The sequence below is a fragment of the Budorcas taxicolor genome, chromosome 1 (genome assembly GCF_023091745.1).
Source record: "Budorcas taxicolor isolate Tak-1 chromosome 1, Takin1.1, whole genome shotgun sequence".
NCBI classification, from domain to species: domain Eukaryota; kingdom Metazoa; phylum Chordata; class Mammalia; order Artiodactyla; family Bovidae; genus Budorcas; species Budorcas taxicolor.
The window spans coordinates 122,016,939-122,273,497 of NC_068910.1; the positions used below are offsets into that span (position 1 = coordinate 122,016,939).

At 40.2% G+C, this 256,559-nt stretch overlaps 2 protein-coding genes, 1 non-coding gene and 1 pseudogene across 3 annotated transcripts; 1 reads left to right on the forward strand and 3 right to left on the reverse strand.

Moving 5' to 3' along the window:
* Positions 1-5,749: 5,749 nt before the first annotated feature.
* CCDC80 (coiled-coil domain containing 80) lies at positions 5,750-41,210 on the reverse strand. Its single transcript, XM_052636296.1, has 8 exons — positions 40,479-41,210; positions 38,179-40,067; positions 30,105-30,261; positions 19,695-19,831; positions 17,791-17,939; positions 10,127-10,230; positions 7,491-7,571; positions 5,750-6,780 (listed from the first exon to the last, which is right to left on the reverse strand). The coding sequence occupies exons 2-8, from the start codon at positions 40,054-40,056 to the stop codon at positions 6,434-6,436; spliced, it is 2,853 nt and encodes a 950-aa protein (XP_052492256.1). The 5' UTR covers positions 40,057-40,067; positions 40,479-41,210; the 3' UTR covers positions 5,750-6,433.
* Positions 41,211-96,882: 55,672 nt separating this feature from the next.
* Positions 96,883-211,308, reverse strand: LOC128052468 (cell surface glycoprotein CD200 receptor 1-like). Its single transcript, XM_052645043.1, has 7 exons — positions 211,164-211,308; positions 204,920-205,234; positions 204,553-204,804; positions 195,723-195,846; positions 120,210-120,283; positions 117,722-117,799; positions 96,883-97,100 (listed from the first exon to the last, which is right to left on the reverse strand). Exons 1-7 carry the CDS (start codon positions 211,306-211,308, stop codon positions 96,883-96,885), a joined length of 1,206 nt encoding a protein of 401 aa, XP_052501003.1.
* Positions 211,309-219,243: 7,935 nt separating this feature from the next.
* On the reverse strand, positions 219,244-219,909 carry LOC128052477 (cell surface glycoprotein CD200 receptor 1-like; annotated as a pseudogene).
* Positions 219,910-236,931: 17,022 nt separating this feature from the next.
* TRNAW-CCA (transfer RNA tryptophan (anticodon CCA)) lies at positions 236,932-237,004 on the forward strand. Its single transcript has one exon. It is a non-coding gene; the product is annotated as a tRNA-Trp (tRNA).
* The last annotated feature ends 19,555 nt before the right edge of the window (positions 237,005-256,559 follow it).

Genomic DNA, 256,559 nt, shown 5'->3' on the forward strand with positions numbered 1-256,559 from the left:
TACCCTTATCTCCAAACCTCCTTTTTCCAATTAGGAAGTTAGGGGAAGGGAAAGGCAGGACATAGCATGTCACTTATCTTTGACCTCTCAGCCACAGCTGATTCTTGCCTGGGCCATAGACCACAAGTTATTTCTTGCATTTCCTAGTGCTCAGTTTCCCTCAGGTGGGGATGGTAAGTAGACACTGCTGCTGCTGCTGCTGCCAAGTCACTTCAGTCGTGTCCGACTCTGTGTGGCCCCATAGACAGCAGCCCGCCAGGCTCCCCCATCCCTGGGATTCTCCAGGCAAGAACACTGGAGTGAGTTGCCATTTCCTTCTCCAATGCATGTAAGTGAAAAGTGAAAGTGAAGTTGCTCAGTCATGTCCGACTCTTTGTGACCCCGTGGACTGTAGCCTACCAGCTCCTCCATCCATGGGATTTTCTAGGCAAGGTACTGGAGTAGGGTGCTATCGCCTTCTCCGGTAAGTAGGCACACATCACTCCAATTTCATGCTTTGAGATCAAAGCTATTCCCTAGTTCCAATCCTGAAGAAGTTTTTTTCTAATATAAACTCATACTTAGTGTTCATTTTGGTTTATTTCAGGGAGGGGGTAGTGTTTATGAATGAATTAATATTAGTGCCACCATCTTTCCATGGACATCCAGACAACTTCTTAAATCTGGGAGAGGTAAGAAGTTCCCAGGAGTATAAGTGCCTGCACTGTGAGTATCCAAAAGCCACTGAGCATGGTGACAATGAAGTCAATATGAGGTACTTGTTCAAATCATGTGGAACCTGACAGGAAGAGCAGTGGAATAATTCTAGCCGCCAAAAGACTGAAGAACTAACTGAAGAACTGTCATCACTTTTCTCTCCCCGGTCCTTTCCTCACACCTCTCCCCCCACCATTGATTCTATATTTCTCTATACTGTCTTATAATAGACTGTGTACATGGATGTTCTCTACTAATCTATACTGAGAGATGTCCTTCAGTTCTGTATTCCTGGTTTCCAGCAGAAAACATAGAGAATACCATAAATATAATAAATGTTAGATTCATCATGTAACTTGAGCATAACCTGAAAATAGTATCTTGGATTAAGAACTGGAATGACTAGATGGTTCTTTTTATACATCAAGGCTTTCAGCTATTTTTGATCAAGTCTTGTCAAATTTGGGTGTATTCCTGCCTCTGCCTACTCAGGTAGTGCTAGTGGTAAAGAATCCACCTGCTAGTACAGGAGATGAAAGAGACACAAGTTTGATCCCTGAATCTGAAAGAGCCCCTGGAGTAGGAAATGGCAACCTACTCCAATATTCTTGCCTGAAAAATTCTATGGACAGAGAGCTTTGAGGGCTACAGTCCGTGGGGTCACAAAGAGTCTGACACAACTGAGTGACTGAGCACACTGCCTACCTTGTTCTAATATGGCTCTCTGAAGAGTGCTCACAGCAAGAAGCAAGCCAAAGCTAGAAAAGCTAGAAAAGAAAGCAAACAGAGTAACGGTGAAATCTGCAGGACGAATTTACTTCTTCTCCAACATTTTTAGGAGGAAAAGTGAGGCTTGCTTACAGAGATTAGCAGTCTTTCAGAAATGGCTTGGCAAGATGTTCCCTACTGCCTGTCTTCAATGAACTTCCCCTGTGTTGTATATGTCCTTGGAAAGGGTGGGACTTTTAGCCTGTCAGTTACACCTAATCAGTTGTAGCCATCTGTTCATGAAAGCCAGAATGGTTCATGAAAGAAGGGGGAAGGAGAAAAGGGCCAGGAGAGAGGAAAGGAATGCTGATGGTGAAGGAGAAAAGCCAAAGAAAATTTTGCCCAAGGTCAGTTTTGGATGTTTAAAATCACCCCACCCCTTCACAAGCAGCCTCCTTGGCATATGTATTAACCCATGGATTGAGGATGGAGGGCCATACTTTTGCTTTCTAGAAGGAAGCATTAATAGTTAAGAACTCTAGAGTCTACCCAAGGGCTGCGTAGTTTTCCAAGCTTCAGGTGATTTATGTGGTCCCCAAATTAGGAAATTAAGCATATGCCTGTTGAAGGGACTCCTTAAATGTTCAGGAAGCTCACAGTCCTTGCCAGCCTGAATTCCTTGGAAGCTCAAGACTGAAGGCAATGATGAGGATGCCAGTGTGTTAGAGGTGACGACCCCTTTGGATCTCTGCTGCAGCAGTGCACTGTGCTGGGAAGAATGCAGTGAAGTTGCTTAATACCTTCCCCATTCCCATAACAACTTAGAACAGGATTCTGAATTATGAAGTCTGAGTTATCTGAGAATTTAACATTGATTGGATGATAGGAAATCTCTGAACTTTGCATTCTATTACCTAAAAGCCTATCTTACTTGGAAATGAGAAACTAAGTCCTAGGGAAAGTTAACAGGTCAAGGCAAAGACCAGGAGTTGTCCCAAGTCCAGTGGCCTTTTTGAAGCACCTATCAAATTCTGTTACAACTGGCCCTTTGCCTCTCATCACTTTTAGCTTTTTTGATTGTAATGTAAATGCTTAACATTAAATTTTTGATTGTCAAGGCATCCATTTTCAAAGAATCCATCTCGAATAAGCATGTTGCCAGCTACACAGCTACCTAACAATCCAGCAAACCCATGAAGTTCCCCTATTGGAGACCCCTGGGTCACCTACATAACTAACCCCCACTCTTATGTTTTAAATTCACTAATAAAGAGTAACCCGCAAACCTCACCTCAACCCCAATACAGGTAGAACCCCAGATCTTTGCTCTCCCTCCAGCCTTGTTGTGTATATATCCTCCAGGACCTGTGAGTAATAAACCTTTTTTTTTCTTACAAAGTTTCCTGATGTTTGATGAAATAAAACTCACATTTTATGGCAAGATGAGAAAAATTTAAACATAAAATCTTTCTTTGCCTATTTGGGCCTCCTCCCCTCACCCCACCCCCTGTAGGGTGTACTGTGTGTGCGTCTGGATTAATCAGGCCTCCCTAGAAGATAACCTTCCTTCTTAACCCCATCAGGGGCTACTATGACCCATGACCTGCTGCTCGCTCTGTACGTGTTGATCTGTAAACTGTCAAATGACACATAATCATCTGTCTCAAGAACTCACGTAACCATATTTTGATCTCTGATGGGTGGAAAGACCATCTCTCAGCTTATAATCCTCAGGTTGGCTCAAAGAGAAACTTCTATTTCTTTCTTAGATCAACTATTGATTAGCTTTTCATCAACACAGTTGTTGCTGAGGTGCGTTTTGTGATCATGATGCAGACCACAAAGGCCAGTCCACAACACTGGATCCTGTTGGAAAATGTCTGTGGGGGCGACCTCAAATACGCAGGCCCAGGTGAGTGCCCCGGGCATTGCTAGCTGATAGCATCACCATCGACAGACTGAGATCAGAAGAAACACCACCCTGACTTTGACTCTTGAATTCTTAGTAGCTAGTAACATGTACAAAACTAAGAGGAAAATCTTGCACTGCGAGCTTTGCACCAACCCGAGAGGACTGAAGAAAGGAGTTAGCATTTTACCTGAGTTGGAAGTTAGGAGTATGCACTGACCACACCCTCTGTTTGAACACCCCAAACCACAGAGCAGCCACAGAGCAGAAAGGATTCCTCATTAGCAAAGGGGAATTAGTGGTGGCACAGATATGGACAGAGGTTCTTTTCAAGAGGCTTCTTTTTTTCTGGAATCTCCATATACTTCTAAGTACTGAGATTATCCATCAGGGACGGCCAAGGCCATCATTCACCCTGGCCCTGAGCTATTTTTATGCTCAAGGTTTCAGGAGTTGAGAAGGTGTGGGCTTCATTATCAGCTATAATCTAGAGTATGAGACCAGAGGGCTCCACCGACTCTGCTGTGTCTGGGCCACCACCCTCTGTGGCAGGGGAAGAATCTCTCTGCTGAATTAACGTTCACCTTAGAGCCCTGGGTTTCCCTGTGGCTCAGACGGTAAAGAATCTGCCTGCAGTGTGGGAGACCTGGGTTCACTCCCTGGATTGGGAAGATCCCCTGCAGAAGGGCATGGCTCCAGTATTCTTGCTTGAAGAATTCCATGCACAGGGGAGCCTGGCAGTCTGCAGTCCACGGGATTGCAAAGAGTCAGACACGACTAAGCAACTAACCCTTTCATTTCACTTTTAGAGCCCTGGGACTTCTCTGATGAAAAACAGTTCTTGGAATTTCGTGGAAGGGAATTATGGCAACTTGGGTGAGGCAGTGTTCTTTTCAGTCTTTCAAATTTCCCTAACTCAGTTGGGTGCTTTTCTTTCAAAATGCCATAATTCCATAATCTTTCTCAAAAATTAGAATTTATTTGTATTTTACCTTTTTTGTTTTTGTTGCTGCTGTTTGGGGAAGGAAATGTTTTTATAAAAAAAAAAAAAAAAATACCCAGACTTCCAACTACCAGATCTAGAAAACAGAGATTCAGGTTACCTTATTTTTCAGTCCTCCCATTTGCTAAGATTTACTCTGTATTTTCCCCGATTCTAGGATTTGAGGACATTTACTAATAGCATCTTCCTCTGAATGTGTCCCTTTGCTGAGCTGTGGCTTCTTTATTCTACAGTCCCCTAAATGATTACCCACGACTTCTCCACCCACTCATCAGAGCGAAGAACCATTCCAATGGATTGCTAAAGACCATCTCAGTGCCAGTGAAACCAGAAGAATGCTTGAAAAAGTAACCTCATGTTATGAAAAAGTATTCTCTTTCTTCGGGTGCAGGAGCTAGAACCTTAATAAAATTATTCTATAAGAAAATGTTTATTATTCCTATCTAATTAGTTTCCTTGGGAGATGAAACTCCTTCATTATTGTATTTCCTTAAATTGAGACAATTTGGGCCCCTTACTTAGATATTGCCCCTATGTAATTTCAGAGGCAATAATAAATAAACCCATTTTTATTGGCAATTTTAAGCTGTGCTTCACCTTGCCAACAATTTAAGCGCAATGCACATCAGCCTGGTTCTTGCACCTGCCCTCCTCAAGCAGCTGGTACAGACTGCTTCTAGCAAAGAGGAGGAAAGATCTCCACCATGGGAGGAGGGGTGAACTGGAAGCATAATTTATACAATAAGAAAAGTATGCTCTGAAGTCACTTGTACTTTCTGAACTTCAGTTACCCGTAAAACAGGTAAGAATGAATGGTCTTTATGGAGAATAAAGGGCAGAATAAGTAATCCCTCAAGTTCATTTGAGGTAGAAATTCCACTTTTACTGTAATTATAAGAAAGTTCAGATGAAGTAAAAGACAGATTTGTGCAAATAGGCACAAATAAGTTAAATGCTGGTTGTATTCACATGTGACTTGAAAGCAATTATTAATATCTGGGCTCACTAAGTCAATAACCAATAATCAAGATTATTTGGAAGATCAATTTTAACAACAGTGACAAAAAGAAAAATAAGCATCCCCATTACTGACAGAGGCTGACACTATCAGGATGCTAAAATCCAGGGACTCTGACTGCCTGCCTTCAGGCAAGCTCGTACATATTACTTGGTCATTGTTTGCTGGTAAAAAGTAAAATAGTATAGAAGGAAGGAGGGGAAAGAGGGAGGGAAGAAGGGAGAATATTTAGTTTATATGCCATATGTGAAAATCAATGCTCTATTTCAAAGACAAGGATTATATTTTGCACTCCAGTTATAATTTTATCCACTGTAATTTAGGAACACTTTCCTTTGAAGAAAAAAAGAATGCCTGAAAATAATCTCCTTTGTAGTTTTATTTTACAAGGTGCCATTAGCTAATGGGCCCATTAGCAAGCATGCTCAGGAAGTCAAGTGTGAAGAGTCAAGGTTTCCCATGCTGGGAATTCCATGGTACCTGATGGAACTCTGAAAGTGTCACCTTTAGCTGCACAGCCAGTTCTGGAGGTGACTGAGCGTTTCCTTTCCCCTGACACTAAAGATAAGAGAAACAGGGCAGGAAGTAGCTATGCTAACAAAGTGGAGTTGGGTACTTGCCCTGGCTTTGGAAGTCAATATCACTAGACTCCTCTGGTATCAAGCTTCAGGAAAGAAACTCACAGTATAAAGCAGAGCCATCTTAATCATTTTTAGACTGATATTTCAAAAAGGGTTAAGATGCTATCTGCTCTGTCTGTTCCATCTGCTCAGATGTTTATTTGAAAACATCTGTGCTGTGATCTTTAACAATCCTAGTTTTCACTTACCAATTAATACTTTTAAAAAAGTAAAACAGAGGTATAAATACTTATTCTCCAGTTAGAGAAGCAGTTCTTTTGAACATCTTTATGATTTAAGGTTTCTTGACAACTCATGAGTAGGCAAAATGTTGCTATTTATTTAATCTTGGAAGAACACTGAAAGAAAAAGGCAGGGAGTGCAGGCAGTGTGGAAGAACTCTCCTTTATGTAGCTGGCCACATGTGACTTTAACAGTTGCAGGGGAAACTGGCTGGGGCTAAGGTTACATATTTCTGTTCAGTAAGGATATCCATGGTGGTAACTCTCATGATGACGGTAGTCATCTTGGTAACCATCCTGGTATCCTTGATGGTAACTATGGTAACCATAGCCTGCATACTCATCTTCTGGACAGCGCATCCCCAGTGACTGCTGAATGGCCATTTCCTGTCTCCGGAGTTGCATCGAATCAATTAAATCATACACAATCACCATGGACCACATTGGGGAAGGATACCAGGATTTCACATTTCCATCTTTTCCAACTAGAAGCATGGAGAAGTACTCTGGGCTCACTTGGAAATAGTTGCGTATGTCTTTCACCAAATGGGCTGGTACGTCTTCTCGCTCCACAACAGAGCTCCCTAGAATAGGATTAGAAAAGTTGTTAGTGGATTAAAGAGGCAACACTCAGGAAAGCATCAAATGAGAAGAAATCACTGCGAGAACAGAGAAAGGACCCAAGGGTCTGTTCTCTACAGCTTAAAAATCCAATTTAGGAACTTTGCTGGTCTTTCTACTAGCAATGAAATGTTCCTGCTATTCTACAACATGGATCACATTTTGAGGCAAATGTCTCTTTATAGGAGTGTTATAAAATATAAAACCAATTTCTTTATTTAATCCTTGCAAGATCAACTGCCACATCAAGATCAACTCTGGCATCCCTTGTTCACTGATATGGCAGGAAATATTTAATTTCTCATGCTTTATAAAACTACCACAAGAATTAAATGAGATAACATAGGTGAAAATGCTTTGTAAACCAATAAAGCCCCATGCAGACAAAAAAGAATTACATATCTCTACTAAGAAATGAATATCTTTGCTGTCACTTGTGAATGGTTTTTTAATAAAAACAACATGAGTGCTTATGCTCCCCTTCACATTCTGTGTATACATAAATTCTCACACCCATACACACACACACACACACACACACACACACACACATATGCATGGGGCACACACCAGGACCTTCAACTGAGGGTACATCCATTGCTTACATATGAATTAATATAACTTCATTGAACTTATCAGTAGTTTATACTCTTTTAAAGTAACAAAACTTTACCATTAATTGGGAACAGTTCTAAAACGCCCCCTACTTCCTCTCCAACACCTAAAAGCTTCAGAACTGTTATGTGGCGCAGACCTGAGAGAAAAAAGAAAGCCATAGAATCTGTAGTAAGTCTTTTGCTTCCAGAGACTGGATATCTGACAATTAAAATCTCTTAAGTTTAAAAGGAATATAAAACATAACCTGATTAAGTAAAACAAGTCATTAAAATTTTTTCCATAAAAAATGCATTTAAACATTTATAAAATCTTGAAAAGAGATTAGTTGCAGATTTTAGGATTAATAACAGGGTCAAATGTGATTTTGTTTTGTTTTTGCAGATTGAAAAGGAATTTGCTCTTAAACTGTGATACTCACTCTATTAAATGACAAAACAAAAATGAAGCCATTGGAACTTTAAAGTATCTGAGATGATCTAAGCTGATCAGTGTTCTGGAAAAAAGTCACGGCTGATGTTATAACAGCTTACATGGATAATTTAATTTTCTCTCAAAGAAAAGACTACAGAGCGAGCCAATATGATTGCTGAAGAAATTGCTCTGGCTTCCTCAAACGAAAGTTTGTCTGCTCATTGGGCGGGTTTTTATCCCTTTTTTAGAAGACTCAAAGGGGTGGCACTGAGGGAGGCACAGCTTGTTTCCCGCCCACCCTCAGCTAAAGTTTCAGGAAAGGAAAGAAGGTCACGGCTTGGTAGCTTGCTGGAATTCTTTTGAAGACGAAGCCCTTATGAAAAGGTTCAGGAGAAAGAACATAGGAACGCAAGGGGGCTGTGGAGTCATCCTATTTAGATTTCATGGTTTTAGACAAAATCCGAGCCTAGTCACAGTAGTAACTTGGAACTATTAATAATAAATATGAACGTTGACAGTGTTGATTGTCCAGGAGAGAAAACTAAAGAAGAGCTGAAATCCAGGCAAAATGCTATTCAAGTAAAATTTTATGGGCTTTACTCTTCTCCCAGAGAAGTGAAGCATTTCTGTTCTGCATGTTAAGTCATGTTTTCAAAAGGGAACATCATGAATTTAATTATCCCTTTAAAACATGACTTGTTCACATTCCCCTATCTACTACAAAAGAGTTTGACTTAGACTCTTTGTGTAATGATTCAAAATGAAACATCACCTAATAGCTGCTGCAAAGATGTCTTTAGAAAATTAGCAAGCCATGATCTTATTTATATATTCATATCATGGAGGGTCATTAACTGCTCTAAGAACTTCTGTCTTACCCACCACTGTTGGTGGCTGTTAATAATTTAAATTACTCCTAAAAATACTGGCATAATCAAATCTTCCTTACGTATGTTGATATAAATTTTTAAAGCATTAATCTTGATAATAAGAGTATAAATAAACATTTACAAATTTTCTAATTATCCTTACTGTTATAAGCTTGTTTTCTGCCTTTTTTTAAGTTATTATTTTACATCTTAAAACTAAAAAGTTTTTATTATTTATAGGTACCTGGTCATAGCAAGGACCCAGTCTCTGTTAATGTTTTACAAAACTTATACAACCACCCCTCCCTTTTATAAATCAAACACAGTTTTATAACTAAAAAATGATTCTTCTTCCTAATAGAAATATCAAAATAATGTGGGTTCATCTATGTTCCAATTATGAAGTTTTAAATATGTGGCCACTAGCTACTTTCCACCTCTCTAAGTGAGTGAAGTCGCTCGGTCGTGTCCAACTCTTCGCGACCCCATAGACTGTAGCCTATCAGGCTTCTCCGTCCATGGGATTTTCCAGGCAAGAGTGCTGGAGTGGATTGCCATTTCCTTCTCCAATCCACCCCTCTACTGACTCTCAAAAATTCTTCCTCTGCAGAGGCGTATCTTAAATAAAATTTTTGTAGTGATTCCAACTTTTGAAATTACCATTATCTCTCTGGTTCAACACTGAACTTATTAATAATGTTCTATGTATTATGCATTTCTTTTCTATATGTACATATTCAGAATAGTATTAGCCCTTTCTGACCACTAAGATAATACTGTTTGGTAAAGAAAGCATATATTAGTTTTCAAAACATTGAGCAATTCACTGCAAATAATGATAGTATAATAAACAGCATTTCTCTTTGACCTACTTGTCTTAAAGCATAAGGCACTGTTTAACAAATCTTGCTGTCTTCCTAGTATTTAGTTAGAGATCAAAATCCTTTCAAAGGGACTGGTAATATAGTACAGTGGGGTTCAGTTCATTAATTAATTCTCAAAGGCATTCCTGTCTTACAAAAAATACTTAAATCTATGGAAAAGTACTCAGTGTTGGCACCTAATTATTACCTAAGTAATTGATGATATCTGAGTTATATGATCTTGAGACAATTTTTTTAAAAGCAAATAAGAAGACACATAATACAGATCACTGTAAGTAAAGCAGCAGGTATTTTCAAACATTTCAGTAAAAAACCTGAGAGGGGAGAATATTGAAAAAAGAAAAACAGACCCCAGTTGACTAAGATTCCAGTCTGAAAGCAACTTTATCCTCAATATAACTGAGTAAGTGTCTGGGAATCTACAGTCTGGGCTGGGGAATATTTGGATGACCTAAGCTTCTGTGTTCCATTTTAGACCAGGAAGAGGGTGGTATGGGAAAGCAGTGATGACGAGGCTTCCCACTCACCAAAATTGCATGCCTGACCACTGAGGGCAGAGAGCTGCTGTGAATAGGCCCAGTCTTCATCATTAGGGGCCGAGATCACCAGCAACCGCCTTCTCCAACGGAACCTGGAAAAGAAGTAGAAGACCACAATTGCTGCTTCAAACAATAGAGGCCAGTGTGAAAAAGCAGAGTAACGTCAACTGTCACTTTTTTCCTATGCCTCAAATAAAAACCCAGTCACCTTAGAAATATTTCATAGCTCCTCAAAGCCTAACATTAGACTGTATGACCACCTTTCTTGCACTTTTTCCTCTATAACTTCATGGTGTGCCTATTGTAGCATTTGCCTGATGCGTCAGGCATGAGTCTGGTCACCAGGCCTGATGAGGTCACTTAGGGAGAGAAGACATTCTCAGATACAATGAAAAATAGCTGAAATTGTTTGTCAAATTATAGCAACAGAAATAAAGGAATTAGAAAATAACTGAAGAAAACTGAAGTTCTGGTCGGATTCCCTCCAGTTTGGCAGGGGGGGTGGTGGTGGTGGTGAATACGGACAGGAAATAGTACAGAAAAAAAAAGAACTGAATTTTAAGTAGATAGCAGTGACAGTAAGAAGGAAAAGAGAAAAGTGTCTTAAAGGGTCAAGCAAGGTTCCTGGAAAAATAAAGCTCTATGTACCTTCTTCAGTAGCCAGTGGTTCTTCCAGAAGCAAATGCTAGTTCTAAGATGTACCCTATCATCATAGTAAGAACCATCACTTACAGAGTACCCCTAAGAAGTAGAATGGAGCTAAACCTACAGTCATAGGATTTTAGAATATATAGTAAACTTCTTCCTGTTCTTTTAGTTCCAACACAATTGGGCAGTGGAAAGAGATTTTGCCTTGTAGCCAAGAAACTTGACCTATATTTTCTCACTGCTACATTTTTTGGGTTCCTTGAGCATGCCACTCTGTTCATCTACGTTATAGATTTTCCTTAGCTTTAGAATCAAAAAGAGCATTACCTCAAAGAGGTGTTATAAGAATTAAACTCCAGGGACTTCCCTGGTGGTCCTATGGCTAAGACTCCACACCCTCAATGCAGGGGGCCTGGGTTTGATCCCTGGTCAGGGAACTAGATCCCACATGCCACAACTAAGAGTTCACATGCTGTAACTATACATTCAGAGTACTGCAACTAAGACTCAGGCAGTCAAATGAGTAAATATTAAAAAAAAAAAAAAGAATTAAAAATCCATCAATGTAAGTTATCCATGTGTTGGCATAGATATTGACAGTGCCTCAGTCTGCAAGCTTTAGATTTAGAACACTGACAGATGGATAATGTCCATTGTTCATTAACAGATTTTGGACATTATCTATCATGATGCCATATGAAAATCAATTTAATCCTTATGTTTGTATATCATTTTACAGCTCAATTTCACCTACACAACACACATTCCTCACTGGAGGGCTTCTCTGGTGGCTCAGTGGTAAAGAATTGGCCTGCCAATACAGGAGGCATGGGTTCTATCCCTGATCCGGGAAGATCCCACGTCCTCCAAGAAGCTAAGCCCGTGCACCACAACTGTTGAGCCTGTGCTCTAGAGCCTGGGAACTGAAACTGCTGAGCACACTCGCCCTAGAGCCCGTGCTCCCCAACAGCAGGAGCCACCGCCGTGAGAAGGCCATGCACCTCAGCTGGAGAGTAGTCTGTGCAGCAACGAAGACCCAGCGCAGCCAAAAATAAATAAGTAAATAAATAATAATTAAAAAAACAAAAAACATACATTCCTCACTGGAGTTCATCGAGGGCATGGCTTGCTTTCCCCATTTTGCACATAAAAAACAGGGTTTAGAGAAGTGAAGTGACTTGCCTAACCAGTAAATCTAAGAGGTGGTACCAAAACTCAGATTTCTCTAACTCCTGGTCCAGTGCTTTCCCTGGTCTACCCCTCTCAGAGGTGTTAATGCTTGGTGGGCACTGTCAGGGTCCCTAAGGGGATATGAAGGAGAGGGGGTGTGCATCCAGAGAGAGGCTGAGTGCAGTTGTCTCAAAGTCCACCTTCACTGGAGAAGGGGCTCTTGCTTTCTGCCTTCAATGTTGCTGACTGCAGGGTGTCAGTGCATTCAAAGAACCAGAAGCCAGTTGATTATATTCATGGCTTCTCTCCCTGTGCCCCTTCTAGCCTCTCAGTGAACAGGAGAGTTTTCAATCCCAAAGAAAATGGCCTCTTGGGGGAATAGTGGTTTGGGTGAATGAGAGAAAATGATAGTCTGATGAAATACAGCATGTGAATGGATGCCTTAGCAAGACTCGCCAAGAGCTGCTTGCTGTGACATTACGTTAGCTTCCTCCGCTTGTTTTTCTTCAAAGGGAAAGAAAAACTTAAATCTCCACTGAGGATAGAAGATGAATGTATCTGGCACAAAGGAGGGAGGGGAGAGTCTGAGACTGTCCGAGGTTTCCTGGGAAAGGGAACAGGACTGGTGTTGGGTCACAGAAGATGGTCTCCTGTGCTTCCCCTGCTTCCTTAGGAGGCCTGCCAGACCAGCATCCCCCACCCCCACCCCTTCCCAGCCAGCACCACACCAGGCCAGCTTTTCTGGCCCCCATACAGAGCTGCAGGGTATCCTGGAGGGAGTTATTTTGGGTGAGGTCTATTTTGGCTTGTTTACCTGTGTGCACCACTGAATGCTGTCGGATTAGAGAGGGCTGGGATCTGAGACTTGTGGCAGACACAACGGAGAGAGGGTCGTTGCCCCTAAGTGGTGATTCTTTATCCCACAGACCTTCTTATTAAGATCCAAGGCCCCAGCTCCCAGGCCTAAAGGAACAAAGGTTAATGGAACTACTTCTGTGGAAGTAAGCAGAGATGTGAATGTGGCCCAGATCCTTACTTTGCACAGATTGGTTTTCTGTCACTTTAGTGTGTCAGTAAATAAAAACTTCAAGCTGTGTATGTATTTGCTTTTCTTAGCTGGCATTCCCAAATTAGTGTGCGTGTGCCCACTCTTTGGGGCTTCTGTCTTAGAAAAAGATAATTATAGCCTGAACCAGATGAGTGTCACTAAAGACTAGACTGGCTTCAGAATCTGGTCAGCTGAAACCAGGCTGTGTAGACCCACCAACTCAGCAAATTTGAAGGAAAATTCCCATTTGGATACTAGTTTATTTATAGAGCTGTTATATAGAAAAGAAAGAAAAAAATTCAGTTCTCTTTGCTTGGGTTTCAGTTCTGAAGGTGTTTATTAAGTCTCCTCTTTAGATTTAAGGGACTAGATCTGATAGACAGAGTGCCTGATGAACTATGGACGGAGGTTCATGACATTGTACAGGAGACAGGGATCAAGACCATCCCCAAGAAAAAGAAATGCAAAAAAGCAAAATGGCTGTCTGAGGAGGCCTTACCAATAGCTGTGAAAAGAAGAGAAGTGAAAAGCAAAGGAGAAAAGGAAAGATATAAGCATCTGAATGCAGAGTTCCAAAGAATAGCAAGAAGAGATAAGAAAGCCTTCCTCAGTGATTAATGCAAAGAAATAGAGGAAAACAACAGAATGGGGAAGACTAGAGATCTCTTCAAGAAAATTAGAGATACCAAGGGAACATTTCATGCAAAGATGGGCTCGATAAAGGACAGAAATGGTATGGACCTAACAAAAGCAGAAGATATTAAAAAGAGGTGGCAAGAATACACAGGAGAACTGTATAAAAGAGATCTTCATGACCCAGATAATCACGATGGTGTGATCACTCACCTAGAGCCAGACATCCTGGAATGTGAAGTCAAGTGGGCCTTAGAAAGCATCACTACGAACAAAGCTAGTGGAGGTGATGGCATTCCAGTTGAGCTATTTCAAATCTTAAAAGATGATGCTGTGAAAGTGCTGCACTCAATATGCCAGCAAATTTGGAAAACTCAGCAGTGGCCACAGGAATGGAAAAGGTCAGTTTTCATTTCAATCCCAAAGAAAGGAAATGTCAAGAATGCTCAAACTACCACACAATTCCACTCATCTCACATGCTAGTAAAGTAATGCTCAAAATTCTCCAATCCAGGCTCCAGCAATACGTGAACCGCGAACTTCGAGATGTTCAAGCTAGATTTAGAAAAGGCAGAGGAACCAGAGATCAAATTGCCAACATCCACTGGATCATGGAAAAAACAAGAGAGTTCCAGAAAAACATCTATTTCTGCCTGATTGACTATGCCAAAGCCTTTGACTGTGTGGATCACAATAAACAGTGGAAAATTCTGAAAGAGATGGGAATACCAGACCACCTGACCTGCCTCTTGAGAAACCTGTATGCAGGTCAGGAAGCAACAGTTAGAACTGGACATGGAACAACAGACTGGTTCCAAATAGGAAAAGGAGTATGTCAAGGCTGTATATTATCACCCTGCTAATTTAACTTATATGCAGAGCACATCATGAGAAACGCTGGACTGGAAGAAGCACAAGCTGGAATCAAGATTGCCAGGAGAAATATCAATAACTGCAGATATGCAGATGACATCACTCTTATGGCAGAAAGTGAAGAGGAACTAAAAAGCCTCTTGATGAAAGTGAAAGAGGAGAGTGAAAAGAAAGAAAGAAAGTGAAGTCACTCAGTCGTGTCTGACTCTTTGTGACCCCATGGACTGTAGCTTGCCAGGCTCCTCCATCCATGGGATTCTCCATGCAAGAGTACTGGAGTGGGTTGCCATTTCTGGTTGGCTTAAAGCTCAACATTCAGAAAACTAAGGTCATGACATCTGGTCCCATCACTTCATGGCAAATAAATGGGGAAACAGTGGAAACAGTGTCAGACTTTATTTTTCTGGGCTCCAAAATCACTGCAGATGGTGATGGCAGCCATGAAATTAAAAGATGCTTACTCCTTGGAAGGAAAGTTATGACCAACCTAGAGAGCATATTCAAAAGCAGAGATATTATTTTGCCAACAAAGGCCTGTCTAGTCAAGGCTATGGTTTTTCCTGTGGTCATGTATGGATGTGAGAGTTGGACTGTGAAGAAAGCTGAGCGCCGAAGAATTGATGCTTTTGAACTGTGGTGTTGGAGAAGACTCTTGAGAGTCCCTTGGACTGCAAGGAGATCCAACCAGTCCACCCTAAAGGAGATCAGTCCTGGGTGTTCATTGGAAGGACTGATGTTGAAGCTGAAACTCCAATACTTTGGCCACCTGATGGGAAGAGTTGACTCATTGGAAAACACCCTGATACTGGGAGGGATTAGCGGCAGGAGTAGAAGGGGACGACAGAGGATGAGATGGCTGGATGGTGTCACCGACTCGATGGACATGAGTTTGAATGAACTCTGGGAGTTGGTGATGGACAGGGAGGCCTGGCGTGATTCATGGGGTCGCAAAGAGTCAGACACGACTGAGCGACTGAACTGAACTGAATACTACTAATCACCAGTGTTTATTAATTACTTGCTTTGTGCTAAGTTCTAAGGTATCATTACCTTTAGTATTTCCTTTCATAATGATCTTAAGAATAGATAAACTTATTATCTCCATTTTGCAAATGAAAAAACTAAAGCCCAAAGAGATTTAGCAATAAATCCAAGGTCACATGGCTGATAGGTGGAAAACCAGGAATCAACCCATGCCTTTAACTAACATATTATTCCACTTTAATTTTTAAGATCAATGATTATTATCAGCACAATGAGTCCATGAGTTGTGACCATAAGTCATAGATAGCCATAGGACATCTAAATTATAATCATAGGCTATTCTGAATATCCATAAGAGATGTATATTCTTGAAACAGCAGTGAATATAAGAACTTGTAGCCTTCCACATTGGAAGGAAAATACATTTGCTTATGTGTTGTAGGGCCCTATCTAGTTCAAAAGACTTTAGATGCAAAATATGTATAATTTCTTAAGAATAAAAAAATGCAAATGCAAATCAGTGACCAACTTGAACGAGCATTGCAAGCTTTGTGAGTGAACAAAAGTGAGATAATGCCAGCTTTTCCTTTGAAGTTTTGAAACCCGTGACATTGCGATTATAAAAAGAACCTCTGCCTGGAAATGGCATGAATAATTCTTCATAATGTTTGAAACTGCAGGTCTCAGGGCTGGCCTAAATCCTGAGTTGTAAATAATATCAATGAGCTAGACAATAACTGTCTGCTTTACGGATCAGGCTATCTGAGTTTAATGGGTTGGTTCAATAGGTATACACCTTTCAGTCTTGGAAGATTTAGAATTAAGAAGAGGAAGTTTGGAAAGAATCAAAATTATAGGAATAATATATTTTTCTAAGAAGGATCCTGATTTTCTTTATGAATTTATGTTCTTGGGAAACTTAAGAGTATCTGGCTTGAAATGATAGCCTTGAAACTCCAAACTAGGAAGTGTGATTGAGTATGTGGTTTAGTTGTATGGTTTTAGGTTGAAATCTTACTAAGCATATACAGTTACTGGAACATGTGAGAAAACTTTACCATATTTAGAAGATTAACTTATTAAATTTACGGATCAAATAAATACTCAGAAAGACTGTGTTTATTTCAAGCAGTTGAAAGAAATATGGTAAATGTAAAATGACTATTTTGACACCCAAACTCTGTCTCCAAGATTTGATTCGGCACTGGTGCAAAGAGGCCGAGCTTTCAGTATTATTGACTCTAACTCAGTGATGGAAGTTATTTGATCTCCATTAGCCTGAGTGGTCTCCATTAGTGTGAGACTAGTTACAGTATTTAGATCATGGGATTGTTGTGAAACAACAGGAGGGAAGATGAAGTGCTTGGCACAAAAGGTGATATGGCAACACTGGAGTGGAGGGAGGGCTACTTGCTCTTGTTATTCTCATGAGTGAGAGATTTTAAGACAGGTTAATTGGAAGCATAGGGACAACATATCTAGAAAATTATAAACTGAAAACTTGGATGAATGGTGAGTCCTATGCTCTTTACACATCATGATGTTATTTCCTAAGAGACCCAAGCTTCCCAAATCTAGAGGAATTCAGATTATCTGCTTCCTAACCATAGAATTTTTGCTGCTGCAGGTGAAATTTCTGCATCCCTGCACCCCTTAAAGTCCCAAATATCTGTAGAATTTTCATCCATCATGGGGGAAGGGATGAAGAAGGGAAAAAGTAGAGTGATTTTTTTTTTTAAACACTTTTTTGTGTATGTACCAGAGTTTCCCTACAAGGGTTTTCAACAAACCACACTCCCCAAGGAATCACGGATCTGGGTCAAGAGAATTTCTCCTTTTAAGGTCTTAGTGGAACTTCTGTTGTTCTCTGCGGAGTTGGAAGGAAGCAGAAAATCAAGCAGTGTTCCAAATCCCATTTGGAACTAGAAAGGGCCCAATAAATATAAGTACAATATACAAAGCTCCCCAAATTGACTGAATGAATTAACCCTCACAGAAGGTCAGAAGTATGTATCAGTGTCCCAAAAAAAGCAGAAGAGAAAGAAAAGACTTATCCAAAGCCACCAAATCAACACTCAAGCTTGGAACTGATCCCAGCCAGCCTTGCAACCAGAGCCACTTCCAATAGGACAAGAAGCCTACTGGGCATAGTGCTGTGAAGCAGACAGACACTTCCCTTCTCACAGGGAAGGTCACCCTGCACAGATGCGCCTGCTTCGAGCTTCTCTGGGGTTTTCATTAGCACAGTCAGAACGTTCTCCTGCCTTCCTCCTCAATGTCTCCAAAGGAGGTGTACCTGGATAGGAAGTTTTCCAGTGACTGCTTCTTGTCTTCCTTGCAAATGATGCCGTCCTTCTTCTGCTTTTCCATGTCTTTGATTCGGGACTGGAAAGTATCGATCAAATCAAACACAGACTTCATTGCTATAGGCACCTCATAATATTGCTGTTGAAGGAAAAGTAAGAAGTATATAATGCATTAAAGGTGTTTCTTCCCTCTGTCCAGAGGGTGGAGAGCCTGGGAGAATTCATGAGAGCTCTGGGGAAAACAGAACCTGGAGGGCTCATTCGTTTATAAACTCTCTCCTGCAATAGTACCTCTGCTGATGTTTTGAGGTTCTGAATCCATGAAACAACTGCCTTTACCTTCCATGAGGATTTCTTCTTTACTTAACACTTTTTACTGGAAAGGGTCCATGCCCTCTTTATCACACATATCACACATACTTCCTTATCTCTGGGACTAACCTGGTTCCTGTTCATTACACAACTGGAAAGTCAGAAACTCTGTACCTAACACAAAAAATCAAATGCAAGAACATGTAAGAGTATCTGACCTCAGCAATAAGGGTAATTTTCCACCAGAAGGATGCCTGCTCTGTGGTCATCAGGAATCTACATGGGACGCCCCTAGTGGTCCAGGGCTAATTAAGACTCCATGCTGCCAATGCAGGGACTATGGGTTTGATCCTTGTTGGGGGAAGATTACACATGCCTTGTGGCACAGCCAAAAAAGTAAATAAATAAATGAATAAACAATCTATATAAACTCTTTGTGATTCCCAGGAACTATTTTATTGAGTGAGCATTACTTAAAATTAGGTAATGTTTGCTAATGTATTCTCAGGAAAAAATTTTGGAAATCTAAGTTAAGGATAATGAAATTCAGTTTCCTGCCTCAAAGCTGTCTGGACTTAGAACAGCAACCTGAAATGGATTTGGGAGCTGGCTGAGCGTAATCAGCGTAAGCTAGAGAGAGAAGTCTGGACATGGCTTGGAGCTGTGCCCTGAATGGGAATTCAGTAAATCATGAAATGTGTAAGCTGGCAGACACCTTAGGGATCATCTAGTCCAAACTTTCACATTAGAGGTGGCAAAACACAAAAGCAGAATGAATTATTGAAGGGATCTCTCTCCAGATCCAGAAAAATACTTCAGGCTGAACCAGGTATTCTACAGCCCAGGCAGCCTTTTTCCTAAGGATTTTCATGTAAGCATGGGCTCTGGAGCCAATCTGTGTGCATATGAAGTCCAACATTAACTGGGTAAAGTTAGGCAAGTTACTTAACAACTCTAGATTCCTGGCCTCTCTGAAACAAAGATAATACTTGTTATTTCTCTTAGAGGTTTGAGATAAGAATTGTAAACATTTGAGGTGAGTGCTTGGCATAATGAAAGAACTCAATAAAGTTAGTTATTATTGTTATTTTTGTTATTATGACTACATGGCATAATTTTTCATGGTTCAGAACTTTTGTCCCTATCATAGGAAGAAATTAGGTGTAAAGCCCTACCGCCTTGCCCATGCTGAATCAGGAGATAAATTTCCAGGTTCTTCCAAATTATGCCTATATTAAATCTGAGTTTTCTTAAAACAGAAGCTAAACGCTCTTCACTTTTTCTCACCAGGGTCTGACACATCATAGCTATTCAAAAAGTGTCTGGTGAATTCATGACTGTAATGTTATAGAAGAATTTAGTCTGAGTCAAGTAACTGAGCTACAGGGGGCTCATTCAATTTAATATTTTCCATAGACCACAAATTCTAGAGGACAGTGGTAACTATTTGGACCATTTCCAAACTTTCCCATTTATGAAATAATTTGTGCTCAGTCGCATGTGTAATAGACTCACTGATCCCCCCAAAATGAGTTTCTCTCTTAAGGAATGGCACTGCACCATCCCAAACAGGAACCCATACCTTGACTCTGAGGTCCACGTCCGTGAGCACCATGAAGAAATCATTGTAGGTCATGCCATACTCCTTCCTCAGCCCGCTGATGAGATGCTGGTCTACCAAGTCCTCATCATCCACGACTCGCATAGGTTTCTCATTGTCTTAAGGCAAATGAAATGTGAATAAATATGGATGTGACAAAAACAGAAATCAGTGGGAAACCAAAGGGTGGAGGATCTGAGCCTCCATCCCGAGTTAATTAGAACTGCTTTCATTAGTTGCACACATTCAAAGAGTACTTTGTTTGAACTAATGTTTCCAAAGTCAACAAATATAGAAACAAACGAATAAATCAGCTCATTTTGAAAGTCACTCTTCCAAAGATGATCGAACCCCATCTCTGCCCACCCTGGTTATAGTGAATCAGAAGGAGCAACATTAGAATGAAGCTACTGAGTCATTCCTGGAAGAAGATTGCCAGCTCAACCTGGGATGAGTCATTATTGTGACTTACCAGGGAAACAGACCCAGATTCTTTGGTTAAGCTTTATTTCACTTAAAATTTTATTTTAGTTTTAGTTATTTATTTAAGTCTAAAATTGGTGTCTGTTCCTTCCTTTTATTAGAGCATTTTTTGGGACACAGTAAACTATGTCATTGCTAGGTGTGTGTATATTAGTCACTCGGTCGTGTCCGACTCTATGTAACCCCATGGACTGTAGCCAGCCAGGCTCCTCTGACCATGGAATTCTCCAGTCACTGCCATAGAGAAAAATAAAAAGCCTATGTTTAAATCTGGTCATTTGACTCCAAAAAATCAAGCTTTTCATAAAATAAATTTTGTAAGTCAATACAAGGTTAAGTAAAATGTTACCGAATTTCTAGAAGTTCTTAATGTTATATATATTTTCAAATATCAAGCCCTGAAAACTATTATAATTCACAGTGGTTCCTGCAGGTGCCACTGGGTTAATGGGAAGTATGAACATGACAAACTATTAATACCATGCCTGGAAAACACTTTGAAATGATAGAAGGGCTTATTTACTTCTTTCCTCCCATACAGGTTACAATGCTTCCCTCAACCCTATTAAAATTTTCATTGGTAGAATAATTCCCTGCATTAAAAAAATTACAAATATTAAACTTAGCAAATATGTAATAATAAACCTATTACAGAAGGAAACTTATTGGTTATTATCAACACTATTACCCAATGAATAGCACTACAGTAGAAGAAAAACACAATTTTGTAGCTACAAAGGTAATCTAGCCAAGTATCACAGACTATTCTGCTTTTATTGATATAAAGGGGGAAATTATAACTTAGGTATTACTTTGGTTTACTCGATTAAGATTGTTGAAAGTATATAAATAAGACTCTTGATTCTCCCAAGTAGATCATAATGAGAGGGGAAAGAATACTATCATTAATAAAATATGTTAATTTAAAAGAATTGTTAGGTTCTTCATGCTGTTGGTTTCTTTTTTAATTGAAAAAAAATTTTTTTTTTTAATTTTACTTTACAATACTGTATTGGTTTTGCCATACATCAACATGCTGTTGGTTTTTGTTTAGTTTATCTATTGAGTAAAAATAGCAACTTGAAGAATAAAATACAAAGTATGATGTTGCTGCTGCTGCTGCTGCTGCTGCTGCTAAGTCACTTCAGTTGTGTCCGATTCTGTGTGACCCCATAGACGGCAGCCCACCAGGCTCCCCTGTCCCTGGGATTCTCCAGGCAAGAATACTGGAGTGGATTGCCATTTCCTCCTCCAACGCATGAAAGTGAAAAGCGAAATTGAAGTCACTCAGTCGTGTCCGACTCTTCGCGACCCCATGGACTAGAGCCTACCAGGCTCCTCCATCCATGGGATTTTCCAGGCAAGAGTACTGGAGTGGATTGCCATTGCCTTCTCCAAAGTATGATGTTATTCTTGGTTAAAAGGTAATAAAGCAAAAGAAAACACATCCATATGGGAATATACATAGGAAAAAGTCCAGAAGGACATACAGCTAATAATAATAGTTGTCTCTGGGGAGTGAGAAGAGGTGAGGTAGAAACTTTGACTGTTTACTTTATGTGAGCCTATATTATTTAAATTTTAACAAGGAGCATATTTTATTTTGTGATTAATAATATTAATTTGAATTATGATGATGAAGGAAATCATTAAAAAACTGATTTGTAAGCATCCTTAACAGCTAATGTTCTGATTTTAACACTTTACAAATCAGATTTTATCTTGAACCTAGGAACTGCTATTTTTAATTCTCAACATACATTCATTTTTGGTTTTTTATTTGGAACTTCTTATTAAATTTATCCAGATTCTGCTGAAGCTCTCTAGTCTTCGTCAAGGGTGGCAGGGCTTAAAAACAAACATTCCTTAGAATACATCCTATAAATTGTCCACATGGTCCCAATCCAGCTAAAATGATTCATAGATCCAAGCCCATTTTGTGGGATTTGGTCATTTCACACAACCTGCCCCTGGACCTAAGATTTTTGAGGAGGGCCAGCAGGAAGGGTGAGCTCTGCTGTGTGCTGATGAGGACTGGCCCTATAAATGAAGGACTTGCCTAGTTTCCCACCCTTTAAGAACTCCAGCTCCAAAAAGTCAGTGGTTAAATTCAGATAGTAGTAAATTTCTTCATGCATTTGTTTTTCCATGTCTGACTATAGACAGCAATGACACTGCAGAAAAATTCAGCTTCAAAGGCAACTTATTAAACACCAACTATATGCCAGGCATTGTATCTAAAGCCTCCATCTGTGACTGCTGCCTCTCTGTGACACCCATGGTTTCTCCTCCTCCTCCTTCTCATCCCTATATTCAGGCCATTCTTCCAATGTCCTGAGACAACTTCAGCTCTCTGTTTGCTTCAGGAGCTCCAAATCTGCTCTGGCAGTTTTTCAAAGTAGGATTCACTGTATACCTTCATCATGAACACCTGGAGTGCATGTTAAAATTACAACCCTTGGACCCAGATCTATCTGGCTCATGGCCCCAGGAGCACCAATCAGTTGTCTCAGGGTCAGGAACCGGGGAATTAGGAAATATCCTGCAGACCCAAGCCTAACCAGCTGTTCACCCAGCTCATCTGTGTTTCCCATGGAAACCCCAATAATAACCATGGTCTAGGCTCTCTCTTCACTCTGGCTTCTGCTTCCTGACCAAAACTTGGTGTTCCTCCCATGACCTTGTGAGGTGTGGTGCAATTTCCTCTTTGAGTAATGAATGAGTAATATATTCCACTTTCCTTTGGCATTCTGACTTTGCTGCACCGCCAGACCTTAATAAACCCTGTCCTGAAGTAATGCACAATGTAAATAAAACATACTCATAAGGCACTTAAAATAAAATTATCCTATTCAAGAAGTCAATATAGACCAAAAATCTCTTGGTTGCATTTTGGATTAATCTGGAGGTAAAGACTCCAGCAGAGGCTGAATTGTTTGTAGTTGATAATGGATAAATTTAACTAACTTTGTTGTCAATCCGCTTGTTCCTTCCTGTTTTACTCTGTGAGTGAGTTGTTTCCCTGCCTAGCACCCAGTTGTGGGATGAGTGAGTGACTGAATTGAATGGGTATGTGAGACTAGCCTGGACATTTCTGATCTCAAAGCTGAAGCTCGCATTTGGTTCCTAGAAAGAACAATTTGTCTTATCCGCGAAGAATGTGTCCTGTCAGGTGCTTTTCTGTCCTACAGACTGACTACTAAGAAGTATAAGAAGTTATTTAAAATTTATTTGAAAAATATGTTTAGAAATCTTTAGTGACTTCACTTAATTTACCAAATTAAGTTTGAATTCTCTCTCCTGGTATTTGAAATTCTCTAAAATTGGGTGCCAATCTACATTTCTAGACTTCTCTTCCATTCTCTCTGCCACTGAACTTTCTGCTCTAGGCCAAATTTAACTGCAAATCAGAATCACTTGAGAAACACTTTTAAAACAAACTCCTGAACTCCACCCCCCAAACTGGGTCAATATCTTCTAAGGAATACCTATAAATTGAGATTAAAAAGACCAACAACTCAATACAGAAATAAACAAAGGACACTAAAAACAAAATATAAAGTTGCCTGAAACATATGAAAAAAATCTTCAATCACATTTATAAAAAGAGAAATGCAACCCAATACTATACCACACTAAGATACCATTTTTCACATACAGCATTGGCTAAAAACATTCACAAGTCTGATCATACATCCTATTGAAGATGTTTGGAGATACAGACATTCTTACACATTTCTGGTGGCTTTGCAATATCATACAACTTGCATGGAGAGAAATTTGGTGATATCTACCAAAGCTAGATATACTTTCCATTTGACCCAACAATCTTACTTCTCAGAATCTATTGTAAAGAAATGCCCACATACACAGAGTGATATGTGTACAAGGTTAATTCTGAAATTTTTTATAATAACAATATACTGAAAGCAATCCAAATGTTCCTCAACAAAGGGAGTGGTTAAATAAACTACGGTAGAAACTCAGAATGGCTTAATAAAGAATGAGAAAGATCTCTGTGTACTCATAAGAAAAGATCTCTAGGAAATACACTTAGGTGGGAAAAAAAATGCAAAACAGATATATAATATACTATTATATGCCCCAGAGATCAAATTACCAATATCAGCTGGATCATAGAAAAAGCAAGAGAATGCCAGAAAAACATCTACTCTGCTTCACTGACTATGCTAAAGTCTTTGATTGTGTGGATCATAACAAATTGTGGGAAATTCTTCAAGAGATGGGAATCCCAGACCACCTTACCTGTCTCCTGAGAAATCTGTATGCAGGTCAAGAATCAACAGTTAGAACTGGACAGGGAATAACAGACTGGTTGCAAATTGGGAGCGGAGTACGTTAAGGCTGTATATTGTCACCCGTTTATTTAACTTATATACAAAGTACATCAGGCAAAATGCCAGGCTGGATGAATCACAAGCTGGAATCAAGATTGCCCAGAGAAATATCAAAAACCTCAGATACGTAGATGACACTACCCTTATGGCAGAAAGCAAAGAGGAACTAAAGAGCCTCTTGGTGAAAGTGAAAGAGGAGAGTGAAAAAGTTGGCTTAAAACTCAACATTTGAAAAAATTAAAATCATGGCATCTGGTCCCATCACTTCATGGCAAATAGATGGGGAAATAACGGAAACAGTGACAGACCTTATTTTCCTGGGCTCCAAAATCACTGCAGATGGTGACTGTAGCCATGAAATTAAAAGACACTTGCTCTTTGGAAGAAAAGCTATGACAAACCTAGACAGCATATTAAAAAGCAGAGACATTATTTTGCCAACAAAGGTCCGTCTAGTCAAAGCTATGGTTTTTCCAGTAGTCATGTATGGATGGACCATAAAGAAGGCTGAGTGCCGAGGAATTGATGCTTTTGAACTGTGGTGTTGGAGAAGACTCTTGAGAGTCCCTTGGACTCCAAGGAGATCAGTCAATCCTAAAGGAAATCAGTACTGAATATTCATTGAAAACACTGATGCTAAAGTTGAAGCTCTAATACTTTGGTCACCTGATGTGAAGAACTGACTCATAAGAAAAGACCCTGATGCTGGGCAAGATTGAAGGCAGGAGGAGAAGGACACGACAGAGGATGCCATGGTTGGATGGCCTCACCAACTCAATGGACATGAGTCTGAGCAAGTTCTGGGAACTGGTGATGGACAGGGAAGCCTGGCATGCTGCAGACCCTTTGGGGCAAAGGGTCAATTTTTCAGATGCTTCTGTGGGGTCACAAAGAGTTGGACACGACTGAGTGACTGAACTGAACTGATTGTTTGTATAAAAAGAAAGGAAAAAGAATAAGAAACTACTGTGCAGCACAGGGAACTGTATTCAATGTTCTGTAATAATCTGTAATGGGAAAGAATCTGAAAAAGAGTTTATAATTATATATACACAAATCACTTTGCTACACACCTGGAACTAATACAACACTGTAAATCAGCTATATATTTTTTTAAAAATATTTTTCCTACTCAAGGTAATAAAACATTTTTCTGTTTAAAAAAGAGAGAGAAGGGGAATATAGGTGTCTATATTGATTAGTGTTTGCATAAAGAAGCCATTAAACGGATCAAGATGGAATCATAAATATTACTGTGGGAGCAGAGAATAATAAGGGTCAAGAATGGGTGTAAGACTTGTCTGTTAATGCCTTTTTATATAGTGTTGACTTTGGAATCCAAAAAATGTATCATTTGTTTAAAAACCTGAATAAAAACAAAAAGTACTTTTGATAGAGTCATTATCAAAAAAATCTACTCAGTTTCAAGGCTCCTCCTTTAAATCCACTCCCTTTTCAAAACTCTGTGATACATACAATACTGTGATAACTACAACTAGAAGAGCTTGTCCCTTCACCACATTCTTCAAGCACTTGTTTTATACACTTGACTTATCAGGTACTTTTAACCCCTTGTTTGTCAGGGTTGATCTTGACAGCGATCAGCTTGATGTTAGAGGCAGTGCAATGGGTGATCACACAAGTCAGGGGACAGGGTGATAATCAAAACCTGAATAAACAGAGAGGGACACCAAGGGGACAGGTGATAATCAAAACCTGAATAAACAGAGAGGGACACCAAGGCCCAGCCTTGTCTCCTAGCACAGAGTGGCAGGGTCTGGAGAAGGCAGCTGCCAGGCATTGTCACCACTGAAGAAGGGAGGAATTGGGACAAAGGGTCAATTTTTCAGATGCTTCTGTGGGGAAGCAGCATTTCTGCCTTGTTATGGCTCCAGATGGTTGTGAGGTTGTCCATAAAGGACAATTCTCAACAGGATCAAAGACAGAGTATTCTAGGCTGAAATGGATTCTATCAGTTTCAGGTATAAAAGTTACTCCAGAGACTCACCTAGGAATTCCCTACTCATGAATAAGGAATCAGTACTGCCTCTCCTTGTGGCCACATTCCACTTCCACCAACTCTTCCTCCTTCCTTTTTTCCTTCCTTCAGAAGAAGCTATCAAAAAATTGCCTTCCCCTCCAAAAATGTCCTATGTTTTAGCTCTTAAAGTTTAGTGATCAATACCAGTGTCAAAATATTTTTCACCTATATATTTTGCTAAGCATATAAATATACAAATATTCATGCCCGCTATGTTTTCATCTCTCTTCTCTTTTCATTCTGTAATAAAATGCCTTTAGCCAGCAACTCCTTCCCATCTGACAAACTTCCTCTATAATCTATCCTCTTAGCATAGACACCAATATTCCTATCTCAAATTGATACTTTAAATATCTCTGACAATTAAGAATGTCTTTATGTGTTAGATCACTCTATCTTTTATCTTTAATTTTTTTTCTGTATTTTTAATGTGTGTGTGTGTGTGTGTGTGTGTATGTTAGGTCATTCTTAACCCTCACGTATAATATACTCTGGACTGCCAAAACTGGATAGGCTTATTCTGCACTGGAATTCGCTCAAGAATGAATAACTTTCATTAGGCTAATGACTGAAATCTTCAATCTTCCTGGTGTTTGTAGGTCCATCACCTATAATTCAAAATACATTTAGTAAGATGGACCAGCTGGTGAGTACAGCCCACACTGTAGCTGGATGTGGGCCTCTGTTTTTAAGGCCCTGTGAAAGTCTGGAAGAGTAGAGAGTGCTTGATTTATTTTTAAGGAAAGTAAGGCCATCTGACAGATTTCCAACTGAAAATCGGTCAAGGCTGGAGATTGGTTTACTGAGACCATGGCGCATGCCAGCGTCTATTTTCTCATGGCTGACTCCCAGTCTTGGCTGAATGCACTACAGCCTTTCCCATAAGGGTAACCTAGGACATGACACAAGGAGAGACAGGCCTTCCAGGAATTAGATGAGGAACAAAATCAAAGGCTCCTCAAATCATGTCCAAGCTGCCATTCAATGAGTGGCAAACACTCAAATCACAATACCTGACTTCCAATAAGGCAGAAAAGGAAATCTTCATTCTCTACAGTTCATATTCAATCCAGATGTCTACAAGACAGCAGGATTCATGCTAACACGTTGCCAAGGCAGCACCAGATGTTTGTAACAGTTAGGACCATGCACAGGTCGAGGTGGAAGACATAATGATTTTTCCAAACTTCTCTGAAATAAGGAACGAGAATTCTTTGTGTGAGTTGGTGGGTGACACATTTGACACCAGGAACACCTGGTGGAGGATGGCTTTCATCACCAGCCAGCAAGTCTCTCTACTGGATTGTATGCCTACTTCCTCTCAAGACATCTGGATTATAATCAAGCTCACTGGCTCCTGGTATTTGACAAGACTGGAAGCCAAAGGTTGACTCCCAGTTGAGCACCAAATATATGGCTTTGCAGTAATAGTCTCTCGGGCTTCAGTTTTGTCACTGACAGGATTAATGCAGCCTGACCCTGAGGAGCAGCTGTGAGGATTCCTTGTTAATGAGCAGAAAGCAATTACAAGTATTTTTCAATTATAGTGCTCTAGGCCCTCTGACAGCTCATTGACCACAGTAACAGCATTAAATCCTCATCATCACCTATGAAATGCATATAACCATGTTCTAAGCTGAGACTTAGGAAGCAACTTGCTCAAGGTTACATGCAAATACATTGTGGCTGTGGATTTGAACCTCTTTGACTCTAGAACCTCTTTTGTGTCTTTTGCATGTATGACTATTGGTTGTTGTTGGTAAGGACACTCTCTCTTTTTGTTCTCCTTGAAAAACATATGCATTGTAAGAAATAAATGTCCACAAATCAATCACTGCTCCACTAATGACTTATGTTAAGACATTGGAAAAGTGAAGCTGCTCAGTCGTGTCCAGCTCTTTGTGACCCTATGGACTATAGCCTGCCAGGCTCCTCCATCCATGGGATTCTCCAGGTAAGAATCCTGGAGTGGGTTGCCATTTCCTTCTCCAGGGGATCTTCCTGATCCAGGGACAGAACCCAGGTCTCCTGCACTGCAGGCAGACTCTTTACCATCTGAGTCACCAGGGGGTCCTAAGACATTGGAAAAGATGCTATTTATTTTCCTTTTGAACTAGCTCAGGGAAAAATGAGCTAATAAAAATAGAGAGTGCACAGCTGAAACTTCATACCCAAATAAATTAGGGAGACCTGCTGGCCAACGCTGTACCTATAGTAAACAATACTGTATTGCACACTTCAAAATTAGTTGAGGATAGATCTCAAGCTAAGTGTCTTTACAAAAGTAAAAAAATATATATGATTTAGAAAGCTAGACCATGTTAAAAATCAACTGACATTTTCATGACTTAATTACAACGCTATGTGTTCATAGCACCAAGAGTATGTGACACAGAAATCCATGAAGTAACATGTTATATATACTGAAGTTAAATGTTAATTAATGGAGGGACTTCCCTGGTGATCTAATGGTTAAGATTCTGTACTTCCACAGGAGAGGGCAAGGGTTCAATCCCTGGTAGGTGAAGTAAGATTCCCACATGCCGCAGTAAGGCCCCCCACTCCCTCACAAATTGCTAACTAATGGGAAAAAGTATGCTTTATGTGCTTTCGGACAAAATATATTTTATGAAAAATACCCAGGATATGCAAATGGCACAAGAAGGATTTTCATTATAGTTGAAACAACAGTAAACAAAAGTAGAGAAATTGTGTAAGAAAGAAAGATTTTTGTTTTTAAATAAAGCTCTAGAGATGTAATAGTTATAAAAGAAACTGGGTGGGTCAGATCTGGGGCTTCTGACCATGAGGCATAACTACTCACAGTAAATTTGCCATGTTCCCACGAGAACCGCGGCGAGTTAGACCTTAGCTGCCCAACACTGAGTTGTACGCCTCATATGCATCATTAATATGAAAAATTGAGAAAACTCTACATTCAGCCAAATTCTTCTGCTTTCCAAAAGGACGTGGGCGCCATTCAGTCCATATTTCCACTGACTTTTCATTTAGTTTCACAGCTTCTCTCAGCCCCCGCTCACTCTCCCCAAGCCTGGCCAGAGTCAAGGACTCCGAAGGGTGTGCGGGACCCCATTTATGAGGGAGTTACCTACAGCATAGAGGCTGAAGGAGGATCAGATGGTGCTGCTCACAGGCAAGAAGACTCAGGAGACAGAAGAAAGTGTTAGAATATCTCTCTGGCTATTCTTTATCAGAATACCTCCCCCACTCTGCCCCACTGAATTACTTCTCTCCTTTTCCTCCATCTTACTGACTTTCAAACTGTAGACTGTTTGCATATTTTTCATTTTAGTGTTCAAAACTTAAGCCAGAACCATCCAGGACAGTTATATAAGTAGTTAGGCAGACTAACCTTTGTTCCCACAAGCAAATAGCCCTCTGGAAACCCCAATTTTCCTTTTGATTCCCCACCGACCTCTCCCATAAGGTATGCCCCACCTTAACTAAGAGAAAAGCAGTAATATAATCATTAAAATTGTTTCAGAGAACCTAGCTGGAAGTGGTCGATTTTCATGGTGCTGTTGCTGACAGGACCGAAGATGGTGATCACGGAGACTTTCCTGGTGGCCATCTTGCAGAAACTTTCCAGATACTCATCTCGCTGCTGCACATACATGCTGTTTTCAGCCTTGGGAGCAGTGATCAGCTGGAGGAGGGCAAAAGCAAGCAAAAAAATTAACTCACAGTGATAGTTTCACACTGAGGGAAATGTCAAAGGGATGATCTAGAATAGAGGACTGATGGTGACTGACAGGATGTGTGTGTTAGTCGCTCAATCATGCTCGACTCTTTGTGACCCTACGGACTGTAGCCCACCAAGCTCCTGTGTCCATGGAATTCTCCAGGCAAGAATCCTGGAGTAGGTTGCCATTCCTAAACTAGACTGATACCTAAACTGGATCGTTTTGTTGGATAGTTAGCATAATTAAAGCCAAAAGAGACCATTTGGAAAGGCCTTTTTAAAAAAATGATTCCAGACAGTTTAGAGTTTCTACTCACTTCCACTATCATCTGCCTTCATTATCAGTCTCCACGTGTCTTGGTTTTCTCATTTATGAACTCTGCACAGGAATACTTCTTTCACAAGGCTGTTTGTTGTAAGCATTACATGACACTTAGCATGCAATAATTGTCCAAAAAATGCTATCTCTCTCCCTTTATTTTGATCTTCACTACCTTAATTGGCTGCTCAGACACTCGTGAATTCAGTGGCTACCACTATTATTTCACATCTTACAGGGCAGAGTTTCATAGCTTGGTCTTGGGCACTATGAAACATTCCACGGCTTAGAATTTTCATTAGGTAAAATTCAGAGAATTTTTAGAATGGCTCTTTGGCCCAGTTCTGTCTCCGAACATAATTATTGTCATATTGGGCCTGCACAGAGCTCCTGGTGGATGTCTGTGATGCTGAAACCCTCCAACAGGATGAATTTTTCTCTTTCTGTTCAGCATTCTTTCCAATTCAAACCTGGCATTTTTCACCTAGCCCCTGTGTCTCTCACTCAATTTGACCCTCTGACTTCAGAAGACAGAGCAATAAAAAGAGATGCTTTGGTCACCAGCTATGTGGGAAAACACAGACTTCACTATTTTGGATAAAATGAGGATACTCTTATTTTTCAAGGTTCCTCTTGAACTCTCTCCCTAAGAATGCCTCAATGTTGTAATCTAGCCAGATATAAAAGCCTTTCTACTACGGTGATTATTTTTGTTGCCTTTTCCTGAGTCTTCTCTAATTTTATTAGCTTCTTCCTGAGCAGAAACCAGGATTGTGTAGCACATATGACGAATGTGTGGGCATGTGCTATTTGCCCTGAGGTGGAAGGACATGAAATTTTATTCTGATGATGACTAGATTTTTTTGATCTCTCTAACCCTAAACAGCTTAATCGGCTGATGTCTGCAAAAAACACTGTTTAGTCACCCTATGCAGGCTTCTCATTAGCTCAGAGGCCAGCCTCTAGACCAGAGATTGAATTGGACCACCAGAGAGTTCCCCCATCTATACACTTCCTTTCATTTGACGAATTTATCAAGCACTTTTCTACTTAAAAAAAGTTAGTCCCATCTAATCTTACAAAATATTCCTGAAGTTTGTGGCTATTAGCTTGGCATTTTGCAGAAGGGAACTCACCATGTTGTTAAACTCTTTATCAAATACTTTATCAAGATAGTAATAAATCTAGTCCCAGCTCGTTTTGCTGTTTATTTTGCTCTGTCTGAAATGTATTTATTGTGGCCTGCAGGCGTTCCCTGCGAAGAATTATCTGTGCTTGACAAAAATACTATCCTTCATGGAAATCAAAATGAGTTCAATAGCTTTTGAGTAGAACATTAACAAAAATTTTTCCACGATGAAGCTTTTGTTTATGTTTTCTCAGATTGTTATTTATTTTAACAAGACATGATTTCATCTATTTTTGATTTTGTGTTTATGAACCTCTTCAGATGGACAGGGTGGGTAGGAAATGCTTGGTTTAGAAATATAATTCCCCAAGAGGAAAAATAATAAAATTTCCCTTAATTTATTCATTGATTCACACTTCGCCTTAAAAAAGATTTAAGGAGGCTGTAGAAAGATACAGTGATGGTATTTTTGCTTTGTTAGTTTTTTAATTAGCTACATGGCATTTGAAAATATTTCTTTATGTTTTGATGGTAGTCCACATCCAGGTGTTTTGTTTTCAGTTGGTATATTTCAGTCTTTTCTTTTTGGCTTTTCTTTGCTCACAGATACACTATTTTGAAATACATAAAATGACTGTTTAAGTGAGAACACAAAATAGTAAAAAAAAAAAAAAAGAAAGAAAGAAAGTAACATGTCTTGGTAATGATTTTTGACTCCCTGACCTAAAGGAAGGATGAAAGAAAGTAAAAGTGTTAGTCGCTCAGTTCTGCCAGACTCTTTGAGACCCCATGGCTGTAGTCCACCAGGCTCCTCTTTTCACGGAATTCTGCAGGCAAGAATACTGGAGTGGGCGGCCATGCCCTTCTCCAGGGGATCTTACCAACCCAGGCGTTGAACCCAGTCTCCGGCACTGCAGGCAGATTCTTCACTGTCTGAGCCACCAGGGAAGCCCCAAAGGAAGGATAGGCTCATATTTAGAATACATGCTAGATGATTGATAACTCCCTGGCTCTGAAACTTCAGATCCATGCATAGACTCCATTCCATTCATGGACCCTTGCAGTCCATGGACAGATCATGCTATGACAGGATTTTAAGAGTTCTCAAAGCCCCTTCTGGTCTCTTTCTTCCCCTTGTGCATAACCGAGAATTTCAGAGAATATGCAATCATACCAAACCGTATCCTGCCAGGCAGCTTCTCCCATGTATCTCTGAACACAGTAGCCTCAGACTGTGGATATCCAGTGGGAACTGCACTTAAATAAGTAGAGGGCTCTGATGTTTACTTTCACCTCAGGCCCTTTGCCCAGGGAAGCCTTAACCCACCTGGGAGGTGACATTCATTTCGCATGACTCACTTCCTAGATTCTAGCCCTCCACAACCTGGCCTCAGGCTCTCTCTTGCTAAACTTTCCTCCTATTCCTCCCTTAAGTGACCTCTTCACCCTGTAGCTGGACTGTGGCCTAAATTATGAAATGAGAGGAGTCTGAGTGGCACAGAGAAAGGGTGATGGTAGTCAAAATCCGAAGATCTGCATTTTTGTCCTAGTTCAACCCCTGGCTACTCTGTAGCCTCAACAAAGCCTTTTAACCTTCTAAACCTTGGTTTTCTCATCTTTGGAACAACTTCCCTACGAACTCATAAAATAGTGAGAATCAAGCATACATATTAGTATATATATTACATAAATATATACAGGCTATGTACACCAAAGCATCATAGATGTATGCTGCCTTTGAAGAATTCACTCACATTCCTTCCTTTACCTTCACCCATGTCACCCTTCTCACCCAGAATCTCCTCCCCTCCCTTCCACCTTATCAGAATCTGAGTCATTCTTCAAATGCAGCATCCTCCTTAAAGTCTCATCTATTCCACAATGATCACTTTCTCCTTTTAATTACTGTTCTTATTATGTGCATGGCTCACCTGGAATTTATGTATTTCCTTGATTTACCATTTTGTTTTATGTTTATGTCACATCTCTGTAACTAGAGTGGCAATTCATCAAGGCACTGAAGCCCCAGCCCCACTACTGCCTAGTAGGTAGTAGGAGCACAAGCTCCTCAGGTTACATCAATCTCTCCTGCTGGAGGTGTGGTTCCCTGCTAGGTGCAGCCCACAGACCATTGGTAAAGACACTCTCCTTTACATTAAATCTGCTTTTTGAGTTTGCAGCACAGAAAGTGCTGCAAAATGAAGGCAGCTGATCATCTGAACATATTTCAGTGACTCTTTCCCTGTGTACTGACATCTATGTCCCATTCATTTTCTAGCGTGGCAGTACTTCAAACAGAGTTTAAAATGGTAACCATTTCCAGTCTCCTCTTTTTAAAAAGAGCATTTTAGAAGACTGAAGAGACTTAGCACAGAACTTCCCAGTAAACATTATTGTCTGGCACTTGGCCTCTTTCTAGTCTGGTGGTGATAAATCAGGGCATGTATCGTGAAGCTAGAATTGTGTTGTTCTTTCTTATGTTTCTGTTCCAACTTTCCAACTGGCATGTTGGCACAAGGAGCCTCAGGCTATAAGGAAGCTAGTTTGCATAAGTAAAGGGTGCAAATGGGAATGGGAAGACGCTGGGGGGAGGTTATTTTAAGTCAGCTTACTCCAAGTACTGTGTTAAGCTCAAAACATTAGACTCTTACAGGATTCTGAGAAAAGGCATTTCAGCTGGTAGTCTGCCTCAGAAAATAGGAGGTTTATATTCTTTTCTAAAATTAAATCAAGTAAGTAGATTATTGTCCCAATATCCAAATTTCTGTAGTAAAGTTAAAAGTACTAACATACTTGAATTACGGGAGATCCAGTCTCCAAAGAATACTTAACCTTGAACTTGAATCTATGTATTTCAGTGTGATGAGGCTTCTTGTTCATTGACAAACAGGTCAATGGGCACAGAGAACAGCATGATGACTTTTCAGCTATACCCTACGTATTCCTATGTTTCCCTGATAAAAGACTCATCCATATTCTCAATTTTGTCACCCCCAGACCAGCATCAATCAGTCTGAGGGATTAGATTAACTGGGATTCAATCTATTGTTCTCCACTTGACTAGGTGGAAAGCCAGTGAATTGAGGTACAAAGAACTAGCTGAGTATTAAAGGCAGAAATTCTACATTGGTGCTCAGCACAAAATGTTGACAATTGGTATATCTTACTGTTTTTCTGAGTAATTCAAGATTGAAAAGGAATTTTAAAACACTTGTATTACAAACAGGTTCATTTCTCAGTTTCTGGTTCCCTTCATGGCACAAGCCCACAGTAAGCTCACATCCCTGGGAAGGCAGAACGGGGAAGTGATTGACCCTGAGTTTAAACTCAAACATATCTCAGTTTTAATTCTGGCTTTGTCATGTATTGATTGCCTATACACCTTGGGAAACTTCTCAATCTGTCTAAACTTCTGTAAATGGAGTTAATTAGTCCTTCCTCATGGGATTGTTGTGAAAATTAATCCACAGTCTCAGCCAAGCACCTTGCAGGATGTGCCCCTTTTGACTGACAGGCTGAGAGACAGAAGGTTTGGAGGTGTGACCTCTGACCTAGCTCTACCTGTAGCTCCTCTGAAGACCACTAGGATGCTATTCATCCAACTATAAGCTGTACCATCACTGCCAGTGTTTCTCTAAGTAGTTAAGCATTAAAGAAGGATATAAATAAATGCAAAGGACTACGTTATTGTCACTGAGCACCAGGTTACTGAAAATCTGGAAAGAGAAGCTAAAAGGCCTGCATAATTTCTTGAAGTGCAAATCTCACTTCAGTTTGAGCAAACTGGGTTAGGCTGAGGCCAGTTGGGGGGGCTATGTTGTCATCTGTACTTTAATAGTTTGGAAGCTGCTGTGCCTTAATGAATATTAATTAAATCACTGAAACTTCCTGAATAACATCAGCCATGTTTGACAGGAAAAATGAATGGAAAAGAGATAAGCAGTACCAGCAAAATATTTTTCCCAGACACTGGTCTCCTCTCTGTCTGGTTAAAGACTTCTCTCCATCTTTCAACTTTCCATTGCATTTATTTTATAATGTCTTTTCTAATCCATTTTTATTTTTTGACATTATTAGCTCTTCAGAGAACACAGTTCTGATATGACCGTCAGCCAGGCACACATGGGACTGAAATGCAAGGCTAAAATGCCTCCTGTTGGTATTTTCTTTCTAATAACAATCCTAGATCTTGGTCCAACCCCAAAGAGCAACACTGCCATGAGCAAGCCCAGCTGGTTTCTGTTTTGCCTCACATGACATCAGCAGAAGCTGTTGTCTGAATTTTCATTCGCTAGAAATTTATGATCAGGGATACTGTTAAAAGCAGAAAAGACCCAGCCGGGCTTTCAAATCCCTGACTAAGGGAGTGGAAAGAAATGAAAGGCTAATGACTAATATCAGGGATATAGTATGAAAACCCCTTTCTTCTGACTCATGAGCTACAGGCAGTGGAAGTATTTGCCAGATGGGTGCACAATTACAATCCTGACATTTTACCCATGATTATTCCCCCCCTGGTTAAAACCTGACCATGCCAGACAAAGTTCCAGGTACTCAGAAAGAGAGCAACAGAAAATGCTACTGATGATTTCCCATACCCCAAAGAGAGCAGTTTGCCTCCAAAAGTTCTGTACTAGGTAGAATTCTACTCTAAAATCAGTGATTCTTCTGGTTTGGGCTGGAACATTCCCACTTAAACCTGCGTACTCTGGCAATAACCAAATAGTTGTTAAACTACTCTAATAGCCTATCTTCTGTTAACCAAAGTTTATAGAGTTACTTTAAGGCGCTGGTTAGAAACGAGTACCAACATACAAAATATATATAACAAGACATACACACACACATGAATCTGTAGAATCAATCAAAATTTAAGTTTTGTTCTATTACAAAGATATACTAGATGGAACAGCTAAGAGAATTTGGGGACATGCCCCATCCAGGATAACTCTCACAAGGGATTCTGCTCTGAATAACATTTCAAAGCGAGCACATTGAACTTTTTGAAACCCCTAAAAGATAAATGGGCACCAGAGTCACTTTGCTCAGATCATTAATCCAAATTTAGTTAGAAAAATGAAAAGACTCTCTAAGAGATGCCTTGAGAAATGAGCATCTATCTCTTTTGGCTGTGGGAATGCAGGGCATGGAGTCACCTTGTGTCTGCAGCAGGATAGATGCTGTCCTCACATGAGACAGCTCCCTCTCAGGCAGCTAGCTGAATTAATTCCTGACTCAGGTTACCCAGCATTAACTTACAGATCTATTTCTCTGAATTAACCACATCATGCCCTTTTCCTCCTAGTCATCCCGGATTAAAATGCAGCATTAAGAAGCTAGGGGCAAAATCTTGGAAGGGCACTAAAATAAGGGCAAAGAGACACTGAGAAAAGATGAATCATTCCCATCAATGATGAAAATTTTCCATACCTTTAAGATGATGCTTATTCTTGCCCAAAGCCCTCTTGGGTCTGACTAGACTCTGGTGTCATTCTTTGGATGGTGGCAAGGAACGGCCAAAAGAGTTACTGAGACGGACCTGGGACTTGCTCAGTACCCAGGGCACTCAGAACCACAGGCAGAGTAGAAATAGGACTGCATGTCTCCTTTTTCACACACACACACACGTTCTAGAGGCCCAGGAGAAACTGACATGACATCTTGACTCCAAATTCAGATGTGCCTCTAAGGCATCAGAAAATGGAGCAATTAACCCAGCTTCCACACTTTGTTCATTTTGCTTCTTACTAGTAGCTGGGCAGTTGTGGGGGAGGCAGGCTTTAGGAGAGAAAATTTCAGCTAGCTGGTTTAAAAAATATATTTGTGGGGCCAGACAAACAAGGACCCTTCCCCACTACCAGTCATACCCACTCCCCAACCAGGCTGCTACACTTTCCCCCTTTAAGTCTCCCAATTGTTGGTATAGACCTAACTGTTGATATAGACCTGCTATTTTCCCATACACATGCTTCTAGTTTTTAAGCTCATGCAGAAAGAAATCCTGTTCCTAAATTGTGACTGCCATCAATGCATTCCATTTTATTAATTCTTTTATTCTTCTTTGAACTTGGCAGAAGGGAGTTGTATTTAGAACCCTCTTGTGGAAGAGAGCCTTAAGGAGGGGATGGGTCTGGTGGGTTTGGAAGAAGTTGAGCACAGAAGAAGCTGAGTGCTTCCCTGGGCTCGTGGCTAAGATCCCCCAGTCACTGACTGCTTAGGGCCATGGGTCTGTGTGGATAGAGGTTCATAGAATGCCTAAGTCAAAAGGAGCTACTGGCCTGGCTGTCCTTCTTTGACAAACCTCCTGATCTTCCTGACAGATTACCTGTTTAGCCATAGCCTGCTATCCAATAACGTGATTTTAGAAAAATAACACTCCAAGTCCTAACACTGCCACAGCCTACAGAACAATACCAAGGAGAAGATTACTTACAAGCAGCCTTCGTTTGCCTTCAAAGGGTCCCAGTAGGTCGGTCACCGACTTCCTGGGATTCTGAGTGAAGGGTTTTGCGGGTTTCAGGTGGCCATCCTGCTCTGTCCTCCCCACCTTTTTCTTCTTGTTCTTCTCTTTCTCCTGCCTGCTCTTTTTCTCAGCCTTGTCCTTCTTCACTTGCTTTTCACTCTTGAGTAACTTGTCTGCTTTCTCACTCTTCACCTTTTTTTTCTTCTCCTGCTCGGGTTTCTCAAGCTTTTCGTGCTTTTTAGACTCCTTCGCCTTTTTGGGGGGCATATTTCCCCCCTGCAACTCCTCCTCCAGCTGAGAGGTGGTCGGCCGGCTGAGGTCATACTCATTGCTAAGAATTTTGTCCTGGGCTTTCTTTTTGGGAGGTTTCCCCTTTGCTGGCTTGTGAGGACCTGGCACCACGTTGGGGTCCCGGGGGCCATGCTCCCGCCTGTCTGTGCGGTTGTCCCGGAAACGGCCCGCGCCGGCCCTGGTGCTGGGCTCGGAGATGGCGATGGAAGGGGCAGCTGTGAAGACCTCGAAGCTGGTGGCCTTGCTGGGTCTCCTAGTGGTCGGCGGCCTCTCTCTGGGCTGCTCCTTCCTGGGCAGAGGGTAGAGATTCTCGGAGGCCACCGGCCCCTTGGCAGTGGTCACCTCGGCTGTTGCTGGGGGCCTGTGGGGGGCCGAGGAAAGGTGCACTCGGGGGGTCCAGGGCCTCTGGGTGGTCGGAAAGGCCGTGGTGGTTGTGGGTCTTGCAGCTACCGTCACCACCCGAGAGGTGGCCCGCGTCACTGTTGTGACCGGAGCTGGAGGCAGTGTGGTGGCCCGTGGGGTTGGAGGAGCGGGGGGAGGGGCCCCTGCAGTGGTGGCCGGTTTTCTCACCACCTTCACCCGACTCTCTCTGGTGGGTGGCACTTGCGCTCTCCTCTGCTCCTCTTTCCTCTTCTCACTGCTCAGGCCTGGCCTTCCTGCCTCTCCACCATTGTTCCCCTCCTCCACCACCTGGCCCTCGACTCCAGAGGCCTTACATTTTTGCACAAAACCCTTCTGCCTGATCTTCTCTATCCTGCGGATGGGTCCCTGGTCGATGATTTCATACATGGCCTCCAACCTGACCGGGTAAGGGTAGCGTTCCTCCACCTGCAGTGTCTTCTTCAACAGCACCATGCCGAATTTGCCCTTCTCCAGCTTCAAGAAGCTCAGCAGCTTTGGGATGAGGCTGGGGTCCAAGGGCTGCTCCAGGATGCGGCCCTCACTAGTGATCCTTCGCACCTTGCCTCCTTCCTCGCCTGCCTGGTGGAATAGCACGATCTGCTGGATGTGCCTCTCAGCCAGCTCACAATACACGTCGTCCTTCAGCAGGCTCATCATGAGCCGGTAGTAGCCGTCCGAGGCATGTGGGGCCGAGATGACCCATACCCTGTTTTTCCCTGCAAAGCTGGCAAGGATGTTAGGAGAGCTGGACCCAGAGGGGAAGCGCAACATTCTTGACCGAGCTGAGGACCCCTCATCTCGGACCATCTCACGGGGAGAGCTCCGAGCTGCTGGGCTCTGCTGAGTTCTCACTGGGGCCCCACGGATGCCCAGCGAGGCTGGCGGCACGGTGGCATGAGCTACTCTCAATACCGGTATGCTCCTCCTTCTTTGGAGAGGCTGAAGGTTTGGTTCTTCCAGAGTGGTTCTCTCAATTCCCTGAGACCTCCCTGTGTGCCTCAGTAACCGAGCTGGCCTTCTGTTGACGGCGGAAACCAGAGACACTTTCTGCCCTCCACGGCTCCCTCTATTCATGGTCTGCCCTTGGGGTTCTGATCCACACACCAGCCACAGTGCCAGCAGCATAGTAAAACTGGGTCCCATTCTCCATGTCATTGTGCAGTCCTCTTTGGGGAGACAGCAGGGTCAAAACAGAAAGGGGAGGGCAGAGAAAAAAAAAGAAAGAAAATCATTTAATTGCAAACAGAGCTGGGCATTATCTTTATCTATCTTGGCCAAGGAGAGGGGGAAGGGGTGGTTGGAGAAGAAGGAGGGAGGTCAGAGAATGGAAAATCGGATGAGATCCTGTTGCTTTTAAGTCCCTGTAATTTGTCAGTGCTTAGCAGAGACAGTTACATTAAGCAGGAAACTCAACTCAGTTCCCCATTCAGCATGCTTGCACTGTTTCAACTGTCTGATGCTCCAGAGAAAATGCACACTGAGCATATTAATTATGACAACATTCCTATTTCATTTCTTCAAATAAATGACAAAGAAACAAACAAACACAGTAAAGACAGGCAGGATTACACACTTACATAGTGGCTCATGGAGATGGAATGCAGAGGTTTTAAAAAGCAATCTGAAGTGTGCTTCCAGGACAGTTCCTAGACGAAATACTTTTCCTCCCAATTCTCCTTCTCCTTTGCAAGGCTGGCCGATACAAAGGGGTGTGCTGCAGCCCCAGCTCCCAGAGCCGCACACAGACCACCGCCTGTCCGGTCCTGAGGGCTAAACTTTCTTCTTTTTCTTTCTGGCTGTGCTTTTTTACCTTCTTGACAAGTAGAATGAGGTGAAAGGAGCTGTCCTTTTAAGTCTTTGCATCTCCATTTGTCTGCAGCTTCTGCTCGGGCGGTGTGTCTGCGAATGCCAATCCCCCCCGGCCGGCCGACAGCACTGGACGCCCCTTAAAGTGGAGTCTCAGCTATTTCTAAATCTGGCTCTTTCTCTTTTTCGAGTTCCAGGATCCTTCTTATCACCCTTTCCCCCACAGTCTGGCTTAGTCTCTTTGTTTCCGAGCGTAAAAGCACTGGGATTAATATGTTTTCCAGGCCGAGGGAAAACACAGGAATGTGATGTTGAAAAGGAGTTTTTTCTTTTCCTTATGCTTCTCTCCTCCCTTTATTTCTTCCCACCTTTTCCCTCCTCTCTTCCTTCTCCTTTTTCTTCTTCCTCTTGCCTGGATTCAGTCCCAGAAATGCCAGGATAACCTCAGTTTTGATCCAAACCAAACTCAAACAACAGCAGCCACTGGAAATCAAGGAAACTTCACTAAGAATTTAACAGATCAGCAAAACACCGCCTCCTTCCCATTTCAGCATGGTGAGCGGTGAGCCTGGACTGGGAGGGAGAGAAGGGGCTGTTCTTTGGGTGGGGGTGTTGAAACACTGCACATCATCATAAATCACTTTGGAACAGGATGGCTGAGGACTTAACCCCTTCCCTACTGAGTCATCAGGACACTGTCCTTTCCTGTCTGTACACACACTGTGCTTGGGAAAGGGAAAATTCTCAGATTTCTACATCTGACTGCTTGATTTTCCTAGAGACAGATAGTCATTTGGGTCAGGGTGCTTGGCTGTACATACACAGACAGTATATATATATATATTTATAGTTCTATGAATGTATTTTTATCTCTTTCTCCCTGCATCATGTGTTTCATTTGAGGTTGGAAATGCCGATGGAAAACATGGCTGGGTTGTTTTTATTTTATGCTAATTGGGGATCATATTACTGTATTCTTATTCCTAGTTTCTCCTTGGCATGGAAGGAAGCTGGTAAAAGGTTAGAAATGCAAGCAATGGCTGCTGTTCCCCTGAGATTGTGGTCAGCCATTACACAGGGAAAGGCCACTACGACCTCCAATTCTGAGATCTGGCTGTGGTAGGCTAAGAGCTTCCTCAGAGGGCACAAGTGTATGTACGTGTGTGTGTGTGTGTGTGTCTGTGTGTTGCAATATCTTGCACTCCAGAGGCTTCCAGTATCCAGAGGGCTTTAAACAGTCCTTAGAAATAGCTATATCAGAGATACTGAAGCAGCTCGGTGGATCCACCTCACAGATTTGCCACGAGGAATCAGCTTTTAGCAGGGAGGGAAGGTGTCTTGGGTTACACAGATATTTCTTCCAGCCTCTCCAAGTGCATGCAGTCAGTATTAACTGCCCCAGGCAGTGGCAAGTCAGTGTTTTCAGGAGGCCCCTTGTAAGCTAGATCATGTTAATGTCTACCCTCTCTGGAATAAACCTGGTCCCTGGTTGTTCCTTTTCATCAGCACCATCTCCGACTGGTCATTTACCTTTCCTTCACATGAGCTCCCGGCACTGAATTGAAGATCTGTGGAGGGTTGAGTATCAGGTTGTCAGTCCACAGCATGAAGACCTAGGGTGCCAAGGAGGAAGAGCCTTTGTGGAGCCTTTCTGTTCTGGCCTTCTGTAAGGCCAGAACAAACATGGGCTTCAGGCAGAGACCTTCTGTCCCCTGAAGACAGAGATTTCCCCTTTCATGGGATTCACCTGTTAAGTTGATCAAACGCCTAGTGGTGAACTGCACAGTCCTAGATGTGACTTCCTTTCTCACATCATATTGTGTTCTACACAATCCCTTGCTGAGCCTCCTTCCTTCCTTCCTTTCTCTTCCTTTTGTCTTCTCCCTGCTAATAATAACTACCATTTATTGAGCATTTTCACATGAGGCTCTGGGCTTGGCACTTTCATATATGCTTTTATTTAACCCTCACAGCATCCCCAAGAGACAGGTGGGATCATCCCCTATTTGCAGATGGGCAACCTGAGACTGAATGAATTTAAGTAATTGCTCACTGTCACACAAATGCTAAGACGTGGCCCTGAAATTTGAACCCAGATGTAGAACTATCTACAAAGCACTGGGTTATCCTGCTTCTTTCTCCTTTCATTTTCTTCCCACACCTTCCCTTTCTTCTTTTCCTTCAATTGGTGTTTGTTTCCTATATTCACAGAAAAGTCTCATTAATTTGTTCAACTAGACCGCTTATAGTTTTAGAGTCTACTTTCTAAAATAATTGTGTAGCAGTACTTTTTGCCTTTCTCAATAGGTCCTTAACATTCAGTTCAGTTCAATTCAGTCGCTCAGTCGTGTCCGACTCTTTGTGACCCCATGAACCGCAGCACGCCAGGCCTCCCTGTCCATCACCAACTCCCAGAGTCTACCCAAACCCATGTCCATCGAGTCAGTGATGCCATCCAACCATCTCATCCTCTATTGTCCCTTTCTCCTCCTGCCCTCAATCCCTCCCAGCATCAGGGTCTTTTTAAATGAGTCAGCTGTTCACATCAGGTGGCCAAAGTATTCGAGTTTCAGCTTCAACATCAGTCCTTCCAAAGAACACCCAGGACTGATCTCCTTTAGGAAGGACTGGTTGGATCTCCTTGCAGTCCAAGGGACTCTCAAGAGTCTTCTCCAACACCACAGTTCAAAGGCATCAGTTCTTTGGTGCTCACCTTTCTTCACAGACCAACTCTCACATCCATACATGACCACTGGAAAAACTATAGCCTTGACTAGACGGACCTTTGTTGGCAAAGTAATGTCTCTGCTTTTTAATATGCTGTCTAGGTTGGTCATAACTTTCCTTCCAAGGAGTAAGCATCTTTTAATTTCATGGCTGCCATCACCATCTGCAGTGATTTTGGAGCCCAGAAAAATAAAGTCTGACACTGTTTCCACTGTTTCCCCATCTATTTCCCATGAAGTGATGGGACCAGATGCCATGATCTTAGTTTTCTGAATGTCGAGCTTTAAGCCAACTTTTTCACTCTCCTCTTTCACTTTCATCAAGAGGCTTTTTAGCTCCTCTTCACTTTCTGCCTTAAGGGTGGTGTCATCCGCATATCTGAGGTTATTGATATTTCTCCCTGCAGTCTTGATTCCAGCTTGCGCTTCCTCTGGAAGGCCAGACCCCAGGGCCATCATGGGCTGCCCCTCCTCTCCCTCCCACCAGCAGGGGAAGTCCCTAACGGAAGGAGCCTCCCAGATCCCGGGGACCAATGACAGCACACATCACCAGCTAAAGCCGCCCCACCCCAGCCAGGTAGAAGAACCTGTCAGCCCGAGACGCCGCGACCTGGCGACCTATCCGAACCCCCGTCCATCTAGCCTGACCATCCCTCGCAACGAACGTATAAACACCACCCCTAACACGGTCCGAGCGTGGACTTCTTCGACCTGCCTCGCTCGGGTCCAGGAACCCTGCCTGGGAGCACTTCGCCATTAAAAAGCCTGTTAGACATTTTTTGGTGTCCTGGTCTTTTACCTAACATCCTCCAGTCCAGCGTTTCTCATGATGTATTCTGCATATAAGTTAAATAATCAGGGTGACAGTATACAGCTTTGACGTACTCCTTTTCCTATTTGGAACCAGTCTGTTGTTCCATGTCCAGTTCTAACTGTTGCTTCCTGACTTGCATACAGGTTTCTCAAGAGGCAGTTCAGGTGGTCTTGTATTCCTATATCTTTCAGAATTCAGGTCCTTAACATATTTTATCCTTTTTCTTTAATATCTCATGGCTTCTAGAAGCCTCCCAACGGTGTGCACAACATTCGTCACCTTTGCCACGTGTAGAGCTGAAATAAAACCACTTAGGTTTATTTGACCTGTCCTTAACCTTAAGGGGAAGCCAGCCCAACCCTGAGCTGTGTCTTCTGGACTCAGGCTTTCTTCTTTCTTCTCCTCCCTTCCCTTCTATGAGCTTCTGCCACTAGATGGCGCGCTAAACACATATGCGGGAGAGGGACGCTCCAGGGACTCCCCAACGCCCCATACCCCACAGCCACCCCACAGACACACAGGCAATATGCAGCTTCTCCTGCCTGTTCAGGATTTTTCAGCCTCAAAACCTAAGGCCTTTTCTAGGACCTCAGAAAAGCCTGCCAGGCAAGTTCTGGGAGCACATGTCTGATAAGAGCTGTTAGGAAGCAAGTTAGTTTGTACCCCTTCTGGAAAAGCCCTTAATGATACAGGATTTGTAATAAATCAATTTCTAGTCCATGATTTAAGAGAGTCTCCTACCTAGATCTGTCCATTTTTTCCTGTAACCTAAGAAAGAAACACTAATGGCAGATAGAAAAGGGAAAGAAAGGAGAGAGGTGGGGGGATTGATGTTGAGTCAGAGAAAGGTAAGAAGAACAAAATTAAAAACTAGATTTTAGAAATGCTAATTTAGGAATTCACTGACAAGACCCTGCCCGACACTGGTAGCACAGTGATTTGGAAGCAGGGAAGGAAAGAATAAGCAAAACACATTTGCTTTAGAGACTCTAGGATGGGGGTGATTATTTGATGAAAATGCGAGTAAGTGGAAGGAGGCTTCCAGAAGAGGATGGACTAACTGATCGGAACCAAGGCTCCAGTGACCTCAGACCAAGATTTAGCAAGATATCCTTTCCCAGGCACCGGAGAGAAACTTTGAATTCTAGCCTAGTTGGTTCCCTACACAGAGTAACACCTGATGGACCTTACTGACTAGATTCATTGCATTATTCCATTGCCTGAAAAAACCATTTGCTTAAGAGGAAACCAGAAAAAACATAAAGAAGAAAAAAACTTGTAAACTCTTCAGTGTGGTCTTGAAGGGAAACCACCTCTCCCACTCTGTGATAACCTATACCCTCAGCAGGATGAATAATAGAGCCATTTTTTCACATTTTTTTGACAGAGACACAAAACAATATTCACACTAAGGATAATGCTGTGTGCTTTTCCTTTCCGTTTGTAACTCTAACTAATGTTCAGTCTCCAGCCACATTTATGTCATTATGAATGAAAATGAACCCTTCTCCTTCCCAGGATTCACATTTTTTAGTATTTGTAGCACATTCATTGTAGCATCCTTTAGTTTGTGTAGGACAAACTAAAGAAAAAAAAAAAGGCAAAGTCGATGGGAAAGCCCACAGTGACCATGAACTTAGCCCAGAGAAATCCTGAGAAAGGGTAATCCCCACAAAGAAACACTCTGAAATCGTCTCTGAAATGTCAACAAACTCACAGGTTTAATCTGAAGTTGAGGTATACATATACTTCCTTAAAAAATAAAAGTTATTTGATGGTGGCCAAAACTATTGGGAAGAATAGTTTAAATTTTTTTAAAAATTCACTTAGTTTTGATTACATTCAGAGATTTTTTTTTGGAGGGGGTCTTGAAGACTTTTATTTTCCAGATGGGAAGTTGTTTAATTAAGAAAATGTTGAAGTCTTAATTAGAGAAAATTGAAGGGTTCCCCCCCGCCCCCCAGTAGAGATTAAGGGACTTTGTGAATGACTTAATGGCTCTTTTAAAATCTTTAATGCTTAAATTTTAAATCTTTAACCACTCAACTTGATGCTTGAAGGTTTAGTTGTGAATTGGGAGGGGGTGAACTATACTGAGTTCAGGGTTAACTATTGGCTATTTAATGCATACAAAAGTTTATTTCAATCAGGTTTCAAGAGGACAATTCTGAGTATGTTGCTCTCCATGCCTTTGGTATAGCCCAGTGAAGAACAGTGATCCAGTATCTTTCTCCCTTCTTTTCAACCTTTCTCTCAAATGTTTGTCAAGAGTTCAGGCTTCATACGAGGAATGAGATAGTACCAGGCAGTCTCTTCTCCTAAGGAGCCCACAGCCCATTGGAGAAGATAAACAAGTATTAGTCAATTATACTGTCTGCAGCAGTACTGCCAGCTTTCTCTTCATGTAAAAATTCTGCGCATGACTATGGCTCCATTCCTAGAAGACTTTGCCTCTTTGATTCACAGGGCAGGCTTTATCATGAAAGAGGCTTCCCATAGCAGCCACTATGTGGCACCCAGAAAACTTGCTTGGTTTATTCCATCAGTTCTAAAGTACGCTAGAGCCTACAAGAGTCCAAGATACTCTGTCTGGAAGGAGGTGCTGGATTGCCTGACAGGCCTTTAGTTCTCATTGCCTCCATCTCTGGCGTCTGCCCTGCTAGGATTGCCCTGTCTCTCACTCATTTCTCCATACTAACCTGGCACTTCAGGCTTCAGTCTCATCACTTGGAACATCACCTTACTCACACAAGAAGGGGTTGACCATGAGGATGGCAAGTCATTCATTCAACAAATATTTATTCAATGCCAGGCATTGTTCTAGTCACTGGGGATACAGCAACAAACACTCCCTGATTTCATGGAGCATCTGTGCCAATACTAGGAATCAGACAAGAATATATGAATAAATATACAGACATAGACATATGCTTGAAAGAGAATTTTAAGAGGGAAGGGAGTGAAAGGTGATGAAGAGACGGAGGCCATTTTATTGGGTTGGCCAAAATGTTCATTTGGTTAATGAATACATTGTCCAATAAAATTCTTGGCGAAAATGAAAGTTGTATTCAGTTCATTCTGCAATGAGCAGGCCCTGTAACTATCTCTTCCACAGAGTTTCCCCAGAAACTCCAATAGGAATCTCTTTCCTTTCTCTAAGAAGATATTCAGTAGAGCACATCACTTTCCTGAAGTTTCCATCCTTAAAATATGGATTCTTGTCCTTCCAAGCAGATCTTTAAACTTCTGAGAACATAGAATAGCTTTACACTTATTTTGCATCATTCCTAACACCCTGCATATAGTTAAGGGGAAAAGTATTATAAATCTATACCAATCAAATGCAGTTATAAGAAGCAATGACAAGATACCAGAACACAACCCAAGTACAACATAACACTTTAAAGAAGAAAATAAAAGAAAAAAAAAAAAAAAACACTGTTAATGAACCAGAGCATTTCTTTATCTTGATTAAATAATAATATTAGAAACAAAAGATGTAGCACTATAAACCATTAAAATTAAACCTTATACTTGTATTGAGTTATGAAATTGTGACATTGAGGCATAACATTTTATGTAACAATATAAATCTTTTATTCATTCATTTATTTGAAAACCACTTATAGAGCACCTTTTATGTATTGGGCTTTATTTCAGTGTTGGGAATACAGCAACAGACAGAGAAGTCTCTCCTCTCATAGAACTTACATTCTGTTAGTGAGAGATAAGCACTCTAAAGAAAAGCAATGAAGGGAAAAGCAATAGTGAATGAAGAAAGATACCATTTAAGATGGGGTGATCAGACGTGGTCAGGGGCTAGTTTCATCAAAGTGGTTTTATGCTATATGTTAAAGAATCAGGCATGCCTTCAACATTGATCATCAATTCTTCAACCTTTGATGCTAGAGTTGAGTTTTAGTCATATTCTCTAGGAGCTAAGTCTGTTGAATGAGGTGGATGATCAAATTTATAATTCTGGTTGGGGTCAAAATAATAAAAGACCATGAAGCAACAAGTTTCCTGCACAATTCACTAACTGGCTTTGGAGGAAATATGAAAAAGGAATTTAAAAAATGCTCTGAATGTCTAGCATAGAATAAGGACTTACTATGTGTTTCAATGAATGAATAATTGGTGCATCATTATCTACAGTCTCCCAAGATGACTACATTGAAGTCAACGATATTAATTTGAACTCTAGTTTTTTTTTAAAGTCACATTCATTTGTAATCACATTTCAAAAATCTCTGTTTAAAAATGGTATTGTTCTAACTTGAATGCTTTTAACCAAAATCTGTTGCAAAAATTCCAGAATGAAGTTCAAATATAAAGTGGTCTTCAAAGCAAGTTAAAAAGCTCAAAGTAGAATTCCTTCTGAATATGTTAACAGGTAACATTCCAAAGTTTTAAATAATATTTTTACTTAAAAGTTAAGTATGGGAAATAAAAACATGTGGTCCCCTTTACAAATAATTTGTGATGGTAGATTTTGGCAGAAGCCTTGGCAATAACTATTGGGAAAATACAGTCAGCATGAATAAAGGTTAGTGAGTAACTGCATCAAAATGAGAGGAGCAGCTTAGATTGAAAAAAAATCCTGATTAGAGAACTGTTTCCATGTTTGGAGATTTCACTCATTCATTGGATAAGATTTGTTTTGCCTTTGAGAAAAGAGCACAAAATTTGCAGCCAGACAAACCTGAGACTGGAGTCTTCATTTCACTGTTCACCAGCTGAGTGACATGGGCAAGGTGTCACCCTCTCTGAACTGTAGTTTCTTCATCTACAAAAATGTGAATAGTTGTTTTTAATATAAGTAATAGGCTTCAATTTTTTCTAAAGATTATTTTATTAGAGAGCTTCATGGTTCAAATACTAGCAAATTTACTGCTAACTGCTGTAAATGACAGGAACTTTGTCAGCTCACACCAATAAAACATCCTGAAGTATGGGAAGATTATTGGTTGATTTGCTTCAAAAGTTCTAAGTCTTTTTTATTTATTGTGGTAAAATACACAATATTTTACCAACTGTATTTCAATGATTTTAAGTGTAGAGTTTGACAACATTAACTCCATTCATGTTGTTATGCAGCCATCACTTTGTCCACTTGCTAAACTTTTTCATCTTCCCAAATTGAAATTCTGTACTTATTAAACAATAACTGCTTGTTCCTCCTTTTTCTCAGTCCCAGGTGACCGCAATTCTACTTTCTGTCTCTATGAACCTGTCTCTATTGAGCATGGCTATTTTTAATGTATGAAATATGGCTAATACCAGCTCAATGGTGGGAGAAATGGTGTTCACACCAGAGCAGTCATAAACTCAGACTTCCAGCCGAAGGCAAAAGGCAAGTGAAACAACATGGGAAGGAGCTAAAGGGTCAGACAGAGGTGCTAAGCATCAAACATAAAGAAGAATGATTCCACATTGGATGGAGATTCACTTATTACATATTTTGTGCCAATCTGTCATGAAATCAGAAGCCAGAGCAGTGTTTACATTTTGTGTCTTCTGTTGGCTCTCATTTCTAAGGCTGTAATAGTCTTCCAATTGGTTTTCTGGCCACCAGACTCATCCTTTCCAATCCATCCTCCAAATGATTGCCACTCTCATTGTCTTCAAACATTGATGCTTCATTCCTGCTGCAGATTCCTCAATAGTGAGCAGAGAACTTCAGCTCAAGGTTCCCCTGGCCTAGAAGTGAGATGGGAAAGTTGACATTGATGCTAGCAGTAACGATGGAAACCTGGTGATGCTGTGAAGTTGGATTAAGTTGAAAGGAGGAATGAGACAGTATGCCTGCAATGTTATACCCAAGTGGGGCTTGGCATCCTGAGCTTGCCTCCTGCAAAGAAGATTTTGAGCTTTAATCAACAGATGAATATGGTGTAGAAGATGCCTTAAGGAACAAGAGAAATGTGTGGACTCAAAGCCATGGTCTTCAGGAAAAAACTACTTGATAGTTTGAGTATTAGCAGCACAGAATTCACTGGAACTGTCAAACCCCGTAGAGATACATCTCACCGGGTACACTGAAAAAAGAACACCACCATATTTGAAGGGAAAGCAGAGCCCAGAGCCTCTGTTTCCAATTAAAGAGCAGCTCAGTTGTATGATTTGGAAATTGAAGAGCACTGATTTCATTAATTATGGGTCTTAACAACTTGGCTATTAGAAAATTTGCCTGAGTGTAAACTTGGAATAAGATGAAAAGAATTTATTTTCACCATGGTGGACCTAAATTAACCCAGTTATATTTGAAACTTAGAAAAAGGAAAAAGGCAGTAAAAGAAGATTGTGGTTTTAATTTTATTTTTTAAATAAAATAATTTATGTTATTTTTAAAAGAAAGATTGTGACTTTATTTTTAATTTAAGATCTATCAAGGTAGAAGAACACTGTAATGTTCTTACATTAGTAGCGTATATAATGTATATACACTATTCATGGTAAGCTAGTATGTCTAAATTTTCAAGATTTCTGTATGTGATTATAAATAGAAATATAGCATCAAGCAATATTTTAAATCCAGAATGATCTTTAAGAAGTTTTTAAAATGGTACTTATTTTAAAAATTCTTTATTTTTTTAAACTATGAAAGTTTGATAACACACTTACAGGAGACTTGAAAAATAAACAAGGTTACATATAGCTCCACACTATATATTACAATTATTTTTTAAGTAGATAAATTAAAAATTTTAGTAGGAATTTTGATATCAAACTCTCAAAAATTAACAGAATGAATATATAGAGAAATAGAAGGATATGGTAGACCTGAAAAGCTGAACTGAAAAGACCTGAACTGTGAACCAATTCAACATAATTAAGATTTATACAATTTTCACACAACAGTAGGATAAAAATTCTATTCTAGTTCCCACAGACTATAAACTAGGAGACACTGGAACACATCCAAGGACATAAAACAATGTGCACAGATTTCATGGTCTAAAGGTATTGAAATCGCACAGTCTCTTCTCTTATCCCTGTGAAATTATGTTAGAAATCAATATCATATTTGAAAACAGCACACACATTTTCAACTGCAATGTGACATTTGCCAAAAGAAATCTTTGATGCTGAAGCTGAAACTCTAGTACCTTGGCCACCTGATAGGAAGAACTGACTCATTTGAAAAGACCCTGATGCTGGGAAAGGTTGAAGGTGAGAGGAGAAGGGGATGACAGAGGATGAAATGGTTGGATGGCATCACCGACTCAATGGACGTGAGTCCGAGCAAGCTCCTGGAGTTGGTGAAGGACAGGGAAGCCTAGTATGCTGCAATCCATGGGGTCACAAAGAGTTGGACATGACTGAGCAACTGAACTGAGCTGAAAGTCTGTCCCACCTCTGCCTCTGACCTCTGCTCCATTGACCCTGTCTTGGCCTCTTGACCGACCTCTAGTATTTTGGGGTCCAGTGCATCAGTCTGAGTGCCTACTAGAGTTAATTTCTCCTCCCACAATCCTCACAGGTATGTTGACCTAAATAAAGAGGTAAACTGAGTCAAACTCAAAAAATGAGTTTACTGGGAAATAGCAAAGTAATTGCAATTGGGATATGCAAGTTGCAACAAGCTACAGGTGAGTCAAGTGAGGCTGTATTATAGGCAGCGGATGTTGAGGGGAGAGTTCAGTTAGAGTCAGTTAAAATAAAAAACAAGTGAAAGGACTTCCCTGGCATTGCAGTGGGTAAGAATCCACGTGCCACTGCAGAGGCACTGGTTTGATGTCTGGTGCAGGAAGATTCCACATGCCACAGAGCAAATACGCCCATGCGCTATGACTACTGAAGCCCACAAGCTCTAGGGCTTATGAGCCACAATCACTGAACCCCTGTGCTGCAATTACTGAAGCTCTCAAGTCTAGAACCTGTGCTCCACAAGAGAAGCCTCGGCAATGAGAAGCCCATGTACTGCAATCAAGAGTAGCTCACCACAACAAGAGAAAGCCCTAGCATAGCAACGAAGACCCAGCACAACCATAAATAAATAAATAAATAAATAAAAATTGAAAAACAAATGAAGATCAGCCTTGAAAACTTTCTGAGCAGACAAAATCAGTCTAGCTACACAAAGCTCAATTCAACCCACTTTGTGAGATCCGACAATACCTGACTCATCTCTCATTTGTGCTTTTGACAAAACTTCTTAAGGTTCTTATGAGACAACCTCTGACCAACCCCCATCATATCAGAAAATTCTGACACCATCAGTTTTCTGTAAATCAGGAGTTTATTGTAATTAGACTCTTAGTCCTTATGTTTTGTCTTCCTTGAGGGCATCTGTGAGATTTTCTTTATATTTTCCAGTTCTAGTTTAGATTAAATTCTTCTACAGGTATTACCTAGGGTTCTTAAAGTAAATATATCTCTACCCCAGAGTTCCATCTTAACAGTAAATATTAAGATAGACTGTTTTGGCCAGTCAAAATTTCTAGTTTAGTGGAAGCCAATTTGGTTCCTCCCTAGTCACAGAGAAATGCCCTGGAGAGAGTTAGGAAGGTCAGAAATCCTGGCACAGAGGTGGATGTTTAGGTCTTCTCCTAATTGAGCTAGGAAGGCTTTGGAGGAAGATTCAGATAAGACAGAGCTTCAAATGTAGACAAGAGCCCAAAGATCAATCCAAACAGCATTTCTTGACCTTTCTGGTATCTCCCTTTCTCTTTACAGAACTCATGATCTCACATGATGACCACAAATACATTGGCATTTGGGCCAAGGCAGCACAGTGCAACTTTGGAAGAAAGACCCTAAGGTAGCATTCTCCTTGATGGCAATTTTTCACTTATTTGCTCATCACTGCAAGAAAGGACTTAACCTCTGGCTGCCTCCCTTTACAGTATTACATAATCCATTCTTCACTGAGGGCCCAACCCTAGTTGCTGGTTGCTTAATTGGATGAAGAGAATTTTAAATATTGGACTTTAAATTTTTAAAAGGCTTATCTGTGTGGCTTAGTGTCATTTCCCTCTATGTTGGTAAATTCATTCCAAATGTGTTTATTTAACATGATGACTTTTACATGAAGTAATAGGATAAAGTCTTCAGCCACCTATCTTGCTCCTACTTAGTTCTCCTTGTTTTAGGAATAGGAAACCCAGTCCCCTGTTTCCCCTGGCTCTAAATAAACACAGAGCAATCCCTGAAAGCTCCTCTGTGGGACATACCAAGACAGTGTCTCACACTCTGTGGAGTTCATCATGGAAACAAGACGCAGATTAGAAATATGTAGACCCTTCTCTGTGTCTGTCTTCCAGACACCCTGTGAGGGCTGGCAAAAGTGTTCTTATTCTCCAAATATTCACTGGCAATGAATTTGTGTAATAAAATTATGTTTGGGGTTTGTAGTTGGTTCTGTTAAATGAACATCTGTTATTCTCTTTCAGTTGAAAGTTTCTGAACACTGGGCGGGGCAACTTGGCTTCCTCCACCACCTCTGCAGAGTGACAAATGGAGCCTGTCGGCTGTCAGCTGCTTGTTGATTGGCTGACCAGTCATCATTGTCTCCCACAGCTGTTTCGCCTCTGAGAGGTTGGAGTGTGGGGAGGGAGGAAGTCAGGGTCAGCTTGTTCTGTGCCTGTAGCCCATGGGAGTTCCAGGAGTAGGAATATTTCATTAAACTGCTCTGATCAGCCATTATTGGATGATGTGTGGGTGAAGCAGGCAGAGGATTTGTACTTTTTGGAATGGTGGGTCATAGCAGTTTTGTTTTCAGAGCAATTGTTTTTACCTCTTGGTGTCTCTCTTCCCTTTGTCTATGGTACAGATTTTAGATAATGTGACCTGTGCAAGGCAAATGAGAGATGTAATTACCGAGTGCTTTATTTTCACCAAACACATGTGTGTTTTGGATCTACCTTATGAGTTCCATAGTATTCAGAAAAGGAAGCTTATTTTCTTTATGCTTCAGTACCAGCAAATATTGGGTTGGCCCAAAAGTTCATTTGGGTTTTTCCATTACATCTTATGGAAACCTGAACGAATTTATTGGCCATTGGCCAACCCAGTTCAAAAAGACTTCAAGTTCCCCAGACCACTCCAACTGTGTTAGCTTCAGGACTCTGGCTTTCAAGAGGACCAACATCAGTACAGTTCAGTTCAGTTCAGTCGCTCAGTTGTGTCCGACTCTTTGCGACCCCATGAATCACAGCACGCCTGGCCTCCCTGTCCATCACCAACTCCCGGAGTTCACTCAGACTCACATCCATCAAGTCAGTGATGCCATCCAGCCATCTCATCCTCTGTCATTCCCTTCTCCTCCTGCCCTCAATCCCTCCCAGCATCAGAGTCTTTTCCAATGAGTCAACTCTTCGCATGAGGTGTCCAAAGTACTGGAGTTTCAGCTTTAGCATCATTCCTTCCAAAGAAATCCCAGGGTTGATCTCCTTCAGAATGGACTGGTTGGATCTCCTTGCAGTCCAGGGGACTCTCAAGAGTCTTCTCCAACACCACAGTTCAAAAGCATCAATTCTTCGGCACTCAGCCTTCTTCACAGTCCAACTCTCAATCCATACATGACCACAGGAAAAACCATAGCCTTGACTAGACGGACCTTTTTTGGCAAAATAATGTCTCTGCTTTTCAATATGCTATCTAGGTTGGTCATAACTTTTCTTCCAAGGAGTAAGCATCTTTTAATTTCATGGCTGCAGTCACCATCTGCAGTGATTTGGGAGCCCAAAAAAATAAGACCTCAAAAGCTGTTTCCCCAAAGCCTTAAGTAAAATCATAGCAGCAGTGGTTAACATCCATTTGATACACTGTTGGTGTTTCTCTTCCCTATGTCTATAGTACAGATTTTAGGTAATGTGGCCTGTGCTAAGTCAAATGAGAGATGTTATTAGAAAGAGTGTTTTATTTGTATACATTTGATATACTGTTGTAGGATGATTACTCTTCCAACTCAGCTCCAGTCATTTTACTGTCTTACTCAAACTCCGTTAATGGCTTGCAGCTGTCAACAATACAAGTCACATTCTTTCACCCTGCATTTAGAGTCTGCTAGGATCTGATCTCAGAGAAGGCAATGGCACCCCACTCCAGTACTTTTGCCTGGAAAATCCCATGGATGGAGGAGCCTGGTAGGCTGCAGTCCATGGAGTTGCTAGAGTCGGGAACGACTGAGCGACTTCACTTTCACTTTTCACTTTCATGCATTGGAGAAGGAAATGGCAACCCACTCCAGTGTTCTTGCCTGGAGAACCCCAGGGACGGGGGAGCCTGGTGGGCTGCCGTCTCTGGGGTCGCACAGAGTCGGACACGACTGAAGCGACTTAGCAGCAGCAGGATCTGATCTGGGAGAAGGCAATGACACCCTACTCCAGTACTCTTGCCTGGGAAATCCCATGGATGGAGGAGCCTGGTGGGCTACAGTCCATGGGGTCGCTAAGAGTTGGACACGACTGAGCGACTTCACTTTCACTTTTCACATTCATGCTTTGGAGAAGGAAATGGCAACCCACTCCAGTGTTCTTGCCTGGAGAATCCCAGGGACGGGGGAGCCTGGTGGGCTATCATCTATGGGGTTGCATAGATTCAGACATGACTAAAGTGACTTAGCAGCAGCAGGATCTGATCTCAAACTTCTTGTCCAATTTCTTCTTGCCAACTACCGCCATTAGCACCTTCGTGTTTTATATATAATTTTTAAAAATTATTTTTTATTGGAGTATAGTTAATTTACAATATTGTGTTAATTTTTCCTGTACAGCAAAGTGAATCAGCTATATGTTTACATTTATCTCCTTTCTTTTGGGATTTCTTTCCCATTTAGGTCACCACAGAGCATTGAGTAGAGTTCCCTGTGCTATAGGTTCTTGCTAGTTATCTATTTTATACACAGTAGTGTATATATGTCAATCCAAATCTCCCAATTCATCCCATCCCCTCTTCTCCCCTTAGTATCCTTATCCATATGTTTGTTCTCCATGTCTGTCTCTATTTCTGTTTGGCAGATAAGATCACCTATACCATTTTTCTAGATTCTGCATATATGCATGAATATGCAATATTTGTTTTTCCCTTTCTGACTTACTTCATTCTGTATGTCAGTCTCTAGGTCCATCCATATCTCTGCAAATGGCACAATTTTAATCTTTTTTTTTTTTTTGACTGAGTAATGTTCTACTGCACATATGTTTCACATCTTCTTTATTCATTCCTCTGTTGATGGACATTTAGTTTGCTTCCTTGTCCTGGTTACTGTAAATAGTGCTGCAATGAATACTGGGTGCATGTATCTTTTTGAATTATGGTTTTCTCTAGGTATATGCCCAGGAGTGGGATTGTTGCATCATACGGTAGGTCCATTTTTATTTTTTAAGGCACCTCCATACTGTTCCCTTGGAGAAGGCAATGGCACCCCACTCCAGTACTCTTGCCTGGAAAATCCGATGGATGGAGGAGCCTGGTGGGCTACAGTCCATGGGGTCGCTAAGAGCTGGGCACGACTGAGCGACTTCACTTTCGCTTTTCACTTTCATGCATTGAAGAAGGAAATGGCAACCCACTCCAGTGTTCTTGCCTGGAGAATCCCAGGGACGGGGGAGCCTGGCAGGCTGCCGTCTATGGGGTCTCACAGAGTTGGACATGACTGAAGGGACTTAGCTTAGTTTAGCTTATACTGTTCCCTGTAGCACCTTCTTCAATCTGTCAAAATGCACTACATACTGTTTCTTCGTTGCCCCTTGATGATCTCCTTCTATACTTTGCTTATTCTTTTGGCTGATCTCCTCAAGTCCATGTGGCCCCTGTCAAATCCAAATGCACCTGCTGCACAGAGTCTTCCCAGCTGAGTCCACCTCTGCCTCTTCCAAATATCCAGTGACTCACCCTTCCCTCTTTCAAAGCACCTTGAGTAATTTATGTCTGGACAACTGGCTCACAGTGCCCAGTTGTCATACCTCCCTCCATAGGAGCAGGAAGAGCCTGCATCCAGCTATTTTTTCTACTTTCCCTGCTGCTGCTGCTGCTGCTAAGTCACGTCAGTCGTGTCCGACTCTGTGTGACCCCATAGACGGCAGCCCACCAGGCTCCCCCGTCCCTGGGATTCTCCAGGCAAGAACACTGGAGTGGGTTGCCATTTCCTTCTCCAATGCATGAATGTGAAAAGTGAAAGTGAAGTCGCTCAGTTGTGTCCTATTATACAGACTGAAGTAAGTCAGAAAGAAAAACACCAATACAGTATATTAACACATATGTATGGAATTTAGAAAGATGGTAATGATGACCCTATATGCAAGACAGCAAAAGAGACACAGATGTAAAAAACAGTCTTTTGGAGTCTGTGGGAGAAGGTGAGGATGGGATGATTTGAGAGAATAGCATTGAAACATGTATATTATCATATGCGAAATAGATCGTCAGTCCAGATTCAATGCATGAGACAGGGTGCTCAGGGCTGGGCACTGGGATGATCCAGAGGGATGTGATGGAGAGGGAGGTGGGAGGGGGGTTCAGGATGGGGAACACATGTACACCCATGGCTGATTCATGTCAATATATGGCAAAACCCACTACAATATTGTAAAGTAATTAGCCTCCAATTAAAATAAATTAATTAATTAAAAAATATTTAGTATGTGTCTTCAGTCACAGAAACTAAATGTGTTCTGTTTTGCTTTTGTGCAGACCTTAATTACTAAACTGCTGGTAAGCAGTTAGTTTTCACAAAGTATATTTGATCAAAAGACTATAAAGGCAAAACTTTATTCTCTAATACCAGTCCCATGAGCCTGGTTGGTTTCCACAGCATGTTCTTATCATCGTGATATGGATTTAAGGAAAACTTTTAGAACCATGGCAGATTAGCAACATTTAATTGTTCCTGGATGAAGCCTACTCCCAAAGGCAATCCAAAACTGATGTTACAGAGAATCTTTTGTAGAAATTTCTATTTTCATGATTACTCTTGCAGTGCAAAATATTTATATGAACTGAAATTCTTCAAAGTGACTATTGAAAGGATATCATCTCATGTCTTCTTACTTATGTCTTCATGGTCTCACCTTAAATTTATGGACCTTTTATATTCAGGGATCCTTGAAAGAAACATCTGCAAAGGGAATTTGGGACATTGAAATGCCAACTGTAAAAAAATAAAAATGTACCTTCTAAATAGAGTTTTCTAAATGATTGCATCAATTAAATAGAAACAAAAGTTCCTTTTCCAATGGTAGGAAAGTAGTCTTTTCTTTGATGGGCCTCTATATCCGCACACATAACAGCAGAGCTCCAGGTCAGTTCTGCAGAGTTCCCAGGTCCAGAGAGATAAAAATCCTTCAAGAACAATAAGGGAAGGGAAGGTCCTTGCAAGCGCCTCTGGAGCCCTGAACATCACTTGCTGTCTCTGCCTGCATGTGATGAGCACCATTTCCCTTCCTTACTGTAGTCTTTAGGCCTTCTCAGGATTTATAACTGTCATACACTTAGATGTTAACTGTCATTTCTTGGCCATCAAGTTTAACATCATTCCACTTTGGTTGCCTGGTTCTGGTCTTTGTAGAGCTCTGACCTACTTTGTCCTTACTCCCTATTTGTAAACTTCTGTAGTCCCCCATTTCCACTGGAATTTCCCACTGTAATAGCTACTTAATGCCTCCTCCCACTCAAAGCAGATATAACCCAACATGACTGACCCAGAGGAAGTTCATCCTTCAGGTTTTGACAAGATATACCCAGTGAGTGTGGGTCTTCCCTGATGACTCAGTGGTAAAGAATGGGGATGTGGGTTCAGTCCCTGGGTAGGGAAGATTCTCTGGAGAAGGAAATGGCAACCCACTCCAGTATTCTTGTCTGGGAAATCCCATGGATCAAAGAGCCTGGTGGGCTACAGTTCATGGCATTGAAAAAGAGTTGGACAAGACGTAGTGACTAAACAACAACCCAGTGAGTGTGTATTATAGTAAATGCAGATAATGATTTTTGAAGTTAGTAGTCATCTAACTAGGACTTCCCTAGTGGCTTAGATGGTAAAGAATCTGCCTGCAGTGCAGGAGACCCGGGCCACCCTATACTGCTTATACATACATTTTATTTTCTTTTCCCTAGGACTCTACTTGGATGTGGTATTGGACTTGGGGGAAAGTAGCAGGTAAATGTGGACAGAGGGTTTGACATTCATTGTAGCTGCAACCTGTAGGGATGATGCTCTAGAGAACCAGGTGGATGAGAAGCAATTCTTCTAGAAGTTGAAACAGTTCTAGATTACATGCTGAATTGTCTACCACTTTACCAAAGACACAGTAAAATACATAAATGTTATTTTTCTTCCTTAATTCTAAACAAATATATGTGTATATATGCCTGTGTGCATGTATAATTCTGAATATGTTAACAATTCTGATGTTCTCATAAAAATTAAATGACATTTCAATTTTATTATTATTTTTTTACTTTAGTGATTAACCACAGGAAATCCTAAGGTCTGAGTCCCTGGGTCTGTGTTCAATTTTAACTCTAGGTTCACCAGTTCTTTATTTCTAAAGGCAAATTCTCCAGTAACTTTGAGTCCTGGAAAGAAAAGTCTGTACACTTGAGACTAACCCATTGTAAATCAACTATCCTCCAATAAAATTAAATACATACATACATACATATATATATATATATATATATATATATATATATATATTTGCAAAGTTGAAATAAAAGTGCTCACACAGTTGGAGCCATAATTTCCTGTTTGGAAACAAATAGTATGACCATGCATGCGTGCTCACTTGTGTCCCACCCCAAGGACTGTAGGCCTCAAGGCTCCTCTCTCTATGAGATTCTCCAGGCAAGAATACTGGAGCGGGTTGCTGTTTCCTTCTTCAGGGGATCTTCCCAGCTGAGGGATCAAACTCGTGTCTCTTGTATCTCCTGCATTGGCAGGTGGGTTCTTTACCAGGTGGGGTCAGAATGGGGTTTTTAAATATCATTTTTCCCCCACTGACTTCTTTTCAAATAAAATTCAAATTAATCAATATGGCATTGAGGTATATTGAGGATTTCTGCTTCCTGGGGGGCTACAGGGCCAGACAAGACAGCTCAGCCTGGACCAGGGGAAGAAGCAGAGTCGGGGTATTGGCCACAAATTTTCTGATAGTCAGAGATGGTGACAAGCTGGTCTGGGATGCTCATACAGACATATCTAGAACAATAATTTGACAAATCTGAAGACAGCCTGTGCTAATTCATATCCAATTTATAACTTTAAGTGTACTCATGATTTTTCCTCATGATTTTCTAGGTAAAGAAATGATCACAGTTTAATTGTCTTATTTTCTAGTCTTTCTTCAATGTTCTTTCTTAATTTTTAAAAAAATATCTTAACCTTTAGCCACCTTGTAATTGTCTTCATTTTGAGATAATTTTGTCATTTTCTTCCATTTCTTTCCTGAATTCAATCAATACTCATTTCATTTCTTTCTGACTGGTGTTTGTTTCTTTTTTTGTCCACTTTTGCTTTTAATTTTTAATTTTTGATTCCTCCCAAATACTGGTAAGCAAGGCTTGCAGGAGACATCAGGGGGTGGGGATGGGGGATTTTGTCGGGTAGCTGTGGAAGCCAGGGCCACACAGAGAATATTTGTAAAGGCATTCAGTCAGGTACGAACCTGGCTTACTTGAGGAAAAGCACCGAAGCTACTATGGGTCTTCCCAGGTGGTGTGGTGGTAAAGAACCCACCTGCCAATGCAAGAGACACAAGTTTGATCCCTGGATCAGGAAGACTTTGGAGTAGGAAATGGCAAACGGCTCCAGTATTCTCGCCTAGAAAATCCCATGGACAGAGGAGCCTGGCAGGCTACAGTCCATGGGGTCACAAAGAGCTGGACATGACTGTATAACTGAGCATGCACACATTGAAGCCAGCATGGGTGAAGCAAGGGAATAAAAAGATTCTGCTTTTTAAATATTAAATGTTTTGGCTTCATAGCAACACTGTAAGCAAGATAGGATGATTAGCTTCATGTTACAGATGAGGAAGTGAGACAAAGAACCGTTGAGTTATTCACCCAAAGACACACAGAAAACAGAGCCAGGGTTTGAATCTGTGTAATCTGCGGAAAGAGGAGGAGGGGGAGGAACAGGAGGCAAGGGGGTGCCCCACCATGGAAGGTCTTGCAGAGGACTTCTGGGACTCTGGTTTTTACTGTGAGCAAGGCGGGACACCATGGGAAGATCTCAGTCAATGGAGTAACATATTTTGATTTACACTGCAAAAGGATCTGCCTAGCTGATGGGTATAAAACAGACTGCAAACAATAGTGCCTGTGAAGAAGCTGTTAAATATGGGTGAGGTTACCAGATCACCTGATAATCATGAAATCTAATTTTTTTAATGTAAAATCTATTTTTTTTTAAAGTTGAAAACTAATTTAGACCTTTCTGTACATTGTGACTGCTGATCTAAGGACATGACTGCTGACCTCTCTGCCCTGTACACACATCTCTGCTCTTGTAGGAGGTGCTCTGTGGCCTGTACCTGCTCTTCTCTACTTGAAAAGGGATGTGCCACAAGTGAATCAGCTTAGTCATCGCTGAAGTGAGGGGGCGACGTAGCAGAGAAGAGGCGTAGCAAAACTGTCCCCTGGGGGATTTCACTTCCCTTACAGTGTTTATTCTGCTCCCCCACCTCACCCTGCATGGACTGCCTGAGAGAGGCCCCCGGTGCTTTCTCTTCCTCCTGGTCTACCCCTTGCCCTTCCACATGCAGTCTCAGAGAGGGAGCGGCTGAGGCAACCCAGACTGGTGTTTGAGATCATCTCAGTTCTTTTTTTCCCACCCTTGGAGCCTCAAAATCCTGAGTTACAAACTCCCCCTTCTGCCAGTGCTGCCTTCACACTGATAACTATGTTTTGCCAGCCTAAATGAAGTAGCTGTACAAAGCTTGTGGGGAGAGAAGCATGCAAGGATTTGTATTTCTACTTTTTAAATTGGAGTTTAGTTGCTTTACAATGTTGTGTTAGTTTCTGCTGTATAGCATGGTGAATCAACTTACATATACATATATCCCCTCTTTGTCACCACAGAGCATGAAGTTCCCTGTACTATATAGTAGGTTCTCACTAGTTATCTATTTTATACATAGTAGTGTACACATGTGAATCGAATCTCCCAATTCAGCCCTCCCCACCTTTCCCCTTTGGTATCCGTATGTCTGTTCTCCATGTCTGTGTCTTTATTTCTGCTTTGCAGATAGGTTCATCTGTACCGTTTCCCTAGATTCCACATATATATATATTAATATGTGATATTTGTTTTTCTCTTTCTGACTTCATTCTGTATGACAGTTTCTAGGTCCATCCATGTCTCTGCAAATGGCACAATTTTGTGTTGGTTTTTTTTTTTTTTTTGGTCTGAGTAATATTCTATTGTATATGTGTTCCACATCTTCTTTATCCATTCCTCTGTTGATGGATATTTAGGTTGCTTCCATATCCTGGTTATTGTAAACAGTGCTGCAATGGACATTGGGGTGCATGTATCTTTTGTAATTATGGTTTTCTCTGTGTATATGCCCTGGAGTCGAATTGCTGGGTCATATGGTAGGTCTATTTTTAGTTTTTTTAAGGAACCTCCATTTTATTCTCCACAGTAGGAGCCTTTTTATCTCCTCCAAACAGAATTATATACACTAATGCAGATGAGCCCATTAGCCACTAGGGTATAACCGGTGTTGGTCTGAGAAGATCTCAGTGGGATTCCTGAGGGCTCTAAGAGCTGAGGTTCTATTTAGAAGGAAAATCCTTGTCTGTTCTCCATGCATTTCTTTTTGATATGGTCACAAAAGCCACACATAGATTCACCTTAGGAAGTCTGCCACGAGCTTGGAGACTTTATCTTCTCAGCAGCTGATGTGAGAGCTCCTAAGGTAGAAATGATGGGCTTTGATAGGCTTGTGAGGAGGCTGAAAGTCATGGTCTCAATTCTAAGTGGGCTTCCTAGGTGGCAATAGTGGTAAAGAACCCACCTGCCAATGCAGGAGACGTAAGAGAGACGAGCTAGGTCCCTGGGTCGGGAAAATCTCCTGGAGGGCATGGCAATTCACTCCATATTTTTGCCTGGGGAATCCCATGGACAGAGGAGTCTGGCGGGCTATGGTCCATAATATGACATGACTGAAGCAACTTAGCACTCAGCATGCACAGGTTTTAAGTAGAGAAGGAGTTTTAAAAAGACTGGGACCAAGTCCTATAGGACAAACTTGAAGAGACAGAAGACTGGCTGGGGAAGGGGAGAGAGATTTAGAGAAGTTTGTGTTGCTTAAGGTGGAGGAATTGAGTAAATGCTGTGCACTGGAGGGTGAGCCCCTTTCCCATGAATCCCCAGATCTTCGTGAAAACTAAAAACAAAATTCTGGCTGTTCTTAGTGTGATAGAATTCTTGTGAGAACTGGTGAAGTGCCTTGAGCATCAAGTCTGGCCTGGGGCAGAAACAGTCAACCTGCACAACCCAGGGGAAGAGTCAAATTCTAGGCTAAGGTATTTGACACAAGCAGTGATATGAGCCGGGGGAACCCTTGCAGGACAGCTGTGCAGACAGATCTGGATGCTTCCTGCACCTCATTCCATCCTTCTCCCTGGCTCCCTAGAGGTCTCTCTCCTAATCCTAATATTTCTATTTCAAGCCAGTAAACTCAGTTCCCAAATATTGGAGACTTTTTTCTGAGAGGTGCTCAAGTGTGAACATAGTCGAGAAGTTCAGTCTGGACTGAGAGCCTGGCTTGGCTAATTTTAGCAGCGAGTCCTTGTTGGAGTCTATCCATGCCTCAGTTTCTCCAACTATAAAATGTTATAATCAGGTTACCAATCTCATAGGGATATTGTGAGGATTAAGCAAGCTGACACTTGTAAAGTGCTTAAAATTAGGCCTTGTTCGTGGTAAGCTTTCACTAGAGTAGATCTGTTTATTATTACTTAATACTGGGAAGAATAAGGGAGTTTAGCCACAATACCAAACTTTTATTTTTTTGATCACTGAAATTTCTTTTAGGTTTCAAACTAGTCATAATTCTGTTATTTAAAAATTTTTGATTTTGAGGTATGATTGACGTATGATAAACTGCACGTATATAAAGTAGGCAATCGGATAAATTGTGAATATGTATATGTATAATGTATGAGGTTATATACACCGATGAAACCATCATCAAAATCAAGAACGTGGACATACACATCTTGCCGAAAAGCTTCCTTGTGGACGTTAATGGCCTCCTTCCAGTCCTCCATGCTCTCCTCTACTCCCTGTTACCAATGAACAACTGCTTTTGTTGCTCTCACCGTAGATTTTTTGTTTTGCACTTTCTAGAATTTTATATAAATAGAATCATGTGTGCTCTTTGGGTGTTTTCTTTCACTCAGAAGGATTATTTTAATATCCGTCCATGTTGCAGTATGTGTCAGTAGTTCATTCCTCTATTGCTAAGTGGTATTCTGTTATATAGATACACCATAATTTACCTATTCATCTGTGGCTAGAAAAGTGGGTTGTTTCTAGGTTTCTACTACAAAATAGTTGCTATGACTACGTGCCTGAACCTTTTGGTGTGAACCTTATGGTTTTTGTTTCTTTTATGTAAATACCTAAAGAGAAGAAACAGCTAGATCATAAATATATTTTTACTTTTTGAGAAGCTACTAAACTGCTTTCCCAATTAGTTTTGTCAGCTCTATTTTCCCATCAGCAGTTTCTCATCCATGTTACACATAGTCAGTCTTTTCGTTTTAGTCCTCCTAATAGATGTACAGTGTTAGCTCATTGTGACTGTATTTGCATTTCCTTAATGACTAACAATGCTGAGTGCCTTATCGTTTACATACTCATCTACCTTTTTTAATGATGGGAAACGTCTGTTCAAGTACTTTGCCCATTTTTTAAAATTGGATAATTGGCTTTCATATTATTGATTTTTAAGAATTATTTATATATTTTGGATACAGTGCTTTTTTTCAGATATATGCTTTGCAAATATCTCAAGTCTGCAGCTTGACTTTGCATTCTCTTAACAGTGCTTTTTATTTTCTCTTATCTTTAATGAAAAATATTTTTTTTTCTTCCTTTTGTCATGCCCCATGGAATGTGGGATCTAGTTCCCTGACTAAGGACTAAACTCGTGCCCACTCCTACAGTGGAAGCTTAGATTCTTAACCACTGTACCACCAGCAAAGTTTCTTAACAGTGCTTTTTAAAGAGTAGAAATTTAAAACTTCTCATTAACCCCAATAAATATCTTTTCTTTATAGATAGTGGTTTTGGTGTTGGACAGAAGGAAATTTTGCCTAACCAAAGTTTTATTTTATGTTTTGTACAGTTTTATAGTTTTGATTTTACAGTTAGGTCTATGATCCATATTGAGTTAAGTTTTCATATGTTATGAGACAGATCAAACTTCTTTTGTTTTGTATAAAGATATCCAATTATTACAGCATGGTTTGTTTTTATTTTGTAGCTTGTTAATATAGTTAATTATGCTGATTGATTTTTGAATATAAAGTCAACACTACACTCATGGGATAAACACAACTTTCTCATATTATATTATCCCTTTTATATATTTTTGGATCATATAGCTAAATTTTTGTTTAGATTTTTTTGTGTTTATATTCACGAGGGATGTTATTCTATAGTTTTCTTTTTTATAGTCTTTGTCTGGTTTTGGTATCAGAGTAATGCTGGTCTCATAGAATGAGTTGAAACAGTTTTCTCCTCTTCTGTTTTTTTTTCTTTTTTTGCAAGAGTTTGAGAAAGATTGGTTTTAATTTCTTTTTTAACATTTAGTAGAATTCACCACTGAACTTATTTGGTCCAGAGTTTTTCTTTGTTAAGAGTTTTAAAATTATTGACTCAACCTCCTGCTATAGATCTTTTCAAATTTTCTGTTTCTTCTTGAGTTAGTTTTGATAGTTTTTGACCCATTAGTTATTTAGGAATATATTGTTTAATTTTCACATATTTATGAATTCCCCAAATTTCCTGATATTGGGTTCTAATTTTATTCCATTGTGGTCAGAGAGTATATTTCATATGATGCAGTCATTTAAAATACAGCCTCTCAGGCAGGTTTAAGTAAAGGCTGCTGAGGTCACACCCTTGCCTTTGTCAAACTTTTTTCTTGGCCTATTTGGAGTTTCTTTAGATGCTAAGTTGGATTCTGCAGGCACCATGCAGCCAATGAGGCCTTGGCTCAACTTTCCTAACTGGGCTTCTTCCTGACTCAGTTCAGCAATCATTTGATTGGGATAAAGATAGCTTAGTTCAATTCAGTTGCTCAGTCATGTCCAACTCTTTGTGACCCCATGGACTGCAGCACACCAGGCCTCCCTGTCCATCACCAAGTCCCGGAGTTTCTCAAACTCATGTCCATTGAGTCGGTGATGCCATCCAACTGTCATCCTCTGTCATCCCCTTCTCCTCCCACCTTCAATCATTCTCAGCATCAGGGTCTTTTCAAATGAGTCAGTTCTTCACATCAGGTGTCCAAAGTATTGGAGTTTTAGCTTCAACATCAGTCCTTCCAATGAACACCCAGGACTGATCTCCTTTAGGGTAGACTGGTTGGATCTCCTTGCAGTCCAAGGGACTCTCAAGAGTCTTCTCCAACACCACAGTTCAAAAGCATCAATTCTTATCCGCTCAGCTTTCTTCACAGTCCAACTCTCACATCCATATATGACTACTGGAAAAACCATAGCCTTGACTAGACAGGCCTTTGTTGGCAAAGTAATGTCTCTGCTTTTTAATATGCTGTCTAGGTTGGTCATAACTTTCCTTCCAAGGAGTAAGTGTCTTTTAATTTCATGACTTCCATCACCATCTGCAGTGATTTTGGAGCCCAGAAAAATTAAGTCTGACACTGTTCCCACTGTTTCCACATTTATTTGCCATGAAGTGATGGGACCAGATGCCATGATCTTCGTTTTCTGAATGTTGAGCTTTAAGCCAACTGTTTCACTCTCTTCTTTCACTTTCATCAAGAGGCTCTTTAGTTCTTCTTCATTTTCTGCCATAAGGGTGGTGTCATCTGCATAACTGAGGTTATTGGTATTTCTCCCTGCAGTCTTGATTCCAGCTTGTGCTTCATCCAGTCCAGCATTTCTCATGATGTACTCTGCATGTAAGTTAAATAAGCAGGGTGACAATATACAGCCTTGATGAACTCCTTCTCCTATTTGGAACCAGTCTGTTGTTCCATGTCCAGTTCTAACTGTTGCCTCCTGACCTGCATACAGATTTCTCAAAAGGCAGATCAGGTGGTCTGGTATTCCCATCTCTTTAAGAATTGTTCACAGTTAGTGGTGATCCACACAGTCAAAATCTTTTGCATAGTCAATGAAACAGAAATAGATGCTTTTCTGGAACTCTCTTGGTTTTTCAATGATCCAGCAGATGTTGGCAATTTGATCTTTGGTTCTTCTGCCTTTTCTAAATCCAGCTTGAACATCTGGAAGTTCACGGTTCACATATTGCTGAAGCCTGGCTTGAATAATTTTGAGCATTAGTTTGCTAGTGTGTGAGATGAGTGCAATTGTGCAGTAGTTTGAGCATTCTTTGGCATTGACTTTCTTTGGGATTGGAATGAAAACTGACCTTTTCCATTCCTGTGGCCACTGCTGAGTTTTCCAAATTTGCTTGAATATTGAGTGCAGCATTTTGCAGCATCATCTTTTAGGATTTGACATAGTTCAACTGGAATTCCATCACCTCTGCTAGCTGTGTTTGTAGTGATGCTTCCTAAGGCTAACCTGACTTCACATTCCAGGATGTCTGGCTCTAGGTGAGTGATCATAACACCATGATTATCTGGGTCATGGAGATCTTTTTGTATAGTTCTTCTGTGTATTCCTACCACCTCTTCTTAATATCTTCTGCTTCTGTTAGGTCCATACCATTTCTGTCCTTTATTGAGCCCATCTTTGCATGAAATATTCCCTTGGCATCTCTAATTTTCTTGAAGAGATCTCTAGTCTTTCACATTCTATTGTTTTTCTCTGTTTCTTTTCAATGACCACTGAGGAAGGCTTTTTATATCTCCCTTCTATTCTTTGGAACTCTGCATTCAAATAGGTATATCTTTCCTTTTCTCCTTTGCTTTTTGCTTCTCTTCTTTTCACAGCTATTTGTAAAGCCTCCTCAGACAGCCATTTTGCCTTTTTGCATTTCTTTTTCTTGGGGATGGTCTTGATCCCTGTCTCCTGTACAATGTCATGAACCTTTGTCCATAGTTCATCGGGCACTCTGTCAGATCTAAACCCTTGAATCTATTTCTCACTTCCACTGTATAATCATAAGGGATTTGATTTAGGTCATACCTTTATGGTCTAGTGGTTTTTGCAACTTCTTCAATTTAAGTCTGAATTTGGTAATAAGGAGTTCATGATCTGAGCCACAGTCAGACCCTGATCTTGTTTTTGCTGACTTTATAGAGCTTCTCCATCTTTGGCTGCAAAGAATATAATCAATCTGATTTCAGTGTTGACCATCTGGTGATGTCCATGTGTAGAGTCTTCTCTTGTGTTGTTCAAAGAGGGTGTTTGCTATGACCAGTGCATTTTCTTGGCAAAACTCTATTAGTCTTTGCCCTGCTTCATTCCGCATTCCAAGGGCAAATTTGCCTGTTACCCCAGGTGTTTCTTGACTTCCTACTTTTGCATTCCAGTCCCCTATAATGAAAAGGACATCTTTTTTGGGTGTTAGTCCTAGAAGGTCTTGTAGGTCTTCATAGAACCATTTAACTTCAGCTTCTTCAGCATTACTGGTTGGGACGTAGACTTGGATTACTGTGATACTGAATGGTTTGCTTTGGAAATTAACAGAGATCATTCTGTCATTTTTGAGATTACATCCAAGTACTGCATTTTGGACTCTTTTGTTGACTATCGTGGCTACTCCATTTCTTTTAAGGGATTCTTGCCCACAGTAGTAGATATAATGGTCATCTGAGTTAAATTCACCCATTCCAGTCCATTTTAGTTCACTGATTCCTAAAATGTCAATGTTCATTCTTGCCATCTCCTATTTGACCACTTCCAATTTGCCTTGATTCATGGACCTCACATTCCAGGTTCCTATGCAATATTGCTCTTTACAGCATCAGACTTTGCTTCCATCACCAGTCACATCCACAACTGGGTGTTGTTTTTGCTTTGGCCTTGTCTCTTCATTCTTTCTAGAGTTATTTCTCCACTGATCTCCAGTAGCATATTGGGCACCTACCAAAGGTTCATCGTTTCAGTGTCCTATATTTTTGGCTTTTCATACTGTTTATGAAGTTCTCAAGGCAAAAATACTGAAGTGGTCTGCTGTAAAGTTAGGAATGTCCTTATATCTCTGGTTGGTAGAGCTGAAGAGTATTCCAATCCTAGGAACACTGATAAGTGGAAATGAATGTAAGGTTAAATTTATTAGGTTACTTTATAAGAGCTGTTTTACAAAATTCAAATCAACATTAGAATAGATGTGGTTGGATTTCTAATGGTGGGTTTTTTTGTTACAAGTTTCATTTCCTTATCTAGAATCCAGCTACATGCACCCCTCCCCTCACTTACTGTGTTGAAATTAGAACAATAAAACTTTCCTTTCCCTCAAAAGTCTCAGTGAACTCCGACAACTCCCCAATAACAGGGCTGTGGTGTTTCCTGGCTTCTGACAACCTGTTAGGATGTTTCAGAGTGTTTTATCCTTCTCTGAAGCTCTTAGATTTGGAGTTCATAGGATAGTGTACTCAAATACTCTGAGGCAAGTATGTATCAGAGTCCATGATGGGTTTATTTACCTGAGGAAAAGTCTAAGCCAGTACAGTTGAGATCAAATTGAGCTCCGCAGATGGAAGGGAAGTGAACTAGGTAAATAGAACACATTGGTACCTAGAATAGCCCGTAGGTTCTTCCTTTGGCATCCTGCTGTGTGATTATGCTCAAATCAAAGAAACCCTTAGAGGCTTTGTTTTCACCACTTAGAAACAGGAAAATTAAGCCCAGCTAGAAAGGGTCTTGTGATATTTGCCCCAAGTAAAAAGACTGGCATTTTTCTTTTGTTGTGTTCCTTTAGCCGCTGCCACCAAGAGAGGGTTTTGCTTTAGTTGCAAATATGACTCAATGTGACTCATTCTGACTCAATGAACCAAGAACATAAATTAAATGTTTGATTAAAAGTTTAACTTCATATTAAATATCAAGTTAGGGAATAAATGTCTAGTTACAAGCTATGCATAAGAAAGAGTTGTTAAAAGAATAGGATTTCAAAGAAACACAAATCTTTATATTCACATATACACTGTTGTATATTTTAAAGTCAACCTTTGTAGTTAGCATTTAATTCAATCATTTAACTCTAGTTCAAATTCTGAAACATAAAAATAAAAGTCACCCCACTTCTTTTCTAGATTCAGAAAATCGTATCCCAGACTGGGAAACAGACATAAATATGAATAAATAAATATACACATACACATTGCGACTATGTCCTGCATCAGTTCAGTCTCTCAGTCGTGTCCGACTCTTTGCAACCCCATGAATCGCAGCATGCCAGGCTTCCCTGTCCATCACCAACTCCCGGAGTTCACTCAAATTCACGACCATCAAGTCGCTGATGCCATCATGCCATCTCGCCATCTCATCCTCTATCGTCCCCTTCTCCTCCTGCCCCCAATCCCTCCCAGCATCAGAGTCTTTTCCAGTGAGTCAACTCTTCGCATGAAGTGGCCAAAGTACTGGAGTTTCAGCTTTCGCATCATTCCTTCCAAAGAACATTCAGGGCTGATCTCCTTTAGAATGGACTTGTTGGCTCTCCTTGCAGTCCAAGGGACTCTCAAGAGTCTTCTCCAAAACCACAGTTCAAGAGAATCAATTTTTCGGTGCTCAGCTTTCTTCACAGTCCAACTTTCACATCCATACATGACCACTGGATACTTGTTCTGCATAGGACAAGATAATTACAGAAGGTAAGAAATTTTAGATGCCATTTCAACCCCTTAATGCTTCTGAGCAAAATAAAAAGCTGCTCTTAACAAAAATGAAGAAGAGAAAATAAAAACTTTCTTGCCTGTGACCAAGAAGGTGAAGGTTTTATAATTGTAAGCCCACTACTATCTTCTGTCCTTGAGGAGGACTTAGTGCAAGTATCACAATGGCTAAAAGCGTTAGGTGAAAAAAAAAACACCCTGAAGTTAAGGACTGAAAACCACGAGGAGGCAGACAGCATCTGGAGGCAATCGTTTTACAACGAGTAGATCCATACACTACCCACCCTTCTACTTCCAAAGTCATCATATGGCTCGTGGTGTTTGTAACAGCATACGAGCAGGAGAGAAAGGAGAAAGCCAATGTTCCTGTCTCTGCTCCATCACCAATTTTGAATGGAGGAAAGTAAGCTCTAGCCATCTTGAGAGCGCTGAGGCGTTATCTCTCACCATCTCACTCACTACACAGTCTTAGTGGTAGTGTTAGTTGGTCAGTCATGTCTGACTCTGTGAGATCCCGTGGACTGTAGCCCGCCAGGCTCCTCTGTCCATGGGATTCTCCAGGCAAGAATACTGAAGTGGGTTGCCATTCTCTTCTCCAGAGGATCTTCCTGACCCAGTGGTTGAACCCCGGTCTCCTGCATTGCAGGCAGATTCTTTACTGTTTGAGCTACAAGGAAGAGCTTAAGAAATCTCTTAATCTGATTGAGTCTCAGCTTTTTTATTCACAAAACAAGATGATTGCCCAGGTGGTCCTAATGTTTGTCCAAGCTGTCAGACATGGAGATCCCAGAACTGGAAGCAATTACCATGAACATATGATGTAAAATATTAAGTAATAAGTATAAAATAGAGACTATTGAAGTAGTCAGTAGGAAAAACAGTCACAACGTGAAACACGACATGAAACGAATGACCAAGATTTATTTTGTAACCTGGATGAGCTCAGCTAGCTAGCATCTGTTTCCATTACAGCTTATTATCTTCACTTTGCAATACTAATCATCCTCTTGATTTGGTCAGCTTAGTTATTAGTGATCTCAGGGAGAGAAAACTTTCCTGAGGAGATTATTGTTCTATTTTTATGGATCCATGGCTGTTTTTATACTTAACTTTGGCCAGACACCAAAGAACATCTGGTATTTTATAAAATGTCACCTTTGAATAGAAATTTGGCAATCACGTGCTGAGTTCTGGAAAATGACATACTGTCTAACTAGAGTCCATGTGTGGGTTCCTGTAACAGATCTGAAAGGAAAGTGATTGGATTTGACCCACCCAGAAACCCCTACTGAGGGCTCTCCTCTATGCTGACTTTTCTTACGAGTGGACGTTTGCTGCATTCCCTAGCACCATTTCAAACATAATCAACCCATGGATTCCAACCGGTACGTGGAGCAGCCTGACAGGTGAGAGAGAAAGGATAAAGGGAGGGAGGACTGGATTCCAGAGCCACAGAGTATCAGTGCAGGTTGAGACATGGTGGCTTAGTTCTTGTCACTCAAATATGAAGCACGGCCGCCTAGATTAAAGGAAAGACATTACTGATGCTACTTTACCTGCTTTTACACTCTCTTTTTTTCTGGTGAAAGTGAAAGCTGCGCCTCAGATTGGAACTTGAATCATGGTCTTTTAATTATTAATAAAATCACTCACCGTGTGGCCAGACTTACTGAGGCTTGGGTTCTTTGCATCTCAGTGCAGAAAGAATTCAGTGAGAGACAAAGTAATAGGTTCAGTTCAGCTCAGTTCAGTCGCTCAGTCGTGTCCGACTCTTTGCGACTCCATGAATCGCAGCACGCCAGGCCTCCCTGTCCATCACCAACTCCTGGAGTTCACTCAGACTCACGTCCATCGAGTCAGTGATGCCATCCAGCCATCTCATCCTCTGTTGTCTCCTATTCCTCCTGCCCCTAATCCTTCCCAGCATCAGAGTCTTTTCCAATGAGTCAACTCTTCACACGAGGTGGCCAAAGTACTGGAGTTTCAGCTTTAGCATCATTCCTTCCTAAGAACACCCAGGGCTGATCTCCTTCAGAATGGACTGGTTGGATCTCCTTGCAGTCCAAGGGACTCTCAAGAGTCTTCTCCAAAACCACAGTTCAAAAGCATCAATTCTTCGGCACTCAGCCTTCTTCACAGTCCAACTCTCACATCCATACATGACTACTGGAAAAACCATAGCCTTGACTAGACGGACCTTAAGAAGTGGATTTATTTAGAGAAATACACATTCCATAGACAGGATGAGATTCCTCTCAAAAGGCTAGAACGGCCCTAGGGAGTAGGGATCATCTTGGAAAGTGAGAGCAGACAAGGGAGAAACACATTCCACAGAAGGCATCTCAGAAGGCAAGAGGCCCTGAAATATGGGGTGATTGGTTTTTATGGGCCAAGTAACTTCATAGGTTAATGAGCGGAAGGATTATTCCAACTATTTCAATGAAATGGGAAGATAAATTTCCAAGAACTGGGTCACTGCCTACTTTTTGACCTTTGATGATCAGCATCAGAACTGTCACAGTGCTGGTGGGTGTGTCATTTAGATGCTAGTTTATTACAATGAGCATATAATGAGGCTCAAGGTCTATTGGAAGTTGAATCTTCTACCATCTTGGACCTAGTTGGTTCCAGCCAGTTTATGTTGTATCCTCAAAAACTCTTATTCTTTTAGAGGTTGTGCCCTGTCCCCTTCCCTCCTATTTCAAAAGCATTTGGAGTATCTTTAGCCTCTGCAGCTAGACTGCCTGAATTTAACTCTTTACCCTGCTCTTGCTCACTATGAAAGCTTGAGCAAGTTACTGATTCTCTCTGTGTCTTGATTATCTCATTTTAAAAAATGGAAATAAATCCTGCAAGACACATGACATGGCCAAACAAACAAAAAACTGATGTGTGTAAAGCACATATTATATTTGCTTGGCACAGTGTTCAGCAAACAGTAGTTCTCATTAGGTATAGCCATTCTTTCCCGAATGACTGGAAGGGGAAACAGGAGAGACCATGTTTCTTTCCTCAGATACAAAGAGCTTCGGCTCAGCAAACTCTTCATCACTGCTCCAGTTTAATCTATGATTCTATCACCCTGCTTCAACCTCTGGGGCTTGGATGGCTCAGAAGGAACAGTTAGCCCCAGGGTTCTGATGAACACCAAGGCTCTGTTGAAAATTTCTGGGCATATCCAACCTGGTGGAATTACTGGCATTGGGTTAGCTGTGAGTCCCAGAGAAGCACCTGTTCCTTACCAATTTGTCTTCCTGTTCAGTGACTGCTATAGACAGAATGTTTCAGTTCAGTCCAGTCGCTCAGTCGTGTCTGACTCTTTGCGACCCTATGAATCGCAGCACCCCAGGCCTCCCTGTCCATCACCATCTCCCGGAGTTCACTCAGACTCACGTCCATCAAGTCAGTGATGCCATCCAGCCATCTCATCCTGGGTTGTCCCCTTCTCCTTCGGCTCCCAATCCCTCCCAGCATCAGAGTTTTTTCCAATGAGTCAACTCTTCGCATGAGGTGGCCAAAGTACTGGAGCTTCAGCTTCAGCATCATTCCTTCCAAAGAAATCCCAGGGCTGATCTCCTTCAGAATGGACTGGTTGGATCTCCTTGCAGTCCAAGGGACTCTCAAGAGTCTTCTCCAACACCACGGTTCAAACGCATCAATTCTTCGGCACTCAGCCTTCTTCACAGTCCAACTCTCACATCCATACATGACCAAGGAAAAACTATAGCCTTGACTAGATGGACCTTAGTTGGCAAAGTAATGTCTCTGCTTTTGAATATGCTATCTAGGTTGGTCATAACTTTTCTTCCAAGGAGTAAGTGTCTTTTAATTTCATGGCTGCAGCCACCATCTGCAGTGATTTTGGAGCCCAAAATATAAAGTCTGACAGAATGTTTATGTCCCCTTAAAATTCCTATGTTGAGATCCTAAAACCCAAATGATGGTGTTAAGAGGAGGGGGACTTTGATAGGTGATTAAGTCATGAGGGTGGAACGCTCATGAATGGGATTCAGTGCAGTTCAGTCACTCAGTCGTGTCCAACTCTTTGTGACCTCATGAACTGCAGCACGCCAGGCCTCCCTGTCCATCACCATCTCCCGGAGTTCACTCAGATTCACGTCCATCGAGTCAGTGATGCCATCCAGCCATCTCATCCTCTGTCATCCCCTTCTTCTCCTGCCCCCAATCCCTCCCAGCAACAGAGTCTTTTCCAATGAGTCAACTCTTCGCATGAGGTGGCCAAAGTACTGGAGTTTCAGCTTTAGCATCACTCCTTCCAAAGAAATCCCAGGGCTGATCTCCTTCAGAATGGACTGGTTGGATCTCCTTGCAGTCCAAGGGACTCTCAAGAGTCTTCTCCAACACCACAGGTCAAAAGCATCAATTCTTTGGCACTCAGCCTTCTTCACAGTCCAACTCTCACATCCATACATGACCACAGGAAAAACCATAGTCTTGACTAGATGGACCTTAGTTGGCAAAGTAATGTCTCTGGTTTTGAATATGCTATCTAGGTTGGTCATAACTTTTCTTCCAAGGAGTAAGCATTTTTTAATTTCATGGCTGCAGTGATTTTGGAGCCCCAAAAAATAAAGTCTGACACTGTTTCCACTGTTTCCCCATCTATTTCCCATGAAGTGATGGGACCAGATGCCATGATCTTCATTTTCTGAATGTTGAGCTTTAAGCCAACTTTTTCACTCTCCTCTTTCACTTTCATCAAGAGGCTTTTTAGTTCCTCTTCACTTTCTCCCATAAGGGTGGTGTCATCTGCATATCTGAGGTTATTGATATTTCCCCCGGCAATCCTGATTCCAGCTTGTGTTTCTTCCAGTCCAGCGTTTCTCATGATGTATTCTGCATATAAGTTAAGTAAGCAGGGTGACAATATACAGCCTTGATGTACTCCTTTTCCTATTTGGAAACAGTCTGTTGTTCCATGTCCAGTTCTAACTATTGCTTCCTGACCTGTATACAGATTTCTCAAGAGGCAGGTCAGGTGGTCTGGTATTCCCATCTCTTTCAGAGTTTTCCACAGTTTATTGCGATCCACACAGTCAAAGGCTTTGGCATAGTCAATAAAGCAGAAATAGATGTTTTTCTGGAACTCTCTTGCTTTTGCCATGATCCAGCAGATGTTGGCAATTTGATTTCTGGTTCCTCTGCCTTTTCTAAAACCAGCTTGAACATCAGGAATTTCATGGTTCATGTATTGCTGAAGCCTGGCTTGGAGAATTTTGAGCATTACTTTACTAGCGTGTGAGATGAGTGGAATTGTGCGGTAGTTTGAGCATTCTTTGGCATTGCCTTTCTTGGGGATTGGAATGAAAACTGACCTTTTCCATTCCTGTGGCCACTGCTGAGTTTTCCAAATTTGCTGGCATATTGAGTACAGCACTTTCACAGCATCATCTTTCAAGATTTGAAATAGGTCCACTGGAATTCCATCACCTCTGCTAGCTTTGTTCATAGTGATGCTTTCTAAGGCCCACTTGACTTCACATTCCAGCATGTCTGGCTCTAGATGAGTGATCACACCATCGTGATTATCTGGGTCGTGAAGATCTTTTTTATACAGTTCTTCTGTGTATTCTTGCCACCTCTTCTTAATATCTTCTGCTTCTGTTAGGTCCATACCATTTCTGTCCTTTATCAAGCCCATCTTTGCATGAAATGTTCCCTGGTATCTCTAATTTTCTTGAAGAGATCTCTAGTCTTTCCCATTCTGTTCTTTTCCTCTATTTCTTTGCATTGACCACTGCAGAAGGCTTTCTTATCTCTTGCTATTCTTTGGAACTCTGCATTCAGATGCTTATATCTTTCCTTTTCTTCTTGGCTTTTCGCTTCTCTTCTTTTCACAGCTATTTGTAAGGCTTCCCCAGACAGTCATTTTGCTTTTTTGCATTTCTTTTCCATGGGGATGGTCTTGATCCCTGTCTCCTGTACAGTGTCATGAACCTCATTCCATAGTTCATCAGGCACTCTATCTATCAAATCTAGACCCTTAAATCTATTTCTCACTTCCACTGTATAATCATAAGGGATTTGATATAGGTCATACCTGAATGGTCTAGTGGTTTTCCCTGCTTTCTTCAATTTCAGTCTGAATTTGGTAATAAGGAGTTCATGGTCTGAGCCACAGTCAGCTCCTGGTCTTGTTTTTGTTGACTGTATAGAGCTTCTCCATCTTTGGCTACAAAGAGTATAATCAATCTGATGTTGGTGTTGACCATCTGGTGATGTACATGTGTAGAGTCTTCTCTTGTGTTGTTTGAAGAGGGTGTTTGCTATGACCAGTGCATTTTCTTGACAAAACTCTATTAGTCTTTGTCCTACTTCATTCCGCTTTTCCAAGGCCAAATTTGCCTGTTACTCCAGGAGTTTCTTGACTTCCTACTTTTGCATTCCAGTCCCCTATAATGAAAAGGACATCTTTTTTGGGTGTTAGTTCTAGAAGGTCTTGTAGATCTTCATAGAACTGTTCAACTTCAGCTTCTTCAGCATTACTGGTTGGGGCATAGACTTGGATTACTGTGATATTGAATGGTTTGCCTTGGAAATGAACAGAGATCATTCTGTTGTTTTTGAGATTGCATCCAAGTACTGCATTTCGAACTCTTTTGTTGACCATGATGGCTACTCCATTTCTTCTGAGGGATTCCTGCTGGCAATAGTAGATATAATGGTCATCTGAGTTAAATTCACCCATTCCAGTCCATTTTAGTTCACTGATTCCTAGAATGTCGACGTTCACTCTTGCCATCTCCTGTTTGACCACTTCCAATTTGCCTTGATTCACTGACCTAAGATTCCAGGTTCCTATGCAATATTGCTTTTTACAGCATTGGACCTTGCTTCTCTCACCAGTCACACCCACAGCTGGGTATTGTTTTTGCTTTGGCTCCATCCCTTCATTCTTTCTGGAGTTATTTCTCCACTGATCTCCAGTAGCATATTGGGCACCTACTGACCTGGAGAGTACCTTTTCAGTATCGTACCATTTTGCCTTTTCATACTGTTCATGGGGTTCTCAAAACAAGAATACTGAAGTGGTTTGCCATTCCCTTCTCCAGTGGACCACATTCTGTCAGACCTCTCCACCATGACCCGCCCATCTTGGGTTGCCCCGCGGGCATGGCTTAGTTTCATTGAGTTAGACAAGGCTGTGGTCCTAGTGTGATTAGAATGACTAGTTTCAGTGTGTCTGCCCTCTGACGCCCTCTTGCAACACCTACCATCTTACTTGGATTTCTCTTACCTTGGGCATGGGGTATCTCTTCACGGCTGCTCCAGCAAAGCACAGCCACTGCTCCTTACCTTGGATGAGGGGTATCTCCTCCCACCGCCCTTCCTAACCTTCAACGTGGGATGGCTCCTCTAGGCCCTCCTGCAGCAGCCACCACTCCTTGGGTGTGGGGTTGCTCCTCCCGGCCGCCGCCCCTGGCCTAAGGCACCGCCCCTGGCCTCAGCCCTGGGATCCTCCTCTTGCCGCCGCCCCTGGCCTCGGTCGCAGGGTACCTCCTCCCGGCTGCCGCCCCTGGCCTCGATCGCGGGGTATCTCCTCTCAGCCACCGCCTGCGCTTAGTGCGCTGGCCTGCCGCCGCCGCCTGCACTTAGTGCCCTATTAAAGAGACCCAAGAAAGCTCCCTAGATCTTGCATGTGAAGACACAGTGAGAAGATGATGTAACATGTACTATGTGCATGCATACTAAGTCCCTTTAGTCGTGTCTGATTCTTTGTGATCCAAAGGACCATAGCCTGCCATTTTCCTCTGTCCGTGGGATGTTCCGGGCAAGAATACTAGAGTGGGTTGCCATGTCTTCCTCCAGGGAACCTTTCCAAGTCAGAGGCTGAATCTGCATCTCTTACATCTCCTGAATTGGCCAGGTGGATTCTTTACCACTAGCGCCACCTGGGAGGCCATGTACTACGCGCTATGCTGTGCTGTGCTTCGTCGCTCAGTTGTGTCTGACTCTTTGCAGCCCCATGGACCATAACCTGCCAGGCACCTCTGTTCATGGGGATTCTCCAGGCAAGAATACTGGAGGGCTTGTGATGCGTTCCTCCAGGGGATCTTCCCGACTCAGGAACTGAATCCACATCTCTTACGTCTCCTCCATTGGCAGGCAGCTCCTTTACCACTAGTGCCGCCTGGGAAGCCCATGTGCTATGTACCAGAGACCAAATCTGCCAGCACCTTGACTTTGTACTTTGTACTGCCAAGCCTACAGAGCTGCGGGAAATAAATGTTTGTTGTTTAATACAAAAAAAAAAAAAAAAGAAGAAGAAAGAAAGAAAATAAAAATAGTACCCACTTTATAGAGCTATTATGAAAACTGAAGGACTTAATACATGTTTTTTAAAAAGCACTTAGATCAGTGTCTGGCACAGAGTAAACTCTATGTAAATATCAGCTATTATTATACTAACTTTCAAAACAGAAAAGTCCTTGGTAAGATATAAAATGTCTTGAATAGTTTATTTGAAAGATTATCAGACTTACAGTTTATTTCCTTGGAGAATTCTTAATCCTTTTAGCATCTTAACTTCATCTGCTTCTTTCTGCCACCTGCTTCTTTATGGATGAAAAAAAGCAGATGCTTCTTAGTCTCAAAACAAATGGTTTTTTTCACTAAGGTGCCTCTCTTTTCCAATGCTTGGATCTGCTCAGGAGAGAAAGCAATTTATAGGTCTGAAATGAAATTTTTCCTTCTGTTATGAAGTTCAAACAATGAAACTTTCCCATTGAGGATGGGCTTTGTCCTGCTAATCAGACAGAGTTGTGTCTGCCTGGGGATTGACAGCAACTGTGTTGATGCTGAGCCACAAACCAAACAAAACTCCAAGGGCTTTGGAGTTTAGACAATAGCTGAATTACAAGGGCACCGTCCCAGAAGAGACCATGCTTATTTTTGCAGACCTGGGCAATAAAATGGCTGTGTCTTTGAAACCAGTTGCCCAGATCTTTGCTTTACTGGGATGAGCCTTTCCCTTGACAGTAGAGAATTCCCAGCATGGGGAGAAAACAGGTTCCCTATCATAGTCCCTGGTATAGCTTGGATGACTATAATCATGATGTTAAATCGGTGGGGACGGATTCCACCATGCTAAGAAAAACAAATTGGACCAGGATGGGTGATGTTCTTTTGACCTGCAATTCAGGCAAACAAGGAGATCATTGCAAACTCAGATGGGTGGAGAGTTTCCCAGAAATGCTGAGTAATGGCCAGAGGATATGCTATGATCTGAGATAAATACCTTGCCAAATGTAAGGTCCCACCAGAGCAGTTAATTTCAAGTAAAGCATCCATGTAACAGTCCTAGAACCAGCCCTAGGGTTCAAATGGCAATGGAGACCCACTGGCCCTCAAAGTATTCTCAACACTCATCAAAATCCCCTTCTCTTAGGAGGTTCATAACCTCCAGAGAGAAGAAAAAGAGTGATAAAACCAATTTTTATTAAGATGTTCAGGCCTGAATGTGAAGCTGCATCCATGCTCCAGAGTTATCCACTCTTTTAAAGAGAACTGAAAAATAAAAGAGTAATTAGTCACCTCCCACAGAAATCCCAAAGCAGAATTTCAGGTCATGTGTAATTCATCATATTATCATCACCTATGTCACCACCTTCTCTTCACTCACAAAGCTAACCCTGCAGCACTTCCCTGAACAAACAGTCCAATTCTGCAAACTTGTAAGTGTGGCAATGTGCAAGGACCTGTGATGCAAAAGTAGCAGAATGCAGCACAGAAATTAAGAGCATTGGGGCATTGGTTAGAGCTTAGGTAAAATCTTGGCTTCACCCTTTCCTGGCCCTGTGAGCAGTTTCTCAACCTCTACTTGAGTTTCAACTTACAAAACAGAGCTGACAAATTTACTCCTTATTTGGCTGCAGTAGGTATTTCATAGGATGAAGTTTTTTGCACAGTGCCTGGTCTGGAGTGAGGGCTCTGTAGATGTTACCTACATGTGTAACAAGTGGAACTCAAGTGCATAAAAGTGTAAGTTTCTTAAAATCAGCTGATGACTGCCTCATGAAGGCCTAGCTCCTGGCACAGTGTAGATAATAAATATTTGTTGAATGATAAAGTTATGAGTTTTTTCCTGCTTCATCTACATTTGACCCCTGCCTTTTCCATCACAAAAGGAACAAGCATTCTATAGGCAGAGGAACAAGCATTATATAGGTGATGTTGGATGTGGTAATAGGGCTGATTGAGACTAATGTTTAAAGCAAGGTCCCAGTTGAAAAATAGAAGCCAGGAGTAGCCAAGGTCTGAGAAGTTTGCAGCTAGGAACCAGGATTTGCTTGAGACTGAGGTGGGGGCCAAGTCCAGGATATGTGGATTCTGTGTGCTTCTTTCTCTGAGGACTGGATATGCTAATAATTCTTGCAAATTGAGCTCACCATAGCTAACATAAAGGCTTCTCTCAAATTTTGGCAGCAACTGTCTTATGACTCATCCCAGGTATGATACAAAATATCATGCTCAATAAGCAGACATTTATGCTTATGTATTTATTGCCTTCCAACCTCTTTTCCCCTAATTTCCTTCACCTTCTCCCTCCAGGGTCTCTGCATGTACTGGTATGATGGGAAAACAGAGGGGTGCCTGGGATGTTCTATTTCCTTACATGTTTGGATTTGGAGGTGCCATCTGCATCATGAATACCAATAAAATCCAGTGTTTTCTCCTTGTTTCTGTGAAAATGTATTGCAAATGAAACAGATTAAGTTTGTATTTCAGGTAAATAAAACAAATAGTCTACACCCAGACAAGCGGAGGCAGGTAGTGCATGGATGGTCAACTTATTACCTGTTAGTCTTGGTCTAAAGTTTCCTTCACTCCAGTCAACCTTTTTGATGCACTCTGTCCTGAACTCTTCTTACTAGGGATTTTTCCATCAAGAGGGATGCTAGCCTTGGTTTTCAAAGCCTTCAGCTTGAAGAAGGAGGAGGAGAAAATATCCCGTGAAAGTATGTTTTTCAGTCTTGCAGATGGTGGTTGAAGATTAAAAGGCCAACCTGAAATAGGTGTATTTTTCTTAAGAACTAAAATTGCTTGTTGGTGTTGGCAAGTGGCCTAGTACAAAAGGATGAAAGAATTTGTTCCAGGCAGCTTTCAAACCCACAGAAAGTAAGCCTTTGCTTTGCACACACATGCCTCTGAGGCTTTGTGGGCTCCTGCCCACAGTAGGCAAGCAGTTTACTCTTTGGAGGCAGCAATTCAACATGCTTCAAAGGGTTTCTTTGCTGCTGATTCCTTACTCACTGTTGAGTTCTCTGACTTATGGAGGTCTCGCTCAGATATAGGCATTAAAAGCCAACAATGCATAGATGCCAGAGGAAAAAAACCCTTGGCTTTTTCCACACCCCATTGTTCAACTTTTTTTTTTACTGCATGAGTGGTTCTTTCCTGCTTCTGTTTTGTGGCTCTCTAATCCTGTAACTATTCTTTCTTCAACTTGTTAAGTAAGCATTATTTATACCTTCTCTTTCATGCCACTTCCTGACAACCACTAAATGTTCATGTTTGCTATCACTATTAGAAAGAATATTTATGTCTGTGTTAAAACTACATAACCTGAGAGCATTACTTCAAACAAAACCAGCCTCTCAAAGATTTTGGATGGCTAGCTCATACAAAGCAAGGTTTCCCAGTGAAATGAACAACTGACCTTCTCTTTGATATTCTTTCTTAAATGTCATGGTTCTTCTCTTGAAATAGAGCAGTGGTTGTCAACCCCTGGGTGGCAATTTTTCCCCCCAGAGAACCTTTAATGATGTCTTGAGACTTTTGGAGAAGGTAATGGCACCCCACTCCAGTACTCTTGCCTGGAAAATCCCATGGATGGAGGAGCCTGGTGGGCTGCAGTCCATGGGGTCTCTAGGAGTCTGACATGACTGAAGCGACTTAGCAGAGACTTTTAGTTGTCAGCTGGGAGAGGGCCATCCTATTGGCATTGAGTGAGTAGAGGCCAGAGATACTTTTACAATACCCAGAATTATTTGACCTAAAATGTAAATGATAACATTGAAAATCCTGGGGTAGAGGAAGCAGGGGTGTTTACCCAGGGGAAGAAAAAATTTAAAAGAGTCCTTGATGCTATATGCAAATGTTTTTCTCTTCTTCACAGTAGCCTTGCTTATTTTACAGATGTGATGGTCTCTCAAAACTCTTAAATGACACTTAATATATATATATATAAATTTGTTTTATTTTAAACTTTTTATTTGTGTTGGAGTATAGCCGATTACCAACGTTGTGGTAGTTTCAGGTGCACAGCAGAGTGACTGAGCTATACATATACATGTATCCATTCTCCCCCAAACTCCCCTCCCATCCAGGCTGCCACATAACATTGAGCAGAGTTCCCTATGCTCTACAGTAGGTCCCTGTTGGTTATCCATTTTAAATATAGCAGTGTGTATGTGTCCATCTTCAACTCCCCAACTATACCTTCCCAATATATATTTTTAAATATATCTTTCCCCAAAATTATGTATTTCATCAGTATTTGATTCATCTGTTTTTTGTTGTTGCTGTTTGGATTTTTTTTTAAACTCTGTTGCAGGGCATACAAGATATTAGTTCCCTGACCAGGGATCGCACTCTTGCCCCCTGCAGTGGAAGCATGGAGTCCTAACCACTGGACCATTAGCAAAGTGCTTGGTTTATCTGTTTTAGATGTTTCGCAAGCCCCTGGTTTTTTCAAATGTTGAGTGATTCTAGGCTGTCTGTATCTATAAACAAGGGTCTATGTCAGCTCTAGCTGCACATAAGATCTGTGGACTCCAATCTCTAGGGATGGAGCCTGTAGTTTTCTTAGATTTCTTAGGGGATTTAGAGATACAATAATGGTTTAATTGGCCCAGTATCAGGAGTTGGAATGTTTTCCCTTGGTACAAATCAAGCTTTCTGCCCCTACTATATTTCCTTAGGTGAGTATAGATTTTGACTTCAGGATCCTCGAGAAGAGTTGCCAAGGAAGAAAAGGTTGAGACTGGGATAAAAGCTGCTGTCACAGAGAGCTTAGTCTTCAAGACAAGAAACAAATAAACAAACAAGCAATACCATGAGCAGGTGCAGCTGACACACTCACATTGGCTCATGGGATGGGCGCTAAGGCTCAGGATGGTAAGGGAAGCATAAGGACAATAGAAATGTTGGACCAAAAGCCTGATATAGAGAAGATTTAACACTGTCAATTCACTTTCTCATCTCAAGGACAAACCTCTATTCACTGAACCCAGTTTTTTATGGAACCACAGTTGAGCCCTGCCTATCTAGCCTGAATTTCCCTAGTTGGATGGAAAGTATTAGGTTTCTCTCTGAAGAAGTCTGTTTACAGCCTACATCTACTTTTGGAAATCTGCACACATTGCTAGTGGTCCTTGAGGCACTCACCACTGTCTTCCACAGTATTTCCCACAGCAAACTGGGAAGTCAGCAAGGCCTCAAATGTGGAGAGGAAAATGTGGGGAGATTAAATAATTGCCCAAGATGTGAGCTAAAATAGTCAAAGCTTTTAAAATGGGTTTACAGACAAACCTCAAATCTCAATGACATAACATGATCAAAATTTTATTCCTTTCTCAAGTCACAGACCAACTGTTTATTTGGTGAAGATCATTGTGCAGAGATTCAGAGCCCCAGTCTCCTGCTATGTGGTGGTTTGGTCAACTTTTCTGCTCTCTGAATCCCCTTGTAGAGTCTGCATCTAAGCAGAAGACAATATAAGAGCTTAAAGCAGGGTTTTCTAACCTCAGCATTATTAACATCATGGGCTGGATCATTCTTTGCTTGCTGTCTTGTGCATTGTAAGATGTTTAGTAGTAATATCCCTGGCCTCTACCCACTAGATGCCAGTAGCATGGTCCCAGTTGTGACAGCCAAAATGTCTCCACACTTACCCAAATTCCTCGGGTGGAGTGGGGAGGCAAAATCACCCACCAGTTGACAACTCTGGCTTAAAGGATTATTCCAGAGTTTCTAGAGAATACAAAAGTGGTCATATTTCTTTCACTCAAATTCTGTTGGCTAGAACTTAACATGTGACTATACCTAACTGACAGAGAGGGCTGGAAAATGTGCCCAGGAAGAAGATGAGATCTTAGAAGACCAGGTGAGCAATGTGGAATCTTCCTGAAGAATATAGATCTTAGAAAGCACACCAAAAACTTTAGAGAAATTTGAAGAGATTCACTAAGCATTCTAGACATTATTGGAGACAAGCATACCTTTATCACACTTTTTTTTTCCCCATGGCAAAATTCAACACCCTATATAGGTCTCCAAGAATGAAAAGATAATTCAATAAAATGCTAGATGACATCTTTTCTAGATTGATATTTTCATTAGGTAACACCAGAAAGCAATCAACATTTTGCAATGACCCTTGAAAAAGTTAAGCACACGCAAGGCAAGAATGAGGCTGGGGTGATGGGAATGTTCCATGACACTGTCCGGTCCTAATTATATTCCAGAAAGATGAGTAACTGCAATATATATGCCAGGAGTGCAAGGAAGACAGAAATGTACTTTTGGAAGATGGAGAAGGAGAGAATCTTTAGATAAATGTCACAAATGGGAGAGGTGGTGGGAGAAGGCTGTTATTCATTTACTACTGCCTGTTTCAAACAATATCTTGGCTCAGTGTAAAGACATGTTGCAAAATTGATTAACAAATGATGTTATTTAGAATCCCACCAGAAGCAATAGGATTTTTGTATTATGAAGCAGGTAATACTCCACAGAGAAAACAATGCATACTTTTTGTGAGGATCATCTAAATTGTGGTTGGTCTCTTTTGGTGCATGAAAAACCTTTAAATATCCCTTAATTTTCCCTTCTTTACAATAGCTTAATGAAGTCAAAATGCTTCTTGAGATTTTTTATTACATGGTTTGAGGGAAATTATTTCTCAGCTGCCCATGGACATTTTTCTCCTTGCTATGTAATCATATTGAAAAGAACTAGAATCTCTAAAGTTTCTACCAACTGGCAACAAACCAAACTCAAAAGCCAAGGCCAGCTCCCCAACCACACTTAGCTCCCCTAGACCCAACGCCTGCTCTAAGTAAAAGATGACCATATGACATCTCTGTGCTATAAAAATCAATCAAATCCAGCCTAAGTCACTGGGCTGAAGAAAAGTAATGTATCCAATACATTCATATAAAGGTCTGTATCTTGTTAAAGTTTTTGATAGCCTGCGTCTTTTGATAGCCTGAAGTTAATGATTATATTTTATTCATTTATAAGTTTCTATTTTTTTGGGAAAAAACTATTTGAAGAGCATGAGTGTGTGTGCATGCTCAGACGCTACAGTCATTTCTGACTCTTTGCGATCCTATGGACTGTAGACCGCCAGGCTCCTCTGTCCATGGGATTCTCCAAGCAAGAATACTAGAATGGGTTGCCATGCCCTCCTCCAAGGGATCTTCCCAACCCAGGGGTCAAATGCATGTCTCTTAAGTGTCCTGCATTGGCAGGCAAGTTCTTTACAATTAGTGCCACTAGAGAAGCCCATTTGAAGAGTACAAGAGAGAGAGAAAGGATGGATAAAAAGAAGGAAAAGGGAAAGTTTGATATTTTGAGCAGTGGCTAAGTCACAGTGAGAGAAAGACTCATTTCCAGTCTTACACAACAGTCCTCTTTATTTACCATTTCTCAGGAGTAAAAATAAGGTCAGACAGAGCTATAAAATAACACCAGATTATAACCAGAGGTAAGACTAAGGACTAAGTGTCTTTAGTAAGAAACAAATTAGTAACCGCAACTAGTATATACATGCATATATACATTAATTCACCAAGCATTTATCATGAAATGCTATAAGCAAAACACTCTGTTAGATTGGCAAGTGAGGGGTGGAAAAGGTGAGAAAAACATAATACTCTCCCTCAACAAACTTGAAATAGAGTGAAGATGTTAGACATGTATAAACTGAACAAAACACAAGAGAGAGGAGGAGGGGGAGGGGAGGGGAAAGGAGGAGAGGGAAGAGAAAATGGGTGTAGAAAGAGATAACTGAAGGATTGAAATTTCCTGTTTGACTGAAGAAATGTGGTACAGCTGAGATCTGAAGAAGCAGTGTTTTAAAGGAAAATTAAGAATGTCTCCCCTCTCTGGGCAAGATCATACTTTGGATTATGATGAAATGGAAATTTAGGGTACTAAGAGAGGAAAACCATAAGATTTTTACAAGACTTTTATTACCCATCAAATGCAGTGCCAAGCCATCCCTGGCAATTACTCACAAGGCTTTCTGCCCTCTCCCTGAAAGCAAGCTTCTTCATTTCTCCAAAGGCTCTGGGCCCCTGGCCTGACCTTGCTTCCTCAGTGACCTGAGGCAGATGGGCAGAAGAGGATGGTAGCAAGATGCCATCCAATCACTACTCTTCTGTCTAATTTGGAATACCATGAGCAGCTTTCTCATTCCTCTTCAGAGATACTAAAACGAAGACAGCAGAGTTTGTAAATCAAGAAGACCTTTTAATAGGGAACTCACCAATATTGCGTGTTCTGTTCTTAGTGCAGTATATAGTCAACTCTCAGACACCTACAGTGCAATGGTTCAAAGAACAGATTTTGGAGTTAGATAGCTTGTATATAAATTCTGGTTCTACCACCTATTACTGTGTGATCGTGGACAAATATATCAACTTATCATCAGATTCATCATCTATAAAGATGCGATAATTGTAGTACCTACCTTGTGGGGTTATTAATAGGATTAAAAGAAATTAGGAGTTTGGGATTAAACTTTACACACTACTATATGTAAAATAGATACCCAAAAGGACCTACTGTATAACACAGAGAACTATACTCAATATCTTGTAATAACCTATAATGGAAGAGAATGTGAAAAAAGAATATATATGTATATAAGTATCTGAATCACTTTGCTGTGCACCTAAAAATCATCTTTATTTCAACACATTTTTAAAATTAAAATTAAGAAAAGAAGTAAATAGATGCAAACAATTTACGATAGCATGCCGCAATAAGAATTCAGTACATGCTGCTCATTAATAACGTTGCTTTAGAAAAATAGCTAATAATAGTATCATGTTAATCCCCTATGTTTTGGGATTTCCTTAGTGGTCCTGTAGTTGAGAATCTGCCTGACATTGTAGGGGACACAGGTTTGAACCCTGGTCCAGGGAGAACCCACATGCAACTAAGCCCATGCACCACAACTACTGAGGCCCTCGTGCGGTGGAGTCTGTTCTCCCCAACAAGAGAAGCCCATGCTCCTCAGCAAAGACCTAGCCCAGCCAAAATAAATAAATAAATAAAATTATTTTAAAATTCCCTATGTTTCCTACAAGAAGAAAAAATTACGGGTGTCAGGGCATCTTCAGGTCCCATGGAGGAAACTTCCTGAGCAGCTACCATAACAGTAAGCAAACAATGAGTCAATAATGACCCATAAATCTTAAAATACAATGCTGTTTTCTCCAGAAGGCTGGTGTTGTGACTCCAGATTCTTTCTTGCTGACGAGAGTATCTTATACATCACCCCGTCAGAGGAAGATAGTGGCCCTAAGTTACTTAAGGATGCTACTATTTCTCTGGCTAGTTCCAAGATGTTATTCTGGATCTTCATTATCCAAAAAGAGTGACAACTTATCCCAGATTTGTCTCATAGAAAGCTGATGAGTTTTCTTCCCTTTACTTTCTTCCCTTCCCTTCACATATTTTATTCAGAGTATTGATAAAATATCAGACAGGATTTGGCCACAAAGATGCGGATTTCTCTGAAAGTATTATTCAGTCCCTCATGCTCTGAAGAGATGCTATTACTTCCCTTCTATTAAAGCTCTCTCTCTCTTTCTGTCTTCTTCTCTATAATTGGAACCCATTAGTTCGTTTCACATTATCGTATTAGTCATCCAAGTTTGTTTGTTTGTTTGTTTGTTTGTTTGTTTTGGTCACTAGACACCAACTACCTTTGGTTTGGAGAACCAAATCAATTGTTCTCCCATGTTTAATGGATTTGTGTGTATGTGTTGGTAAATGTACTTTTGAAATGTGTTTAATTTTTTCATGCTCATGTATTATTTGCGTACATGATTGATAATTGTGTTATACTGATATATTGTGTTATATGTTGATATTGTGTTTCTTTTTTTTTTTTCACTCAGTACCATTTATTTTAGCTCTGTACAGGGTGTTATATCTGTGTCCAGTCTGTTGTTTCTAATGGCTGCATGATAATCTGTGGTATTCATCCACCGTATTTTGATTATCTCCTTTCCTCCAATGGACACCTTGATGGCTTCCAATTCCCTCCCACCACCAAAACAGCTGCAATAAATCTTTATGGGCCTGTGTGAGACTCTCTGAGTATTATATCCAAAATCCAAGTGGTTGGGTTCTAAAATTAAAAAAAAAAAGTAACAAATCCAAGAGCTGTCCCTTTGCTTTCCAGCATGGCTACACCAGATGGAGCAGTCTTAGTTATCACACTCCATAGCACACATTGCAGTCATAAGTCCCATCCCTGTATGTCATCAAATGACATTCATGAAATCACATTACCACCTTGTATTAAATATTCTATTAATTAGTACCCGTTATTTATGGACTGGGATACACGGTAAGGCAGGGCCATAAATCTGCTTATTGATTCTCTTCCCTGATGTTTTCTTATGATTCTAATAACTGGATAATTTGTTATGGTTTTTCCAATGTCCTACCAATTAACCACCAAAATTGTAGAACTTTATCTATACTTTTTTTTTGTCATTCTCATTCATATTTCAGGTTAAACTGTTTTGAAACAGGTTGGGAATTCTTCTGTCAAACACAGTTTTCCTATTCTCATGGGCTGCACTTCATCCCTTGCCAAGGCTCAGATGTTCTGGCATGAAAAGACATGGCCTAAAACACTTTAAAGCCATTTCTGTGGCCAATGGTTCACTTCCCCAGTGTCTTTTTCTCTTCCAAATGCTTCAATTTGCAACCTGGACTTCAAAGCAACACATTCCAGATTTTTTGGCTCGTGTATTATTCATTCCCAGAGAGATCAGCAAAACAGCCAAATAGTTGGTGGGTTTGAGATGAAAGTCAGTTGCTGCTACTTTTTCAAAAGATTCAATCACCCTTTCCTGAGTCACTTTCTCTCCATATTAACTACTTGATATTGGCTTCAATTCCATTCTATTGCTTGGGGCAATTTTTTCCTCCTGACTTCTGCCTTGGATTACTTTCTTCATCCTGCACAAATGGGTATGAAGTTTCCCAATTACAACTGTACACATAACTCAGGATTTAAAATCACACTTTGATTCATAACTTTATATGAACCTTATTATTCCAAATCCCCATTTGTGATGGTGGCAGAAAATTAATTTTGTCACTTTCAAATACTTACTCTTATCTGGTCAAATTCAAAATTATTATCTCACAAACAGTCCAGTTCACACAAATGCTTCTTTCTCTTCTTCTCCAAGCCAGTTTGGAGTCAACTGTCTGGGAGAGAACAAAGGGGAGTGTCTCACTTTCTCAAATCTATTCTGAACTCTCTTCAGGTTCTCAGTCTCGCATAATCTGGTCCTGGAACCAGCACCTGACACTGACTAGCAGGTGAAAACCGGCTGATCTGTGATCAGTTCAGTTCAGTTCAGTCACTCAGTCGTGTCCAACTCTTTGCAACCCATGGACTGCAGCATGCCAGGCCTCCCTGTCCATCAGCAACTCCCAGAATTTACTCAAACTCATATCCATTGAGTTGGTGATGCCATTCAACCATCTCATCCTGTGTCATCCCCTTCTCCTTCCACCTTCAATCTTTTCCAGCATCTGGGTCTTTTCAAATGAGTCAGTTCACATAAGGTGGCCAAAGTACTGGAGTTTCAACTTCAGCATCAGTCCTTCCAATGAATATTCAGGACTGATTTCCTTTAGGATGGACTGGTTGGATCTCCTTGCAGTCCAAGGGACTCTCAAGAGTCTTCTCCAACACCACAGTTCAAAAGCATCAATTCTTCAGTGCTTAGCTTTCTTTATAGTCCAACTCTCACATCCATATATGATTACTGGAAAAACCATACCTTTGACTAGACAGACCTCTGTTGGCAAAAAAATGTCTCTGCTTTTGAATATGCTATCTAGGTTGGTCATAACTTTTCTTCCAAGGAATAAGTAACCTGGAATGTTAGGGCCATGAATCAAGGCAAATTGGAAGTGGTCAAACAGGAGATGGCAAGAATGAACATCGACATTTTAAGAATCAGTGAACTAAAATGGACTGGAATGGGTGAATTTAATTCAGATGACCATTATATCTACTACTGTGGGCAGGAATCCCTTAGAAGAAATGGAGTAGTCATCATAGTCAACAAAAGAGTCTGAAATGCAGTACTTAGATGCAGTCTCAAAAATGACAGAATGATCTGTTTGTTACCAAAGCAAACCATTCAATATCGCAGTAATCCAAGTCTATGCCCAGACCAGTAATGCTGAAGAAGCTGAAGTTGAATGGTTCTATGAAGACCTACAAGACCTTCTAGAACTAACACCCAAAAAGATGTCCTTTTCATTATAGGGGACTGGAATGCAAAAGTAGGAAGTCAAGAAACACCTGGAGTAACAGGCAAATTTGGCCTTGGAGTACAGAATGAAGCAGTGCAAAGGCTAATAGCGTTTCGCCAAGAGAATCTACTGGTCATAGCAAACACCCTCTTCCAACAACACAAGAGAAGACTCTACACATGGACATCACCAGATGGTCAATACCGAAATCAGATTGATCTGTGATAGCCATCTTCTTTCCAAGAAAATCTGTGTCTTTAGCTGATTCCAGGTAACTGTTTCTGCCTCTTTCCCGAGGTAGAAGTCAGTGAGCATCCTCAGGTGTTTCTCTGTCTCAGTGGTTGGCCAGGTGTCCTTGGAGAGCTGATAAACAAATAAACACTATCAACTAATACCAAAGGCTTTTAGAGTCATAAGTAAATTACAAAGTCTCACAAACTGCCAACTTGGAGGGAAATTGGGGGTGGCAAATTGGACAATCTTTCCTCCCTTTGAGCCTAGCTGCCCCATATCCACATGGCTTGCAGTTTTAGTATTCTCTATCTATTGCTCTTTGCAGAGATATCTATCCAGTAACCAACCCTCCCCCACCCAAAGGACACACACACACACACACACACACACACACACACACACACACTAACCACCTCCACCACCACCACCTCCTCCTCCTCTCTGTTTTTCATCTTAAAGCCTTCTCCTGAAGTTTGGCAGGGTCTCCCCTAAGGCAGGGGATGGAGGAGGAGCAGGCTCTGGTTTCAAACAAAAGCAATAAAACCTGATCTCTGTTAGAACAAATGTCCTGATTTTAAATAATCTAATCCAAATATTTTTAATTACTTCTTTTTACTGAATTTGTTGTTTTCCTAGTTGATAATAGATTTAAAATATCTTTGTCTATATTGTCATGCACTTGTATACACTGAAGGAAGCATTTATGGAGTTTTAAAAGTTCATTTATTATAAAGTCAAAAATTTCCCTTTATTAGGAAAATTTATGAAAGATTTTTAAATGGGCAGAGACTACTAGGTGTTTCTACTTGTTTTCTCCTACTATTGTAAAAAAATTACCAAAACCTAGTGGATGAAAACACAAATTTATCATCTGGTACTTCTGGAGGTCACATTTCAGAAATGGATCTTATTGGGTCAAAATTAAGGTGTTAGCACGCCCTGGGGGATCCAGAGGATAATCTGCCTTTTCCAGCTTTTAGAGACCACCATCATTTCTTGACTTGTAGCCTCTTCCTATTCAAAGCCAGCAGCATAGTATCTTCAAACCTCTGACTGTGACCATCTCCTCTGCATCCCTTTTCCGCTTTAAAGGTGGGTTCTATTGCACCCACCTGGGTAACCTAGGACACTTTTCTTACATAAAGTCATCTGATTAGCAAACTTAATTTCCTCTGCAATCTTAATTCCCCCTTTCTACATAACATATTCAAAGGTAATTAAAGGACATGAGCATCTAGGGCAGGGGGCATTATTTTGCTTCCCACAGTATTCTTTCAATGGAATGCTCATTGTTATCTGTGTATTGTACACTCTGGAGTTACCTGATTTTATATGAATATTCTTGCTTTTGACAAGGCTATTTCACAGCTCTGTAAACTGGAGAAACTGAGTGCAATGCAAATAATCTTGTCTCTATAGAAATACAAATTAATTGTATCTAACAGACATGTAATTTATTTCTTCTCTGTAGAAAATTTAATTCCAAACTATATTTTACTGCTGGATATTAAGTAGTTCTTTTTTTTTTTTAAGTGGTTCTATGTCACTTAGTAAATTAAGTTTTGCATTGCTGATTACCTAAATATGTGTCTGTTCTTCAGAGTTTTAACATCTTGCTAATTTCTTATTATATTAAATCTTTGGAAGGTGTTCATTTTTTAAAATCTGTATAAGAGTGATGATTTTATCTTCTAAAAATTAAAGTTTAACATCCTTAAAATCACCCAATAGCTGAAAACTACCTATCCAGAAACTATACCAGAAGCTGATATTCTTTAGAATAATATTTTCCAATGTGTGCTCATTCTAACACTAATTCTGCAAGTGTTTATAAATGTTCTGTGAAAAAAATTGTTTAATTAAAATAATTTGCCTGAAGTCTTTTATTCACAGAAATTTTCACAGGGCTAGTATTCAATGTGAAACATTTTAGATAATTCTATTTCAGATTACTGCATTTTTGTCACATTGTAAACTAAAACCAGTCAATTTTAAGGGAAATCAACCCTGAATAGTCACTGAAAGGATTGATGCTTAAGCTGAAGCTCCAGTATTTTGGTCACCTGATATGAACACCCAACTCATTGGAAAAGTCCCTGATGCTGGGAAAGATTGAGGGCAGGAGAAGAGGGTGTCAGAGGATGAGATGGCTGGACGGCATCACCAATACAATGGACATGAAACTGGGCAAACTTCGAGAGATGGTGAGGGACAGGGGAGTCTGGCGTCTTACAGTCCGTGGGGTTGCACAGAGTCAGACACGACTGGGCTACTGAACAATAACAAACTAAAACCAATAGCCAAGCCTCTCATACAGTTATAATGTTCACATCAAAACAAAAATTTACTTTCTCAGTTTCTTGGCCTCAATTTACCCAGCTTCAAAGTGCTCTTGTGTGTGTTTAACTAAAATCTGTTCCAAATCAAGAGGATTAAAAAGTGTATCTCAGAAGTGAGTCTATCTCTGATTTTCATTTAATCTGATTTTTTTTAGATATTCAAGAGATTGAGATTGGAATTAGAGAGCCAAATTATTGATTTCTAATACATCATCAGTGACTCAAGCACTGTTGCTCTTTAACCAAGCTTCCACCTTCCTGCGAACAGAGGGCCTGGGAGCTGATAGGCATTGGTAACTCCTTGATGACCATGAATCAGAGAGGGGAGATATGCAGTCTTTCAGATCAATAAACACTAACATTATTAAATGTTTACCACTTGCCAGGCCTTGTGCTTAACACTGTGCATAACTTCTTTTAATATCTGAGCTTGCAATATCATTATCTTACTAAAGAAGAAACCAAAGTATGGAGTCAGTGAGTCATTTACTCAAAGTCACATGACACATGAGTGGTTGAGCTGGGATTGAAGCCCACACATATCAAGCATCACAATACTTAATCCTTTAGCTGATTGCTGCCAGATGTATTTCAGATTTCACAATTTTTAAGATTTTGGAGAAGTAAACAGTTCATTTACTGTCTATGAAAACACTCCCTTGCTAGGGGTTGAGAAGCAACTTCCAATCTCAAACTTATGAATATATCTATATCACAAAATATTCACACTGAGATAAATGAAGGCTATAAATTGCCTTATATCAATTCATGTCACCTTTTGTCACTAAAAGAATTGTGAAACAGCTTCCATTTTCAGAGATTTCTTAAATTTTGGAATTGTTCATAAAGGATTCTGGAGCTAACTTCTTTTCGAGTGCCCAGCTCTGTTCACTAAAGTTAGTATCCCTCTCTCTCCTGGAAGTGCAGACAGAATACTGGTGATCCTTACTCTTTTGTTTTTGGTTTTGTAAGCCACCAGTTTTCTAATACCAGGTTCCTTTTTTAGTCAGCGTTAAAATGTAATTAGCTTGTAAGATAAGCTCCAGGCCTCTGGTTTCATTCCCCCTTTTCACCACTGCCCCACACTCAGTGCTCAAGCAACTGGACATGTCAAGAAGGACTTTTATTGAGCCACTCTATTAAGGCTGTTGTCTCTTTTGCCCAGTATCTTCTTTCTTGGGAGTCTGCTTGCCTCTGCATACCTGGTGCAGTGGATGACCAGGAGCAGCTCCTTTCTGAGGTCCACCCTGCCCTGAGAGGGTGTCTGGTGGGGAGTTTAAATAGATCAGACTCCCACAACCCTAAGGTGATACACACCAGCCCTCCCTTTTACTTAACAAGCTCTTGTGCTGCCTTTCCTTGGCATCAGTGTGGTACACTTGAGAAATCAGAGGCATTGATCTAAGCCCAGATGAAAACGGACAAAACAGAACTTTAATAAAAGTAGCAGACAGAGGCCTCTGCACCCTTGTCCTGAGCCACAGGCCACCCCATTGGAATTTGGGATACATTTTTACAGAAGCAAATGTATGTGTTCTGGTCTTGTACTTGATGTGTATTTCTCATATGACCGTCAGAGGGAGGTGGCCATAGCCAGACTGTTTAGTGAGGTCCCTGGACAAAAGCTGTTTCATTATCATTGAGACATAATTTATAAGGATAGTTCTCTAGGTGTGGGCTTTCTTAAGTCACATTCCAGACCTGCTCTCTTCTATTACACCTTGAATTTGAGTGTTTTTATACTTTCTTAGGCCCCCATTTATAGGAATCTTTTGGGGTTAATTCTGAAGATAGCTCGTTGCATCCATTGATGTGTTGTATTTCACTAGTTTAGCTCTCAGAGGGTAATTGTGCACTGGAGTTGGTATTCAAAACTGGAATGGCACAGGTACCAGCCAATCAAGACAGACAACTACAAACAACAGAACGGGTAGTGTTATCCACGCTGGTGGATCCTCAGCCCGACTTGTGTGTGTCTGCGTAAGAAGCTAGCCTATGATTCTATCCTAGTTTCTACTCCTTATTTGGCCTATTTGTGAACTATGTCTTAGGTAATATAGAAGAAAGGCAGTCAGAAAATTTCTATGGCAATAAAACCATTCTAATATATGCTGAAGTGGGAAGAAATAAAGAACAAGTCAATGATGGTGCTAATTATTCTTTCTACCCACTTATGTGTAGTAAGAAAGGAGCTCTTTTCTAGTAGAAGCTGATATGTCTCTCTGAAAGGCAGGATGTGGCCTCTAATAATCTACATTTACTTCTGAGAGGATGGGGCCAAAGAGACTGCATCAAGCCTTCAGCTCACAAAGAATTGTTTTGACCATTCAGGTCATTCAGTCCAGAAAGCTCCAAAAATACATCTCCTAAACCTGCTGCCTATAACTGTTACTGCCTGAGCTGGTCCCCAACGTGTGTCTTCCTTTCTAGTGTCACTCATGCCAATAGAATTAGACCAAGTTTGATCCCAGAAGTAAAGGACAGTTTCTCTCTTTGATCAGGGAAAATGGTGAGGTGTGAGCCCTCACCCTAGAGCACTTGCTGTTCCCTCTCAAAAGCTATGTGGTGGGTACTTTATCAGGACAACGGACAGCCTCAGCTGGAAGGGGGCTGAGCTCTCGCAGGGCTGTGCCGTTCATGCCCCAAATCGCATGTAGGGGCACAGCGTCTCTGCACACCATCACTGCCGCCATCTTGAATGTCAGTGTCGGACGCAGCAGTTTTGTGAGGAGCTCTGGCCTGAAGCGCTGGCGGCAAGGCTTCTGCACGTGGCACCCTATAGGCAAGTGAAACGATAGGAAGCACTGAGTAAAGAAAAAAGGTTAGAACTTATTTTATTATCTATTTTTATTCCCCAGGATTGTTAAGGGGCTTTATTAGTTACAAATCTCTCCTCTGTCTTGTTCTGCTCCTCCTTCTTGAGGGGTACTGAGGGGCAAAGGTCCATATCCCATAACTAGTTCCTCCCGATTTGGTGCTATGGTTGGCGTAACTGTGGGGAGAGGAGCAGAACTTCTCCCAGCCTTTAGATAAGTTTGGTTATCACCAGGCCAGAGCTCAACTGTTCATGTCCCTGAGCACCACCATTTGGAATTTCATAATTAGGCATGGCTCACATATTAGCAGGGAAGATACTGGTCATTAAGGGGCCCAGGAAAGACAAAAACCAAGTGAGGCTATGCAGGGTTTGTTTTTCCCTATTCCAAATTTGTTTAGTCAAATTAGACTGAAGAGTTTAACGTGGAGCCTGGTGTCACTGTCACTGGTCACCGTTGCCACAGTTGCTGTTACCTTTTTTATGGTGACAGTATGATGTATGCTTTCTATACAAGGTCACTAGCACCCTTAGGAGTGCAATGATTCCTGTAATTAATAGTCCTTTACTGTTTCGGGTTGAGTGTGACAAATCCAACAATCAGTGAAGTTCTATCTGTCCTAAATATCCCTGGTCATACTTTTTTGTTTTTTGGAAGCAAAGCTTCAAGTCAGAGGGAGGTTCAAACAAGTCATCAAAACATTGCCTCAGGTTGTGTCTCTGAAGGTTTGGGTTTGGGGGCCCTCTTTCACTCGAGTATGATGTGCCCTCAGAGTGATCCCCTGCAACCTCAAGGCAGAGGGGGAGATTAGGATCACGAGGTGGTATCCATTCCACTTGGGAGTAAGCTGATCTTGTGGGCTGCCTATTTTCCAGGTTTTTAGCTTCATCCAGTCTCCTGGCCAGAAAGGATGGTGGGCCAAGTTAGTGGGTGCAGGCAGCACCTGGTTACCATATTCCATGTTTTCCTCTACCTGGAGGGCATATTGAATTATTCCATTTCAAGAGGGTTAAAGCGTCCTTTCTATCAGGCTTGGAGAATGAGTCCACCACATAAGTTCAGATACACTTTATTCCTTGGGACTAACCACATATGGAGCAGGGCAATTGAGAGTAACTTAATCTAATTTTCTTGAGTCTCCTGGCATAGTTTGGTTAAAGTTCATTTTAAGGTCTGATTGGATCTCTCTACTTTCCCCAATGATTGAGGTCTCCAGGCTGAGTGCAAGGTCCATTTTATGCCCAGGGTACTTGTTATCCCTTTTGTCACTTGAGACATGAATATTGAAGCATTATCAGTTTGTAGGGATCTTGGGAGCCCAAACCTGGATATTATCTCTTTCAGTAATAATTGAGCCACTTTGGCTGCCATTTCAGTTCTAGTGGGGAACACTTCTACTCACCCTGAAAATGTATCCACTAGAACCAGGAGATACCTGAAGTTGCCCAGTCAATCTGCCAGTCTTTCCCAGGATATGTCCCTCTAGTCAGATGGATCTTATGTGGAGGCCTCTGGTGTGTCTGATGTTAGGGCTGTTCATTGTACAGATGGAGCATGTCTCAACTCTCCAATTGATTACACGTCATGTCAGGAGTTACCAGGATCTCAACTGAACAAAGACCCAGTTCGATCCCCGGGTAGGGAAGATCCTCTGGAGAAGGAAATGGCAACCCACTCCAGTATTCTTGCCTGGAAAATCCCATGGGAGGAGCCCGGTAGGCTACAGTCCATGGGGTCGCAAAGAGTCGGACACGACTGAGCAACTTGACTTGACTTCACTTGCTTCCTTTAGTGCGTTCCCTGATAAGCTTCCCTGATGGCTTGACAAGCTGCAGTTTTGGGAAAGAAATATTGCTCACATTCATTAACTAGCCATTCAGGGTCTTCTAGATCTCTTTCGAAGCCTGTTTCTGGGCTTTGTCTAATCATTCCTTTATGTAGACTGGGAAGTAATTGGTTGGATCTGGCCTCTTAGGTAGGACCTGAGCTCTAAGACTGAGGTGTGGGCTATCAGCTCAGCCTTTGTGCAAAAGTCCCTAGGAGGTAGGCTTTGTGCCTCCATGACTTGGGTTTGGGAAGTCACTGCATATCCCACTAATCCTTTTCCCTCTTTCATAAAACTGCTCCCATCTGTGAACCATTATGCATCAGTGTTTGGAAAAGTCTCACTTCTCAGGTTGGGGCAACTGGAATAGATCATGCATGTGGTTTCTTTACAATCATGCTCCATCCAGGACCTCCATTTCTATGGGTAGCAGGGTGATAGGATCTAACATGTAACAAATTTTTATGGTAGCCACTGTCTTGGAGAAGAAAATGGCAACCCAATCCAGTATTCTTGCTTGGAGAATCCCATGGATGGAGAAGCCTGGTGGGCTACAGTCCACGGGGTCGCAAAGAGTTGGACACAACTGAGCGACTTCACTCACTCACTCACTCACTGTGTTGTCTAAAAACAGGTTGAGTATGGCAAAGCCAGTGCAATATTGTGGAGTAATTAGCCTCCAATTAAAATAGATAAATTTATATTTTAAAAAATAAAATTAAAATTAAAAAAATAAAATAAAAACACAGGTTGAACTTCAATTGACCTTCCAGGGGACAGGCATCTGTTCCCTTAGAACTGAGCCTTGTATTGAGTGCATATAGTGACTGGCTGACCAAATGTTAACTTTCAGCCTCCGTTAGCAGGGTTGTAATTGTTGTTACTGCCCATAGGCAATGAGGCCATCGCTTAGCAGTCGGAGCTAACTGTTTAGAGAAATAAACAACCAGTGCAGTAAGGAGTCCATTGCTGACTTTTTCTTTCAGTTCATGACAAGGTTATACAGCGATTGAGAAGAGCGTTAAGAAATTTTTTCAGCAATTTGTCACAATAATTTTAATTTTCCTGAAGCTATTCAAAAAAAGAGAGGGGTTTATACTTTGAGTATTCATCCATTAGCAGTGAGAATTTTAAAAAACTTTTTTTTTTTTACTTCAGGTAGTTTGAGGAACACTATCCTCACTTGCGGTTTTCCAGTTGCCCAAGCAATGCTCTTAATCTGTAATTATGTGATGATTAATTCTGACCTTCCAATTAGCAATGCCTAGAGTGAAACATCAAGTACAATGTCCAATAAAAATAATCCATCACTGAATATCAGTATAATTTTTGTTTCTGTTAATTTTGAAATTTTCTCATTTTAATTTTTACAATCATATAGGTTTAGAAAGAAAATATTACCTTCAATTTATATGTGATTTTACTGAGTTCAGAGATAATGTGCCCTCTCAGAGATGGCAAGCTGAAGAGGGCCAGGAGAGGGTAGAAAGATTGTTTACTGAGTTAGTGATGTTGAAGAAATTGCTTAATCTCTCTGAGGTTTACTTTCCTTATCTGAAGCAAACAGATAGTAATACTTACCTTGCAACTTGAAGGCTCCACACAAAAAAAAAAAAAGAGAGAGAGAGAGAGAGAGAGAAAGTGGTAATCACTTTAAAAATTGTATTATTTGTCCTTGTCAAAGATCTCTTCATTAGAACTACAGGTAAAATGATGGTATCTCACAAAAGTAGGAGTTTTTTCAGGGCCTGGCACTAATCAAATTTTCAATAAATATTAGTGGGATAAATGACTAAATGAACAAACATCAATTTTTTCTTCTGTACTGAATCCTTTCTGATGCTCAGAGAACTTAACCAAGAAGAACATAATCCCACCAATTCTGTTCTCTATTATTATGTCACTTACTATTTCTGGGACTGTGTCCAAAGATACTTGGATTTTGGATACTCAGCTTTGCAATCTTCAAACTCATTTTAATTAAAGAACTCATTTTTCCAAACTAAGTTTTACCCAGAGCTCCATTTTTAAAGCAAACAATAAATATCCTGGTGACAGAAACAATGTGGTTTGATTCCTGACTTACTTAGCCTCCCTTGGGCCTCACGATAGCCTCTGAGACACCTTCTTAGATCCCTAGGGCACAGGCTGAAAACCACTGCCTTTCTAATAGTGGGTGGTATGAACACTTGGCAGTAGAAGCAGGATTAACCAAAGTGATCAGACTGGCAAGAATTCTGTAAGTTAGAAAAAAATAAAAGGCAAGTTTATAGATGTTTAGCAGCATAATTATCTCTCCTGAAAATCTCTAAAAAGTGATGGCCCAAAATCAATTATTACATTTACCTTTGAAAGTCCAACCTATAGTGAGTCACCCATAACCTTCCTTTGTTTCACCCAATTATGCTTGCTATTTGCTTTAAGAGAAGTGCAAAATTTCCTGTTGAGTACTGTGGTTTTAGTTGTTTGGTTGATTTCGTGACCATCCAGGGGTCAGCTTTACTGGAATTCAAAAACAGGAAAACACAAGAAACCAATGAAGAAGTTACAAAGCTCTTGATAATCTTTGGACCTTACAAGGGTCAGGTAGTTGGAAATACTGATCTAATGAATCAGAAGAAGTGTACTTTTGGAGAAGTAAAATGAGATCTCTTCAGCAAAAAATATTTGAAAGAACATGTTGTAACCTCAGGTTAGGTTCCGGACAAGACATCAAAGGCCCCAGGAAATTTCCCTTGGCTACAGCGGTTGGTACTGCATGGGGAGGTTGGGCAAATGAAGACTCTGAAAAGGCAGAGTCCCAAGGGCTCATCCACAATTCAGAGTGGGTTCATATTCCTCTTAGGTCAACTGTCAAGATGAGGAGTTTAGTTTTAGCCTTGTTGAATTCATACAGAATGTGGGGGTATGTAATTCATTCAAGAAAGTGCCAAAAGGTTGAAAGAATCTTTTCACAGCCATTTGTTCTAAACTTCCTGTCCAAATTCTCTTGTCTGCATGGTAACAGATGCCCCTTATGTGCTGCCGGTTAGTAGTGTTTGAATTAGCAACTACTGCACCATGGTACTGTCATTCCATTCGTCCTCCATCATACATTTCTCTCTCTCTCTTTAATTGAAGAACCTTTAATATACACATTGGAAGGTTTTAATCTCACTGTAGACATTTTTTGGGTCCTGGAGAGAATGCAGTAGGTGTGTAGGAAGACACAAAATATTCTAAGAAACCTAAGAAACCATCTCTTTAACGTCTGAGATAGTAGTTACGATTGATTTCATTTTTCCTCTGCCCCAAATGATCTTTTTTCTTCAAATTGTGTGGATTTGTACACCTTAGAGCAAAGCTGTACAAAATGACTTGTGGATCATAGAGGATCCTGCTGTGATTTATGTCTGAGAGTGTTTTGCCTACGTTCTCCTCTAGGAGTTTTATAGTTTCTGGTCTTACATTTAGATCTTTAATCCATTTTGAGTTTATTTTTGTGTGAGGTGTTAGAAAGTGATCTAGTTTCATTCTTTTACAAGTGGTTGACCAGTTTTCCCAGCACCACTTGTTAAAGAGATTGTCTTTACTCCATTGTATATTCTTGCCTCCTTTGTCAAAGATAAGGTGTCCATATGTGTGTGGATTTATCTCTGGGCTTTCTATTTTGTTCCATTGATCTATATTTCTGTCTTTGTGCCAGTACCATACTGTCTTGATGACTGTGGCTTTGTAGTAGAGCCTGAAGTCAGGCAAGTTGATTCCTCCAGTTCCATTCTTCTTTCTCAAGATTGCTTTGGCTATTCGAGGTTTTTTGTATTTCCATACAAATCTTGAAATTATTTGTTCTAGTTCTGTGAAAAATATGGCTGGTAGCTTGATAGGGATTGCATTGAAAAGCAAAAATAAACAAATGGGATCTAATTAAAATTAAAAGCTTCTGCACAACAAAGGAAAATATAAGCAAGGTTAAAAGACAGCCTTCTGAATGGGAGAAAATAATAGCAAATGAAGCAACTGACAAACAACTAATCTCAAAAATATACAAGCAACTTATGCAGCTCAATTCCAGGAAAATAAACGACCCAATCAAAAAATGGGCCAAAGAACTAAATAGACATTTCTCCAAAGAAGACATACGGATGGCTAACAAACACATGAAAAGATGCTCAACATCACTCATTATTAGAGAAATGCAAATCAAAACCACAATGAGGTACCACTTCACACCAGTCAGAATGGCTGCGATCCAAAAATCTGCAAGCAATAAATGCTGGAGAGGGTGTGGAGAAAAGGGAACCCTCCTACACTGTTGGTGGGAATGCAAACTAGTACAGCCACTATGGAGAACAGTGTGGAGATTCCTTTAAAAATTGCAAATAGAACTACCTTATGACCCAGCAATCCCACTGCTGGGCATACACACCGAGGAAACCAGAATTGAAAGAGACACATGTACCCCAATGTTCATCGCAGCACTGTTTATAATAGCCAGGACATGGAAACAACCTAGATGTCCATCAGCAGATGAATGGATAAGAAAGCTGTGGTACATATACACAATGGAGTATTACTCAGCCGTTAAAAAGAATACATTTGAATCAGTTCTGATGAGATGGATGAAACTGGAGCCGATCATACAGAGTGAAGTAAGCCAGAAAGAAAAACACCAATACAGTATACTAACACATATATATGGAATTTAGAAAGATGGCAACGACGACCCTGTATGCAAGACAGCAAAAAAGACACAGATGTGTATAACGGACTTTTGGACTCAGAGGGAGAGGGTGAGGGTGGGATGATTTGGTAGAATGGCATTGTAACATGTATACTATCATGTAAGAATTGAATCACCAGTCTATGTCTGATGCAGGATACAGCATGCTTGGGGCTGGTGCATGGGGATGACCCAGAGAGATGTTATGGGGAGGGAGGTGGGAGGGGGGTTCATATTGGGAACGCATGTACACCCGTGGTGGATTCATGTCATTGTATGGCAAAACCAATACAGTATTGTAAAGTAAAATAAAGTAAAAATAAAAATTAAAAAAAAAAAGAAAAGAAAACCAAAAAAAAAAAAAAAAAAACCAAAATGACTTGTGACATAGAGACAGATAATACAGGAGTTCATGATTGCCACATGACTTTCATCTAGAATAATCTCAGTGCAATTTGCAAGATCAGTATCACCTTCTAGCCATGGGTTATAAGTTAAATAATAACACATTTGCAATAGCCATTTAGAGAAAGATAACTTCAACATTTCAGATACAAACTCTAAAATCATATGTCTGAACATCAACTCTGATGTTAGTAAAGAAATTTGGCAAATACATCCTTGATTTGAAGCCATATAATATTTCATTAAGACTCTGAGGGGCTGGGGACTATTTTTTTTTCCACCTCATACGTAAGCAAAATTTAGTCCCAGAAATGTTAATGGCTGTTGTAACTTCTGTTACTAGATCCCAAATTTCCATATTACTGACTCTTGAACTAGCCATTAAGTCAAGCCTTTATTCTACTGGGATTCTTTGCAGAAGTAAGATTTTCCACAGTCTTTCATAGCACTCAATTTTCTATGCCCACATACAGAATCAAAAAGCAGGTAAAATTAGACATACTCTAGGTCTAAGAAAATTGAGCCTGTTTTCAGTATGTGGGAATTTCCAAACCAAGTCTATACTGTTCATGCATTTTCTGCTACCCTTAATATTAAGTTTTGAGGAGAAGATATTTTAAATTATAATATTAGTTGTCTCTTTGGATTATTCTTATTTCAACTAGAAGAACTTTAAACTTCATGTGGACTCAATAGAGACTCCAGATGTTGCTAGCTGTGTCATTGGGAGTGTTACAATTTTTAAATCATTTGCTTTTGATTACCTCCCTGGAAGAGGTAACATGGGGTGAGAGTGAGAGATGTGTGGGTCACAGGATCATGATAAAACGTTCATTTCCGTATGGACAGCCAGAAAATGGACACTGGGAAAAAGTGATAAATTGCTTGATGGAATATCTTTTTTTTTTTTTTTGATGGAATGTCTTTTGTGGAAGCATTGTGTCTGTTGGGCATTTAGTAACATGAGAGGAAGCCCACTCAGGTGGAACGGAGAAGAAATCCTTAAAGATCATGTCTGATTTATTTTCATTCTCCTAGGCCAAGGGACAGAGCCCAAAAGGGAAGAAACAAACTGAGGTTTCCTCCACTAGAGTGAAGCAACTCATGTTGCAAATTATGCTACAAATTATTTATTACCATGGTATAAAAAGATTTGTGTACTTTTGATGAAAGCCTAGGATGGGCTTGAGATCACAGGGGGGTGAAATCTTTGGTATTCCTATTGACCTTTATGCTCCCCTCCTTTGAATCATAGTCTCTAAATCCAAGAAGATACATTTTACCAAAACTGACTCATCTTGAATGATAATGGGTATGAACCCCAAATTATGACTTTCTAATGGCTTTTCACAGCCATTACTAAAAATATAATAGTTGTATTATATTGCCAAACTAACCAGGGTTTATACTGTTAGATTTCAGTTTGTAATACGAACATTATGATCAGAAGTTTTTTCATGAAAGACAATATTCTTCCTATAACTTAACTTCAAAAAGTATTCAGATATCACAGTTGTCTATGTGTAGTTACTTTAGTGGCTTAGGGTCCCAGATTAATTACAGCAAGATCAAAAGTTTGATCTCAGAAGGTCTTTCTCAATTCCATGTCATTGTCAGGGTAAGAGTGCTTGGCCCTAAACTATGTTGTTTTTGCATCGTTATAGATGAACAGTCCTATAATCAATGCCCATAATTCTGGCTAGAGGTTTTACTTATGGATTCATTCAACAAATATTTGTTGAGCAATATGCTCCATACTATGCCCAGTACAGGGGATTAGAAGACAAATAAGAAGAAAGGAAACAAATATTTGAGAGGATAGGCTGTCCCAGACATTGTACCAACCAATTTACATGTAAGAGGTCTTAACAATGTACACATTGCCATCCCATTGATATTTTTTCTTTAAAAATAAAAGTCATTATTTTGAAAGTTAAAAGAATAATATATGATCATTATAAAGAGTATGGAAAATATAAAAAGATACAAAAAAGATTAATGTCATCCATAATTACAATCGCTAGAGGAAATTAACTTGGGGAATCTTTTGTATGTGTGAATTAAGACTGTTCTGTGTTTGAAAAACTGTAGTGTGTTTTGAGGAGACTTTTTTTTGGCAGAGTTGCTGAAGGGCATTAGAAACTAAGGCCTTAATGCTAACTTTGCTGTTTGTATTCACCCTCAGCTAGACAACTGCTCATCTTCCTTTAAATCTAAGGACATACTTCTTTTGGGAGTTCTTCCCTTACATTCCTCCCACATATTCAGCCACAAGTCAGGTTCCCCATTCTCTGCTCTGGGGCACCTCAACTTCTTCTATGTAGCGCTATCATGATTGTAACAAACAATCAGCTCCTATTCATTTAATGTACACTTCTCTTTTATTTATTATTATATCTTCACTCCCTAACAAAGTGTCAGGTATATAAAATATTCTTTGGATTAACTGAATGAATGAAAGGTTATGGTATAAAGATATTTTGGTTTTATAGGCATAAAACTTATGTCTTTGGTATAAAGACATAAAGGTTTTATAGGCATTCTGTCAGGACCAGAGGCTGTGAAAATAGGCTAGGAGCCACTGCTCTAAACTCGCATGCATACATTCATGGGGCAGAGTGTATGTCAAGATGAGCAGCAATATGACACAATATGAAACCTTGGGAAAGAGAATAAAGAATATGCCAATGAACCTAATTTACATAATGGAGTAATTTTTGAAATCAGTTTTTTAATTGTTTCCTTTTCCTGTTGATATATACTACAACTTCCAAGACATAGATATTCTCATCTGTACACAAATACACACACATAAAGATATAAAATTAACATTTAAAAATTATATTTAAGAATGCTTAAAGATTTTCAAATGCAAGAGTATCTGAAAATAATATTGTGACAGTCATAATCTCATACAGTCCATCAAATACTTTACCAACAGCAACATAGAGAACCTAGAGATATGGGATAGAATAAATTTCTTATGTGAGAAACACTTAGGATATTTGTTTTTAAGTATTCTTTAAAAGAACACTTTTGAGCAAATACTTTCTTGTGAAATCTTTTGCTTTTTGGCTGCTTTCTAAACCAGATGAGAAGTATCAACTGGGAGGCCTAAAGCCTGCTGCTGTTCTGCCCTCCCTACTGTCGTTTGCCTTAGCCTTCTTCACACTTTGTGAGTTTAAGAAGTGTCAGAACCAGCAGAGCCGTTGCAGTTGCCTGGTCCAGCTCCATTGTTTTGCAGTTGAGGAAAACATAGGGATGATGCTAAGCACTCATACTAATTGCTAGCAACTAGAACTCAGGCCTCTGGAGTCCCTGTCCCTTCAGTGTCCTTTGCCTGAATCACACAGGCTTCCAGGACAAGCTGTCTTTGTACGTGTTTCAGGAAAGGAGGGTGAAGCAATGTCCAGAATTTGAGACTGACTAGTCTCTTATGTGACTGTGGCCACCGTAAGGCCAAGGACCTATGAATTTTACAAAATCCATGAATTTTAAAAAGCCAAAGAGAGTACAAAGTCCTAGCACAGAAATGAGCAGACCTGCAGTACTGCTAAGTATCTGCGAAAGAGCTTCGTACAGCTTGATGGACCTCAGATCTGTAGTCACTATTCTGAAATGAAAAAACAAAGTTACAGGACAGGGACTTGGAATGACGTTAACTCATTATTTAAGTTGAATTTATAGAATTGGAGCTTCACCAAATTAACTTTTGGAGAGTATATTTTTCACCTTTATAGAGTCATTTAAGAATATCTGCAATAATAAAAGTAATATTAGACGAAAAGAGAAGACCTCCTCACATGTGTACCACTCCCATTAAATTCATAAAAGAAGACAAGATACAGAAGCCGCACTTTGAAAAGAAGCAGTTGGATCATTTTACCATTTCAATTACATCCTGTGGGATTTGAGATACAGTTGGAACTCTTGTAAAACATGCAAATGACTATAGGTTCACCACATATGACCTAATGAAAATGAATATATGTGAAAATAAGGTAGCCTATGATGAACAGCGATGCACTGAACTAGGTTCTCCGGTGCTGAGGAAACGTGGAGAGCAGACTTGCATCTTTCTGTGAAGTAAAAATAGAGTTGAGGCTGGGCCATGTGCCTGGCCAGCTCAGCCCTGGAACTCAGCGCATCTGGGCTCTTGCTTTACAGAGAAAAGCAAGGAATAATATAATCCTCAGTCTCTGGCCACAGAGATCTTCAAACTCATTCTCAGTCTGTCAGGGTGCTAATCTGTTTTGAACATTCAGTCCTTCTTTCCAGAGTAACCTGGCCTTCCTCCAAATTGCCAGCACAGCCTGACTTCTGTGTCCCTTCAGCTGGAATTCTCTTGCACATACATCTGGCTGCCTGCTTTGTTTGTTTCCCCATTAATTTAGAAGTTGCTTAACAAAAGTCTGACCCTTGGATATGATATTGGCCTATAATTTTCCTTTCTGTGTTGTATCTTTTTCTGGTTTTGATATTGGGGTGATGGTGGCCTCATAGAATGAGTTCAGACATATTCTTCCTCTTCAACTTTTTGGAATAGTTTCAGAAAAATGGGTGTTAACTCTTCTCTAAATGTTTGATAGAATCCGCCTGTGAAGCCACTAGTCCTGGATTTTTGTTTGTTGGGGGTTTTAAAATCACAGATTCAATTTCAGTACTTGTGATCAATCTGTTCGTATTTTCTATTTCTTCCTGTCTCAAATTTTGGGAGATTGTACCTTTCTAAGAATTTGTCCATTTCTTCCAGGTTGTCCACTTTATTGGCATATAGTTGCCTGTAGTAGTCTCTCATGATCCTTTATATTTCTGTGTCAGTTGTAACTTCTCTTTTTTCATTTCTGATTTTATTGATTTGAGCCCTCTTCCTTTTTTCCACAGCTGCCCACCACCCCTTCACCCACCGCCCCCAACCTGCCACCCCAGGAGATCCTCCAAGATTCCTATAAAGTCACTGCTTTTGCCCTTGTCTGTGGTGTGCCTAAGACCTTGTGTACATCCTCAAGAGTGGATCTCTGTGTCCCCTAGTCCCATGGAGCTCCTGTGATCAAGCCCCACTGGCCTTCAAGGCCAAATGCTCTGGGGGCTCCTCTTCCCAATACCATACCCTCAGACTGGGGAGCCTGCATGGGGCTCAGAGCTCTCACTCCTGTGGGAGAAATTCTGCAATATGATTATTCTCCATTTTGTTGATTGTCCATCTGGGTGATATGGAGTTTATGTTGCAGGTGTACCCCTGGTTTCTTCTTCATGTCTTTGGATGTAGAATATCTTTTTATTTTTTTGTAGATTCCAGTCTTTCTTATGGATGGTTGTTCAGCAGTTAGTTGTGATTTTGGTATGCTTTGTTGTGTATATTGATAGATTGGTGGTCTGCTTCACTTTACTCTGTGGTCTTCACTTCAGTCAGTTCAGTCACTCAGTCATGTCTGACTCTTTGTGGCCCCATGGACTGCAGCATGCCAGGCTTCCCTGTCCATCACCAACTCCTGGAGCTTACACAAACTCATGTCCATCAAGTCAGTGATGCCATCCAACCATCTCATCCTCTGTCATCCCCTTCTCCTCCCACCTTCAATCTTTCCCAGCATCTGGGTCTTTTCAAATGAGTCAGTTCTTCACATAAGGTGGCCAAAGTATTGGAGTTTCAGCTTCATCATCAGTCCTTCCATTGAATATTCAGGACTGATTTCCTTTAGGATGGACTGGTTGGATCTCCTTGCAGTCCAAGGGACTCTCAAGAGTCTTCTCCAACACCACAGTTCAAAATCTCCAATTCTTCGGTGCTCAGCTTTCTTTATAGTTCAACTCTCATGTCCATACATGACTACTGGAAAAACCATAGCTTTGACTAGATGGACCTAGATATGTATCTATATAAGGAAAGCTGGATTCTACAGTTCAGTTCAGTTCAGTTCAGGTGCTCAGTCATGTCTGACTCTTTGCAACCCCATTAGCTGCAGCATGCCAGGCCTCCCAGTCCATCACCAACTCCTGGAGTCCACCCAAACCCATGTCCATGAATAGGGGGTTATTGTACTTTCTCTAAGGTCACCTAAAACTATGGCTCCAATACAGACCTTGAGGAAGTGAGGGTTGTGGGAACAAAGAGTAAGAGAAGAAGATGATGTAAAAGAAACTCATTTACATGATCTATATTTAGTCTCTCATATGATTGCAACCCATATAGAATGAGGCCTGGTTAGTCTTACTTTGAAACCAGGTGCAACCAAAACATTTAAATTACATCACTGTGACTCAGAGAGCTTTCAAGAATCTACTCGATCCTTTGTTGTGATTTTCTTAAAGCTTTCTAAAAATCCTCTTTAGGCATCTTCTCTTCTCCTCAAGTTTCATATCACTAAGGCACCTTTCTTCAAAATTTAATGAATAAAATCCTCCATCTAGTTATATGTTGACAGATTAAAGAACAGGTTAAAGATACAGAGAGGATCCTTCATGTACATTATCTTACGGTATAACTTGATGAATACTTATTGTTCTAAGTGCTGTGGGTACAAAAATAAATACGACACAACCCTTTCCTATTGACGATGAAACTGGCAGAGCAGGCAACATGATTAAGGGAGGCTGTATAGCTGGTAGTAAAGACATCTGAGCTAGACCTAGGACTATCTAACTTTTGCATCATTGTTCTCTAGTTGTCTATCCAAGAGCTTGTTTTTCACAGATTGAAAAAAATTGAGCCATTTAGAGAACAAAAACAAAATATTTCTAGTTATACCCAATTAAATCCTTAAACTAGCTTAAAAATAAGTTACAGCCAACTGGAACTGGACATAGCTTTCTATATAGCATCTTTACTCAGCTAAGCCTGTATCCAATAGAACTTTCTGAAAAGATGAAAATGTTCAGTGCTGTTCAATATGGTAATCACTAGCCACAAGCAGCTACTGAGCCTTTGAAATATGGTTAGTACAACTGAGGAACTGAATAATTAATCTTTTCATATTTTAATGAATTTAAATTTAAATAGCTACCTGAGGCTTTATCATGTGGCAGCATTGGGGAATAACATGAGAATTTTCCATTTTTTAGTGGAGGAGAATATTCTTAACAGATAGAAAAGATATTTCACCTGCTTTAGTATTTTGTGGCTTGGAGGTAAAAGTTTAGTAGAAAGAGAAACAGACACATAAAATGCTGACAGGCAGAGCCCAGAAGGATGCAGCCTTTTACAAAACAAAATACATGAATGAAAATGGCCATCCTATTTGCTGATCACTGGTAGCAAACAGAGACAGTTATACTTGTGCCTGAGGGGCAAATAAGCTTGTGCTTATAGAAATCTGAAACAGTTTGCTTATTTTTATCTATTCAAGCCTAGACATACAACTGAATACTAATAAACTCTGTGGCCTAAAATTACCTGGTTGAATGTGGGAGGGAGAGAATTTACTCTTTTTCTCCTCTTAATAAGAGACAAGCAAACAGGAAACCTTAACTCTTTGGCCAGTACACACCAAGTAAATATTTCAGCCCTTAAAGATTCAGGTGTCTGCTCAACAGGTGGCAAAATGTTCTTTCTTACTTCTCATAATCCTCTGACTTGTATGTGGTAATATCTATGGGTTTTTCTAATAAAACACAGCTGCTTTTTCATATTTATCTTGCATTTCCACACTATTAAAATATCTAAACTGCTCAGTGTGATAAAATTCCATCATTAGCTATGCTCCTGCACTGAGTCTTCCCAGGAAATTTGGTGACCAGGGTCCTGATAGTTTAATATAAAATAGAAGTTTATAATGGAATCACTGGGTTTTAATTCCAGTAGCGCACTCTGATACCATCAAGCAGAGGGCATTCAGAGGCCAAGACTCATGAAGCTCTCAGGATGTCATAATTTTCTCCCCTAATTGTAAGGAATTACTCTAGAGGTACAAGACACAACATACAGTAATACAGAGGTGTTGTGCTTAGTCACTCAGTTGTGTCCGACTCTTGTCAACCCCATGGACTGTAGCCCGCCAGGCTCCTCTGTCCATGGAGATTGTCCAGGCAAGAATATTGGAGTAGGTTGCCATGCTCACCTCCATGGGATCTTCTCAACCCCGAGATTGAACCCAGGTCTCCCGCACTGCAGGCATATTCTTTACCATCTGAACCACCAGAAAAACCCAATACAAAGGTAGCAGGATGTGAATGTTGAAAAGGGAAGTTATTCCATGTTTTAATATGGAAACAACACTACCTGTTTCCTGTTTTTCCTTGCTTCTCTGCATTGGGAGGAGTGATTCAACCCATTCTAGGATGGAGGGAACTTTGTCCTCCATCTGTTCTCATCACTTTCCACCCTTAAGAAGGAAAGCAAACATTTCTCCTTCCCCCTAGGAAGAGTCTAATGACTAAGCCTTCCTACCCTGGAGAGAGAAACTAGTGTTTAGTTGCTAGTAAATTGGGCTCTGAACTTTATGGCTATTAAAGATTATTGTATGAAAGAAAAGTAAATAGTATAGGTCCTTTGGGCTTGATAGAGAGTCTAGGGCTGGAGCTCTGGAAAGTACTAAAATTAGGAGGTAGAGGCAAGAGGAAAAGGAGTCATTGGATGGGGAGAATTGTCTGGGAAAAGGATGAGCTGGAAGGGGTAGAGAAAAGGGGCGCTGACCTGGAAATAGAGGATGAATAATTGGAAAATAGTACTAACTATGAGAAGAATCATAGTCCTCTCCATCTTCCACCCAGTGTTTGCATAAATGAGAATCATCCCAAAAGCTGTATCTAGGACGTCAGGGGGAATTTTTCTCCATTTGTACCAAAAACTCACTAAATTGACTTCCCAGTAGAAACAACAACCATTCTTGCCACTAAATTTTTCTTTGTTATTTGAAGTGACAGTATATGGACTATCTTGCCGCTCTATCTATCCCAGGACACCTTAAGCCCAAGGGGCTTAAGTCATGAGTCTGTGAGTCATGGGGAGGCATTTTAACTTTACTTGGGAGGGATGAATTGTACAAAGTTACTTCCCAAGCTGAGACATTAACTTTTAAGTGGAAAGCTCTACAATATAAGTAGACTGGATCACTGAATGCCTCTCTAGTATCCCTCTCCTATCTTCTCCAAAAAGATTCCAAATAGTTATTAGGTATCAATTACTCCATCTCTTTTCAATCCATGTTACTTAGGGAAAACTGACCTTATCTCCAGTCAGGGATGAGTTCTTACTAATTAACATGGAAAGGACATTTAGTTCATGATTGGAAGAGATGCTGTTACTCTCTCCTGCTGAACATGTATAAAGAAACACATCACTCTGATTCTTAATGACGCCATTCTATAAACACAAGACAAACCAATCTTAGGTTGATGCAGATTGCTTTGACCCAGAGAGAGATGGAAAATATTTTCATGTTTGAAGACATGTTGAACCACTAAATCAGCCATTCCAGAAACACATTTTATCTATGGATTTATTCATTTCCTAATTATTTAAATAAATTTACTTGGAGTCATCTAGCATTTGGAGCTGAAAACTGGCATTTAAACCTTATTAGAAGAATTCAGGAAATTGATAAAGAAGCTTCTTTATTAAAATAAAACCCAGAACTTTCAATGATTAGCCAGAAATAAAAACAATTAAGTGTAAAAAAAAGGTGGGTAACTAATTGATACTTTCCCAAGGATCTCACCTTCTGCATGGAGTTCTCTGAGGTAAGACAGTGTAGCTACCACCACTTTGACCTGCTGCTAAGCAGCTTCAGTCATGTCCGACTCTGTGCAACCCCATAGATGGCAGCCCACCAAGGTCCCCCATCCCTGGGATTCTCCACCAGGCAACAACACTGGAGTGGGTTGCCATTTCCTTCTCCACTTTGACCTAGAGATATGTAAATTCCCTCTTAAGGTGAGATGTCAACACTGTCAGTCTCAAACTTTAAAGAAGACTTTGTTATATGCCTTGGGAGAAAAATAGGGAAATGAACCAAGAATATACCAATAAATAAAGTTTGACTTTTAAAGTGCATAATGATGCCATAGCTAGCTGGTGCCTGGGTCTGCAGACCTTATTCTGTTTCTTGTCCTAATATCTGAGCTGATCCAGCTTCATATGTGATCCAGCTCAGGTTTCTAACTTCTTCCCTATTAGCCTCATCGTGGATGGCACCACTGTAAACTCTGCCCACTGGAGTTCCTTCTTCGGCTTTTGATAAACTTCAGCATTAAGAGTTCTATTCAGAACTTACATCCATCTCTGGATGTGTTTCTCAAGTCTGACCCCAAGAACCCTCCACAAGAGAATCAACAAGGATGACTCTATAAAGAAGAGATTCCTGACCCTTCTGGAAAGGGATTATGATATGGTAAGTCTTGTGTGGCATCCAGGAATCTGCATTTAACCAATTTCCCAAGTGGTCATGATCAAAATGAAAATGGAAAACACTGTTCTAGAAATATCTTTAACTTTCCCCAAAATTAGCAGTGGCTATCAATTATGCCATCATGAAACAAACATCATATAAATACAGTTCCTCAAAAATGCATGCATGCATACATGCTCAGTTGCTCAATCATGTCTGACTCTTTGTGACTCCATGAGCTGTAATCTGCCAGGCTGCTCGGTCCATAGGATTCTCCAGGCAAGAATACTGGCTGCTGCTGCTGCTAAGTGGCTTCAGTCGTGTCCGACTCTGTGCGACCCCAGAGATGGCAGCCCACCAGGCTTCCCCATCCCTGGGATTCTCCAGGCAAGAATACTGGAGTGGGTTGCAATTTCCTCCTCCACAGAAATGCATATTTAGTGGTTATTTTGAACTTTCAAATCTATCTTTTAACTACAATTCTACAAACCATTTTCCATTTATTTTTTTCCTTAGGCCAATCCAAACATACACTTTTACCCAGAAGAATAGGTACAATACTACAGACTATTTATTTTATTCTTGCCCTTAAAGAATTCTAGTTGAGGTTCAAATATACATTTCTGTATAAGAAGAGAATGTCATAGGAAGAAACAAATAAAAACATATCTTTGAGACCAAATGTGGACTGTCAGTGAAAACAATTTTATTTTTTCAATAAACTCTAAAAATTGTTAAACACATTCAGCATGCTAACACATTAGCACTTAAAGATGACCAAAAATAAAAAAGAGAAGTATTTCGAGAAGTAACCCATCCACATGTCAAGGTCACTCCTACCCAAAACAGAATGAGAAAGTCCCTCCTGTTCCAGAATACCTTCTCCACCCATTTAGTCACCCATTGAGCCACCCACTGCTTTCCGTTTCCACATCACATTAATTTATTAACTTTAGGGCTGCTGTCACTTCAAACCATTATGTAGAAGGAGTAGCGTATTGTGAACTCTTTCACTAGAATGTATGTAACAATTACTTAGAATTACTGATGTAATAATACCCAGGTCAGAAAAGTTTCAGATATGTTTCAGTGGATAGGAAGTTGTCTTTAAGTTGGATTCTATTTATTTGAGGTCATATCAAATGAATCACAGGTAGGGCAATAGGGAAGTGAAACAGGGAAAGGAGAAAAGCAATATAGGGTTTGATAATAAGCAATTTATACTGTGTCAGCTGGAGCTTATCCCGCGGGGGACCTCAGAGTTTTCTCAACCAAGGCATAAGGAGCTGGGGTATTTATTCATTGACTCCACCATTGTTTGAGGGATGCTCCAGGGCATTATCTTCTCCAAACACTTCCAGTGTTCCACTTGTATGGATCTCAGTGACTTGAGACTCAGGGGCTTGAAGGAGAAATCAATCAGTACATAACAAACTGATGCATACTGAGGGTACATGGGCTGGGTTCCAGCAGTGTCTGCTGTAGTCTACCCTTTGCACGACTTGGATTCCCTTGGGTCCTGTGTTAAATTGACTCAGTCCCATCACTGATTCCTCAAGAAGGTGATTCATTAGAGCTTACAGATTTGAAAAAGACAACACTAGGTTGATAGGGCAAGATACAGACTCCACTGGTACAGTTGGTCCCAAAGTTGTTGTTAATAATCATCATCTCCATTCTCTACTACTTGTTAAGCAATTTGGCTTGTCTTGGTTGCTTGATGTGGTAGCCTAGAACTTCATCACTAAGGGGTCTGAGTCTAACCACACTTTTGTTAGACGTCGACACTGCTTAAATTGCCTATTTAAGATTATCACCATATATGAAATCAATAAAAAGTGATCCATTGGATTTCTTGAGTTCTAGAATATTTTCCTCTCTGCTAGAATTAGTATGAGCTATATCTCCTATCTCTGGATGGTAATCAGGACCAGTTACCCCTGCCATTATAGAACTCATTTTTTGCAGGTTGGTCAGCATGCTGCTAAGCTGCTGCTGCTAAGTCGCTTCAGTCGTGTCCGACTCTGTGCGACCCCAGAGACGGCAGCCCACCAGGCTCCCCCGTCCCTGGGATTCTCCAGGCAAGAACACTGGTGTGGGTTGCCATTTCCTTCTCCAGTGCGTGAAAGTGAAAAGTGAAAGTGAAGTTGCTCAGTCATGTCTGACTCTTCACGACCCCATTAACTGCAGCCTACCAGGCTCTTTCGGCCATGGGATTTTCCAGGCAAGAGTACTGGAGTGGGGTGCTATCGCCTTTTCCTGGTCAGCATGAGAAGTCCAAAATGATGATGTGGAAGTCATAACATTAGAATAGGGAATCTCAGAGAGAGGACTGAGGAGTCCTGGAAGTTCGTAAGATTATATTTCAGGGGTCTCATGAGGTTGACTATTTCCAACTACATATCCCTAAGAAACCATATTTTTTTCATAAGCTTCAACTGAAACATCATTTCACAATAGTTTGAGTGCTGAAGCAGATGTGAGAATCCACCTGTCTTCTATTAAATCAGAGATTTTCAAAGATATAAAAGAATGCCATTTTACCATTCCTTTTTTTTCCTTAGGGAATATTTGTTCTTAATTGAAATGTGTCATTCACTTAAACATGTAATGGGTTTGCAACTGTTATTTTTTAATACATTAATAAATACTATTAAAATTCTTTAGTGGGCAAAGAATCTGAACATACATTTTTCTTGAAAAGACATACAGATGGCCAGGAGACACATGAAAAGATGTTCAACATCACTAAGCATCAAGGAAATGCAAATCAAAACTAAGATGAGATATTGCCTCCTACCTATTAGAATGGTTTTTGTAAAAAGACAACAAATGACAAGTGCTGGTGAGGATATGGAGAAAAGGAAACTCTTAGGTACTGTTGGTAGGAATGTAAATTGGCCTTGGAAAGGAGATCATCTTGCTAGTCAACAGCAGCACCATCATCCCCTAGCAAAGTGCTCTAGCAACTGTGGACAAGGAATGTTGCCTGCCATTACAGTAAACAAAAAATATTGTCTACCATCCCAGTTCTTCAAATCATTAGACACTGCAGCTGCCATTGACAGTACACCCTGAGGAGAATTTAGGATGGAGAAAAACAGAAAGCATGCTATGCTTTAGATACTGGCCCTAGATAATTAAGATCCATAGTTAAGGGATAATTTCAGTGAGCCCAGATTCTTGAGTCTTTCTGTATGTAAAAAAGAAAATCATTAATTTGAGATGTTTGTTCTTGTGATAAGCAGTAATCTTTTTATGTGCAACTACATTTTTTTGTTCCAGCCAGCCCCAAACTCCTATATATCTTGGCTTCTCCCTTACCTCTTAAGAGCTGTTTCTCTGAGCCCTTTGAGCGGCTGTCTTCCAGGTTACAATCTTCAGTAAGATTCCTGAATAAAACTTAACTCAAGAAGGGGCTTAAGATAGCAGAATAGGAGTACATGGCACTCATCCCCCAACAAACACATCATGTTGAATAATTCTCATGGAAAACTAACTGGAAACTGGCACAAGAATTCCTGTACAACCAAAGCTGTAAGAATGACCTCCATGTACCCGGGTAGAATGGGGGAAAAAGGGCATTTGGTCAGGAGCTGTGCCTCTGTGAGGGATCAGTAAGGAAGAGAAATTAACATAAGGCATTAACAGGAGAAAAATGAAAGTTTAATAGCATATATACTTATGTATGTGGAAGAGACCCAGGAAAACTGAGTAACTCTCCAAAATGGTTGAAGCCAACACTGTAAATGCCATCTTCAGCTAAAGAAAAAAAGATATTGGGGGTAGGGAGGTAATTATGGAAGATTACCAGTACTTTGGCCACCTCATGCAAAGAGTTGACTCATTGGAAAAGACTCTGATGCTGGGAGGGATTGGGGGCAGGAGGAGAAGGGGACGACAGAGGATGAGATAGCTGGATGACATCACGGACTCGATGGACGTGAGTCTGAGTGAACTCCGGGAGATGGTGATGGACAGGGAGGCCTGGCGTGATTCATGGGGTCACAAAGAGTCGGACATGACTGAGTGACTGAACTGAACTGAACTGAACCAGGAAAAGCATAGTAAACAAGGTAGAATTTAAACTCATACCTTCTCCATTGGTAACACTTTCTACAAATGTAGATTTCCTCCTCTTCCTAGTTCTTAGGAAAGGGCAATTTCTCAGTTTCCAGAGCTTCACTTATATCTCTTTTTTCTTAGATAACCAGCTTAGAATACTCAGTGTTGTGACAAAAAAGGCATATTTGGGGTGTAGCAAAATCTGTTCCCCTTCATTAGATATATATGTTGTAAACACTACATCCCATGGCTTGTCTTTTTGCTTTCTTTTTAAGAGCAAATGTTTTAAATTTTGATGAAGTCTAATTTTATAATTTTTTCATTGTTTATGCTCTTTGAAGTCAGTCTGAGAAATCTTTGCATGCTCCAAGGTAGCAGAACTTTTCTCCTGTGTTTCTTCTTGATGTTGTATAACTTTAGATTTTATATTTAGGCCTTTGATTCATTTCAGGTTTATTTTTGTGTATGTCATGAGGTAAAGATTGATGTTTATTATTTTTTCTTTTACTGATATTCAGCACCAATTTTTTGAAAAGATTTTTTTCCTCAGTAAATCCCCTTGGCACCTTTGTAATAAAGCAATCAACCATGTATGTGTGTCTATTTCCAGATTATTCTGCTCCATATCTATATTAGTCAATGCCAAATTGTCTTGATTACTGCAGCTTTATAGTAAGTCTTGAAATCAAGTAGGGTCAGTCCCCCAACTTTGTGCTCTCTTTTAATAAATTGCTTAGGTTATTTTAGTTCTTTTGCACTTCCATATATAATTTTGAATTAGGTCTCCAGTTTCTACAAAAAAGTTTTGTAGAATTTTTATTGGTCTTCCATTGGCAAATTTGGGGGTATATGAAAGCTTACTGATTTCAATCTTCTAAATCATAATCATGGTATACATCTCTATTTGTTAGTTGCTCAGTCATGTCCAGCTCTGTGACCCCATGGACTGTAGCCTGCCAGGCTCCTCTGTCCATGAAATTCTGCAGGCAAGAATACTGGAGTGGGTAGCCATTCCCTTCTCCAGGGTATTGTCCCAACCCAGGGATCGAACTCCAATCTCCTGCACTGACGGTAGATTCTTTACCATTTGATCCACTGAGGAAGCCTACATCTCTATTTAGGTCCAAATTTCTCTTAGTGATGTACCATGTGTACTTGAAAATAATATGTATATTGTAGTTGCGTGTAGCAACAATATGTGTTGACAAGAAATTAGTCAGTTGATCTAAGAAAAAATTGGACGTTTTAATTCCAGTCAAATTGAGAAATATAACCCAGGTTAGCATTCCAGAAAGCTCTGAGAATTGTTCCATATATTAGAAGTCAAGGCACAGTTATATAAGGATTTAATATTTACAACAATGCCATGTGTTAGGTGGAATTATTTTACAAATGAGAAACTGAAGCTGAGAAAAGTAATGTCCTTCGATGAATAAAGACAAAGCCAAGATTCTAACCATAACAGCCGTTAGATCCTAGACTGGGAGCGGCTTTGTGGGATGGGTTTTGCCTGCCTCACAGACTCGTTTTCCACAAATGCTCTGTGGAGCATATCCCTCAGAAATCTAAATTCTGTTCCCAGACTGTCCATAAACTGGGTGATCAAGGAAGTGTCGTTCAGTCCAATTTCAACTCCCTGGCACCCAGGCAAGGACTGGAACAGGGTTCTCATGGGGACTCAGGATCACCTGTTGTGGGCCCTCAAGGGCAGGCTCCTGTGCCTGTCCTGGGTGCTCCTGAGCCTCACCCTTTAGGATGAGCAAGGGGAGGCTCTGCAGCATCCCTTTGACCTCACACTGCAGCTGGCTGGGCACAAACTGGCTGTGGAACAGCAAGGGTGGCTCAATTCATAGGGCCCAAGAGAAAGCGCTTAACTTCCATGTGAAAACTCAAGGCCCCAGGTGGCCTCCCTTGAGACTAATGTTCTTTTAGAGTGGACCATTTTTCTGGCTTACAGTATTCTTGGTTACAATTTATATTGACTCAGCTGCAAGCACTCTAGCTGACACAGCTGTGTTGTCAGCTGAAGACTGTTATAAATGTAATGATATATAAGCTTTGGTCTGGATCTATGTGGAAAATAAGTGAGCAAAAGCCCCCTCTTCAAAATTACATAGGAGCCACAAATCTACTGGTAGGAGACTATTACTAAACCTAGATGTCGTCTGCTGTTCGGTGCTTTACTAGCCAGGCTTCACATCGTGCCACTCAAGTCATTCCTTCTCACAAATACCCATTCTAGTAACTCATGCCCCTCCACCCTGCTTAAGACACATCTGTGAGGTCCACCGTGTGCAACAAGAGCACCTCTATTTTGTAACAAGGTAATTGAAGTCTAGACAGAAAGAGTAACTTGCCCCAGGAGAAGCCAGACCAGAACTCAGAGTAGGAAGTCCTTGCTGGGTGAACTTTGCAATATAGTATCGCATGGGAGGTGAGACTCTATGGCCAGTTCCTGTTGGCTTGCTTTCTTATTCATACTTTAAGGTGAGAACAGCAGGGATGTTCAACCTTTGAGAAATAAATACTCTTCTTTTTCTGAACTTTCTGGAGATCATGTGTTTGATTCCTGTGGCTTCTATAAATAATTATCACAAACTTACTGGCTGAAAGCAATGGACGTTCTTTCTCTGACAGTCGTGGAGGGGATAGTATGAAATCCAAGTGTTAGCAGCACTGATTTCTTCTGGAGGCTCTGAGAGGGAATCAGGTCCAGGTCTCTCTACTAGGTTCTGGTGGCCACCAGCAGTTGTCAGTGTTCTTGACTTGTAGATACCCCTCCAGTCTCTGCCCCTGCCTTCACATCACCTTCTCCACTGTGCATGTCTGTCCTCTGTGTTTTTCATAGAACACTTGTTACTGAATTTGGAGCCCACCCAGATAATTCAGGATAATATCTATATTTAAATATATATTTATATATCTAATATTTAAAACTGTTAAAATAATAACATCTGCAAAGACTTCTTTTCCAAATAAAATCATATTCACAGGGTATAGGGATAAAGACATATACATATCTTTTTTGGTGGCGTGTGGGCAGGTTTCACCCCACTACAGATCCCTTGTGTCCTATGCCTTTGAATGTGAATTATCTTGATCTTGCTATAGGCTGGAGCTGAGTAGAATACCAGAGTTTAAATTAATTTAAGTAAGAAAATGCTTATGGATTTTCTACTGAGTGAAAAGAAGTTAGGAGTTGATAACTTGTTTTTAAGTTACCAACTTAAAAAACTTGTTTTTTTAAGTAACCTCTTACTGCACACCTAACTGGAATCTACTAACAGGTATACAAGTAACTGTCCAGGTCACTAGTGGGGTACAAGTGCAGTAGCAGACATTATGCCATCATCCTCTTGGAAATGTAGTTAGCATATATGAGTAGTTTTGCTGCTGCTGCTGCTAAGTCGCTTCAGTTGTGTCCGACTCTGTGCGACCCCAGAGATGGCACCCCACCAGGCTCCCCCATCCCTGGGATTCTCCAGGCAAGAACACTGAGGGGGGTTGCTATTTCCTTCTCCAGTGCATGAAAGTGAAAAGTGAAAGTGAAGTCGCTCAGTCGTGTCCGACTCTTAGCGACCCCGTGGACTGCAGCCCACCAGGCTCCTCCGTCCGTGGGATTTTCCAGGCAAGAGTGCTGGAGTGACAACAACAAAAAGTCGCCTAAAATCCCGCTCACAGTTAAAGGAAATGCCGTCGTTTCCTTTGACTTTGGTGTGGACTCACAGTAATGTCACAGAGAGATCACATTACAGGAAATGAGCAGAGTTAAGACTTGTCAAACTTGACCCTTTGAAAGGATTTTGTGTGGTAGGTATCAGAACTTTGGCCAATTTCAACTCTCTGATTGCTGTGGCCACTCTTATAGGAATGTGGAGCTCAGAAAAACCATTCACTCTATTAAGTAATCAACATTGTAAATAATTCCCAAAAGGCATTATGTTTGAAGAATTTCGAAGAATCCAAAGAGGGGGCTCAATAAATGAGCTCTATAGAAAAATTGTTATTTTCAGTATTTCTTCTCATAAAGCTAACAAACCCCTAAAAACAAGGACCAGTTCCCATATGGCTATCCATTCTCTCCTTATCAAGAAGTCTCCCCATTTCAGTAGCATTTTCTATCAATAGGGATTTCAGGATTAATGCACTAAGCCAAGACCCTAAACCACCAGAATTTGTAAGGTCACCAAACAAATTGTTTTAAAAATAAAGAAGTGCTAAATGCTTTTAATTCCATTCCATATTTCATTCTGTTACCTCAGGTACGACATTTGGTGTATTTTTCTTCCTGTTATTTTGAACCTTCATTTCAGGAAGACTGTGCAATTTTATTGATATAAGCAGATGCTGTTCAATGTTTTCTTAATGTAGCAACTTCTGAAAAAGAGTGTTTGTGTGAACAGAAGAGAAGAAATAATAATTTATACCTTTATGGATGCATGCTCCTCAATTTTGCAGGAAACATTAGAAAAGGTTTAACTTATAATTCTGGAAGAGTAAATCTTAAAAGCAAGACTTAAGGAAAGCAGTGTGTTCTGCCACAGTTCTGCTGGCATGGGCCATAACTGAGATGAGAGCCTGGGACTTCTTGGTTTAAGCTTTGCAACAAGAGAAAGAGAGGCAGGGGTGGGAGTGGGGGGCTGGGAAGAGATGGGAAGAGGGAGAGAATATGAGTGAATGAACATGAATGAGAGAATCATTTGAGTTAAGTAAACGTCTGGCCTGATTCAAGCCCCAGCTTGCCAAAGCAGTCAGCCAAGGCTAGGTGTTTCAGAGAGAGGTATCAGGATGAATGAACCCACAAGCAAGATCTTGATTCAGATTCCAATTTAAAATTACATTTTCAGACATAAGAGGAGTGTGGCCTCCTGGTTGATTCTCCCTGCTGTTGTCATGACCAGTTATTCTGGTTCTCATACGTGCTTAATTGGTTGGTCGCATTCGGTTTAAGGACACAAATTCACTAGATGTTTATATCCTTAGAATAGTTGTGGGAAATCCAGGGCAGCGTTACGCCAGATGGGAAATTGCCTTATAGTTATCATTCTTTCTACAGCAATGCATTGCTTCCCCCTAGAGTAAATCTATCTATGCTCTTCACAGTCTCCCTTACAATTCTTTTTTTGCCCTTCTCTCATATATGCAAAAGGCTTCCAAATTGTGAAGATTTCTTTACTTAGGATGGTTTATCCCCAGGAAAAGTCATGAGAATATGGGGGACTTAGCCAGACTCTGACTACTTTTCCCATCTAGGGTATGTTCCAGACACCATCATTATACTTAAAGCCACAGGAGGAGCATTCTTATGCATGTGGCACTGCAGCTTTAGTTACTTAGTAACTCTTGACAATATATCTTTTCAAATGCTTAGTTTTCTTGCAACACTTTTCAGATGCTTTCATGCCCTCAGATTTGATTATTCGGCCCACAGAGTATCTGTTCCTTAGACCTGTCTGGGACCTTTGCTTTCAATCTCTTGTGTCTAAGGGAAAATCAGTAAGTCTTGGGCCGCAAGGAATGATTTCCTTTATCAAAAATTATCCTGCAGAAAATTGGAACAGGCTATCAACATCCCTCTCCTTATTGTATCTTGAGGTCCAAACTAGTCCACAGAGAATAAAACTTTTTAAAAGATCAAGCTGTAAGTGCAAGCAAGAAGTACTTGAAAGAGACGTAGAGAGGAGCGGAAGGTGGTGGTTTCATTTGAGCAAATTATCATGTACCATTTTGGTTAAGGCACATGTGCTTCCTTTTCCTCTAGTGTGTTCATATTGGTGAGTTTTTCTCAGAGGGCAAGTGTTAGTCTAGGCAAATGACTTCTTGGATGACCTTTTCAAGTAGCAGGAAGACCTGACTGCTCAATTTACATGTGAAGATGATAGCAATGAGAAGGTAGTCCAGAACTGAGACTAGTTAAAAATAAAATTGTGAAGATGAGTTTTGAGGTCAAACCCAACTTCTCTGTTTTTGTCGCTCTCTTCCCAAACTTTCTTGGATCCGCTTCATCATAGCACGCTTTTGTTACAAATAGGAAGCTGCCCTATGGTATTTTGTCCACATGCTAAAGTAATTAGAATTAAGTATTGGAAGAGCTATTGCATCTCATGTCCATTGCACCCTCTTCTCTGACTTCTGTGTACTTTGGAATAACACCCTCTGCTCTTGCAAGTCTCTCTCACACAGTGTGCAGGGCAGGGCCCAAGAGTCTTTTCTCTCATAGGTGAGAGAAAATGGAGGGTCTACATAGAAGCTCTCTTTTTTATCCGGGCTGCTGAGAGAGCTTTATGAACCTCAGGGGTAAAATTTTAAAATCTAAGGCAGTGGTGAAACCTTAATGCTTATCAAAAAGCAAAGCAAAGCAAAACAAAAATCTACCTTATTTATTAATAACTTTCCTGAACTGAGATGGAGTGATTCTTTATGAAAAGCCATAGATTGTGAAAATTAGTTTGATGGGTGGAATTCAGCATTTTTTAAGTGAAAGAATAGAATAAAGGAAAACATCAAAGTATACAATAGATGATACAGGTAGATTTTCAAAGGGGCTTTTTAAAATGTGTGTGTCTGTGTGTCTTTGTAAGGCAAACATTTTCTCCCTGATCACAATCAGAAACAGTTTTGTTTTTTTTTTAAAGTGGCATTTCCTACTCCAGGGGACTGTCCCAACCCAGGGATTGAACCCACATCTCTTGCATCTCCTGCACTGCAGGCAGATTCTTTACTGCTAAACCACCAGGGAAGCATTAGAAAGAAAACAGAACCATTGAGATAGGAACCTGGCTTGAGAGTGGACTGACAACTAGAGGCTTGAAAGAAGCCGATTGGGAAGGTAGGGTTGTGATGGAGAAAGGTGGATGCTTGGGCAGATACCAGAAATAGGGTGATCCTTTGCAGTTCACACAAGCACCACTCCATACCACACCCACATACACGGTTTTTCTATGCCTAACATCACTCTTCTAAATGCCTGAAAACTCCCCAATTGCTGCCCTTGACATAGCTGCCGTAGACTCTACTGTATGTCTGAAGGAGTCTTCTTGGAAAATAGCAGTCCCGATGAATGTCCTCATGAAGAAGATCAAGAACACCCCGACACTTTTGATTCTTTCCTGGGCTGGTGTAATCAGTTAATGAAAGGGTGATCAATCCAGCTATTCTTTAACATAGCATCCTATTTTAGTGTCCCCACTTTGAAATATTTAAATGAATAACTTCATAGATAGACAAATCCCCCTTTTTAAGTTAGATAATAAACAATTATAATCCAAACATGAGAAAACCAAAAGTTTAGTGTTCTTAATCACCTATATCACTTGTTCTACAAACACTGTCAATGGTCTCTCCTAAAGAAGAGTCCAGTCAAAACACATCCACTGCACAATTCTCTCTAAATTGTGCAAGATGTGTGCTTGTGTGGCTCCTTCACCCCATGTTTGATCTCAGACGGTACCTTAGAAAGGCTGTAGTCCAGGCAGCTGAGCTAAAGCCACAAGCATCTCTTCTAAGTCTCCTCATCTGGGTATGCTTGACATTTTTCCAGCTTTCTTGCCAACATGGAAACCTCACAGAGTGTGAGAATAAGGTTAAGAGTTCTGGGGAGAGGGGAACTGAAAAGCACGCAGCTGTGGAGACAGCACTGGTATGGTATCAGTGGGTAGGCGGCTGCAGCGGCTCGCTGGGTCTTGTCAGCTGCATGGGCTGCTCAAACCCTCCCCAGCACCCTTCCTCTTCCTATGGGGTAAGAGACCACTTCTTCCCTTTCTTTGAAATTCTCTCCTGCCATTGCATCTCTGATCCCCTACCTAGGATGCTTTCCTGTAATTTACCTGCACTAAGGTGGCTGTTCAGGGCACCTCAGCTGGGAAACCTCCGCCAGTGACCTTTGCTTCTTTTATTACCATCTGGAAGTTTAATTTCCACAACTGTTTGCCTTAATTTTGATCTACCTTGTGACATACTGTTAGCACTTCAGTCCCAGGGGCACAAAGAGGGCTGGCTGCTGGAGTGCCTCTATCGTTCTGTTTCTTAATCTAGGTGGTGATTTCAAGGGTGTGTTCACTTTGTGATAGTTCACTGAGCTGAACACTTGGCAATTTCTGCATTTCCTGTACGTATATTTCAGTAAAAGGGTTTTAATATTCCTATCTTGTCCACTAGACTATATCCTGAGGACAGTAGTATCCATTTATTCCCTAACTTCCAGCAAATGCTTGACACTGAAAGAGTTATCAAGAGGCCTTGATTTAAATGTTAGTGACCCTTGTTATGGAGGCAACAAGGTCCAGTAGGATAACACTAGTCTAGAAATATGGAGACTCGAATTCCAGTCTTGGGCCTATCATCATTTACCTAAACTAATTTCGGCAAGTATTTGGCCTCTCTGGATGTTAGCTTGTACAACAATAAAACAGACCCCACTGTACCTGCCTTCCTGACTTTACAAGGATTCCTTCTAGGGATTAGATGAGGTCATGGTATAAAATTAAATAAAAGTGGAAAATGTCAGACAAACATGGGGTTGGTTTTCTCAGGAGCCTCCTGTCTACATCCGTGTCTCCTGATCTAGACTAGATTGCAGGCACCCAGGGATGGGACTTTGTACCTGTCTTTGTGCATAGCCATTTTATACTATGGAGGATTATTTTAAAGGAATGTCCACTCTTCCCCCAGCCTGGCTCCCCAAGTCACCTCAGAGAGCCGTATAAGTGGGCTCAGGGAGGGGGGTATTCTGAGCATTCGGGACATCTTTCAGTGAACTGCCACAATTTGAGCATCACAAGAACTGCTTCCATGGAAATGTGCTCTGCCACATAGCAGACCCCTTTCTGTGTCTGGATGGTAGAGAGAACTGGGAACACGCATCCAAATGGCCTCTCCCAGAGTGCTATGGGTGCAGGCTTTCAGATCCACAGTCGATAGACATCAGTGTGAGACCCACTTTTAGCCATGCTGCAGTTCAGTCTCACAATCTAAGGCCAAGCCTGATCATCCCCACCTTCTATGCTATCCATCCACTCCCCTTCAGGCACACCCTCCTCAGGTTTATTCTTCACCCTCTTCACTTCCGTACCCACTTCACCCTCCTCCTCCTTCCTGACTTCACAACTTGAAGGCTGCTACTCAGCCTTTTTGCCTCCCCACCTCTGCCTCTCCAAACCTTTCCACTCTTTGCTAAGGATCCTGATACAGCCGTTTCACATAATTTATGAAATTGTTGTTCATTCGCTCAGTTGTGTCCAACTCTTTGCATCCCCATGGACTGCAGCATGCCAGGCTTCCCAGTTCTTCACTATCTCCCAGAGTTTGCTCAAACTCATCTCCATTGAGTCAATGATACCATCCAACCATCTCATCTTCTGTCATCCCCTTCTGCTCATGCCTTCAATTTTTCACAGCATTGAGATCTTTTTCCAGTGAGTCAGCCCTTTGCATCAAGTGGCCAAAGTATTGGAGCTTCAGCATCAGTCCTTCCAATGAACATTCAGGGTTGATTTCCTTTAGGGTGGACTGGTTTGATCTCCTTTCTGTCCAAAGGACTCTCAAAAGTCTTCTCCAACATCACAGTTTGAAATCATCAATTCTTCAGCACTCAGCCTTCTTTATGGTTCAACTCTCACGTCCATACGTAATTACTAGAAAAACCATAGCTTTGACTATACAAACCTTTGTTGGCAAAGTGATGTCTCTGCTCTTTAATACGCTGTGTAGGTTTCTCATAGCTTTCCTTCCAAGGAGCAAGCATCTTTTAATTTCCAGGAGGGCTGTAGACACTGTCTCCAGTGATTTTGGAACCCAAGAAAATAGTCTGTCACTGTTTTTGCTTTTTCCCATCTATTTGCCATGAAGTGATGGGACTAGATGCCATGATCTTAGTTTTTTGAATGTTGACTTTTATAGAGCCCCAGTCTAAGCAGAAACCACCGTTTGAGCTGCACAGTCCTGTATGTATATCCCTACATAACTTTGTCCAGTCAGTTTCATTGCCAGTTTGTCTTCTGATCAGAGCTGTATCTTCTACTAGTGTCAGATAGACAGTGGGGGCAACCTACAAATAAGTGTTGTGAGAATAAAACCATCAGGGTGTTGAAAGAATTCTTATGCTAACCTGACTCTGAAAACAGAACGAATGAGGTAATTACATTTTAGAGTCACTGTGCATTTGCCTGTTGAATCGTTCTCTGAAGTCTTTCTGATTACAACATCAACTATGCATTCATTTTCCATCTGTGTAGGAAACCATGATACATGGTAATGTGAGCGATGCCTGTTTTTAACTCATTTAGAGATGCTGGAATATACGTTTTGGCATGCTCCAGCAATAACTGACCGAGAGGTGCTCATTTGTAGACAAGCCTGCCATGGAGCCATGAGCAGGTCCTAACAGTCCCAGCTGTTAGGATCAGCCATTGCCAGAGATATGTGAAACACAAATAAATAATTTTCTCAAAAGGTTTGCAATAATGCCCTATTCCAATGTAACCCTGAAAATTTTTGATTAAAATAATTGTATTGTCATCCCTGAATGTATAGTCCTTACTTTAAGGTCTTCATCAAGCGAAACCACTGAAAGTCCTTTGATTCTTAGAAATAACGGCTGTTTCTACAGAGGGAACTGGTGGTTTCCAGGACCATGTCCAGGGGTAAGTTGTAAACCACAGGGTGGAAGCTCTACACTATGAGCTGGGTAAGGTGCCAATTTCACTGAACATGAACATGAGCACATAAGAGCAAGTGCAGGTCACTACCTCTCTGAGTTGCCTCTATTTTCATCTCTGGGAAAGGAGGAGCTAAACGTACTTCTTAAGGTGGAATCAAACACTGGGCAGCATACACATATGTTTTAGGACTCTGCTGCTCCCAGGGGGTTAAGGGGGGCAGGGTAGGGGGTACCCCAAGGAAGAGAATGAGGATGAGCTTGCCTGCTCTGATTCTCCCAGGAGTGAGTGGGATGCAGCTTTGCATCTACGTTCATAAAGGGAATTATAGGGGAGAAATATTAGCCTCAGAAGAAGAGGGCAGAGTTACACCCCTCCTCAGTTCATGGCTCCCAGTCATCACCATTCTGGGCAAGGCCGTCTCTCCATTTGTTAGGCTTTGTCTTATTTATTTAATACATTTCCTTTTCATATCTGACTTCTATTTGCCCCCACCTCAGATACTAATATGTACTTGGGTGTCTATTAATACATTTGAAATTTCATGATGCTCTATCATCTTTGTACACATTTTAAGTATGTAGGAAAGTATATAAATATATATGATACATGACAGTGAACTATGGAGTTCATTCTTTTTCTTCTTTTTTTTACTCAGTTCTATGCTTTTAAGACTTGCCCACGTGCTTGATGAACAGTATTCCCTATTCATCTAGTCATTTCCCAATGATGGATACAGAGATAGACCATACAGCTTAATGGTTAGGAGTCACATGCGGGAGCCAGACTACCTGGCATCATTCTGACTTACCAACGGTGTGAACTTCGGCCATTTACTCCACCACCCCATACCTGTGTTCTCATTTCTAAAACAGAAATAGTAAGACTGTCTATTTCATGTAGAGTACTGAGAACATGCAAAGGCCAGAGCCCAGTAAACATCCAGCAAGCATTAGCCATCACCATCACCAGTTCCCACACCCAGTGGTGCATAGAACACCCTGATATGCATCCCAAAATGAACCTGTTCCTGAGTTTCTCGGGGGAGTGTACACCTCCCAAGAGAGAGGGATGGCTGGGTCACAGGGTGTAGGCACTCTTAATTTCACCAAGTACTGCCAAATTGCTCTCCAGAATGACTGGGCCAGTCTACATTCCCACCATCAGTCCCTGAGGGTTCCGGGAAAAGTTTTCTCAGCCAGTGAGAGCACAGATTTTAACAAGTCTCCTCTCTAGTTGCACTGACATCATCTGTCTGGGAGACTTCTGTCCAAGCTGGGTGGAGAAACAGCTCTAAGACATGTGGCTAATTTAGAAGTCTCTGCTGTTCTGCTCTCCAGAGCCCTAAACTCTGTGGTAATTATCAAACAGTAGGCTCAAGCCTTGGAGGTGGGTGGATATCAGAATCATTGTGGAAGGGTGCAGTTCAAAGTGCTTCACCAGGAGATTCTGACTCACACACCCTAGGAGAACATGCAGCACTCACTCCCTAACCCCAAGTAAGAGTCCCTGCCTGTGGGAGCCACTGTGCTGATGGACAGATGTCAGCACAGGACAAAAGGTGGGGAACCCCTGGGGGAAAGGCAGGCCTGCGATGACCCGGGGCCCTGGAGTTTTGGGAGGCTGAAGGTTGCCGATGCAACCTAATGGAGTGGGAAGGTCCCTTGTCCGGAAAATTCTCCTACTGTCAGACATATCTCTATAGCCTGGATAATACCAGAAATGTCACTACTCGCTCCATTCATTCTTTAAATTAAGTCCATATTTTCTCTTGATGACTATTCTCTATCAACACGTTACCTGGGCTCTGTTGCCTACAGCCCAATACCTGCTTGTACCCAAAGTGTAAGCATCTAAGGCGGGAGTCATTGAGGAACTTAGAGGTTTGGTAACAAAGTATGATCAATGTTTGATAGATTTGGTAGATATGTGTGCAAGCTCTTCTCTCAGGGACTGTGAGTACAGCTCCAGAGGAGATTCTGAGGCCCATGGAAGGGTGTCATTTAAATTCATCCTTGTGCACACATCATCATAAAGATAATAAACCCTATATTTAATAACTGCCAGTTTGAAAGCTGATATTGGGGGTAGGGTTTGGGCACAGGAGGGAAAGGCAGAGACTAGATTGCAAAGGTTGGGATGAGGAAAACCACAAGCACCAAAAGAGGCTGGGGCTTGAGAACTGTGTCCAGATGCCAGAGAAGGAGGTTGTGTGCCAGTTTCCCCTCATCCATGATTTCTCCCTTACAGCATATGCCATCCCCATCCCACTCCTACATCGGGAAAATGGGTTTGAAGCCAGACCCCATGGCATGTAGGAGAGGGAAGGCATCTTATATTTTGTCTCCCCAGTTTGGTGCCAAATTGTTATTGATGAGTGTCTTTGTCTCTTCCCTCTGGAACCAGGCCCTGTGGATCCAGCTTCCATGGCTCTAAATGAGGCTCCTCAGTCCCCTTGCAAAGGTTCACCCTGCCCCAGAAGAGACAGGCCCAAAGGGGAAATTTAAGCCAATATTTCACAGTCAACTGAATCCTGGCCCAAACGACTGTGGCCTTTAGTCTATCCTTGACTTTGACCGCCCCCCACCCTACAATTCTGAAAATTGGGTCTCTCAGCCTTGATTCAGAAATATTTATGAAGCCCCTCCTGTGAATGAGGCACTCTGGTCTTTACTGGAGATGCAGTTATGATAAGTTACTTGACCTTGTCTCATGGAGATTACAGGTTAGGGTCCAGTAAGAAGAAAGTTGTAGTAAACTGTGATGAACACTGGGATGGGGAAATGGAAGCATGTAGGAGGATAGCTAATCCAAACTTGGGGAGGAGGAATGGGGCAGGAAAGACTTCCAAGAGGAAGTGATAGCTAAGTCCTGATGCAAAGTGCAAGTAGAAGTGAACCCAGCAAAGAAGATGACTGTGAATATGGGTGGGTCACAGATTTTGGAGAAAGGAACAGCAAGTTCAAGGGCCTAGAGATTAAAGAAAGCAGGACAAGTTCAAGGGTTTAAACATAATTCTATATGGCTAAAGCCACAGAGGATCACGGCAGAAGGGCAAGAGATGTGACTCAAATAGTAGGGAGGAGGTTGGAGGCTTAAGAGGGAGAGGATATATATGTAATTATGGCTGATTGTATATAATTATGACTGATTTGCATTGATGTACGGTAGAGACCACCACAAGACTGTAAAGAAATTATCCCCCCACCCCTCAAAAAAGGTGACAAGGCAACTTTCTCAAATTCACTAAAAATGAACATGTGGAAGAAGGAAGACAGATTGTGTCTTGCCTCCTCCAGCAGAGGAGGAGACAGTAGGCAGAATCCAGTTCAGTGCAGACAGCAGAGCGCTGGCTTTGGAAATTTGCTGGTTTAGTGAGTAAAACAGGTTTACCTGCTGGCTGCATCTCTTAGGCAAATCACTTCTCCTCTCTAGGCCTCATTTTCCACATCTATAAAATGGAACTAATGAAACCTGTCTTGCAGGGTAGCTATAAAAATTACCTGACATACAGTATTACCTGACATTACTGTAACCTGACATACAGTAATTACTCAATAAATAATAGCTGCTAAAAAAAAGTAAAGAGGAGCCAGATTATCATGGGCCTTACAAGCAGAAAAATCATACACATTTATTGTCCAAGTTGAAGACCCAACACTTATAAACTGGGACCGTTCTGACAAATCCACATCATCACTTTATTTATAAATTAAGACATTTAGCTCTAATTGAACCCAGGTCTGTGTTTTCCTATACTGAGCCCCACCTGCTTGAAATCTGTCCTGTACAGAGGGTCTAACTTATCCTTGCTGAACTTCTCCTAGGAGAAAACCTGCTTTTCTGCATATTATATTTCTGCATATATGTATATGGATTCACATACTGACCTCATTTCTGCGTAACCCATATATATGCCCAATCCCACAGTTATAATCTCCTGATCCTCCTTCTACTAGACCAATTGACCTCCTTCCCAGAGGCCAAGATTGTTCTCCTATATGTCCCCTTTAAATGTGGGTAGAAATACTTTTACATTCTGCGCCTCTTCTTAATCTTATCCCAGGCAGTTTAACCAGGGGCTTCCAGAAGATATGATATCTACAATCTCGAAAAAGATACTTACTCTTGTCATATGTTTCCTAATAAAATAAACCTACTTTTCACACTAAGATTGCTCTACTTTTTACTAACACCTGAATATACACTGGGGCTGCCACAATGGCTCAGCGGGTAAAGAATCCCCCTGCAATTCAGGAGACACAGGAGATGTGGGTTCAGTCCCTGGGTCAGGAAGATCTCCTGGAGTAGGAAATGGCAACCCATCTAATACTCTTGCCTGAAAAATCCCATGGACAGAGGAGCCTGGCAGGCAACAGTCTAAAGCGTCACAAAGAGTCGGACACGACAGTGATTTTGAGCCTACAAATATACACTGAGTCAGTATCAGAAGGCTAGAGTTCACATCCAGGCCACCCACTTACTAGCTCAATGAAGTTAGGCAATCTGCTTGACTTCTATGAGATACATTCTCCCATTTGCAAAATAAAACAGTGCCAGTTTCATGAAGTTGTTAGGAAAGAACATGGGTGATAGAACCTAGCTCAGTGTCTTGATTTGTGATTTGTGGAAGAGGCTCAGTAGAGCTTTCTTTCTTTTTCAAAAGAACTTGAACTTGGCAGCAGCCATGAACAAGTACCACAGAATGAAACAGCCTTAAAAGATCAATTGCATTTCCTAGGTTCAGAGGTACAATAGCAATTATTTATATTCTTCAAACTCAACCATGCTTATTCTAACCCTGTTCTCCACAGTTGCAGGTGGGAACCTTACCTTTGTATTCCCCTGTGATTACCAACTGTGGATGCTTCCATTAAGTGGGGCTGTGGTAAGTACATAGAGCATCTGTTCTTTTATTTTTTTTCTTCCAGTTTCATTGAGATATAATTATTATACAGCACTGTATGAATTTAAGGTGTGCAGCGTAATGATCTGACTTACATGCCTCATGAAATGATTACCACAGTTAGTCTGCGTGCCTGCATGCTCAGTCACCAGTAATGTCCAACTCTTTGTGACCCCATGGGGTGTAGCTTGCCAGGTTCCTCTGGGAAGTGGGTTGCCATTCCTATTCCAGGGAATCTTCCCAACTCAGGAAACAAAGCTGTGCTTCTTGTGTCTGTCTCCTGCATTGGCAGGTGGATTCTTCACCCCTGCGCCATCTGGAAAGCAGTGAATGTCAGTCATCTCATATAAATCAAATAAAACACATAGAAAAAAAAGTATTTTTCTTGTGATAGGAATTTAGGATTTACTCCCTTTCATATATAACACACAACAGTTTTAATTATATTTATCACATTATACATCACATGCGTCCCTAGTACTTATTTATCTTATAATCGAAAGTGTACCTTTGACTGCCTTCGTTCAGTTCCCCCGCAATAACCTCCACCTTCGATAACCACTAATCTGATATCTTTTTCTGTAAGGTTGCTTGTTTTTTAATGGAGTATCATTGACCTAGACACTAAATCAAGTCTTAACTATGTCTAGTTGCATCTATCACCATAAAAGGATACCACATGATTATTGACTATATTCCTCACGCTGTACGCTTCATACTCATGACTCATTTACTTTTGCAACTGAAGTTTATATCTCTTAATCTCCCTCACCTATTTCTCTCTTCCTCTCACCTCTCCCCTCTGGCAGCCTCCTGTTTGTTCTCTGTATCTATGACTATCTCTGTTTTGTTATGTTTATTCTTTTTTTTTTTAGATTCCACATATAAGTGACAAAATACAGCATTTGTCTTTTTCTGTTTGATTTATTTCACCAAACATAATATCTTCTAGGTGCACCCATGTTGTTGCAAATGGGAAGATTTTGTTCTTTATTATTGGATAAGTAGTATTCCATTGTATGTATGTATATATGTGTGTGTGTATGTATATATAAATATATATATGTGTGTGTATGTATATATACACCCCACATAAATATGTCTGCAGTATATATATACCATATGTGTATATATACCACACAAATCTGTATGTGTATATATACATGTATAAACACACCCATATACCACACACATCTTATCCATTCATCTACTGATGGGCACTTAGGTTGCTTCTGTGTTTTGGCTATTGTCAATAATGCTGCAGTGAACATAAGGGTGCACATACCTTTTTGAATTACTATTTTTGTTTTCTTCAGATAAATATTCAGGTTAAAATTGCAGACTCTTATGGTAGCTCTATTTTAAAATATTTTAGAAATCTCCATACTGTTTTCCCTGTTGGATATATCAATTTACATTCCCACCAACAGTGCACAAGTGTTCCCTTCTCTCCACATCCTTGACAACATGCTATTTCTTGTCTTTTTGATGATAGACATTCTGATAGGTGCGAGGCAGTATCTCATTGTGGTTTTGCCTTGCGTTTCCCTGATGATCTATGATGTGATATTGAGTATCTTTTCACGTTCTTATTAGCCATCTGTGTGTCATCTTTAGAGAAACGTCTTCTCATGTCCTCTGCGCATTTTTCAATTGGGTTGTTTGTTTTTGTGATGTTACATTGTATGAATTCTTTGTATATTTTGGATATTAACCCCTTCCCAGCTATGTTGTCTGCAAATATCTTCACATATTCAGTAGTCAGACTTTTCTTTTTGTTGATAGCTTACTTTCTTGTGCAAAATTTTTTTGTATATTAATTTATTTATTTTAATTGGAGGTTAATTACTTTACTATATTGTATTGGTTTTGCCATACATTGACATGAATCCACCACAGGTATACACATGTTCCCCATCCTGAACCCCCCTTCCTCCTCCCTTCCCGTACCATCCTTCTGGGTCATCCCAGTGCACCAGCCCCAAGCATCCAGTATCATGCATTGAACCTGGACTGGTGATTTGTTTCATATATGATATTATACATGTTTCAATGCCATTCTCCCAGATCATCCCACCCTCTCTCTCTCCCACAGAGTCCAAAAGACTGTTCTATACATCTGTGTCTCTTGCTGTCTCGCATACAGGGTTATCACTACCATCTTTCTAAATTCCATATATATGCGTTGGTACACTGTATTGGTGTGTTTTTTTTTCCAGCTTACTTCACTCTGTATAATCAGCTCCAGTTTCATCCACCTCATTAGAACTGATTCAAATGTATTCTTTTTAATGGCTGAGTAATACTCCATTGTGTATATGTACCACAGCTTTTTATGCATTCATCTGCTGATGGACATCTAGGTTGCTTCCATGTCGTATCTATTATAAACAGTGCTGCGATAACATTGGGGTACACGTGTCTCTTTCAATTCTGGTTTCCTTGGTGTGTATGCCCAGCAGGGGGATTGCTGGGTCATAAAGCAGTTCTATTTCCAGTTTTTTAAGGAATCTCCACACTGTTCTCCATAGTGGCTGTACTAGTCTGCATTCCCACCAACAGTGTAAGAAGGCTTCCTTTTCTCCACACCCTTTCCAGCATTTATTGCTTGTAGACTTTTGGATAGCAACCATTCTGACTGGCGTGAAATGATACCTCATTGTGGTTTTGATTTGCATTTCTCTGATAATGAGTGATGTTGAGCATCTTTTCATGTGTTTGTTAGCCATCTGTATGTCTTCTTTGGAGAAATGTCTGTTTAGTTCTTTAGCCCATTTTTTGATTGGGTCATTTATTTTTCTGGAGTTGAGCTGCATAAGTTGCTTGTATATTTTTGAGATTAGTTGTTTGTCAGTTGCTTCGTTTGCTATTATTTTCGCCCATTCTGAAGGCTATCTTTTCATCTTGCTTATAGTTTCCTTTGTTGTGCAGAAGCTTTTAAGTTTAATTAGGTCCCATTTGTTTATTTTTGCTTTTATTTCCAGTATTCTGGGAGGTGGGTCATAGAGGATCCTGCTGTGATGTATGTTGGAGAGTGTTTTGCCTATGTTCTCCTCTAGGAGTTTTATAGTTTCTGGTCTTACATTTAGATCTTTAATCCATTTTGAGTTTATTTTTGTGTGTGGTGTTAGAAAGTGTTCTAGTTTCATTCTTTTACAAGTGGTTGACCAGTTTTCGCAGCACCACTTGTTAAAGAGATTGTCTTTAATCCATTGTATATTCTTGCCTCCTTTGTCAAAGATAAGGTGTCCATAGGTGCATGGATTTATCTCTGGGTTTTCTATTTTGTTCCATTGATCTATATTTCTGTCTTTGTGCCAGTACCGTACTGTCTTGATGACTGTGGCTTTGTAGTAGAGCCTGAAGTCAGGCAGGTTGATTCCTCCAGTTCCATTCTTCTTTCTCAAGATTGCTTTGGCTATTCAAGGTTTTTTGTATTTCTATACAAATTGTGAAATTATTTGTTCTAGCTCTGTGAAAACTTTTTAGTTTGATGTATTTGTTTATTTTTGCTTTTAATTCCCTTGCCCAAGGAGATATATCAAAAAAATTTTTTAACTAAGGTTGATACCAAAGAGCATACTGCCTATGTTTCCTTCCAGAAGTTTTATTTGGCAGGGGGTGGGGGGGTGTCCTGTGCCCTGCAGTGTGCAAGATCTTAGTTCCTCAACCAGGGATCAAACTGGTGCCCCCTGTAGTGGAAGCAAGAGGTCTTAACCACTCAACCTCCAGGGAAGTCCTCTTCTGGAAGTTTTATGATTTCCAGTTCCTCTGAGTCTTTAATCAATTTGAATTTGTATGTATCTATGGTGTGAGAAAGTAGTTTAGTTTGATTCTTACGCATGAAGTTGTCCAAGATTTCAAACATCATTTATTAAAAAGTCTGTCTCTTTTCCATTATATATTTTTGCCTCTTTTGTCATAGATTAGTTGCTCATATAAGTGTGGGTTCATTTCTGGCCAGTCTATTCTGTTTCATTGACGTGTGTCTGCTTCTGTGCCAATACCATACTGTTTTGACTACTGTAGCATCACGGAATAATTTGAAATAAGGGAATGTAGTACCCTCAGCTTTGTTCTTGTTTCTCAAGACTGTTGTAGCTATTCAGGCTTTCTGTGTTTCCATAAAAATTTTAGAATTATTTGTTCTACTTCTGTGAAGAATGCCTTCGGTATTTTGATAGAGATTGCATTGGATCTGGGATTGCTTTCAGTTGTATGGTCAGTTCAGTTCAGTTCAGTTGCTCAGTTGTGTCTGACTTTGCAACCCCGTGGACTGCAGCATGCCAGGCCTCCCTGTCCATCACCAGCCCCTGGATACTACTCAAACTCATGTCCATCACGTTGGTGATGCCATCCAACCATCTCATCTTCTGTCGTCCCCTTCTCCTCTCGCCTTCAATCTTTCCCAGGATCAGGGTCTATTCAAATGAGTCAGGTCTTCACATCAGGTGGCCAAAGTATTGGAGTTTCAGCTTCAGCATCCGTCCTTCCAATGAATATTCAGGGCTGATTTCCTTTAGGATGGACTGGTTGGATCTCCTTGCAGTCCAACAGACTCTCAAAGTCTTCTCCAATACAACAGTTCAAAAGCATCAATTCTTCAGCTTTCTTTATAGTCCAACTCTCACGTCCATGCATGACTACTGGAAAAACCATAGCCTTGACTAGATGGACCTTTGTGGGCAAAGTAATGTCTCTGCTTTTTAATATGTTATCTAGGTTGGTCATAAATTTTCTTCCAAGGAGCAAGTGTCTTTTAATTTCCTGGCTGCAGTCACCATCTGCAGTGATTTTGGAGCCCAGAAAAATAAAGTCTGTCATTGTTTCCCCATCTATTTGCCATGTAATGATGGAACCAGATGCCATGATCTTAGCTTTCTGAATGTTGAGCTTTAAGCTAACTTATTCACTCTCCTCTTTCACTTTCATCAAGAGGCTTTTTAGCTCCTCTTCACTTTCTGCCATAAGGGTGGTGTCATCTGCGTATCTGAGGTTATTGATATTTCTCCTGGCAATCTTGATTCCAGCTTGTGCTTCTTCCAGTCCAGCATTTCTCATGATGTACTCTGCATTTAAGTTAAATAAGCAGGATGACAAAATACAGCCCTGACATACTCCTTTTCCTATTTGAAACCAGTCTGTTGTTCCAGGTCCAGTTCTAACTGTTGCTTCCTGACCTGCATACAGATTTCTCAAGAGGCAGGTCAGGTGGTCTGGTATTCCCATCTCTTTCAGAATTTTCCGCAGTTTATTGTGATTCACACAGTCAAAGGCTTTGGCATAGTCAATAAAGCAGAAGTAGATGTTTTTTCTGGAATGCTCTTGCTTTTTCAATGATCTAGTACATGTTGGCAATTTGATCTCTGGTTCCTCTGCCTTTTCTAAAACCAGCTTGAACATCAAGAAGTTCACGGTTCACGTATTGCTGAAGCCTGGCTTGGAGAATTTTGAGCATTACTTTACTAGTGTGTGAGATGAGTGCAATTGTGTGGTAGATTGAGCATTCTTTGGCATTGCCTTTCTTTGAGGTTGGAATGAAAACTGACCTTTTCCAGTCCTGTGGCCACTGCTGAGTTTTCCATATTTGCTGGCATATTGAGTGCAGCACTTTCACAGCATCATATTTTAGGATTTGAAATAGCTCAACTGGAATTCCATCACCTCCACTAACTTTGCTCATAGTGATGCTACCTAAGGCCCACTTGACTTTGCATTCCAGTATATCTGGCTCTAAGTGAGTGATCACACCATTGTGATTATCTGGGTCATGAAAATCTTTTTCATACAGTTCTGTGTATTCTTGCCTCCTCTTCTTAATATCTTCTGCTTCTGTTAGGTCCATACCATTTCTGTCCTTTATTGAGCTCATTTTTGCATGAAACGTTCCCTTGGTATTTCTAGTTTTCTTGAAGAGATCTCTAGTCTTACCTGTTCTATTGTTTTCATCTATTTCTTTGCACTGATCTCCGAGGAAAGCTTTCTTATCTCTCCTTGCTATTCTTTGCAATTCTGGATTCAAATAGGTATATCTTCCCTTTTCTCCTTTGATTTTCACTTCCCTTCTTTTCACAGCTATTTGTAAGGTCTCCTCAGACAGCCATTTTGCTTTTCTGCATTTCTTTTCCTGGGGATGGTCTCGATCCCTGTCTCTTGTACAGTGTTACAAACCTTTGTCCATAGTTCATCAGGCACTCTGTCTATCAGATCTAGTCCCTGAAATCTATTTCTCACTTCCACTGTATAATCGTAAGGGATTTGATTTGGGGCATACCTGAATGGTCTACTGGTTTTCCCTACTTTCTTCCATTTCAGTCTGAATTTGGCAATAAGCAGTTCATGATCTGGACCAGTCATCTCCCAGACTTGTTTTTGCTGACTGTATAGAGCTTCTCCATCTTTGGCTGAAAAGAATATAATCAGTCTGATTTTGGTGTTGGCCATCTGGTGACGTCTATGTGTAGATTCTTCTATTGTGTTGTTGGGAGAGGGTGTTTACTATGACCAGTGTGTTCTCTTGGCAAAACTTTATTAGCCATAGTTGTATGGTCATTTTAACAATATTAATTCTCTATTTATGAAGATGATATATATTTCATCTATTTGTGCCATCTTCAATTTCTTTCATCAGTAACATACAGTTTTCCAAGTATATATCTTTTTCCTCTTTAGTTAGATTTATTCTTAGGTATTTTATTCCTTTTGATACAGTTGTAAATTAGATTGTTTTCTTTATTTCTCTTTCTGATAGTTTCTTGTTAATATAGAAACACAACAGATTTCTATATATTGATTTTGATCCTGAAACTTCACTGAATTTATTGATAAATTCTAGGAGTTTTTTGGGGGCATCTTTAGGACTTTCTATGTAAAGTATTATGTTATCTGCAGACACTAACAATTTTACTTTTTACTTTCCAATTTGTATTCCTTTTAATGTTTTTTTCTTTTATTTATTTATTTATTTTTAAATATAAATTTATTTATTTTAATTGGAGGCTAATTACTTTACAATATTGTAGTGGTTTTGCCATACATCAACATGTTTTTTCTTATCTGATTTCTATAGCTAGAACTTTTAATGCTTTGCTGAATAAAATTGGAAAGAGTAGGCATCCTTATCTTATTTCTAATCTTAAGGGAATACTTTAAAATTTTCACTGTTAAGTATAATATTATCTTTGGATTTGTCATATATGGCATTTATTATGTTGAGGTATGTTCTCTTAACCCACTTTGTTAGGAGTTTTTGTCATAAACAGATATTGAATTTTGTCAAAAGCTTTTTCTGCACCTGTTGGGATAATCATGTGCTTTTTATTCTTCAGTTTGTTAATGCAGTGTATCACAAAATGATTTGTGGATATTGAACTATCCTTGCATCCCCAGGATAAATCCCACTTGATAATGATGTGTGATCTTTTTAATGTCTTGCTAAATTCAGTTTGAAAAATACTTTTTGAGGATTTTTTCATCTATATTCATCAAAAATATTAGGCTGCAATTTTCTTTTTTTGTAATATCTTTGTCTAGTTTTGGTGTTAGGGTAATGTTAGCCCTGTAGAATGAGTTCAGAAACATTCTTTCCTCTGTAATTTTGTGGAATAGTTTGAGAAGGATAGGTGCAGTTATTTTCCTAATAACTCATTTAATTTCATTACTGGTGCAAATACTGGTACAGATTTGGGACCTCCATACAAGGTAGGGCCTGGCAACCAACAGGAACAGGAGCCAGACACACCTACCAGACTTCCCATTTACTTTACCATTGACTTTACTAATCTCCACCTCATTTACTTCTTCTTCTTCTATAGTTTTATCTTATTTCTTTATTTGGAACATATTTTTCTGTCACCTCATTTTATCTAATTTGTTGTTTTTATTTGTGTGTATTGGGTAGGTTGGCTACATTTTCCAATCTCAGATAAGTGGCCTTATGTAGAAGGCCTACCATGTGTCCCAGGAGCACACTCATATTGTCACCAGAACGATATGCTCTAGGGGTGCTCCCAATCTGGGTTATGGGGGTCTTTCTGTTGTGGCAGACTGACTACTGTGGACAGTCTGTTAGGTGTGTCTGGCTGTTGTTCTTGTTGACTGCCAAGCCTAGAGGCTGCCAGACAGTGGTAAGTGGGGCTTGTTCAAGATGTGGCTGACTGTGGATTCCTGGTGGGTCCTGGGGCTAGTGCTGACCTGCTGGTGGCTGGTTGGGGGCCAGGGGTCGCAGATCTAGTGTTAGTATGTTGGTGGGTAACAGTTCTTGATGGCTGGCTATGGGTTCTGGGGTGTCCCAAAGCTGATGTCAGCCCACTAATGAATGGCACCAGATTCCAGGGCAGCTGACTGAGGGGCCCAAGGTGTTTTAGATCTTGTGTGTACCACTTGGGAGGTAGAGTTTGAGCTGAAGTCCAGGGTATTCTGAGGCTGGTGTCAGCTGGTTGGTGGGTAAGGTCAGAGCACAGAGGGCTAGAGCTAGTGCTAGCCCACTGGTGGGTGGGACCAGATCTTGGGGTGGCTGGTTGTGAGAGCAAGGGTCTCAGATAAATGTCAGCCTGCTGTTGGATGAGACTAGTTCCTGATATAGTTGGCTATGTGACCTGGGATGTCTGAAAGCTGGTGTTGACCTACTAGTAGGCAGGGCTCAGGCCCACAGGGTCCCAAGCTGTTGTTAGCCCACTAGTGGGCAGAACTGGGTTCTAGACTTCCTGGCTGCAGTGTCTGGGTTTTTGCAGAGTTGATGATGTTGGCCTACTGGTGGGCAAAGACATGTTCTGGGCCCTCTGGGGGTGGGGGTGGGAGATCCTAGGGTAGCTGTGGTTTCAGGAGGTCCTAAGGCAGCCAGCCTTGGTGAATGAGGTTGTATCCCCACCCAGGTAGCACTTGGCCTGAGGCATCCCAGTATTGGTGCCACAGGTTGGTGAGCAGGACCATGTCCCAAGCTAATAAGCTAGAAAGAAGATTTCAAACTGCCACTTGCCAGTGTTAGCTTCCTCATGGTAGAATGAACTGCCAAATTTGGCTGCCACTGGTGCTTATATTCCCATGGTGAGGTCCAGTTGCCTCTTGCCTCCTCTTTGGAAGGCTCTCCAAGATCAGAGGTAGGTCTTACTCAGGCTCCTTTCCAATTGCAGTCTGCCCTGGATCTCAGAGCATGCAAAATTTTTGTGTGTCCTTAAAGAGTGGAACGACTACTTCCTGTATTTTTCTGGTTCTCTTCCAAGTAAGCCCCACTTGCCTTCAAAGCCAAATGTTCTGGGGGCTCATCTTCCTGTGCAGAACACTCAGACTGGGAAGCCTATGTGGAGCCCAGACCCTTTGCTCTTTGCAGAGAACCTCTGCAATTGTAATTATTCCCCTATTTGTGGGTCACCCAGAAGGGGTATTGGTCTTGACTGTACCACATCTCCACCTTCCTACTTGTCTCATTGTGGTTCCTTCTTTATATCTTTATTCATAGAATGTCTTTTCTGCTAGTCGTCAGGTCTTTTTCATCAATAGTTGCTCTGAAAATAGTTGTAAATTTGGTGTGCCCATGGGAGAAGGTGAGCTCAGGGTCTTTGTACTGCACCATCTCGGTCACTTCCAAGCATCTATTCTTGATTCATGCTCAAAGCCCATTCACCAAAGATGAGCCCTAGAATGTTGGCCTTCCAGGGAGAGGTAGGTACACAGAGGTCAAAAGTACATTGCAGGTAGCCTGATCCTCTTCACATCTACTGCACTGACATAGGTGCATTTAGCTCTTCCTCTAACCAACAGATTATCCTGAACCACCAGGCTTACATGGCCCTTCAGCAAATCCAGCCCCTGAGTGTAGGGCCCAGGATCATAGCCTAGCTTCCACTTTGCTTTGGATTGTGCTTGCCATAGCACCACCACATTATGGCTGATCATCACTGTTTCATTATTATCTTGGAAGTGCTATATCTGCTAAAGGGAACTTTCATTTCCAAAGAAACTTGACCTCAAGATTGAATGCAGGAGAAGGGGGCGACAGAGGATGAGATGGTTGGATGACATCACCGACTTAATGGACATGAGTTTGATATGATTTGGACATGAGTTGGTAATGAACAGGGAAGCCTGGCATGATGTAGTCCATGGGGTTGCAGAGTTGGACACAACTGAGCAACTAAACTCAACTGAGAAAACAATCCGTAATACTGGACCTTGCTTCCTCTCCCCTGGAGCCTGATAGCCTTGGACCTTCAGTTCACAAGGTGCTGCTCCACGCCCTGAGTCAATCTTGTCTTTGGATAGCTTTGTGGTGGTGAGCAATATGGTTTATAATGAACCCTAACTACACATGTGATCTGGCTTTCTGATGGTCGTCTTCTTCCCTTGAGATTCCCAGGATTAAACTAGAAGAAATTGTTTTGAAGAAGAGTTAATAAAAAGAGAATCAACCTGACAAAAGAGTGTTAACTTTGAATGGTGCCAACAAATCACTTATACAAGTCATTCTACACCCTCTAAAGTTCTACCCTTTGTCTGCCAATCCAGGGGCCAAATTGACCATGCTGAATAAAGGAAACAGCAATTACCCCAGGACACCTTCCTCACAAGGAGCACACACCAGTCCTTTACATTACCTGATCTTGTCTTGATCTTCCCAGAAAACAGTATAAAAGTAAGGCACATTTACTGAGAAATAAAATTAGAATCAAATTAGAGATTTCAAGTGGATGAAAAGCCTGCTCATATTCCATATTTAGTACCTCATATTTTCACAAATATGAATCTAGGAACACATAAACTTATATATGTGTTCATTGTGTCTGTGTGCATGCATGCTCAGTCATGTCTGGCTCTCTGCTATCCTGTGGGCTATAGCCTGCCAGGCTCCTTTGTCCATGGGATTTTCCAGGGAAGAATGCTGGAGTGGGTTGCCATTTCCTCCTCATTCGTTGTACATAATGCTTTTAGTTGATCTTTTCTAAATTCTGTAATACACTTACTACTTACTCTCAGAGGGCTAAACCACAGGAGGTAACTAAACTTTTACCTTGTTCTCCAGAAATAAACAAACAAGCATAATTCCTTCCTTAAGAGAACTGAGTTGCCTACTAAGAACCCATTGTCACATGGTTGAATCCATTTTATTCAGTGCCCTACTCTTTATCTGCCTGCCTACTAGGAAACTTCCTTTCTGTTTCATTGAGGTTCACAGTAACTCCATGGGTCATAAAATGAGCTTGTGTCTATGATAACATTTGTGAACTGAATATACTTTCACAAGAACCTGTAGGTATATCCTTCCAGTGATGACCAGGTCTTGAAGTTAAAACCCACGTGCTAAGTTGTTTGAGTTGTGTCTGACTCTTTGCAACCCCAAGGACTGTAGCTTGCCAGACTCCTCTGTCCATGGGATTCTCTAGGCAAGAATACTGGGTGGGTTGCTATTTCCTTCTCCAGGGGATCTCCCCAACCCAGGGACTGAACCCACATCTCCTGCAGCTACTTCATTAAGGTGGATTCCTTACTGCTGAGCCTTTGCTAAATCCTGAATAACAATCTGATCCTACCAGCCTGAAGACACAGCATGATAATCAAAGCCCCATCTAGGTCGTGGGACATGGTCCCAGCATAATGATATAGAAGCAGTGGTAGGCACAGAACTGGATCCCACTTCACACAAAGCATCCTCTGGCCAGATATTCTCCTGAAATAAAGTCCCCAGGACAGCGTTCTAGAGTTAAAGACCAGGATACCCATTCAGAGGGTCTTCCCTGGTGGCTCAGTGGTAAAGAATCCGCCTACAGTAGGAGATGCAGGAGAGGAGGGTTCAATTCCTGGGCCAGGAAGATCCCCTGAAGGAGGACATGGCAACTCACTCCAGTATTCTTGCCTAGAGAATCCCAAAGACAGAGGAGACTGGTGGGCTACAGTCCATAGGCTCACAAGGAGTCGGACGCAACTGAAGCGACCTTGCAGGCAACAGACACCTATTCAGAAAGGTAGAATATCAGGTCTGTGAAGTGGGAAACTTCTTTCTCACTCGCTGCCATTTCCCAATGTCTAGTCTAGGAATTGGAACTTGTATGCATAATACTTGCATAATACTTGTATGCATGAATGAAAAGAATATTTGAAAGACTTACAGATTTGAAAAAAAAATCTAAAGCACAAATTATAACAAAGGAATCTAATTTCTTCCTTTTCAAGAAGATAAAAATTTAAGAGAAATTTAACATTAAAACAGTAAAAAATCTTAATTAGAGAAGGAGAATAAGGGGAAGTATTAAATAGTATAAAAAATTTGATTCAGACTGCCTGGGTTCGAATCCTGGCTTTTATATTTACCAGCCATGTGAACATGGCAAGTTAAACCTCAATTTTTCTCTAAGCCTCAATCTTCTTATTTGTAAAATGGTAATAATAATAATGACTGCTTAATGGAACTGTTGTGGAAATTACACGAGTTAATCTATAGAAATGGCATAGCACTCTGGCTACAGTGTTGGCCTCCATCATCATTAGCCCTTATTAGTAGTAATACGGGCTTCCCAGGTAGCTTAGTTGGTAAAGAATCCACCTGCAATGCAGGAGACCCCAGTTTGATTACTGGATTGGGAAGTTCCCCTGGAGAAGGGATAGGCTACCCACTCCAGTATTCTTTCCTGGAGAATCCCCATGGATGGAGGAGCCTGGAGAGCTGTAATCCATAGGGTTGCAAAGAGATGAACATAACTGAGTGCAGCACAGTAATAATACAGTAAGACTATTATAATCTTGTGTGCTCGCACCGGTTGTTTGATGATGGCTTCCTAGAGGGTTGTATGGAAGAGTATATCACTAAGCATGGAAGGAAAAAAGTGTTATGTCTGCCCTGGGTGCTATGTGAAGGAGTAGTGGGTCACGTGCCATGCAGCTCTTGACCTGGTCTGTAAATTTCTCAAAAATAGAGACTGTGCTTATTCATCTCTACAATGCCAGCACCTGGCAACTATTTGACACATACTAGTTCTGTCAATACATCTTTTTTTTCAAGTGTTCAGCCTTGTCAGTGACTGACTAATAGCTTTTCTCTGCTGTAACACCAAATAATAGATTATTGCATTGATAGCATTATGTATCAATGTAAATATTGGAGCAAACTCTGGTATCAGTCAAGTGGTGGTGGTAATATTGAGAATGAACAAAGGCCCTATCAAAAATGTTCCACATTCCATAAATTCAGTACTTTCTAAGAGGAATTCATGATATACCAGGATTCCCCCACATGGCACCACATGTGGATATTCTGTTGATTTATGTGTGTCTCTCTCTTCAAAAGTCCTTGTTTCAACCCCATTTGAAATCTTATGTAAAAATTCTTTGAGAGTATTGCAGTCTTGTAGCAATAATCTGACAATGACTCACCTCCATTTCACAATTACATACGGTATAAAGCAACACCCAGATCTTGCCAATAAATTCCTCAGCTGTCTTCTCTATGACCTACTGAAATAGCAATGGCTTTTTCTATCAACACATAGATGATTGAAGACTCAGAGAGAAGTCCAATTATAAAAAATTATCCAGCACTACTCAAATTACTTTGGTTTTTATCTCAAAATATACATTTCAGATTACCTCAAATTATACAAGTATTCCTCACATACTACTAGGGTTATAGAATGAATATTCCTTACAGAAAGTCCTAGGAAAGAGAAAGTATAATTAGAATGAGATGGTGTTCAGTAAATAGAGGTCACAGTGCATTGAGGTAACACCATGGCTTTGGATTTATGTGAAGATTGTTCTTAGTCTTTCCAGAGAACAATGGATTACCTACAAGTCTGGGCTTAGAATTCAGCAGAGGCAACTGGTTACTAATCCAGGTTAGGGCAGGGAGGGTGGGTCTATGGACCTAGTTCCAAAATTGTTATGACAACTAGGAAAGATAGGAATAGGATGAAAGATGAGAGCTCGCCCAGTTAGAGTTGATGAAAGGGGGTGGAATCAACAGACAAGGAATGGATATCCACACAGAAAGTCAGCAACTCTTACTCTTGAAACTGAGTAATCATCTTCACATAGCATGACCTTCTTGGGAAAAAAATTATACTCAGAAAATAAAAAAGAATTTGTTAAAGAAGTTGTGCAAGCATATCCAGCACAATAGTTACCATTGTCACCTTTTATTTGTTTTTAATTAGTTAATTAATTAGCCAATTTTTATTTTTGGTTGTGCTGGGTCTCCATAGCTGTGCACAGGCTTTCTCCAGGTTGCTGCAACTGGGGACTACTCTCTAGTGGTGGTGTGCAGGCTTCTTATTGTGGTGGTCTCTCTTGTTGCAGAGTATGGACTCCAGAACACACAGGCTTCTGTAGTTGTGGCATGTAGTCATGGACTCAGTAGTTGTAGCTTACAGGCTTAGGTGCCCAGCAGCATGTAGAATCCTCCCAGACCAGGGATCGAACTCATGTCCCCTACACTGGCAGGTGTATTCTTAACCACTGGACCGCCAGGGAAGTCCCACAAAATAAAAATTGTTCATCAGAGGATTTTTGTGGTTAAACATGAAATTAGTATGAAATCAGTGGTTGGGAATTATTAAGGTGTATCTTATCTCTATTTCATGGTAGCATATCTACTTTTAATAAGAACTATTTAATTTAGAATTGTGTAGATAAAGAATATGTTGATAGAAACTAATAAAACTCTATAACTGCTGGTAAAGGCAGATTTATTTTTAAACATCCTGGATGATTTACCTGTTTTACATGGCCTCTTCAACACTCTAGAACAAAATAACATAAATTCGAACTTCAAAGAACACACAACTATCATACTTTGAAAGATAAGGGATTCTGAATTAAAAAAAAAAAAAACCTGCTTGGCTTTTATCTAGATCCAGGGGAAGTGTGAGGGTCCCTAACTATGACAAAGACCAGTCTGACTTTTTCAAAAAGAAATAGAACCATGCAAATTAAAGTCAGATGAGGCCATAGCATAGAAGAGTCCTACTCTGGACATCCTACTAAAAATTACAAATACCCTGCCCTGTAACTTCTTCACTTTGCTTTATTTTGTTTTTTTCCCATGGCACTGACCTCCTTCTAATAGATGTTTACTTTTTATTGCTGTTCTCTCCTCACCAGACTGTTAAGTTCTATAAGGGGTAGTTCAGCTCAGTTCAGTCGCTCAGTCGTGTCCAACTCTTTGCGACCCCATGAATTGCAGCATGCCAGGTCTCCCTGTCCATCACCAACTCCTGGAGTTCACTCAGACTTGCGTCCATCGCGTCAGTGAGGCAATCCAGCCATCTCATCCTCTGTCGTCCCCTTCTCCTCCTGCCCCCATCCCTCCCAGCATCAGTCTTTTCCAATGAGTCAACTCTTTGCATGAGGTGGCCAAAGTACTGGAGTTTCAGCTTTAGCATCATTCCTTCCAAAGAACACCCAGGGTTGACCTCCTTCAGAATGGACTGGTTGGATCTCCTTGCAGTCCAAGGGACTCTCAAGAGTCTTCTCCAGCACCACAGTTCAAAAGCATCAATTCTTCAGTGCTCAGCTTTCTTCACAGTCCAGCTCTCACATCCATACATGACCACAGGAAAAACCATAGCCTTGACTAGACGGACCTTTGCTGGCAAAATAATGTCTCTGCTTTTGAATATGCTATCTAGGTTGGTCATAACTTTTCTTCCAAGGAGTAAGCATCTTTTAATTTCATGGCTGCAGTCACCATCTGCAGTGATTTTGGAGCCCAGAAAAATAAAGTCTGACTCTGTTTCCACTGTTTCCCCATCTATTTCCCATGAAGTGATGGGACCAGATGCCATGATCTTCATTTTCTGAATGTTGAGCTTTAAGCCAACCTTTTCACTCTCCTCTTTCACTTTCATCAAGAGGCTTTTTAGTTTCCCTTCACTTTCTGCCATAAGGGTGGTGTCATCTGCGTATCTGAGGTTATTGATATTTCTCCTGGCAATCTTGATTCCAGCTTGTGCTTCTTCCAGCCCATCGTTTCTCATGATGTACTCTGCATATAAGTTAAATAAGCAGGGTGACAATATACAGCCTTGACGTACTCTTTTCCTGTTTGGAACCAGTCTGTTGTTCCATGTCCAGTTCTAACTGTTGTTTCCTGACCTGCATGTAGGTTTCTCAAGAGGCAGGTTTCTCAAGAGGTGGTCTGGTATTCCCATCTCTTTCAGAATTTTCCACAGTTTATTGTGATCCACACAGTCAAAGGCTTTGGCATAGTCAATAAAGCAGAAGTAGATGTTTTTCTGGAACTCTCTTGCTTTTGCCATGATCCAGTGGATGTTGGCAATTTGATCTCTGGTTCCTCTACCTTTTCTAAAACCAGCTTGAACATCTGGAAGTTCACAGTTCACGTATTGCTGAAGCATGCCTTGGAGAATTTTGAGCATTACTTTACTAGTGTGTGAGATGAGTGCAATTGTGCTGTAGTTTGAGCAGTCTTTGGCATTGCCTTTCTTTGAGGTTGGAATGAAAACTGACCTTTTCCAGTCCTGTGGCCACTGCTGAGTTTTCCAAATTTGCTGGCATATTGAGTGCAACACTTTCACAGCATCATCTTTCAGGATTTGAAATGGCTCTACTGAAATTCCATCACCTCCACTAGCTTTGTTCTTAGTGATGCTTTCTAAGACCCACTTGACTTCACATTCCAGGATGTCTGGCTGTAGGTGAGCAATCATACCATTGTGATTATCTGGGTCATGAAGATCTTTTTTGTACAGTTCTGTGTATTCTTACCACCTCTTCTTAATATCTTCTGCTTCTGTTAGGTCCATACCATTTCTGTCCTTTATGGAGCCCATCTTTGCATGAAATCTTCCCTTGATATCTCTAATTTTCTTGAAGAGATCTCTACTCTTTCCCATTCTGTTGTTTGCCTCTATTTCTTTGCATTGATCACTGAAGAAGGCTTTCTTATCTCTTCTTGCTATTCCTTGGAACTCTGCATTCAGATGCTTATATCTTTCCTTTTCTCCTTGGCTTTTCGCTTCTCTTCTTTTCACAGCTATTTGTAAGGTCTCCCCAGACAGCCATTTTGCTTTTTTGCATTTCTTTTCCATGAGGATGGTCTTGATCCCTAACTCCTGTACAGTGTTACGAACCACCATACATAGTTCATCAAGCACTCTGTCTGTCAGATCTAGGCCCTTAAATCTATTTCTCACTTCCACTGTATAATCATAAGGGATTTGACTTAGGTCATACCTGAATGGTCTAGTGGTTTCCCTACTTTCTTCCATTTCAGTCTGAATTTGGCAATAAGGAGTTCATGATCTGAGCCACAGTCAGCTCCTGGTCTTGTTTTTGCTGACTGTATAGAGCTTCTCCATCTTTGGCTGCAAAGAATATAATCAGTCTGATTTTGGTGTTGACTATCCATGTGTAGAGTCTTCTCTTGTGATGTTGGAAGAGGGTGTTTGCTGTGACCAGTGCGTTCTCTTGGCAAAACTCTATTAGCCTTTGCCCTGCTTCATTCCATATTCAAGGCCAGATTTGCCTGTTACTCCAGCTGTTTCTTGGCTTCCTACTTTTGCATTCTAGTCCCCTATAATGAAAAGGACATCTTTTTTAGGTGTTGGTTCTAAAAGGTCTTATAGGTCTTCATAGAACTGTTCAACTTCAGCTTCTTCAGTGTTACTGGTCGGGGCATAGACTTGGATTACTGTGATATTGAATGGTTTGCCTTGGTAACGAACAGAGATCCTTCCGTCATTTTTGAGATTGCATCCAAGCACTGCATTTCAGACTCTTTTCTTGACCATGATGGTTACTCCATTTCTTCTGAGGGATTCCTGCCCACAGTAGTAGATATAATGGTCATCTGAGTTAAATTCACCCATTCCAGTCCATTTTAGTTTGCTGATTCCTAGAATGTCGACGTTCTCTCTTGCCATCTCCTGTTTGACCACTTCCATTTTGCCTTGATTCATGGATCTAACATTCCAGGTTCCTATGCAATATTGCTCTTTACAGCATCGGACCTTGCTTCTGTCACCAGTCACATCCACAGCTGGGTATTGTTTTTGCTTTGGCTCCATCACTTCATTCTTTCTGGAGTTATTTCTCCACTGATCTCCAGTAGCATATTAAGGACCGTGTAAACAGAACCAGAAGCATTCTAAGCAGGGAAGGACAGCTTGTTAAGGGGAAGTATTAGTTTAGTGATTCAAATAAAGTTATGAGCAAATGGTGATATCTAACTCAGATGGACCAATGATTGAAATTCAGTCAGTCCTAGGGTTATGAGCTGCTCTGAAGCTTTGAAGCCAGAAGTAAGTCAGCATGTGTGGGTGCCCAGATGTCTCCTGACCCTGGAAGATACCATTAGCCCACCTATCCACTTTGCATTATAATGACATTATGCACAGCTTTGGATGGGGAACCATTAATTTGGTCTAAGACAAATATGACCATCCTTTTCCTAGTTTCTCAGCCTTTCCATACAGACCAGCAGGAACTTAACAGTAAGTTAACTAGGCATATTCTTAAAAATAAATATTAGTTTTTCTGATATACACATAAATGGGTTGTCACGGTTCTTCCTTCTTCCTGTCTCGAACATAGGAATTGGATCTGCACAAGGCTACCTTGGGTGTCTGAGAGACAATCAGGAGAAATTCAGGTTCATCAGTCTTTACTTCATAAACACTGAATGAACACTAACAAGGGTCTATCCCAGGATCTTTTATTGAGTAGGAATTGTCCTCTTTATAAAGTCCATTCTACTGGTCATTTACCTGTTTATTCCTAGATTTATTTCACATTGTTCTCTGCAAATGATATTTCTAAACTTTCTTGCCATCTGATGTCCAGCTAGGTATAGTCTATTGGCAGCATTAGCAAGAGATTAGAGAATGAGAGGAAAGGAGAAGCCAGGAAATTTCTCCTCCTTTTCCTCTGGTTTAAGCAGTATCCCCAGCACTGGCTATGTCTCCTCCACATCTCAGTCCCTGCTGACAATTCCTCTTCCATGATCCCAACTTCCGCCAAGAAGCCGTCTTGCAAATCCAGCTCCAGGACGCAATTACTCCTGTGTTCCAGTAAGCATCATCTCTGTCTTTTGTCCCTGCAGCCCTGTGAGTGGTAGTATCTTCCTGCCATTACTAATCTTTGAGTTGCTACTCCTTGAGATAACTTGTGCATGCATGTTAAGTCACTTCAGTCATGTCCAACTCTTTGCAACCTCATGGACTGTAGCCTGCCAGACTCCTCTGTCCATGGGATTCTTCAGGCAAGAATTCTGGAGTGGGTTGCTGTGCCCAGCTCCAGGGGAATCTTCCCAACCCAGGGATCAAACCTCTGTCTCTTATGTGTCTCCTGCCTTGGCCAGCAGGTTCTTTACCACTGGTACCACCTGGGAAGCCCTGTGATAGCTTATCTAACTTCAAAAGTTTTCCAGCCCCTTTGTAACTTGCTCCCTGTATTAAATTATTAATATTGGACTACAGAGATCAGCCTTGGGATTTCTTTGGAAGGAATGATGCTAAAGCTGAAACTCCAGTACTTTGGCCACCTCATGGGAAGAATTGACTCATTGGAAAAGACTCTGATGCTGGAAGGGACTGGGGGCAGGAGTAGAAGGGGACGACAGAGGATGAGATGGCTGGATGGCATCACTGACTCGATGGACGTGAGTCTGAGTGAACTCCGGGGGAGTTGGTGATGGACAGGGAGGCCTGGCGTGCTGTGATTCATGGGGTCACAAAGAGTCAGACACGACTGAGCAACTGAACTGACTGACTGACTGACCTAGCATGGGCTGGGCTTTCCTAACTGATACAGCATGTTAGTTGGATTTTCATTTTCTTGACGAGTCACTTTCTGAATTGATCCAAACATTAAGCAATAATTAAAGCTTCTTTACCTTATGGACTGGAGATTTTAGTAAAGTCCTTCGTTTTTAATATATATGATGACTGCACCAGGTTATTGTCTTTTCTCTCTCTCTGTCCATACTGAGGTCACAATTCCCTATAAAATCCATGGTCCTTACCTACCTAGGATCTGAGGATTACTCCAAAATGACTCTCCCACACTATACTTGAAATATTCTTTCTTATTTGATCTCCAAGTCACTCTATCCCAGTGAGTCTGTACCCTGAATCACCCTCTCTACCAAGCCCCTTAAGAGTGATAGCATACTTAAATTGACTACATATCTTCTTGAGATTTACCTTCCCAGTTGCTTCCTTGGATAAGCTTACCTTCAGCCATAAAGCAAATGATGTACTGCTCTGCATCCAACCAAGGGTCTTTTGGAACCAAAAGCAGCCTGGCTCTAAGAATCTCTGGAAATAAACCCTGCAAAAAAGATCCAAACTGTGTGTTTATGTGAAAGTGTATGCACATGCATACATATTGCAGAATAAAGTTCTTTCTGCTAATGGGCAGAGGATAGGATGGAGGTTTTAGAAAATAACTTCATTACTTCAACCAATATATATTGACTTACACCTTGTGTTTAGCCCTGTTCTCTATGTGAGGGCTATGGCAGTCAACAAGGCGGGAAAAGCCCTGTTCTCTGTCCTCAGAGAGCTGCTTCTGACTTTTCAGAATGGTAAAGAGAGACTACAGCTGGCAGATCATGTTCTTAAGGTCATTAAGGCAACTTTTTCCCAAGAGACAAGCTAAAGTCTTGATATCAAAAGGAATGTCTTTTCATTCTATGTGATTACATTGTGATGTCACCCACCAAAATGAATGTTTATCCTGGCAAGGAGTGCTTGTTTTCTTCTAAGGCAAATTAGCAAGAAAATAAATGAGCACACAGGTGAGAAGCAGACCAAAATGAAATGGAACCCCACTTTCGCTTTCTTTCACTGACTAGAATTCAGACCCTCCACCTCTATCATCAGCAATACCTGAGCTAACAGGCATCAGCATACAGTCCAGGACTGAGACATCCATGTATGCTGGATGCAAGATGGGTTTGGGTGGTGAGGAGAAAGGAGGCAGAATATCTTTTTTATCTAGGGAGAAAAGAACCATTAAAGATGAGAGACACACACACACAAAGACAGACAAAAACACAGATGGGTCTGGTGGTAACAAGAGATATAGTATCTTTATGGAATTCTCTACTTTTGAATGCTTGAAAATATCAGAAAAGCAGCTGTACCTGAAAATATGCTCTTTAAGGTTTCATTTAGTACTGCTGCTGCTGCTGCTGCTGCTGCTAAGTCACTTCAGTCATGTCCAACTCTGTGCGACCCCATAGACGGCAGCCCACCAGACAGCCCACCAGGCTCCACCATCCCTGGGATTCTCCAGGCAAGAACACTGGAGTGGGTTGCAATTTCCTTCTCCATCATTTAGTACTAATGCTCCACAATTCTAAGAACTAAAGCAAGATGGGGAAAAAATCTAAATTCATTATTTGGATTATGTTTTACTTTATAAATCTCACCATTCCTTAAAGAAAAAGCCCTGTAGTTTCACTAGTGCTCATAAAGAAAAAGTGTACTATAATTTTCAGAAGCAATTGTGAATTTTAACACCTTTTGCTTCTCAAGAAAGATCTGAGTTTAGTCAACACTACCAGGAACTGGTGTCAATAATCAAAATAAAACTGCCTTCTAAAAGCAAAAAAGTAATTTCTGTATTAAACTAAAGTGAGATCTTTGAAATATTCTAACAATACTAATTTTACTTTTATGCTCTGGTTTAACCTTCACATTCATCCTATGAGACAGATAGAATTTGAAATCCTATTTGTAAGTGTGGAGATTGGGACTTGGAAAAGCTGAGTAACCTGTTCAAAGTTACCTGACCATTCAGTGACAGAGCCTGGATTGGAACTTGCCCGTCTTGGTTGCTATTTATTTGATGATCCTGTAGTTCATCAGATAGACTAGAGAATGTCACAGCAGCAAAGGAATAAGAAAAACCCTGAATTCAGCTTCCTTTAATAATCTTGAAGGAAGCTGCCAGTGTTCCAGGACCCAATGCAAAGGCACTTGAAGACAGCACACACATTTTGCTTATTAGCAAGCTGATCAGGCTCATCCTCATGGAACTAGTCGGAGAGAATACTCAAGAAGTTTCAGCTTTAAAGGCCTTTGTTTCCCAAGTTCTTTGAGTTAGGAGATAAGAAGCAACAAAACTGTGCCTATCACTTCCTACAGAATCCTTGCTCTCTTTTTTCATATCCCCTCTCCCAGCTTACAAAAGGAAACACAAGGAAATTTACCACCCTCACTCCGTGGGCCCATCACCGGCAGCCTTTGCAGTCCACAAGGATAATGGTCCCTGATCAGTTATTGGAACAGATCCATTTTCCACATTTTTGTTAACATTACTGCTAACTGCCTTATCAGAGGGGCAAGAATTTAGGCGGCATAGCCCACAAGTTTATTTTTCTTAGTTAAAAGTAAGAACATAGCCAGACAGTAGTCTGGGGCTGGGGTGGTGAGTCAAAGGAAGTAGAAGACCACAAAAGAAATGGGGGAGAGAGTGGCCACACTCAGCTCTAGGGAGCCTTAGATTTCTTTTGTTGTTATTTTCTAATGCCTGTGAACTAACAACTGTTAATGGAATTTTAAGTTCAGCTGAGTCCAGCAATGTTGAATCTACAATGAAGAAGATCAGTCCTATTCTAAATTCCAAAACTCCTACCTATAATATTGATACCTTTCCCTAAACCTTATTAGTGCCTCCAACAGACTGATTTATGCTATAGGTTCTTTGACAGTGTTGGTTCACAAACATTAATGTGGAACTTGAGATCAGTGGTTCCCAACTTGAACTGCATATAGGAATCCCTTGAGAGCTTTAAAAACTACTGATGTCTGGACCCCAGCCCCAGTAGTACTCCTGATTTAGTTGAGTTCGATAAGGCTGGATATCATAAACTCCCACAGTCTTGTAGACAGGACTACAATCCTCCTGCTGTAGAACACCAGATCTGAGATCCAGATATCTCCCTGCCTACAGATCAGAGGATTCCGTGGGCAGAATTAGTTAGGGTTCCAGTGAACATAACCATGTGAGGCCTTCTGCAGTTCTGCAAATCCACTTTTTTAAATGATGACTGGGGCTTGAAGACAGAAGTCCACCCTAGCAGACCCATAAGCTACACTTGCCAGCAATACAAAACCTCACAGATTTGAGTCAAAACTACAAAGACTAAGTCTTTCCATCTCCTTCCAACCAACAGGTAGAATTATGCAGCCAAGGAAGAACCCTTCTTGATCTGCTCCTTGCTTCCTGGACATGATTTTCAGTCGAACTATACTTAAACACAAGAGTACATCTTCTGCCCTATAATTCAGGTTGACTTGGAAGTTATACTGTCTCTTCCCTTATTTTGTGCCAACCACATGCTTCTGACACTCAGAAGAATAGGAATAGGAATAATGGAAATAATTTAAAATGTTCAGAATTAGAGGTATAGCTGATTCAACTTTAAAGGTTTTCTAAGATCATGCATTTAGCGAAGGGCCTAACCTCTCCCCCTTTAGTACACTTAGGAATATGTGAGTAGTAAATTTATTATCCATGTTACATAGAAGTCTTTGTGGACTTTTCCAGAGTCTCAAATCTAATCATGGTTAAGCCAACAAAAGGATTACAGCCTTATCAAGAGTTTATTTTGCAAGCTTGCCACATAGTTCTGCCAGTATCCTGTTTTTCCCACTATGCTGAGCTCAAAGATCCCATTAAGTAAAGTTGAACTCTTCAGTTATGCAGAAATATAAACAGACTGCTCAGTGTGATTTGGAATTAAATGTTCCTTTGGAAAAAAATAATGTTCAAATACTAAATAGTGTTAACCCCCGTAACTCAAAAACCTGGATGTAATAGAAGGAACTCTAAATTTCTCCAGTGAGTAAAAGGTGTTACGTATTCAAAACTCAGACAACACACACACACACACACACACACACACACACACACTTTACCACTTTCTTTATCCTAGTCTTGGACTCTACTTGATAATCCATGATGCCTGAAGAGTTTTTTGGTGGGTAAACCATGAAGGACAGTGCATACCCATCACAGCATGGGACAAACCCAGTAGAAAGCTTTGTAGGATCAAGTCTAAACCATTCTTTTGATAAGCAGTTGGTTCAGCCTAATCTGAATATATGGTATTTTGTAGGCTTAGTAACAAGATAGTTTGATAAAAAATATTACTGATAGAGTTGGACATTTCTACTATGTAGATTTCTATAGACAAGAGATCTAATTCTTGGTCCTAGGTAGGCCAGATTAGTATGTCCACATACAGTTAGATCCAATCAACTACCTTAGCCAAGACAATATAATTCCCATTTCCATGTAAAATTATGAGCTGAAATGTCAAGGAGAAAATCTTTTGTATATCTCAGAAGTCTGCACACTGTCTTTCTACTGACAGACAGGAATTCAAGCCACATCTCCTCAGGTGCATTTCTGACAGTGCAATGATGAGTGATTTAGGAGGAGATGATGGGAAGCGAAGAAGGTTGTGGAATTTACTCTTCTGAAAGGACATTAATAACCCAATTCCACATTGCATTTTTGTTCACTCACATTATGGCCATAAAAGCAGTGTGATTAGGCCTCTGGCTGTAACCACCACATAACTGGGGAGATGATATTTTCCAAAATGGTTGCAAAAATATCTCCGGTCCTTCCTACTCTTCTACTATGTGATATTGCCACCCCCATCGAAAGGAAGGTCCGGTTCCTTTTTGTTTGAATCTGGGCAGGGCTTATGGCTGCTTCTATGAGTATAGTATGGAAGAAGTGGTGCCGTATAATTTTCAAGACTGGATTACAAAGGCAATGTTGCTTTTGTCTTGTTCACTAGAACACTTCCACTTGGATCCTGGGACCACCAAGTTAAAAGTTCCATTACCATGAGGTCACCACACTGTCTCAGGAAGCCAAACCACATAGAAAGGCCACAGGAAGGTGCTGTATTCAACAGCCCAAGTAGCATTCTCAGTGAACAGTCAATACCAAGTGCCAGACCTGTGACTATCTTATCCTGATCATGCAGCCCAGTCTAGCCTTCAGATGACAGCAACCCCAGTGAACCTAATTTCATCTGCTAGAGTGACCCCACACCAGAACCATCCAGCCAAGCTCCTCTCAAACTCCTGATCCAAAATATAATGAGCAAAATTACATGGCTGTTTTAAGCCACTAAGTTTGGAAATAATTTATCATGCAGCAATAGTAGCCAAACAGAGTTATTTCAAAGTTACTTCTACTTCCCACTATTCAGACTGCTTCAGAATCTCAGAAAATCAGAAGTTTCTGGCACCGTCAGGAAAGGAGTATCTTTTATGAGATACTTGACCTTGAACTTTCTAACACCTTGGTATTCCTAGAATTTGCAATCAGCTAGAGGTCTTGATAAGCAGTCATATTATATAATCAGGCAGAGAAAATTATATTTACTAGAACTCTTCTAAGGAAGACTGCTCCATGTATTTGGGAAAATACACTTGATCAACTGCATGGAAGAAACAAGATGAGAGTAGGGCAGAGTGAGACATTCTGTTCATGTTCAAGTAATAATAAACAGTTGCTAAACTTCCTTCTAAGGGGGAGAGATACTATTCATAGCAGACCTTTTTGCTTTGTCAAGCACCTAGCTGAGTAGAAATTACAAGTTTAGGAAAAGAACTGAATAACTCAGCAAAATAGAGGAAACTGGACCATGTTTGGAAAAACTGAAAAGGAGAACACCCTGTTTGCTGAATAGCCAAAATGAGAACTTTGGGGAACAGAGATATTCAACAATATTTTGAAGGAGTATGCTATTGAATGTGTAAGGAAAATTTTATCCCCTGTCATTCTTACCAGAATTTTGGTAAATATTACATTGCTCAGTCATTCTCTTATTTCAAGTGATTTAGAGAAATATGGTAATATTGAGTTTAGCAAGGAGATGAAAAAGACTACATATAAGGACCAGCAGATATCTAGGTTACCTACATACTGGTAAAGATGTAGCAGTGACAGAATATATATTTTTGAAAAGAAAACTGAAAAAATAATTTAGTTTTTTGCCTCATGGAAGACTTATTTTAAAGGAAGTCTTATACACATACCATACCCTAAAAATTGAGAGAGAGGACAGGTACACTCAGGAATTCCTAAGCATGATCAGCATTTCCTTCTCCTGATGCTAACTGTTATTTAGTTTTGAAGGAGAAGAATCTTGAGGGGAAAGTTGGACTGTAGATATACGAAAAGAATCATATACCAGAGTCCCATAAAAATGGCCCAATTCTCTTACCACCTGCTGGCAGTGAGTTTTGTCTCTTGTTATCTCTTTTCAACACTTTCAAAATTATCATCTCACCTGTCCTATTTTTGAGAATAAGCTCTAATATGATCCTAATCTGATGAAAAATATCTTCCCTAAATTGTTAATAACTGGCTTAAAGTTCAACATTCAGAAAACGAAGATCATGGCATCCGGTCCCATCACTTCATGGGAAATAGATGGGGAAACAGTGGAAACAGTGTCAGACTTTATTTTTTGGGGCTCCAAAATCACTGCAGATGGTGACTGCAGCCATGAAATTAAAAGACGCTTACTCCTTGGAAGAAAAGTTAATGAGCAACCTAGATAGCATATTCAAAAGCAGAGACGTTACTTTGCTGACTAAGGTCCGTCTAGTCAAGGCTATGGTTTTTCCAGTAGTCGTGTACAGATGTGAGAGTTGGACTCTGAAGAAAGCTGAGCGCTGAAGAATTGATGCTTTTGAACTGTGGTGTTGGAGAAGACTCTTGAGAGTCCATTGGACTGCAAAGAGATCCAACCAGTCCATTCTGAAGGAGATCAGCCCTGGGATTTCTTTGGAGGGAATGATCCTAAAGCTGAAACTGCAGTACTTTGGCCACCTCATGAGAAGAGTTGACTCATTGGAAAAGACTCTGATGCTGGGAGGGATTGGGGGCAGGAGGAGAAGGGGACGACAGAGGATGAGATGGCTGGATGGCATCACTGACTCAATGGACGTGAGTCTGAGTGAACTCCGGGAGTTGGTGATGGACAGGTAGGCCTGGCGTGCTGCAATTCATGGGGTCGCAAAGAGTCGGACACGACTGAGCGACTGAACTGAACTGAACTGACTGGTGATAAGTGAATGTATTTTATATATTTAGCTCCCAGGTCATTTGCATTTATAACTTCTGTGAACTTTGTCCCGCAATCTTGAGTGTGAGAAAAGTGTACTGTTTCTTTACTTTCTTCAAACTAAATCCAAGTTTGAGCTTCCTTCCTCTTGCAATTGTAGAAAAATTGAGTTTCATTCATTACTGAGATTGGTGGGGGAAAGGCTTCTCCTTCTTAGGCTCCATCTATAATCTAGGAGCCTGATGTGTGTGAAAGAGGAAGATTCACCAGCCTTCAGTCCATCCTATCTCCTGATACACATAGTGCAGATTGCATTACTCTCTAAAGTCTGGTGGTTCCTTTCCTCTTCTATGTGAAGGTGGAGAAAACATAACTAAGGCAGAAGCCCTGTGTCACTGTCCAGCCTCCTTAGCTGCAGCTTTCCTGAGTCCTGCCTCCCACCTGGATCTCTTTCATGGTGCAGGGTTCCCCATGAAGAGTTTCATTCCCTCCACTCTTAAGGAGTCTCCCTTCTCAAAGGACACTCACTTCTCTCCCATTTCCCTGGTATACGGTCAGCCCTCTGTATCTTCATGTTCCGTATCTGAGGATTCAGCTGCAGATGGAAATTTTTTGGAAAAAACAAATCCATAAAATTCTAAAAGGCAAAACTTGACTGTGCTGTACCAGCAACTATTTACATAGCATTTACATTGTTACTTACAAATATTTATATTTTGCTAGGTATGATAAGTAATCTAGAGATGGTTTTACAAAACTTTGGAAGAATGTGCATAGGTTATATGCAAATACTACCCTATTTTATATAAGGGACTTGAGCATCCACAGATTTAAGTATTTCAGTGGGGGTCCTGCAGTCAGTCCCCTGAGGGATGACTAATCCTTTCCAGGAGATCACCTCTTGTGGACATAAAAGCCAGAAAGAGCGATGTTCACAGTCAGATTTGCTTCCTGCACCCACAGCACAGTCCTCCCCTGAGGCAAGGGAGAGACTCAGAGGGCAAAACTACCTTCCTGGGGCAGTTACAGAAAAACAAACTGAAAAGGAAAACTCAGATTAACATTTCAGTATTTCAACAGAACACTCAAACATGCATTCAACAAGATACTACAGAAGTAGTAATATTTTCACTCAGATGAATGGTGCTTTTAGAAATGGGTCCTCTAGCACTCTGCAGGTCTGGGAAAGGTCCCTCTTCAGAAAGGCTCTGCTCAAATTCAAAGAACAATGCCCTTGAGAAAATCCTGAGTTTAGGGATGTTATTACTGGAGTCACACCTTGAAAAGGGAGACATGCCTGGAAGCACACAGTGCTGAATCGTGTCTGAGCGGTAAACATTCAGGAAGACTTTTTCCTGCTCCAGCTCCTGCCTGCCTCCAGGAGAATGTCAGCAATAATTTTGGTTAGCTAGCCAAAGGCTTGCCCTGCCCTACCTGAGTCCTGCCAGGAGCAGCTGCCTTTGAAAACAGCAAAAGTAGCTTTCTGTGTTAGGAGGAAGCAACAGGACCCCTGGCACTGAGCAGACCTCACACTTCCTTCTTGCCACTTGTTTACAGCATGGTGTAGGGAAAATGAGGTCAAGGAGCTGCTGTTGTTGCCTCTTTAAGGTCCAGGTGACCAGGGAGATGATCTTCAGAACAGACACCTGATCACTGCCCATAAGACTTAGACTCTGACATGTGGCTTCAGAGGGGTTCTGCCAAAACCCCCTGTTATCTTGAGAATGGCAAACTTAAAAGTCTAAAATGATGTAGATTTTCATATCTAAACAAGAGAGGTTTTCTAGCAAAGTACAGGTTATATTTCCATAGGATACTCTTTTTTTTTTTTTTTTCATTTAGATCAAGCAACCAAAAACCTAAGCCCTTAGTCTCTGACTTGTTTCTTTTAGCAACCTCACTTTACAGATGAGGTAAACTGAGGCTCAGAGAAATTAAGTAACTTGTTTTAGGTCCTACAGGTAGTAAATTATATAATTCAGAATTACAAGCTATGATTTCTGAACGACTTGATCCATTTGTGGCCTTTTTGGATATATATTTCACAAAAACGTTTTTGGTTTATTATTTTAAGATAGATACTTGAAGAAGCCTGAAACTTCCTAACATTAATAGAGGCTATATCACTGTTAGGACAACCAGACAGCTCTTTATTAAATTCTTAGCAAATTATTTGTCTCTGGAAGACACAGTTGGCAAGAGAAATCTAAACAAGCCTCCTAATTATTTTACAAAGGATTGCTTTCTGTTTATGAGCTGTTAGCTTAATTTAAGCATTAGTGTGTGTACTGGGTGTGTTTGTGTATGTGTGTGTGTTAGAGGTGTCCACAGGGTAAACAAATAAGCTTAATATAGAGCTGAGAAAAGCCAAAGAAAAAGCACATTGTATACGAAAGAACTACTAGCGTGTTCTGTAGCTTTGAAAAACATTGTGGCCAAACAAAGTGTTCTGCCAGGGGCAACATGGTTTAGCGTTCTATCATCTCAATGTGAGCAGGTTATTTTCAGGTTCTGTTGGGCTTCAAGGCCCAGTCTAATAAACCCTGTTCTTGTGTACCTGTGTTGTATAATAAGATTAACAGTTCCATTTGGGAAGCTGAAAGGGAGGAGGTAATTTTTAACTCCGTTCACCAAAGTGTACATTTTTCAGAAAAATTCTTAGTCCTGAACGATGCCTCTAAAGAGGGAAGTAAAAGGTATATTTTCTTTTGAGAAGTTGTAGCATCTTTATAGCATCTTTTTGAGTTGATCTCAGGTTTTATTAGGACTAAGTAATAGTGCTGTGCTGTGTGCTTAGTCGAGTCCTACTCTTTGCAGCCCCACGGACTGTACCCCACCAGGCTCCTCTGTCCATGGGGATTGTCCAGGCAAGAATGCTGGAGTGGCTTGTCATGCCCTCCTCCAGGGGATCTTTCTAACCCAGGGATTGAACCCAGGTGTCCCACATTTCAGGTGAATTCTTTACCGTCTGAGCCACCAGAGAAGCCCAAGAATGCTGGAGTGGGTAGCCTATCCCTTCTCCAGGGAACCTTCCCAACCCAGGAATGGAACCAGGATCTCCTGCATTGCAGACAGATTCTTTACCAGCTGAACTACCAGGGAAGCCCCAAGTAATAATAACCACTGCTAATTGAATGCTTACTATGCACAAGTACCATACAGGCATGATTTCATTTAATCACTAAGGAAGTCTCAGGATATAGGCAGCATTTTTCATCATTCAGAAACAGAAACTGGGTTTCAGAGATTTTAAATAATTTGCTTTAAAGAACCTTGTGGAAAGTGATGGAGCTTTCTGACCTCAGCTCAAGTCCTTCTGCCCCAAACCCTAACCACTACACATATTGCCTCCCAACTTGACACTAGGAAAAGGATAAATTATCCACATGGGAGAAGAGGAAGTTGGCACCTGATGACCAAGAACAAAGCTGTGATCCTTGGAAGCTGTGACACTTGCTCCTTGGAAGAAAAGCTGTGACCAACCTAGACAGCATATTAAAAAGCAGAGACATTACTTTGCCAACAAAGGTCTGTCTAGTCACAGCTATGTTTTTTCCAGTAGTCATGTATGCATACGAGAGTTGGACTACAAAGAAAGCTGAGGGCCGAAGAATTGATGTTTTTGAACTGTGGTGTTGGAGAAGACTCTTGAGAGTCGCTTAGACTACAAGGAGATCGAATCAGTCAGTCCTAAAGTCCTGAATATTCATTGGAAGGACTGATGCTGAAGCTGAAATTCCAATACTTTGACCACCTTGTGTGAAGAACTGACTCATTAGAAAAGTCCCTGATGATGGGCAAGATTGAAGGCAGGAGAAGGCAACAACAGAGGGTGAGATGGTTGGATAGCATCATCGACTCAATGGACATGAGTTTGAGTAAGCCCCGGAAGTTGGTGATGAACAGGGAAGCCTCGCATGCTGCAGTCCATGGGGTCGCAATGAGTCGGACATGACTGAGTGACTGAACTGAATTGAACTGAACGGAGAAGGCGATGGCAACCCACTCCAGTACTCTTGCCTGGAAAATCCCATGGACGGAGGAGCCTGGTAGACTGCAGTCCATGGGGTCACTAAGAGTTGGACATGACTGAGCAACTTCACTTTCACTTTTCACATTCATGCATTGGAGAAGGAAATGGCAACCTACTCCAGTATTCTTGCCTGGAGAATCCCAGGGATGGGGGAGCCTGGTGGGCTGCCGTCTATGGGGTCACACAGAGTCGGACACGACTGACGTGACTTAGCAGCAGCAGCAGAGCTATCCCTCCAAGTTAGAGGACAATTGTAACTTTGATCTTTGCTCTGAAGGGAACTTTCCTTTAAGCACAGTGTGTTTTATTCCAGCCTTCAGCTGTGTAATTTGCTAGGGGGCAAAGATACTAAAATTTAATTGCTTTGCAGAAAACACCTCTTTTTTCATCTCTTGGGGCCATGGGAAAACAGTAAAGAAAACAAAAAAAGCCATATAAAACTAGATCACATGTAAAAACTTCTTCTGAGCTAATCACATAAAGATTATTCTGTCCTAAAGAAAAATCACACTGAGGTTCAAATGTGTCTAAAATGAAAGTATCTACAGAAACTTTTTTACTAGTGACATTGATGGCTTTAAATCACAGTAGTCTTCACAAAAAGCTTATTTGAATGTTCATGAAAAGTAAAAATGGTAGCACCCAAAATTATGAAATTGTGATTAGTTTTTCCACTTGGCATTAACGGGGTGAATATTGTGAACATAATGAGAAGCAAAACATAGAAATTTCAGAGGAATATATAAATATGAGTCCATTTATATAAAATTTAAATATGCAAAATTAAATAATATATTTTATAAGAATACAGATATATGCCGAAACAACTGAGAATTTCATGAGAGCAATACTCTCCAAATTCAAGACAGTGAGGGGAAGGAAGGAGGTTTAATCTAAGGACACACAGAGAGCATTAACTGGGTTTGTCAAGTTTTCTTTCTTAAGTCAGGAGGCGACTGAGGTGTTTCTCTTTTACTGTTTACATCTTCTGGTTTTTTGAAACATCTCATGATTTTAAAAATTTTCCCTGTTTTCCCTGAGATCAACACGCCCTCTCCAATTGAGCAAAGGTCTATTCAGCATTGGAGTACATTGCTTTCTTTTGACCTGAGAACTCATATCTCAGATTAAACACTAAAGACAACCCACAAGATTCTGTTCTGGAAGAATGTGGAGCTGTCCTAAATTTGCAACCTGGGCCCTCTTCAACAACATTCAGAAGTTCACTAGTGTGGATTCCACGACTCTACCCTCACCCTCAGTCCTGGGAGCTAGTGAAGGAGGAGTGCTGACTTCCAAAGACAGAGAAATTTGGGTTTCATTTCTAGCCTTAACACTTTCTAGCCTTGATTTCATTTGTAAAATGGACCTAATAAGACAAACCTCCTCACTGGATTTTTATAAGGATGGAATTAGTTACCACTTACAAAATAGTGCCCGGCATGCAAAAACACTCATAAATAAGGTTGCCATGGTTTATGTAAATCACCAGTTTAGGAAAATCCATTCTGATTCTTTTCTTGATCTTACTTTCTCCCAGCTGTCTGACATTTTCAAATTTGCTTTGTAACTAAGTATTTTCATTCAAATCAGTTTCCTGAGACTCGTGGTAACATGCCTAGTTCATTGTTTGGATAGCCCACTTTCTAATTATTTCTGAACTTTTAAACAAAGAAATAAAAATGTTCTACTTATTCATGTTTCTTTCATTTTTAAAAGTACTAGTTGAGGTCATGAGACCATTACCTCAGAGTGCTCAGACGTTATTAAAACAAATTATGCTGGGTCACTGCGAGGGGAACCTTAACACTCATTCCAACAGAGGAGGCCGGGAGGCCCCCTGAGAAGGAGTGAAAGAATGGACCTTTTGTTGGCTCACACATGACATTATTTAGAAATAGCTTATTTTGCTAATATGACCAGATGTCTCCTAGTCATATATAAAAACATTCTAACCCACACTCATTTGCTTAACAAGTGTCCACAACAAGGTAGTTAACGAGACCAAAGGGCCTGTGTCTATTTAAGAGTAGACTTTGTTCAAGAATTATATCATCTGCTGACAACAGCTCTTCCTTAGAAGTACTAGAACCCTCATGTTAATGGGAAAAGTACTTACTTGAGCCAGAGAGTGGAGGTTTGAAACTTTACCACTTCCTGATGATGTGGTATGAGTATACTGTTTAATTTCTAGGTCTCTCTTTCTTCATTTGTAAAGCAGGGATAAAAATATGCCTCCCAAGGAGTTCTGATAAGATATGAGTGAACAGAGACAGATACATAACAGGCATTCAACAAATGTTAGGTGAAGTGTTAGTTGACTCAGTGGATCAACTTGGATATGTGATCTTCAAATTTCAGATCCTAGTTTCAAGATGATAGGTATGATAATGGAGTGGGGAAAAAGTATTAGACTTTGAGTCAAGAAACATAACAAAATTGTACTTATTACTCTCCCTGTGGCTTTGTACAGATTCCTTAACTTTTCTAAGTTCTATTTACTGAATGTATAAGTTGGGGCATAATAATATCCTCTCTCTCCACATCCTAGGATTTGGAGAGAAGCAAAATTTGTGTTTCCCCAATCTTCAGATTATGTATTCCTTCTGTTTCTAAAAGTAACAAATACTGTTAAGTGTATGTTTTGTTTTCTCTAATTACTACCTTCTAATGGAATGAATGACCTTCAAAAGAATCCAGTGGAAGAATTGTAGCTAGATTCTGGAATTCTGTCTGAGGGGACACTTTATACGCAAAGGCAAACAGAGTGCTAGCTCCTCCACACAGAACGCTAGTAACAGCCAGGGTTAAGACAATCATCCATCTCTGGAGAAATGCCACCACCTTCCTGACCTTGTGCTTTTCAAGTTCAATAAGGTGGAATAATGCCATAATAATTTAAATACCAGAACTACCTTTACTAAGACCCTGAGTAATAGTTCCTGAACACTCTACAAATCAAATTTTATAGCCAATTGGCTACTTTATTGGGTAAAGGATAAGGCTCATGAAAGCCTGACTTCTTTAACAGTTCAGACTCAGTGAACTGGGTGATATTCTAGAACATGGTGTATGCATGAAGGTTTGCATAATATTGCCTGGAGGACAATAACTTGAGTTAGATTTTCATTTAATTGAATAGAAAATGTGTAATTTATTTTCTTCCATTAGGAAAAAAACTTTAATGTCTAAATAATATGTTAATACATTCTTACTTGAAAATAGTTTAAATCCAACTACTTGTTTAATGATAGGAAAATGGTATCTCATTGCTGTCTTTATTTGTATTTCTTTGGTTAATAGTAATATTGAGCATCTTTCCAGGAATATAATAATGATTTTCTCTTTAATAAGTTATCTTCTGGTATATTCATAAACTCTAATTATTCTGTTCTTTCAATCTTTTTTTCATTTTCCAACATCAATTCTACATATTTAGTTTTTCAGTGTTTCAGTATTTTGGAGTTGGAGCTCATCTTCCAGTCATATAGATCTTTTTGTGAATTTATCACACAAGGAAATATCTAATTGCATATGATACCTGTGACCAAACGACATCTGCTACTCTCCATTTCTTAGAGATGAGGAAATAAAACCACAAAATGTATAAAGCCAGATCAAAAATCCAGATCTTTGGATTCAGTACATTTCCTTCTGAAGCTTTGCAGTTACACGCAGATCCCATAGAAGCCTAGACTATTTGAGGGAAATTAATTTAGGCAAGAATGATCAAATTTAAGCACCTCATTTCACAGATGAGCAAAGTAAGGTATGAAAAATTGAAATACCTGTGACCTGATACAAGAACACAGGCATTCAGGCTCTAGTTGGGATTCTCTCCACTACTCCATGTAAGTTTCCATAATGGCAACATTTCATAAAAAATTTCTAATGTTTTATCCCTATTAGTTACCTGGAGGAGGAAAGAATTCAGAACGCATTCTCTTAACTCATGAAATAACAGGAAATATCATTGTTAAAATTGACACAGGACACTTGAAAATTAAAGCTTGCCAGTATTTTATTGATATATCTTTGTATTCACTCTGTGAAAAGACAGAATAGAAATATCCTTGGTTAAAATGAGGGCTTCCCTGGTGACTCAGATGGTAAAGAAGCTGCCTGCAATTTGAGAGACCTGGGTTCCATCCCTGGGTTGGGAAGATACCCTGAAGGAGGGCATGGCAACCACTCCAGAATTCTTGCCTGGAGAATCCCCATGGACAGAGGAGCCGGCAGGCTGGTGGGCTACATTCCATGGGATCTCAAAGAGTCAGACAAATGATACATTCTGTTCATCAATTGTCTGTTTATAGGGTATTTCAAGCATTTCATGACTGGTGTTGCATATACAATAAGTAAGGATTGTCATTGCTGTTTAGTCGCTAAGTCATGTCTGACTTTTTCTTACCCCATGGACTGCATTAGCCAGGCTTCCCTGTCCTCCACTATCTCCCCAAGTTTACTTAAACTCATGTCCATTGAGTCGGTGATACCATCAAACCACCTCATCCTCTGCCATCCCCTTCTCCTCCTGCCCTCAATCTTTCCCAACATCAGTGTCTTTTCCAGTGAGTTGGCTTTTCACATCAATTGGCTGAAGTATTGGAGCTTCAGCTTCAGTATCAGTCCTTCGAGTGAATATTCAGGATTGATTTCCTTTAGGATTAATTGGTTTGATCTCCTTGCAATCCAAGGGATTCTCAAGAGTCTTCTCTAGCACCACAGTTCAAAAGCATCAATTCTTTGGTGCTCAGCCTTCTTTATGATCCAGCTCTCACATCTGTACATGACTAGTAGAAAAAGCATAGTTTTGACTATACAAATCTTTGCTGGCAAAGTGATGTGTCTGCTTTTTAATATGCTGTCTAGGTTTGTCATAGCTTGGGCAAATAATATTTGGGATGAGCAGTCATAACTATCTTGAGGACTTCTCTGAAACAGAAACTGATTTAAAGTCTTTCTTTTATTGGGATACTTCACACCTTTGTTTTTGGTATTCTGAGCTAGGAAATAATATAAACTTTGTGTTTCAACAGTCCTCTTATTTCATCCAATCATACTTTCCTTTGCCTGTGTAAAGGACAAGAATACATTACCTGTGTCTCAGACTTCAACACTGTTGTAACTACTCTTGGAAAACAGGTATAAAAAGTTGTCCTTAAACAGACACCAGTACAGATCTGCAGGGTAAGTTGCAGATAAGTTGCAGATAAAGTAAGCAAGGAAAAAGGAGTCCTATAGGGTCATGAGCCAAAAAACCTGAATGAATAATTCCTGATTGTTCCTGGGTCCCCAAATTGGTTATCTTCCAGCCTATATGTATTCCGTTTGCAGTCCTAGGGCAAATTCTTAACGCTTTTTGGTTGCATTTTCCATTTCAGTTTTTTTTAAAGAATAGGTCAGAACACACGTCTTGAATAGTCTAAGATCTAAAACATATGTTTGTACAATGAGACCACAGAGGTAGAACTACATAACCTAAGCCAGTTTTATTTTTAGCAGAGACTTTAGATGTCTGCTCAACACATTTATTTGTAAAGTATTATTTGTGCATCCAGTATGTCATGCTGTCAAGAAACATATCAATGAAGAAGACCAAGTTCCTATTCTCCTGGAGTATATAATGTTGGAGAACAAATGTCTCAATCATAAATGCCTTTTCTCCATACACAGAGAATACTAGTTTAAAGAACTAGATGTTCAAAAAAGGTAAGGGACGTGAAGTCAGGTTGAAGGGGAGTACACTTTCCCTTTTAAGCTACTCTTTGTTTTTTCTCTTTTAGCTACTCTTAAGCCAAGAAGAATCTTTACCAATTACCTTCGGGCCCTTAAATAAGAGCCATTGACCTGTCAACTGTATGGATGGCTCAGGTCTACTTTATATAAAACACTCTATAGTACCCTATAGTTGTGTGATTCTCCTATTCATGCACATACTTTCTTGGCTCTAGAGCAGAAACATAGACACAAAACTCATTTCTCAGGTAAGCCTATCTTTTTCTTTTGGTGAGGAAGGTTCTATCTGCTCAGATATTCCTCCCTTTAACTTAGTACAGGTATCTTTCTTCACTAACTTGGCAGGTACTTTCCTGCTCCTTCTGGAGATTTCTGCTCCTAGAACAATTATACTCTACCTCTTACCCTTCCCAAATTTCTAGAAGAGGATTGAGGAAGAAACCGTGTTGTAGGAAAACCCTGAATTAGAACTGGACCCTACCAGTTAATAATTTGAATTTCAGTGTTCTTGATTATAAAATAGACAGTGAAATAGTGTGTGTTGGTTGCTCAGTTGTGTTCTGCTCTTTGTGACCTCATAGACTGTACCCTTCCAGGCTCCTCTGTCCATGGGACTTCCTAGGCAAGAATACCGGAGTGAGTTGTCATTTCCTCCTCCAGGGGATCTTCCCTACCCAGGTTATAAAGTCATTGAAAATTACCTGCCTTGGCAGATCGATCAAATGTAAATCAGGTGCTTCTATAAATATCAGCTCTTTTTTCTAATTTAACCTTAAATTCCTCCTCTAGGCTGTCGATCATTCCATTCTGGTCTGGTCCACAGTCACCTTTCTTAGTTTTTAAATAAGTTTCCAGGGCTCTAGCCCATGAATATCACTACGGACCAGTTCTCTCTGACCTGGGAGAGAGGTCAGAGAGATACTGACTTTACTTGGTCCAACCAATTTATCCAAGTGAAGCTCAGGTTTTTCCACTAGTACCATCACTCATTGTTGTAAACTTTACTACTTTTTCAGGGGATCTCCACTGTGAACCTCCTACAGGTCCTGGTAAACAGGTAAATTAGTTTGCTGCTGCTGCTGCTGCTGCTAAGTCACTTCAGTCATGTCCGACTCTGTGAGACCCCGTAGACGGCAGCCCACCAGGCTCCCCCATCCCTGGGATTCTCTAGGCAAGAATACTGGAGTGGGTTGCCATTTCCTTCTCCAATGCATGAAAGTGAAAAGTGAAAGTGAAGTTGCTCAGTTGTGTCCGACTCTTCGTGCCCCCATAGACTGCAGCCTACCAGGCTCCTCCGTCCATGGGATTTTCCAGGCAAGAGTACTGGAGTAGGGTGCCATTGCCCCACAGGCTGAGTGGCTTAAGAAACAAAAGTTTATTTTTTCACAGTTCTGGAGGCTAGAAGTCCGAGATCAAGGTATCAGCAGGTTTGGTTTCTTCTGAGACCTCTCTCCTTGTCTTGCAGATGTCCGTCTTTCCACTGTGTCCTCGTGTGTACATGGTCTTTAGTCTGTGTGTGCATATCTTTGCTGTTTCTTTGTGTGTCCTGTTCTCATTTCCTTTAAGGACATCAGTCAGGTTAGAGTCCATCATCATGACCTCATTTTAACTTAATTGCCTTCTTAAAGGCCCTCTTTCCAAATACAGTCAAATTCTGATGCACAGGGTGTTAGGGCTTTAGCGTCCACATATGAATTTGGGGGCAAGAACATCAGCCCATGACAACTGGTTCTTGGCAAGGGCACAGGCTGAGCCCTGATTTGCATGCAGCATGGTGCAAGTATTCCCATCATAGCCTACTTCAAGCTATCAGTCATGTAATAACAGTGCACAAATATCCTGAACACTTAAGAATCAATCTCACAAGCTGCTAAGAGCTGGTTCTGGCACATAGATGATACAGATGCCAGCCAAATGTCCCTTCTTTTGTTGAAGGAACTGTCCTTGTATTCTGTAACCACCATCAAACTTCACAAGATGTTCTACTGTGGCTTTCTTCCAGCTGAGGGACATCTCTAGTTTGTAGCCCATTTGCAGTGTGGAAATTATTGACATAACCTTGAGCTCAGTAAATTCCCCAGCCCTTCAATGATTAGATTACAAATTCACCTCATCAAGATAGTAACCCATTCTTTCTATCCACGGCCCCCTTTTTTTACCATGTTAAACTCACTGATACTTATTTAAACCATGAGACATATATACAAATAATTTCACTTGGGTCCAAAGAGGGGGAAAAAAAAACATGTTAAAATTCTCCCCAATTCTCAAATGCTCTTTTGAGAGCAGTAGGATAAAAAGAGAGGAGAAGCAAACATGAAAAAGGCTAAGACGTGTGCTAGCATAAAAATGATCGTGTTTATCTTTTACTATCCATGCCCAAAACTTCACTACTATTCACAATACTAGGTAAAAAGAATCTAATATTTTACAATAATTTAAAAATTTTGCAATTGGGAAGAATTCTAGCCAAACACGGCACCAAAAAGAACAAATCCCCTTACTTCATAATTTCTCATCTTATTTTGACAGCTTTGGAAGAGTAACAGGAAGAATCTCTTGATGAAGAAATTTCCAACTGGGTTCAAGTGAAAAAAATTTCTTGAATCTATTTTGTGAGACAATTTCAATTTCTGGGTTTAATCATCCTAAATTAGTCGATTCAGCAAAGTTTTGGGGCTTCGGATCACATAAATATGACAATCTCATTCCAAATTTGTGTCTACATATTTCAGAGTCATTTGTATAATGAATCTATTTGACTTTCCACTTTGATTAGGAAATTAACCAGATAACTCTCAGATTTCTATTCTGCTTAGTATGATTGCCAGTCACAATGATCTTCTCCTCCTGGCATTCATCTGTAATGTCATCCTTTCCTACACTAAATAGTATTGACCTGTGTAAACAATAGAATATCATGTAGAAATGACATAGAAGACATTACAGCTTCTACTTTTTTCTCTTGGATTATTCACAGCTTTCATATAATATTGTTGTTCAGTTGCCAAGTGGTGACCAACTCTTTGTGACCCCATGGACTGCAGCACACCAGGCTTCCCTGTCCTTCACCATTATATTTCATATCATGAGGACTCTCAAATGGCCCTTTAGAGAGACCTATATGGTGGGGGTGGGCAATGACCTCCTGTCAACCTCAGGCATCAACTGTCAGCATGTTAGTGAGCCCTCTTGGAGGGGGATTCTCAGGCCCAGTCAAGTCTTCAAATGGTAGCAGCCCCAGCTCTCATCTTGACTGCAAGCTCATGAGCAATTTCAAGCCAGAACCACCCAACTAAGCTAACCCTGAGTCCCTGAGCTACAGAAATTGAAATAATAGATGTTTTTTGTTTTAAACTTACAAGTTTGTAGAGTAATTTATTATGCAGCAATAGGAAATGAATATCAGGTAGACATTTAAAACCCAGTATTCAGAGAGCCAGAGTTTATAAACTGCTCAGGATCAGTAAATGCAAAAAGGTCTCCATTTTAATCCCTGTGATACAGTTTATTAGGTTTCTGAAACTCCCTGGCCTTTGAACTGCTCTCCTGTATTGACTAATTCTCCACCTTCTGGGTCTTGATGAGAAACAGAGAATTTTCTTTACTCAGAAAATGCAAGATACCTACTTTGTCAGTTACTCTGGCAGCTGTTGAACAAGTGTGCTAGACATGATTCACCAGGTGCAGCTGTTCATCTAGGATCTTGAATTAAGGCCTAGTGATGCAAACAGGAAGACAGTGAGAGACAGAGGAAGTGTCGAATACCCATAGCAGTAATGGTGGTATTGTAAGTTACACCATCCACTGTGGACCGGCAGCTCTGACAGCAATGCTCTTCCTCATTAGACTGGTTTGGTCTAGCCACAGAGATTCCATGAACCACCTAATATTCCTTAATAAACTTCTTTTGTGTTTTAAGCATCATCTACAGTACGGGTTCTCCTTCATGGTAGGTAACAATGGAAATCAAAAGAGCATGGGATACCACAAAATTGCCAGTAGGAATTGCCTGAGAAGAAAAGATGACCTCATTCTGACCAGTTGACTCTATCTTCAAAGACACAACTTAATTGTCAGGGAGAAACTGAGTCATGATATGGAAAGAAAAATGTTAAAGGACATAGTTTAGTTAAAATAAACCATTGCAGGTATGCATCAGTGAGCCAGGAGTTTGGAATCCTCGAATACTAGTGATTTATAAATGAAACATTCTTTTTGTTCAGTAGTTATATAATTATAGGGTTTTGTTGTTGAGTTTTAAAAAATATTTATTTACTCCTTTGCCTGTGTGGGGTCTTGGTTGCGACACACGATCTCTTCGTTGCATCGTGTGGGATTTTTTGGTTGCAGCGCAGACCCTCTAGTTGTGGTGTGTGGGCTCTGTAGTTGCAGCACCCTGCAGGCTTAGTTGCTTCACAGCATGCGGAAGTTCTCCAACCAGGTATCGACCTGTGTCCCCTGCATAGCAAGATGGATTCTTAACCACTGGACCACCTGGGAAGTTCCTGTAGGTTTTTCTTTTCTTTTTTTATTCTTTTTTTTTTAACTAGAGGAAAATTTGTTTACAATGTTATGTTGGTTTCTGCCATATGTGAAAGGTTTGAAATAATTTTTCAAATTATTTGTGTTAATTTGTGTTATATAGCACAGGAAGCCCTATAGGTTTATGAACTTGCTAAACACAGGAAGTTCTATAGGTTTATAAACTTAACTAAAAATTATTTCAACCCTTTGATGTACTTCAACAAAGAGAGGCGTTAAGAACTGAAGAACAAAATTAATTTTAAAGCCCTACAAGTTAAAGCAAGGACTCAGAAAATGACATTTTATTTGCACACAACTTAAAGTACTTGGCATTGAAATCAGCTGTGAAAGTATGAGACAGTCATAAATATTAGCTCTTAATACTGCTTCCCAAATAATTAAAAAGGCATATCCATGACAGAACTTGGATTGTTTGTTTCATCTTTTTCTTCATATGTCTTTGATTAATACTTGAGTTTCAAATTCTCATATTCTGGTATTTTTAGGCTGGGAAACAGATAAATAGGGAGGTTAGAGAAATCACCTATATGAAGAATGAATAAAAATGCAGAATCACAGCTTCCTGTATGTTAAATTATCCTTGTTTTGCCCCAGCCTTATTGGACTTACCCTTAGAAACCTGTCAGCTCCAAGTTCAGCCCCTCTACATGGCCTTAGCAAGTCCTCTAAATCTTGCCCTACGTTTTGGCAAGAAAGTATATCAGATTATCTTACCTTTTATTTTTTTAATCTTTTGGAAATTCTTACTTTTAACTGCAATAGTTAGAATTGGACATGGAACAACAGACTGGTTCCAAATAGGAAAAGGAGTATGTCAAAGCTGTATATTGTCACCCTGCTTATTTAACTTACATGCAGAGTACATCATGAGAGACACTGGGCTGGAGGAAGCACAAGCTGGAATCAAGATTGCCAGGAGAAATATCAATAACCTCAGAAATGCAGATGACACCACCCTTATGGCAGAAAGTGAAGAGGAACTAAAGAGCCTCTTGATGAAAGTGAAAGAGGAGAGTGAAAAAGTTGGCTTAAAGCTCAACATTCAGAAAACGAAGATCATGGCATCTTGTCCCATCACTTCATGGGAAATAGATGGGGAAACAGTGGAAACAGTGTCAGACTTTATTTTGGGGGGCTCCAAAATCACTGCAGATGGTGATTGCAGCCATGAAATTGAAAGACGCTTACTCCTTGGAAGAAAAATTATGACCAACTTAGCATATTAAAAAGCAGAGACATTACTTTGCCCACAAAGGTCCATCTAGTCAAGGTATGGTTTTTCCAGTAGTCATGTATGGATGTGAGAGTTGGACTATAAAGAAAGCTGAGCCCCAAAGAATTGATGCTTTTGAACTGTGGTGTTGGAGAAGACTCTTGAGAGTCCCTTGGACTGCAAGGATATCCAACCAATCCATCCTAAAGGAAGTCAGTCCTGAATATTCACTGGAAGGACTGATGCTAAAGCTGAAACTCCAATACTTTGGCCACCTAATGCAAAGAACTGACTCGTTTGAAAAGACCCTGATGCTGGGAAAGATTGAAGGCGGGAGGAGAAGGGGACGACAGAGGATGGGACAGTTGGATGACTCAATGGACATGAGTTTGAGTAAACTCTGGGAGTTGGTGATGGACAGGGAGGCCTGGTGTGCTGCAGTCCATGGGGTTGCAAAGAGTGGGACACGACTGAGTGACTGAACTTTTAACTATACAGAGTACATATATACATTGTGGGTACAAAATCCAAATGTTATAGATAAATTAAAGCCTTCCTTCACTGCTACTCACAGTCCTCTGTGCATTCCTGTAATCTTCCAGACCTTTTTCTATGTATCTGTTGGAATATGTAGACACAGCTTTATTCATACTCATTTTAATAGCATGAAAAAAATTGCTTCATCAGTTCCTTCTGTCCTCTCTTCTGCCATGGCTGCATCTAAATTTGGTGTTATTTAGAAAAGCATCTGGACCTTTAAGTCATCTGTCCTGTAGGCATTTGTGGAGAAAACCCCTGTTCCCATTCACCTAGATCTTTAGAACTGAGACTGCCTTTGCCACATCAAGATGGTATAGTAAGAGTCTACCTGTATTGCCTATAAACCAAGAGAATTTCTGCGATGACTTCCAAGATCTCTGCTGCCTGAACTCCCTTGGGCCTTTCATCTCCTGGGCTCTGCCTGGGAGCGATATTTTCTCACCAAAGGAATCTATACTCTCATCAGTTCAGGTCAGTTCAGTTCAGTTGCTCAGTCATGTCCGACTCTTTGCAATCCCATGAATCACAGCATGCCAGGCCTCCCTGTCCATCACCAACTCCCGGAGTTCACTCAGACTTACATCCATCGAGTCGGTGATGCCATCCAGACATCTCATCCTCTGTCGTCCCCTTCTCCTCCTGCCCCCAATCCCTCCCAGCATCAGAGTCTTTTCCAAAGAGTCAACTCTTCGCATGAGGTGGCCAAAGTACTGGAGTTTCAGCTTTAGCATCATTCTTCCAAAGAAATCCCAGGGCTGATCTCCTTCACAATGGACTGGTTGGATCTCTCTGCAGTCCAAGGGACTCTCAAGAGTCTTCTCCAACACCACAGTTCAAAAGCATCAATTCTTCGGCTCTCAGCCTTCTTCACAGTCCAACTCTCACATCCATACATGACCACAGGAAAAACCATAGCCTTGACTAGACGGACCTTAGTCAGCAAAGTAATGTCTCTGCTTTTGAATATGCTATCTAGGTTGGTCATAACTTTTCTTCCAAGGAGTAAGCGTCTTTTAATTTCATGGCTGCAGTCACCATCTGCAGTGATTTTGGAGTCCAAAAAAATAAAGTCTGACACTGTTTCCACTGTTTCCACTGTTTCCCCATCAATTTCCCATGAAATGATGGGACTGGATGCCATGATCTTCGTTTTCTGAATGTCGAGCTTTAAGCCAACTTTTTCACTCTCCTCTTTCACTTTCATCAAGAGGCTTTTTAGTTCCTCTTCACTTTCTGCCGTAAGGGTGGTGTCATCTGCATATCTGAGGTTATTGATATTTCTCCTGGCAATCTTGATTCCAGCTTGTGTGTCTTCCAGCCCAGCGTCTCTCATGATGTACTCTGCATGTAAGTTAAATAAGCAGGGTGACAATATACAGCCCTGACATACTCCTTTTCCTACTTGGAACCAGTCTGTTGTTCCATGTCCAGTTCTACTTGCCTCATTAGCCCTTCTTCTCAGTTCAAGGTGGAGTTTTGTTGTTGTTTTGTTTTGTTTAAGCTGTGGAGTAAGGTGGGAGAAGGCAGAATTCTCTCTATTCCCTTATGAGAACTTACACTTTTGAAAACCAGCCTTAGGAAGAAATATGTATGTGACATTTCTACCTTCTGCCAAAATATTTCTTTCTACTAGGGTAATGAGCCTGGGATGGTCAAGCTTGATATAGGAAGGGATGAGGACAGACTGAAATTATCTAGAAGGATATTGCAAAAAAAAAAAAAGGAGAGAATAAACAAAATCATTTTGTACATACTTTATGAAAGTTATGTCATCCTATGTGTATTATTCCATAACTTGCCTTTTCTTATTCAGTATGCCTTAAAGATATTTCCATGTTTCTCTATATAGCTCTACATTATTCATTCAGTGGTCATTTATTGAGCCTTTGTTGTGTGCCAGGGACTGTGTATATTGCATAGAAAAACAAGCGAAGTCTCATTCTTGTTAGTCTTACTTGTTAGGGAGAAAGATAACAATTAAATGTACGTGTACATGAGAAATATAACATGAAATGATGGGAATTACAAAGAAAATGGGATGAAAAGATAGAGAAAGGGGTGGCTTTTTAGACAGAGAGGACTTCTCTGCAGAGGCAACTTCATTCTTTTTTTTTTTTTTTTTTTCAGCTGCTTCATGATATTGCATCCCCCAAGGTGTCCCTGGTGGCTCAGATGGTAAAATATCTGCCTGTAATGCAGGAGACCCAGGTTAGATCCCTGGCTTGGGAATTTCCCCTGGAGAAGGGAATGGCAACCCACTCCAGTATTCTTAACTGGAGAATCCCATGGACAGAGGAACCTGGAGGGCTAAAACCCATGGGTTCACAAAGAGTTGGACAACTGAGTAACTAAGCATGCATGCAAAGAAGATAGTGAGGTTTGTTTCCCATTTTTATTGCCACAAAGCATGTTGTACTATTTACCTCCTTGTGCACATGTAGGTCTTTGAATAGATACTGAAAACTAGAATTACTTGGTCATACTTGCAAACTGCTCTCTGAAATAACCATACAATTTATACTCCCATCACAAACTGCTTATTCACTGTAACTCTCTTAGTTAATTCTATCAAAATTGCTAATTTTGACAATCTGATATGTGGGGAAAAAAATGATACCTTGATTTTTTAGTAATTGGCACTTCCCTGATTCTTACTTAGGTTGAATATCATTTCATATGTTTACTAGACATTTAAATTTCCTGTCTTGTAGAATGGCTTTTTGTATCCAGTGTCCATGTATCTACAGGATCTTTGGTCTTTTCCCTTTGATTTTTTGGAGCTGATGTGTTCAGGGTAGTAGTATTTTACCTTATATATGTAGCAAATATTTGCTCCCATTATTTGTTCTTATCTTTGTCATATAAAGCTGCTTTTTATTTATATAGTCAAATGTATCTGTATATCCTTATAATAATCATACCTCCATCAGCCTTTTTGATTTTGAGTTTGTAAATTTAAATTCAGGATACATTTCTTGAGTATTCAGTATATGTATGGAGAAGGAAATGGCAACCCACTCCAGTATTCTTGCCTGGAGAATCCCAGGGACAGAGGAGCCTGTGGGCTGCCGTCTATGGGGTTGCACAGAGTCAGACACGACTGAAGCGACTTAGCAGCAGCAGCAGCAGCAGCAGTATGTGTAAGACACTGTGCTAGGCAATTTAGAAGATATAAAAATAAGAGACAGGCCATCATGGGTCTCACAGTTTGGTATTGGAAATACATGTGCACAAATCTGCCAAGTCCTATGAAAAGAAGCACTTCAGTGGAGCAATGCCTAGCTCAGAACAAGGCACCAGGAAAGCTTTCACAGAGGCAGTGGCATTGGAGAGTGGGTAGCCTTTTGAAAGGCTGAGATGGCAATGAAGGAGAAACAGCAAAAGCCAGGCAGAAAAGACAGCAGAAAGGGCTGGGGAGGAATTTCTGGGAAGCTGGATAGTGGGTATATGGGTAGGAATAAAAGACGTAAACATAGTGGAAGACCAGATTGAAAAGGTAGCGTGGAACTATCTGAATCTTTTCCCCATAAATAAGAAATACAGTAATAAGTTCTACACTTCCTAGTTCCCTTGAAAAGTGGCCATTAACTGAAAGAAGACTAGTGACCCTGAGAAGTGAAGATTTGGAGTGATTGGATGAACATAGATAGCCTTGCCCTCTGGCTTGATGACAGCTTGCAGATGGACCACTCCATGACCCTTTGGCATGTGTGTGAGCCCTGCCAGTGTGTCTTCTGGTTTCTGCTGGCCAGAGCCCTTGCCTGACAACAGCTACAATTTGCAAGTCTTATGTCTGTTTTACCATCCTGCGGAGGTAAGAGTTGGACTGTTTGTGCATTATGACCTCACAGTCCTCTGGAGAAGCTGCCAACGAAAGCATGTTTTGGATAGAAATCTTAAAAAAGAAAAAGTAAAAAAAAAAAAAAATTTAAACACCCAAGATGAATTTGGCATAGGGGTGAGATTTCACATCCAGCTCCTCTCTGGACTCTGCCATTTAGTCATCCTCCAGGATGCAGAGGCTGCCACGGGGAACTGCTGTGGGGAGTGATTAGGTCTCCTTGAGCTGCATCAGCAAACACTCTGCTTTGATAGGCAGTTGGAAAGTAATGGGATTTGGGTTTTAGTTCTAAGGGAATGGTGGAAAATGTTGCAAACAGCTGACCTCCTTTGCCCCTGCTGAAATGGCTGCCTTCCTCTGCACTTTTTATGTTGCTTTGGGGAGAATGACAAAAGACAGATGCTTCTTGCTGGAATGCTGGTTGTTTAATCATTCTTTCTAGTCCCAAGACAGTTACTGTAGTTTCTTGGAGCTAACATCTTGGGCCGTTCCTTGGTTTTCAATATCTTGTAAATGTGTTGTGTTGTGATTTTCCATTGCATGGAAAATGAGAAAGTCTGTGGATGAGGTTTTGTTTTGTTTTGTTTTTTTTTTGTTTTTAAAGGTGTTATGTAGCAGATGGTGTCCTTGGGTCAAAGCCTTCAATTGGGAATGCATGAACCATAAGCAAGCTGTAAGTTCTTGTGTTCAGACACAATACACAGCTTGGTCCATCTCCTACCTCCCATAGCACATCAAGTCTACAGAGACACTCTTGTCCTTTCCAAGGGTCAGCAGCAGCATATAAAGTTCATCTTTCTAGTAGTGTGACATGTGCACACAGCACCCACAGAGGAGGAGACCTGCTTCCTGTCCAGGTTCTGTGGCTCCCATTGAACCCTCGGAAGCTGCACAGTAGACAAGATGCCGTTAAGAAACAAAGTAAAACTCTTCTGTTAGCCACAAACCACCCTGCTCGATAGGTCTCTGTTTTCATAAAGATAACATAGGGGAGAAGCTGAAAAGATGTGCATTTTCATCATCTTAAGGAAGAAGGTAAGTGATTAATCTCATAATCGTACACAACTGTTTTCCCAGGAGGATTGCATTCTGAACAAGCACATCATAATAGCAATTTATAAGATGATTTTTTTCTTCTCCCTTAAGAATCTTAACATTTTTTTTTAGTGAATCTTGTTCAATTTTTTTCTCTGATTTCGAGTCTATGTATTTTGCTCTTTCTCGTTAAATTTGCAATTTCTTTTGATTAGTCCCCTAGCCTTCTTCTGCTTGTGGAGAGGTGATCATTTCTTTCCTCTCTGGTGATTACCATACCTGTGAGGAGCTCTCTCCTCCATGTGTGGGAGGTTTAGAATAGAACAGACATGATGGGAAGTGGAAATCTACGTCCGAGGTGTACCTGTGTGGGGCCTCTGTGTCTTAGAAGAAATGTTTCAGGGAAGGATACTTCATTCAGTTTTTTCTACATACCAATGTGTGCATAAGGGCCTTTCAAAAGCCAATAGAATGAATAACGAGACCTTTTGTTTCTATAGCACCTTACCTTACAAGGACATTTGTAAGTATAGAAGGATTGGCCTCAAAACCTTCTCTTCAACTGTATTAAGAGCAAGAATTATTTTCATATTTCATGAGGGGGCACCAGAATAAGGAGAAGTACCTCAACTCTGCCAGCTTTACCCAGCTCAGATACCAAGTCCCACCCTGTTAGATGAGTGACATCAACCAGCTGACCCACTGCTGCTCCAACCTGAGGCCCCGTGCCTCTCTTTGGTGTTTCACTGTGTATAACCAAAGTTCTTGGCTCCTTGTTTGATCTTAGAATCAGTGTTGGGTGAATCAGTCAGAAGATTTGGACATTCTGTTCAGAAAACGTTATAAATTCATCAAGAAATGCTGGATCTGCAAAACTCTCCTGGCATTCTCAACAGAATAGCAATCTTCTGTCCCCAGATGACTTCAAGAAAGAAATATTGGACTTGTGTGAGGAGATGATACAGACAGTTTCCATTGCCCTGAAAGAGACACACCCTGTCACAGCTCCCTGTCTTTTTATCAACGGTGTCCTCTCTTCCCTGCTGTCCACTTGTAGCATTCCTATGCATCTTTTAGAACTCAATTTGATTGCTATCCTCTCCCTCATCAAGGCTTCACATGCACTCTTAAGTTCTGCTTTTTTAACAAAGTCCCAATTTTGTTTACTAGGATGAGTGCCTAGAGAAAGGCACTGACTTTAGCCCAATTCCATGGAAGACCTCACCAATGTAACATGATCTCAGAGATTGGACTTGTAGCTTTGACCAATCAGGCAAGAGACGAAGTTTCTGAGGGCTCTATGTCCTTGTGAATAAGATGGGGTTTGAGGAAGAAATGCTTGGCCCTCTTCCTCTGGACATGCTATGTCTGGTTGTGGCCTTTAGATGGTTGCCATTGTCTCACTTCCAGCCTGAGGATGAAGCAAACGCTGATGATAACAGAGCAGAGAAAAAGATAAAATCCAAGTTCTTCAAGGCTTTGAAGAACCATTGAAATAACCAGACTTGAGGTTGGCCCTACTTCTGGATGCCTTCTTATATAAGATAGTTCAGTTCAGTTCAGTCACTCAGTCGTGTCTGACTGTTTGCAACCCCGTGAACCACAGCACAACAGGCCTCCCTATCTGTCATCAACTCCTGGAGTCCACCCAAACCCATGTCCATTGTGTCGGTGATGCCATCCAACCATCTCATCCTCTGTCGACCCCTTCTCCTCCTGCCCTCAGTCTTTCCCAGCATCAGGGTCTTTTCAGATGAGTCAACTCTCTGCATCAGATGGCCAAAGTATTGGAGTTTCAACTTCAACAACAATGAACACCCAGGACTGATCTCCTTTAGGATGGACTGGTTGTATCTCCTTGCAGGCCAAGGGACTGTCAAGAGTCTTCTCCAACACCACAGTTCAAAAGTATCAATTCTTCGATGCTCAGCCTTCTTCACAGTCCAACTCTCACATCCATACATGACTACTGGAAAAACCATACCTTGATTAGACAGACCTTTGTTGGCAAAGTAATGTCTCTGCTTTTTAATATGCTGTCTAGATTGGTCATAACTTTCCTTCCAGGGAGCAAGAAGTCTTTTAATTTCATGGCTGCAGTCACCATCTGCAGTGATTTTGGAGCCCCCCAAAATAAAGTCTGACACTCTTTCCACCGTTGCCCCATCTATTTCCCATGAAGTGATGGGACCAGATGCCATGATCTTAGTTTTCTGAACGTTGAGCTTTAAGCCAACTTTTTCACTCTCCTCTTTCACTTTCATCAAGAGGCTCTTTAGTTCTTCTTCACTTTCTGCCATAAGGGTGGTATCATCTGCATATCTGAGGTTATTGATATTTCTCCTGGCAATCTTGATTCCAGCTTGTGCTTCCTCCAGCCCAGCGTCTCTCATGATGTACTCTGCATGTAATTTAAATAAGCAGGGTGACAATATACAGCCTTGACGTACTCCTTTCCCTATTTGGAACCAGTCTGTTGTTCCATGTCCAGTTCTAACTGTTGCTTCCTGACCTGCATACAGGTTTCTCAAGAGGCAGGTCAGGTGGTCTGGTATTCCTATCTCTTGAAGAATTTTCCACAGTTTATTGTGATCCACACAGTCAAAGGCTTTGGCATAGTCAATAAAGCAGAAATAGACTTTTTTTTAAATTCTCTTGCTTTTTCGATGATCCAGCAGATGTTGGCAATTTGATCTCTGGTTCCTCTGACTTTTCTAATACCAGCTTGAACATCTGGAAGTTCACGGTTCATGTATTGCTGAAGCCTGGCTTGGAGAATTTTGAGCATTACTTTACTAGCGTGTGAGATGAGTGCAATTGTGTGGTAGTTTGAGCATTCTTTAGCATTACCTTTCTTTGGGATTGGAATGAAAACTGACCTTTTCCAGTCCTGTGGCCACTGCTGAGTTTTCCAAATTTGCTGGCATATTGAGTGCAGCACTTTCACAGCATCGTCTTTCAGGATTTGAAATAGCTCAACTGGAATTCCATCACCTCTGCTAGCTTTGTTCATAGTGATGCTTCCTAAGTCCCACTTGACTTCACATTCCAGGATGTCTGGCTCTAGATGAGTGATCACACCATCGTGATTATCTGGGTCATGAAGACCTTTTTTGTAAGTTCTTCTGTGTATTCCTGCCACTTCCTCTTAATATCCTGGGCTTCTGTTAGGTCCATACCATTTTGGTCCTTTATTGAGCCCATTTTTGCATGAAATGTTCCCTTGGTATCTTTAATTTTCTTGAAGAGATCTCTAGCCTTTCCCATTCTGTTGTTTTCCTCTATTTCTTTGCATTGATCACTGAGGAAGGCTTTCTTATCTCTCCATGCTTTTCTTTGGAACTCTGCATTCAAATGGCTATATCTTTACTTTTCTCCTTTGCCTTTCGCCTCTGTTCTTTTCACAGCTATTTGTAAGGCCTCCTCAGACAGCCATTTTGCTTTTTTGCATTTCTTTTTCTTGAGGATGGTCTTGCTCCCTGTCTCCTATACAATGTCATGAACTTCCATCTATAGTTCATCAGGCACTCTGTCTATCAGATCTAGCCCCTTAAACCTATTTCTCACTTCCACTGTAGAGTCATAAGGGATTTGATTTAGGTCATATAAGATAGTTAGTGGCCTTATTACCTGTCAGAGCCCTAGTTTCTGTTTCATGCAGCAGCTGAGAGCCTCCTAATGTATTCCAGTGATTTTCCTTAACTACAAGCCACACCTTCAGTCAGAACTGAGTATTCCTTCCTTTGATTGCTGTAGCGCTGTGTATATACCTGTATTAATACATCAATTCTGGATTTTAATGATCCACTCCTGTGTCTGTCTTCTTTACTGTGAAATCTTCAAGGATCTTATTTTACTTAATATTTGATTCACATTTTACTTATTTATTTTTAGAATTTAGTGTTATGGCTGACACATATCAAGTAATTAATGAATATTTGATGAATGGAGGAATAAATTTACTCAGAATATGGCAAGTGAGTGCACATAGGCAGCCTTGGATGTAATCAATTTAAATAACTCCTTGAGATCCTAGCCCTTTACACCCTGCTTCTAGAACTGACTATTTTTTCTATCACCTGTTCATCCAGCCATCCAATCCACAGAAATGCCAGGCACCATGCCAACCTCTAGGAATTCAGAGAGATACACTGTCCTATACTGGCATAGATTCCATTCTGCCCTCCACAATGTCAATTGGGAGCCCTCTGCCCCTTTGATACCATTTCAGATATAAATGCTATCTGGGGATATGTGGGAAGATGGCAATGGATAGAAATAGTGCTCTCAGTGTAAACATATAGGCTAGCACTGACAAGAAAATGCTCAGTGATCTGTTCAGGAAGACAGGTGAACACATATCCAAGAGAGAACAGCAGAGGGTGCTGCTTCCCATCTGAGCACTGTGGGACATCTGTGGACTGTCCCGGGGCACACACTGTGGGACTCTCCCTGGGCACACGCCGTGGGACATCTGTGGGACTCTCCCTGGGCACATGCCGTGGGACATCTGTGGGACTCTCCCTGGGCACACACTGTGGGACATCTGTGAGACTCTCCCTGGGCGCACACCGTGGGACATCTGTGGGACTCTCCCTGGGCACACAGTGTGGGACATCTGTGAGACTCTCCTTGGGTGCACACCATGGGACATCTGTGGGACTCCCACTGGGCACACACTGTGGGACTCTCCCTGGGCACACACGGTGGGACATCTGTGGACTCTCCCTGGGTACACGCCATGGGACATCTGTGGGACTCCCACTGGGCACATGCCGTGGGACTCTCCCTGGGCACACGCCGTGGGACATCTGTGGGACTCTCCCTGGGCACACATTGTGGGACTCTCCCTGGGCACACGCCATGGGACATCTGTGGGACTCCCACTGGGCACATGCCGTGGGACTCTCCCTGGGCACACGCCGTGGGACATCTGTGGGACTCTCCCTGGGCACACATTGTGGGACTCTCCCTGGGCACACGCCATGGGACATCTGTGGGACTCTCCCTGGGCACATGCCGTGGGACATCTGTGGGACTCTCCCTGGGCACACACTGTGGGACATCTGTGAGACTCTCCCTGGGCGCACACCGTGGGACATCTGTGGGACTCTCCCTGGGCACACAGTGTGGGACATCTGTGAGACTCTCCTTGGGTGCACACCATGGGACATCTGTGGGACTCCCACTGGGCACACACTGTGGGACTCTCCCTGGGCACACACGGTGGGACATCTGTGGACTCTCCCTGGGTACACGCCATGGGACATCTGTGGGACTCTCCCTGGGCACACAGTGTGGGACATCTGTGAGACTCTCCATGGGCGCACACCGTGGGACATCTGTGGGACTCCCACTGGGCACACACGGTGGGACATCTGTGGACTCTCCCTGGGCGCATGCTGTGGGACATCTGTGGGACTCCCACTGGGCACACACTGTGGGACTCTCCCTGGGCACACACGGTGGGACATCTGTGGACTCTCCCTGGGCTCATGCTGTGGGACATCTGTGGGACTCCCACTGGGCACACACTGTGGGACTCTCCCTGGGTGCATGCCATGGGACATCTGTGGGAGTCTCCCTGGGCACACACTGTGGGACTCTCACTGGGCACATGCTGTGGGACATCTGTGGGACTCTCCCTGGGCACACACGGTGGGACATCTGTGAGACTCTCCCTGGGCGCACACCGTGGGACATCTGTGGGACTCCCACTGGGCACACACTGTGGGACATCTGTGGACTCTCCCTGGGTACACGCCATGGGACATCTGTGGGACTCTCCCTGGGCACACAGTGTGGGACATCTGTGAGACTCTCCCTGGGCACACACCGTGGGACATCTGTGGGACTCCCCCTGGGCACACACTGTGGGACATCTGTGGACTCTCCCTGGGCACACGCCATGGGACATCTGTGGGACTCTCCCTGGGCACACAGTGTGGGACATCTGTGAGACTCTCCTTGGGCGCACACCATGGGACATCTGTGGGACTCCCACTGGGCACACACTGTGGGACTCTCCCTGGGCACACGCCATGGGACATCTGTGAGACTCTCCCTGGGCGCACACCGTGGGACATCTGTGGGACTCCCACTGGGCACACACTGTGGGACTCTCCCTGGGCACACACGGTGGGACATCTGTGGACTCTCCCTGGGCTCATGCTGTGGGACATCTGTGGGACTCCCACTGGGCACACACTGTGGGACTCTCCCTGGGTGCATGCCATGGGACATCTGTGGGAGTCTCCCTGGGCACACACTGTGGGACTCTCACTGGGCACACACTGTGGGACATCTGTGAGACTCTCCCTGGGCACACACCGTGGGACATCTGTGGGACTCCCACTGGGCACACACTGTGGGACATCTGTGGACTCTCCCTGGGCACACGCCATGGGACATCTGTGGGACTCCCCCTGGGCACACAGTGTGGGACATCTGTGAGACTCTCCTTGGGCGCACACCATGGGACATCTGTGGGACTCCCACTGGGCACACACTGTGGGACTCTCCCTGGGCACACATGGTGGGACATCTGTGGACTCTCCCTGGGTACACGCCGTGGGACATCTGTGGGACTCTCCCTGGGCGCACACCGTGGGACATCTGTGGGACTCCCACTGGGCACACACTGTGGGACTCTCCCTGGGCACACACGGTGGGACATCTGTGGACTCTCCCTGGGCTCATGCTGTGGGACATCTGTGGGACTCCCACTGGGCACACACTGTGGGACTCTCCCTGGGTGCATGCCATGGGACATCTGTGGGAGTCTCCCTGGGCACACACTGTGGGACTCTCACTGGGCACACACTGTGGGACATCTGTGAGACTCTCCCTGGGCGCACACCGTGGGACATCTGTGGGACTCCCACTGGGCACACACTGTGGGACATCTGTGGACTCTCCCTGGGCACACGCCATGGGACATCTGTGGGACTCCCCCTGGGCACACAGTGTGGGACATCTGTGAGACTCTCCTTGGGCGCACACCATGGGACATCTGTGGGACTCCCACTGGGCACACACTGTGGGACTCTCCCTGGGCACACATGGTGGGACATCTGTGGACTCTCCCTGGGTACACGCCGTGGGACATCTGTGGGACTCTCCCTGGGCACACAGTGTGGGACATCTGTGAGACTCTCCTTGGGCGCACACCGTGGGACATCTGTGGGACTCCCACTGGGCACACACGGTGGGACATCTGTGGACTCTCCCTGGGCGCATGCTGTGGGACATCTGTGGGACTCCCACTGGGCACACACTGTGGGACTCTCCCTGGGCACACACGGTGGGACATCTGTGGACTCTCCCTGGGCTCATGCTGTGGGACATCTGTGGGACTCCCACTGGGCACACACTGTGGGACTCTCCCTGGGTGCATGCCATGGGACATCTGTGGGAGTCTCCCTGGGCACACACTGTGGGACTCTCACTGGGCACATGCTGTGGGACATCTGTGGGACTCTCCCTGGGCACACACGGTGGGACATCTGTGGGACCCTCACTGGGCACACACTGTGGGATTCCCACTGGGCACACACCGTGGGACATATGTGGATTCTCAGTGAGCTCGATTGCTGAGTTGCCTTTCTGGCCTTTTATGGCTATTTAGTAATGGAGAAAGTCTGCAGTTTCCTAAGAAGAAAACACTGTCTACAAATCTAAGGATTTCTGAATATTTCTAATTGATTCCCTGTTTCTTTCTTCTCATGCAGAAAATTACAAGCTATAAGCCACTGGGAAGAAGGCAGGAAAATGTCACACTCTACATCTAGCCGGAACCTTCAAAGATTATAGAGTTCTTCTCCTTATTATTAGGACATAATATATCTTAAGTGTTCAGAGTTCAAGTAATAACTATTGGTAGACTGTGAACTTCTAATCATCTTTGCAGTTCCCAGTAGTGCCTAAGAGTTCCAATCTTCTGGAAAAATCTTTTCCTTTAATGTCCAAATAAAATAACTCAAGCTGTAGCCAGTGTAGTTTGAGGAAGTACAATACCCTCCCCTGCATTTTGAAAATGCCTAATCAGGCATTGCCTTCCTCTGTGGCTTCTTGTCATCTCTCTCCCACCTAATTTGTAGTCATCCTTGGTCTTATCACAAGGCCTGCCAGCTGCTGCCCTCTTTGTTCTGTTTCCCCCAGAATGTGGGCAGAGTTCCCTCTTCCTTCATTTCTAAAGCACCAATAATCATGAAGTCTATTGTGTATAAGAGATTTTAACTAAATATTAACAGAGAGGCATCTTTAATTCTAAAATTCTTTAGCTATCCCTTCAGAAAGAATTTATAACCAGCCAATTCTCTTTTTGTAAGTAAAGTATTAGTTGCTCAGTCATGTCTGACTCTTTGTGACCCCAGGGATTGTAGGCTCCTCTGTCCATAGAATTCTCCATTCAAGGATACTGGAGTGGGTTGTTATTGTCTCCTCCTGGGGATCTTTCCAGGCCAGGTATTGAACCCGGGTCTTCTGCATGGCAAGCAGATTCTTTACCATCGAGCCACTAGGGAAGCCCCTTTTGTAGCTAAGGCCTATTCTATTTCTTCTCTTACCTGATTCCTCATGAGATTCATAAATTCCTATTTCTGGATCCCAGAAAAAAACACTTTCAAATTATGCTGATCATTTTAGTTCCCTTTGTTTTCATAATTCCAATGCAAGCTACAGCCTGAGCCCTACTTTCCCTGTCTGAACTATTGGTGTATTTCCCTAAACAGGGAAATTTTCCTCTCATGTCTCTTTTTTTGCATAAAGATTGTAAAAAAGACTAAAGTAAGACTTAAAAGAGCAATTTTAAAAATCTCTACATCACACTTGTTTCTCAGTTTAGATGTGCTGTACCTGGCATGTGAGGTCCTTGGCACGTGGTGAAACTCAATCCTTAACAACAGTAATATTCACTCTTTGAAGATAGCAATTAAACTCATGAATATTTCATGTGTTGTTTTCCTTTTTCGTCCTGTGATCCTTTTAAGGACTCCCATAAATTCTCTGGAGAGGGAAATGGCAACCCACTCTAGTATTCTTGCCTGGAAAATCCCATGGACAGAGGAGCCTGGTGGGCTACAGACCATGGGGTCAGACACGACTTTGTGACTAAACCACCACCACCATAAATTCTCTCTTGAACCCTAACTCTAAATCCAAACAAAACAAACTGTAAAGTCCACTTTGTGAGTGCTCTCATCAGCAAGCAAAGCAAGTCCACATTCCAGCTGGCTTCTGAGTAACATCCAATGGTCTCTTTACTCTGAGAGTCGTAGTTTCCTCTTTTGTAAATGAGGAAGTTGGCCTACTTTTTCTGTAGCTTCCTTCCAGCTTTAGAAATCATGTATGCCTCTTAAAGATGATGGGGGAGGAGATAAGGGGTTGGACCCAAGAAGTGGAAAAAGCCAGCTAATCTTATTTGTAGCTCTGACCATCGGCTGCCATTAACACTAACATTTGATAAATAAAATGTTTCAACTACAATTAAGTGAAGGGGTAATACAATTCAAGTATGAAAAAAATTTTTCTCCTTAGTTTTAATTAACCATTTTCCTTTTCTTCTATAATTGTTTCAGAACTACCCAAGAAGATGCAAGAATTGGTCTTAGAGAGGGACAGTTTTGTACAAAAATTAAAGAAAAAAATTCAAGATTACTTCTGAGGTAAGATTTTAGCTTGCTTAGAAATGTTAAAAAAAAAAAAATTAAGTTGAAGCACCATCTAGTGGCTCTCAATTGTGTTTTGATAAAAGTTGCCTCCAATTTCCCTCAATTTAGGACCACAATTAATCTGTTGTGCATGTATATTACATGTATGTTCAGAAAAGAAAATAATCCTGGTTTGTTTGTTTGTTTGTTTGTTTTTTATCTTTATATGTGGGTAGGATGTTGAGAGGAAATAGTTTAGCTTTTTACTCTTCCCAGAAAATCAGGGCAGTGAGAGTGGAATAGACAAACATGAACTTGGGTAAATCTCTTCAGGCAGCGATGGAGTCTCTTCTGTGGAAAAAGAACATAATAAAATCCCATAGATTTCAGTTCCTCTGTTTTTCTGCTCACATCCTCTCTAAAAGCCCACAACAGTGTCTTTATCTTCCCAATCTTAAAATACAGACATGCCCTCACATGTCTAGGGATTGGCTGACTATTAGGTCATCTTTGCCCACCCCCAGCTTCCCACACCCTTTCCTATCATAAGGCCACAGCGTTCCTTGAGTTTATACAACTAGCAATTCTTTTGCAACTATCATAGAGATGGCTTTCTTGTTTATGATTATTATCTTCTGAAGTTGCATCTGATTGATTACCTCTAAGGGAAGAATGAAAATAGACCACGATAATGCACATGAATAGAATATAACTTGCTTCATAATCCAGGAAAACAAAAATAGTCCATGAAGACGCACATGCTGCTAATTCACTTCAGTCATGTCCGACTCTGTGCGACCCCATAGACAGCAGCCTGTCAGGCTCCCCCATCCCTGGGATTGTCCAGGCAAGAACTCTGGAGTGGGTTGCCATTTCCTTCTCCAATGCGTGAAAGTGAAAAGTGAAACTGAAGTTGCTCAGTCATGTCCAACTCTTAGCGACCCCATGGACTGCAGCCTACCAGGCTCCTCTGTCCATGGGATTTTCCAGGCAAGAGTACTGGAGTGGGGTGCCATTGCCTTTTCCCGAAGATGCACATGAATAGAGCATAATCCATGTTGCAAGACCGAGAGCAAATCTTACGGTTGGTAAGCTAGATATTTATATCGATCAGATCAAGTTCAACTGCACATGGAGTAAAACTGAAAACAACAGTGCCATGAACAAAATAGTTTATTCTCTCTCACGCAAAAATTTACAGGTAGGTAGTCTATGGCTACCTCATGGTCATGAGGCGCCAGGATCCTTCTATCTTTCATTTTCACCCTCAATAAGTTAGGTTCCATCCTCAAAGTTACCTAAGACCCACTTTGGCTGGTGAACTTCCAGTCATCACACCAGAGCTGCAATCTAGGAGCTAAGAATAAAAAGCAAAAAAAGGCTTCTTTTTTCTCTTTAATTAAAGAACGATTCCAAAAATATCACACAAGATGTGTGTTTACACTTGTGAAAACTTTTATGGGTGGTCATACTGAGTTGCAAGAGAAACTGAGAAATGTCTTTTAGCTAAGTATGTCTCCACACTAAATAAAAATGGAGTTGTATTACTAGGCATGTGTCAGAAACCTAATGTGACAATGCTGGGTATCAAACAACCACAAAAACCTCTATGGCAATTGCTCAAATGTCTGAGATCAACTGAAGGTCAGGTGGGCAGCTCTTCTGACCTTGACTGAGCTTCTTCACACTTCTGTGGGAGATGACTGACAGCTATTGAATTGTGTAGGATGGCCTTGACAGAAAGTAGGGGATGATCCTGGGGTGTCTCAGCTTTCTACATCTTTCTCATCCTGCAGAATACTAGCTCAGTCATGTACTAATGGAGTAGCAATAGAAATTTTCAGGACTTGTTAGATCTAGGCTCAGAAATGGTACACTGCCACTTCTGCCTCATTTTATTGGCTAATGCAAATAAAATTCTTTATGGAAAAAATAAAGACATTTTATGGAAAGAAGTCTAAGGTTATTGACAAATTACATGGATAGAGGGAGGGGAGAAAATTTGGAATCATGAATACAATCATCTACTATGAGATGAAAGGGGAAATGAACATTGCACCAGGCAGCTAGCAATATGTGCAACAGTAGTTTTGAGGCTGTAATTGAATTGTAGTATTAGACTTTCTTCCATTTTATGCCCTATCTTAAAAGTGAGGGAATAATGATTTAAAAAGAGAGAGAAAAGAACTAATATAAGTTATACATGACATTGTTTACTAATTTATTTCTTGACTCATGTTTGGTTACTAACAGGGTATTAAACATTGCATTTGTCTTATTATTTACTGTAGGCAGAGATTGGGTGTATGTACCCAAAACCTGATTTTATTTATTCCAAGGCAGCTACACTACATTCTTTAGTTTCCATAACAGTTAGTGTGGCTACGTGACAAGCACTAGGCAACGGAATGTGAGCAAAAGCGATTTCCACTAAAATCCTGCATCTATCTCTGTCTCTCTCTGTCCTCTGTCTCTGTATCTCTCCATATTTCTCCTGTTCACTTGCTGAACAGAAAATACTCTGCGAAAGGCAGAAGCATAGGATAAAATTCCTCCTACCACCTGCCCTAGCCCCACTAGCCTGCCTTGGTATGTGAAGTGAGCAAAAATTAAACTTTTGTGCATGAATACACTGAGATTTGGGAGTTGTTTGTTCCAACCACTGGACTATTCTACTTATATTAGTATTCTCCAGGTAGTAAGCATTCATCTTCACCCTTAGAGTTTTGCTTAAAATAAAAGTAATGGCCCAAATCACCTGCCACTTTACACAATAAATTTTTCCTTTATATAAAAGGACACTTTTTTAATACAAGTTTACCATAAATATCAATGAAGATAAGGTTCCAGTTTACAGTGGCCCTAGAAGTTGTTAGAATTCCACCAAGTACTCTTACTTTTACCACAATTAACACATTGTGTAGTGCAGACAAGAAATCCAGACACTGCAGCTCTAAAAGGTGAGGCAACATTTAGCTCTCTCTCCAATGACTAGCAGTTTCTTATGTGGAATCAACTAATAGTTTCTTCAAAAATACAGGTACTACTAAAAACAGCTCCTGGACATTTATTTAATGATCAGGTCAAACATTCAATACAAATGTCTCAGTAATTACTAGCGAGCAAGCAACAATGTAAGGTTAGCTATGGACTGACTTGAAGGCAGTGTTTGTGGTGGGTCTTGCTATTGCAGTGTTGATTAGCATCTCAAGTGGGTAGAGGAAACAACTATTAATAGACAGGATGAAAGCACCACCCAGTAATCCAACAGGTATAGAAAAACTGCACAGCATTGTTATTTGCCTTTTACTGAGCCATCTTTCTCTCTAGGCTGAGAAGCAGGGTTGTTTCTCATTTGCAAATAAGAACTCACCAGGGCAAAGGGGAAAATAGATGAATCATCCTAGCCAATTATAATGGCAAGTGACAAGCTTTTGCATGTGTATATATATGTAGACTAAGAATTTGAAACCAGCCTGACACCTATCACACAGATTCTAAACACAAAGATTTCCAGTAGTAACAAGAGCAGTTGAGCTAGATGTTGAAACGAAGGTTGATCTCAGCTGGCTGCTTTTCTGTGATAACTCATCAAGTCTAAATTGACATACAGATTTTTTTTCATTTTCTTGATCTAGGAAAAAACATTAAGTATATAATTAAGTAGAAATGAATACAAGCCTTCAGAAGTATAGAAACTGGAAAGCAAACACTGAAGAAGCCCCAGTTAAACTTTATTTCCCCCACAGAATTCTCAAAGCATGGACTAGGCAAATCTCTCTCAGGAAAAAACTACAATGAAGTAGTAGGTTTTCATTGTCTTGCCCCAGTGCTGCAGGCACTTCTGCCTGGGCTCTCAACTGTTAACAAGGCTTTTAGATCAAAGAATGAGTCAGGGTACAATGTCCCCCCACCCCCACCCCATCCCCCTCCCCCCTGCCAAAAGGGAAATGGGTCAGGCTTTTCCCAGGACATTGTAAACTCAAAGTCTTATGATACTGTTTTCTTTCTAATGGAGCTACAATTTTCACTTTTCATTTCCTACCTGCAATCTTTTGTTCTCTGGAAGTGGATGAATCCCACGAAGACCAGGATAACCAACAAAAGAGAGGATTTCACACATAGAATGATCAGTAAGTCTGATCCTGGAAATCCCAGGGTTCTGACACCTTTAAACATAGATTACACAGGCAGAGGTGAAGAGCCATTTCAAAAATTCTTCTAGTGAACAAATCAGAGTCTATAGTTTAAAAGAACGTTTTAAAATATTCTTGAAAGTTCACAGATCATCAGAATCAAAACACCTTCTGAACTACTGTTAGGACCAAACTGAAGCCAGGACAGGCTCTAAGGGGCAGCCCCGCAGGCAGTGTAGCTAGACCAATCAGAAAAATCCCCGTAGCCCCCCGCCCGCACCAGACCCGAGCCAATCCAGATAGGGATGCGAGGTTTAAAAGTCCCGCGCGCACGTACGGTTTAACCAATCAGCTATGCTGTTACAGAAACAAAGAACCGTCTGTATAAAAGTATATGTGATTCAGAACTCGGGGCCCTTGTCGGATTCCACTGTGCTGGATGAAACCTGGGCCCTGGCTCAAGCTAGTAATAAACCCCTTTATGCTTTTGCATTGCTGTGGATGTCTTATTCTCTCAGTTTTGGGGACTCGGACTCTGGGCATAACACTACAATTTGAATTCTGCTAGTGTATCATTCTTTCAGGACTGAATTTAGCAATGGTATCTTTGCTTTTGTACATGGTATCTTTTTAATAAATATTTTCTGAATGCATGAGGCATTATGTGAGCACAGAGAAGGAACAGTTAACCAAACTGCAGGGCGAAAGAAGTTATTGCAGAAGAATTATATCAAATTGTCTTAAAACTTCAACAGGAATTGATTGAACGGAATAGAAAGAGAGTTGGGGAAAGAAGTACACTGTGAAGAGGTAGAAATTGCTTCTAAAGAGGAGAGGACTAAAAGAGGATAACACTTTTGAGGAGCCCAAAGAGGCCCACATGCTTAGGGTATATGCTCGAGACTAGCAAGATATGAAGAAAGCAGAGCACCAGGCCGAAGGGGTTTAACTTTCCAAGTGGCAAAGAGAAGGCCCTGGGCACATTTAAGTAGGGGAGCAGCCTGTTTTTCATCTTGGAAGTCACTGGCCACAGTGTAGGAGAATGGAGGAAGGTAAGTTAGGGCCAGAAGACCTGTTACAAGGACAATGAAATAACCCTGGAAAGAGATGATCATGTGCTCAATTAGTGCAGTCAGAAGAAAGAAAAAGGTCTGGATTTAAGAAAAAATTTAAAGCAGAATCAGTGAAAGATAGGAACTGATTTTCAGTATAAGAAATAAGAGTGCTATTGTAGAATGATGTCTTTAATTTTCTGGCTTGATTCATTTATCAAGACATAAAATATAGGTGTGGAGCTTCAGAAGGGGTGTTAGTCCCCTCAGTCCTGTCTGACTTTGTGACACCATGGACTGTACCAGGCTCCTCTGTCCATGGAATTCTCCAGGCAAGAATACTGCAGTGGGTGGTGCCATTCCTGTCTCCAGGGGATCTTCTCAAACCAGGGATTGAACCTGGGTCTCCCGCGTTGCCGGCAGATTCTTTACCATCTGAACTAGAGTAGAGGAATGGTTCAGAATATATACACGTTGAGGTGCCTCTGATGCATTTGAGTGAAGCTGGTCAATTAGAAATTGATTTTGATCATGGGTAGCTAAGGAGAGGGGCTTCCCTGGTGGCTCAACGGTAAAGAATCCACTGACAGTACAGGAGTCCTGGGCTCGATCCCTCAGTCAGGAAGATCCCCTGGAGAAGGAAATGAGAACCCACTCAAGTATTCTTGCCTGGGATATCCCATGGATAGAGGAGCCTGGCAGGCTACAGTCCATGGAGCTGCAAAAGACTCAGATACAACTTAGTGACGAAAATGACAACAATGAGCCAAGGAAAGAAATCTGGGCTCAAAATACAGATTTAAGAGTCAAGAATTAGATGTGGCTGAAGTCATGGGTCCCGATGAGATCCCTCAAGCAAAAGATGTAAAAATGAAGAGAGAAGAGAGTCAGTGATGGAATGCATTGAAATACCTTCCTTCTTGGAATGAGTAGTTGAAAATGTATCTATTAAAGAAGACTAATAAGTTGGCTACAAGTTAATAAGAGAACAAAGTGAATATGGAAGGAAAACAGATGAAAAGGGAGGTGAGACCACATCAAATATCATAAAGAAGCTAATTAATAAAAAGGAATAAAAATTTTCTGTTTTATTTGGCGTCTGAGAGAACTTTAGTACCTTCTGTTAGAACATTTTATGTGCAAAGAGATGTATGTGATTTAAGGAGCAGATGTGAGGTGGCATAGAAAAGACAATGAATATAAAATTCTCCTTTTTTAGATTTTTTAAATTGAAATGTAGTTGATTTACAATGTCATTTTAGTTTCAGGTATACAGCAAAGTGATTCAGATTTATGTATATACTTCTTGAGACTCTTTTCCACTATACATTATTACAAGATACTGAATATAGTTCCCTATTATATACAGTGGTCCCTTCTTGTTTACCTGTTTTATATATAATAGTCTGTATCTCTTAATCTCAAACTCCTAACTTATCCCTCCCCCATACTTTCCCATTTGGTAACAATAAATTAACTTAATTGCCAGACCACCTGACTTGCCTCTTGAGAAACCTGTAAACAGGTCAGGGAGCAACAGTTAGAACTGGACATGGAACAACAGACTGGTTCCAAATAGGAAAAGGAGTGCGTCAAGGCTGTATATTGTCACCCTGCTTATTTAACTTATATGCAGAGTACATCATGAGAAGTGCTGGGCTGGAGGAAGCACAAACTGGAATCAAGATTGCCGGGAGAAATATCAATAACCTCAGATATGCAGATGACACCACCCTTATAGCAGAAAGTGAAGAAGAACTAAAGAGCTTCTTGATGAAAGTGAAAGAGGAGAGTGAAAAAGTTGACTTAATGCTCAACATTCAGAAAACTAAGATCATGAAATCCGGTCCCATCACTTCATGGAAAATAGATGGGGAAACAGTGGAAAGAGTGGCTGACTTTGTTTTTTGGGGCTCCAAAATCACTGCAGATGGTGACTGCAGCCATAAAATTAAAAGATGCTTACTCCTTGGAAGGAAAGTTATGACCAATCTAGACAGCATATTAAAAAGCAGAGACATTACTTTGCCAACAGAGGTCCATCTAGTCAAGGCTATGGTTTTTCCAGTGGTCACGTATGGATGTGAGAGTTGGACTATAAAGAAAGCTGAGCGCTGAAGAATTGATGCTTTTGAACTGTGGTGTTGGAGAAGACTCTTGAGAGTACCTTGGACTACAAGGAGATCCAACTAGTTCATCCTAAAGGAGATCAGTCCTGGGTGTTCACTGGAGGGACTGATGTTAAAGCTGAAACTCCAATACTTTGGCCACCTGATGCGGAGAGCTGACTCATTTGAAAAGACCCTGATGCTGGGAAAGATTTAGGGCAGGAGGAGAAGGGAAAGACAGAGGATGAGATGGCTGGATGGCATCACAGACTCAATGGAAATGAGTTTGGGTGAACTCGGGGAGTTGGTGATGGACAGGGAGGCCTGGCGTGCTACAGTTCATGGGGTCGTAAAGAGTCGGATATGACTGAGCGACTGAACTGACTGAACCATAAATTTGTTTTCTATGTCTATGAGTCTATTCCTATTTTGTAAATAAGTTCATTTATATCATTTTTTAAAGATTCTACACATAAGTGATACCATATATTTGTCTTTCTCTGCCCAACTTACTTCACTTAGTATGATAATCTCTTAAGTCCATCCACATTGCTGCAGATAGCATTATGTCATTCTTTTTTGTGGTTGAATAATAATCCATTGTATATATGTAGTTAAATTCCTTCCATGTTGGCTATTGTGAATAGTGCTATAAATATTGGAGTACATATATCTTTTCAAAGATAGAGTTTCCATTGTTTCCAGGTATATGCCTAGGAGTGGGATTGTGAATTTTAATGAATCTCCACACTGTTCTTAGTGGCTGTATGGAGTTACATTACCACCAGAATCTCTACACTGTTCTTAGTGGCTGTACCAAGTTACATTACCACCAGCAGTGTAGGAGGGTTCCCTTTTCTCCATACCCTCTCCAGTGTTTATTTGCAGATTTTTTTATAATGGCCATTCTGACTGGTGTGAGGTAATAACTCATTGTAGTTTTAATTTGCATTTCTCTAATAATTAGCAATGTTGAGTGTCTTTTCATGTGCCTACTGGTCATCTGTATGTCTCCTTTGGAGAAATGTCTATTTAGGTCTTCTGCTAACTTTTCAATTGGGTTGTTTGTTATTTTGATATTGAGCTGTATGAGCCATTTATATATTTCAGAAATCAATACCTTGTTAGAATCCTCTTTTTCAAATATTGGATATGAGTAAAAGGCAAGAGCTAAGAGGTTGAGGAATTCATAGCATCTTGTTTTAAGTATGAAAGGAAAACAGGCATGTTTATATAATCAGGCTTAGGGAAAGGATTTGTGAAACAGAAAAGAATGAACAAAGGAGAGCAAGGATGATTAATGAAGCCAAGCTTCTGAGGACATGGAAGAGGAAAATAAGAGTACAGGCTGAGTGTTTGGTCTACAGAAGAGAAGGTCAGGTGGGCCTGGAAATAAATGATTCAGTCTGGAATCAATAAGTATAAAATAAGAGCCTAGAGTTGGTGGGAGATGGATTGTGGCTGGTGCCATTCAGTCGCTAAGTTGTGTCGAACTCTTTGCCACACCATGAACTGCAGCGCTCCAGGCTTCTCTGTCCATCACTAGGAGATGGATACTGGAAAATAAAGATTAGAAGTGCATGTACTCATATAAATATTTTCTATATATTTTATTGCACTACTAGAATGAGTAGAAGTTGTAAAACATTAATGGGACAATTAATTAAAAGCTGTATTAATAATACCTGAGCTAGTAGGAATGAGTCCAACAGATCAACTCATGGAGCAGTATTGTCCATTAGAACCTATAATCTCTGTCCCCACACAAAGTTAATTGCTGGGGTTGGAGGGAAATATAGAAATATATAGATGTATTTGTTGTTGTTGTTTGGTCACCAAGTCATATCCAACTTTTTTGTGACCCCATGACTGTAGCCTGCCAGGCTCCTCTGTCCATGGAATTCTCCAGGCAAGAATACTGGAGTGGGTTGCCATGCCCTCCTCCAGGGATCTTCCCAACCCAGGGATTGAACCTGGGTCTCCCGCAATGCAGGCAGATTCTTTACTGTCTGAGCTACCAGGGAAGCCCGTATTTATCTATATGTGGACATATGTGTGTGTGTGTGTGTGTGTGTATAAATATACTTGTGAAAGGATATGCACCAAAATGTTAACCATGGTTATTTTGGGCCGGGATTATGTTTGTTTGTTTGTTTGTTTCTTGTCTATATTTCCTGATTTTTCTACACCGAATAATGGACTATTTGTATATTAAAATCCAGAAGGGTAAATGCAGGCTGTTTTCTTATCTGTATTTAATTTGTTCTACGATGAGAAAAGCATATATTTGTGTCATTTCAAAAGCCTAATTTAAAATAAATAATATAAATATATATAAAAAAGAAGTGAATGTACTGATACATGTTACAACATGGGTGATTCTTTTTGTTGTTGTTGCTGCATGGAGGCTTTCTCTAGTTGCTGCAGGTGGGGGCTACTCTCTAGTTGTGGTGCACAGGCTTCTCATTGAATTGATTTCTTTTCTTGTGAGGCAGAGTCTCTAGGGTGTGAAGGCTTCGGTAGCTACAATGCATGGGGCTCAGTAGTTGTAGTATACAGGCTTAGTTTCCCTGAGGCATATGGGATCTTAGTTCCTGGACCATGGGTCCAACCGGTGTCCCCTGCATTAGCAGGTGGATTCTTAACCACTTTACCACCAGGGAAATCCCAGCATGGGTAATTCTTGAAAAAATATGCTAAGTATAAGAAACCAGTCACAAAAGCCACATACTGTATAGTTCCATTGATATGAAATGTCCAAAATAGGAAAATCTATTGTGACAGAAAGTAGATTAAGTGATTGCCTAAAACTAGAGGAATGTTGGAATCAAGGAGTGATAGCTAAAAGGTAAGGGGTTTTGCTTTGAAGTGATGAATATGTTCTAAAATTGATTGTGGTGATGGTTGTGCAACTATGTTCAAAGACCATTGAATAATGCACCTTAAATGGGTGAATTGTATGCTATATAAAGCTGTTGCAGAAACACAGGTCAATATGAGAGATGTTATGATGAATAATTAATAGGTATTATTAATTATTTTTAATAATGTCATAAAGAGTATAATATCTAATGTATTGATATAATTAATATAATAGCTAATAATTTTTCATGTAATAAGTACAGCAGCTAATATTTATTGAGTACTGACTTTGTTCTAGGCACCATGTTAAACACATATACTATTATAATAACTCTGTGAGGTGGATACTTTTATCTTATTTAACAGATGAAGAAACCATGAGACATTAACTAGATCTATTTTGATGATCATGTCACAAAAACAGCATTAAATATTATGTTGTACATCTGAAGCTAATATAATGTTATATATCAGTTAAAAACAAAACGTTGAGACAGAGAATTTAAATACTGTTCAAAGTTACACATTTGGTAAATGAGAGCCATGTGTTACCAAAGACATTGCTCCTAATGAATAGATTATGTTCCCTGGAACAATAAGAAATGGACTTTGTCTTTTCATCTCTGTATCACCAGCTTTAAATACATAATAACATTGAAAAAATGTTTGATCAATGAATTGGTTTCACAGAGCAAGGGAGAAGGAAAGCTCTGTTACTCAGAGTAGCAATAAAGGGGTGAGTAATATAAAAAATGAAATATCAGGAAAGAAGTTATTATTGTTCTTGACTATCTACTGAATAAGTATTGTTAAATGATATATAAGTATTGATATTTTGAACCAATAAAAGGTATGGACCTAACAGAAGCAGGAGATAAAGAAGAGGTGGCAAGAACACACTGAAGAGCTATACAAAAAGATCTTCATGATCCAGATAACCACGATGGTGTGCTCACTCACCTAGAGCCAGACATCCTGGAATGTGAAGTCAAGTGGGCCTTAGGAAACATCACTATGAAGAAAGCTAGTGGAGGTGATGGAATTCCAGTTGAGCTATTTCAAACCCTAAAAGATGATGCTATTAAAGTGCTGCACTCAATATTCCAGCAAATTTGGAGACCTCAGCAGTGGCCACAGGACTGGAAAAGGTCAGTTTTCATTCCAATCCCAAAAAAAGGCAATGCCAAAGAATATTCCAACTACCATAGAGTTGCACTCATTTCACATGCTAGCAAGGTAATGCTCAAAATCCTTCCAGATAGGCTTCAACAATAGGTGAACTGAGAACTTCCAGATCTACTAGCTGCATTTAGAAAAGGTGGCTGAACCAGAGATTAAATTGCCAATGCCAGTTGGATCATAGAAAAAGCAAGAGAATTTCAAAAAACCATCTACTTCTGCTTCATTGACTACACTAAAGCATTTGACTGTGTGGATCACAACAAACTGAAAAATTCTTAAAGAGATGGGAATACCAGACTACCTTACCTGACTCCTGAGAAACTTGTAGCAGGTCAAAAAGCAACAGTTAGAATCAGATATGAAACAACAAACTGGTTCAAAATTGCAAAAGGAGTATGTCAAGGCTGTATTTTGTCACCCTGCTTATTTAACTTCTATGCAGGGTACATTATGTGAAATGCTGGGCTGGATGAAGCTCAAGTTGAAATCAAGATTGCTGGGAGAAATAGCAATAACCTCAGATATGCAGATGACAACACCCTAATGGCAGAAAGCAAAGAGGAACTAAAGAGCCTCTCGTTGAAGGTGAAAGAGGATAGTGAAAAGTTTGGCTTAAAACTCAACATTCAAAAAATGAAGATCATGGCATCTGGTCCCATCACTTCATGGCAAATAGGTAGGGAAAAAATGGAAACAGTGACAAAGTTTATTTTCTTGGGTTCCAAAATCACCACAGATGGTGACTGCAGCCATGAAATTAAAAGACGCTTGCTCCTTGGAAGAAAAGTTATGATGAACTTAGACAGAGTATAAAAAAGCTGAGACATCACTTTGCCCACAAAGTTCCATATAATCAAAGCTATGGTTTTTCCAGTAGTCATGTATGGATGTGAGAGTTGGACCATAAAGAAAGCTGAGTGAAACTGTGGTGCTGGAGAAGACTCTTGAGAGTCCCTTGAACAGCCAGGAGATCAAACCAGTCAATCCTAAAGCAAATCAACACTGAATCTTCATTGGAAGGACTGATGCTGAATCTGAAGCTCCAATATTTTGATCAGCTGATGCAAAGAGCCGACTCATTGGAAAAGACCCTGATGCTGGGAAAGATTGAGGGCAGGAAGAGAAGAGGATGAGATGGTTGGATGGCATCACTGACTCAATGGACATGAGTTTGCATAAACTCAGGAAGATGGTGAAGGACAGGGAAGCCTGGAGTTCTGCAGTCCATGGGGTTGCAAAGAGTCAGACATAACTGAGTGGCTGAACAGCAACAACAAATAATTAATCTCAAAGTACTTTTACAGTGCCAGAATAAAAGATATTAGGAGAATATATTAGTAAGGAGTTATTGAATTAATTCCTTCTATCTAATAAAGGAATACAATTTCTCTAGTATACTAATGCATTACTCAGTTAAGTTTTAGAGACTATCTCCGAATTAGAAGCATAAGTTCTCTTATCTTCTGCTTGGTTATTCGCTTTTTCTATAGAGAAAAAGACTGAGCATCAAGTTCACTATAGAAACAGGCAGTTACCTTTATCCAGCTCTATGGACAGACTCTTGTTGCCAGTCAAGTGGGAGACAGAGCAGGACACATTCAGCACATGGTGGCCCTCCCAGCGGCAAGTACTCTGGACGGTCACTGTGCCATCACCCCAGTAAGGCTCTTGCTCAGTGGCACAATCCCCCTCTGGGGTCCAGGAGATCTGTGCAGCCGGCTTCCCTACAGCAGCCTTGCACACTGCAGTTCCCTTCTCAGTCTGAACAAGGGTCACTTCAGGGGGCACTGCAGAAATGTAGGGGAAATGCTTCAGTCTTAAAACCTGGGACATAGAATTCAGAGATTTGTTTCAGTCCCAAATCTAGTAATTGGAAATACCAAAATATATGATGTTCCTTACCTAACACTTGGAGGTGATATTCATGCTGGAAATTCCCATTACTTGTTGCTATTTGGCACGTGTAATTCCCATCATGAGTGATGGCCACTGGATCGATCTGAAGGGCAGGATTCTCATCAGGTCCAGAGGCCCAGGTTATTCTCTTATCAGTACAGTTTCCTCCTATGGTCTGATTTGTATCACATCTGTAGGCTCTGAAGCAGGGCGGCTTGTCTCTGAGGACTATTTCCCATGTTACCAACACACTTAGCCACAGCACAGGAGGGCAAGTGAGCACAGCTTTTGTATCCACTAGTACTGATAGTGAAGTTTTACCTGGACACCCACACAGGCACAAACATGAAAATAATAAGAGAAAAGCTCTTTATAGAACTTCATGTGTTAAAATTAATTCACAGTATATTACATGAAGTTGTACTTGAACTTTGCTGGTGGTCATATTCCAGAAATATTAGACTTACACAAGAAATTTCATGAAATATAGATAACCCTGGAGAAGGAAATTGTAACTCACTACAGTATCCTTGCCTGGAGAATATATAAAATATTAAACTTCTCCAGAGATTAACCAACTTCATCCTGTATTATGGATCATTAAGAAAGCAACATGAATTATATATGCAACAAAATTTTTCAAGTGTTATTAGTTCAGAAGATTTGATGTCTATAAAACAAACAGATAAGAAAATAGAATCTATAAGACAGTGTTATACATCTAATCTTTTGGTGATAGAGACTAGCAGATTTATCTTGTAATTCATACTCCACAGGATAGAAAAGGGAATAATAAGTGATGTTTTGTCTCTTCCTAAGTTTTGATGAGAGAATAAATCAGCAACCTCAGACCTAAATGCCTATTCCTAAGAGCAGCACTTCAGACAAGCCTTAAGTAGAGTGGCATTCAGGTTAAGCAAGCTGGGAAGTTTTTAAACAAGCTGGAAACTTTTTAAGTTTATTTTTTATTTGGAGAATCCCAAAGTCAGTAAAATCAACAGAGCTTCCTTACTTCCTCCTTCCCTCACTCCTTCCCTCTTGTTCTTCCTTCTTTCCTTCCTTCCTTTTTTCCTATTCAGTTATACTACCAGACCGTTCAACTGTGAACTTTGCTTGCAGATTTTATTTCAGGACATTAAATGTAATTATGAGAATTAAATAAAAAAGTTGTTTCCTTTTGTCCATCTTTTAAAGTAAAAATTCAGCCCTGCAAAGCTACAGATATTTTCCAATTTAAAAGGTCACTCTCTCCCATAAATTCACATAATGTTTCTGTGCGTGGTAGGCATTTGGTGAGATACTCTAATTAGGTGTGTCTGTTACAACTCACCTCTAACAGAAGTGCATGTCAGCTATTTCTTCATAAATAGAATCAGCTATAGTGGACAAGAAGTTTATATGGATGAAGCTTGTCTGTACTAAACTCTGCATTTAATATCTCCCTTCTCATCTTCTGGTGTCACCTGCCTCTTCAGAGATGTACTCAAGTCCTTGCATTTTATAGCCAAATAAAAATCACATAACTAATGAAGGAAGATGGAGGGTTTTAAAAGCAGAGTGAAGGCTGTTAAGTCATATTCTTCCCATTACTCCAAGCAATATTCCTTTCCAGAGGGAACCTCTTGTCAAAGATGTAGATACAAGCAAGAACTTTCTAATTACATAAGAAATCACATGAAATATATAAAGTATTAAAACTTTGTGGAAAACAACTAGAGTGGGTATGAGTAAACAGATCTGTACACAAGGGAAAGATAATGAAGATAACACCAGAGAGATAAAGAGACTGATGAGATAGCAAGGTGTTAATGTCCTTAGTGTTCTCAGGAGTTTGAACTTTACCTTGTAAACAGTATAAGTTTAATGTTTTTGCTAGTATTTATCCTCAAGTTCTGACTGTTTTTTTAAGGGAACGTACTTGCTAGTCAAATAAGCACACTTGCACAGGGGCACAATATCCAAAGAAGTAACTCCAACAGTGAAGATTCCAAGCATGGCAGATATTTTACGTCCTTTCCTCTTCCATTCTCTGAACTTCGATCACCCTTCACGTATAATGATAGTTCTTATGGTATTGCTAGTATTTCACTCTTTCTTCATTCTCTTCTTTCATTTTCACACCTGTTGTGATAATTTACACAATGGCCAGAGCCAGCCTCACGGTCAATGGATTTGGCTCCTACAAATATATTCTTTGTACATTCCTGTGATCAGCTACAGTGATTTTTACCTCCTACTTCCCAGAGAAGATAGAGGATAGAGTCTCATCTTTGTTTCCAAATCAGCGGTCGTATCTCATCTTTTCTGCATCCCTTGTCTATGAATATGCACACAGACAAATTCCAGTTGGCTTCGGGGCATTCCCTTTGTCTTCTCACTACCATACCCTAGGTTAAGTCCCTGTCACCGTGCACCTAGATTGCTGCAAAAGCCTCCTAACTTCTGTCGCTGTCTCAAAACTCTTCTCCCTTCTGTTCATACCTTACACTGCAGCCAGTGTATCATTCTGCAACACAGATGTCATTCCCTCAACTCTAAAACCCTCCAAACATCTCTCATGGCCTAAAGGACAAATTTAAATGTCTTCATATTGGCTTTGAAAGCCCTCTTTTTCACATTGACTCACTTTACATTTGACTACATTGCCTCCACACTCCAGAAAAAACACCAAGTACAATTCTATTTCTATGTCATTTCTCACATTGTTTTCACTCTCCAAGGTGGTCAGTATACTGCTTTTTTTTCTATTTAAATACGCTTTCTTTAAAACCCGGTTTACTGCTATATGCTCTGTGAACCCTTTTCTAAGCCTTGGTGCTTAACCACTCCCTTTCTCCCTTGATACACTTGCTATGAGTGCTTACCTCCTCTGTCTGTCTGATAGCTGAGCTCCTGATGGCTGGGTTCCCCCACAGAACTGGGCTCCCTTGGGGCTCTTTGATAGTCTTGTTAATCTTATGTTCCCCACAAAGCCCAGCACAGTGCCTGATAGAGAACACTCCATAATCTTCCAGTGGAACTGAACTGCTTTAGGGGAGGACAGATGGGGTCATTCAGGTTCCTTATCCCACAGCGTTCAGATCACCATATTCTTCAACTGGGCATGAGGCTGGCACTCAGTCCAGACCATTGACTCTGTTTCTAAGTAAGCTCAACATTTCATGCTTCAGTAGTGGCCTCAAAAAATAAAAAAGCATACTGCCTTCTGGATAAAGTGTTAACAGTGCTCTGCTTTATGTCCATAGATGAAGTAATTGTTGAAGCTAGAAAATATGCAGAGAAAAGTAGATGGAATCAATTTTAGATACATAAATGGAGTGAAAACCATTATTTCTCCATAAGAGCTTGTATACAATATGATAGAAAATCAATTAACCATAGTTAAAATCACATGAAAATCCTTAAAGGACAGAAATTCAAGGTTTTTCCTTGGAAAAACATGCTGACATATGAAAAGTACCTTTATAAGGTACTAATGAATGATTTTCCCATTTATGAGACATCTTGTTTTGTACCTGACAACTATTTTGTACAAAGTAACCCCACCTCCTCCCAAGCCATAATGTATTGGTTCATCATGAGCACTTCATGTGAGCTGGACTGATTATAATCCTCTTACCACATACCACCCCCTGCTTAAAATTATTTGGCCCAGTGGTGGGCACTGCACACAACAGTATTTTCTAAAAGAATTTTGAAACCAGAATTAAGAAGAGTAGTTCATCCCCTTCCTTCCTTCCTTTTCCTACTGTGATGGTTAATTTTACGTGTCAGCTTGGCTAGCCATGTTATCCCAATATTTGGTCAAACACTATTCTAGATATTTCTGTGAAAATATTTTTAGATGAAATTAACTTTTAAGTCAGTGAAAGAAAGTGAAGTCATTCAGTGGCGTATGAATCTTTGCAACCCCATGGACTATAGCCTGCCAGACTCCTCCATCCATGGGATTTTCTAGGCAGGAATACTGGAGTGGGTTGCCATTTCCTTCTGCAGGGGATCTTCCTGACCCAGGGATCAAACCTGGGTTTCCCACATTGCAGGCAGACTCTTTACCATCTGAGCCACCGAAGAATCCCTTTAAGTCAGTAGACTTTGAATAAAGCAAATTACCCTCCAAAATGTGGGTGGGCCTCATCCAATCAGTTGAAGGCTTAATAGAAAAAGACTGAGCTTGTAGGCAAAGGAGCTCTGCCAGCAGTCTGCCTTCAGACACCAAGTGCAACTCTTACCCAGGGTTTCCAGCGTTATGGCCTACTCTGCATATTTTGAACTTGCCAAGTCTCCGCAATCATGTGAATGAATTTCTTAAAGTAAATTAATCTCCCCTCCACACCCGCACCTTGCTTTTGCTTCATTCTTCCTAAAATAGGTCTATTTGTCAGGGTTCCTCAGGGAAACAGAACAGGATGTGTATATGTGTGTTGGACATACATCCAGTAGAGAGAGGTACAGAGGGAGGTACAGAGAGAGAGGTAACAGTCTTTACCTTGTTCAAGTTCTCAGTTTCATAGTTTTTGAGACCTATATGCATTCCTTCTCTTGAATTTTGCAGTGTCTGAGAGTCAAAATAGTCTTAATCTACTTCAAATTTGGTTTTTGAAAACCCTCTGTTTTATAGTATTTTTAGTATTTAGTATTTTAAATATTTTTTATAGTATTTTTCTGAACAACAGTGATTTAAAAAGTACTTCTTATATATGACCACAATTCAATAAGCATTTGGGGGCTTCCCTGGTGGCTCACTGGCAAAGAATCCACCTGCCAATGCAGGGGACATGGGTTCAATTGCTGGCCCCACAGGCTGCGGAGCAACTAAGCCCGTGCTCCACAACTACTGCGCCTGTGCCCTAGAGCCCAGGAACCACAGCTCCTGAGCCTACATGCCACAACTGCTGACGCCTGTGTGCCTGGAGCCTGTGCTCAGCCACAAAAGAGGCCACCACAACGAGAAGCTCACCCTCCTAGAAAGCAGCCCTTGCTCTCAGCAACTAGAGAAAAGGCAGCAAGCAGCGAAGACCCAGCACAGCTAATAAATAAATAAAATTATAGAAAATAAGCATTCGTGAATCCTAAGCTTATAAAAATACACATTTTACTCCCCATTCTAATTTTATATCCATTTTCACCACATTAAAAAAATAAACAAAGAGCCTGTCACAGATACAGAGAAGAAACTGCTGGTTACTAGTGGGTAGAGGGAACATGGGGAGGGGCAATACAGGAGTAGGGGAGTAAGAGGTGCAAAGTATTATCTATAGAATAAGCTACAAGGATACATTGTAAAATAAGAAATATAGCCAATATTTTGAGCATAACATTTAAAAATTCTGAATAACTATTTTGCACACATGTAACTTAAATAATATTATGTATCAATTATACTTGAATAAAAATAATTTTAAAAAATATGTTGACATAAGAAAAATAAATAAATAGATTCAATAAAGTTCTTAAAAATAAGCAGTAAACAAGTCTCTGAAATAATTTGACTTTTCTAGACAGCTAAATATTACTGGTTTGGGCTGGAAGTAAGACAAAGGATGAGATTCTAACTATTGAATTTAGTTCATATTAGGCTCAAATATCTATTCCAGAAACAGATAAGAGGTGAGAGCTGACCTCAGAGGGATTACTTTGTAGCTTTACCAAAGGGCTAATGAGTGAACTTTTGAGCCTTTGTGTTCCATACGGTTACTGTTGCAAGTATTCAACTCTGCTCTTGCAGCAAGAAAGAAGCCACATATAATAAGGGAACAAATGTGCATGGCTTTGTCCAAAAAAAAATTTATTTGTAAAAATATGACTGGATTTTATCCACGGGCCACAATTTGCTGCCTCGATTTAAAGTATAGTATTTCACTTGCCCTAATGCCATTTCTTGCATTTATCACAATTAAAAATAAGCAATGAACATCTACTGCACGTTCTATTTTCTTCTGCTTTCTTTGCCTTTTAAAAGTAAACTAAATCTCCAGTGACAACCCCAAGTTCTTCCTCAAATTAACTTCCTGTTTTGTTTTTGACATATAATTTCTTTCCTTCTTTCCTTCGTTCCCTTTCTTCCTCTTTTTCTCCATCCCTCCTTCTTTTCCTTCCTTCCCTCTTTTCTTAGCCTAAGTGTGACAAGTATAGAGGGCATCTGACAGGAGCCCAGTGAATAATAAAATTACAGTGAGCCTGCCCATTCCCAGCTAAAGGGAAGCTGTCTGGTGGTCAGAAGACAACGGCCATGATAGTGTAAGGTTACTGGAGCTTATGAAGGCTTTCTCTTGTAGGTATTTTGGTCTGTGCACCTTGAGACTCAATGCTTCTGGAAGAAAGTGTTTCACAAATATGGTATCCTGTGGTCCTTGCAAAACAGAATTCTTCTTCAGTGTCAATTCTTCACACATTCGTCACCCATTGTGCTCCCTATTTTAAAGATATAGGTTGTTGTCCGTGGAAAATTCAGAGAACCCAGCCTTGATTAATGCCTTTCAAAGGATAGTCAAAGGCTTTTCTTCTATCCTCTGGATTCTATTTCAAATACCCCATAGACAGTATTAATTTTAGTGATAAAACACATGATTTTCATGCATGAACTGTTAAGTGAAAGTGAAAGTCACTCAGTCGTGTCTGAGTCTTTGCAACCCCATGGAATATCCAGTCCATGGAATTCTCCAAGTCAGAACACTGGAGTGGGTAGCCTTTCCCTTCTCCAGGGGATCTTCCCAACCCAGGGATCGAACTGGGGTCTCCTGCATTGCAAGCGGATTCATTATCAACTGAGCTATCAGTTAAGTTGCTGCCATTTCAGTAGATACTCATTTTAGCCATTTTGTTTGAGAGTATTGACAATTTGGCACATTTGTTTTTATCAGATATAACTAAATCGGTGCCTTGATACTAGAGGATTCTGTTGTAATAGCTTTGTCATGCATTAGTGGTGTCTTCAAAATTGACTGAAGTAAGTCTTCAAGTATATTGAATTTCAGTGATCTCTTACTGGCTGGAGAATGGAAGAGATTTTATGGTTAATAAAGGTATTTTAGGGAATGGAGGCCCATGGAGAATCCTGCCTTTAAAACCAGACACAAAATTCTCCTACAAGTAAACAAAATACCACCTTCCAAAGAATACGCTGAGAAGGAAAATCAGTAAATTATCTCTGCAACTTCTCATGCCAGAGATAAAACCTGCAACTTGGAACGCACCCCTTAAGTGTACTAAAATGGTTGTTTTTAGAAGAGAAAAAAAATTGTCCTTGTTTCACAAATATTCCTGTGATTATTTTTATAATAGTGGATTCATTTTAAAACTTCATTGCTAATATGAGTTATTCCATTTCATTACCTCCATTGGCAGCAAGTTTGTATAGAATGTCAATTTCATATCAAGTAGCATGTCTTCCCTGATAGAAGAAAGCATCCTTCTTACAGTCTTGGTTGAAACTTTGCATGCGCTGAAGTATTACAACAAATGATCAAAGGTCCTGAGACTTCTTTCTTAATTTTTCAGATGAAACCAGATTTTCTTTTAAGTTTAGAGACATTAGGCTTATTGTTCATATCAGATATCTGAAGTTGGCTGTCTAATCTGGTCACATTTAAAGACTGTAATGACTCTATTTCTAGTGATGAGGAGGGCACTAATAATCCACAACCTGTAGTGATAGAGATACGCGAAGTATCACCATTGGATACTCCTCATTAAATTCTTTTAAAAGGTTCTGAGAGACCATGTATTTACACTTTAGAACATTTTAGCCTAGCAAGATTGGCTGGTTTCTCCTCACTGCCCTGGAAAGTAAAGGGGAAAAGTATGAGTTCAGTTCAGTTCAGTTCAGTCGCTCAGTCATGTCGGTCTCTTTGCGACCGCATGAACCACAGCACGCCAGGCCTTCCTGTCCCTCACCAGCTCCCCGAGCTCACCCTAACTCATGTTCATAGAGTCAGTAATGCCATCCAACCATCTCATCCTCTGTCGTCCCTTCCTCCTCCTGCCCTCAATCTTGCCCAGCATCAGGGTCTTTTCAAATGAGTCAGCTCTTCGCATCAGGTGGCCAAAGTATTGGCGTTTGAGCTTCAACATCAGTCCTTCCAATGAACACCCAGGACTGGTCTCCTTGAGGATGGACTGACTGGGACTCTCAAGAGTCTTCTCCAATGTCAGTGCACAATTCAAAAGCATCAATTCTTTGGCGCTCAGATTTCTTTATACTCCAACTCTCACATTCACACATGACCACTGGAAAAACCATATCCTTGACTAGACAGACCTTTATTGGCAAAGTAATGTCTCTGCTTTTCAATATGCTGTCTAGGTTGATCATAACTTTCTTTCCAAGGAATAAAGCGTCTTTTAATTCCATGGCTGCAATCACCATCTGCAGTGATTTTGGAGCCCAGAAAAATAAAGTCAGCCACTGTTTCCACTGTTTCCCCATCTAGTTGCCATTAAGTGATGGGACCGGATGCCATGATTTTCGTTTTCTGAATGTTGAGCTTTAAGCCAACTTTTTCACTCTCCTCTTTCACTTTCATCAAGAAGCTTTTTAGTTCTTCTTCACTTTCTGCCATAAAGGTGGTGTCATCTGCATATCTGAGGTTATTGATATTTCTCCCGGCAATCTTGATTCCAGCTTGTGCTTCCTCCAGCCCAGCATTTGTCATGATGTACTCTGCATTTAAGTTAAATAAGCAGGATGATAATATACAGCTTTGACATATTCCTTTTCCTATTTGGAACCAGTGTGTTGTTCCATGTCCAGTTCTAACTGTTGCTTCCTGACCTGCATACAGATTTCTCAAGAGGCAGGTCAGGTGTTTGGGTATTCTCATCTCTTTCAGAATTTTCCACAGTTTATTGTGATCCACACAGTCAAAGGCTTTGGCATAGTCAAGAAAGCAGAAATAGATGTTTTTCTGGAACTCTCCTGCTTTTTTGATGATCCAGCGGATGTTGGCAATTTAATCTCTGGTTCCTCTGCCTTTTCTAAAACCAGCTTGAACATCAGGAAGTTCACAGTTCACGTATTGCTGAAGCCTGGCTTGGAGAATTTTCAGCATTACTTTACTAGGATGTGAGATGAGTGCAATGGTGTGGTAGTTTGACCATTCTTTGGCATTGCCTTTTTTTGGGATTGGAATGAAAACTGACCTTTTCCAGTCCTGTGGCCACTGCTGAGTTTTCCAAATTTGCTTGAATATTGAGTGCAGCACTTCCATGGCATCATCTTTTAGGATTTGAAACAGCTCAACTGGAATTCCATCGCCTTCACTAGCTTTGTTCGTAGTGACGCTTCCTAAGGCCCACTTGACTTCACATTCCAGGATGTCTGGCTCTAGGTGAGTGATCACACACCATCATGATTATCTGGGTTGTGAAGATCTTTTTTGTACAGTTCTTCTGTGTATTCTTGCCACCTCTTCTTAATATCTTCTGCTTCTGTTAGGTCCCTTCTATTTCTGTCCTTTATTGATCCCATCTTTTCATAAAATGTCCCTTAGTATCTCTAATTTTCTTGAAGAGATCTCTAGTCTAGGGTTTCAAATTACTAGCTCAAGTTCTGACCAGAAAGTTCCTATATCTGCTCTGAAAATAAAAAAGTCTTATCTTCTATAGCAGCAGGACTAAGATTCTGAAAAGTCAAACTTTACACTGTGAGTGGCTGAATTACAACATGGATTCATAACGTTGCAGACTATTTTCTTTTTTTTCTTGGAAAGGCATTTTATTTTAAATTTGGCAGTGTGTACATATCAATCCCAAACTCACAATCCACCCCATCCCCAACCCTTCCCACCTGTGGTAACCATAAATTCATCCTCTAGTCTGTGAGCCTGTTTCTTTTTATTAAATAAGTTCATTTGTATCATTTTTTATATTCTGCACATAAGCTATATCATTTGACATTTGTCTTTCTCTGTGTGATTTGCTTCACTTAGTATGATAATCTCCAGATCCATCCACATTGTAGCAAATAGCATTATTTCATTCTTTTTCATTGCTGGGTAATATTCCATTGTATATATGTAACAATTTTTCTTTTTCTTTCTTTTTTTTTTTTTTTTTTTTTGCCATGCTGCACAGCATGCAGGATCTTGGTTCCCCAACCAGGGATTGAATCCATGCCCCCTGAGGTGGAAGCATTTTGTCTTAACCACTAGACTGCCAAGGAAGACCCCATACCACATCTTCTTTAGCCATTCATCTGTTGATGGACATTTAGGTTTCTTCAATATCTTGGCTGTTATAAACAGTGCTGCAATGAACGCTGGAGTGCATGTATCATTTTGAACTATGTTTTTCTCTGCATATATGCCCAAGAGTGGGATTGCTAGACCATATGGCAGGTGTGTTTTTTGTTTGTCAAGGAAACTCCATACTGTTTGGGACAATGGCTATACCGATTTACATTCCCACCAACAGAGTAGGAGGGTTTTTCATACCCTTTCTTTCATACCTTTTCTTTATACCCTCTCCAGCATTGACTGTTTGTATATGTTTTTGATGATAGCCATTCTAACTGTTGTGAGGTGATTCCTCACTGTAGTTTTTATTTGCATTTCCTGATGATTAGCACTGATGAGTGCCTTTTCATGTGCCTATTGGCCATCTGTACATCTTCTTTGGAGTGCTTGCATGCTAAGGTGCTTCAGTCATGTCTGACTCTTTGTGACCCTATGGAGGTCACACAGACCTCCTCTGTCCATGGAATTCTCCAGGCAAGAATACTGGAGTGGGTTGCCATTTTCTTTTCCAGGAGATCTTCCCGACTCAGGGATTGAACCAATACCTCTTATGTCTACTGCACTGGCAGGAAGGTTCTTTACCACTAGTGTCAGCTGGGAAGCCCCCTTCTTTGGAGAAGTAGGTCCAAAGAAGAATTTAGGTTTTCTGCACACTTTTTTATTGTATTGTGTTTTTTTTTTTTCCATATTGAGCTGTATGACCTATTTGTACATTTTGGAAATTAATCCCTAGTTAGAACCCTCTTTTTCAAATCTTGGATATGAGTAAAAGGCAAGAGCTAAAGTTTGAGGAAGTCATAGCATCTAGTTTTAAATACAGGAGGAAAACAGGCATGTTTATATGATCAATCTTAGGGAAAGGATTTGTGAAGCAGAAAAAACTAAACAAAAGGATAATAAATGAAGCAAAGCTTCTGAAGACATGAAAGAGGAAAATAGAGTATAATTTGGATGTTTGGTCTACAGAAGAGAAGGTCAGGTGGGACTGGAGATAAATGCATGGGTCTAGAGACAGGAAGTATAAAATTACAGCCTAGAGCTGGTGGAAGATGGACACTGGAAAACAAAGATTAGAAGTGCATGTACTGCTACATGCTACAACATGGGTAATTCTTGAAAAAATTATGTTACGTAAAAGAAGCTAGTCATAAAGGCCACATATTATATGGCCCCATTTATATGAAATTGTCCAAATAGGAAAATCATGACAGAAAATAGATTAATGATTAACTAAAACTAGAGGGATGTTAGAATTAGGCATTGATAATGAAAGGGTAGAGGGTTTCATTTAGGAGTGTTGAATATGTTCTAAAATTGATTGGTGATGGTTGCACAGCTATATTCAAATATGATTGAATAATGCACTTTAAATGGGCAAATTGTATGGTATATAAATAAGATTTCACTAAAGCTGTTGCAAAAAGACAAATATGAAAGATGTTATGATGAATAATAGATGATTATTTTGATAATGTGATAAATAACAACTATAATAGCTAATATATACTGGTATGATTAATATAAGAGCTAATACTTGTCAATATAATAAATACAATAGCCAATATTTACTGAGTATTGACTTTGTTCTAGGCACCATGTTAAGTACATATTCTATTTTATTTAATTAACACAGTGACTCTGTGAGGTGGGTATTTTCATTCTGCTTAACAGATGAAGAAATGATGAGACATTAACTAGATCTATTTTGGTGATCAATTCACAATATATACAAGCATCAAATACATTGTACACCTGAAGCTAATATAGTGTTATGCATCAATTAAAAAAATCATGAGACAGAGAAGTACTGTACAGAGTCACACAGTTGGTAAATGAGAAGCCATATGTTGCCAAAGACATTACTGCTAATCAACAGATAATATTTCCTAGAACAATGTGAAGGCATGGACTTTTGTCCTTGACTATCTACTGAGTAAATATTATTAAATTATATAAAAGTATTGATACTTCATCAACAATAAAATAGCAAATAATAGCAAATGATATTTTTATGGCTGCCAGAATAAAAAATATTTAGAGAATGTATTAGAAAGGAGTTAATGTATTAATTAGAGTGGTTTCATCTGCCTATCTGAGGTTGTTGATATTTCTCGTGGCAACCATGATTCCAAGTTTGGATTCATCCAGCCCAGCATTTCACTTGATGTACTCTGCATCCAGGGGCTTCCCTGGTGGCTCAGACAGTAAGGAATACGCCTGCAATGCAAGAGACCCAGGCTCGACTCCTGGGTTGGGAAGGTCCCCTGAAGAAGAGAATGGCTACCCAATCCAGTCTTCTTGCCTGGAGAATTCCATGGACAGAGGAGTCTAGTGGGCTACAGTCCATTGGGTCACAAAGGTCAACACAACTGAGTAACTAATAGTTTCACTTTCACTCTGCATATAAGTTGAATAATCAGGGTGACAATATATAGCCTTTACATACTCCTTTCTCAGTTTTGAACCTGTCAGTTGTTTCATGTCCGATTCTACTACTGCTTCGTAACCTGCATACACGTTTCTCAGCAGGCAGGTAAAGGGGTCTGGTATTCCCATGTCTTTCTAAAGACTTCTTCACAGTTTGTTGTCATCCACACAGTCAAAGGCTTTAGCATAGTCAGTGAAGCATAAGTAGATGTTTTTTTTTCTGGAACTCCCTTGCTTTCTGCATGATCCCATGAATGTTGGCAATTTGATCTCTTTGAAACCAGCTTGTACATGTGGAAGTTTTTGGCTCATGTACTGCTGAAGCCTACCCTGAAAGATTTTGAGCATAACCTTGCTAGCATGCGAAATGAGTCCAGTACTGTGGTAGTCTGAACATTCTTTGGCATTGATCTTCTTTGGGATTGGAATGAAAACTGAAATTTTCCAGTCTGTGACCACTACTGAGTTTTCCAAATTTGCTGACATACTGAGTGCAGCACTTTAACAGCATCATCTTTTAGGATTTGAAATAGCTCATCTGGAATTCCATCACCTCCTATAGCTTTGTTAGTAGTGATGCTTCCTAAGGCCTGCTTGACTCCACACTCCAGGATGTCTGGCTCTAGGTGAATGACCTGACAATCTTGGTCATCTGGATCATAAGACCTTTTTTGCATAGTTCTGTGTATTCCTGTTACTTCTATTTAATCTCTTCTGCCTCCTGATGAGGGTGAAAAAGGAAAGTGAAAAAGCTGGCTTGAAACTCGACAAAAATTAAAAAAAAAAAAATAAGATCACGGCATCAAGTCCCATCACTTTATAGCAAGTAGAAGGAAAACATGGAAGCTGTGACATATTTTATTTTCTTAGGCTCCAAAATCACTGCATAAGTTGACTGCAGCCATGAAATTAAAAGATGCTTGCTTCTTGGAAGGAAAGCTATCACAAACCTAGACAGCATATTAAAGAGCAGAGACATCACTTTGCTAACAGAGGTCCGTATAATCAATGCTATGTTTTTTCTTTTTTTCTATTAGTCATGTACGGATGGGAAAGCTGGATCCCTAAAGAAGGCTGAGTGCTGAAGAACGGATGCTTTCAAATCGTGGTGCTGGAGAAGACTCTTGAGATTCCCTTGGACAGCAAAGAGGTCAAAGCAGTCAATTCTAAACAAAATCAACCCTGAATATTCATTGGAAGGACTGAGGCTGAAGTTCAATATTTTGGCCACCTGATGCAAAGAGCTGACTCATTGGAAAAGACCCTGATGCTGGGAAAGACTGAAGGCAAAAGGAGAAAAGTGTGGTAGAGGATGAGATGGTTAGATAGCACCGCCAACTCAGTGCACATGAGTTTGAGCAAATTCTGGGAGATAGTGAAGGACAGAGGAGCATGCTGCAATCCATGGGGTCACAAAGAGTAGGACATGCTTTAGTGACTGAACAACAACAACAGTGTTAAGTAAACTAATATATGTACTTAATATGGTGCCTAGTACAAAGTCAGTACTCAATCTGATAAAGGAAGACAATTTCTCTAGCATACTAATACATTGTCCAATTACATGTTAAAGAGTATCTTCAAATTAGGAGCATAAGCTTTCTTATTTTCTGCTTGGTTATTCACAGTCTTCTGTGAAAGAAAATATTGAGCATCAAGTTCACTACTCTAAAGAAATAGGTACTTGCCTTGATCCAATTCCATGGACAGACTCTTGCTGCCAGTCAAGTGGGAGACAAAGCAGGACACAGGAAGCAGCCCTGCCAGGGCATGTACTCTGAACGGTCGCTGTGCCTTTGCCCCAGTAAGGTTCTTGCTCAGTGACACACTCTCCCTCTGGGGTTTGGGAGGTCTGTGCAGGAAGCTTCTCTGAAACTTCCTTGCACACTGCAGTTCCCTTTTCAATTAGAACCAGGAACACCTCAGGGGCCCCTGCAGAATTGTAGGGGAAATGCTTCAGTCTTAGCACATGCGACATGGAATTTAGACAGAGACTTGTTTCAGTCCAAAATCTGTTTATCTGAAACACCTCAATATATGATGTTCCTTACCTAACACTTGGAGGTGATACTCATGATGGAAATTCCCATCACTTGTTACTATTTGGCACGTGTAATTCCCATCATGAGTGATGGCCACTGGACCAATCTGAAGGGCAGGATTCTCGTCAGGTCCAGAGGCCCAGGTTACTCTCTTGTCAGTACAGTTTCCTCCTGTGGTCTGATTTGTATCACGTCTGTAGGCTCTGAAGCAGGGCGGCTTGTCTCTGAGGACTATTTCCCATGTTACCAACACACCTGGCCACTGCACAGGAGGGCAAGTGAGCACAGCTTTTGTGTGTTTTTTTTGTTTTCAGCTTTTGTATCTACCAGTACTGATAGTGAAGTTTTAACTGGAAATACATACATAAACACACAAACACAATCATAAGAGAAAAGCTTTATAAATACTTCATGTCTTAAAATTTATTCACAGCATATTATATGAAATTGTACTTGAAATTTACTTTGCAGGTGGTCTTCTTCCAGAAATATTAGACTTACATAAGAAGTAACATTCATGAAATATATATAAAGTGTAATATTAAATCCATCCTATGATTAACCAACTTCTTCTTGTATCATTAGGAAAATAACATATATTATATGTATGATGATTTTTTTAAGTGTCATGAAAATTAATTCAGAAGATTTGATATCTAGGAAACAAACTGATGAGAAAACAGAATCTGAATTAAAAGGCAAAGACAGTGTTCTAAATCTAATCTTTCAGTCATAGAGACCGTCAGATTCATCTTATAATTCACACTCCTCAGGACAGAAATGAAATAATAAATGAAGCTTTGTCTCTGCCTAAGTTTTGATGAGAGAGAATCAATCATTAACACCAAAACGAAACACTTCAGACAAATGTTAAGTAATGAAAACATATGGTACTTTCATTAAAAATATCTAGAATGATATATTTTTCTTTCTCTGACTTATTTCACTTAGCATAACATCCTCTAGGTCCATCTATATTGTTGCTAGTGGCAAGATTTTATTTTTTATGCCTCAGTAATAGCAACAGTAAAATAGTCCATTGTATAAATATGTGTGTGTATCACATCTCTATACAGTCATCCATCCATTCATCTTAATTCTGTTGAAGTACCAAAAGAAACATTTGACAGTATTAAATAAAACATCAAGATATCACGGATATAAAACACTATTTATAAACAAATGGAATTTTTAAAAATACCAAATCAGAAAGTAAAATTCAGTGGATGGATTAATTTCATCAGAATAAAAATGGGAAAAAAACCACGCAACTTAAAGTTAGACAAATGAAAGTCCTCCAACCAATAACATAAAGATCAGATTAAAAAAAATAGAACTTCAACAGCTGGTGGGTCAATATAAAAAAGATTAAGACATGTATATTAGAATCCAGTAGCATATTAAAAGTACTATATACCATAACCAAGTGGGATTTACTCAGGAATATAAGGACAGATCAACATATGAAAATCAATTACTGTATTATAGCACATCAGTACAATAAAAGACAAAACCACACCATATAATCATTTCAATTGATGCAGCAAAAGTCTTTGACAACACACTTTCAAAAGAAAAACTCTCAACAAACTATGGATAGAAGTGAACACATGAATCTGATAAGAGACATTATAAAAAAACCATTTCTAAACCAGTCTTAATTATCAAAGGTTAGATGCTTTCTTCTTAAAATTAGGAACAAGACAAGAATGTCCTCTCTTGCGTCTTCTATTCAATATTATTTTGGAATTTCCATACAGGCAATTAGACAAGAAAAAAAATAAAAGCATAATAGTAATTGTAAAGAAAAATGCTGGCTTCCCACGTGGCGCTAGTGGTAAAGAACCTGCCTGCCAATGCAGGAGACATGAGACAAGGTTTTGACTCCTGGGTCAGGAAAATCCTCTGGAGGAGGGCATGCTAATCCACTCCAGTACTCTTGCCTGGAAAATCCCAAGACAGAGGAGCCTAGGGGGCTACAGTCCATGGGGTCACAAAGAGTCAGACATGACTGCAGCAACTTAACACACACACACCAAAGAAAGAAGTAAAACTATTTCTATTTGAAGATGGCATAATCATGTACATAGAAAATACTAAGGAATCCATTAAAAAAACATTTCAACTAATAAACAATTTCAGTAAGTTTGCAGAATATAAGATTAATGCCTAAAAATCATATTTTCATATACTTGCAATAAAAAGTTTAAATTTAAAAAACAATTCCATTTACCATAGCATTAAAAAGAATAAAACACCCTGGAAAAAAATTTTAGAAGAGAAGTGTAAAACTTTCGTTCTGAAAATACAAAACGCTGTTGAAAGAAATTAAATAAGACTTAAATATTCAAGAAGACTCAATATTGTTAAGATGCCAACACCCCTCAAACTAATCTACAAATTAGATACAACTTCTATCAAAATCTCAACTGAGTTTGTTTGCAAAAATTGACAAGTTGATTCTAAACTCATATGAAAATGCAAAAGATCCTGAATAGTCAAAATAATCTTTTAAAATGAAAAAGTTGGAGGACTCACACTTACTTATTTTATTTTATTATTTTTTTTTACACTTACTTATTTTAAAATCTGCTATATTTATTAGGACTCTATGATATTGACATAAGGATAGACATATAAAGCAATGAAATAAAATTTAAAGTCTAGACATAAACCAATGTATCTCTGGTCAACTGATTTTCAACGAAGGGTCAAGATCATTCAATGGGGGAAAACAGTCTTTTTAACAAATGGTGCTGGAGCAATTGGATATCTACATGCAAAAGAATAAAAAAGTTAAACTCAATATTAATCAGACCTAGATGTAAGAGTTAAAAGTATAAAACTCATAGAAGAAAAAAATAGGAGTAAATATTTGGATTAGGTAAAGTTTTCTTAGATATGATGCAGAAAAGCATAAGTGGCAAAGGGAAAAGTAGATAAATTGTATATCAGAACAAAGAAGTCTTGTACTTAAAGAACACTACTGAGAAAGTGAAAAGACAACCCACAAAATGGGTGAAAACATTTGTAAACCATGTACTTAATAAGTGATTTATATCTGACATACAAAAATCAGTGCATGCTCAGTTGTGGCCAACTGTTGTGACTCCATGGACTGCAGCCTGACAGGCTCTTCTGTCTATGGATTTCCCAATGGAAAATTGGGAAAATTTCCTCCTCCAGGGGATCTTCCCAACCCATGGATCGAACTTGACTCTCCCTCATCTCCTGCATTGCAGGCAGAGTCTTTACCATTGAGGCATCAGGGAAGCCCCTAAAGGGCTTTTATGAATAAATCATATAAAAATAATCCAATTTAAAATTGAGCAAAATAAAAAAACTATTTGAATAGATAGTTCTCCAGAGGAGATATAAAAACATCACATCATCACATTAACACATGAAAAGATCCTTAATATTGTTAATCTTTAAAGAAATACAAGTAAAAACCACAGTAAGATGTCGTTTCATCCCCACACAGGTAGCTATAGTGAGAGAGGTAGAAAATAACAAGTATTAGTGAGGATATGAAGAAACTGAGTCTTTAACAAATCTTTGGTGAAAAATTTAAATTGTTCAGTCACTTTGGAAAATAATTTGTAAGTTCTTCAAAAAATGTAGAGTTACCATATGACCCAGCAATTCTACTTTAAGCTCTATCTCCAGAAGAATTGAAAATATACATCCACAGAAGTTTGTACCCAAACATTTGTAGGAGAGTTGTTCATAATAGCCCCAAAGTGGAGACAATCTAAATGTCCAAGTAAAATGTGGTATACTCTTAGTGGAATATTGTCAGGCAATAAAAAGTGACATAGTGATACACACTATAGCATAGAAGGACCTTGAAAGTGTTTTGATAAGCCAATCACAAAAGACCACGTATGTGATTTCATACATATACAGTTTCCAGAATAGGCAAACATATGAAACAGCAGTATACTTGAAGTTTCCTAGAGGAGGTGTTGTAGGGAGATGAAAGGGGAATTTATCCTTAAATCAAATACTGAAAACAGTTAATGCAAAGTAGTATAGGCAAAAAAAAAGTCAATAGATTAGTTAAAATGGTGTTCTTAAAAATATTAGTTAACTCGAAGGCAGGAAAGAAGAAACAAAGGAGCAATAAACAGAGGGGACAAAGAGAAAAAGTGAAAGTGAAGTCTCTCAGTCGTGTCCGACCCTTCGCGACCCGTGGACTGTAACCCACCAGTCTCCCACATTGCAGGCAGACGCTTTACCAGGGAAGCCACTGGTGGTGCAGAGGTTAAAGCGTCTGCCTGCAATGTGGGAGACTGGGGTTCGATCCCTGGGTTGAGAAGATCCCCTGGAGAAAGAAATGGCAACCCACTCCAGTAGTCTTGCCTGGAAAATCCCATGGACAGAGCAGCCTGATAGGCTACAGTCCATGGGGTCACAAAGAGTCGGACACGACTGAGCAACTTCACAAAGAGAAAACAAATAGTAAAATGATGGGTGTAAATTTTATCATATTAACAACTATACTCTATATTTAGACAAAAGCAGAGATTATCAGAAAGGATAAAAAAGCAAATTCCAATTATATGAGGTCTACAAAAATCGACTTTAAAATAAAGATACAGATAAGTTGAAAGTAAAGGTTGGAAAAAAATAAACTATGCAAACAGGACAAAAAAGCTGGAGAACCTATATTAATAAAAATAAAGTCTTCAAGATAAAGACTATTACCAGAGATAAAGGAAATTTTGTAAAATTATGTAGATCAGTTCATCAGAAAGACAAAATTATATAATATATATTTGTTATATATAAAAAATATATATATCAAATAACAGAGCTTCAAAATACATGAAGCAAAACTGTCAAAATTTAAGGGAGAAATAGACTATTGCATAGACATAGTTGGAGATTTTGACATCTTTCTCCCAGAAATTAATAGGACAATTAGAATAAAATATTTTAAAGACAAAATATATGAACAGTATCAATTACCTTGATATAAAATATTTATGGACTAGTACACCCAATGTACAGAATACACATTGTCTTCAAGAGCTCTTGATGCATTTACCAAGGTTGACTATGTTCTGGACAATAAAGCAAGTGTCAACAAATTTAGAAAGATCAGGGGGGGAAATATATGAGTATCAAGGACTCTCACACTTTTGTTTTCTTTTGAAGGCAATATATTGTTAATTGTGTGACTCATCTTGGTCTCTTGCTCTTGATTTTATACATTCTGAAATAAAGAGAAATTTGCACTGGTATTTCTACTTTTGAAAAAAAATACTTTCTTTCATATCTGTCAGTCTATTTTAAATAGTGATCCCCAGGGAGTAAAGAGTGTAGTCATACAATATTTGTGTAGTATTGCGCTCTCCCAGTCTAGATAGTGGTAATTTCACTGTCCTTGTTCTTCATCTTGCTCTCCCTTCTTCCTTGACTAACTTTCAACTTATGACTTTGCTTCACATCCTTTGAGAAAGAACACCCCAATCTTCCCACTCAATCCAAGAATGACTTACATCTATACCATCTCATCTTTCTTCTCCTTATGGTAACCAAAATTTCAGAAATGAAAACTTGATTGAAATAAAGAGGTGCTTATTTGGGGCTTGCCAGGACTGCTGCAAAGGACAGACAGATCCAAGAACATTTGGACTGTATTCCACTGGACTACAAAATGGGAAAAGCTTATAAATGCAAGTTACATGAATTGTTTGTCATGAATTAGGATTGAAGCTGCCTCAGAAGTAAGGGCATTTGTTAAGCAAGGTGTATTTGTTAAACAAGGATTGGTTGGTGTTCGAAAGGATTACATGGTTGTGAAGAGAGTGGGGAACTTTGAAACAACAAGGATGCCGCTAGCAGTTACTAGCAGCTATTGTTTTGAAAATAGCTGGTGGTGCCCTTGAGCTTGATCCAGTTCAGAAAAGTTCAAATTCTCGATGATGCAGCAATGTGTCCAAAAGCACATCCACAGTGGCCATCCAGCTCCACTGTGGATGGCTGTAGTATAGTTATTCAGTTATAGTTATTTAAATGGTTTTAAATTTGCCATCACTACCAAAATCCAGTTTCTTCATTTATGCTCTGGATCCTATTGATTCTCATCATCTCAGTGTTTTTTTTTTTTCCTCATTTAGTTAATAAATATCACTCTCAAGGAAGGGGCAAAAACAAGAAACCTGGAAAAATATTTCTTTTCAAGAAATAAGTCATCTTGACATTTATGATAATGACTGATAGAATATTTTAATGTAATATCTGTGAAATATCTATACTTTTATCAAATCAGCTTAAAGGTAAATTGTAGGATAGTAAATGATCCTAATTTTCTACTGGCTTTAATTATAAAATTGAGGTTTATATAATAGAAGAAAAGTCACAAATAAAGAATGAAAACTTATCAACAAATCAATGGGCAAATATTTAAAAACTATTCAGTTTTTAACTTCTTCCAATGTAAGGAGCTTGGAGGCCATCACTGCATCCTAATAACAAGCCAAAATCTGAACAAAATGAAAAATCAACAATGGTATTTATATCCACAAGTAAAATAAGAATACATGGCAAACTACTCTCTAAATGGGAGATACCAACAGGAAGATACTTACCAAAGCAGAAACTCAGAAACTTCAAGGGAACCCATGACAGAATAGGAAAACCAGAACTGTAACTGAGCTTCTGGAGGCTCAACCTGGGCAAATCTGAGTTAAAAACTCAACAGGGACACAGACATAGAGGGACCTTCACATTTTTTGTGAGTTTTACCTTCAGGAAATCAACCAGATTCTCACAATATATACTGGGGAAAATCCTGTCCTGCTGCTGGCTGGGAGAGGGGGAAAGAAACTTTTAAAATGCATGAGGGCACACTGTCCTTCTTAACAAAGTCTGATTTCAAAAGAAACCATTTAACCAAAGCCTTCCCTGCTGGGGTTTAATCAGAGCCTAACTTATTTGAGAAAGGAAATATCCTACTTCATTCATCCTGGTCAATCTGAGTTGTGGGAACAAAAACTGAGAAGCATTTGTAAAGTTCACAGTTCAGAGGCATTGGCTCACTAAAAGACAGACACCTAATTGTAGGCCTCTAAAATGCTTCCTCCTACTCCATTTTCTCACCACATTACTGAAGGTCTATTTACAGCAGTTCTTTTTACCAGTACATCACATCTGGGTATCAAGAAAAAGTTACATGACATACTCTTCAACACAGTTTGAAGAGACAGAGCAATTATCAGAACCAGACATGGCAGATATATTGGAATTATCAGACTTGGAATTCAAACAATTATTAGAAAAAGCAAGGGAATTCCAGAAAAACATCTACTTCTACTTTATTGACTATGCTAAAGCCTTTGACTGTGTGGATCACAACAAACTGGAAAATTCTTAAAGAGATGGAAATACCACACCACCTTACCTGCCTCCTGAGAAACCTGTATGCAGGTCAAGAAGCAACAGTTAGAACCAGACATGAAACAACGGACTGGTTCACAATTGGGAAAGGAGTACGTCAAGGCTGTATATTGTCACCCTGCTTATTTAACTCATGCATCGTGGGAAATGCTGGGCTGGATAAAGCACAATTTGTAATCAAGATTTCAGGGAGAAATATCAATAACCTCAGATATGCAGATGACACCACCCTAATGAAAGTGAAGAGGAATTAAAGAGCATCCTGATGAAGGTGAAAGAAGAGAGTGAAAAAGCTGGCTTTAAAAAAATCAACATTCACAAAACTAAGATCATGGCATCTGGTCCCATCACTTCATGGCAAATAGATGGGAGAACAATGGAAACAGTGACAGGCTTTATTTTCTTGGGCTCTAAAATCACTGTGGACAGTGCTTGCAGACATGAAATTAAAAGACACTTACTCCTTGGAAGAAAAGCTATGACAAAGCTAGACAGCAGCATTAAACAGCAGAAACATTACTTTGTCAACAAAGGTCCCTATAGTCAAAGCTATGGCTTTTCCAATAGTCATGTATAGATATGAGAGCTGAACAATAAAAAAAGGCTGAGCACCAAAGAACTGATGCCTTCAAACTGTGGTGCTGGAGAAGACTCTTGAGAGTCCCTTGGGCTGCAAGGAGATCCAACCAGTCAATCCTAAAAGAAATTAACCCTGAATATTCATTGGAAGGACTGATACAGAAGCTCCAATACTTTGGCCACCTGATATGAAGAGCCGATTCATTGGAAAAGATCCTGATTTGGGGAAAGATTGAAGGCAAGAGAAAGGGATGACAGAGGAGAAGATGGTTGGATGGAATCACCAACTCAATGGACATAAGTTTGAGCAAACTCCAGGAGATGGTGAAGAACAGGGAAGCCTAATGTGCTGCAGTCCATGGGGTGGCAAAGAGTCAGACAAGACTGAACAACAACATGATTAATATGCTAAGGGCTTTAATGGATAAGCAGACAACACACAAGGGCAAATGAGCAACATAAACAGAGAGATAGAAACTCTAAGAAAAGACCATAAAGAAACACTAGGGATCAAAAAACTGGAACAGAAATGAGAAACACCCTTAACGAGCTTATGAAGAGTTATTAATAATTAATACTGGGGAAAGAATCTCTGATTTAGAGGACATATCAGTAGAACTTTCAAAAATTGAATAGCAAAGAGAAAAAAGATTTTAAAAAATAGAGTGTCTAAGGACTGTGGGACAAATACAAAAGTTGCAGCACATTAATGGAAACACAGAAGGAAAGAAAAAGAAAAAAAAGGAAAAGAAAAGAGATAAGAAGAAATATTTGAAACAATAATGACTGGAAATTTCCCCCAAATTAATGTCAAAACCAAACCAAAGTTCAAGGAGACTTGGAGAACACCAAGCAGGATAAATGTCAAACAAACAACTACTAGTGGGCATATCAATCAGATTCAGGCATATCATATTCAAATGAAATAAAAAATGAAGAAAAACATCCTGAAGAGAGCCAGAGAAACAAAGCATCTTACTTACAGAGAAACATAGATGAGAATTACATCTGTATTCTCCTCAGAAACTGTGCAAACAAAACAGAGTGGAGTGAAAATATTTTAAACATTGATAGAGAAAGACCCCTCCCACCTAGAGTTCTGTACCTTGTGAAATTATCCTTCAAAATTAAAGAATAAATAAAGACTTTCCCATATAAATAAAAATTGGAGAAAGTTATTGCCAGTAGCTCTGCCATACGGAAATGTCAAAAGTTCTTCAGTGAGAGGAAATAATACAGGTCAGAGACTCAGACCTGTATTGGAGAATAAATAAGTAAAGGTAAAATAAAAACTTATTTTATTTACTTTTAATTGATCTAATAGATAACAGTGTTCAAAATAATAATAGCAACACTGTTTTCAGTTATACAATTGTATTATTATTTGTTTATATATAAGTGAAATGAATGACAACATTGATATAAGGAATGGCCAAAGTCGAGAATATTAGTAATTCTGAATGTTGGCCAGAATGTGAAACAACATGGACCCTCATTGACTGCTGACAAGAATCCAAAATGGTACAGCAACTTTGGAAGATAGTTTGGTGGTTTCTCAGAAAACTAAACATACTTTTATCATACAATCCAGCAATAGTACTCCTTGGTATTTACCCAATGGAGCTGAACAATTCATGTCCACACAAAAACCTACACACAAATGTTTATAACAACTTTATTCATAAATGCCAACATCTTGAGACAATCAAGGTGCTTTTCAGTAGGTGGATGGCTAAATGAATTGGTACATCCAGATAATGGAATATTATTCAGTGCTGAAAAGAAATGAGTTATCAAGCCAAGAAAAAATACTGAGGAAACTTAAATACATATTAAAGTGAAATAAGCCAATATGAAAAGGCTACATACTGTACAATTTCAACTACATGGTTTTATTTAAAGGTGAAACTGTGGAGACATTAAATAAATCAGTGATTAGCAGGATTCAGAGGGGAAGAGAGAGAAATAGGCAAAACACAGAAGATTTTTAGGGCACTGAATCTTTGTATGATACTATAATGATAAGTATATGACATTATACACTTGATCAAATCCATGGACAGTACAACCCCAAGAGTGAACTTTATGTAGACTGTGGACTTCAGGTGACAGATATGCGTCGATCTAAGTTCATCAGTTGAAATTAACATAATGCTCTGGTGAGGCATGTTGATATTGGGGGAGAGGCTATGCGAGTGAAGAGTTAGGTGATATTTGGGAAATCTCTGTACCTTCCTCTTAATTGCTGTTAACATAAAATTACCCTTAAAAAAATAAATCCTAAAACGTGCACACTTTTTTATAATTAGTGAATGTTTAATGTTATCAAATACATAAGGCAATGTTATGATTTTCTTCCTTTGGACAGGTAATAGAGTCAATTACATTAACAGGTTTTAATTAAACTCTCCTCCTGGTGACTCAGAGGTAAAGAATCTGCCTGCAATGCAGAGAACATAAGAGACTCAGGTTCAATCCCTGGATCAGCAAGATCCCCTGGAGGAGGGCATGGCAACCCACTCCATTATTTTTGCTTGGAGAATCCCTTGGACAGAGAAGCCTGGCAGGCTACAGTTCAACGGGTCACTAAGAGTTGGACACAACTGAAACAACTTAGAACAGCAGCACAGTTACCTTGTTTTTAGCCATTTATTTCCTGCCACACCTAAATATTTCTCTATCTCTTTACATGAGTCAGAATCTGCTACTGACTTTTGAGTTCATCCAAAATGTTCCTCCCCACTCCCAATTTCTTTCTGCTTTCCCTGGCCCTAGATTGCTTTCTTTCTTTCTCCAAAGAAAAGATTCTTTTCTCCCTTGACTAGATGTAATATGGAAGCATCGCAGCCAGTGTTTCTCAGAATATTGTGAAATATCATTGGGATCATTGCAAGAAAAAATGGGATTCAAAGGTTTGTTTCTGGCTACCCAAGTATGCTCTAATCAGCATCACTTCACTCATTTATTCTGCATGTTTGCACTTATAAGTAAGATTCCATTTGTACAAAGAATTCTGGTCGGAAATTGAAAGATAAATAAAAATTAATTATTTATCATTTATATGTTCTCATAGTCCCTGAACCTCATTTCCTGAAAATTGTACCTACAATTTTCTTACCTCTATTTAAAAACTGCAAAACCCCAAATAGAAATTTAAGGTTTCCTTTTTAGCCTTGGGGCTAGAAATATCAAAGCAGGAAAAGCTACACACCAGTAAATATTAACGTCCGAAAACTAAGAATTCAATTGACTCAATAAAAATACAAACCAAAAAAAAAGGAGAAAAAATACTACATTTGTCTAAATACAGAAGTTTAGTTTTAAACCATTCAAGGGTCCCCAGTATTATTCCGGACTTCGCTAGTCACTGCAACATTGGAATAAAGTAAAATCAGCAGGTTTGTTAGATAATGCACAAATCTATCATTGCTACTAGAGCAAACCATAAAACATCTTATAAATGGATCAAGAGCATCCTCATCACTATTGAAAGATAGCTTTAATTTTTGCTAAAAATGTCATAGAATCAGACTTACCAGACATTGTGATAATGAAGGAGATCAGTAATGTCTCAGCTGAAGTCCTCCCAAACTTCTGCTTTTGGGGTGGTCGGTGTTTACTATAATACAAATCCACTTAAATCCATCCAGATCTCTATCTTTCGGTCACTTTTGTTTACTCTCAGTTCAACAGTATGATGCATCATTTTTCCCAGCCATTTTAATTTATCTTTATCTTGGTTCTATATGCTTTTGGCTGGTTAACAACTGACAGGAAATGTCTGTGGATTTTGCTAAGTGATAAGGCCAAAAAAAACAAGGCTTACTATTCATTGGTTTTCTCATGGTACTGAGGCGATGAGATAAATTACACAGCAATTCTTTCAAAAGTTAGCATTTTGGAAGTATAAATTACATAGGTAAAATGCGCAAATCTTAAATTTACAGAATGATGAATTTTTATACGTGTATACACCAAAACCAAGATAAGGCCATTTCCTTTATTTAAGAAGTTTCCTTCATGCTGTGTCTTTGTCAATATCCTTCCTCAGAAATGAACGCTACTCTGAATTCTGTCACCATCACTCTCTAGTCAGGGCATCAAAATTTTGTTTAGACAGTTTTTTTTTTTAATTTTATTTATTTATTATCTTTGGCTGTGCTGGGTCTTCATCATTGCATGAACTTTCCTCTAGTTGCAGCAAGCGCGGGCTCTAGGGAGCATGGGCTTCAGTTGTTGCAGCTTCCAGCTCCAAAGCACAGACTCAGTAGTTGTGGGTGCCCAGGCTTAGTTGCTCTGCGGCATGTGGGATCTTCCCAGATCAGGGATTTAACCTGTGTCTCTGGCATTGACAGGTGAATTCTTTACCACTGAGCTACAGGGAAGCCCCTGATCAGTATTTTTAAAAAACTAAAAACTATATTAAAACTGACCCACTGATCTTCACATCAGTTTTGAGCTTGATTGTAGGTAGTATTTGAGTGGCCCAAATAATAGTAAAGGAGACTTCTAAAGAGTAGTGCCTAAGTTTCCTAAACAGCTTAAAAATATTTTATTATGAAAATAAGTAGAAGTATAAGAAGTTCTTGTAGGTTGGTCCATAACCAAGTTCTCCATTATGTAGTGTTAGCCAAGAAAACCAATCTAGAATTCTAAGAACCTATAACAATATCTTCAATTCAGTTCAGTCGTTCAGTCGTGTCCAACCCTTTGAGACCCCATGGACTGCATGCAGCACGCCAGGCCTCCCTGTCCATCACCATCTCCTGGAGTTCACTCAAATTCATGTCCATTGAGTCGATGATGCCATCCAACCGTCTCATCCTCTGTCATCCCCTTCTCCTCCCACCTTCAATCTTTCCCAGCATCAGGGTCTTTTCAAATGAGTCAGTTCTTTGCATCAGGTGGCCAAAGTATTGGAGTTTCAGCTTCAGCATCAGTCCTTCCAATGAATATTCAGGACTAATTTCCTTAGGATGGATTGGTTGGATCTCCTTGCAGTCCAAGGGACTCTCAGGAGTCTTCTCCAACACCACAGTTCAAAAGCATCAGTTCGTTGGCACTCAGCTTTCTTTATAGTCCAACTCTCACATCCATATGTAACTACTGGAAAAACCATACCTTTGACTAGACAGACCTTTGTTGGCAAAGTAATGTTGAGTTGTAAAGTATATTTAAAGTATGTTATATTTTTATGACAATATAATCTCGGTATATTCATTGATTCAAGGTGGCAGTCCATTGTTGGAGGGTTTGAACTTGTAGTTCAGGAAGGTATATGTAATCATTAGTGATATTTGTATCCAAGTGAAAGAAGTAGTTGTGGTGGTCATTATCAGAGATGTAGGGTGGGAGGTTGTAGTGGCAAACTAGAGATGGGAAGCAGGAGAAGGCACCGGGGAGTGAATGATTTCCCTCCCTAGGGGTCCTAGGGGTGAACCTATATGAGGTTTCCTGGGGAAAGCAATGTTCTCCATTAATTTTTAGAATGACACAGATAGATTTCCCTTTAGACATGAGAGTATAGGGAGAGTGTAGGGAACTATGTCTTCACAGAGCACAAGGAGTATATCAGGATTATGGGCTAAGCAAACAGTGAGGGGCAGTTTTTTTGCATCAGAAGTTCATGGCAGGACTTCCCTGGTGGTTTAGTGGGTAAGACCCCATGCTCCCAATGCAGGGGGCACAGATTCCATCCCTTATCAGGGAACTAGATCCCCCATGCTGCAACTAAGAGTTTTCATGCAGCAACTAAAAGATTCCATATGCTGCAACTAAAGAGATCCCACATGGTGTAACTAAAATTTTTAAAAAAAGATTCCATGTGCCTTAATGAAGATCATAGATCTCACCTGCCAACTAAGACTTGGTCAAATAAATAAATAACCCAGTCAAATAAATAAATAGTTTAAAATGAAGAAGTTTATGGGCCATCATACATAGTCCAGAGACTTTAGAGTTATGACAGGAAATCCTAAAACCTGCAAATGAATAAGTCTCTGAGAGCACTCACAGAAGTACCTATTGATTTTAACTTAGACATTAGAGCCTTTTGCTGGGGTGCCATTTAATGTGAGCTCATTTGTAAGTAGAAGCATCAGAGAGATTAAGCAAAATTGGTAAATGAGGAATGTGCTGTCTATGGTTTAATTTCATTTTTTTAAAAAACCTTGGCTGAGCTAGGTCATTGTTGCAGCATGCAGGCTTTTATGTAATCGTGGCACACAGGCTTCTCTTGGGGACTTCTCGCTGTGCTGCACAGGCTCCAGGGCACATGGGCCAGTAGTTATGGCACATGGATTTTCTCTAGTTGTGGCATGCAGGCTTAGTTGCCCCATAGCATGTGGGATTGTAGTTCCCTGACCAGGGATCAAACCCGTGTCCCCTGGGTTGGAAGGCTGATTCTTAACCATTGGACCATCAGGAAAGTTTAATTTAATTTTCATTTATTACTTATTATGTCAGAATGTTTATTCTCACTCTCTTAGTCTGTTCAGGCTGCTATTAAAAAAAAAAAAAAAACACGGACTGGGTGACTTTTAAACAACAGAAAAAAAGGTTTTTTCACAATTCTGAAGGCTGAGAAGTCCAAAATGGATGCACTGATAGATTTGGTGTCTGATGAGGACCAGCTTTCTGGCTCATGGACAGTCTTTTCATTGTGTTCTCACATGGTGAAGGGGACAAGCTAGTTCACTGGGACCTCTTTCCTAAAGGCACAACCCCATCCATGAAGGCTCCATCCTTATGACCTAATCACTTCCCAGGCCCCCACCTCCAAATACAATCATTTTAAAGGAACAGGTTTCAACACATGAACTTGGTGCCACAAGTGCCTAATCACTTCTATTGCCCTAAGGTGGCTCCCACCTGGGCTAGTATCTAACTATGGCATTTAGCCAATTAGAATTGCTCATATTTAATATTCCAACAGCTTAGAAACTGGAGTAAGGAGAGACAAGGAAACCACCAGCAGACACCACAGCAAGCAACAAGATTAAAGTAAAGCACACTGACTTTCCAAACTATTCTCCTCATGGTTTTGAATGAATCAGTAAGCAAGAACAGACCCCCAAGAAGCTATATAAGTCAGCAGTCATGACCACTTTATCCTTCTGACAGTGTCAAGTATTTTATAAGATTGAAAGATTTTTTTGATAACACAACACAACACAACACTCACATAGATAAGACGCAGAATTCTTTGTTACTTAAAACTCCGAATGAGAGAAGTCTGCCAAACAGGGCCACGCAGGGTTAGGGACAGGCTAACAGCAAAAAATATACTGTATTTGTTTTTCTCCACCTGACATATTCACTAAGCAAAATACCCTCTAGGTCCATCCATGTTGTAGCAAAGAAAATGTCATTCTTTTTTATAGCTGAGTAATTCTATGTATATACCACTTCTTTATCATTCATCTGTTAATGGACACTTAGGTTGCTTCCATATATTGGCTATTGAAAATACTGCTGCTAAAAACATTGTGGTGCATATGTCTTTTTCAAATTAAGTTTTATGTTTTATTCAAATATGTACCAGGAGTGGAATTGCTGGATCACAGGATAGTTCTATCTTTAGATTTTTGAGGAATCTCAGTACTGTTTTCCATATCGACTGCACCAATTTCCATTCCTACCAACAGTGCATAAGGGCTCCCTTTTCTCCACATCCTTTCAAACATTTGTTATTTATTGCCTTTTGATGATAGCCATTCTGACAGATGTGAGGTAATATCTCATTGTGGCTTTGATGTGCATTTCCTTGATGATTAGAGAGGATGGGAATCTTTTCATGTGCCTATTGGCTCTACTTTCTTCCATTCGGTAGGTTCTTTTCATTTTGTCAATGATTCACTTTTCTGTGCAAAAGCCTTTACATTTAATTAGGTCCCACTTGTTTATTCTTACTTTTGTTTCCTTTATCGGAGAAGACATATCTGAAAATATATTTCTAAGACTTACGTCAAAGAGTATTCTGCCTGTGTTTTCTTCTAGGAAGTTTATGGTTTAGTCTTACCTTTAGATATTTAATCCATTTTCAGTTTATTTTTGTATATGATATGAGAGAATGTTCTAATTTTACTCTTTTACATGTAGCTGTCCCATTTTATCCCTTATTGAAGGGACTGTATTTTCCCCATTGTGTATTCTTTCCTCCTTTGTCACAGATTAATTGACCATAAATTCTTGGGTATATTTGTGAGCTCGCTGTTCTGTTCCATTGATCTATGTATCTGTTTTTGTGCCAGTATGATTATTGTAGTTTTGTAGTATAGGCTGAAATCAGGAAACATGATACTTCCAGCTTTGTTCTTTTTCCTTAGGATTGCTCTGGCAATTCTGAGTCTTTTGTGGTTCCATAAAGATTTTAAGATTGTTTGTTTTGGTTCTGTGAAAAATGTCATCGGTGTTTTGGTAGGAATTGCCTTAAATCTGCAGATTGCTTTGAGTAGTATGGACATTTTAACTATATTAATTTTTCCAGTTCATGAACAAGGGATATCTTTTCATTTCTTTGTATCATCCTGAATTTCCTTCAGCAGTGTTGTATAGTTTTCAAAGGTCTTTCGCTTCCTCAGTTAAGTTTATTCCTAGGTATTTTATTCTTTTTAATGTGATTTTTTTATATTCATAGATAGATAAACTTTATTCCTATGTTTACATAAAATTGAATTGATGTTGAACAGGAAAATGTTTTCCCAAAGGGTTAATATTTATCAAACAATGTCTTAGTTTATCTCTGAATTCAGTTCACTGACACATTATTATTAGTATCCACCCTCACTAATCATTTTCACACAATATTTAAAAGACTTTGGGTGTCACTTACCATTCTCTGGCTATCTCTTAAACTACTTTCAGTTACACGAGAATGGCAAGGTTTTTATCTGTTCATACTATATTCCATTGGAGGCAAAAATATATCCCTCAGTTCTCTTGTTTAAACTATGGCTGTTCCACAGTATGGAGAACAGTATGGAGATTACTTGAAAAACTGGAAATAGAACTGCCATACGACCCAGCAATCCCACTGCTGGGCATACCACACTGAGGAAACCAGAATTGAAAGAGACACATGTACCCTAATGTCCATCACAGCACTGTTTACAATAACCAGGACATGGAAGCAACCTAGATGTCCATCAGCAAACAAATGGATAAGAAAGCTGTGGTACATTTATACAATGGAGTATTACTCAGCCATTAAAAAGAATGCATTTGAATCAGTTCCAATGAGGTGGATGAAACTGGAGCCTATTATACAGAGTGAAGTAAGTCAGAAAGAAAAACACCAATACAGTATACTAATGCATATATATGGAATTCCCTGGTGGCTAAGATGGTAAAGCATCTGCCCCCAATGCAGGAGACCTGGGTTCAATCCCCAGGTCAGGAAGATCCCCTGGAGAAGGAAATGGTAACCCACTCCAGTATTCTTGCCTAGAAAATCCCATGGTTGGAGGAGTCTGGTGGGCTACAGTCCATGGGGTCACAAAGAGTCGGACACGAGTAAGCAACTTCATTCATTCACGGAATTTAGAAAGATGGTAATGATGACCCCATACGTGAGACAGCAAAAGAGATACAGATGTAAAGAACAGTCTTTTGGACTCTGTGGGAGAAGGCACGGGTGGGATGATTTGAGAGGGTAGTGTTGAAAGGTGTTATTATCATGTGTGAAGCAGGTCACCGGTCCAGGTTTGATGCATGAGACCGGGTGCTCAGGGCTGGTGCACTGGGAAGACCCTGGGGGATGGGATGGGGAGGGAGGTGGGAGAGGGGTTCTAGATGGGGAACACATGTGTGCCCATGGCTGATTCATGTCGATGTTTGGCAAAAAACACTACAATATTGTAAAGTAATTAACCTCCAATTAAAAAAAAAAAAACGAACTATGGATGTTGGCAGTGTCCAAATGAAGAACTTAACACTAACACACAAAGAACACAGTATAATCTCTGTATAACAGTAACTTTGCTTTAAATTTTTCTCATTAAAAAATTATTTTTATTATATCTCTATAAGAAAGTTATAAAAGTACCTGTAAAAACATTGAAAAGGTTCTTTAAAAATCCTGGAATGAAAAATTCTGAAGTATAAATTATAGTACATCTTCTATGATTTGCAAACAAGAATAAAATACATTCCTCAAGCTAGAATTTCTGAATGATTTTGACAGGAATTTTCCAGAAGGAGGCAGAACATCAGACCTTAGCAATTTTCTATTTTCATCCCAATTGAGTTTTTGAAAAGCTATAAAAACTGTTGATAGGTATAGTTCACACAGGAACTTGCTTCTGTCACTAATGATGAGGTTAGTCTGAAGCACAGAGATTTGTATCCTGGACACACCAGGCTCTTCCATGCAACTGATTGAAGTGGTCTTCTCTTACTTTTTCCCTTATGTTTTAAATAAAAGAAAATATACATACGGTAAAAAGCAGCATAACCTAGAAAATCTGATGTCTTCCAAATCATCAGTCACATGAATAATCTTCAAAGTGAAGTCAACCTTGGAGTCTCTTAATCTAAAAATTATTCTCAGGACTTTTAGAAATTGTTAATTTTCTCATATATTACCTCTGTTACAGAGGAAAGCCACAAAGTCTTCTTCTTTTAAAAAAAAAAAAAAATACCTTACTAGAAAGCAGTACACACAGTCTGCTCAGAGACAAGACAGGCAGGCAGCACCTTGTACTGTATGGTTCTGGTCCTGGCTATGGGCAGAGTCTCTTGTATCAACTGGAGACATGGGCCAGTGTCAGGAGCTCAGCAGAGCATTTCCTAAATTCTTTGGATCCCCCTGGCCAGTTGCACATGCTCTGGGAAGAGCATGACGTGGTTGGTTCTGCACTTTTGTTTCCTGGGAGTTTTTTGATTACTGATTCAATTTCATTACTAGCGATCTGTCTGTTAAGATTATCTTTTTCTTCCTGATTCAGTGTTGGAATATTGTCTGTTTCTAGGAATTTATTCATTTCTTCTAGTTTGTCCAGTTTTTTAGCTTATAAATGTTTGTAGTATTCTCTCATTATTTTTTTGCATTTCTCTGTGATATCAGTTGTAATTTCTCCTCTTTTATTTCTTATTTTGTTTATTTTAATCCTCTCTTTTTTTTTTCTTTATGAGCCTGGTCAAAGGTTTATCAATTTTGTTTATCTTTTTAAAATTGGTTTCACTGACCATTTCTATTGTTTTCTTTTTCTTTTCTTTTCTTAAGTTCTCTATTTTGTTTATTTCCTCTCTGATTTTTATTATTATTCCTTCCTTCTGCTGACTTTGGTCTTTGTTTACTCGTCTTGGTCTAATTCCTTTAAAGGAATTAGGTAAGGTAGGTTATTTACATGAGATTTTTTTCTGTTTCTTGAGATAAGCCTATATCACTATGAACATGCCTCTTAGAAATGCTTTTGCTATATCCCATGGATTGTTACCCTGCTTATTTAACTTATATGCAGAGTACATCATGAGAGACACTGGACTGGAAGAAACACAAGCTGGAATCAAGATTGCCAGGAGAAATATCAATAACCTCAGATATGCAGATGACACCACCCTTACGGCAGAAAGTGAAGAGGAACTAAAAAGCCTCTTGATGAAAGTGAAAGAGGAGAGTGAAAAAGTTGGCTTAAAGCTCAACATTCAGAAAATGAAGATCATGGCATCTGGTCCCATCACTTCATGGGAAATAGATGGGGAAACAGTGGAAACAGTGTTAGACTTTATTTTTTGGGGACTCCAAAATCACTGCAGATGGTGACTGCAGCCATGAAATTAAAAGACGCTTACTCCTTGGAAGAAAAGTTATGACCAACCTAGATAGTATATTTAAAAGCAGAGACATTACTTTTTTGACTAAGGTCCGTCTAGTCAAGGCTATGGTTTTTCCAGTGGTCATGTATGGATGTGAGAGTTGGACTGTGAAGAAGGCTGAGCGTCGAAGAATTGATGCTTTTGAACTGTGGTGTTGGAGAAGACTCTTGAGAGTCCCTTGGACTACAAGGAGATCCAACCAGTCCATTCTGAAGGAGATCAACCCTGGGATTTCTTTGGAAGGAATGATACTGAAGCTGAAGCTCCAGTACTTTTGCCACCTCATGCGAAGAGTTGACTCATTGGAAAAGACTCTGATGCTGGGAGGGATTGGGGGCAGGAGGAGAACGGGACGACAGAGGATGAGATGGCTGGATGGCATCACGGACTGGATGGACGTGAGTCTGGGTGAGCTCCAGGAGATGGTGATGGACAGGGAGGCCTGGCATGCTGCGATTCATGGGGTCGCAAAGAGTCAGACACGACTGAGCAAATGAACTGAACTGAACTGAACTGATGGATTGTGGAAAGTTGTGTTTTTACTTTCATTTGTCTCCAGGTTTTTTCCTGATTTCCTCTTTGATTTCTTTATTGGTTTTTTAGTAGCATGTGGCTTAGCTTCCATATGTTTGTGTTTTTCCCCCATTTTCTTGCTGTAATTGATTTCTACTTTCATACTGCTATGGTTGGAAAAAATGCTTGATATAATTTCTGTCCTCTTAAACATACTGAGACTTGTTCTGTGGCCTAGTTTATGATCTGTCTTGGAGAAAGTTCCATGTGCTTATGCAAAGAAAATATATTCTGTTGGTTTGGATGAAATGTCCTATAGATATCTGTTAAGTCCAACTAATCTAATGTGTCATTAAAGATCATTGTTTTCTTATTGATTTTCTGTGTAGAAGACACCTATTGATGTAATTGTGGTTTAAAATCACCTACTGTTATTATATTATTGTCCATTTCTCCCTTTACATCTGTTAATATTTGCTTTACATATTCAGATGTTCTTATATTAGGTGCATGTACGTTAACAAACGTTACATCTTCTTCTTGTATTGAACCTTTTATCATTATATAATGCCATTGACAAAAAGTTATAGAATTTGTTTTAAAGTTTACTTTGTTGAGATGAGTGTCACTACCTTAGTTTTCTAGTCATTTCAAATGCACGAAACAGCTTTTCTCACTGCCTAACTGGAGAAGGCAATGGCACCCCACTCCAGTACTCTTGCCTGGAAAATCCCATGGATGGAGGAGCCTGGTAGGCTGCAGTCCATGGGGTCGCAAAGAGTCGGACACGACTGAACGACTTCAGTTTCACTTTTCACTTTCATGCACTGGAGAAGGAAATGGCAAACCACTCCAGTGTTCTTGCCTGGAGAATCCCAGGGACAAGGGAGCCTGGTGGGCTGCTGTCTATGGGGTCGCACAGAGTCAGACACGACTGAAGTGACTTAGCAGCAGCAGCAACTTTCAGTCTGTATTTTTTTCATTGAAATATAGTTGATGTACAATATTATATAAGTAACAAGTGTACAATACAGTGATTCACAACTTCCAAAGCCTATACTCCATTGATAGTTATCACAAAACACTGGCTATATTCCCTGTGTTGTACAATATATTCTTATAGCTCATTTTGCATGATAGTTGTATCTCTAAATTCCCTACTCCTATTTCTCCCTCCTCTTTTGCTCACTGCACTGGTAACCAGTAGTTTGCTCTATAAATCTGTGAGTCAGTTTCTTTTTTGTTATATTCACTAGTTTCTTATATTTTTTTAGATTCCACATGTAAGTGACATCATACAGTGTTTTACTTTCTCTGTGACTATTTCACTTAGCATAATACCCTTCAAGTCCATCCCTGTTGCTTCATTGCTTCAAATGACAAATTTTCATTATTTTGTGTTTTTGATATCATATTTTACATCTTTTTGTCTATCACCTACTTATTATAATATATTTAATTTTCCAATTTTTGTCTGTTAACCTTGCTTATTTAAATAGTTGATACCTAACCTTCTTTATATATTTGCCTTTACTAGTGAGAATCTTCCTTTTCTATAAGTTCTTAGTTCTTGTTGTAGCCTTTTCTCTTCTGCTTAAGGAAGACTCTTGAGCATTTCTTGTAAGATCCATTCAGACGAACTCTTTTAGGTTTTGCTTCTGAGAAGCTCTTTATTTTCCCTTTAATTCTGAATGATAACTCTGTTGGGTAGAGTGCCCAAGGTTGTAGATTTTCCCCTTTCAGCACTATAAATATATCATGTCCCTCCCTTTGGCTTGCAAAGTTTCTACAGAAAAATAGGCTGATAGCCTTATAGGGGCTCCTTTATTTGTGACTCTTTTTATGTCCCTTGCTGCCTTTAAAATTCTGTCTTTATCTTTAACTTTGCCATTTTAAAATGATATGTTTTAAATCATACCAATGTTTTCTTAGGTCAGTTTTCAACACAATAGAAATAAAAACAAAAATAAATAAATGGGATCTAATCAAACTTATAACCTTTTGCCCAGCAAAGGAAACCATAAACAAAGTGAAAAGACAGCCTAGAGATTGGGAGAAAATATTTGCAAACGATGCAACACATCGTTTAGAAGCTAAGGACTTAGCTTCTAAAATATGCAAACAGCTCATACAACTCGATAGCAAAACAACAAATAACCCAGTTTTTAAAAATGGGCAAAAGGCCTAAATAGACATTTCTCCAAAGACACACAGATAGCCAAAAAAGCATATAAAAAGATGCTCAACATAACTAATTATTTGAGAAAAGCAAATCAAAACTACAGTGAGTTATCAGCACACACTGGTCAAAGTGGTCACAATTGATGTGGATCCCTTTGGGTTCATTTTGTTTGGGAATTTCTTCAATTTCAGGAAGCTTTCAGCTGTAATTTCACCAAATATATTTGCAACACTTTCCTCTCTCTTCTCCTTCTGGGAACCCTATAATGCAAATATTAGTATGATTGATTTTGTCTCAGAGCTCTCTTGAAATTTATTTTTTAATTTGCTTTTCTATTTGGTGCTCTGATTGGGTGATTTTCATTTTTCTGTCTTCCACATTGCTTATGCATTCTTCTCTATCATCTAATCTGCTCTTAATTCTTTTTAGTATAATTTTTATTTCAGTTATTGCATTCTTCACCTGTGACTGATTCTTTTTTACATTTTCTAGATCTTTGTTAAAATTCTCATTGTATTCATCTATTCTTTTCCCAAATTCAGTTATTATTTTTATTACTAGTGCTTCAATGCTTTTCTCTGGTAAATTATTTATCTCTGTTTCACTAGATTTTTTCAGGGCTTTTTTCCATGTCCTTTACTTTGAAACATAGTCCTCTGTCTTCTTATTTTGTTTAACTTTTTCTGTCTCTATGAAATTGGGTGAAACAGTTACCTACCCTATCTTAAAGGGATGTTCTTGGGTGGGAGCATTACCATCCAATGCCACCTGTGTGTGCCTGGTGGTTTTTGTGAGATAACTGGAACTGAAGTGAGCATGGGTCACATATATCCCCAAGGTGTCCTGGCCTTGGTAGGATGTAAGGCTGGAGGTGGAGGAGTAGAGACAGAGCCAGATGTGAGCTTCTCCTGTGCCTAATAGAAGTCACCACCCTATCTGAGTGGGCAGATAGGGTGCAAACTAGGGGCAAGGCCCAAGGATTTGGAGCAGAAGCTCTGAAGAGTTGGGTTTCTCCCCATGTGTGTGATGGCACTCTCTGCCTTGGTTGGGATAGTGGAAGGGACCTGGGGGCTAGTGACTTCAGGTCTGTGCTGTCACGTTTTCCCCATTGTGCATTCCTTGGTTAGAGACTGAGTCAGGTCAGAGGGTTTAGAGTCACACTACTGAGCTCATTTTGCCCCTGCTGAAAATATTAGTGTCTACCATGGAACTAGTTTAGCTTCCCCTAAATGTGGGCAGGAACTTGTGTGCTGGTAAAGGTTGCCTCCACCCTGGTCTGAAGCAGGGTTGGGTCTGAACTGGTTCTGTTTCCTTTAAGTGTACACACTGTTCTTGGTAAAGACAGCCTTCACAATGGAGAGCAGTGTTAGAGCAAGAGGGGATAAAGCTGGGTATACACAAGGGATTCTCTGGCAAACTGGACAGAGCCCCAGGCAGTTTTCAATCTGTTTCTTGTATGTTGTTCCTAGGAGTAAGCAACCACGTGCAATGCTCTTCAAGAGTGTTATAATACATACACACAATGGAATATTACTCAGCTATAAAAAGGAACACATTTGAGTCAGTTATGAGGTAGATGAACCTAGAGCCTATTATACAGAGTGAAATAAGTCAGAAAGAGAAAGACAAATACCGTATATTAATGCATATGTATGGAGTTTAGAAAGATGGTACTGATGATCCTACATGCAGGGCAGCAAAGGAGACACAGACATAAAGAACAGACTTTTGGACACGGTAGGAGAAGGAGAGGGTGGGATGATTGGAGGCAATAGCATTGAAACATATAAATTACCATATGTAAAATAGATAACCAGGGAGAGTTTGATGCATGAGAAGAGCACCCAAAGCCAGTGCTCTGTAACAACTTGCAGGGGTGGTATGGGAGGGAGGGGAGCTGAAGGGGTTTGGGGATGAAGGGGACACAAGTGTACCTAAGGCTGATTCATGTTGATCTATGGACCATCATACGTGAATGATGGTGGGAACCATCACAATACTATAAAGTAATTTTCCTCCAATTAAATAATTTTTTTTAAAAAAGAGTGTTATCTTGGTTTCTTTCATCTCTCTAGTAAGTCCCACTGGTTTTCAAAACAGCTAAAAAGACTCATCTTACCAGTGTTGGACCCTTGTGCTGGGGCACCTTGAAGTCCTTACTTCTCCCAGGGAGGCTCCCTGAGCCCATGATATCCCCCTTCTCTTTTGTTTTCCTGCTAAGGTTTGGGTTCTGTCCTGATGGCTTCTCCTCTCTCCCTAACTAACTTCACGTGGATCTTTCTTTACAGTGCTGGTTATAGAAGAGTCTTTCTGACAGTTTCCATGTTGTTTTCAGTAATAATTCTTCCATATATAATTGTATTTCTGATTTGTTCGTGGGGAAGGTGAGCTCAGCATCCTCCTTTGCTACTGTCTCTGTCTCCCTCTCTATGTGTAACTTATTGAAGACTCACCAATTTGCTGTTAACAGTAACTTCACAATTGTATATTTCTACTAGAAATATATGAGTTCCAGTTCCTCTATAACCTTGTCTACACCTATGTTTTCATTTCAGCAGTCGTAGTAGTAGGATCCTAGTGGGTGTTAAGTGATATCTCATTTGGTTTTGATTTGTATTTCGTTAGTGACTAGTGTAGAGAAGGCAATGGCACCCCACTCCAGTATTCTTGCCTGGAAAATCCCATGGACAGAGGAGCCTGGTAGGCTGCAGTCCATGGGGTTGCAAAGAGTCAGACATGACTGAGCGACTTCCCTTTCACTTTTCACTTCCATGCATTGGAGAAGGAAATGGCAACCCACTCCAGTGTTCTTGCCTGGAGAATCCCAGGGATGGGGGAGCCTGGTGGGCTGCCATCTATGGGGTCACACAGGGTCGGACACAACTGAAGTGACATAGCAGCAGCAGCAGTGACTAGTGTAGAGAAGGCAATGGCACCCCACTCCAGTACTCTTGCCTGGAAAATCCCATGGATGGAGGAGCCTGGTGAGCTAAGAGTGGCCCTTTCACTTTTCACTTTCATGCATTGGAGAAGGAAATGGCAACCCACTCCAGTGTTCTTGCCTGGAGGATCCCAGGGATGTCGAAGCCTGGTGGGCTGCTGTCTATGGGGTTGCACAGAGTCGGACACGACTGAAGCAACTTAGCAGCAGCAGCAGCAGCAGCAGTGACTAGTGACACTGAGCATCTTATCATGGGCTTGTGCTTACTTGTATATCTACCTTGGAAAAATTCCTATTCAAGATTGAATTGTTTGGTTTTGAGTAGTACAGATTTTTTATATATTCAGCTTTTTGTTTAGTTTGCTATTCCTGTCTTCTTCCTTAAGGTATACAGTTAGGGTTTTGATTTGAAATATTATTCTTTTAAAAATAGAGGTTTGCAACTATAAATTTGCCTCTGAGCACTGTTTTTGTTTTCCATAAATTTTGGTATATTATGTTCTTTATCTCAATGTATTTATAAACTCCCTTATGATTTCTTTTCTGTTCTATTATTTATTTTTTAAAAATGTTTAATTTCCACATATTTGTGATTTCTCTAGTTTCATTCAATGGTTGTCAGAGAAGATATTTTGTATGATTTCAATCTTTTTAAATTTATTGAGACTTGTTTTGTGGCCTAACACATAGTCTGTCCTGGAGGATGTCTCAGTCACACTCAATGAAAACTGTGGTTTTTTTTTTTTTGAGGGGGTAGAGTGTTCTGTATTTCTGTTAGATCTAGTTGGTTTATAATATTGTTCAAGTCTTCTATCTCCTTATTGGCTATCTATCTAGTTGTATTCATTAATGAAAGTGGCTTATTGAGGTCTCCAGCTGTAATTACAAAATTGCCTATTTCTCCTTTCAATTCCCTAGTGGCTCAGCGGTAAAGAATCCACCTACCATGCTGGAAACACAGGAGACACAGGTTTGATCCCTGGATTGGGAAGATCCCCTGGAGGAGGAAATGGCAACCCACTCCAGTATTCTTGCTTGGGAAATCCCATGGACAGGGGAGCCTGGAGAGTTACAGTCCATGGGATCACAAGGAGTCAGAAATGACTTAGTGACTAACACCTTCTTATAATAATTATATCCTGTATATGTTAATAATATATCATGGCTTCCTGTTAGCTCAGCAGTAAAGAATCTGCTTGCAATGCCAGAGACATGGGTTCGATCCCTGGGTTGGAAAGATCCTTTGGAGAAGGAAATGGCAACCCATTCCAGTGTTCTTGCCTGGGAAATCCATAGACAGCGGAGCCTGGCAGGCTATTGTCCATGAGGTCACAAAAGAGTTGGACATGACTTAGCAACTAAACACATGTTATTTCTCACATACTGACTTTATTCTCAGAAGTCAGACCTTTTTATTTACGTTGGTGGTAAGCTATGTGCAAAACTCTGTTCACTTTCAAGGTCACTTGTGGAGACCTTACAGCCTTTTATCAGCATGGCTTAAGCTGCTTCTGCTTGGACATATCTTGGGCTCCAGTTATTCCATCACCCTCTATAGCCAGCTTGCCTCACTGCACTTCTCCCCCCAATTCTCTGGGCAGTCTTTCTCATCTTTCTCCTCTACTGCCTTTCTAAAGTGCATATTTAGCACTGAAATAATAACTCACATGAATTTCCTGTTCAGGTTGATTCTTATCACAAACATTTCCACCACTAATACAAACATTTTGTCAATAGCATTAAACACATGAATGCAAATATACCATATACACACACAAACCAAGCATTAGGTTTTCACGGTGTGGTCAATTGTGGTCATCATAAATATCAGGGCTCAGAAGAAACTGTTCTTTGCTTATTTCACATCTGAACCACAGGCAATGTGGCTGATTATTTTGAAAATGCTACAGTTTTGTATCTGTTCTAACATTTTAGCAATATTTTATTTTATCAGTAGTTTCTAAGTGGTTATGACTGTGAGTAAGACTTGGTTACTCTGTCTTATTTTATTTTGCTCCTGCGAGGGTTTTTTGGTTTTTTTTCATCTTTTTTTTCCTTGGAATGAAAACTAGTGGTGCTAATAACTCCATGGTTACACTGTAAGATAATAGATCCAACTACATATTCAATGAGTGGCATAACAGAGAGACAGACATACTCTGGATTAGAATGAGTTACAATAGGTTTTATTTCATCTTATCTGTAGATCAAAACCAAAGAGGACAGGAGAGAGTTTAAAAACAGATACAAACACTCATTTTTTTAAATCTTTCCTTTCATACTTCTTCAGTTGTAAAACATACAACAAAAGCACTAGATAGTTCAGTTCAGTTCAGTTCAGTCTTTCAGTCGTGTCCAGCTCTTTGCAACCCCATGGACTGCAGCACGCCAGGCCTCCCCGTTCATCACCAACTCCCAGAGCTTACTCAAACTCATGTCCATCGAATTGGTGATGCCATCCAACCATCTCATCCTCTGTCATCCCTTTCTTCTGCCTTCAATCTTTCCCAGCATCAGGGTCTTTTCAAATGAGTCAGTTCTTTGCATCAGGTGGCCAGAGTATTGGAGTTTCAGCCTCAGCATCAGTCCTTCCAATGAATATTCAGGACTGATTTCCTTTAGGATTGACTGATTAGATCTCCTTGCAGTCCAGGGGACTCTCAAGAGTCTTCTCCAGCACCAGAGTTAAAAAGCATCAATTCTTCAGTGCTCAGTTTTCTTTATAGTCGAACTTTCACATCCGTACATGACTACTGGAAAAAACAGCTTTGACTAGACAAACTCTGTTGGCAAAGTAATGTCTCTGCTTTTTAATATGCTGTCTAGGTTGGTCATAATTTTTCTTCCAAGGAGCAACCATCTTTTAATTTCATGGCTACAGTCACCATCTGCAGTGATTTTGGAGCCCAAGAAGATAAAGTCTCTCACTGTTTCTATTGTTTCCCCATCTATTTGCCATGAAGTGATGGGACTGGATGCCATTATCTTAATTTTCTGAATGTTGAGCTTTAAGCCAACTTTTTCACTCTCCTCTTTCACTTTTATCACTCTTTAGTTCTTCATCTCTTTCTGCCATATATATCCCAACAACAAAAAATGAATAAATAAAAAATTTAAATCATGATTTGTGAAGAACAATAAATCCATTTAAATATATAATTTAAACATGAGAGGATTATTTATAAAGAACACAAGTGTTTTAACCTTAAATATGTAAAAATATATATTGAAGAAGGAAATATATATTGGAGAAGGAAATGGCAACCCACTCTAGTATCCTTGCCTGGAAAATCTCATGGACAGAGGAGCCTGGTGGGCTGCAGTCCATGGGGTCACAAAGAGTTGGGCATGACTGAGCAACTAACACTTTCTTATGTAAAAATAACATAAAACCAACAAAACAGAAAGTGAAAGAAATGGTAGTGTGAAAAAGTGTGACGCTTGTCTTTATCTGCCATAGCAGGGAGTCACCAGACCCAGTGACAGTGAAAATGCAGGTTTTAAAACGGATAGTTACATCATGTGTTTAATATTGTTCACAGTCTTAGTGAACAATTAGTGAAATTAGTGTCCCATCTGGTAAAGATTTTTTTTTCAATATGTAGGGGGCAATAGTCCAAACTAACTGGAACAGACACTTAAGCAAATTTACTTTCTCTACTTGGCATGCTGTGCTTGTTTTGTTTTTTGACTGCCTTATGTATCATTATGGTACACTAGAAAATATTGCTTCTGAAAAGGAGCTTACTTTTTATACGTATGCTTAATTTTTTAGAGAAGTTTGAGAGTCACAGAAAATTAAGCATTAAGTACAAATGGTTTCTGTTTGCCCCCTACTTCCACATATACGTAGCCTCCCCCATCATCCCTACCAGAGTGGTACATCTGTTGCAATTGACAGACAAATAATGATGCAGCATTATCACTCAAAGATCATGGTTCACATTCACGTTTGTATATGGTAGGGACATTTCTATCTCACATTCAGTAATTACATCTGCTCCTTTTGCCAGCTTAAAATAAAGTAACAATAAATGTAATAATTTTTATTTAAGGTAACATGCTCATATGAAATAATTTTCATAAAATAATTTGTCTTTCCTTCTTTTTACACATATTCATAGAAAACTGTTCAGCTAATGTTAAGAGTGGTTGTTTTGAGTGGTGGCATTTGAAGCAATTACATTTTCTGTATTGCCTGAATGCCCTGTAAGAAGGACATTTCACCAAAATAAAATAAAATATATTGTTTTAAAAATAACTAAAGAGAAAATTGTATGTCCTAGGAACCTCTGATAAATATTTCCACAGTATATGTTAATGCTGACTTATAGCATGTTTGGCAGAATTGACTTAGAAAGGTATCTTGAAAAACAGGATACTTGAAAAAAAAGAGAGAAAAAAGATATAGTAAACAATTTGATTTGGGAAGATAAGAATAATAAGTGGGATAAGTAGACTACATCAACAAATATTTATTTAGGCTAAAAATTGAAAGCATTTACATCAAAAATAACACATATTTAAGGCATTTTAGACCAAGTCCCATAGAGTACTAGTCTGCTATGGCATCAGTAACAAAACACCACAGACTGACTGACAGGCTTAACCACATGGTGTTTGTCCAAAAGGCAGGTTATTAAGGCTAGAGAGTGTGTTTGTTAGTAGTCAACAAAAAACAAAGTTATGCTTGTGTTAAATTTAAAGAAGATGGGCAATATATATATATATTTATTTATAAAACAAGACAAAAACAAAGAAAGAGAGGAAACTCTGCAGCTTAAGAGTCTGAGTCTTAACCACAATAACCTTGTTATAACTCTAAAAAAAGAGAGACCCACAGCTAGGAATTTATAGTCAATTCAGTAATTTATAGTCAGTTCAGGTAAGCCAAATGATACAGCTCATGAATTTTCATTACTTTTTCACATTTGATAATATCTTATAATTTTATATAATTTTCTAAAGTTTTATTCCCCCAATTTAAGACTAATTCAATAATAAGTGGTCCTAATTCATATTTTCTTTCAGCTAAAACAGTATTTCTCAGGCTTTTTAGTTTCAGTATGTCTTTCTACCCTTAAAAATTGTTGAGGATCCCAAAGAATTTGCCATAGGAAAATTTAGAAACACACACACTAATAATACATAAGTACTCACTCCATAAGCCATCAAAGCAACAATATCAACATATGCATGTAGCATCTAGAAAATGAGTGCAAGAGAATGTAAGTGCAAAAAGCAAACATATTAGTATTATTATGAAAATAGAACCTACCTTGAGGACCTCCTGCAAGGGTTCCTAGGACCACATTTCAGTTAGAGCTAAGCTAAAACAAGCTTGAAAGCTCAAAGACTGTTCTTTTATCTATGTGTGTGTCAAAAACATTAGGGAGCCAGGAAATGTAGGAAAAAGAAAAAACAATCTGATGTATTTGTTTATTTTTGTTTTTTGGCTGCTCTGGGTCTTCACTGCTGTGCATGTGGGCTTTTTCTAGTTGCAGCAAGTGGTGGGTACCCTAGTTGTGGTGCTCGGGCTTCTCACTGCGGTGGCTTTGCTTATTGCAGAGCATGGACTCTAGGGTGCTCAAGCTTCAGTAGTTGCAGCTCCCAAGTTCGAGAGCTGGGGCTCAGTAGCTGTGTTGCAGGGGCTTAGTTGCCCTGCAGCATGTTGAATCTTCCCAGACCAGGGATCAAACTCATGTGCCATGCACTGGCAGGTGGATTCTTAACTCCTGGGCCACCAGGGAAGTCCTTGTAATATGATTTAGTACTTGTTATTCCTCTTCTAACAATTCTAGTTGGCAAAGCAATTGTGATAAAAAGCTATTTACACTTTGAAAGAAAAACCTTTTTTTATTATGTGTTGTGTTATATTTTTTATTAAAAGGAATAAAGTTATTCCTTTTTTAAATTGTGTGTTATATTCACTGCTATACCTTGACATATCCAAAAACACATGCATAAAAGACATAAAAGCTTTTCACATAAATGATCAGTTACTTCCAATATATATTTCTGTCTTTGTTAATAAGAAAAACAATAGTTTAAGTGATGTGTAGGCATATGGTACAGTGCCTGGCAGAGTAGTAAACATTCAAATAATGACAATTATTGCTATTTGTTGTTGATTGCTGCTGTTGCTACTATTTTGTTTTAGTAGTTGTTTTTACCAGTGTCATTAGTATTGAATACTAGGACTATCGAGGTAGCATAGAACAATCATAAATTTTGCTGCCTATGAATTTCCCATTTAAATAAATATAATTTGAATGTAAAATCCATTTTGATTAACTAATAGATAACTTGCATCCAGTAAACTTCCAGAAGGCAATGGATCCCACAATAGTCAGAATGCCCAGAAGGAAAGAGAACCTTAAGGCTGAGTCCGAGGGGTGGAATAACCTGGAGGCTCAAGAACTTTAATTACAAGTAATATCTTAAAAGTACATTCCTTATTGACAAGTCAGGTTAATCTATAGTGTATTATTGATGTTAATAATTCTTTTTTGCTCAAAGTAGCAAAGGAATCTGAAAAAAGTCAGGCATTATGCTTTTCTCTAAGAAATATAAGAATTTTTTGGTGAAATTTTGCCCGAATGTTCCATGAAAGTTCTTTGGAAAGAGTTTTGCAAATAAGACATCAAATGTCAGCATTCTGATTAAAAAAAAAAAAAAAAAAAACTCCTTGAGCAATGTGCTACTTAATATTATGATATTATACAAAAAGCACCTCAGTAAGGTATTTGGGGATATTTCCTAATATGATTCACTGTAAGGTTTTTTTCAAATATATATATAATCAAAAACTGCCCAGAGAGCAGTTTTTATAGCCCTCCCCATTGCCTTTATAACAGTCATCAATGATCCACTGATTAATTCAAACACATTTAAAATTTTTATTCTACCTGACATCTTGAAGGAATTTGAAATTTTTGGCTCTTCCTCCCTCAAACTCTTTCATTGGTTTCCATTGATTTTCCTTCCCTATGGACTCCACTCTGCCTCTTTTATTAGATTCTGTTCTTTGGACCATTCCTAAAAATGTAGTGTTTCCCAGATTTTATCTTGTGCTTGCTTCTCTATCTAATTCAACATCTTTGTCTAGAAAATTTGATTCATTGCTTATAAGAAGATGACTTCAAAATCTGAATCCCATTCTAATTTCCTTTGAATCTGTGTTTCCAACTCATCTGTAAAACATATTAATTCCAAACAAATAATCTCCACTTCCTTCTTTTCATAGGTGAAACACTCTTTGCAAAAGCAAAACACCCTGTGACATAAATCACAAGCAAGATCTTTTCTGATCCACCTCTTAGAATAACGAAAATAAAAACAAAAATAAACAAGTGGGACCTAATTAAGCTTAAAATCTTCTGCACAGCAAAGGAAACCATGAACAGAATGAAAAGACAACCCTCAGAGTGGGAGAAAATATTTGCCAATGAAGTGACTGACAAGGGATTAATATCCAAAAGATACAAACAGCTCATGCAGCTCAATCTCAAAACACCCAAACAGTCCAATTAAAAAGTGGGCAGAAGATCTAAATAGACATTTCTCCAAAGAAGACAGATGGCCAAGAGGCATACAAAAAGATGCACAGCATCACTAATTATCAGAGAAAAGTAAATCAAAACTATAATGAGGTAGCACCTCACACCAGTCAGAATGGCCATCATCACAAAATCTACCAACAGTAAATGCTGGAGAGGGTGTGAAGAAAAGGGAGCCCTCCTACACTCTTGGTGAGAATGTAAATTGGTACAGCCACTATGGAGAAGAGTATGGAGGTTCCTTTAAAAAGTAAAAATAAAGCTATGATATGATCCTGCAATCCCATTCCTGGCCATATATTCAGAGAAAACCAAAATTCAAAAATGTTCATTGCAGCACTACTTACCGTAGCCAGGACACTGAAGCCCATCAATGGAGGAATGGATAAAGAAGATGTGGTACACATATCCAATGGAATATCACTGAGCCATAAAAAAAAGACCAAAATAATGCCATTTGCAGTGTCGTGAATGGACCTAGAGATTGTCATACGGAGTAAAGTCAGACGGAGAAAGACAAATATCATGTGATATCACTTATATGTGGAATCTAAAAAATGGTACAAATGAACCTATTTACAAGACAGAAATACAGTAACAGATGTAGAAAACAAACTTACAGTTACCATGGGTGAAGGGATGGGGCTTCCCTGGTGGCTCGTGGTAAAGAATCCTCCTGCCAATGCTGGAGATGCAAGAGACGCAGGTTCGATCCCTGGAATAGGAAGTGGCAACCCACTCTTGTATGCTTGCCTTGGAAATCCCATAAACAGAGAAGCCTAACAGGCTAAAATCCAAAGGGTCACAAAGAGTCAGACACAACTGAGCAACTGAATGCAAGGGGGAAAGGGCAAGTGGAGGGATAAATTGGGAGATTGGAATTGACATATACACACTACTATATATAAAATAGATAACTAATAAGAACCTACTGTATAGCACGGGGAACTCTACTCAGTGCTCTGTAACAGCCTTTATGGTAACAAAATTCAAAAAGTGGATATATGTATATGTATAACTGGATCACTCTGATGAGCAGCAGATACTAACTAGCACATTGTAAATCAACTATTGCTGTTATTGATAAAATAAAATGCCCTCTTTTACTTTGTCAGCCTAATTAACTTTTTAAACTTCAATCTATCCTTCAGACCTCATTCAAATTTTATCCCCTGTACAAAGTACTCTCTAAATTCTTCTCACTCCCTGTTACCATTTAATGGTCACTATCTCTTCTCTAATTCTGTTTTTCTATTACAGCAACCACCAGAATTGGCAACACAATAACTAGAAATAATAAGATAGTGTGAAAACCACTATGGTTTTCCACTATGGGAAATAACATGTGATTAACATAGTTAAAAAAGAAAAGAGGAAAAAGGAAATAAAATGAAAGAACTAAACTTTTAAAAAAGAAAAATATAATTATTGGAATCAAATCTTGGTGGGTAGGTTAAAAACCTGATTAGACATAATTGAAAAGAAAATTAAGTGGTGACACAACCTAATACTTAAAATGCACTGTCAGAATGGACTAAGAACCAATAAAGAGATAAAAAATAGAGTGTGAATTTTATCTGAGAAAATCAACCTCAGTCCAATAATAAGACAGAAGGCAAAGGAAAACTTGAAAGAGGAAATAAGACAGAAAGAAAAAATTCAATGTAAGTCAATTAGAATTTCCTGAGGTGATAACCAAGTATGTCAATAGGTGATGACACTTGTTTGGGAAGAAGTTAAGATAATTAGATCAGTTACTGCAAGCCTGCTCACCTATGGTTAGACTTGCTCCTATTCAAATATAAAACAAAGCAGGTCACATAATGTACATTGTTGCCTACCCAGTGGCATGTGCTCTGGACAGTCACTGCCATGTTAATTCTAGATTCATGCTCAGTGGAGATCAACCCTGGGATTTCTTTGGAAGGAATGATACTAAAGCTGAAACTCCAGTACTTTGGCCACCTCATGCGAAGAGTTGACTCATTGGAAAACACTTTGCTGCTGGGAGGAATTGGGGGCAGGAGGAAAAGGGGACGACCGAGGATGAGATGGCTGGATGGCATCACGGACTCGATGGACACTGAGTCTGAGTGAACTCCGAGAGTTGGTGATGGACAGGGAGGCCTGGCGTGCTGCAATTCATGGGGTCACAAAGAGTCGGACACGACTGAGCGACTGAACTGAACTGAACTGATGCAATCTTCTGGGGTTGAGAAAATCTGTGCAATCTGGCTTCCCTGCAACCTTTGCACACTGAAGTTTTATTCTTCCCTTGAAGTAGTATTACTTCTGGAGATGCTGTAAATGAGAACAGAAAAAAAGTAAAATAAAAAAAGTAATCAAGTTTTATCTGTGACTATTTAATAAGGATCTACTTATAGTGCATGTTGGTTAAGGCCATGGGCTCTTGAGTTAGATTATCTGGGTGCAAATTCTGCCACAACTGTCTTCTAATGTGTAACCTTGAACAAGTTTCTGTGCTTTACCAAATAAAAGAATGATACTAATTTATAACATATTGATTATGCAACAGTAGGAGACAAAATGCTCTGCCAATTACTCATGACATGGTCTCAATTGTAGGATGCATCTTGTGCTGGAATATGCTCCATTTGCTCCTCCAGATCAATTCTCCAATCTTTTATGCCATTCTCTAGGTCCTAAGAGGCTGACTTCTTGGAGGCATTGACAGCAAATGTAGATCAGAGGTGGAAGGAGAGTGAGGTCGGAGTTCTACATTTTTCCTGTGGGGGTGTTAGGGTTCGCATATATACCACTCCCATAGCCATCGTCCTATAGGCAGCTCTCTCAAAAACACTGCTTTCTTCAGATTCCTTCATCTTGTAACTTCAGGTCAAGGAGTGTAATGCCTTCCAGGAGTTGCAAGACCCCCAGGTCCTTCCTTATCTCTTACTAGTTATGGAAACCACATCTTTTTAAAGCACGCATGCTTTTGTGAAACTCAGCCCAAGTTACTCAAAGTGTGCTGGTTGTTTACTGCTGGGACTCTGATTGATACACATCCCATTGTGGAGATGCTAAAATGTGAAAAAATATTGCAGCTTAGTGAAATATAGCACTTAGCTCCTCTGTGTCTCAATTTCATTTCCCTTAAATAGAAGTAATATTCCTTTTAGGATTATTATGACTAAAAGAACTAATACATGTAGAGTACTTAGAAAACCAATTGCATGTAATAAGTGCTCAATAAATATCATCATTAGTATATTTGAAGTATTGTGATAGGTACCATGAATTATGCAGAGATGGATAAAAGACAAAACACAATTTCAGGCATCTTGGTAGTCTTGGTAAGTGACCACGTTTACATCTCAAAGTCAGATATTTTGACCTGAAGCCCAGTATTCTTATATCAAAACTTCCCTGATAATCCAAAATACCTAGAAAGAAGATCACTCTAGGTTAGTTCAAAAACACTTTTTAAAATAAGAGAAGTGTTATTAATTTTAATTATGTACAGTAACAGCCTAATAATTAAAATGCATTGTCATAATGCACTAAGAATGAATAAAAAGATAAGTTAAAATTGTCTTGAGGGCAAAATTGGTAGTTATTTATAAACAGATTCTTCAGAAGATAAGGAAAGAGACAAGAAACCCAATCTTAACTGAGCATCCGCTGCGTGAGAGCCACTTCTATACTATGTGAGAGGCACTAATATATTCACGAACTCTACAGGGAGAAATGGCTACTCCTGTTGTACAGATGAGCAATCTACCTCTGAAGGACAGAGCAGAGACTCAAACTTAAAGCTTCCACAGTCAGGAAGGGGGAGCACAGGGAACAAGCATACGTTTTCTACATCACACTGCCTCTGGAATTCTTAAAAAAATCCCCTAACGTGGCTTTATAGCTTGTACCCACTTATAAGGAGAGTTAATGTTTATGTGTGAGTTCATTCTTGGACTCCTTTTTGGTTT

What these genes read in the sequence shown, in the direction of transcription:
- CCDC80 (XM_052636296.1), bottom strand. Translation starts at nt 40,056, where the DNA reads ATGACATGGAGAATGGGACCCAGTTTTACTATGCTGCTGGCACTGTGG. An exon ending in AATCGACCACTTCCAGCTAG is followed by an intron (nt 19,832 to 30,104) that starts GTTCTCTGAAAC and finishes ATTTGCCTTAAG; the next exon opens with ACAATGAGAAACCTATGCGA. An exon ending in ACGTGGACCTCAGAGTCAAG is followed by an intron (nt 17,940 to 19,694) that starts GTATGGGTTCCT and finishes TTCCTTCAACAG; the next exon opens with CAATATTATGAGGTGCCTAT.
- LOC128052468 (XM_052645043.1), bottom strand. Translation starts at nt 211,308, where the DNA reads ATGTGTGAAGAATTGACACTGAAGAAGAATTCTGTTTTGCAAGGACCA. An exon ending in ATATCACCTCCAAGTGTTAG is followed by an intron (nt 204,805 to 204,919) that starts GTAAGGAACATC and finishes ACATTTCTGCAG; the next exon opens with TGCCCCCTGAAGTGACCCTT. An exon ending in GTCCATAGAGCTGGATAAAG is followed by an intron (nt 195,847 to 204,552) that starts GTAACTGCCTGT and finishes CTATGTTTAAAG; the next exon opens with GTGTCAGAACCCTGGGATTT.